At 42.3% G+C, this 288358-nt stretch overlaps 1 protein-coding gene and 1 pseudogene across 1 annotated transcript; one reads left to right on the top strand and one right to left on the bottom strand.

The window, feature by feature from the left end:
- Positions 1-9127: 9127 nt before the first annotated feature.
- On the bottom strand, positions 9128-9245 carry LOC124607623 (annotated as a pseudogene).
- Positions 9246-66200: 56955 nt separating this feature from the next.
- Positions 66201-185921, top strand: LOC124606192 (testis-specific gene A8 protein-like). The gene is made up of 2 exons (XM_047138160.1): positions 66201-66470; positions 185487-185921. Exons 1-2 carry the CDS (start codon positions 66201-66203, stop codon positions 185919-185921), a joined length of 705 nt encoding a protein of 234 aa, XP_046994116.1.
- The last annotated feature ends 102437 nt before the right edge of the window (positions 185922-288358 follow it).

The raw sequence follows: 288358 nt of genomic DNA, 5'->3' as shown, positions 1-288358 counted from the left end.
TGGTTTACGAGGACACATTTGGACCGATCTACGACTTCCATCATCATTCGACTCCGCTTTAACTATGCATCGTTTCCTGTACATCTGCATAAAATCAACATTTACGGTTCCTCTGTATGTGAGTGTGATTCCGAGTTAGAAGCTGATGTGAACTACATCCTGTTTTCGTGTTCCAAATTTGGCAAAGAACCATCGGAATTTCTGAAGACTTTGACGTAGGTTACCTCTTACTTCATCAGCGTTTACTCTTTTGGCATCTAAACACATTCGCCTGTTTAAAGTGATGGTTAACTTCCTTAAGAACTGGGGAAAAATCTGTAGATTTTAATAGTATTCATAATTTCGTTTATTAGTATTACTTAACATTAAATTTAAGACATATTTTGAACTGATAACATAAAAATGTCTAATTTACTTTTCATGCTAACTATTAAAAATTTATTGGAAAAAAATATTGGCAGGTTGAGCTTTCAGTTCTATAAATATGCGTACAAAGTACAACATAAACAAGTGTTTTCGATGTCTAAATAAAATGCAAATTCTGGAGACCAAATAAAACAAACAAACAACAAACAAACAAATCCTTTGACCATATTTTAAAAGCAACAATTGCAAGAAACAGAGGGTTTTGGGTGGGGACTGCCTAAAACCTAAGATACCTAAAATCGCAGCCGTAAAATCAAGAAGCTACTAAAATACAATTCATACCAAAACTACTTGAAAAACCAGGATGAACCGATAAGGACTGGTATCGAAAACATCACTTGACGTACATACACCATGTGATCAAGGGTATCCGGTCACCTGGCTGAAACTGACTTAAAAGTTCTGGTGCCTTCCATCGGTAATGCTGGAATTCAGTATGGTGTTGCCCCACCCATAGACTTGATGGCAGCTTCCACTCTCGCAGGTATACGTTCAATCTGGTGCTGGAAGGTTTCTTGGGGAATGGCAGCCCATTCTTCACAGAGTGCTGCACTGAGGAGAGGTATCGATGTCGGTCGGTGAGGCCTGGCACGAAGTCGGCGTTCCGAAACAACCCAAAAATGTTCTATAGGATTCAGGTCGGGTTTCTGTGCAGGCCAGGCCATTACAGGGATGTTACTGTCATGTAACCACTCCGCTACAGGCCGTATATTTTGAATAGGTGCCGGCCGTTGTGACCGAGCGGTTCAAGGCGCTTCAGTCCGGAACAGCGGTGCTGCTACGGTCGCAGGTTCGAATCCTGCCTCGGGTATGGATGTGTGTGATGTCATTAGGTTAGTTAGGTTTAAGTAGTTCTAAGTCTAGGGGACTGATGACCTCAGATGTTAAGTCCCATAGTGCTTATAGCCATTTGAACCATTTTTTTTTTAAATAGGTGCTCGATCGTGTTGAAAGATGCAATCGCCATAGTCGAACTGCTCTTCAACAGTGGGAAGCAAGAAGGTGCTTAAAATACCGGCCTGTGCTGTGATACTGCCACGCAAAACAACAACGGGTGCAAGCCCCATTCGTGAAAAACACGACCACGCCATAACACCACCGCCTCCGAATTTTACTGTTGGCACTACACACACTGGCAGATGACGTTCATCGGGCATTCGCCATAACCACACCTTGACATCGGATCGTCGCATTGTGTACCGCGATTCACCACTCCATACAACATTTTTCCACTGTTCAATCGTCCAATGTGTAAGTAGGCTGTATATGTTTTTTTATTGGTAACGCCACGTAGCGCTCTGTATGAAAATCACTGGCTGTGCTGTGTGCGGTCTGTGGCTGGTTTGCATTGTTGTTGGCTATTGTAGTGTTGGGCAGTTGGCTGTTAACAATGCGTAGCGTTGTGCAGTTGGAGGTGAGCCGCCAGCAGTGGTGGATGTGGGGAGAGAGATGGCGGAATTTTGAGAGCGGCCGGTCTGGACGTGTGTCCATCAGAAAGAGTAAATTTGTAATATTGGATATCATGGACTGATATATATTTTATGACTTTTGAACACTATTAAGGTAAATACATTGTTTGTTCTCTATCAAAATCTTTCATTTGCTAACTATGCCTACCAGTAGTTAGTGCCTTCAGTAGTTAGAATCTCTTATTGAGCTAGCAGTATTGGCGCTCGCTGTATTGCAGTAGTTCGAGTAACGAAGATTTTTGTGAGGTAAGTGATTTGTGAAACGTATAGGTTAATGTTAGTCAGGGCCATTCTTTTGTAGGGATTTTTGAAAGTCAGATTGCGTTGCGCTAAAAATATTGTGTGTCAGTTTAGTGTTGATCAGAATAGGTAAAGAGCGAAACGTCTGAGTACGTTCAGTTCCGCTCAGCAGTTTGAAAATCAAATAATGTAAGAGGTTTATCTGCATAGTAATTCATTGATTTTTCTAAGGGGACGTTTCAAATGTTTACGCTCCTTACACCAAGCGAGGTGTCATTTGGAATTTACCGGCGTGATGTGTGGCTTATGAGCAGCCGCCCGACCATGAAATCCAAGTTTTCTCACCTGCCTCGTAACTGTCATAGTACTTCCACTTCATTTGTGATGGTCTGGGTAGATGTCTGCCTATTACACATTACGACCCTCTTCAACTGTCGGAGGTCTCTGTCAGTCAACAGACGAGGTCGACCTGTGCGCATTTGTGCTGTACATGTCCCTTCACGTTCTCACTTCACTATCACATCGGAAACAATGGACCTAGGGATGTTTAGGAGTGTGGAAATTTCGCGTAAGTAACACCCAATCACCTGACCATGTTCGAAGTCCGTGAGTTCCGCGCCCCATTTTGCTCTCTTACGATGTCTAATGACTACTGAAATCGCTCATATGGAGTACTTCGCAGTAGTTGGCAGGACAATGCACCTTATGTGAAAAAAGTATGTGTTTGGAGGAGTCCGGATACTTTTGATCACGTAGTGTAGCTCAAGTAAAATGCTCAATACCAACACTGAAACCCGAATATTACGGCAATTACTGAAACGCAGCCTCGAAAATATCGCTTGATTGACCTACAGTTGATTCAAACATCCCAATACTGATACAGAAACGCAGAGTCGTGGAAACACTTGATATCAGATGTGAGTTTGACACAATAAGGCGGACCTGACGATGATGATGTACTTTATTCTGTTGCTCTGCACCGTGCCCCCCCCCCTCCCCCTTCAAACAAACACCCTTCGGTTAGTCCTGGCACTCCTTGGTACATTACTTTCAATCATTGTTACTGCTTTTCTTTTCAGTTACAGAATTCAGTCCTCAACAGCAGTAAAAACTTCTGCAAACTTACGTGTTCGAATCCGCTAATGTATCAGCTTTCATTGTATTCACTGAAAAATATTAATTTCATTACATTCCTGGTTCGTTCTCATATGAAAAAAAAGTGCAAAAGGGAAGATGTATACATGAAAGATCCCAACTTCATGTAAATTGTAATCACTTTTTACGCTTCTTACAAGGCAGCCAAAGATAACGTTTAAGCTCCGTCTGATTAGGTACGTAATCTTGTTATCTTCTGTTCAAGCTGAAGGCTGACCCACGCATAGTGACGGACGTATCACCCACAGACCAGGCCATTCCACTGTGACAAACGTAAAAGGCTCTGCTCTGGACGCCGAGTACCTCGTGCTAATCAACGTGTTAATGACGTGTCAATGCCATCACAAATCAGAACGCCCTCTGTGAACCCATTACAAACTACAAACACAGAATTGGCTGACACAGCTAGCGCCCGCAAGCAAAACAAAGCAACGCTCCGCACACGTGTGTCATGCGTCACATCACTGCGTCGCGGCTCAAATCCGAGAGCCAGTATTGTATCAAGTTTGTGTTCGGCGAGAACGGTAACTGAAGGGGTAATTACATTGTTGTCATACATTACTAAAATAAGTTAATTGGACAGTAATAAAACATAGTAAAAAAGTCAACAGTTGGATTGGAGACAACAATACAAAATATGAACTACAATTTTTATATCGTGAAGTAATCGAAGCTAATATATCAAGATAAACTTTATCTGTGTAACAGGTGGACTCTCCGATATATATTTACTAATGTACAGGGTGATTCCGTGATGACGATACAAGATTCCAATGATGATAAAAAGGGTACATGTATCAGTTTGAGGTAAGGGACCCTGGTCCGGAAACGACAGAGTCGAAAGTTATAAGTAAAAATTGTTCTGATACCTCTGACAGTGGACCTCTTCTACCTGAAAGCTCTTTGCATTTCATATTGTGGGAGGAGATAGTATGGACCAAAACAAGAAAAAAGTTCCGTAAACGTGGGCTCTAAAGTGCATACTGTAATAGCTGTGAGTACTTATCCATCTTTGCTACTGCGAAACACTGCTCTTCTCTTGAACAACTGCAACTCTTTAGACATGTATTTCAGAGCCCATGTTTACTGGCTAATTCTTTCTTGTTTTGGTCCATACTACCTCTTCCCAAAATATGGAAAGCAAAGTTCTTGCAGTAGAAGAGGTACACTTTAACTTTCCACTCGGTCGTTTCCGGCCTGGGGTCCCTTACCTCAAATAGATATATTTACAATTCTCCGCCATCCGTGAAAGTTTATAACCATGGAATCGCTCTGTATTCATATATAAAAAGTGAGTCACAGTAACATGACATACTTTTTCAAGAGGTTGATTAATCTCATCAGCCAACTTCAGAATAGGGAAACATACTCCTGAAACTTCACTATCAACATTCCCGCTATCATCAAAATTTTAAGCAAAATTAGGCACAATGCCCAGGCCTGAGACTTATTTTGCATTTAAAACAGACTGGTAAAAAATTTTCAGTAACCAAGAGCGCATAAATTCGTTTTCATTTTTGACGACCCTATTCGACAAATACGAATATTTGATCGCCTGGTCTTCAAAAGCTTTTGTTACAAAACCTGTTGGTTGTGATTTAGAATCTTATGCCATGTTTCCATTATTGTGGATAAAGTACAGCACCTCTCATCAGCATAACAACACATCCTATTAAGAATCACGTCCAGCGTATTCTAATATCCAGGGCAACTTCATGAGTCGCGGTGATTTCAGTGTAATTATTGTCTTTTAATAAAGGTGTCGTTTCTGTTCGCTTCACTGCGTATTTCTCGCAGTTAACTTGTATTCTATACTACAATGTAGCCGTTCTTCCTATGTATGGTCCAAGTTTCAGCGAGCTATATTTCTTGGCAGTGACACGTCATGCTAAAGTTACTTTCGGTTTTACGATCGCACACTATTGTACAAGTAACCATAGTGTATGCAATTTGCGTTTGTCATCCGTTGCTTTTACATTTCCTCGACGTTTTAATGCAGATGCTTCTGTGACCGTTGATCTATACGAACGCTATATTATGAAAGTTGTCAGTGTAGACATGTTGTTAACGTACCACTTACAAGCAAGTAAGTCATTAAACGAAACTGTCTAAAAATTATTTTATGTCCAGGTATATTTTTATAGTTTCAATGTTATAGCTTGCGTGTTGGTTCACATCACCAGAATGATGTGTATGTTTATCATGTTTGAGGTATCAGTTGACAATGCCCCAAAATCTAGAATAGAGAATGAGTGTTAACGAATTTTTATAGGTCCAATGGCATCATGGTTTTAAAGATTAACAATCCTTAAAAGCTGTCGAATACATCATGAATGGGACCGATGACCGAAGCAGTCTGGTCCCTTTAATACCACAAACCAACCAACCAACATCATGAATGACAAAACGGTCACAAAATGGTCACTTAATCCTTGGCAGTAATGCGACTCTGCAGAGTAATCATGGGGCCCCACAGAATAATTACCGAACTCCCGCCATGTTCCACTCTTAGCAGCAAACAGTCACCATTATAGAATTGGAATGTCGTAAGACAGACGTAAATTCGTCAGAAGGTGGAAACAATGTGAAACAAGACTCATACGACCAAATGATTATCTTTCATTGCTCCACAGCCTAGGTTTTATAACTTTGGCAACACGTATTCCTTTTACGGCTGTTTGCATAACTGACGTGTGGTTTTGGAATTCCAGCTGGCCTGCAAATCTGCTGCTTATGTATCCCCATTTGTATTGTTCTGATGATGAAGATGGTGGGCGAGTGCGATATTCAGTTCTGCAGTGAGTTTTGTTGCCGTCCTATCTTATTTTTCGTCACAAAAAAATTGTTCAAATGGCTCTAAGTACCATGGGACTTAACATATGAGGTCATCAGTCCCCTAAACTTAGAACTACTTTAACCTATCCAACCTAAGGACATCACATACATCCATGCCCGAGGTAGGATTCGAACCTGCGACAGTAGCGGCAGCCCGGTTCCGGACTGAAGCGCCTAGAACCTCTCGGCCACAGAGGCCGGCTTTTCGTCACAGTTCTCCTCAATTACCGTCCATTAGGATCACTCAACACACACTTCGCCAGCGTTGTTACTTAGTGGATGGCGTTTCTCCGCTTTCGTTGTATGCGGCATAAATATTGATATGGTACTTCTTGAAATACCAAGCTCTTCGCCTCCCTTGGCAGCCACCATGTGAGCACTAACAATTTGCCCACTTTCGAATTCACGTAGCTCTGACATGGGATACCTTTCTAAAACCGTGTCGGACCTGCTTTTGCCCAGTGTAGTGCGTGCAGAAATATTGAGCCTTGCTGCCTCTACAGGCGTCCATAATCGCAAAACTGTTGCTCGTGCAAGATTTTGTGCACGAACTGAGCTCTAGATTATGCCCCATAAATGTTCTATGAGATTCACGTCGGGTGATCGGTGTGGACAATTCTTTCGCTCAAACTTTCCAGAATGTTCTTCAAACCATTGACGAACAATTGCGGCCAGTTGAAATGCTCGCTGTCATTCATAAAAATTACATCGTTGCTGGGGAACATGAAGTTCGTGAATGGTTGCAGATGGCCTCCAAGTAGCCGAACATAACAACTTCTAGTCAATGATCGTTTCACTTGGACCAGAGGACTTAGTCCATTCCATACAAATACAGCCCACGCCAATATGGAACCAACACCAGTTTGCACTTTGCCTTGTTGAGAAATGGGTCCACGGCTCCGTAGGGTCTGCGCCACAATCGAATCCTACCATCAGCTCTTTCCAACTGAAATCGGTACTCGTCTGATCACGCCATGGTTTTTCTGTTATCTAGGGTCCAACCGATATGGTCACGAGCCCAGGAGAGACGCTGCAGGTGATGTCATGCTGTTAGCAAAGGCACTCGTGTGGGTCGTCTGCTGTCATAGCCCATTAAGACCAAATTTCGCAGCATTGTCCTAACGGATACGTTCGTCGTTCGCTCCACATTGATTTCTGCAGTAATTTTAAGCTGTGTTACTTGTCTGTTAGCACTGACAACTCTATGGAAACGCCGCTGCTCTCGGTCGTTCAGTGAAGACCGTCTTGACACTGTGGATCTCGGAATATTGAATTCTCTAACGATTTCCGAAATGGAATGTTCCATGTGTCTAGCTCCATGTGCTGTCCCGCGTTCAAAGTCTGTTAATTCCTGTCATGCAGCCATAACTACGTCAGAAAACTTTTCACATGAGTCACCTGAGTACATTTACTCCAATGCACTGCCTTTTATATTGATTTACGTGAAACTAACGCCATTTGTATGTGCACACTGCTATCGCATGACTTTATCACAGTGTAATGAACTCAGAACTAAACAGAGCACTGTTCTGGCCGCTGCTGACACCTGAAACGAATTGAGGACATTGCACAAGTGCCGTAGGCGGTCGAAACAACAGTGCCTCCTGCCGGACTTGGCTAACATCTGCATTTCTGTTCAAGCATACACTCCTCGCGATGTTTCAATATTTCTGTCCGCTCTATGTATGTAGGTCTCACGAGTCCGCAGTTCGTGGTCATGCGGTAGCGTTCTCGCTTCCCGCGCCCGAGTTCGATTCCCGGCGGGGTCAGGGATTTTCTCTTCCTCGTGATGACTGGGTGTTGTGTGATGTCCTTAGGTTAGTTAGGTTTAAGTAGTTCTAAGTTCTAGAGGACTGATGACCATAGATGTTAAGTCCCATAGTGCTCAGAGCCATTTGAACCTTTTTTTTTTTTTTTTTTTTTTTTTTTTGAGGTCTCACGAAATACATCCAATAGGAAGTCAGAGAACCTGTAGCTGGTATGCCGGTTTACCGAAAACCATTCGTCCTACACACCATACTCGAATGAAACGGGAAACGTAAGACCCACCAGGCGCGAATCGAAGACGGAGTGGAGATGTTAGGACACTGCCATGGCGTTCATTAATCCCCTCCCCTCCCCTCAAACTACATTTTATTAAAAGCGTACTTAGTTTTACATATATCAATTTCCAAGTTTCTTAGACAATTTTCGGAAAATAAAGTAGCAGAATAAAATGGCAGTTCCACAAACTTACAAGTTGTGTTTAACAGTTTCTCGCTTAAGGGTTAGACCCATGCACGGGCTTGCGGACTGACCGCCTGGTGGGGCTTTCCAGCGAGGTAAAAGAGCCACTCACAGAATGACGTTTGCTGCTGGCAACAGTTGTTATACAATTCTTGAATACACACGTAGAAATAGCAAACCACAGGAAATTCAATAAGGCAAGACAGAAACGGAAAGATCCTACACTAAGGAAAACATAACATACGCTGAATTTCCTGACCACAAGCAGAAACAACTGTAAGAAACAACACTCGTTCCCATTTACACACTCGCGTAGCCGTAGTCTGCAGACTTGAGTTGACAATATTAGTGTTAACTGCACTCTATCAAAACTACGGTCCGGTAGTTTTGGTATGCTACATAAATGACATAGTAACTTGTAGGGCTACCGATATTACTGGTAGCATTGGTAGGGAAAGAAAAATTAATTGGGAACTGACGACGTCTATTTGTTTTTTGTTCGTTTGGTTGCTTGTTTTCACATAATTAGAACCTTACCTCATTCAGTATATCCTTAAAACTAAATAAACTTCGTCCGAATAGGCCTTGGAAGACCCAAGGGTACCGACCGGCCGTCGTGTCATCCTCAGCCCCCAGGCGTCATTGGATTGGATATGAAAGGGCATGTATTCAGTACTCCGCTCTCCTGGCCTTTCGTCAGTTTACGAGAACAGAGCCGCTACTTCTCAATCAAGTAGCTCCTCAGTTTGCCTCACAAGGGTTGAGTGCACTCCGCTTGCCAACAGCGCTCGGCAGACTGGATGGTCACCCATTCAAGTCCTTGCCCATCCCGACAGCGCTTAACTTCGGTGATCTGACGGGAACCGGTGTTACCACTGCGGCAAGGCCGTTGCCTACTTTATATCCTTACAGAATGTAAATTGCATTTTATAAGTAATAAAATTAGTTGATCACGTAACTTCTGCGTTTTATGCAAACAAAGCAATTACTTTTGATGCAAGTACAGTTCACACGCACAAAAATAAAAAAAAATGTGTATCTGTCGTTATTTTGTAAAAAATAGAACGTTTTTCATCATGACCAAAGACAAGAATTTTCTGTCATTATTCATAAATGCGAAAGCTTTTTATGAATAACAGAAATATGTTTTGTGTAAGTTCGATGAAGTATCGACACGATGTTTGGTGTATTTTTGTTTTACGTTTTTTTTTATTTTATCTTTTTGTCGAGGAAACGGCGTTTCTAGCACTACATGATAGACACATATTGTTTTCTTTATTTTTACTACAGCATTTCTCTGTTTCACGTTACAAATCAACAATTTTCGAATAGAACCTGAATGAAACATTGACAACTTCAGTTTCTCTGGAAGTACTGTTTATTGTTAAGTAACAGACACGATAATAACGACGCTGGACAAAAATTTTCCACAGGTTTACTGGCCCTTTATATATCCTCACTCAGTTTTTAGACGGTTCACCGCTTTGGGTTTTTGGGGGAATATAGTAAGACACTGATCCCATACGTAAAAGAGCGATCATTATGAAGTAACGCCCGATTGGTATGCAACACACCTATCGTACCGGTCATGCGGGTGGTATCTTAACTGACCAAAGTCAACCGGGAAAACTACCGTAGTCTACACTCACTTATGGCAGTCTACGGCAGCTTACATTTTTCCAACTCTAGTGTTTGGTGAAATATTGATAATGGTGAGAGCACACTTCGGTTTTATAATGGGAAAATTATTATTCTTGTAAGTTATGGCGAAGCGATGTACTGAGAATTAATGCAAGCATGTCATTATTTTTATTATTATTACTATACGAAACATTTTGTAAGTTATTATTATGCAATTCTAGGCAACTATGATGAGAGCGACAGCATATAGTTGGGGTACGGGTGAGGATAGGAAGTACGAAACTATGATTCCTCGCCCCCCAGCTCCTACCACCTGAACATAAACCTGGGCCAATGCCTGGGAGCGATAGCGGTAAAACAGGTATTGTAAGATTCATCGGGGATTATACAAACTGAAGTTTTTCGCAGCTGGACACACGCGGCAAAGGCGAAATGCGTAAATCGCAGTGCAGGGCGGCAGAACTGTGTCACGTTAAATTTTGAACGAAAGTATGTGAAGCGCACGTTACACGATGGGAAATCCAGGCTAGCCATAACATCAAACAATTCGTCTGCGAGAGAGTAATCCGGTTTCAAAGAAATTTTCATATGCTGTCTGACTGCAAAACAAAATGATTCCGATTATAATGTTGCCCCTGAATACTGTTAACCTTTGTCTTAATCTAGAAATCAATCACTATACCAGAATTGTTATTGTAATTACAGAGCAAATGAATATAGTAATTCATTCATCTGAAGGTGGTAAAATTGCTTGAAAATTCACAAGATAGCCCTGTAGTGAAATCTTTTGCTGGTATTACGCCTCTGAGCTGATACTGATATTTTCAAAAAACACTCAGATAATCACTGTGTCCTACAATGTACATGAATCATTATGGTAATTAAATCCATTGGCTTACCTGTGCACATTGAACACTTGTCTGTTCTGCAACCTTTTACAATAGTACTGATGAAACTGTGAAAAATAAAATTTCATTTACCATACTTGCGATGTGCAATGCAAGACGGTATCTTATCACTTTTAATAAAAATACTTCTGCAAAACTCAACTCGCGATGAGGAATGCGAGTATACAAACTCATTCATAAAGATAAAGAATGGAAAATGAGCAAATAAAGTTAAAGACTGACAAATGAGAACAAAGACTCCAAGTATAGCTATGCTTCATCAACAACAATACTTGGCTTACATAATTTCTCCATTAATACAAGCCGACGTATTCAGTAAACACAGCTGCCTCCACTACATGACAGGCAGCTTCCATCCTTTTCAAACCAAGTACGTTGCCAGACTAACACACACTACTTGCTACACTCTTCAAACGAAGTAACCTCTCTGACTAATATCTGTGGTCTCAAGGTCTTACAAAGAATATGGTTATATCGATACTATGCAGGTTGAGTACGATTCTTGAATCCACAATTACCGTTACATTTCCGCTCAAAACCTCCTGAAAATCGACACTGAAAATAAGACATAGTTACCTTTCATCAAACCTCTCCTATTAAACAAGAGTTTTAGAGAGTGGTTTCTGCAGGAAGCACTCAAAAATTTCTCCAAAAGAAGCAATCACAAAATTATGGTACGTAAATGTGTTTAAAAGTACCTGGAGTGGGTGACAATATATACAAAATATCAGTGAAGAGGTATGAAGATAATACTGATATAGTACATAAGTTCATATAAAAGTAACAGTACATCCATGCGAACAAGTGTAGAAAGCTTCCAGTAACAAGTCATTTTACGTATTTGTCATGATACAGAAGACATGGCATACCAAGATAATTACTTTGACAAAACAGTAATCTAGTTCAGTCATATACAGTGGCAAAGATTCATACAATTGTCCAAAGAGTACAGTGCATTACAGAGTCATTAAAATTAGCTGTACAAATGTTTAAAAGAAACCTGTAAGGACAATTAAGAATTCCTGCCACTTCAAACGAAGTTGAAAAGATACACATATTTTGTATAATGCTGCATGAAACTTCACAAAGCCGTTATAATTGTTTGTTCAAATATTTGAGAAAATGTTATGAAGACAAGTCAATATTCTTGTCATTTCAAATAGAGCGAGAAAGGCAGAAAAATTTACAGTGTGGTATAAAAATGTGAAGAATTATCATTTCTAAATTTTGTAGAAAACCTATGAGGACAACGTCTTGCAATGGTAGGAAAATATCACAGCAAGTCATAAGCATCACTGTTTTGTTGCACACACACACTTATCACAGTAGCACCAGCATGGTAGCATGAGCACATTCCTGGGGCAGACTCATGGAGTATAATACTTGGCCTTCAGTTTCTTTCACTGACAACCCACAGGGCTCAAAACATGTGTGTTATTGAGGCAGACCCAGGAAGTCACGGATAATCCAGAATTTGAAGAGCTTATCTAGGCAGATGCAGGAGGGAATAAGTGTCTTGTCACAACCTCCACTGCTAATCCAGAATTTGAAAGGCTGCCATAATCGGCAATATACCATTGGTCCATCATTCATAAGTTGTGAGTTGTTGTGATACTCAGCGTAGTGCCACAGTAAGCATGAAGCCATCCAGCATACTCTGTCTATTAAGTTTTGTGGGTGCGTGTTATTCAAGATCATGTCTCATACATGTCCAGAATAGATGAAACAAATTTACAAAGGAATTAGATTGTTGGTTACATCCACCTTAATATCATAGTGAATTGTCCTGAAAAACATATAATTCCATACATATGTGCCTTATTCAAAAATTCTTATTTGATATACTTGAGTATAAATGGTTATCTCATAATATGTAGGGCTTGTCAATAAATTTCTGGTATCATTTCAACCAGTTACTCAAACAAGTAAGCAGGTAATCATCAATCTGGTATCAAATATCAATCTTGAACAAATTTCTCAGTCTTTAAAGTACCTCACATAAATGAAAAGACTTAGATCCAGTTTCTTAAGTTACATAGATCTATCTGACCAGAATGGTAGTTACCACATATTTCATGCACAATAACAACAGAAATAAGTACGGTGACAACCAAGATAGCTAATTTTTATACACATACTCTTTGAGTAGAAAACGTTATTAGTGTACATTTAATGTCAGTCACGTGTCAGTCAACATCTTATACTATCAGAGCAAAAATCTTAGCTGCACTATCATCTTAGCATTTGTCAAATTCACTGGTATCTTAACAGCTACAAAACCACTGTCATTTATGGTCATAAAAGAGTAACCTGGTAATTATATTCTCATTGACAAGCTACAAGTTCCTGAAAATTCAATGCTCAGGCGCTAACCACAAAGTATCTCTATTATCTGTTGAGTGAGTTCCTCATAAAGACATGCATACAGAGCACAGTTATGAAACAAAATGTTCATGTTGAACGTATTTTAGTATTTGTTTCTGCTGCTACACAGTGTACCTTTGGAGTTAATATTAAACAGCATGCATCGTCACTACTGAGACAAAAATCTTTCCTTACCCCTAATTGGCTACCTGAAATAATAATCTGTAAAAAAAGCCACATACGTCATCACTACTGAAATAACATCGTCTTCTACTCCTCATTGGTTTCCTGAAATATTTATTTTGAAATATATCTCTTCATTTACACGTATATATCATAATTCAGTACATATTGGAGACATTACTACACAGAATGAGTACCATTTATATTATTGGTTAATATTAATACCTTATTTCATCACACAAATACAGCTACATGATAAGCATCATACATTACCCTTTCTTTATAATTATTTACACTGTGTGCACTTTCTCACAATATACATACTCAGCTGGAATTGTCAATTAATATCTCTGTATTAGCAGTAGTCGGTCGCTGAGGATTGTTAGCTCCATAAACCTATTTTCAAATATCTCAAAATGGCATCAATACAGTAGACTTCTGAAACATTATTCAAAGATTACCGAAAGTTCATAGGAAATTAAATTTATCACCAGCTAGGAAAACAATTTCTTGTAGTGGAAACTCAACCAGTCTCAAAACTTACTTAACTATACTTACCCTAGGACAGTAGGAGAGAGTCATTTGCACTTAATAGCTTAATAGGACAGTAGAAGAAGTCGAGCGCACCATGGATTAAAGGAAGCAATAGAACCCTCAGCTCGAGGAGGCATCAGTCGCCAACGTATCCATAATAGAGAGATTGATCCTCTACCTACAATGGGTCCCATCCTTTCCTCTTTCCCTTCATATCAATGGAATAACGTATGTTGGAACAAAAAAACTTCTTGTGTCTGTTGACTTTAAACTCATAAAGAAAATTTCGTATGGTACCAGTTTTGTTGACGTAGACTTCAAGATGTGACTGTAAGATATCGAATAACACTCGTTTATCTATTTTAGAAACATCATCTACACTGTCTTCTTGTTCACATAAAATTTCAGAGCTATCAAAAGACCTTTGTATTTCCTGAGAAATATTTGATATATGACTGATAGGTTCATTGGAAGGTTGTGGTTTTCACGCAGATAAATCCTCCTTTGAAATCCCGTTCTCGAATTTCAGACTAACTTGCTATCGATTTCGGCGTTCACGTTAGCATCATTAAAGTTTAGGATAGATTTGTATTTAGTCAAGAAATCAACATCTATCGTAATTTGCACAGTAAGAATAATAATAATTAAGAAGATGGCAGGGAATTGATGACCTTGGTAAATGAAATCTAAACCTGTTTGTTTTCTATCTTCTACAGTTTTTCCTGTAATTAAACCCTTAATTTTGGTTTGTTCCAATGGACAAATAGTTGATTCCTGACATTTACTGAAAGCTGCCTCACTGATAACCGAAACAGGACTACCTGAGTCTAATATGGCTGATAAAGACACCTGTCCAACACAAACTGACACTGCAGGTTGTATTAAGATGTTCTGATTGTCCACCTTCTCTTCCAACAAAGTATCTGTAATATCATTAAAGTGGACAAAACTTACTTGTCTCTCCTCTGAACCTATGACACAATTTCTTTTTCCTAAAAAAGTGCTACCAAAATCCACTACCATACTATTAGATATGTTCCCTACTGTTTGTGGATGTACATCAGTTTCACATTCACTCATCATCTGACCATGGGATGTAATTAGTTACCCAGTCAGAAACAATGATTTGCCTTAAGTTTAGTACTTGATTCTCAAGTTCCTCTCCAATTTTTTATTAGTATGTTCTAGATTGTTGGCAAAGTCCTCTGTCAATTCCTTCAAATTTCTAACCTATTCTTTAATCGGCTCTGATAATACTTTCAGAATATTTTGCAAAAAATCATTGTTGCCATCTTTGACATTACTACAGGAAGGGATAGAGACTGGGTCAGTCTGTCAACAGTTGTGGATGCAAAACTTGAATCTTTAACTACAGAACATGACTGTTGTAACAAATTACATCCTACGGACTCAGTTTCCAAAGCAGAATCCCCAACTGCCCTCTCTTGTTCCATGTTTGATATGGAAAAATTACTCTGATCAGTCCGTTAGGCATTGTCCTACCTGCTTCAGTTAAATCAGTGTTGTGAGAGGATCCCTATTAAGCTGTCCCTTCTCTGTTTACAGGATTATCAGAAGTCACATCAACTGCAGCTCTAGCATTTGTCCTAGCTCTGCTAGCTTTTCACATTTTAACGCAATGTGAAACTATTACACATAGAAGATCAACACTACACTAATAACTACTAAAAACACTGCCTGTAATTGTTAATGAAAAAGAAAAAATATTTATGTTATTAATTGCAGGATTCACTGAATAAATGCAGATCTAAGCTTCTGATAATATCACTGCGCGATGAAATTCCTATACTTCAGTAAAGAGCACAATGTTGCATACAACAGAAAAAGTCACTGTCTGTTGAACCATACAACACTTCAAGATTTCGTAAGTAAGAATACTTTTAAATGGGGGTATATAATTAGCAGTAACAAAGATCAATAGCAAAATCACTTGTTCTAAGAATAATATAACACCACAGATGCATAAAATGAAAGAATCTCACCTGCAATACACATTGTAAAATACTCGTCACAAATCGGTATTCAAAACTAAAAACGCAAAACTTTAATCCAGCTGGTACGACCTTTGAATGTTCTCCAGAAAATTTGTCTAGATTGTTCACTGGTAATAATTATGTAAAATAACTGTGTCGTGGTTATGGTATGATGAGTGATTGTTGTTACAAATCTTTAAAGTATTTGCTAAGTCAAAACCTATAGTTGGTACTTTAATTTGAGGTTGCAGAACAAAACTGTATCTAACTGCAAAAAATCAGCAGACTACCAAGTAACTTACACATCCTTGCAAGATCGCCAGGTGAAAGTTGTTCTGTTTAAACTTCTAAAATCGTGTTTGTATGTGGTTGGTAAATACATAAAACTTATCTTGATATTGCAATGCGTAAAACTTGGTACAGAGCGACAGAACTGTGTTAAGTTAAATTTTGAACGAAAGTATGCGAAGCGCCACGTTACACTAAGCGAAATCCAGGCATCAAAAAATTGATCTGCGAGAGAGAAATCGTTTTTCAAAGAAAGTTACCTATGCTGTCTGACTGCAAAACAAAATGATTTCAATTAAAATGTTGGCCATGAATATTGTTAATCTGTAAACAATCACTATACCAGAACTGTTATTGTAATTACAGAGCATATGAATATAAAAATTAGTGTAACTCTCTGTGATAAAACTGTTTGAAAATTCACAAGATAGCGCTGTACTGAAATCTTTTGGTGGTACCAAGCCTCAGAACTGAAACAGACATTTTATAAAAAACACGTTGACAACCACTGTGCCCTACAATTTACGTGAATCTTGATGATAATTAAATCCGCAGGCCTACTTGTGCGCATTGAGCGCACGTCTGTTCTGCAACCTGTTACAATAGTAATGATGAAACTGTCAAAAATCAAATTTCATTTACCATACTTGTGATGTGCAATGCAAGACAGTATCTTATCACTTTTTATGAAAAATGATTCTGCAGTATACAACTCGTGATGTGTAATGCGAGTATACAAGCACATTCATGAAGGTAAAGAATGGAAAGTGAGGAATAAATTTAGCGACTGACAAATGGGGACAAAGACTCCAAGTATAACTATGCTTCATTAACAACACTACACCCTTTTATAAAGTTCTCACAACTACAGAAATTGACAAAATATTTCTTAATACTTTCCTGTATACAATTACTTTCCTAGACACTCATTTCAAACATAAGACAAAACCATGTGTTGCATTTTGAAACTTCTACTCTAAACTTCAATCATATGCAGTGTTCTAATAATAAAAAACTACACCATTACAAATATAAAAACCTGGATTACCTTACACGTTGGCTTGCATAATTCCCCCATTAATACAATCCCACTTATGCAGTATTTTTGATCAAAAACATATTGTGACAAAATCCTTTGTAAACACAGCTGCCTCCACTGCATGGCAGGCCAGCTTCCATCCTTTTGAAACAAAGTACGTTGCCAGACTGACGAACACACACTACTTGCTACTCTCTTCAAAAAAAGTAACCTGACTAACGTCTGTAGTCTCAAGTACAGACTTACAAAGAAAATAATTATAGCGATACTATGGAGATTCAGTACGTTTATTGAATTCACAATTTCCTTTACATTTATGGTCAAAACCTCTTGAAAATCGACATTGCAAATAGGACAGTTACCTTTTCAATGCTTCTGTTTAAATTTGCCTCTAAGATTTCCCTCATTGACAGAGTTGTTGTCTGATCTTCTCGATGATCGCTGCTCTATGTCTGTGTTTGCTACGTATAGTGAGCTAGCTCGAAGGCCTCTATCTTTGTACCCTTCAACAATATTGCGCCATATTTGCTATCTTTGTCGAAAAAAATATTTTGTCAAAACATATCAGAAACGCTACACCATCCAGTTGTGTGCCTGATGCACACCATTACTTTAGTTTTCATTAAGTTTATGAGACTCTTTAAGCCCTGAACGACCGCAAAACTCCAGTTATTGAAACTCACGATTCAGTTACTGTTCATTTCGACAAATTCAACTATGCAGTGTTTTTTTTTTCCACAAGATTTGCTTCAGCGGTTTTGTACACAGGTAAATTATCACTGTGGAGAGAGGCAGTAGTCTGAACTGCTGTGGTCCGACATTTAAAGTCTTCCAATACCAGTATATTTATATAATGCATCGTATGGGTAATATTGTGAGGAGCCCAGACAGCTTTTCCCGGCTTCTCATTTATCATTAAAATATGGCACGACTTTCCGTACGTTCTCTGATGACCTCCTTTCCAGAGTGGAGTGCCGCCTTGTTAAGTGCGCAATAACCTCAAAAGAACTTCGCAACCGAATTCTGTCGAACGATACCGTCCTTTGGCTTATCTTGGACCACTCTAATTATCTGAGTTATTCGAGCACGTCGCCTTGGCGGAACGTGACTTAGCAGCCCCGAACTTTTGCCAGCAAAAAAGTTTTAAAGCCGGCGAACTAAGCCGGCTAAGGTGTGTGTCGGAAGCTGCCTCAGCGAAACTCGTGTTGCAGAGGACTCTTTCAACCTTGAACTGTTCTGGACCTCTTTCCTCAAAGGAAGGTTCTGCGAACCGTTTGATATCCGCTGCGGTACTAGGAAGCGGAAACTAGGAAAGGGCGAGGAAGGCCTGCAGCACTGATATAGTCCACAAACCGAGGATTTTTTGTAGGTATGTGCCTTTAAGATTTATTCTTACACGAAATACACAAAAACTGCCGTTCCATATCTGACTTTTACCTTACGGTTTAAACCAGTGGTTGTCAATCTGAAACCCGCGGTCCGCATGCGGCGCGAATCAAGTATTCACGCGGCTCTCAGATCTCATCCGTATAAAATATGCATCTAGGAACTAAAAGCCGATTCCAGAAACGTCAAATAACCTTAAGGACTGTTTAAGAATGCTGTTTTCCTGCTCAGTAACAAACAAAACTACTTAAGGACACAGTTATATTTTAAGACTTACTTGGTGAATTCGGTGGTGAGCTAAGTAAAGTTTGCCAGTTATCTCCGGGGCAGAAGGGTAAGTAGCAGGCCCACAGAGGGGTTAGAGGATGTGAGAGGGGGACTGTTTTATTGTTTGTGTTTCAGTACTGTCACGGGCTTGCGCTACTCACACCGATCAGTTGCTATGATAAAAATGTTGACACAGAAGTAACATGGATTCGCGAATGCACATTGCAGAGATGGTCATCTTCAAATGCGGTACTGAATTTGTAGCAAGGAACATTAAATTAATTTAGTCTTTTGTAATACAATTCAGCGAGTAAAAAATCTGGCATTTTAATCATTTATCAAACTTATGTGATGGTGCTTGATATTCAGTAAAGCATTTGTATATAAGTACAGGTACTGTTATTACACAAAGTCATTCGCACACATAGTAAAAGCAACAATGCTTCACCACGCAACTATCGTCCCAAAATTGTTAAATGTCGCTGTGGTTGGCAGCAATCTGAAACAGAGAACAGTCGACAAGAAGTGTTCCCAATGGTGCTGACTTTTAACGATCAGTACTAGGGAGGCGGCTTTCAGCTTAACGTGCCTTTCTACAACTAATCTATTAGAGGTCCATAACATACCAGTTTATGTAGGTTACCAATTAAGAATAAGATCGGCACATATTCAGCCTGATGCTCCGCCCCACAATGACAGTATAGGCTCTTGCGCATGAAAGTTTGACGACCACTCATCTAAATTGAAGTATCCATGGATAATCTTAATAGAATTACATCCAAATATTGCTTCTTTTCTATTATTAAAATACACTCCTGGAAATGGAAAAAAGAACACATTGACACCGTTGTGTCAGACCCATCATACTTGCTCCGGACACTGCGAGAGGGCTGAACAAGCAATGATCACACGCACGGCACAGCGGACACACCAGGAACCGCGGTGTTGGCCGTTGAATGGCGCTAGCTGCGTAGCATTTGTGCACCGCCGCCGTCAGTGTCAGCCAGTTTGCCGTGGCATACGGAGCTCCATCACAGTCTTTAACACTGGTAGCATGCCGCGTCAGCGTGGACGTGAACCGTATGTGCAGTTGACGGACTTTGAGCGAGGGCATATAGTGGGCATGCGGGAGGCCGGGTGGACGTACCGCCGAATTGCTCAACACGTGGGGCGTGAGGTCTCCACAGTACATCGATGTTGTCGCCAGTGGTCGGCGGAAGGTGCACGTGCCCGTCGACCTGGGACCGGACCGCAGCGACGCACGGATGCACGCCAAGACCGTAGGATCCTACGCAGTGCCGTAGGGGACCGCACCGCCACTTCCCAGCAAATTAGGGACACTGTTGCTCCTGGGGTATCGGCGAGGACCATTCGCAACCGTCTCCATGAAGCTGGGCTACGGTCCCGCACACCGTTAGGCCGTCTTCCGCTCACGCCCCAACATCGTGCAGCCCGCCTCCAGTGGTGTCGCGACAGATGTGAATGGAGGGACGAATGGAGACGTGTCGTCTTCAGCGATGAGAGTCGCTTCTGCCTTGGTGCCAATGATGGCCGTATGCGTGTTTGGCGCCGTGCAGGTGAGCGCCACAATCAGGACTGCATACGACCGAGGCACACAGGGCCAACACCCGGCATCATGGTGTGGGGAGCGATCTCCTACACTGGCCGTACACCACTGGTGATCGTCGAGGGGACACTGAATAGTGCACGGTACATCCAAACCGTCATCGAACCCATCGTTCTACCATTCCTAGACCGGAAAGGGAACTTGCTGTTCCAACAGGACAATGCACGTCCGCATGTATCCCGTGCCACCCAACGTGCTCTAGAAGGTGTAAGTCAACTACCCTGGCCAGCATGATCTCCGGATCTGACCCCCATTGAGCATGTTTGGGACTGGATGAAGCGTCGTCTCACGCGGTCTGCACGTCCAGCACGAACGCTGGTCCAACTGAGGCGCCAGGTGGAAATGGCATGGCAAGCCGTTCCACAGGACTACATCCAGCATCTCTACGATCGTCTCCAAGGGAGAATAGCAGCCTGCATTGCTGCGAAAGGTGGATATACACTATACTAGTGCCGACATTGTGCATGCTCTGTTGCCTGTGTCTATGTGCCTGTGGTTCTGTCAGTGTGATCATGTGATGTATCTGACCCCAGGAATGTGTCAATAAAGTTTCCCCTTCCTGGGACAATGAATTCACGGTGTTCTTATTTCAATTTCCAGGAGTGTATCCTGAAAGGCGTTAGCAAAACTAGCACATTTACTCTTGCACTCTTTGCGAGTTAATTCTACTATGGATATCAAAGATCGTGGAAATCTGTTGAAGGCACATATTACTTGCAGATGTATAGCTAGACCGCATCGGTTACTCAAACATTTCTTACCCTTTTTAACAGTCAAACAATTTTTTTTAACCTGTAAACAGTTTCATAAAATTCCACAACGGTCGCGTAACTTATTTGACGAGAATTAATGAGCAAGTGTTATAATACCCTACACTAGGATTATATGTTCAAGTAGATCTTAATAATTCAACTAGGTTTTGTAGACGACATTGCTCGTTCATGAGAACGCAGCCAGAGTTCTGATAAAAAATGGCATAGAAATATGTTACGAATAGCCAAGACATGCATGAAACTCGTTAAAGGCAATATCCAGTTTAAGATACTAAACGGCGACAGCAGACGAAGTGAAAGAATTCTCCTATCTTTGGAGCAAGGATGGTGATACCAAGAATGGGTCTTGTGTTGGTTAATATGAGCGCAAACGAATGAATTAGTTGAATGTGCAATTATTGGTTAATATGAGCGCAAACGAATGAATTAGTTGAATGTGCAATTATGAAATGTCAAATATTGTCAGAAAGAGTACATTTAGCGATGATATGCAGATATTCGTCTGTAAACCGAAAATGAATATTCTGTTTTTCTCAAAAGAAGAACACAGCGGTATATTTCGTTTTAGAAATTGAGTACTACTTTTAAGTATTGTCAGATTTTGACAATTGTCTCACCAAATTATTCTATGAACTTTGAAATAAGTCGACAAACCTAACTGACACATAGTGGACCTTTTACAGTGTTGTTTCTTAAAACCGAGCATTCTCAAAATCAGCGGTTACATAATCGAGTACAACACCTGTTTTGAATTCATTGACACTTCCTCATTGTAAGGTGGCGGAAATCTTCTTCCTTTCATCTTGGGTAACATCACCAGGAGTAAACGTTTCATAACACATAGCCTTCAACGTTCTGAAGTAGGCTGTACGATGTCTTAATAAGGGGTGTTCAAAAAGTCTCTCCGCAGTGCCGTATGATTGTTAGCCGCGCGTGCCGTGTGATTGTTCGCCTGTTTTTCAGCGAAACAATAAACGCACAACGATACTGCAGTGATATTCTGTACCCATTCATAGAAGAACTTGTGTTAAGTGAAATACTAAACGGTTATTTTCAACAGGATGGTGCAACCGCTCATAGAGCTCGCGTTTCAATGTCACTGCTTTCTGATGTTTTTGGTGATCGCATAATTTCATAGGGACTTTGGCCTCCACGATCGCCTGACCTAACACCACCTGACTTTTTCTTCTGGGGTGCAGCGAAAGAAACTGTCTATAAAAACCGTCCAAAATCCATCGATGAATTGAAAACTGTAATATTCACTTTCACTGCTCCTGTCACAGAAAAAATGTTACAGCTTGTGTTTGGAAACATGATTAGACGAATTAAATTGTGTATTCAACAACAGGGGAGACACTTTCAACATTTAATGTGAAAATTTGTGACTAAAAATGAATATTCAATAAATTAATAACATGTATTTCACTGAGTTTTATTTCGGTATACTCACTGCGGCATACAGCAAGCGCCGCTAACAATCATACGGCACTGCGGTGAGACTTTTTGCACACCCCGTATAATAAGAAATAGTAACGTGTTATCCATTAGTACGCATATATTTTTGAGCGAAAGTTTCTCAAAAATAGCGACGCACTGCGTTTGACATACCATAAGGCCGTGTCCTACGTGAGCAACAGAAGCAAGCGACAGCGAGCGACTTCTGGATACGAGACACTCCAGCGACAAGCAGCAGCATCGGGCGAAAAGCTTGTATGTCCTGCATGCGAGCGAATATGTCGCGTTACGAGATGAGTGCTTAGGAGTAGCGGTTACGCTTCATGATTACATGTTAGGAAAAGGTACAGGGTTCGACTCCGTCTCGTTGTTATATTTTTACTGACTCAGTTACAGTTCTGTATACTAAGTTTTATGTACACTGTTTACATTGCATGGCTAAGTATATTTTTAAGGTCTTGCCAAAGAACTTGATCTTCACACCTATCCCAGTATATCACACACATTTAATTCCTAACAAATTACAATGAACCATGAAATTTTACAGGTATTTGGTGTTGCGAACATAATTCATCAGCATTCACTGTTAAGGTCAAGCGTTTCGATTACTCTAAATAGTCTGTGAAAGTAAAGCTTACAAAATATTTGAAAAGAAAGTCAAACGTTTTGTGTAATGATTTGTCTAAAAGTATGAAATAAAAAATATTAGGGAAACCTTTGGAGCTCCTCATTTTTTGATCATGATTTCGAGCATCATTCAAAGGCATGTAGAACGTATCTCTGATCTACATATTTCTTTTACACAAATAATTTCATAAAATATTTGACTGATTTCTTTCATTTTTTAATTGCAAGTTTTATTCAGAAAGATTGATCTTACTGACTCCTCATTTGCCTTCCTATAGTACTCGATTCGAAGGAAGCGTTTTTGACATTTAAATACCGCACCAATGTATCGTTTTATGTGCAAAATAACTAGGTCTTGAACAGATGAAATCTTTGACACTTCATTTACATAACTTGGCAGGAGCTTTTCGTGAAGTATTTCAGTTTTTCCTCAACTTATTAATTAAGTTTTCGTTAATTACCCTGATTACTTTCAAGCAGTTAAGTATTTTCATAAAAAAACTAGACCTCATGCTGGCCACTTTGATACCTCGTTTACCTGTTTCCCTCCCTTTGTTTGGCTATGAAAATTTGGACAAAACCTCATGATGTAAGTTATAGGTAGTCTTCTTTTGGCTCTGCTCACGCGTTTACAGAAAACGTTTCGAGTGTTAATCACACGATAAAATAGTCCTTTCTGCGTGTTGTCATTTCCAAAATTCGTCGTTTCGATATCTTGAACCGTTTATGAGATATGACGATTTTTACGACCACTTGATTCCCGAAGCGCAGGAAGGGTTCGGACGCGCCGCGAGCGACCCGTCCGCGGATATAACAACCAATATCTCAAGAATGAAGAGATATCATACCGGTATTAACTTTAAATACAATTTAGATATATTTGTTACATTTCATACGCATTTATGTATGGCCTTAAATGAACTATACGGAAAGTCTACGCAATGTGATTTTACCTCCGCAAATTCTTAAAAATTTCGTGCAGCCATGTACTCAATTTCGCTCAGCACAGTAACTACGACGAACAACGAAAATAAATTCAGACCTTTATCTTTTAAAGATATCAAGGTATAAGATGCGGAAGAATCAAATTTTTTCACCGAATAGTTTTCTTAAAATCGGCTGTTAAGTAATTCATAGCTACCGTCGCGTCTGCTCCACTACTTTGCCGAGAAGACGCGTGGCTGTCACTCTCTGTCGCGCGTGCTGCAGCGACAAGACTCAAACGTCGCCAGTTGCAGCGTGAGACAGGCAGCGACACAGACGTCGCTCACGTAGGACACTTCCGTAACTACACCTGCGGTTGTGTTTTGTCGCCTGCATCTGTCGCTCGCTTCTGTCGTTCACGTAGGACACAGCCTTAAGTGGCTGCCTAACGACACTTTGTAAAGAAATGTGCTATGTTTCCGATATTCGCCGCATTGACGTTTTGTGATAGCAGATCATTCTGAAAACTTTTACTATGGATCACCTCTTTCTTTGTGGATTGTGATATTCCGGTTTCCTTCATCAAAATAGCGAAAAATAATCGCCAAAATACAGAACAAGTAATTCGATCTCAACGGCACACGAAAACATAGAAATCATTTCCGTCCCAATCAGAACATCTCTGAATACACAAAATGCAAGTATGAATTTGACAATTTGAGAAACACCAGTAAGTACCATAATTACCCTGAGCAGTTGGTTATCACGTGGCAGTGTGCTGCGATATGGCTTGGCAGAAATATAATCTACATACCTGTCAGTTGGAGTGAAACCCGCCGTGCTATAGACAGCAGCATATGTAATAAAGCGCTATATTATTAAATCATCCTACGCACACTACAATAAACACTTTAAAACTTAATATAATTCACTTCAAGACGGCGAACAGGTCTGCTTCCAAATAGGTACGGATGTAAGGAATGTAAACGATGGACAAGGAAAAGAAAAATTTGTTATAAGTACAGGAATTAAGTGAACATTCAAATCAGTACAAGTAAATCATTACACAAAGACCGCTTGTCACGTGACAGTACACACTGAGGTGACAAAAGTCATGCTACACCTCCTAATATCGCGTTGGGCCTCCGTTTTCCCTGCGTGGCATAGACTCAACAAGTCGTTGGAAGTTACCCACAGACATGTTGAGCTATGCTGCCTCCATAGCAATCCATAATTTTGAAAGTGTTGCAGGTGCAGGATTTTGTGCACGAAATGACCTCTCGATTATGTCCCTTAAATATCCGATGGGATTCATGTCGGGTGATCTGGTTAGCCAAATCATTCGCTCGAACTGTCCAGAATGTTCTCCAAACCAATCACGAACAACAGTGGCTTGGTGACAATTCCATCGTTGTTTGGGAACGAGAAGCCCATGAATGGCTACCAATGGTCTCCAAGCAACTGAACAGAATCATTTCTAGTAAATGATCGGTTCAGCTGGACCAGAGGCCCCAGTCCATTCCATGTAAACAAAGCCCGCACTAGCATGAAGCGACCACCAGCTTGCATAGTGCCTTGTCGACAACTTGGGTCCATGGCGTCATGAGTTCGTGGGGTCTACGCCACACTCGCACCCTACTATCAGTTCTTACGAACTGAAATCGGGATTTATCTGACAAGGTTATGGTTTTCCAATCGTCTAGGGACTAACCGATGTGGTCACGAGTCCAGGAGAGGCGCTGTAGGCGATGCCGTGCTGTTAGCAAAATCACACGTGTCGGTCGTCTGCTGCCATAATCAATTAACGCCAAATTTCTCCGCGCTGTCCTAAGGGATACGTTCGTCGTACGTCCCATATTGATTTTTGCGGTTGTTTCACGGGGTTTTGTTTGTCTGTTAGCACTAACAACTCTACTTGCTCTCTGTCACTAAGTGAAGGCCGATGGCTACTGCGTTCTCCGTGGTGAGAAGTAATGCCTGATGTTTGGTGTTCTCGGCACACTCTTGACATTGTGGATCGCGGAAAGCTGAATTCGCTAACGATTTCTGAAACTGAATGTCTCATGCGTCTAGCTCCAAGTACCATTCGGGGTTCAAGGCTGCTAATTCCTGGTGTGCGGCCATAATCAAACCGTTTCACACGAATCACCTGAGCACAAATGGCAGCTCCACCAACGCACTGCCCTTTTATATCTTGTGTATGGTGCACTACCGCCATCCGTATATGTGATTACCGCTGTGTACAACGTAAGAAAACAAATAAAGAACATGATAGATGACATGGAAACGGACCTGCTCAGTTTTGAATTTGAAATTTCGTTTGATTGTTATGTGTAAATAACAAAAACATAACCAGAGGAACATATTGTGGCAAAGCAGCGACGTGTTGCCGTATGGCATTTAATTTTTTTGTGCTTATTTCTTGACTATTTTTGAGGAGAATAGATGACATAATAACTCAGGAAGAAGGCTTCACAGTTTCTTGTTAGAAACAAGCGGACCCCAGTGTCCCTACTGTGGCCTGGCCTGACCACAGAGATTCTAGAGGACGGACATAGGTTTCCAGGGCATTGGAGTTTTTGTAAGTCGGTTTCTGCAAGCCCATGCTACATGCTTTGTCAGCCAATGGGGTATTCTCCTTTGAAGGCAGTGCGCCACTAAGTCACTGCATGTGCCCAGTGTATCACTAAGCCTGAAGAACTCACCTCCCTGTGCGTAGTTCTAAGAAAGGGGCCGCCGTGGCCATGCTCATCCACCGTGAGAAATTCGCAGTGTTACACTCCAGCTTTTATAATCTAATCAAATGCGCATTCTCCGTCACTGTGCCTTCGCGCAAAGGTATCGACCAATAAGTGGAACATGGCTAGCAGCTGATACCAAACCAAACCCTTGCATGTTAAGATACATTCTGTAAGTCAAGAATGGGAAATTTCTGCTAGGTTCCATCGTATTTACGTAAATACAGCAACATGTCGGTGGCTACGTTGCCGTGTGGGGGGTGTGCGGGGGCAGGGGGGGGGGGCGGGGGGGGGGGGGGGGTGAGCAAACCGGTGGTACCCGCCCCGGGCGACAACTTCACGGGATGCCAAATTCATATTCTTGAAGAAAAAAGCCTTGTTTCCCAAAGCGCCTAGCAGCCAGCGCACGTTGGTCAATCAATTATTCATGTGATTTTGAAACGCACCCAGTTGCTATTTGGGCATTTTTTTACACATTCTAAGTTTATTTTTGAACGAATCATAAGTTGATTTTTGGATGCGTGCATAGTATGCGCGATGTCTCTGCCAGGGGAATCCCCATTGCATCTAGAAATAGAAAACTTTTCCGCAGAGAAATGAGGACGGGCTGTAAGAGGTGAGCCGAAAGAACCCGAACGGGTGAAGGCCAATCGCTGTTACTTTATGTGGTTTATTGGGTGTGCGAATGATAAGCGTTTTTATAATCATTAGTGAAATCCAGAGATTCAGACTACGAGAGTGGAAATAAACGACTAATCGAAATACCAGGTAAGAAAGATTCCATATCATCTCGGTGTATTCAAGAAAATGAGATTTTGATAGAAAAGTTTTGCCAGATCGCTACACTACTAAGGGCCAGTTGTACAGTCGCCAGTTAACAGCCGTTTACGTTCTATTCTCGGAATAGCGCAGAAAACGCGTTGTACGAACGCGTAAATAAAGACCTAACTGGATAAAAAAATGCGGAATAACTGAACCTGTGATTTTGGCAGGGTTAGTGAAGTTGAACGGAGAATAAGTTTTGATAACGGCCAGAGTAGTTACAGAATTAGCGATGACAAGATTGTTTGTTACAAAGAGGAAGGAGAAGAAAATGCACATGACACAAATTATATGGAAGAACATCACGATTCCAAATTTATATAAAAATTTCGTGCTACTACTTTTCGATCTCATGGTTGAGAAACAGGAGACTGTCAATGAAATGTAAAAATATTTTCTAACACAAAAGTTTTTGCTTTTAGTGGGTCTAATAGGCATTTGTTATTGGTAGTTAGTGAATTATGTTTTGTCGTGTTACTTGTGTAAAATAAGTACATAAAACGGTCATTTGTGCCAAAACAGTCTCGCTTGTTCGGCGTGTGTTACAATTGCTGCAATATTAGAACGGTTTATTTGGTTTTATGTAGCGGTCTGTGACAAAATAGACGTAATCAAATCGAGAAACTACACTAACCTTGAGTAATATTCGTATTAATAACTTTTTCAGTATCAAAGACATTTTGATTTTTCATGAAGCAAAACGTAATAACTTTTTCAGTATCAGACAAAGATATTTTGATTATTCATGTAGCAAAACACTTGACGAACTCTGATGAGGTAATAATTTGTTCGCAGAAAGAAAAGCATGCGATGTAAAGCTGTAGCAAGATTACAGAGAAAAAAAATTCTGGGACCTAAGGATCGAAGAAATGTGTACGGTCTTCCTCATCTCTTGTCTTTACTGGTTTTATGTTTTCTATATTTAATTTATAGTCACACAAAAGAGAAAGTTGTCTGCTAATAGGCAATAAAGAGTGCAAATTTTCTGAAGCGGTCTTATTCTCTCGGTCTCTTGTAATCTCGCGCAGTATTAATTGTGAGGTTTATCTTATGGAGGGTAGGGTGTCAAACCGGCCGACTGGGAGCAGGAGACGCACCACAGGACATTTTAATTTCCTCTGTCCTGTACATAGGTTTGATGACTTCCATTACAAAATACACACGCTTGAATTCCACAGAAAGAGATGCCGTGATGTGCGATAGAAGGATGCTGTGTGAAGAGGCGTGGCACTTGGCACTACTCTTTGCCGCAGTTAAGACATTTCCTCGAACATATATGTTTTACATTTCAAACTTTTTAGAAAGATATGCGCTACAAAATGAACATATTTTTGAAAAAATCTTTTTTTTTTCATTTTTGAAGTCCTATCTCAAACTCTCGGGGAGGGTGAGGGGCGCCACTATCAACTTTTTGCCCCGGTTCGGATATATCGTGCGTTGGCAGGAGTAGTGACTTGTGTCGTCATGCGCCGGTGGTCGGTGTCTTGACCTATTCGCTCTGAGGAAATAGTTGCAACGGGAACGACTTTGATTATGGTTAACTGATTTAGGTATTCTAAAAGGGCACCTCTTCCCTGTTGCCGAGCCGTGTTGTGTGATCTAGTTTGGCGCCGTTAGCGGGCTCTGTTGTTACGGTTCTGCCCTATGTGGTTTTTCCCTGAGTTGCGAGTTTGTGCTTTCCGGAAAGTTTGGATCCGCCGTGGTGTGGTGAGTGTCGCTTATAGAAACTAATTTGTTTAAACATTCTTTACCTGGTACTAAATTTGTGTTAGTCATTGCTACATCTGACCTTACAAAATTTGCCTTTTACTTTGTCAGGTTTATTAAAGGGCTGTGTTAATCTTTGATGTGTAATTTAAAACCATTGTTTTAGACTATTTTGACTCTGCTATCATTATTAAACTTTTTGGCCATGGTTCTCTTTCGAATTCAAAGCATTCCTCTCATTGTTCTAAGAACAATTGGTTTCTAAAAGATTATTTCATTGTTGATTACAATTGTTTTTTAAATTGTTTAATGAATGCGAATCACTTGGAGAATAATGAATGATGTCGTAACGTGGGGCCCAGGCTTTCCATGAATTCCTGTTAATGTGGCTTGTTGGAACTCAAGCACAATCGTCACACACGGGGATCAGAACTATGTTACTTTTCAGGAAAGCAACACAGAGCGCTCAGCGAACACAGAGGAGGGCAGACTCAGTTTCTATGAGCGACACAATCAACACTACAGTGGATCCAAACTTCCCGGAAAGCATAAACTCACAAGTCAGGGAAGAATCACATAGAGAAGGGCAACAGTATCAGAAAACGCCGCTAATTCCGCCAAATTACACACATCCAAAGAAGTTTTGCGTCACCCCGGTTCCCAGCACTCCTGCAGATAGACGTTGACTGTGGATATTTTTTGACTGTTCAGAGACGTCGCTAAACCCGCCAAAGATGTAAAAAACAATGCATGAGTAACACATATTAGACGGAGGAAGTCCGACAGCCGATCAGTTCCAGTCATTCCACCAGGAAGGAGGTACACGTTCGTGTTGTCTGTAGTTCAACCATGCCTAGACGGTCAATACGTCGGATCGATTGCGTCCGCATTGTTATTTTGTGTCCACCTGCTTAGCTCGGCGGTAGCGTGCGCGCCTCCCAATAAAGAGGGCCCGGGTTCGATTCCCGGCTGGGTTGGATCTTTTCTCTGCTTGGGGACTGGGTGTTGTGTTCATCATCATTTCATCCCATCACCGCCACACAAGTTGCCCAATGTGGCGTCGAATGAAATAAGACTTGCACTTGGCGGCCGAACTTCCCCGTCTGGGGCCTCCCGGCCAGCGTTGCCATACGCTCATTTCATTTTTTGTTACTTTGTGCCAGGAAGGGCTCTCGACAAGGGAAGTGTCCAGGCGTCTCGGAGTGAACCAAGCGATGTTGTTCGGACGTGGAGGAGATGCAGAGAGACTGTCGATGACATGCCTTGCTAAGGCCGCCCACGGGCTACTACTGCAGTGGATGACCGCTACCTACGGGTTATGGCTTGGAGGAACCTGACAGCAACGCCAACATATTGAATAATCCTTTTCGTGCAGCCACAAGACGTCGTGTTACGACTCAGTCTGTGCGCAATAGGCTGCATGATGGGCAACTTCACTCCCGATGTACATGGCGAGGTCCATCTTTGCAACCACGACATCATGCAGCGCGGTACAGATGGGCCCAACAGCATGCCAAATGGGCCGCTCAGGACCGGCATCACGTTCTCTTCACCGATGAGTGTCGCGTATGCCTTCAACCAGACAATCGTCGGAGACGTGTTTGGAGGCAACCCGTCCAGGCTGAACGTCTCAGACACACTGTCCAGCGAGTCCTGCTGTTTTGGGGTGGCATTATGTGGAGCCAACGTACGCAGCTGTTGGTCATGGAAGGCGCCGTAACTACTGTTCGATACGTGAATGCCATCCTCCGACCGATAGTGCAACCATATCCGCAGCATATTGACGAGGCATTCGTCTTCATGGACGACAATTCGCGCCCCCATCGTTCACATCTTGTGAATGACTTCCTTCAGGATAATGACATCGCTCGTCTAGAGTGGCCAGCATATTCTCCAGACATCAACCCCATCGAACATACCTAGGATAGATTGAAAAGGGTGGTTTGTGGACTATGTGACCCACCAACCACTCTGAGGGATCTACACCGAATCGCCGTTGAGGAGTGGGACAATCTGGACCAACAGTGACTTGGTGAACTTGTGGATAGTATGCCACGACGAATACAGGCATGCATCAATGCAAGAGGACGTGCTACTGGGTATTGATTGGTTGGTTTAAAGATTAAAGGGACCAAACTGCAAAGGTCATCGGCCCCTTGTTTCATAAAAACACAGATCACATTGAAACTATCCACCAGTCAGGCGAAGCACTAAAATAAAAATTCCGGGGGAAGAAACTCCCCAAGGTCAATGGTAAGACAACACGGAAAACGGAGCACAGCAACAAAAACAACACATAGAAGAAAGGCAGAAGGAATTAAAACTGTACAGCAAAGGACTGTGGCTGGCTGATCACGAAAATAATAGGATGAACCAGTCACTGTGCAACACGTTAAAACCTCCAGCCTAAAAGATTAGGATGGAGTCGAATTACAACACAAAACTAAGTAAAATATACAGCACAAAAGAGGGTGACGCAATAAAATTAGAGGGACCTATAAAAGCCGCTTGCTCGAATAAAACTTAAAACACGATCTGCCATAGAGACATTGTCACCTAAAAGAGATGATAAATCACCCAGGTGATTAAAAGTTGCCCTGAGGGAGGTTAAAAGAGGACATTCCAACAATATATGGGCCACAGTCATGTTTGCACCACAGCGACAATGAGTGGGGTCCTCTCGACGCAGCAGATGACCATGCGTCAGCCAAGAGTGACCAATGCGGAGCCTGCACAGAACAACAGAATCCCTGCGAGAGGCCCGCGTGGAGGAACCCCACACAGTGTGGTCTCCTTTACTTGCCGCAGCTTGTTGGGTGCAGACAGAGTGCGCCATTCGTCTCCCCAGATCCCAAAGACCCGACGGTGCAACACCTTTCGGAGATCAGTTGCCGGGAGGCCGATCTTCAGCGTCTGTTTGCGGGTAGCCTCTTTGGCTAACTTGTCGGCGAGTTCGTTTCCCGCTATCCCAACGTGTCCCGGGGTCCATATGAACACCACTGAACGACCACGCTGTTCAAGAGCGTGAATGGACCCGTGGATGGCACCAACAATGGGATGCCGTGGGTAGCACTGGTCAAGAGCCTGCAGACTACTGAGCGAGTCACTGCAAATGACGAAGGACTCTCCAGTGCTGGTACGAATACGCTCAAGGGCACTTAAATGGCTTTCAGTTCTGCGGTGTAAACACTGTAGCCTTCTGGCACGGAGCGCTGGTCGACATAGTCCGCATGAGCATAAGTGTACCCCACACGACCATCAACCATCGAGCCATCGGTATAGATAACCTCCGAGTCATGGTATGCGCCTAAGAGAGCAAGGAATTGGCGGCGCAAGACTGCAGGAGGAACTGAATCTTTTGGCCATCGGGAAAGTTCCAGCCGAAGTTGCGGCCGACGAATACACCAAAGTGGTGTATGTGGGCGGACCTGGAAAACAGATGGAAGAGGCAAACACTCGAGTTCACGAAGGAGTGACCAAACACGGATCCCAATTGTATGGCCTGATCGCGGCCGCCGGTGTGGGGTATGGACTGCCGCTTTAGAGAAAAGGGGACGGTAATTAGGGTGATGGGGCGAACAATGGACGTGTGCAGCATAGTTAGCTAACAGTTGTTGCCGCCGGATGCGAAGCAAGGAGGCTATTAACAGGGCTGGTGCGGGTATTAGAGGCACCGTTGTGTACAGCAATCTGGAACACCACCGCTGAAGGTCTCGCTGTATGGTGGTACAAGATGCAATGTGTGGTTTTCATGAGCAATAAGAAGGGCGGAAATGATGTTTATGTTGATCTCTATTCCGGTTTACTGGACCGAGGTGATGCAAAACTTTTTTGATCTGTGTAAATCACACAGCACGGCCCGACAACAGGAAAGAGCTGCCCTTTCAGAGTACCGAAATCAGGTGACTAATCAAAGTCGTTCTCTTGGTAAATGTTTCCTCAATGTGAATCGGTCAACGGACCGACTACCAGTGCGTAACGACACGTTTCCTCCAGCCGACTTCCTTCCTCCTCATGCCCGCTGACTGTCCGTTCCACACTCGCCCGCCTTGCAAAACATTTCAAACCCGAACACGCGGCGCAAGAGCTCAGCACGGTGACCAGAGGGACAGCGAACCAGTGATACGATCTACAGACAATCGATATAAACCGACACGGCTCACCTCGCCGAAGGAAGTTTCAAAAAAATTAGAATTAGGTTTAGAGGAGGATAATTTCGGACATTTGTGGTCCTGCCAGGGGGTCCTGCTGCCGAGTGGGACGCACGTTTTCTGACGCTGATTGGGGCGATCTTTATCTGGTGGCGATCGGCTCAGTCTGGCATACGTTTCCCGAGTTTTGAGTAAGTGTCGTATTTCGCCTTAGTGCTAGCCACTTTCTGAACTGCTCTCAATTTGTGGACTTTGCTACTAAACTTGTGTTGCCTGATTAATTGTATTGTTTCGTTGATGATGAACCCATTTACTTTACATTTGCAAGCCTAAAATTTTAGGAAAGCTTATAGTGTTTTCCAAGCAGCCTTCCACGCAAATGCACTCTTACCGTTGCAACAGTCGCTGCCTGGAAACAACGCTAACGGAAATGGCTCACGACTCTGCCGACCTGTGGAAAAAATGCTATTATTTTCTAGACGTTTTACCATCTGGAACTCCCAAATGTATCACTTTCATCTGTGGCCAACCCATTAATACACCATAAATGTGGTTGAAATCGGTCATGATGAGTAGGCACGGGCCTCTTAAGAGCACAGCTCAGCTCCTCCCCATCCGGCCTCTTGCACCCAGTGTCTCGCCTTACCTCCGGCTGCTCGCTGACTGGCGGCGGACGGCCGCTCTGTGAAATACTCAGTGCTATTTTGAGAGGCAGCTGCTCGTAATGTTAAAAAATCCTCTTATATCAGGAGCAAACCGCCATCTCATGTAATGTGAGAAGTTACTGTAGCGTCATAAGAGTGAGGTTTTCCGGATTATTTAGCTGAGGGCAGTAAACTTCTCTGGATCACTGCATGGCGCAGGCGGCATCAGACTCGACACTGTGCCGTGCTGCACTCCGCCTCAATTCACGCTCCATCCACTTTCCACAGATGACCACGACAGCACCACGAGAACAGACGGCCAGCGAAAGTTTCGTCATTCCCGAGATTCTGCCCCCGCCAGGCGCCGGGCCATAACAGTCTGCGCTTATCCTTTTCAGATCTGAATTTTCTCTGGAGGAAGGAAATGTTTCTTTATGTGGTAATGGTCTTAGGTGACATTTTAATGATTTTAAATGCATGATTTGTACAAAAATATGTACCAGTTTTCAAAACGTACTTCGTGCAATTGGCTTAATTTTACAGACTAAAATAACTAATTACGAAATGTTCTCCGCTGTAATTGGCGCAGCACCCCCAACGCTCTCCCGAACTGCCCACTGCCAGCCGCTTCAACGGACGCAGGAAGACGCGCCGATCTCCCATCTCACGGCGTCGCAGCTCGCCCCGGCCAGCCCGATGTCGTGGTTTCACTCCTCTTGCTCTCGTGTCAACCGCGAAACCACTGTTCCTTTCTATACGGCGCGGCCCACTAGACCCACATGGGGACCTCACATGCGCCGACGCTCAAGGCGGACAAGTCATCTCGCGTCTCAGTACAAGGACGACCAACCGACCGATCCAACCGCCAATGACCGTTGCCCGAGCATCTCGAGCAGACTGGCAGCCTAACGAGCAGACTCAGATGCGGGAACTCATCCCCTACCGGGCGACCACTAGCTGAGTTTTGTTACTGGCGGAGTGGCAAGACTAATTTTCTGGCTTAAAGTTTGATCCAGAGGACAGACGGACAGTAACTGTCGCACAAATGCAAACGAGAGACAGACAAGCAACTGGGGACGCGAGACTGATGTAGCCTCACCCCGACTGGCCAACTGCTGAGCTGATAGCGGCCCATAAATGCACGTGAACAGGCAACCCTTCCCCTTTCCCACCAGAGGGAGACACCAAAGCTGCGATTGCCACAGTGGCGCCACCGCCAGAAACGGAGGTCGACTGCTTCACACAACGCGCTGCGGCGCGCTCTTCAAAACAGAATTTTTTTTTATACCACGGCTCAGTAATAAATAGTAAAATTATCATTCAATAATTACCATGCAAAATAACAACAACAATATTCAATTATATAGTGGAATACGGCGAACCAATCACATCCGTGTATTCTGGTGCTCATGAGCTGCTGCGCACTGCTACATTGACTTGCTGATATTTTTTCTGTAGAGCCCAGTAGTTAGCAGCACTGGCGCATGATGAAAAGGTTGAACATTCACAAATGTGTACCTCACGTTTCCAATTTGAGAGAATTAGTTCTGTTGCAGCTAAGAGACAGTAAGAGTTATTGTCCAAATTGTAGCCAGAGGGTCTGAAGGGTTGTTGCTCACATCACCCTCCCCTTCGTCACTGTTCCAGCTTAGGCAAATGAAGCATATCCGTTGGTTCTTTTTGCATAAGATGTGGACCACGGTGCGCTTTAAGGAGTTTATGGAGGCAACTATACTCCTGGAAATTAAAATAAGAACACCGTGAATTCATTGTCCCAGGAAGGGGAAACTTTATTGACACATTCCTGGGGTCAGATACATCACATGATCACACTGACAGAACCACAGGCACATAGCCACAGGCAACAGAGCATGCACAATGTCGGCACTAGTACAGTGTATATCCACCTTTCGCAGCAATGCAGGCTGCTATTCTCCCATGGAGACGATCGTAGAGATGCTGGATGTAGTCCTGTGGAACGGCTTGCCATGCCATTTCCACCTGGCGCCTCAGTTGGACCAGCGTTCGTGCTGGACGTGCAGACCGCGTGAGACGACGCTTCATCCAGTCCCAAACATGCTCAATGGGGGACAGATCCGGAGATCTTGCTGGCCAGGGTAGTTGACTTACACCTTCTAGAGCACGTTGGGTGGCACGGGATACATGCGGACGTGCATTGTCCTGTTGGAACAGCAAGTTCCCTTGCCGGTCTAGGAATGGTAGAACGATGGGTTCGATGACGGTTTAGATGTACCGTGCACTATTCAGTGTCCCCTCGACGATCACCAGTGGTGTACGGCCAGTGTAGGAGATCGCTCCCCACGCCATGATGCCGGGTGTTGGCCCTGTGTGCCTCGGTCGTATGCAGTCCTGATTGTGGCGCTCACCTGCACGGCGCCAAACACGCATACGACCATCATTGGCACCAAGGCAGAAACGACTCTCATCGCTGAAGACGACACGTCTCCATTCGTCCCTCCATTCAAGCCTGTCGCGACACCACTGGAGGCGGGCTGCACGATGTTGGGGCGTGAGCGGAAGACGGCCTAACGGTGTGCGGGACCGTAGCCCAGCTTCATGGAGACGGTTGCGAATGGTCCTCGCCGATACCCCAGGAGCAACAGTGTCCCTAATTTGCTGGGAAGTGGCGGTGCGGTCCCCTACGGCACTGCGTAGGATCCTACGGTCTTGGCGTGCATCCGTGCGTCGCTGCGGTCCGGTCCCAGGTCGACGGGCACGTGCACCTTCCGCCGACCACTGGCGACAACATCGATGTACTGTGGAGACCTCACGCCCCACGTGTTGAGCAATTCGGCGGTACGTCCACCCGGCCTCCCGCATGCCCACTATACGCCCTCGCTCAAAGTCCGTCAACTGCACATACGGTTCACGTCCACGCTGTCGCGGCATGCTACCAGTGTTAAAGACTGCGATGGAGCTCCGTATGCCACGGCAAACTGGCTGACACTGACGGCGGCGGTGCACAAATGCTGCGCAGCTAGCGCCATTCGACGGCCAACACCGCGGTTCCTGGTGTGTCCGCTGTGCCGTGCGTGTGATCATTGCTTGTACAGCCCTCTCGCAGTGTCCGGAGCAAGTATGGTGGGTCTGACACACCGGTGTCAATGTGTTCTTTTTTCCATTTCCAGGAGTGTATTTTGTTCATGAGCAGTATCTGAAAAGTGCCGACTTCTCGTTTTCAAAAATCTTCATCCGTTATTGAGAAACACCACAAAAACATGATTTTTCGGTACCAAACACAGGACAGGCCACACGTAATGTGAAAGAACGCTGCACTGAACAATGATGCTCTGGCCTTTTGTAACCATGCACCTGAAACCATGCAACCTGAAAACTGCACTTCCACTGGACAATCAATTGAGTGTGATAGAACTGTGATTCGGACTACAGTTATAACTTTTTGGGACTCCGTTATTAAAGAATGCGTGGAATACGCCTGACGGAAAATCTGATAAATCGTGACAGCGGCTACCATCTGGACAGTGCGCGGAACCCCATCATCTCCACGATTTATTCTTATCGAAGACAACAAAGTGCGCCATCGAGCGCGGCGAACGGTAACACAGAGGGCAGCTGAACAACTAAAGACAAGTTACTTTTTGTTCACTTAGCATATATTGGGACCTCACATCAAGTGTTAAGGACATGGTGGCGCTGGCTGCAGCTTTTAGGCCCTTAAGTCGACAGCTACTAATTACATTGCGAGTTAAGTGATTCTGTCCGCAACGCCACATTATGAAGTCTCAGCTAAGCGCTAAGTGCTAACTTGCAGTGATACGCCTACGATATGAAATTATAGTTCACTTCACAGTAAAATATTTTACACTGCCTGAAAGAAAAAGGAAAGTATTCTGAGGCAAGGAGGAAACGAAATGAAACGTCATGGGTTGAGACGGAACATGATTATGTTTCAGTGATTACAAAATCGAGTAAAATTATCAAAGAACTTGGTAGTATGAATCCAATTATCGCAATGATGGTGCGCCCTCTCTGAACTGGATTCATGCACTGATTCAATTGGAAAGGATGTAGTTAAGCCGTTGCTAGCTCTCCTGAGACGAGCTGGCCCACAATGTTGTAACTGGAACCGAGCGACCGCTACTGCCGCAGGTTCGAATCCTGCCGAGGGCGTGTGTGTGTGTGTGATGTCCTTAGGTTGGTTAGGTTTAAGTAGTTCTAAGTTCTAGGGGACTGATGACCTCAGAAGTTAAGTCCCATAGTGCTCAGAGCCATTTGAACCATTTGTTGTAACTGGTCCTTGATATCCCGATAAGGGTCCCACTCACGTTCTACTTCAGACAGATCTATGGATGTTGCTTGCCACAAGAGTACCTCAGCATCACGCAGACTGTTCATAGAGTCACGTACCATGTATGAACAAGGATTGTCCTGTTGAAAAATGGTTGGTTGGTTTGGGGGAAGAGACCAAACAGCGAGGTCATCGGTCTCATCAGGTTAGGGAAGGACGGAGAAGGAAGTCGGCCGTGCCCTTTCAAAGGAACCATCCCGGCATTTGCCTGGAGTGATTTAGGGAAATCACGGAAAACCTAAATCAGGATGGCCGGACGCGGGATTGAACCGTCGTCCTCCCGAATGTTGAAAAATGGAACCACAGTACTGTCGTATGAGAGATGATACATTAAGGCGTAAGTTGCCCATCATGTACCGTTGTGCCTTTACAGTTCCCTCAGTCACTGCCAGCCAGGCCCCTTAACTATATCCGATGGCTCTCCACACTATAATGCCAGGAGTGAAAGTGCTGTGCCTCTTCAAAACGTTGGAAAACTTTGATCTTTCACCAGATCGTCGCCATAATCACCGACCATAGTCGCCTAGAGTACTTCAGAACCGTGATTTATCACTGAATACAATGCGACGCCACTGAACAGCAGTCCGTGCCTACCAGTCAACGTAATTCTCCAGTCTGGCTGCTGCTAGTCTCCGACCAGGCGTGCGGGATGACACTGAATGTTACATTACTTGTTCTTGGATGGCAGGCGCAAATGTGAAGGGGTTACAATCTGTATGGTACACAGTACTGAGACCATCCATTGCGATGATCAGACACGATCGACTGGAACCTTGACGACTAGTACACCTGCCCCATATTACCACGTAGTCCAATCTCAGATCACTGTCATATTTGAATGCCCCATAAGTCTTGATACTATACGACTTGACCAGCCGGCCACATGGTCACACACTGTGAGGCCCTTTTCAAACACTGTCAGGTGATGATGACGCTGTCTCACATCAGTACAGGGCATCTCTGTGACCATCAGTGATCGTTCAACATATGACGCTGTTCACGCCGCTTATACACCCTGCCGGTATTGGCAACAGCAACACTAACAAAGTCTGGTTGCTGTCTTACTATCACAGAGAATTACATCTCTGATGATTTACGTACGCAAGGGCAGTGTGGTCGTGTACGAAGTTACGTTCACACCCCGAACATGTTTTTCGAGTGCTTCACTTTTGTCGGACAGTGTATATGAACTAGCGGATAGACCTCCTCTTCGTCTACCCCAGGAGACTTCCGATGCTGATAAGTCGAGAGGCGAGAGGACGTTGTTTCTTACTCATACTGATGCTCAGAACTTTGTCACAGCAAAAACTATCTGAGATCACTTAGATGAGGTGCACATGGGGCGCAGGCGACACAGGGTAGGGTGCGGCAGTACAGCACAGTGTGCGTTTGTGTGGTTCACAGAAGAGCCTCTCCTGCGTATTCGTCGTCCACTTCAAGAGTCTGAAAAGCCTCGGTGTTACGACGCTGCAGTTCCTTCTTGCTGCACGGAAGACAATAGGTCAAGGCTGACACTTCTTAATGACTCGATGAATGTGCCTTCAGTTCTGACTGCTGGTCTTCATGCTCATTTCATATACCACTGCTCAGAATGACGTCAAATTCGAACAGTATATTATTGACGCAGAGGGGAAATGTCATAGAAAAATACTGAATCGTTACCAATAGATGGTACTGTAAGCATCTTAACTTAAATGGGGCCGGCTCCAAGTGGCTGATGAACAGCAGTTCGACGGCTATGGTTTGAGTTGCTCATTACACCATCCGTACTGTTTAATGTGCATGACTGGACAAGTTGGGCAGTTAACAGTTGCGACATAGTAGGATAAGCCCATCCACCACGGCAGCGTCGTACCACATCGAATGGGAAAAATAGGTTTTAAATTGTCTGAGATAAAAAACCACATAAAAAGGAAAGGGACAACGCAAGACTTGTTCAATACGTTGTCCACGGTTATCTGGCACAAGTTGAAATCGAGAAACAGCGTGTTCCGCAGCAGATCGGCGTGTCTCGGGGGTCACGCTCAGAATGCATTGCACAACACGCTCCTTCAATTCAGATACGGATGTAATTGGAGCACTGAACACGGCTCACAGCCGGAAGTCACATGGGTTCAGACCAGGTGATCTGGACTGACAGACTGTAGGAAAATAACGGCAGGTAAATCTAGCATTTCCGAAATGTTTCTGCAGTAGCCGCTTCGTTGGCAGTGCAGTGGGCGAGGGAACGCCATATTACATAAAAATGATTCTACTTGCATATCCATACTCTTAAAGGGTTGAAATCACGTTGGTGTGCAAAAAACTCTCATAGCGTTTACCAATGGCGGTACAGGCAACAGGACCCGCGGAACTCTTTTCCTCGAAAAATACGGCCCCACGATAAACAATGCCGTTAAACAGCACCCACTTAATGTGCGTGCAGATTTCCCGTTACTCATGTTCTGCAATTCTGCGTATTGACATGGCGTTGGAGATAGAAATCGGCTTCATCTGGCAACAGAATGTTCCATGGTCATTCGTTGTCCACTACCATGTGAGCAAGAAACGAACGTTTGTCTTGCTGGCAGGTCAGCAGGAAAAAACTCCTGAACATGATGGATTATACACACATCAAAAAAGTTTTGCATCACCCCGGTTCCTAGAACTACTGAAGATAAACGTTGACTGTGGATATAGTATCACAGACACAGTCCCCCTGACAGTTCAGAGATGTCAGTAAACCCGGACAATGATGTATACAACCATGCATGAGCAGCGCCTTTTAAACGGAAAGGGTCCGACAGCTGATCAGTTCCAGTCATTCCACCCGGAAGGAGGTACGAGGCTCGTGTTTGTCGTTCAGCCATGCCTAGACGGGCAATACCGCGGTTCTATGGCGTCTACATTGTTACTTTGTGCCAGGAAGGGCACTGAACAAGAGAAGTGTCCAGGCATCTCGAAGTGAACCAAAGTGATGTTGTTCGGACATGGAGGAGATACAGAGAGACAGGCACTGTCAATGACATGCCTCGCTCGGCCACCCACGGGCTACTACTGCAATGGATGACCGCTACCTGCGGATTATGCCTCGGAGGAACCCTGACAGCAACGCCACAGGACATGGTGTTATAACTCAAACTGTCCGCAATAGGCTGCATGATGCGCAACTTCACTCCCGACGTCCATGGCGAGGTCCATCTATGCAACCACGACACCATGCATCACGGTACAGATGGGCCCAACACCATGCCAAATGGACCGTTCAGGACTGGCATCACGTTCTCTTCACCGATGAGTGTCGCATATGCCTTCAACCAGATAATTGCTGGAGATGTGTTTGGAGGCAACCCCGTCAGGCTGAACGCCTTAGACCCACTGTCCAGCGAGTGCAGCAAGGTGGAAGTTTCCTGCTGTTTTTGGGTGGCATTATGTGGAGCCGACGTACGCCGCTGGTGGACATGGAAGGCGCCGTAACAGCTGTACGATACGTGAATGCCATCCTCCGACCGATAGTGCAACCATACCTGCAGTATAATGACGAGGCATTCGTCTTCATGAACGACAGTTCGCTCCCCCATCGTGGCCAGCATATTCTCCAGACATGGACCCTATCGAACATACCCAGTATAGATTGAAAAGGGCTGCTTATGGACGACGTGATCGACCAACCACTCTGAGGGATCTACGTCGAATCGCCGTTGAGGAGTGAGACAATCCGGACCAACAGTTCCTTGGTGAACTTGTGGATAGTATGCCACGACGAATACAGGCATGCATCAATGCAAGAGCACGTGTTACTGGGGTATTAGAGGTACCGGTGTGTACAGCAATCTGGGCCACCACCTCTGAGGGTCTCGCTGTATGGTGGTACACAAGCAATGTGTGGTTTTCGTGAGGAATAAGAATGACGGAAATGATGTTTATGTTGATCTCTATTCCAGTTTTCTGTACAGGCTCCTTAACTCAACTGAGGCGACGCAAAACTTTTTTTTATGTGTGCATATGATGCTCAGCAGAATTTTATGCACTCTGCTCGCAGGCATGTTGAACGTTCGGGTAATTGCCCATGCACTGCGTGTTAGCACGCAACCGCTCGAACGTTCTTGAAGTGCTGTGGCCACATCTTCAACAGATGTGGGATCAATTGGTTTCCTCCCTCTACCATATTGCTCTTGAAAAGAACCTATCTTTTCGGATTTTGTGGTGGTTTTTGTCGAGATCCTTAGCAGACCCTTGAATGTTCGGAACTTCTGCAAGGCTACTGGTGCACAGTCCCCGTTCTTGCAAAAGAGCTTTACCAGCAGCGCACAATCCTTCATGGTGACAGTCATGTCGGGCGTCTCGGAAGCAAATTGAGGAACAGCCGCGTGCCGCGCGTTTATTAGTGTGCGTAGTCGAAATTTTTTGTTTTGTTTAATGGTGTTTCCCCCTGTGTCTGTAATACGCTGTTCAAATTTGACGTCATTCTGACCAATGCTTCTCTGGCTACAGCGTTTTTAAACTGGAACTTTAACTAGGGACTGGATACTCTGTACGTTGTCAGTTTACGTAATTAGCACCTTGTGTAATTGTTCCTTTTTCTTCGAGATGTTGAGCTGTGAATTTTTAGCAACAAATAGTAGTGAGAAAATAGGGAGCATTGGCTTCATACAGAGATTAGTTACCACAAGGTCGTTGTAGCGAGATTGAATACCATAACATCAAACCCTCCATAAATCACCGCAAAAAATATCTATTTAAAAAAGAAGATAAAAATTCTCTTGGCGCCTTCCTAACAGACAGGTTCCATTCCTTCTGAACTAACGATGTAAGCGTAGTCGAATGTAGTATCGACAGCAGTTGTTGTTGAAGGAGTAACGGAGAAAGCATGATAAATTAAAATTCTTACCATACGGGAGTGATGCAAGACATCAAAAATTTTCAGAGAAGTGTAGTTAGTTTTCTATTACCAAGAAAGGTGGTGAGTGTCGCGGTTATGATACGCGAGTTGGGGTGACAATAATTAAAACAAAGGCGTTTTTCGTTGCTGCGACATGCTTCGAAGAAATTTCCATCTTTAACTTTCTCCCCCGAATGAGAAAATATTTTGTTGAGACGTACCTACGAAGGGAGAAATGATCATTGTAATAAAATAAGAAAAATCAAGTCGAACGGAAAGATGTAAGTGGTCGTTTTTCCCACGCGCTGTTCGAGATTGCAACGTTAGAGAAGCAGGGGCCGCGCGGAGTCACGGATTGCGTGGCCCCTACCGCCGGAGGTTCAGAGTACACCCTCGGGCATGGATGTGTGTTTGTTGTTCTTAGCATAAGTTAGTTTATGTAATGTGTAAGTCTAGGGACCGATGACCTCAGCAGTTTGATACCTTAGAAATTCACACACATTTGAACATTTTTTAGAACTAGAGTGCCTCGCCCATTTTGGGCGTTTGTATGATTATGGGTCCTTCCAAACAGATGAACATGCAGGGAGGTGGCGGAGTGTGTGTACACGAGATTTGAAGAACTAGGTTCTACAGGATATTGAGACGAACCCTAGTGCACAGCTCCAAACCTGGTGTACGTACAGTCCACCGCCCCCTGCACGTTCGTCTGTCTGGAAGGGCCGATGATCATACACACGCCCAAAAATGGCCTGAAATGTTCTGTGATGTGGTTGGTGTCTATGAGAGTACTTGTTTTGCTATAGCCTTGCTGCTTCTCGACTGTTCCCATGTGCCTGGCCGTTCACAAACGCCATATGACTTGTTCCCGACATGAATACCGAACCATTCTATTGCTTACAGTAGTCTGCATCAGTAACCCAGCCTGCAACACGTAAGGAACACATGGCACGTGGTCAGAGGAACTGTTATCCGTCAGCGCCATCTATCGTGGCAACCACGCATTTCTGGACATATTTTCATAGGGCCTTTTTTCCTCAAATTCCTGTCAGGAATCCTTCCCTGCAGTTTTTCGGTTTTATTAACGTTTACCCTGTGGGGTTCCACTTCATTAAATGTTTAGTGTATAATATAAACTGTATACATTGTATTACTAGTATTGTTTAAGAAATTTCTGTCTAGGGAGAGAGGGGATCCTATTGATCTGTGTTAGTGGAAGAAATGTGGTCTATTACTTATTGCTAGTGTTTGTCTTCGCTGGCTTTATTTCATGTCCTTGGAGCTGTGGAACGGGTTCAAGATTAGAGTGCAGTGGTGGGCAAGCAACTACCACAATTCCGATGACACGAACAAGGGAACTGAGCACTTGCGTGTGACAGACAGACCATTCGACAGACTGAGGAAGAAGAGAACCAAAGTCGATGGTCTTAGTGTTTCACTTTTGCCATGTTTTGCTAAACTTCAAAATTCAAATGGCTCTGAGCACTATGGGACTTGAACATCGGAGGTCATCAGTCCCCTAGAACTTAGAATTACTTAAACCTAACTAACCTAAGGACATCACACACATCCATGCCCGAGGCAGAAATCGAACTTGCGATCGTAGCGATCGCGCGGTTCTAGACTGAAGCGTCTAGAACCACTCGGCCACACCGGCCGGACTGCTAAACTTCATATTATCATCAAAAGATTGTTTATTGAAGCATGAATATGGATTTCTCTGTACTTATGTATTGTTAATGAAGCGAAGCATAAGGAAAGGACGTCTATTTTTAGAAAATTTCAAATAGGGTAGGAAATTTTGTGATATTATTTGAATTTTCGGTAGTACGACGTGCAATATGCACTCTTAAATGTTTTATTCATTTCACTGTTATTCCATGGTGATTATAAGATACTTTCCTTTGTATTGATGTCTACAGTGTCCTCTATTTGCAATAGTCCAAAATAAAAGTAAATAGAAGGTAGTGAAACATGGAAATTCTCTGCCCCTAACGTGAATCTTTGCATACAATAATATCATATTATATTATTGTAATATATTTATAGGCAATAAGGTATGGGAGTGCCTTTGACTGCATGCACCTTGTGGACGTAAGTATTGTAGTCAGCAGATTTTGAGGTTTAACAGACAGTGGTAAAGTTGTGATATAAACAGGGCATGGATTATCAGAAACACATATCATCTGAGGTCATGTACAGATCAATTGAAGAACTGAAATAAAATTACGAAGGCAAGTATGGCAGCTACAATATTAACTGGCTAGTTTACAACTGCTTCAAAAGTCTCCGCTGGTATTTTAATTTTTAATGGGAGGGTATTTGTAATATTTAAGAATTGTTTGTTAAACACTTCGCTTACCTGCTTAGGCTCTGAAATTTTAATCTGATTTTGTTGTAAATATTCTGGAGATCCTTGGTTGGGTATGCTTCTAACAGAATTTTTGATCACGTTGACTTTATTTAGTATTTTTTTATATTTTTTGAAATATCTATGGACAGTAGGTTCGATGTTTGTCTTAACTTTTACACAGAGTTTTTCTGTAACAAAGCACATAGCAAGACTGAAGTCGTGTGCCACTTCAGTCTTGCCATATGCTTCGTCACATTACCTATTGTGCAGTGTGTGTACTCCAGTAGTATGGTTGAATCTAACACATTGGTTTATGGCGTGATGCTTGTTAATAGTTGTCATATGTCATGCAACTGATGAATGATGTCGCATTAGACCTAGGAATGGTCTGTTTCTGACCGAAACTTGTTTAACAGAGTGACAATGAAATTTTTAGACGCTGTAAATCATCGCCTTCTCAAAATATTAATTGTGTTATACTCTCCATTAGCCATTTTGGAGGATTATACATCCATCATGGTGTGGATTTATATCGGTTAATAAGGAATGAATGATCACAAACTCGTATTCCAGTTATAGATAACATACTATACACCCAGTGAAGGGTGTAGACTCTATGAAAAAAAAAAGACACAACGCACCTCGAAGGAATTATCCGAATACGATGAAAATCGGTAGGTGTGATGTAACATGTGCAGTCAAGCAAATGATTGAAATTTCAAAAAGCTTGGATGATTTATTCAAGAGAAAGAGCTCCACAAATGGAGCAAGTCAGTGATGTGTTGGTCCACCTCTTGCCCTTATGCGAGTATTTATTTGACTTGCCATTGATTGATAGAGTTGTTGAATGTCCTCTTGAGGGATATCGTGCTAAATTCTGTCCAACTTGCGCGTGAGGTTGTCAAAAACCCGTGCTGATTGGAAGGCCCATCCCATAATGCTCCAAACGTTATCAACTGGGGATAGAACCGGCGAGGTTGCTGTTGTGTTTGTCTTCAGACACGTCTTCGGAGTAGAATTGTCTTCAGTGATGAGACCTGCTTCGAGCTGAACCCCGATGACCAAAGGAGATGTGTCTGGAAACGCCCCGGACACTGTTGGGGATACCAGACTAACCGTCAGCCGCCGGCCGACGACCAACAGTGATGCTCTAGGGCGCCATTTCTTTTAATACTAGGACCTCTTTGGTTGTCATCTGCATCACCCTTACAGCACTGCAGTACGTCGACTACATTCTGTGTCCCGGTTTGTTGCCCTTCATGGCAAGCCGTACTGGACTTACATTTCAGAAAGATAATTACCGCCTGCACACGGCTAGAGTTTCTGCTGATTGTCTTCGTGCTTGCCAAACACTACCTTGGCCTGCAAGTTCACCGGATCTCCTCACAACTGAGAACGTTTGGAGCATGGCCCTCCAATCAGCTCGGGATCTGACGATCTAAGGCGCCAGCTGGACAGAACTTGACACACAGGACATCCAGCATCAGTCAATGCCAAACAGAATAACTGCTTGCATAAGGATCGGAACCCATTCGCCCTGAAGAGCCGAAACCAGAGACTGTAGTGATGTTAGACGGTAGAGTATGGAGCGAAGTCGATATTATAACTCATCCCAAAGATATTCCATTGAGTTCAAGTCAAAATTGCGGCAGGTGAGCCCATTTCAGGAATGTTATTGTCCACAGATCATTGCCTCATAGATGCTGGAGTGCATTGTCGTGCTGATATAAACAGACTTCATTCCGAAGTGTTCCTGTCCTGCACGCTGTACACTACGCTGAAAATTGTGTTTATATTCTTCCGCATTTAGTGTTTTCTTAACTGCAACAAGCAAACACATGCCATAACCACGAAAATCACATCCATCCTCTGGCATCACCTCGTCCATACTTCAGCTTTTGGCACTACAGATGAAGGCATGTACTGTTCATCAGGCATTCGTCAAACCCAAACCCTTTCTTCAAACTGCCATAAAGTATAACGTAACTGATCGTCCAGATTACTCGTATCCAGTCATCCGCTGTCCATTGGGAATCGCTCTTTACATCAGCTCAAGGTCAATTAGCTCTGACTACAGAAATGTTTTTGCTTACGGTGGGCTGCTAGACCACTGCACCCCATTTTTAACTCCTTACTCATACACTGTTCCAGATGGACTGCTTGTGGCGCTGTAGTGCTCACGAGTGATTATTCCTCTGATTTCACGAGATTTCTACAACGGGACTCCGTCATGCTGTACGGTGCCTGTCCGTCAGTGAATGATGTCTATCTGGTATTCGTTTAGATGTGGTCGTTCATTCGCGTTTCCACTTCACAGTCACGTCACCAACAGTTGACTTGGGCAGCTTTAGAAGGGTTGAAATGTCCCTGTGATTTGTTACTCGGGTGACACACGGTGACTAATCCACGTATAAAATCACTGAGCTCTCTTGACCGACCCACTTTGGTGTTATCGCTTCGTTCTTGACATTACGATACAAACAGTTCCGTTTTAATAGAGGTGACCCCCTCCTTCGATCAGATACTGCATGTGCGTTGTCTGAATCTCATCAAATAACAATTAGAACGTTGGCGTAATTCCATCGAGGAAAATATTTTTTGGAATCGCACATGCTATTCTATTCTAAAACCTGCTCCCAGGCTCCTGTTACAAGCATACTTCTCACCCTCCAATTATACCCTCACTCAGCGTTCTGTGTGCAATCGGCAGAGGAACAGTATTCACGATAAGTGCAGCCCGTGGCTGTTTTTCCAGTTCTCCTTGTACTCATATATCTGCACCAAAAAGTTCCTTTCATTTTTCCTTGTTAAATATTCTTTAACTTATGGGCATGACTGTACGACAGATATCGAAACTGTAAATGCAGCCTAGGAGTGCGCTAGCCATATGGGATTGCGTAAGCGTCTTGACAACATTATTACAACAAAGCGGTTGTATGACAGCAGTTATTCACTAATTTATGACAGATATTTTATTTCTTCAAAGGAAATGTGTCTCGAGGATCACTTGCTCTTCCCCAGTGATTACACATATCGATAGATCAGATGTATAGGGCTGGATTTGCGCAATGCACATTCCCTGTAGTAAGTGGAGGAATTATAAGATTGGTGGCTCAATACTGAAGTATCGGACATCGGATGTATTAAACCGGAATGGCACCTCAGTATGTTCGGTTTGGGGCAGGCCACACTCTGTAATGCAAAACTGAGTAAAGTTGTCAACATTAAACCGTGAGAGACATCAAGCGATGTCCATATAGAACCAATGCGACTGGAGAAAGAAAAATATGAGCAAACAGAGAGAGAGAAAGAGTGAAATAGGGGGAGAGACGGAGAGGGAGGGAGAGAGAGAGAGAGAGAGAGAGAGAGAGAGAGAAAGAGAGAGAAAGAGAGAGAGAGAGAGAGAGGGAGAGAGAGAGGGAGAGGGAGAGAGAGAAAGAGAGAGAGAGAATGTATTCGCATTTCAGAAGTCATAGAATGTATTCGGTTCGTCTCCTGGTCAGTCCTAGAAATTTTATTTGTCACTTATCACTTCTTTCATCTCTGGCAAATATGCCGAGCTCACCGTGGTTCAGTGTCCATGTTAAACTATTTCCTCCTACAGGTGGGAAGATCGAAGGGAGTCAACAACAGCATACCACATTCTACAGGGCCACGTCTAATGAAGCACTGAATTGACATTCAGTTTGATGATAGAATTGTGTACGAAATTGCAGGCTTTCTCGGCGTATATCAACGATGTAATCTTCTCAAGAGGTCAGATGTGTGATGGAGTTTCTTGTTGCAACGTTTTGATGAGTTTTGTACCCACCATCTTCAAGTGAAGTCTTCGAAACGTTGCTACAAGACGACGCCACCACTCGACTGATCACCCGAGAAGATTTCATCACAGGTTTATCTTTAATTGTAATCATACCTGTAACACATGTTTATAAAACATTAAATTGGTGCAGTACTCTACTGTCATATCTGTTACGTATGTCCGTCTGCTTAGCTGTGTGGCAACATGTTCGCCTCCCATGCCAGTGGGCCCAGGTTCGATTCCCTGTCAGGTAGGAGATTTTCTCCACTCGGGGACTGGGTGTTGTGTTGTCATCATCATCATTTCATCCTCATCATCGGCGCGCAAGTCGCCCAATGTGGCTTCGACTGAAATAAGAGTTACACGTGGCGGCTGAACTTCCCCACATGGGGCCTCCCGGCCAACGGTGCCGTATGCTCATTTCCTTTTCTGTTACATGAATAAACCCAAGTAAGGGCATGTACATAGATGTGTATGCCTAGAGTCTCCTCCCAAAGACCTGCATTGATTTCAGCCAAATTCATCACAGAAACAGCAATCCTAATGAGTAGCAGTACTAGTTCCTAGAGGAGGGGTGATACAGGCAGAAACGCATTTTTCCCAGTCCCCAGTGTATAGGCTTCCCTGCACGACAGGTATGTTGTATGGGAACAGTATGGCCTGTATGGCCCTCAACCTACTTGCAGGTAACCTGCATTTTAAGGGCAAGAACCAGTTTTCTGGGACACAAGATGTAGGCTGCCCTGCATGACAGGCATCTCGTTGGAGTATCTACTTTATCGACCTGCTTTGAGTGGCGACCTGATGTACAGACTCCACTGCATGACAGATGTGTTGTGGGATAGTATCGAGCTGCTTTAATGAACTGAATTCTAGGAATATGAATATGGCTTGAGACAAGTTGAGATTGATAAATGATGGTAAGGATAGAGTAAAGGGGGGGGGGGGAATAAACAGAGAGTGGGGAGGAGGGGGAGATGCTTAAGGAAATTGGAAGATGTAGGTAGGTAGTGAGCATGTGGAAAAGGCAGAGATGAAAGAGAGAGGGAAGGAGGATGTGGTCAGAAGGAGGGGGAGGTAGATATGATCAGAGGAGGAAATGGACAAAAAGAGGGTAAGGAGGAGACAGAGAGACTGAGAGGGTGGGGAGGAAGATAGATACAGGTAGAGGAGGATAGACATAGGGAGAACGAGGTGGACGCAGAAAGTGGGAGGAGAAGGTGTGTTCAATATACTGTAGGTGTCGGAAAGCATGTGCAGGCAGATCCCTGGCGAAAAGGCTATTTTCAATATTACACGCAGTTCCGACAGCCACCAATAAAAAGATTCTCGAATCACTTTAGGAATGTAAAATCGACCATAAAAGACGATATCGGAATGGCGCTTCTCGCTCTTTGCTCGCGAATACCGCACTTATGGATGAAAAGGGAGGAGCCCTTAGCGATACTGGGCCATTAGGGAGCCAGCGGTCGTAATGGGTGGCAGTAATCCACTCAGTTCTTGGGGCTACAGCCACGTGTCGCCATCAGGAAAGTCGTTAAATGCGGCGCTAGCTAGGACGTCGTTTCATCTGGCGCTACGAGAAAAAGAATAAAATAGTACCTGTACACTCCGATTCCTAACCAGACGACTGGCTACTACGTTAGATCAGTTTCAGGAAAAACCAGCGTAACTGTGCATCAACGACAAAAATATACATATACATGAACGCTGAAAGTGGCATAGGGATGTCTAAAGCGAATCATCTGTAGATTTGAATGTATCATTCAAAATAAGTATTAGGTCCGTCCTCTACGTGTAAAAGTAATTTTTACTTAATGATAAAACATTCACTGTCTTTCCGCAACATACAAGTGTTCGACGGCACTATTTAACTCTTGTGTTTGGTCTCTTTATTCAACTTCTCCATGATTGTTAGTTCCGTTGGATTGCAACAACGTCTTCTTCTTGCATACGCGTAATGATACGGATTTAAATTGTGTGTCTTCATGATTAAAAGAATGGTTCAAATGGCTCTGAGCACTATGGGACTCAACTGCTGTGGTCATAAGTCCCCTAGAACTTAGAACTACTTAAACCTAACTAACCTAAGGACATCACACACATCCATGCCCGAGGCAGGATTCGAACCTGCGACTGTAGAGGTCGTGCGGCTCCAGACTGTAGCGCCTTTAACCGCTCGGCCACTCTGGCCGGCTGTCGTCATGATACTTTTCTATGTTAGTTCAAAACTGTTCACTTTACTATTCGTATATGATATGCTACCTATTTTTGTTATTTATTTTCTTTGACTGATCTAAAGTATATTTTGTTCGCTTAGCATTTGACAGCAAAAAACTCTTCGTAAACTCCTCTAGCCGGTGTTCATAGGATTGGCCGCCGACGTACAGTCAATGTTACATGGTTGCGCTCGACTCAAGTTGCCTTTTTGTTCCGTCCCTTTCAAGAGTATGTGGTCGCTCATTCAGTGACCTCTGCAAAATAAGATCACTGAAGAAAATACTACTCATCCTTCTAAAAGACCACCTATGACATCTTGGAGCATTGTAAATTGTCTGGAGGTGAAGAAGTCATTCAGGTCGATGGAAAAGCGTGTATCTATCAACACTCAAAGAGGAATACGGTAACCTCTGAACCGTTATTTGTACGATGTTATAAACTGATTTCTTATATATGTACAATATCTGATCAAAAGTATCCAGATACGCCTATGTAGCGAGGAACTGATCATTAGACGTCAGGAGAGGAGGATCTGCCAATGGGTCGATCAGAAGAGCTCAGTGACTTCGGACGTGGAACAGTCAATGTATGTAACATGAGAATCAGTGACATTCAACACATCTAAAGCTTCCCAAGTCGATCATTTGGTGATGTTATTGTAGAGTGAAACGCGAAGAAAACCCACCACTAAACAAAGACGAGGCAGACGTCACGTGCTGACGGACAGTAACCGTGGCGCGGAGCTTTGCGGAGGTTGGTCGTAAAAAGCAGCATGAAATCAATGTAATAACTCACTTGTGAGTTTTAAACTGCTACCAGCAGCCTAGGTAGTGCAATGACTGGACCCATTCTTTTGCGTTCTTCCAACAAGAAGATGATGTGTGTTTTCAGCAGGATAACGCTAACCCACATATTGCCAATGAAACTCAACGTGTTCTACAAGATATACAGCAATTTCCCTGACCAACACGATATTCGGACTCGTCTACAATCGAGCATGTGTGGGATGCGATTGGACGAGAAGTGACTCGTACGACTCGTCAACCGTCAACTCACAGAACTACATGAACAGGTCGGGCAGGCGTGCCATAACGTAACCCAGGACACTATTTGCCACCTGTAGGATCAAAATAGATGCCAGAGTAACGCCTCCATTGCCACCTGTGGAGACTATACCACATACCAATAGGGAGATTTCAACATGGATCGATAACTAGTATCTCATAACCGCATCTGCTATTGATCTTAAATGTAATCACTTCATGTACTCCGCAAGCACTGTTGAAACAATAAATTTTGAGCGAACTGGAAACATCTTTAAAGGGTTTACTGTTTCTGTTTCCTGAAAAGTATTTTCAAAGGTTGTTGCTGCGTGATTTTCTGAATGTGTGGTTAGTCTTTCAATAATTTCGTTTCGTTTATCATCTAGGAACCAACCAGAGCATCTGTCGCACTACCTTGTGAAGTAGTTTATACCCAACTGCAGGCAGGAGTGAAATATGCGGTGATAAAATTTCAATAATGTGCCCAACTCACTTTTATTTATAATTAAAAATAAATAATGTATATTTATTAGCTTACTGGTTTAATTATCACAGCAACAATACTGATGCTTGTTATTTATTTACCAGAGCAGCTTACCACGTTACCTATCAAGTAGTTCCAGTAAGCTACCAAATTTTTTCAAGCCAACCTCTGTCCAATGAGCATAAGTTACAAGAAGTCTGAACATTCGATAACTCGTGGAAATTCTACTAATTTCACAAATGGTCACTTGCATTAAATTATTGTAAGATTTTGCCATCAACACGTGCGAATTTGACAAGTCTCCGAACACTTTTTTACAATGAGACCACTCAGCAACCGGATTTTAGTAATTATTTATATTTATGGTGCGTGAAGTTCACATCTGAAACATCAATATCCCAAAGCAGTTCGACGCTACTCTCAAAAATAATCTGGGAAATCGGCTTTGAATTTTCGGAGGACATTTAATTCACTTAAGTTAATGCAGTTTCCCTTATGGACCGTATCGTTCACGCTTTTGGAAAATAGTAATTGGGTGATCAATGGATCGCTGGTTCGAATCTCATGACGGTTGTTTCTTCGTTCTATTTTTTCGTTCAGTTAGACTACCTTCATTATTTAAATACAAGTTTCATCAGATATAGGTTAAGTAACCCATATCTATCGTAATTTTAACGAAAAATGTATGTCTTTTTTCAGTGGCATATCTCACATAAAATTCGAGTTTTCATTTCAAAAAAGTTCTTAGTTATCGACATTTTATAAATGATCCTTACTAAATTTGTAATATGTTTTAATTCAAGCATCTTTAATAACAATATTTCATAAAATATCGATAATTAAGAATTTACATTTGCATTGTGTGCAATATGGAGTTAGAAACAGGAAGATGAGCATTTTACATAAGAAATGATGATTAGATCTGTTTTAATTAGTATATATTTTACAAATTTTATATTTAAATGTTTGAAGTATTCGAATTGAACGAAAAAATAAAACAAAAGAACGGACCATCATTAGATTCAAACCAAAGATCCACTGACTACCCAGTTACTATTCTCCAACACAATGGAATGAGATACACAGTCCATCAGGGCAGCTGCATTAATGTTACTGAATTTAACTTCAAAGTCAGTTTTATCGAGAATATTTGAAAGTTGCAGTCACATGCTTTCAGATATTGATATTTTAGTTCTGAATTTCACATACCATAAATCTAAAAAATTACAAAAATGAGATTTCCAGGTGGTCCCTTTATTAGAAAACTACCATACCTCAACCTCCCATCTAACACATCACTCATTGATCCAAACATCTATTCAGATTTAACTCTCAAGATCGGCTCATTCTGACCGAAATGGCCACCACATACTTGTGTGTTTGCCAGTATGTAGGCAGTGCCAGTTTGGGGACATAATGCACTGTTGCCAGGTTTTCCCCTTCCCCTTTCCCCTCTGCCTCACCCTCCACCTCCCCCCTCCAATTCCTGTATGAGTACATGGATGACATAACGCATAGTTCTCAGATTTCTCCTAATAAGCAACTTGTCCTATGATTAAAATGACAGGAAAATGAATAAATGACAAGAGATTAAAAAAATAGTGTGAAATTAAAAAATAGCCCAATAGTGATACAAGGTTTTTACCCCATTTCTATTATGTCACTATTGAATTAGGGATGTTGTCATAAGTATAAATTGGTATGAAATTCTAAAATCCAAGGTGATATACTGGCTTGCTGGAATTCAAACTTGCCACCCTGGAATATGAATGCAGCCTGCATTGTTTCCAGATTTCCTGGGTTTTCCCCTGGTGTCACTCACCTAAGACAAAGAATGTCCTCCCAGGAGATCCAAGCCTGCTTGTTAGGCAAATGATGTTTTTCTCCTGTCCATCTGAGCCTGTGGTTCTGGGAGAAAGGGAGTTGTCTTCCAGGGTTACCCTCCCTCCCCCTGTATCAGTCCTAGGTCAAAGGACATTGTTTAATCCAAGACAATGGATGTTTTTTCCCTACATGCAGGTCCAAGGGTGTCTGTTATTAAAAGATGGAACAAAATGTGTTTGTTTCCTCTGGAAACCCAAGCTTTTCTGTGAGACAAAGGACACTAGTATGAAAATGTTCACTACATAAACATGTTTTTCACCCAACAGGTAGTAACCAGTCTTCTGACGTACATTCAGTTCAATTCAGTTCACTTTGACTTCAAACTTGAATTCAGATTTCGATTATTTCAATTCGTTTCAAAACTGGAACCCATTTTCTCTAAGTTTAAAAATGTTGCTAGCCCAGTTGTCCACAGTTTAAACAATTACTGTCTGATGTCAGTCCAAGTTTGGTTCTGACTACTCATGCTATACTGGAAATGTTTATGTCTTTAACATCACACTGTGGGATGGCCCCCATTCTGTGGTGCCAAAATTAATGATTATTGGACCAGTCGTGAAGTCTGCCACCACCATGTATGGATATATGAATATAAGAAGATGGTATTTGTTCTTTCAGACATGTCCGAAAGAACAGATACCATCTTCATATAGATAAGGCTTACCAACCAGTGATCTTCTTCAGTACAGATGCACTCACATTGCCTCAACTCTTATGGGAATTGGTAGATTGACTGCTGCGAGTAATGAGTATAGTGCGCAGGGGCACTATAAATGTAGTGTGTGGACAATAAAGTTGGAAATGTGGGTCTCATGGGGAGCACGCCAGAGATAAGTCCCTGCGGTCACACTATCCTCTGTGTCCTCGATGGCTCGGATGGATAGAGCGTCTGCCACGTAAGCAGGAGATCCTGGGTTCCAGGTCCGGTCAGGGTACACATTTTCAACTTCCCCATTGATATTTATCAACACCTGCAAGCAGCTGGAGGTCTGGATTTCATTGCAATTTCACCCTGTATAGAGGCCTCTGTGGTAACACACCAAGACCCGGATCAGGCTGCACTACCACTAACAGTCAAAGAGGGTCACTGGGACATCAAGTGCTAGAATTGCTGTGCCGTGTAAGATCACAGGAGGCACATGATTCTGGCACAAGTCAGGTAGCCAGGAGTCTGGCCACATTCAGCTGGTGACAGCACTGCGCACAGAGATGCATACTTCCGAATCAGTGGAGGGCAGAAATTCTAATTCCCATAGCTAGTATGTTGTTGAGATGACACTGCACCCCCTCTAACATTACAATCCATGTGACATGAGATGAGTGAGTGGCAGGAAAGAAGAAAATGCAACAAGTAAACTTGTACTTTAAGTCATCCTGAAAAAGACAAGGGAATTCATCATTCGCCTAGGTTAAAAAATGACCTGTAATCCACACATACATTCTCGAGGGAAACTCAAAAATCAAGTGGCGCACGTTTGTCCTCTTGGGGTGCTGACTTCTGCAGTGACTCCGAAAAAAATAAAATAAATTAAAAATAGAAATAAAAACGGGAAGAGTTCAGTTACTAAGCTTGTAAAATTCTCCACAAAAAAATTGTGTCGAGTGGGTGACAGTTATTACACAGGCATTAACTTAGCCTGCCACCCCAGTCATCAAACACATGAACTTATATATGAACTAGACATAAATCATAGATCTGAGAATAAAACTCGTTTATATGTAGTGGCACATTGAATTACAACCGTTAAAAACGCGGTTAATACAAATGACAGGAAAAACGGTATTTTTATGAGAGTAACAGTCTGAAACAATTTTGTGCAAGATGCTGCATGACAAAGAAACTCAACTACCATCAGCAACACATGATAGACCTCAGGCTTCCTTCCATCCAGCTTCATATTTGCTTAATTATTTTCTTTTATGTAGCATTTCTATTAATAAGTTAGTCATCAGATTGCAATTGCAGTGGTGATTACATTGGATCAGCAACTGGGTTATAAATTGTTCATTCTGTATTTTGCACTAACTGGCGGTGGCCAATTTCCGAATCTCATTGCATGTGTGTTATGAGGCGAGTAGGAGTGGCGGGTGGGTAGGGGTGGACGCTGCCCAGGGAATGGGATGTATTGTTCTGGCCTGTTGTGTGTGGAGGCGCTTTCGTGATTTGAGGTCGCTAGGCCAGGGTGACGAAAGAGGGTGGCGTTTAGAAAGCTGGCCAACAAAACTCCCTAGAGAAAGAACATGGGGGTCGGTGAAAACCGTATGTATCCGCGCACTCAACGTGTTGACGTTCATAAGACAGTGCCTGGACGAGAGCCTAAATTTAAACGTACACAAGAGAGTATTTTGGTTAAAGCTTGTGACGTCAATGTCTTCAGTACAAGCGGCGTTAATTTTGGTAATGGATGACGGCGTTTTAGCGTGATTGGATTTGGGGAGGGACGCACACTTTTGGCAGGAAGTTGTGTCGGTGGGAAATGTCATCATTGCCTGGAATAAAACGCCTAATACCGTTAGGGGAATGTGAACTGGTGTAGTGTACAAATGTGTCAAAAAGGAGGAAGACATAAATTTTTGGCGGTCGTGAGCAGGGAAGAGAAGCAGATGGTGTACGAAGAGACGGACGGAAATCTATGTGTCGTGGAGTCGTGGTAGAGAATATTGGAAAAGGCGCGATTGAGACACATATTTCTGTGAGATATTCGAAAAAAATTCAGGTGGCTGTAAGCACTATGGGACTTAACACCTGACGTCATTAGTCCCCTAGATCTAGAACTACTTAAACCTAACTAACCTAAAAACATCACACACTTCCATGCCCGAGACTGGATTCGACCCTGCGACCGTAGAAGCAGCGCGGTTCCGGACTGAAGCGCCTAGAACCGCTCGGCCACAGTGGCCGGCCGATATATTCGAGGTCGTGCATTTCTTTGGTAGGAAATTAGTGATATTCTGATACTAGTGGTTTGATTACTGTGGAACACAGCAATTTGTATATTGTATGTCTAACCGACAGTGTGAAAGGCGGTGGTGTTGTGCAGTACTGTGGACATGCAAGGCAGGAATACAGAGCCTGCTGATGCGGTCTTATTTGAAAATGGGCGTGGCCATCCATGATGTGAGTGAGTACACTTCTATCGGCCAAGTTGCATTGGTTTTGGAAGGAGATGGAGCAGTTTCAGCGGGACCCACACCGACTTTTTGCAGATCACAGTGAACTGACGCAGCCCCATGCTAAATTATTAAATTGAAGTTCCCAAACACCATGGAGCAACTCTGGCGTTGCGCTGTGTGAGAGAGGGTGTGTGTATGTTTGATCTAATGTGTTCAGTGACTGATCCAAATCGCAGGTAGCAAATGTATGATAGTCGGAGATTTTATGATTGAGCAGTTGGAGTAAATCAACTCCATGTACAGAAAATCACAGTTTAAGTCCATTATATTTGTACTGAGTTGAATTTGTATTTGTTAATGAAGATTATGTAAAAGAAATGTTCTAGTTAAATTCCTGTAATCTGTTCTCCATTCAGATCCTACGACCATTAATGTTAATCAGCAAAATTGGAGGCAATTATTCATTTTTGGGAATACTGTGTTGGGATATAACTACATCAAGTAAAATTCTTCTAGCAGCGAGTGGGTAGAGCTTTTAGCTAATTAAAATACATTGGATCACAGTTTAAATCACTGGAATCAAACGATCATGAGTAATCTAGATGAATGATGGGACACTGTCTTCTCAATTTAAGGAATGGTTAATCATCATATCAGTAGCCAGATTAAATATTATTTAGCGTTAGCCATAATATTGCGCACACAATTAAATCAGGGTTCATTTAATACATAAAATAATAAATTCATTGAGTCATTGGATATAATTTTTAGCAAACTTTTACAGTATAAGGAGAGTAGATCGTTCACTATTTTACCACTTATGGTGGATATTGGCAAAAGAGGAAACAACTACTACAATAAAAGTAAGTGGCAGAACAAAGACTCATTAACATTACATTGTCTCCTTTTAACCACTATTCTGGAAATTTAAATGCACTTATTTGAAATAATTCATTAATGCCTACTTAAAGTCATTTTTTCTTTCGACATTGCACTCTTTGGCTCTCTCTCTCTCTGTCTCTCTCTCTCTCTCTCTCTCTCTCTCTCTCTCTCTTTCTCTCTCTCTCTCAGACACACACACACACACATAAACACACACACACACACACACACACACGCACACACACACACACACACACACACACACACACCATAAGTCTCCCACTTGGCGACCAGGTGCCTTGGGTTCGTTCCCGTGGCGTCTGCTGACACCAAAGTCAGAACAGTTCATGCAGAATTATTTTATTTGTTTATCGTTTCATTCTCAATGATTGAATTTCGTAATGTTTTATATAGCGGTAGTTTGATGTTTGAGCTCCATTTGGCAAAACAGATGTTTTTAGAAGTCATAGTTAAAAGTTACTTACATGTGGAAAGAAGTATGGTGTACTGAGTGACTGAACCAGTAATTAAGAATTGGATAGCAAGTAGTATTTGCTGGAGCAATTTTTTTATTCTTATTGTTTTATGAATTCACATGATACTTATGGTTCTTTGTGCATTCTGCTTCACATTTTCTAATTGTCACAATCTCTGGTGGTAAACTGCAATGCAAAAGTGGTTGGCGACATAGTGTAGTATGTTAGTATTTCTTGTGAATTTGTTTTGGTCAGGTGCAAGAAACTGAGTCATCAAATATGAGGTAGTTCAAGGGAAACTCAAGTAGTGCAGAACATTTATAACCAACGAAATGCACGCAGTCTAATCTCACAGGTCATAGTGCACCGTGTAGAAAATCAAAGAATGAAGAGTGTCCAGCGTGCCATCAATATGGACATTCCGCCCACGACTGTGAAAGTTTTGCATGGCTTTGTTGAAGGCGGAGGAGTTAAGTAGAGTGAAATACGTATAGCAACTACAGTCGACTTGAACGGCAGGTGAAGGATAATAAGAAAATTTTTGCTTTGTCAAAAGGTTTGGAAGAATAATGAATCTATGTGATTAATTTATTTGTTCAAAATTGCACGTGTGGTAGTGCCGTTATTTATCATGTGCTAAACGAGGACGTGAACAACTCGAGGAATGGGAGCGTTAATAGTCTGGACTTTAACCATTCAAAATTAACTGGAAATTTTCTACGGACGTAATTTTTAACAGTGAACCTAGCCACAGTACCGAAACGAATCCGATAGCACTACTGAATATCAAGGGAGACGATGGTCTTGGTGTACGAGGGTCTTTTTTTTGTTTTGTTTTTTGAGCCTCCGATAGCTTAGTATAGAAGAGGCAAGAAGTGGACATGACCTGTAGGCTACTGCGCAACTCTCGCTCTACACACTCCGCCATTTCCGACCTCAAGGCATTAGTCTGCGTTGCACTACACCCACTGTTGCTTCAGGCAAGTGTGAATTACGTAGTGTAATTCGGTTTCTGAAAGCAGAAGGGAATAGCGCAGCAGAAATTCATCGGAGAATGGCCCGAGTGTACGGCGGTAACTTCATGACTGATGGTGTTGTGCGTGAATAGTGCCGAAAGTTTGAAGATGGCCAAAATGACATGCATGACGAAGGGGGCCAAGGATGCAAGTCTGTCGTTACAGTGGACCTTGTTCAACGAGCTGACAGAATGATTAGAGAAAATCGTAAGTTCACCATAACTGTTTCGTCTATGGAAATTCAGGAAGTTTCAAGATCTGTTGTACACTCTATCGTTACTGAACATTTAAACTGCAAAAAACTTTGTGCTTGTTGGGTTCCAAAAATGTTGACGTACACCCACAAAAGTCCCCGGATGGCGTCAGCTTTGAGTTTCCTTGACCGTTATCATGATGAAGGAGAGAACTTTTTGAAATCAAGTGTTACTGGAGCTGAAACTTGGATCCAATACGCCACACCGGAAACAAAACGACAACCACAACAATGGATGAATACAAATTCACCAAACAAACCAAAAAATTCAAGCACACGTTCAACAACAGAAAGGATATGGCTACCATGTTTTGGGACCAAAGTTTATGCAGCCTGGAACCACTATCAAGGCAGCTGTTTATTGTGAAACTTTATGACGTTTGTGGAGAGCCATTCAAAACAAACGACGGGGGTTGCTGACTTCAGGAATTGTGTTGATCCATGACAACGCTCGTCCACACAGTGCTGGCACAACCCACCGGCTCCTTGAACAATTTCATTGGGAAATTCTCGATGATCCGCCGTACAGTCCTGACCTGGCACCCAGCGACTGTCACCTTTTCCCTGAACTGAAGATGTGGCTAGGAGGGCAGCACTTTCAAACAAACGAAGATCTTCAAAACAACGTCAACACTCATTTGAAATCATTGATGGCAACATGTTTTGAAGAGGATATTCAAAGCTTGTCCACAGGTATGATAAATGTCTCAGTCTTTTCGATGCCACGCGGGATTAGCCGAGCTGTCTAAGGCACTGCAGTCATAGACTGTGCGACTGGTCCCGGCGGAGGTTCGAGTCCTCCCTCAGGCATGGGTGTGTGTGTTTGTCCTTAGGATAGTTTAGGTTAAGTAGTGTGTAAGCTTAGGGACTGATGACCTTAGCAGTTAAGTCCTATAATATTGCGCACACATTTGAACATTTTGAATTTGAATCTTTTCGGTGATTATGTTTAAAAGTAACCATGAGTGTACAAAACGTTTGGTAGTAAAATAGTTTTCTATGAACTTGTCTTTTATTTATAGCCTATCGGACGTCGAAAGAAAAACGGCTCTCGTATCTAGAATATTTTGTTGTCCTGAAATGGGGGTTGTGTATTTCTGCCACAGAATTTACCATCTGGATGATGAGCTTAGTCATATGCAAAATGTGAAAATATATTATGCACTATCATCACTGGACAAAGGTAGAGCACGGAACAATACCTGCAGCATACAGTCTGCAGGATGCTCGATGAAAGCAAAAAAGGAATGGTAACAGGTTACGACAATCACGCAGCCGGCCGGTGTGGCTGTGCGGTTCTAGGCGCTTCAGTCTGGAACCGCGTGACTTCTACGGTCGCAGGTTCGAATCCTGCCTAGGGCATGGACGTGTGTTATATCCTTAGGTTAGTTAGGTTTAAGTAGTTCTAAGTTCTAGGGGACTGATGACCATAGATGTTAAGTCCCATAGTGCTCAGAGCAAGTCGTGAAATGAACGGGGAACCTGGTGATGGCAGCCAGTGCTTGGGCTCTGTGCGAACTAGAAAAATGCAGAAAAGGACACGGAAATAGTGGACTGTCAGAACGATAAAGAGGATCTAGATGACGATAAAGCGAATCCACGACAGCTGGAAAAACAGACTGGTGGCCAAGAACGTTGCTGAGCTGACAGTACAAACCGAGACGGTTAGTTGCAAGAATGATGGCGAAGCGAAGCAACAGATTAAAGAACCAGCAAAAATTTCATACCAAAAGAGGGTGAGCGTTCCACCAAAAAGTTTTGCTGATGATTAACAAACAGTAATAGCAATGAAAAAAATGACAAGGTTAAAATAATCGATCTTCTGACAGTTATGGACGGAAGGATGGAAAAGCGATAATCTATACATATCCAAAAGAACAGACACCACGCTTTCATATAACTGATTTTTCTCGATGAACAATGAATCCACAATCTCCACTGCAGATGCACATTAACGTTAGACCTCGTGTGGGAAATTCGAGGTAGCGAGCATGGAGGGCACAGGATTGTGGGTCGGTCGGGAGGCATGGCCAAATAATCCGCGCAGTTGCATTGAACACTGTATCCAGGTGGCGCAGTGGTTAATGCAACTGCTTAATAAGCAGGAGATCCTGGGCTCGAATCCTGGTCCCACACACATTTTCACCCGGCTCTGCTGACTCCACATAAAGTTCTGGTGTACCTGACATCAACAATTCCTTCCCTGTACCCCCTCACCTTCAGTTTATGTAATAAATATGTCAGAAGGCGGAGAGATGGATATTATAAAAAAATATTAGGTGCAAGAAAATAAGTCACAGTAATGGGGAAAATCACAATGGAGGCCAAGGCTTGGTTCTAAAGGATCGAGGAAAGCAACAGAAGAACAATGTCAGAGTTGGTAGAGCGAATTAAATTACTAGAAACTCGGAGGAAGTTACAGAATACCACAATAAAGGAAATGATGGAAGTGGAATTCAGGAGAAGATATGAATGTTGGCATAGACTGGAACCTGTAGACGATGTGAAAGGAGGTACAAACGGAACAACTATACGAACCGTAACCTTGGTTGATAGAAACATTTTTTCTATAACGACAACAACAGCACATACGGATGGGAAGATTCTGAAAGTGTATGTCCACAGGCAAACGACTTCATTGGTGGTGGGTTTGAAGAACAGAAACCATAGTGGGCAATTTCAGAAATCGTTGTAAATACTTGCACTGACAAATGCAGTGTAATTTAAGTGTGGTATTTAGATAGGTTTCCTTTTAAGTCTATTTAGTAGTGGATTATTCATGGCTATGAATCAATAAGACGTGGACTGTACATTCTTTTTGGTATGAATGTCCTGTGTGATTTGACTGGTATGTTTCTCTTCTTCCATTCCAGGGAATATTTCTCTCTCTCTCTCTCTCACTCTCTCTGTCTCTCTGTTTAGAATATCCATGGTATAAGTAGCTGATAATTTGAGGTTTTACTGTCTGGTAATATGTAAACATAATAGAAAGTTTTATCTCTAACAAACAGAAGAAGCACGGGCATAAAGTTTTTCTGTGTGTAACGGACCACTTTAGGTACGCCCTACTGCGCGCATAGACACAAATGGGCTTGGATTTCTAAGCTCTGGACGGTCGGCAAGTGTATATCATGTATCACACACGAAACCACTTATTGAATGAAGTTCAACACCTTCTAAAACATCAGTTAGCAACAAGTAGAGAAGAAAAACATTTAATGCAGAGTCACTAAGGGTGGGATAATAACGTAAAGCGACAATATATCAACAAGAAGAATGGAAAAGTGCAGCAAGCTGAGAACATCGGTGCATACATAGCAATTTACATTAGTTAATAACTTGATATGTAGTGTGTCATTCTCAATAATAGCATTAACTAGGTGGTGTGGAAAGTGAATGACATGAGAGATCTGTCGTCAGGAAGAGGACTGTTTATTCAAGTGTTTTTCTGATGTGCATACTATGTTATAACGTTTATCTGGTCATCGTTTGCGGGGATGTATCGCTGTATTGGGATTATGGCACGTACCTGCATCTTTTGAATAATGTTGTGTTGTGTAATGAAGCAGAGCCGCAACTGGAACTGTTGAGTTAAGTGTGTTGTATGTTGTTTGAGGCTTTGCGGCTGGTCCCGGCGGAGGTTCGAGTCCTCCCTCGGGCATGGGTGTGTGTGTTTGTCCTTAGGATAATTTAGGTTAAGTAGTGTGTAAGCTTAGGGACTGATGACCTTAGCAGTCAAGTCCCATAAGATTTCACACACATTTGAACAATTTTGTTGTTGTTGTTTGGTTAAGAATGGCGTGTTTCTACTGTGATGTTGCTTTTGAATCAGGTTTTTAGTCAAGATGCGGACAGATGTGATTTTTATGGGTTCGGATTGAGCCGATTTTCTTGTATGTTGAAGGAAGAGTGTGAAGGAAGTTTTGATGTGCGAAAACCTAACGTTCTTTTCGCCAATTAACGGATGTACTGAATACAGGACAAATCAAGGAGGTCGATTAGCACTGCTTAGTGAGAATGACAACACGTCCAAAAGATGTCCAGGTTCCACTGGAAGATAAAACTGATGCACAAAAATCTAACAAGACGATGTACTTTCAGGTGAAAGCACACCAGCGAAATGGGTAAGGTATGAGTACAGACTAGTGAAATTAAGGAGGTATGTAAGTGGAACTAATATTTACATTTAAATTCCCATTCTCTCTCATTATTGTTATAGCATGTTTCATACTGAAGATTGGCAGTTTAAGAAAATGTTTGTGCGAAGTTTGGCCGATGGCCAGAGTAGAGAAGGATACCATCTAGAAAGGGGAAACAGTTGGATACCCACTGGCACATGGGCCAGGACCAATCGTTAATGAGTTCACTTTTTTGTACATAGATATAGCAGTCTATCTCTTGCATGTCAGCAGTATTTAATATTAGTTACGGTATTGCATGAACAGTTAAGCCACGAACTAACACGCTGGTGGTCTTAATCTGTGAATACTTGTAAGAATGAGAATACTAAAATTCATTTTTTCGCTTCTTTCTTTCCGCTTAGTAATGCGACGTAATGAGTACAAGGAAGTGTAACAGGATATTGGTCATTACTGATTTGTGTATCACAAAGCACTGACATCTTAGTTGAGAGTATGTAGAATGATTTATTGTTGGATGTGAGGTCCGCCAGTTATGCAAAACACCGTTTTTTTCTGAGTACCCAAACATGTTTCGGCACCACTGTGCCATCATCAGTGCCGTTTTGCATAACTGGCAGACCTCACATCCAACAATTTTAGCTGCTAACACGGCCAACACAAGGAGCTGCAAATCAAAATGATGAGTAAAATGAATTATGTTTCCAAAACTATAGGAGTTGTACATTGTATGACTTGATGCAAATAACTCGGTAAAAAACTGGTCTATAGAAAATATTATCTCTCTAAAGTTTATTTACTTTTTATACCCAGCTCTTTGTAACGATGTAAATGTGTCAGCCTTAAGACTTTATGTAATCCTTTGGTATGAGCGCTGTGCAGGAGCAGAACCTGAGGAAGCGGATGTGGCAGCCTCCCCGATGGTGAGACGGCGAGCGAAGGCGGCCAGGGGACGACGTGGGGCACGTGCGCTGCCGGCGAAAGCCGTCAGCTCTGATGGCAGGCTGGCATCACCGCGGTCAATGAGGACCACGGCTGGCCTCGGTCGGAGCGAGCAGTGCAGGCTGGCGCTGTGTGGCGCATCGGGGGCTGACAACGCGAGCCAGGGGGCGATCTCATGGTGGTGCGTGCCAGCTGAGTCGAGGGCGCCCGCAGCAATATGGTCTACTGAAAATGAACCAGGGACTCACGTACATGCGACCACATCGAGACTGGCGTGCTGGCGACAATTACCTACAATTATCTACTGCCTGCTGACAGGTAGAGGGGGAGAGCTTTACGCTCTGTACATCAAACAACCATTGATTTGCTCCATTAGGAGACTTCTTAGGCTGTGACCAAACAGGTTGTGCTACGGAACCCATCATTGTCTATTGAATTCGTTCTCCTAGAGGTGACACCACTTACCACCGATGTTTGGTTGATCAGCGTACCAACTCCCTGTGTCACCACAGTCGAGTTGACAACTAGAACCAGTACCAGCCACAACATCGCAAGAGAGAAGATGGAGCTCTGCAATGCTAGCCTGGTAGCTGGACTCACCAAGCACATAGGGATAAACGAGTGACGTCACAGGGGTGTATGAGTGTGGCCATATGTCACCTTTCACACCTGTCGTGCCGTAAAGATAGCCAGCGACGATGAATTGCTAGTCTTTCTTCCTGCACATGATGTACCCTGCCACATAGAACTTTACCTCCTTGTGTAAATATATAAAACCACCGCAAACTCCCTGCGGCCGGTGTGGCCGACCGGTTCTAGGCGCTACAGTCTGGAACCGCGTGACCGTTACGGTCGCAGGTTCGAATCCTGCCTCGGGCATGTATGTGTGTGATGTCCTTAGGTTACTTAGGTTTAAGTCGTTCTAAGTTCTAGGGGACTGATGACCTCAGAACTTAAGTCCCATAGTGCTCAGAGCCATTTTGAACCGCAAACCCCACGTAAGAAAGTACTGTGTAGTGTAAACTAAACTGAAGCACATAGGTCTCTTGTGGATCAATTTCTAAGGACATTGTCACATCAGAACTGACAGAGCGTTTTTCTTTCCATTTGCATTCTTAATCTATTATTCTCATTTTAATATTTATAGCTTTGTTTTGTAAGGTGTAATTTGATATTGTAAATGATACAAGCTATGCATACGGAGACAAGGGAACTCATGGGTACTCTGTATGCATGCCGCCTTAGTCTTGCACACACCATGTTTGCACACACACACATCTCTGTTTGTATTGCTTTTGTACAGCGAACACAATAAACAGCATAAGAAAGCAGCAAACATGGATAGTTATTAGATATTTGTAGCTCCACAGCAAGGAGATAATTTGACATCATTATTAGACCAATCTGTGGTTCACCTTGCAAAATTGATACTTACTTTTTAAATTTTCGTATAGCACAACAAATTGTTTTAAGATCATTGCGCTGAGTTGAGCATTGATAGGGATTTATTACATTTAATTGATGCCATTCGTGTTAGAAGTACCCATACAATGCTCAAATGCAAATCAATATGTGTGAGGACTGTAAGTCAACATGTATTTCAAATGCTAATGGGCAAGCAATCCTAACAGGTAATTACGACAGGCAAACCTAAAATATTGTTGAAACTTTTAAAATCTGACCTTTGTTATTCAATATTGCCTTTTACTCTAGATGGTATACCTGGTGTGCATATTGTTGTGTTGTTTCTATGAAGATAATATCTTCAACACGTAGCTAACATTTAATCTTAATTGTCAGCAGGTTCCTTGGCTAAGAACGAATATACTATTTGTAGTAGTAATCGGCACAAGACATATTGAATTGGTAAAAAGAAATCTTGCATGGGTGACGGTTTTCTGAGTAAAATGATCTTTGATCGTGCTTGATTGAAATCGATGAGGTGGCCAAAATTTTGCTTGTGTCTGCCCCATTAACCTTTTATCAGTGGATCGTCTACTGCACAAAGTTCTCAGTTGAAGGCCTGGCAAAAGGCCTTTTGCCAGCAAACTTTCAAATTTGCTTAATAATTTCCTTCCCTGTAGCATTTTTGTTAGTTCATTAATCATCAGACTGCTATTGCAGTGGTGAATATATTGGATAATAACGTATTCTCTCTGTATTTTGCACTAATTGGTAGTAAACGTAAATGTCGTGTGACTAGGGCCTCCCGTCGGGTAGACCGTTAGCCGGGTGCAAGTCTTTCGATTTGACGCCACTTCGGCGACTTGCGCGTCGATGGGGATGAAATGATGATGATTAGGACAACACAACACCCAGTCCCTGGGCGGAGAAAATAACCGACCCAGCCGGGAATCGAACCCGGGTCCTTAGGATTGACATTCTGTCGCGCTGACCACTCAGCTACCGGGAGCAGAGTCTAAATCTAATTACTTGTGTGTTTTGAGGCGAGGATGGGCTGGGTTGCCTGATGTGTAAGGAAACAGAAATCTTGGCCGCAACCGCTTTTGGGAGAGGCGCCAGCAGGTAGTGCAGTGGCGTGTCGGTGGGGAGCCGGACTCTGCCCAGGGAGCGGGATGCACTGTTCCGGCCTGTTCTGTGCGGCGCTGCTTTCGTGACCTGAGGTGCCAGGCCGAGATCACGTAATAGCGTGGCTTTTAGAAACCCCGCTAGCAAAAGTCTCTAAAGAAAGAACATAGTGGTTGCTGAAAACCTCCATGTAGTCTGAAGCCCGGAACGTTGACCTCTGCAAGCCAGGGCCTGGATGAGAGGCTAAAACGCGAACGAACGCAAGTGTGTCATTAGCGTAGTGCTTGTGACGTCAATGTCTTTGTCCCTCATAAGTCGAATAAAACGCCAAATACCGCCACTGATATTTGAACTTGGGTGGCGCTAGATCATTGCAAAGAAGGAGGAAGACGCAAATTTTCGGCAGTCGTGAGTAGGTTAGAGATGTGGACGGTGTAAGAAGAGGTGGGAGGAAGCCTACGTGCCGTGGAGTCGCAGTACTGGAAGCGGCGATTTTGAGACATATGCTTCTGTGTGGTATTCGAGGTCGTGCGTTTCTTTGGTAGGTAACTGTTGATATTCTGATAATAGTGGTTTGATTGCTGTGGAACGCCGCAATTTGCACATTGTGTGTGTAACTGATGGGGTGAAAGCCAGTGGGGTGCCATACTGTGCACATGCAAGGAAGGAATATGAAGTCCGGGGGCGCTGTCTTATTCGAAAGTGAGCACGGCCATCTTAGGTGCGAGTGAGTACATTGCTACCAGCCACATTGCACTGATTTTGCCAGAAACTGTGATGGGAGAAAAGTTTTTGGGTGCCATCACGGAGTTTGATTCGCTTCAACATATTAACTTAGGGATTGGTGAGTATTAAATACGTGATAAATGGTTATAAATTTTCGTATGTTCTGTAATCTCTATGTGAGCAACTGTTGTAGAAGAGCGAGGTTTCGACCGCGCTTGACAGGACGAGCAAGCTGCAGCCAAGAGTCTCCCCGCTCCCGCAGCAACAGACATCAGCTGTCAGACCAGAGATATCTACACATCGAGCTGGTCGCTGTTCAACGAGACGACGGCCGCCGAAGAATTTACATTTAATTGTTAAAAGAATTGGGATTGTGAGGTGATTGTCTAAATTTGTTCTCCTACTGTTTTTGGGATTTAGGAGTTCAGTTCTGATTTCAGTCGTGCTAGGGAAGCCTACGCTAGGGCTGGTAGGTGCAAGCTCTAATTAATTATCGTGTCTAACGATCACCGTGAAAGACAATAGACCATGGATACAGATGGAATCGCGACTAATGAATTTCGTGAGAATATCGCCAAGAAGTTTTATTGAATTATTGAGTTAGTATTCGGTCGGCGTTATAGATCAGAACTTAGGGTGACCGAGTTGTTAGAAATGTTTAGCATTGTATCTGCTTCAGTTTATATTGTTCCTCAAGAGAAAGTAGGATACATTAAAGTAACTGATTTGAGGTTAATTTGGGTCGTAGCGGTGGAGAGATTTTTGTTACCATCGTACATGTGGAGGAATTGGTTAACTGACGCTGCAGTAGTGTGAACAAAGTTTATTGGTGATCACGTTGTATTGGAAGTAACGGGCTAGCATGCTGCTGTGAAGTTACGTTCTAATTTTGGTGAAACTGTGGTCCATATTTAAAGAAATCGATGTTTGAAAGTGTTAGTCGGTCACTGGACTGGACTTATAGAGCGATTTGTGCTATTCCTGGTGCTCACAATACTCTAGAAGTCGTTGTGGTTGAAGTTGGTGGATGTAGTATTCATGCACGATCTAAGGTAATTGAGCGGTTGCGGTATTTGTGCGATTTTGGACGCTCACTCTAAGATAGCTGAGTGTTGAGCGGTTTATGTTTGTGTATGCTTTGAGTACGCACTACAGCGTTAGTGGCGAAATGGTTGCGATTTTGTGTACCACTGAAATTAAGGCAGGAACCAGGATCTGCAACACTTACGTAAAAGAGGACACAGTTATTGTTGCCCATAAATTTTGTGACCCTAATCTTTGAAGACAGACCTCATATCCTATCGGAAGCAATTAATTTATTCGACGATATTCAGTTCCATTGCTGGGGAGGGTGACTAGTGGTAAATGTAACTCAGGGACCGTTAGAGGGAACGCGATTGCCAACATCTGAAGTCGATGAGCCTTGATTGCTGTATTACAGTTAGCACAAAAATGGTGGCGGCACGTAGGATTTTTGTTTGTGTTTTTGTTTTGTCTGCCCTATCTCGATTTTAAGTGGAGATTAGACATTTTGAATGTCACTCGTTCACTTGAAAGTTGCATTTGAGACACTAATTTCAGTCTAATAAATAAAATTCAAAATTAATTTTAAGTTCAGAGTCTAATTTTACAGTGGAAAGGATTGATTCCCCACTAAAAGATACGCAAGTGGCGTAAATAATAAAGAGCTACATTGATGCTAAGTAGTTAAAAGCCAGTCTTGTAAAGACAAGGTAGTTATTCCCGGTCACAAAGAGCTAGATTCAAGAATTAGAGTTTTGTTGAGGTTTTATTACAGTTTAAAATCTGTAATTAGAAAAAAAAGATTTAATTAGATTTCATATTAACTTCTTTATTCACTTTACGGTTATTTCAAGAATTTAAAGACAAAGAAATAAGACAAAGGATAATAAGAAATAACGTTTGCAGATTGTAAGAGAGTTAAAAGTATCGCAGAGATAGCTATCGCTATATTGCTGGTTTGCAATGAAATTATAACTTATTTAGCTGTATATATGTAAGGAGGAGATCCCTGATCGGGGGACACATTTTCAACTGTCCCCGTTGACGTATATCAACGCCTGTATACAGCTAAGGGTATTCATTTCATTGTATTGATTTAATTGTAAATTCCGTAGCTGTATTCGGAACTATCGTAATAAGAAACGGTTTATTAAATTTAACTGAACAGGCGGGTATGAAATTTAAATTTACGGTAAGTAAGTGAATGTTGGTCACGGCAAATATTTATTACCCGTTTATAGGTGATTTTGTTTTATAGTAGTGAGTGAAAGATTTTCCCGTAGTAAACTATACTGATCATTCGCGTGAATAATGTAAACAACCAGCGATAATTACAGTTATTTCGGGTTATACAGTAGTTTTCTAAGAATTTTAATCATTTAAATTGTGAATAATAACGCCTTAGTGAGGCCAAGTTACGGGCTATACGGTACGCAGTTTTACTGAGACTTCTTGAACGGTTGTTGTCAATAGCAATCTACGCCATGGCTCATTGAACGGGCGTATTTATGTATAGGATTTAATCAAATTCCAATTACTATAACGAGAAGTACCAGTTGACCATTCACCATTCACCGTACACACTTTGTCAATACTATTGATGAGTGTGATATTGACAGTGTGTGTACGGTGTAATAGGGGCATATAACCTGTCTACTCTGTTTTAGTCGGATGCGTAGTTTGTGCGCAGTTCCTATTACATTCACACGATTAAACACCTCGGACTAAAATTTAACGATTTCTATTGGTACTGAGACGAAATGTGTCTAGTCTTGAAGGCAGAGCTATTGCCAGTATACTGATTAGTCACCTCTCGCTATGCCACTCTACATAGATCGAAGTGGCAGAACACAGTATACAATCCATCGGCGAAGCTGGAGCAATGTCACTGGGACCCGTATCACCTTTTTGTAGGCAAAAGACTGCAGTAAAGTGACACAGCTCCATGCTAAATTATTAACGTGGAAGTTCCCACACATCATCGAGCTGTTGACTGGTGACTTGTTCCAGAGTATGTATGCTTGATCTAATGTATTCAGTTATTGATCCAAACAGCAGGTAAACATCAGCGTATAATAGTATCGGATTTTATGATTGGGCAGTCTGAGCAAACCAAATCCATATATAGACAAGTTAAAGTCCATTCTCTTTCTACTGAGTTGAATTTGTGTTGTTAATGAAGATTTTGTAAAATAAATGTTCTGGTTGAATTCAGCAATCGAGTCTCCAGTCAGATTGTACCACCATTACTGTTAATCAGCATAAAGAGCTCCAGTTACTCATGTTTTGGAATACATTATTGAGATGAAAGTAAGTCAAATAAAATTCCTCTAGCAGCGACTTAAGTGTAGGATGCTTTTCTGGTTAATATTCTGTAATGTGCGGGTCTGATAAGATTTGTGAACATGATAAGGCCTTTTACCTAATTAAAATACACTGATCAAACAATCACGAATATTCGAGATGAAAAGGGGACACTGTTTACTCAATTTAAAGTATGGTTAGTCATCATAGCAGAAGCCAGATTAAATGTCATTTAGCGTTATCCATAACTTTGCTCACACAAAATAAATTAGTGTTCATTTCATTGCGTCAGTGAGCATGTTTTTTAACAATCTTCGACAGTATAAAGAGAGACTATTTTACCAGTTATAGCGGATCTGGGCAAAAGAAGAAACAACTACCAAAATTCAAATAAGTGACAAACCATATAGTCATTAACATCATCATCGTCTCTTGTAATCACGATTCTGGAAATTTAAATGAACATCTTTGAAACAATCCATTAACCCACATTTAAAGTAATTTTTTCTTTCGACACTGGCCACACATACATTAAAGGCTCGAACAGAGCATAGCACCAACGGATGGGGGATGGATGTAACTGTCACCAGCCCCATATAGGAACTGAATGTTGAACAAAGAAGTCAGTAACTGACAATACATCACATCCCATTCGTGAACACATTCAAGTAAAATGGACATCCGTAAATGGCCACTGCTCATGCCATACCCTGCCACAGGCCGACGGATCCGGGTAGGCACCGCAGCCGCCAGCCAGCTACCATGTGGACTCTGCCAGCCAGTTTGAGGGAGGTTTCCTTGACCGTAGCCAATCGGAGGGGAGTGACATCTATGATACTTATATTTGCTAACAACGTACCACATACACACATTACGGTGCACGCATAAAAGAGAAGTGTAAAGTCCGTCTCCAGGTACAGCCTTATACTTTTTGAAACGAATGTTGTACCAACTATATTGAATTTTGCGTTGAAAACAGCGAATATAATACTGTAATTCAGAGAATTTCTGCGTCAGATATACTTCTCTTCCACGAAGGACATACCTAAAATACACTCCTGGAAATGGAAAAAAGAACACATTGACACCGGTGTGTCAGACCCACCATACTTGCTCCGGACACTGCGAGAGGGCTGTACAAGCAATGATCACACGCACGGCACAGCGGACACACCAGGAACCGCGGTGTTGGCCGTCGAATGGCGCTAGCTGCGCAGCATTTGTGCACCGCCGCCGTCAGTGTCAGCCAGTTTGCCGTGGCATACGGAGCTCCATCGCAGTCTTTAACACTGGTAGCATGCCGCGACAGCGTGGACGTGAACCGAATGTGCAGTTGACGGACTTTGAGCGAGGGCGTATAATGGGCATGCGGGAGGCCGGGTGGACGTACCGCCGAATTGCTCAACACGTGGGGCGTGAGGTCTCCACAGTACATCGATGTTGTCGCCAGTGGTCGGCGGAAGGTGCACGTGCCCGTCGACCTGGGACCGGACCGCAGCGACGCACGGATGCACGCCAAGACCGTAGGATCCTACGCAGTGCCGTAGGGGACCGCACCGCCACTTCCCAGCAAATTAGGGACACTGTTGCTCCTGGGGTATCGGCGAGGACCATTCGCAACCGTCTCCATGAAGCTGGGCTACGGTCCCGCACACCGTTAGGCCGTCTTCCGCTCACGCCCCAACATCGTGCAGCCCGCCTCCAGTGGTGACGCGACAGGCGTGAATGGAGGGACGAATGGAGACGTGTCGTCTTCAGCGATGAGAGTCGCTTCTGCCTTGGTGCCAATGATGGTCGTATGCGTGTTTGGCGCCGTGCAGGTGAGCGCCACAATCAGGACTGCATACGACCGAGGCACACAGGGCCAACACCCGGCATCATGGTGTGGGGAGCGATCTCCTACACTGGCCGTACACCACTGGTGATCGTCGAGGGGACACTGAATAGTGCACGGTACATCCAAACCATCATCGAACCCATCGTTCTACCATTCCTAGACCGGCAAGGGAACTTGCTGTTCCAACAGGACAATGCACGTCCGCATGTATCCCGTGCCACCAAACGTGCTCTAGAAGGTGTAAGTCAACTACCCTGGCCAGCAAGATCTCCGGATCTGTCCCCCATTGAGCATGTTTGGGACTGGATGAAGCGTCGTCTCACGCGGTCTGCACGTCCAGCACGAACGCTGGTCCAACTGAGGCGCCAGGTGGAAATGGCATGGCAAGCCGTTCCACAGGACTACATCCAGCATCTCTATGATCGTCTCCATGGGAGAATAGCAGCCTGCATTGCTGCGAAAGGTGGATATACACTGTACTAATGCCGACATTGTGCATGCTCTGTTGCCTGTGTCTATGTGCCTGTGGTTCTGTCAGTGTGATCATGTGATGTATCTGACCCCAGGAATGTGTCAATAAAGTTTCCCCTTCCTGGGACAATGAATTCACGGTGTTCTTATTTCAATTTCCAGGAGTGTATAAGGGGGCAGTCATATGGAAACGAGACAAATGGAAAAAAGTAAGTAGGCTTTTCATTATATCAAACGAAATCGCTATAAATGTTAATACATTTATACCACTGTGAGAGAAGACGGTCAAAACATTCATGGAAACATGTTGGCGGTTGTCTCGGAAGCCTTATTGTACCCAGGTGTGCACTCTTCATCCGAAGCAAATCGACGGCCACGAGTGTCCTTCTTCAGGGCTCTAAAATTTGGAAATCGCGCGCGGAGAGATTAGGACTACGTATTGGATGTGTAACGGCTTCCCTGCGAAGTTTATGTAGCACAGTCGAAACAATGTTGGCAACAACTGGGTGAGCGTTATCCAGTAACAGAATGGTGACGTCCACCAACATTCCTGAGCATCTGGGCTTCATGCTGAACTTCAATTTTTTCAAAGGGTCTTCATACCACTGTGCGTTAACAGTGACACCATATTGCAGAGGGTCAATGAGCAGTGGGCCCTTACAGTCAAAGAAAAATTCATCTTGACTTTCCCAGAGATGGGGTACCTGTTGTTTCGACAACGGTGCAGAAGTTACGTTGGAAAGCCATTATGCATCCTTCATACAGTCCCGATCCATCCCCTGTGATTTCCATATTTTTGGAGCACTGACGAAAGACTTTGCTTCGGACGAAGAGGTACACGACTGTGTACAGTCATGGTTCCGTAGGTTACCGTACATATTTTTCTATTAAGGCATTGACCACCTTCTCTTCTAGTGAGATAAACGTATTAAGAGTTACGGTAATTACTAATGAAATAATTTACAGCTTATTTACTGTATTGCTTTCCGCCTCTTTCCTATTTGACTATCCATATCCGTGGAGGTAATTTATACCCACAGGAAAGGAAAACATGCTATTTGCTAGAAACTCTTCAGTCTAGTCACAAATCTGACATGATAGTCCGTACTTTGCTCATGTGGCGTCATCACTGAACTGTATTGAACACTAATCAGAAGACGGGAACACGATATTATGTTCCAACACATACTTCACAAAATCATCGAAGAGCAGTTTAAGCAGCACCGGTTCATAATAGTTGTATTCTTTAAAGTTGCTTGACAGAGAACATCTAATGTACAAAGGTAAATAATCATTCTTTCACTACTCCTTTGCGAGAGGAGTGGAAAAGGGTATGAATAAAAGTCTGATTTGATCCATTAGAAATGGTTTTTGAAAGCCTGCGACTGTGAAAACAACAAGTTTGTTTATAAATAAGTCTTCTGCTACCAGTCACGATTTTTCTTTATTTATTTTTCGAACGACGCGTAAAGAAAAATCCTGACTGGTAGCAGAAGATTTATTTATAAAAAATAAAAACCATAACGACTGACAGTGATACACTATATACTCCATAAAGGGTTGTATGAAGGATTTAGAGCATACAGAGTCGCTTTCCCTAGGGTTTGTCACTTAACAGAAGCAGCGTAAAGGTCTTTCGCTTCGAATAATATGATAATTTCACATGTTTAGTGATTCGTTGAAGTCCATTCATCCCTCCTGTAAACAGAAAGTGAACTAGTGTTCAGCGTATTTTGAAACGATTTTTCACAAGAAGTTTTCCATTGTACATAGGACATACATCATCTCCAGCGGATTCTTATTGCCCAGTCTTCTGCGTTTAGCGTCAGGTAGACACTGAGCTCCATGTCATTTAAGAAAGATAGGCACTTTATGGACATACATAATGGAAGTAGATCTATAGTAGTGTCTTGCTTAATACAATGGAAGCGTTGAGATGGAAATATGTTGTTAGCGATTTTGGTCACAAAATATTTCTAAGACGAAACTTTGATGTTAACTGCCACATATTTGCGATCAAAGATAGATGGAAGCACGGTACATCCGTTTGGAAATGTCGCAGAATATATCCAGTGAGTTTGTTGTTGGAGGTATACATCGAAGATTTCCACAGGATTTCCAAATCATTCGTAATGAATGCAGGTGTGAGTCCTTAAACAACACGCTTACATTTCAATTCTTTTGCTGGTCAAGGTTGCGAAGCGTACCAGACGTGTCAGAGAAGGTACATTTAGAAGTTTGGTACAGCATTTCACAGTAGTATATTCCCTGCCATTCATCTATGTGCAACTGCGCCACCCTACAGCTGACAGCACATAGTTAATGTAGCAGAAGTACTATGGCTCTGTGCTTCAGACTACCACCACAGTGAACTATATACACCACCAAACAGAAGTAGCGCAGTTCAACCCACCTACCTCAGACATTCATTCTGCTAGAAGACAGAATACGGTTCATTATAATGGCCTCCGAAATGTCCCACACCTCAACACGCATAGACATCAAATGGTTCCAAGCGATTTCTGGCTCATTTTTAAGGGACACCGGTGTTAGTTGCATTGATCTGCAGTAGTATGACTGATTGTTATACGAGTACCATACTCAAGTACGAAGCTGTTCGTGCAGGAAAATGCATTACATTACTTCTTAAAGGACGTGAAGTCTTCGTGGCTCAGTTGGCAGAGTACTAACGGCAGTAGTAGTAGTAGTAGTAGTAGTAGTAGTGATACATTTATTCCATGTATTCAAACAGTAGGATCTATGGCGAATTCACTATGGTAACAGCAGTAGTCTCACACTATAGACTGAATTAGATTCCCAACTAGCTGTCATAGTAGACTCATACCACAAATTCTCAATTAGCTGTCCTGCAATGATCACACACATTTAGATAGAAGGCAATATTATTCTGTAACTCAACTGATTTTCGCAGTAGGTAAGCCTTGGTGTGATGGAAATTTGACATCAGTGCACATAAATCATCAAACTCCTGTCATCGTTCCTATGAACAGAAAGGGATCTAATGTCCAGGGTGACATTGCATTTTTAGTGATGTTTAGGTGATTCCGCCTAAAAATTGAAAGTGTTTTACGTCTTATGTAATTCAGCTAACATTTCCAGCAGATTTCTGGATGAATCCGAAGACGTTAGCGATACGTGAAACTTGTTTGCAATCGGTTGGCAGGATCGTGGGACTTCTATTATGAAGCTCACAAACTTCCATAGGATATCTAAATCATTTTCTGATTAATGCCTATATAATTCCTCCATTTGTCCGGGAGGTCCTTCTGCTGGTCCCAATAGTGATTGTCAGGAGCTGTTATGTGAAATGACCGTGTGTGCAGTCTCGGGGAAATTTACAAGCCTGCTAGGTTGCAGGACATTGAAATGTGTGCAACTGTAATGAAAATTGTTCAGGCAATCATCGAACTTAGAGTTAATCAAGATCGTGGGGAGATTAATTTTATGAAGGCTACTTTGAAATCTTTCAGGCTTTGAGAGTTCTACATGAGGCAAGAACACAAATGCCTCAAAACAATATCAAGTTCTCTCACTCGCCTCCTAAAACTGCAAATAAAATAACTGCCCATAAAGCACTCAGCATGGTGTACAATCCAAGGCAGCAATCCTGAGCGTACTGGCGCAGTGTGCATCGTTCTAAGTTTAGAATTCAAGATGGCGATCCAAGATGACATCATCAATGATGCCGTCATCCAAGATGGTAGACGTGAGGATGCACGTCAAGCATGAAATGTTACCAGCCTCACTTAATGTAATTGTTCATATTTTCGTAGCATTGCAGTTGTGTATCCCTACCACTCACTCATTCTCAGCATCGAGTCCTTCTGGCCATCGTTAGTTGTTCCCTGTTCTCTATGGTGGAAGGGTGGTGATCAACATGAAAGGCTATCAGATGTGTACCATCTCCAGACAGAAAGAAATAAGTCGCACAGTTGGACATAAATTCTAACCCACTCCTCTTCTTCAGTGTTTATTATTCATAATCTATGTATGCATATGTGTGTTTTTTCATGATTTTATTTTATTTCTCCCCCAGCACAACAGTTTTCCAACATGATGATGCAGTGCTTGGCACTTGTGAACAGCAGTACGCTCGAGTGGAAATTAAGTCAACATGCAGAACTGTTCCTGGCCTTTGATTTTCATCTGTATCCATCATTAACACCACTTAATCAGTCTGCATACAAGGTCTCTGGTGCAGCACCTGATACATCGAAGATGGACACATATTTGTTTCCAGACTTCAAGTTTCCACTACGTCCAACTTCTGCGCCTATCGCCGAAACTCCTGCATGTCATTGTACATTTGAGAAGAATGTGTTTTTATTTACTGCAGTGCACAAGATGAATTTGAGTGACAGTAAAAGTGTTGTTACAGGCATATTATCAGATTGGAAGTTCATTATTTCTGAAAATTCATTAATTACTGACATGAAAGCAGTATCATCAGACTGTCAATGGTACCAGTCGTGCCGCAATTCAACACAAATAAATCCATTGTTCACCGCTCAAATACCAGCAGTGTTACTGCTTTGACATATATTATGTGTAGGGTACTACGGAACAGCATTGAAAATATGTAACACTGAGAATAGCACACAGTTCATTCACTTTCTGTAATCTACATTCAGAAGCTAGATGTATGCGATCTCAGCCATCCAAAGTGTTGTGAATGTGCATACACGGCGTCCTCACAAACGTAGTTCTATGTAACTGTTTGGTGAAGTCTTAAAAAGCTTACCCTTTAGAAAACCTCAGAAGAAAAATTCATTGTTACAAACTTCGATTAGTACTGTATATGACGAAGCAGGTTTATGAATGAAGTGATGGTATCAATTCCTGACGTTGGTGCAGAATTACACACGTATTTGCGCTTGTATGCACTAAACCAAATTATAATACTTAACTGATCGTCTCCCTCAGTAAAACAGCTCGATGATACATCAGAGCAGAAACCAAGTCATCACACAGAACCATTTTCACACTTTGAGCTTCCATTATCACCTTCATCAAACCACTAGCATTGCATAGTGCACCTATGAATGTGCCGTTATTCCCTGCAACATCAAGCAGAATGCGAGAGTTAGTAAATGTGTTGTTATAGGACTGGCAAATGTCCGAGGAGACAACAGTTGAGCTGCTGGAGAGTCCTAGTAGTTCATACATTTGCAACGTGGGAGATATTTCACTGTACAGTTGATACCATGTGAAAGAAACTTGGCACATTTTTACGTGAGATGAAACTTAATTGTTCATTTTTTGCTAAGCCAGAGAGACTTAATAGTTGTAATAAGAAAAAACCTATCTTATAATAAAGTTATAGTACCGTTCTTCATGTTACAGCAGAAATTTAAAAAGAGTCTCACTGTATACGTAAATGTTATATATCTTAACCCACAGAACTATCAAAACTCTAGACATCCACTGCACAATATTTGTAAAAGTGTTAGACTACACCTAGAGAGGACTTTACAGTCTACGTCGTTGTTATGAGCACATGTTAACATGAGAGATGAAAACAGATCAGCTGAAGCAATATCAGAGAGACATAACAGTTCATGCATTTTTCAGTAATTGTTAGCAGTTCATGGCTAGAAGAGGAAAAAAGAGTAAGGAATGCGAATGCTCAAAAAAATTACTGTTTGAACAGGTGAACCGTACAAGTTGTCTGTGGGAGGATGAGAGAATGTAACAGCACATTCACAGCTGCACCATGCAGTGGTAGCGATTCGGTGAGTGGTAGAGATGTTGGTGACAGTAGAAACTGAAGGTCTGGAACCAGTTCTTTGTGATGACTTGATTTCTTCTCCGACGTATCATGGTGCTTTTGCTCTGAGGGAGACATGCATTGTATTTTGCCTTAGTATATAGGAGTGCAAATATGACCTTCGTTCTCCATTAATGTCAGGCACTGATGCCATCATATCGTTCATAATCCTGCTTGCTGAAGCAAAGCACTCAATTACATTCATAGCAATGAATTCTTCATCTTCTGAAGCGTTCTGATGAGTAAGTTTTATACGACTTCACCGTATGATTCCATAAAATCCATAAAATTATGTGAGGACTCCACTTAATATGCTCGTCCACCACCACCACCACCACCACCACCACCACCATTACTACTACTACTACTACTACTACTGCTAGTACTACAGCCACTCTACCGACTGGGCCACAAAATCCAACACGTCTTTTAAGAAGTAATGTAGTGCATTTTTCTGCACAAACACTTTTATAATTGACTGTGATATAATGCCCAACTGCGCTACTGCAGATTAATTTAACTAGCACTGGTGTTCATTATAAGTGATTTAGACATCCCCCAGATCCGTTTGATGTCTATGTGGTTGTTTTATTTATGTTGAGGTGAGGGACATTCAGAAGCCAATCTAACGAACTGTGTTCTGCCTTCTAGAAAGATGAGTGTCTGCGACAGGCAGGCTGAAGTTCGATTGTGTATATAGCTCACGGCGATGGTAGTCTAATACAATCAGACACCCTACTTCTGCTACGTTAACTGTGTGCTATTAGACGTAATATGATACAGTTACGTATAGCCGAAATGTAGGGAATGCTCTACTGTGAAACGCCATATCAAACTTCTAAAAGAATTTTCTCCAACATATCTGGTAAACTTCGTCACCTTTACACCTTTATCAGAAAAAGAATTCCGACATTAGCGTGTTGTTGAAGTAACCACTCCTGTATTCATCCTGTGGAAGCATGCGATGTATGTGCCCAACAGTTAACTCACTGCACACATTCTGTGACACTCCCAAATGAATTCAATGCACTACCATCTATCTTTGTATCTTACTGGTATCAGTGCGGACAGTCCGATTTGGCTGTTATTGGTCTACCACAGAGGACTGCAGATGGGATGTTGGCAGACTTCTCAGGCAGTCCAGATATCATAAACTCTGCCAGCACGGAAAGGGTCTCTCCCTCAGTGTGATTTTAAAGACACAAACATTCCATCATACCACAAGTGGGCAGATCCAAACTTAGGCTAACCTCAGAGAGAAATTTTTTAAATTTACGAAAACTGGGCTAGCAACATTTTTAAACTTAGGGAAAGTGGGCTCCCATTTTGAATTGAAATTGATTGAATTTCAATTGAATTGAATTAAATTGAATTTAAGTTCGAATTAAATTGAAGTGAATGGAAGGAAACTGAACTGAACCCTCGATATGCTGGAAAAATTATATGTTTAAAGTCGGCGGCAGGTATAAAACTTCATCCGAAATTGTACTGAATGCTCTCTCAGAAGGTTATCTTGAACAATTAGTTCATGAGCCCACTCCAAGCGTAACCAAGCGTAAATGGTTGCGAAAGCATACTTGACCTCTTATCAACAAATAGTCCTGGACAAATAGGGAGTATCATGACGACACCCACAACTATCAAAAAGAAACATGAAGTACATCTATTTAAAAAAAAAGGTGATAAAAATGCTCTTAACGCCGTTACAAGAGACAGTCTTCACTCCTTCCGGTCTGATCATGTAAGCGTAGAAAAGTTGTGGAATGATTTCAGAGAGATAGTATCGACAGCAATTGAAAGATACATACCACATAAATTAATAAGTGATGGTACTGATCCCCCATGGTACACAAAACGGGTCAGATCGCTGTTGCAGAAGCAGCGAAAAAAGCATTCCAAATTGAAAAGAACGCAAAATCCCCAAGACTGGCAAAGTTTTATAGAAGTTCGAAATATCCTTGAAATCCAATCAAGAACAACTGCCAAGAAGAGAAACATAGAAGTAGATATCTTCGGTGTCGCAAAGCAGCTTAAATCACTTAGTAAAGGCAAGGCTTCTAGTCCAGATTGTATACCAGTCAGGTTCCTCTCAGAGTATGCTGATACAATAGCTCAATGTTTAATAACTATATACAACCACTCGCTCACAGAAAAATCCGCACCTAAAGACTGGAAAATTGCTGATGTCACACCAATACCCAAAAAGGGAAGTAGGAGTAATCCCATATCACTAACGTCGATTTGCAGTAGGGTTTTGGAACATGTACTGTATTCGAACATTATGAAGTACCTCGAAGAAAACGATTTATTGACATATAGTCAGCACGGGTTCAGGAAACATCGTTCTTGCGAAACACAACTAGCTCTTTATACTCATGAAGTAATGAGTGCTATCGACAGGGATGTCAAATTGACTCCATATTTTTAGGTTTCCAGAAGGCTTTCGACACCGTTCCTCACAAGCGCCTTCTAACCAAACCACATGCCCACGGAGTAACGCCTTAGTTGTGCGACTGGATTCGTGATTTCCTGTCAGAAAGGTCACAGTTCGTAGTAATAGACGGAAAGTCATCGAGTAAAACAGAAGTAATATCCGGCGTTCCACAAGGAAGTGTTATAGACCCTTTATTGTTCCTGATCTATATTAACGACATAGGAGACAATCTGAGTAGCCGTCTTAGATTGTTTGCAGATGATACTGTCATTTACCGTCTTGTAAAGTCATCAGATGACCAAAACGATTTTCCAAAATGATTTAGATAAGATATCTGTATGGTGCGAAAAAAGGCAGTTGACCCTGAATAAAGAAAAGTGTAAGGTTATATATATGAGTACTAAAAGAAATTCACTAAATTTCGATTACGCGATAAGTCACACAAATCTGAAGGCTGTAAATTCAACTAAATACTTCGGGAATACAATTACAAATAACCTAAATTTGAACCATCACATAGATAATGTGGGTAGAGCAAACCAAAGACTGCGATTCATTGGCAGAACACTTAGGAGGTGCAACAGGTCTACTAAAGAGACTGCTTACACCACTCTTGTCCGCCCTATTCTGGAGTATTGCTGCGCAGAGTGGGATCTGCATCAGGTAGGACTGACGGGTGACATCGAAAAAGTACAAAGAAGGGCAGCTCGTTTTGTTCTATCGCGAGATAGGGGAGATTGTGCCACAGACATGGTACGTGAATTGGAATGGCAATCATTAAAACAAAGGCGTTTTTTGTTGCGACGGGATGTTATCATGAAATTTCAATCACCAGTTTTCTCCTCCGATTGTGAAAACATTCTGTTGGCACCCACCTACATAGGGAGAAATAATCATCACGATAAAATAAGAGAAATCAGGGCTCGCACAGAAAAATTAAGTGCTCGTTTTTCCAGCGCGCCTTTCGAGAATGGAATGGTAGACAGACAGTTTGAAGGCGGTTCATTGAACCCTCTGCCAGGCACTTCATTGTGAATAGCAAAGTATTCACGTAGATGTAGATAAATTGGATTGAATTGAATGTAACTGAAAGTAGGTAAGTAGACTAGTTCAGACTGGTTACTACCTGCTGGCAGAAAAACATATTTATGCAGTCAGAAGGTAAATATTGGCATCCATTGTCAAACGTACAGGTGTTGACCTCCAGGTCAAACAATCACCTTTTTCTCTGCTAAGTACAGCAGACACACTTTGACCTGTATAAGAGAGAAAAATCCTTGGGTGGCATAATGTTGTTTGTTCCAGAACTAGTGTGGGGGCAAGGTAATCATAAGAGACGATGGCTTTTGTCCTAGAACCACAGGCTCTGACTGGAAGTAGAAAAACATCTTTTCTCTAACAGGAATGCTTAGACCTGCTGGGAAAACAAGCATCCTTTGTCTTAGGTGATTGAAATAAGGAGTTAATGGAAATCTAGCAACAGTGGAAGCTGTGCTCGTATTACAGGTCATTCATCTAGGATTCCAGCAGACCAATGAGCCATCGTCGATTTGTGTATTTCCGTCGATTTACAGTAAGGACAACAGTCCTACTTCCGCAGAGAGGTCATGGAAGCAGGGGAAAGACCATGTGGCAATATAGAGCAGTTATTCAGATAAGCCTGACAGAACAGGCACCACACATATACATAGCAATATCTATAAGCATAGGTGGCTCGCAGTAATTTCAGTGTGGATGCACTCTATATTCGAACTCTTTTGGTACTCAGCCAAAAGCTGCGAGGAGAGGGCTTAATGGAGAGTGGACGCTGCTACCTTGTGACAAGTAGAGAATTTTATGTCAGATGGGAAGCGTGTCTGGATGGCAAAGGTGGTTAAGGCGACCGCTCGTGTAAATCGGGAAATCTGGGTTTGAGTCCCAATTCTGCAAGATTTTCACTTGTCGCTGTTGAACTTATTTCAGTGCTCAGTTGCGACCAATGTCTTCATTTCTCTTAAAATCTCTCTTACAGGTGCTATACAACTTACAGGACAGTTTACTTAAAACAGTTGCATAACGTTGTCTTCTTTTTAAATTTATGCAGTTGGAGTTGTGCTTAAAACTTGTTATAGTATAATTGCATCAAATGAATTTTTCATAACGTGGCAGTGTGATTGTGTGTTCATCCTCGGGACGGACTACTTGGTGAAGGATATGATTTTTATCAAAGGTACTCATCTGTCATTTATAATTTTTATTTTTTATAATTAGCCTTGAGACACTCACTCTTTTCCTTGCTGGCGCACATGTTAACTTCATTTTATTAAACAACAAGACATTTACTTTCCAAATGATGGGTATTACAAATTTTTGGTTCTTGTTGTAAACTTCATTCACTCCTATTGACTTAAAAAATGGAGTATTAATTTTCTTACTCATTTTCTCACTGGTATCTTATATTCAGTCGTTCTTTTTCATTCTTCCTTAAAGCAAGAATTACCGTTGTTTCACTTCAAAACAATTTGTTTACAATTTAATTGATATATTTTTTACATATATGTATGTACTATCATGTGTGTTTTACTATATTGACCTTGTTTTAAACTATATATATATATATATATATATATATATATACACTTTAAAATATGGTAAATATAGTAAAACACACATGAAAGTTCACAGCTATGCAATAACATAATATCATAAAAACATTAAGAGTTAAGATATTTATAACACAAAATTCGACTTTACATGCAGAATTCTCATTTTCTGACACTGTGCATCAAAATATTGTGTATACATCTGTAAATAGTGATACAAAAATGGTGTAATCAAATATTAAATCCTACACATGTTCTGCATATATGATTTAGTTTAAGCAAATTTAAACAAAATTAATTTTTTCATTACATATTCAAAATAGTCAAGTTTTTAACGAAACTATCAGCCATTGACTTTACACTTGTGGATATATTATATTATAATAGTGTTTATTTTTTATGGTGAAGACCTAAAAGTCGGTCTCTGTTACACAAATTTAAGACATACAACATTTTATTCATTCATCACCAAATTGTCTCTGAAAGAAAATGCATAGGAAATACTATCGTAGGTTTGAGGCACTTCATTGGTTCGTCATAGTAACTAGTTTGGTAACAGAGGTACGGAACTAGCTTCTGAGTTCAGGTTCACTATTTCACCACTACCAGAATAATCTGAAATGGTACACATTAAAATTAGTTTAACGAGAAAGCGTACTGGTCAAAATGCAAGGCTGTTCTCAATATAAAGTTTCTCCCTGTTGTCTCTGTATCACGCATATATGAAATCGTTAGTTGTGTTCATAGTATTGGTTACCATAACGTATCTTACAAGTTCAAGTCCTTAGTATGATCAGACCTGGTCATATTTTATTGTTGCAACAATAATGTAATGACTTTTCTTTCTTCATCTGAATCATGTGATTCATCGAAACTGAGTGGTCTATTTACTCACCTGACATCCTGTATTGCTGTATTGTCATTATTGTTTATCCATGAGAAACAGGACGCCTCCTGGACTCACTCAACAAAACGTTCCTCTCTGTCCACAAGGCTCTGTAGTGTTTTCCTCTCTCACATCACCTTGTGAATCGTGAATATGTTTGTGGTTGATTCAGTGTTCATTACACATAAAACAAGCACATTCAGCACATGGACAACACAATGGCTCGCTGACAGTATCTACATGCAAACCCATATGACGTCATCATTTTGTCTGGATGAGCTAACAACCACAGGTACTGTGGCACCTACTACAGGTGACTGACCTGCTGAACTAGTTTCACAGGGAGTGCATGACACCAAATCTCTGCTGGGCAATAACGCATCGATTTACTCGTTCTTCGTGCCCTCTGTCTCATTCAGTCTGCAGCTTTCTTGTGTCCTCCTCCAACGGGTGACTGGTGTGATATGAAACAGTAAGACAGTGCATACTTTAATGTCACGCCTTAGAAAACACAAACACCTCTTTGCTGCTATCATTATTTCTTTAACATCGTTACAAATGAACATCCATAAGTTTATGTACGAATTTATCATTACTCATTACTGTTCACAAAATTTCGAACTTAACTAAATATTTTCATTTTAAGATTATTTCAACTTTTATAACATATGTGTAATTCTTTAATTATAATGTTGTGAGGTAATGGCCGAGTTGTGGCGCTCAGGAAATAATCGAAGTTCCGAGTTGGCGTGGCCGCACGGGCCGCTCAGCAAGCAGGGACCCGGCAGTGGCCACGCGGTGCCGAACGTTAGCTGAGCCATAGGGGTAGCCCCAGCGCGTGGTCCAGCGAGCACGTGGCTGGGAATTCCTTGTGCCGATGAAAGAGACTTGTATGCCGGAAGAGCCAAAGGTGGCGGACTTGGCGAAACCATAATGGCAGACATTTCATAGTTCGTATAGAAATTAATAGTAGCCAGATGAATCACGATACCTCAAAAAGAAACATGTACATTACTATTATCTGCACGGTGATTCTGATGGTGTAATAAGATTTTTAATATCTTTATTAGTTCAAAGCTTAATATTTGACTTTAAATTATACAAGTAACACCCAGCTACGAATTTCCAAAATCCAAACGGTTCATCCTATTTTGACGATCGACATGTCTTTAGAGCTATTAGTGTAAACCTAAATTGGTATAAATTACAGGCGTGTAACTGGAATAGTACATGAGTTATTGGAGGTCAAAGTGGCTGATTGCTATTGATCGCGTCAGGCTATAAGTACTCCACAGTTACACGAAAAAACGCTAGCAGAATGCTTATAAATATATTTAATCATCTATATCTTTGTTTATATCCGATATATACTATTCACGAAGAAATTGGTCAAATATTTATTGTGTTTTAGAAAGCACAGAGACATTAGGCTACTGGCCTACCTTTGTTTCCATTCCTTTGCTATATGTTTATAGTCCAGCCGTAGGAATATTTATTTAATTTCAAGCTATTTAAATGTAAATCCAGTATTTCGAATGTGTTTCAAAATGTTTGTGAGTGTGCATTGGCTTGGAGACATGGTGGAAGCACTATCATAGCACTCGTTACTAAGGGAGGCAACTACCAAACTGAATGAAGGGGGAGTTCTGAAGAGTGCGGTGCGAGGGACAGTTGCAGAGGAGAACAAGAAGTGCTGGACGCGACGGCGAGATGGATGCACGGTCACGAGAGAGACTAGTAGAGTGTGGAGTTTTGTGCATGGTCATGGAGGATAGAAATATTTCGGAGTGCCGACCTGTGCTCTTGTGTGATTTCCGTGGCTTCTGCAGTGAAGAATTAGTATGCGTTCAGGAGTGAACATCTTGCGAGCTATGTTGTTGTTCATAACTAATTATGTGAAGTAGGAATCTATTGTTTCCCTGTTATTCAACTTATATTTTATTTAACTGCTGGACCATCGACACCAATAAGTGTTTTGCAGAAATATACCGCATTCTCAAAAGTATTTCTACTATCGTACTAATCATTTAAAGTCGTTAAGATAGTATCTGCAGATTTTATTTAATTGCTAACTTTCATTTATGAATTTCTGTATTAATTCGCAATTGGTGAGTGATAAGAACCTCCGACCATTCGATTCATGTGTGTATTCATATTCTATACTGTAGACTCAGCAGTATTTGGCTTGTAATGCGGTAACTACGTATCCCATCCCCTAGACGTCGAAACCAGCCAATTTTAATATTTCAACTTTGAGTCGGAGGGTACATAGTTGAGTGCCACCAACTTCATTTCATTTCATTTCATTTATCATTTAGAAAGCCCGCAATGTGACTTTAGATTCTTTCAAAACTCTTCTTTCCACTGTTGGAATGAAATGAAATGAGCATATGGCATCGTTGACCGGGAGGCCCCATCTGCTGGTTTTGATGCATGAACAACAGACAATCGGATGGAATGCATGTGCAGATCCAGGTGGAATATTCGTTTGCATTATTGACGCGAAATGCCGCTCTCTTGAGACAGGTGTCGTGTAGATTTGGTAGGACTCAGAAGCATTTTGCGGTGAACTGTAGCCAAATTTTCTGGTATGCGGGCGCGTTTCGGAATGTTTTTTTGACTTGTTTGAAACACATCCTGTATGACGCCGTTTCGGGAGTAAGAGTTTCATGGCACTCTTTGCTGGCACTTTGACACCATCAAACTCCTCAGCAAACAACTGACCACACCGTTTCCACGATTTTGTTGTCACATAACTTTCCACAATCAACACCAACTGCTCGTCCCCTTTGCACTGCTCCACTTGCACTAACATAGCACGTACTTCTCTCTGAACTGGCATGGGTCACGTTGACTGGCGTACATTATATGCATACATTCACGCCCAGTCGTGCCCACTCGTCCGGGTCACTTTCATTTCGCCCATCCTGTATATACTGTACTACATTCTCCCCAATTTTCACTCTTATTAGATATGCAGTGCGCTCTGTTGTACTATCAAACTCCTTGGTTCCTGCTGCTAGTGTTTCTTTCAATTTGTCACAATTACAGGCAGGACTCTTGTTAAACTTATCATTACTACTTGAGAAGTAGGAACCTCCATTGCTAATCAACTTCTTGGATTGTTTTCTCGTTCTTCATTCCCCTGATTAGGATTGTGCCCATGTACTTCCTCTGTTTCCTCTGTCTCTTCTCGCTGATCGTTTCATCTTCAATTGTTTCTCATATCATCTATTCAATACTGTTGTCTCCATCATCTATGATCATTCTCCCTTCCCCATCCATTTCCGTGTTTTCGTGGTAGGTTTCGATTATTCTGTTGCTGGTTTTCTGGTGCAAAATGAGTCTGTATGAAATGCACAGGTTCCCATGCTTATGCACTATGATTATATCCTAATTCTTGCAGTAAGTTTTGAATTCCTCAGACATCTTGTATGTGTCTTCCAGATTTTATGATTTCCCACTGTATCTGATGCAGTGGCTTTGTCAAACAAATTCAAATTAATTCTGCTGGCTCATAAGGCATGTACAAGAACTGATTCATACCGACCATCCTCTTCAAATATTGCATTCGGTCCTGCCACCCCAGTCCTGGATAATGCTTCATCTTTAGCATTCCCAGTTTGACTTGATCATGCTTCACTTTAGACCAGTTTTCATTGAGGTCTGTATGCTTCATACATCTTAAACTCACCTGCAATCGCTCTTGTTCTCATAGATTCCTCTTCGCTGACGTGTGCACATTAAAAGTATATAAGAACCTTCAACATTGCAGCGCGTCAGTAATCGTTGGTTAATATATTAAAAAACTAGAAACCCGCCTCGACTGCGAAACAAGCACCTAGTGTTTACCTAGGTTTCGGCGTAGATAACTACACCTTCTTCAGAACAATAAAACCCACAAATGCCTAAGAAGACCTTTGTCAATGATTAAAAGAACACCATGGCTGTACATTTATAAACGAAAAAAGGGAAACACAAACAGTACATATGTACAAAGCCTAAGCCGTTACTTAACTTAATGGTGTAACCTCCACCTCACACCGGCCTATGTTCGATGGGCCATGACTCCTCTTCTTGATTTTTGCCTACTTCACTTCTGTTTATTTCCTTTTCGCTTTCATTGCTCCTCGAGTTTCCAATGCCCTCCTTTTCTTTTATTAGCATGTCTAACGTTTCTCGCGTTTCTCTATTCCTTCGGCTGATGTGAGCCTGCCTCTCACTAAATTGTACTGTGCCTCTACTTTATTCATGCTCTTGTACGTTTACTGTTACTGTCCTATCAGAAGTTGTTCCACTGTGTGTTGATAACTGCTTGACGGCGGTGGTCAACACTTCAGCTTGCTCTATGACTTTGCGTAAGTTATTCTTCTGTGCGTCAAAGTTCTTCTAGCCATATTTTATTTCTTCGATAACTGCTCTCTTCCAGGTTTTGATTATTTCGATGCTCTAAGCGTTAATATCTTTGTCTTTCCTTAGAGCGTCCGTAGCTCCTTTCGTATTTTGAGTCAATGTCTCTATCTTCGTATCAGAATCTTGTGCCTGCTCATCGACCTTCTTCGTGAACTGTTTCAGTACTTCGGTAACCTGACCATCAATCTTTCATTTCACAATTTAATGTTTTTCTTGTATTTCTTTGCGTATTCGTCGAATTTCTTTTTTTTTTTTTTTTTTGTTTAATGCGAATTGCGCATCTCTTTTTTCCTCGCTTTTCTTGAATCGTTCTTCATTTATTTCCTCATATTTCTTGAGTATTGATTCACTTATTTTCTCTTTTCATGAACCGTTATTCAATTAATTTTTCACTTCTCTTGAATTTTTTAGTTAAGAAACTTTGCAAGATGAGTGCTGCCGGTTGCTGAAGTGTGGACTCACGAGTTACCTCACGCTGTGCTGCGTTATCGTTGCATAGAGATGAAAGCCTGGGTAAACAGTGCATAAAAAGTTTATTGGCTTATTGAAAAACCAACAATGGGGGCAGTAAATGAGTAACTGGCAGAAAGATACAACTGAAATAACCAAAAATTGAAAATCTGGACTCACTTTGTTTTAAAGACAGCTGCACTAATAGAGCTTCACTGTTTCGTTGTAGTGTCTGCAAAGAGAGATAGTACACACTTAAATGGCGTAAGGCCAAAGTATGAGCAAGAAGAGATAAATTTACTGTCCTTTAATTCAGTAGGAATTGGAAGTTTGACACCATGAAACTGCGAATGTTTACAAAAGTTGTTGCTGTAGGGGCCATGTCTCAGAGCGGGCTGATGATGGAACAGTCTGCTCCACATAACTGCCGTTTTCTGCGTATAATTGGCATTAGAGATCCAATAGACGTGATGATTCATAAGAGAGACTCTGACTGACGAAATGATACCGCGGGTGGCGCCTGGCGCAGAGAGCTCTCTATAAATGCACGGGTCCGGCACCACTCATCGCCAGCCTAAATACGGTTGGGTGCCTGGATACTGTCGGAACTATTTAGCGCATGCGTGACCCCTCGGAAGCAAGTAGCTCCACGAAGCCGACGATCTATGGTGGCGAACTTGCTGCCATTTACTGGTCAAGCAGCGATCGAAGTGTCTGTCCTCTTTGTTGCTAAGGCAACCCCTGCAGATAACTGTGTAGGCCACCCGTTGGACGGCGGTGTAAGTGTGGTTAGCTTGTAGCCGCGACAGAGAATCGATCATATGCTAAAATTCATACAGGGGCAGTATAATGATAGCGAGACATATGGAAAAAAGTAATTAACCTATTTATTATTTCTAAAGTAATGGTCATAACTGTTGAAAATTTACCCTGCTGTGCGATATTATTGGTCAATGGCTTCATCGTAAAATGCTTGTGGTTGCTATGGAACTATAAGTAAATGATAATTGTAGAGTTAAAATCGGGAGATGTACGTCCTAAAAACATAATAAAATAATGTTAAAAGCTTGACGAGTCCACATGACTCGATTTAAATGCACTGAAGATAACTATGCAATAGCTGAAATCTAGATCTGCATTAAAGAAATACTGACTGGATTTGCGACTGCCGAACCTTTTTTCCTGAGTACAATAGAATCAAATTTCGTTAGTACGATTATACCCAGATGTTTGATGGGACTGAATGGAGGATGCGTAAGGGTTTCCCATCGAAACTTCTGCAACGTAATCGAAACAACCGTGGCAGCGTCTGGGCGGGAATTATTCAGCAACAGAACGATGGCGTCCGTCAACTTTCCATGGCGCACTTGCATTTCTGCAAAGCGTCCATGTACCGCCGATCGTTAATTGTGGCGTCGTGTTGCAGAAAGTCATTAAACAGTGAATCATGCAGTCAAAGAAAATATCGATCATGAATTTCCCGCAGCTGAAATGTCTGTTGTTTCTGCTACGCTGCTGAAGTTTCGTTGAGGAATCTCTTACACATCTTCCATACAGTCCCGATCTCTCCACATGGGATTTTTGGAGGCCTGAAGAAAGACGTTAGTGGACGTAGATTTGCTTCATACGATGAGTTGCACGCGCGGGTACAATCATGGTTCTGCAGGCAACCGCAAACATTTTTCCATGAAGACATTAATCATTCTGTCTCACAGTGGGATAAATGTATTAACAGTATGATGATTACTTCTGAAGTAATGAACAGTTTACTTACTTTATTTTCATCTCTCTCGTTTTAATTTGACTGGCTATTATATCATCACCACAGAGAATACTTGTATGTAAGATTCTGTGACCGGACGCCTTTGCTATCGCTCCGATGGTCACTTTGTGCAAACGATGGTGTCCTATGCGTCATCAGTCTTTCACTTTAGTAAATTTTGTTTCGGTATGTACTCTCATTTTATGCGCATATTACATTCCGAGGGTAAGATCGGGAATTACATGTCATTTGCGAAGGGGAGAGAGGAAAACTGCCTTACGACTATGTTCAAGTTGGCTGATGAACCAAACCAACTGCCGTTAATCCGATACGGGGACTCAATCCGAACCGTGCTCAGCACCCTTTATCGCAAGCAAGCGATTTGCTTATTGAACCTTTGAGGAGTTGAAATAATGATACAAAAGCATAGCACAAGTTCACTAGGTTCCACTCTTCAGTTGACCTATATTGAATTTCTGAACGTATATGCAAAAGCACGGTGATGAGAATTCGATATATCGATTGTGTGGAATAGTTGTTTGTACCAATGAATGGAAAGACCTGATAACAGTGTGTTCCGTCTACAGCCATACGGGAAATACAGTAACGGCCTGTGATTTTAAGGAAAAATTGGACAGGTGCGATTAGGACTTGCACACTGAGGGTTCATTACAAACGTACTTACATATATAGACAGTGTATGAATTCCGTGAACCGTGAATCTCAAGCATTTTCCTGGCGATTCCAACGTTTTCGAGAATGTTTTAATCTCAAATTTGATAACAAATGAAAAAAGAAGTATTTTTTCGTTCGGATTTTTGTCCTTTGTTTTTACAATGAAACACTGCTACTTGCCTATTATCTGATTGTAGACCAACTGGAGTATTCCATAGGTTTTGATGAATGAGTCTGCGAATAAATGTTCGCATCGTTTGATTGCATTGACATAGCAGCCTCAATTTCTTACGCAGCCAAAGAACCGTAGGCCTTAGTATGTGACACAAATCTCAACTTGGTACGTCTTCCTGTTCCTGAAAAACAGGGTTTTTAACAGTCGGACAGACCGATAGACAATAAAGTGATCATATAAGGCATATAAGGGTTCCATTTTTCCCGACAGAGGCATGGAACCCTAATAAAACACTTTTGTTACTATCTTAAATCCACCATGACACCTTATATTTATTGTAGGTGGCGAGAGATTTACCGTCATACTCAAGTGAAATGAAAATTCTGAGGTTCGGATGAATCGCTACTAAGTATCAATTTTGTCCGATATTTCTTAACTCCAGTTTTTCAGGTGTATCACACGGTGGCTAAACATATTTCTGACATCTCCGCGAACATTTCTGTTTGCATGGTTAATTTTAGACAAGTAAAAACGCATATCTTCAGTTTTCACTCTTACGAACCAAAGCAATATATATGCTGAGAACTGTTATCATTTAAATTTCCATTGTGCGAGTTGTGAGGAATTCGCTCTACAGGCTGCAGTTAGAAAATATTCGACCAGAAAGCGCAAATATGATTAAATGCGAACTATCTGTACTGAAACGTGAGAAGTATCACGGTAGTTTTCAGCCAGGAATGGTGTTTTCTGGACGGGCAGATCGATCTGCTTTCAAGTGGCTTTTGTCAGTCGGGAGGCCGACGTCAGACCTGCTTGTGGCAGATAACGGCGGACGAGAGATAACGCCTCAACCTGATCCGACACGGTAAGCAGGAGGGGAAAAGTAGCGCTGCTACATTGCGGAATAGCAAATTTGTCTGCCAGCGAGGTAAGCGAATGCCGAGTTGCATTGTTCTGAAGAAGAAGAAGAAGAAGAAAAGCAGCATATCAAATCTGTAAGATGTACACAGCTCGTTAACTAAGATGTGTTATAAATACACTATCTGACGAAAAGTATCCGGTCACCTCTATGTAGTGTGTAATTTTCGACTGTTCATGTCACGAGTGGTGGATTCCCTGATATAGAAGGAGACGGGGAGTATTGTATTGTCAGTAGTGAAACTGTAACAGCGGAATGGATCGGTTACTAGAGCTGAGTGACTTCGAATGTGGACTAGTCATTGGACGACACCTGACTAAAAAATGCGTTAGGAACATTTCAACCCCTCTAAAGCTACCCAAGTCGACTGTTGGTTACGTGATTGGGAAGTGGAAGTGCGAAGGGACTATTACTGCTAAGGACATCATTTATTGACGGACGGTAATCCTTGTCCAACACTAAGTATACTACGCTGATATTACACTCATTACCAACAAAGTTAGAAAAACTTGCTTTTGGGGAGAGAGAGAGAGAGAGGAAGGGGGGGGGGGGGGGAGCGAACGGCAGAGGGAGAGAGAGAGGGGGGGGAGAGTGAAAAGACCTTCTAAGCACATGGAGAGTAGAATACTTCAGCTTATCATGTGATTAATGTGTCACGAGACTTTGTACAGTCGACCAACGAACTGACAGTACTAGTGCGGTACGCACTGGGCATGGAGGGCTTTCCATCCTAGGTTGTGTATGCACTTTAATTTTCATCAGCCACCGTGTTAAGAACGGATCGTGAATGCTTCGAAATGACGAAAACTGCCACTACGAGTCTACTCTGTGCGCAACAACATGATGCTAGGTGTCGTCGTTGGTTATGGTGACATCTTAACTCTGTGTTCACAGGGCAGAGCGGGGCACAAGCAGGCCGAAGCAACCGAGACATGGAGTCGAAGGCCCCGACAATAACCAGCCCCTTTCACTCGAAAGAAAGAAGCGGAAAAAACAAGGAAAATTAAGGTGGAAAGAAAAAATAGAAAAATAGGTAAAATCAGTCAGCAAGTGAACTAGTCCCCTGTATTGAAATATTCAGCTACATATAAATGACCATTTTGTATTTTACACTGAATGCCGGCTGAGGGTTCTTCGAACCACCTTCAGACTATTTCTCTACCGTTCCACTGCCTAACAGCGCAGGGGAAAAATGAACACTTAAATCTTTCTTCTCTTGTTTTATTATGATGATCATTTCTCCCTATGTATGCTGACGACAGTAAAATATTTTCACATTCAGAAGAGCAAGTAGGGGATTGAAATTTCGTCGAAACCTCTCGCCGCAGCGAAAAACGCCTTTGTATTAATGATTGCTACCCTAGCTCACTTAGCATATCCTTGACACTCTCTTCCCTATTTCGCGATAATACAAAACAAGCTGCCCTTCTGCGAACGTTTTCGACGACCTTCCTCAATCCTACTTGGTAACCATCCCATACAGCATAGTAATACTCTAGCAGAGGACGGACAAGCTTAGCGTAGGCAGTCTTCTTAGTAGACTCGGTGCATCTTCCAAGCGATCTGCCAATGAAACATAGTTTTTGGTTTGACTTACCTTCAATATTATCTTTCGAATCGTTCCACTTAAAGTTGATCGTATGTGTAATTCCTAGATATTTACTCGAACTGTTTAATATATTTATTATTGTTTAGTTAGTTAAAATATTCTTTATTTTATTTATTATTTTATAAATAAATATTCTTTATGTCTGCTTTTGTTTTAGTTATTGGTTTAGTTATTGGGTTTAGTTGGTTTAGCTTAGTTCCTTATTTGCTTTTATCTTTACTCTCCTGAAAACCTGGAAAATATAAATAATTCGGTCGGCCGATGTGGCCGAGCGGTTCTAGGCGCTTCAGTCTGGAACCGCGCGAGCGCTACGGTCGCAGGTTCGAATCCTGCCTCGGTCATGGATGTCTGTGATGTCCTTAGGTTAGTTAGGTTTAAGTAGTTCTAAGTTCTAGGGGACTGATGACCTCAGATGTTAAGTCCCATACTGCTCAGAGCCATTCAAGTAATTTGTTTAAATACCACAGGAGAGCAAGAGACGTATTCGGAAGCGGCGATCTCGCGGAAATTCATCTTCGTTATCAGCTAGACCTGAAATCTCTAAAATCTTTACTCGCTACGCAGATAGTTCGGCACAACCAAGTGCTATGTTGTTTGATGAGTCTGACTGATAGGTCCAACAACTTAGCTAGTTGAAGTTTATTAATTCGGAAATAATCTCTAGACGAATTCTGACCGTGAAAAATGCCGGTTCGCAGTATCGCTCCAAACTTCACCTCCGAGCGATTTACGTCTCGTAATATCTGTACATTGATAATTAACTAATTTCGGTATGGAGTCATACACACCTTGAATACTTGATATTAGTTACTGGATTTTATTTTGTGCAAAAATACTATTTGAACATTTACTTTATACCGCAATGGCGTCTCACAACAATACAATCTCTCTCCTCCTCTCACACGTCCGATCTCTCCATTTCCTTCACAAAGAGTCCCTAAAAGAAAATCTTTGGTTCGTTAAGACACAGAGATGAGTTAATAGCACGGAATGTAAGATTCTTGCAGTCAGTAAATGCCGTTCACCACAATATGAATTCGTCGCACCGAATTTCACTAAACGTCTACTTCACGAAACGGCGCCCAGTCCTCCGCCGCAATACTTCGATTGCAGGGGTGCAGGTGGCCTGGTCCCCGACAACCACCTATCTCGGGGTCCAAATGGACCACAAGTTGCTCTTCCACTGTCATGCGCAGTATGTCACCAACAAGTGCAAACGCTAACCAGGGCTTTGTACCCACTCTTCCGCAGTAGGGAACTTCACCTGCATACCAAGCTCCGCATTTACCGAACAGTTACCCTGCCTGCCCTCACGTATGGATCTGCTGCATGGGCCACGATTAGTGTCACCAGGATGTGGACGTTGCAGCGCCTGCAGAACAAGGTGCTCAGGTGGAGCCTGCACGCCCCGCCACCCACGAGAATTGTCACTCTCCACGAGGAAGCGGATATCGTCCCCCTAAAGACGACCATACGCAACAACGCACGGCGGCTCTATGAGAAAGTGGATGCCTTGCGGGACACTATGGGTTACGCCACGTTGGGACCACACTTCCACGCCGCTGGCATCGACATCCGGTTCCCTTAACCATCCTAGAGGAATCGGATTCCGACCATGGCTAACGATAGGCCTGGCACGCCCACCACGGACGCATCCTTTGGCTGGACTAGCCCTCATTCTACGTACAATACTTTCCAACCATACCTGCCCACGGTAGGCTAAATTTTTCTGCCTGACTCATGTAGTACTGTCACCGTCAGACGGTGGTACGGGACTACAAGTCCCACCGCCACGCCTCCAAAGCCAATTGCAGTGATGCAGTCACTGACCTGTGGATAAATTTACTGCCTCACCAACACAGCCAGACCGCAATTGGCCGACGATACTGTATTGTAACATATATAAAAAAAATTACTAAACAAATTTACACTTGTGCGATTGGTCGTGTTTACGAAGGTTAATGGGCCCGGCCTCGCGCTCATGCGGATCACCCCACATCCCCGCCAATTTATGAGCAACCGCCCCGTCACATCACAAAGATACCGCACGTAAGTCACCCCATAATTGCGCCCGATCATTGGATCACTGTACTAGACGGCAAGCGCAGCATCATGCGCAAACAGCCCAAGAGCACTGCCCCCATTCTTACCAAAATCGCCCGCGCTGATCAGGAACAGCAGAGCGACTATAGCACCCCCTTGGGGATTTAGAATATAACCCTTTGTTACTTGATGGTTTTCTGTTAATTACCGTGCACTACGGCCTTTCTGACATGACATCACGAATCCAGTCGCAAAACTGAAGCGATTGTCAAGTGCCTTGTGGGGAACGGTGTCAAAAGCCTTCTGGGTATCTAAACGTGTGGAATCAATCTGAGATTCCCTGTCGATAGCGCTCATTACTTCGAGCGAATAAAGAGCTCGTTGTGTTTCACAAGAACGATGCTATCTCAATCCACTCTTACCTGTGAGTCAATAGAGAGTTATCTTCGAGGTAATTCAAAGTATTCCATCACAGTTTATATTAAAAAATCCTACTGCAAATCAACGTTAGTAATACGGGTCTGGTAAGTCAATGGATTACTCCTTTTTTTCTTGTGTACTGGGTGACCTATGTAATTTTCAGTGCTTTGGTACGGATCTTTCGTGGAGTGAGCGGTTGTGTAAGATTTCCAAGTATGGAGTTATTATATCAGCATACTCCGAATGTAACGTTATTGGTATGCTATGTGGGCCGGCAGACTTGCCTTTTAGTAAATGCTTTGCGGTGCTGTCATCTTTAGGGTGAAGCATCAGCTGATGGTGGCACACTGCAGAATGTTGGTGATTTCAGGGAACTCCCATTCTAACACTGCTTGACATGCATGGATGAGGGTAGCTGGATCTCGAAATCCAGCACTGACCTTATCAATGTGGCACTGCAGGGCCCTATTCCTGAAAGCGCCAGCGACCAAATAGTGGTTTAATGCGGCCGCACGTTGGTGAACAAGATGGGCTAGAGGTCTGCTACTGCTACACCCTGAATCAGGTGATGCAATGCTGACAGTCCACCCTGCTACAGCTAGGCTGGTGATGGGCTGACAGCACAGGATGAGATGATGCAAGCCTGCCTGAGGACAAACCTCGCAGTGGTGGCAATACTAGGTCGTTGAGTAATTCTGAAACACACTCATCACAACAGTCTATAAGTATCACAACAAATTACACACACACACACACACACACAAACACACACACACACACACACATACACACACACACACTAGGGTATTTAGACAACTACTTAATAAAATATTCTGCCTCGTCTGCCTCTCGTGGTGCTGACATGGAGAATGTCGCGCTGCTACTGGTAGGCTTGGAACAGTAGCCTGATGGCCCCAGATGACGATATGCGGCCGTCAACTGCACCACCCTACTACATCTAGGCCAAGGTGACAGGCATCACAGACCGCTTTGTTTAATGGTGCAGCCACAGCGTTGTAGGTCTAGCTTTGTACACATCACACAAAGGTATTACTTTTGAATACATTGTGGGAGTGAACCTTGATCAATGTGTTACAAATATTTACTAACAAAAACAGTCTTGATCACAATTTATTTATTACGATGACCGATTTCGACCACTTCTGTGATTCTCCAGCAGAAGGAGGTTCTTACTCATTGGTCTGAAGATGACCACAGTAGTGGTATCAGTACTAGATTGTCATCATCAAATAATTCTGAAAGAAATGCATCACAGCTATCTATAACTAGCTTGTCATATTACAAACACACACTTAACTACTATTTATGTGCAAATTCCTCATCTTGCAGTAACTCTGAAGCATCGAGAAGGGGTGATGGTGGATTCACATCATCCTCAAAGAGGGAGCACTTAACAGTGCCATCGCTATCAGTCTGCACAGACAGTGCCAAGACTGATCATGCTGAAATGAGAGGGGGCATTCAGAGATGATTATCCAGAGATAGCACATGCTTATGGTTACGTGTACGTGCATACCGTGAGACAAATCATCAGGCAAACTACTGTACTCATATGAATTTAGCACAGCACTGACGTTCTTGCTTTTCGTGAGAGTGTGAGGGGACTGGAGTTCGAGTGTATGCTCTTATCACTAAATACACGCTTTTCGTGGGAGAGAGAGTGGGTTGTGGTTCACACATTCGTACTCAAAATCCAACACGTTCGAGCGTACTGTAGAGTGGTATCACATGCGTGCTCCCGATACAGCTTAACTGCGTTGCATCTGATGGAGGCGGCTCGTTATATTCTTCAATACTTCTTAAATACTTATCCGAAGCCTGTGAATGAGGGAGTGGAAAATAGGAGGTGAATAAATAAATATTAAGTATTTTTTTAAAGAAAAAACGCAACGCTTTTATCTATTAGTAAGCCAGTTCAATAACAGTTGTATATTTTCTGAAGTGTTCATAAACCCGTGTTGTTCGTATCTCTTCTTTAGAATCTTGAGAATAGTACATCATTGTATATCCAGATTCTGGACAGATGTAGATCTATAAAACTCTTGAAACCAAGACATCTTCTCACGGCTATTGACCTAAGCTATGGTCTCTCTATGATTATACGTCCGGAACGATGACACCATACCTTCATACATCATTCCTCCAACATCCCAAGGATTTGCATGGTAAAATCGTGTCAATCACGCCGCTGTTTTTCGAGTTTTTTAGCACACCGCACTCAACTAAATGGTTTGGGTGAAGCAATAACTTTGGGATATCTCTTTAGTGCTTGTCCAGTGTCAGAGAAGGCAATGAACGCAACATCTTCAAACACAAATTCTCCGCAATCATTCCAAAATTCTTGTGTGTCTGTAATGATCTTCACACTTTGAGACACTGTTGTACAATGTTTCGCAAGCTGTGTAATATCTCTACATTTATAATTCACGTTGCACAATTCCTGTAAGAGACGAGCAGTTTATGAGACAGTAGTGTAGTTTTAATGCATACAATGCAGTGCCTGCACGGATGTTTTGCGATGATTCAGATTCAATACACACATCCACAGTTCCAGTCTTCACTGCCTAACATTGCTTTGAACGATCTGTCACCACTATGGATGATAATTCTTCAAAAGTCTGTGGGCTTCATGTGCGTCTGAAACAATCGTCCATCTCGTAACACGATGTATAACATCTTTCATACAACTCGTACAACAGTCCATATGAGTTTCTGTTCCAGTCAAGCTGTAAACTGTTGTACGGAAAAAACTGGGAGATTAGATAAACTCTAGCATTGGTCACTTTATAGTTATAGAATACCCTCGATTCGTTTTCGAGATACTGTTTGCAGCATCAGAATAATAAAATGAAGCGTTTCTAGCTGAACAGGTCTTAATACTCTGTGCTTGATGAGATTGAAAGATTGAATAAGATAACAGCTCCAATGAACAGCAAGTTAGTGGCAATTGGACTCGGAAATTCAGTACACATAAAGGTTCCAGATTTTCTTCGTTCGATAGAGATAAGTGCAGTACTAACTATATCAATTTATACAGCACAGTTCTATGCTCCTCTTGTCCTTGCATAGACTGTGTGAGCTATTATCAATAGCATTGCATTTTAATCAGACTCCTGCTTAGCTTTCATACTAACACGATTACCATCTTCAAACAAGCCTATTAACATCTCGAGTGAAACGCACACACTAAAGGTGTTATCTATCGATCTGCCCACGAACCATCCATCGTTTTGTAGAGCATTCATATAAGATATCGAAGCAGAGATGTATGTCTTCGGAGACTACGTGATACCAACATTTATGTTATGGTTCCAAATGATTGGAAAAGAGCACAGATAGTCCCAGTCTTCAAGAAGGGTCGTCGAGCAGATGCGCAAAACTATAGACCTATATCTCTGACGTCGATCTGTTGTAGAATTTTAGAGCATGTTTTTGCTCGAGTATCATGTCGTTTTTGGAAACCCAGAATCTACTATGTAGGAATCAACATGGATTCCGGAAACAGCGATCGTGTGAGACCCAACTCGCTTTATTTGTTCATGAGACCCAGAAAATATTAGATACAGGCTCCCAGGTAGATGCTATTTTTCTTGACTTCCGGAAGGCGTTCGATACAGTTCCGCACTGTCGCCTGATAAACAAAGTAAGAGCCTACGGAATATCAGACCAGCTGTGTGGCTGGATTGAAGAGTTTTTAGCAAACAGAACACAGCATGTTGTTATCAATGGAGAGACGTCTACAGACGTTAAAGTAACCTCTGGCGTGCCACAGGGGAGTGTTATGGGACCATTGCTTTTCACAATATATATAAATGACCTAGTAGATAGTGTCGGAAGTTCCATGTGGCTTTTCGCGGATGATGCTGTAGCATACAGAGAAGTTACAGCATTAGAAAATTGTAGCGAAATGCAGGAAGATCTGCAGCGGATAGGCACTTGGTGCAGGGAGTGGCAACTGACCCTTAACATAGACAAATGTAATGTATTGCGAATACATAGAAAGAAGGATCCTTTATTGTATGATTATATGATAGCGGAACAAACACTGGTAGCAGTTACTTCTGTAAAATATCTGGGAGTATGCGTGCGGAACGATTTGAAGTGGAATGATCATATAAAATTAATTGTTGGTAAGGCGGGTACCAGGTTGAGATTCATTGGTAGAGTGCTTAGAAAATGTAGTCCATCAACGAAGGAGGTGGCTTACAAAACACTCGTTCGACCTATACTTGAGTATTGCTCATCAGTGTGGGATCCGTACCAGATCGGTCTGACGGAGGAGATAGAGAAGATCCAAAGAAGAGCGGCGCGTTTCGTCACAGGGTTATTTGGTAACCGTGATAGCGTTACGGAGATGTTTAATAAATTCAAGTGGCAGACTCTGCAAGAGAGGCGCTCTGCATCGCGGTGTAGCTTGCTCGCCAGGTTTCGAGAGGGTGCGTTTCTGGATGAGGTATCGAATATATTGCTTCCCCCTACTTATACCTCCCGGGGAGATCACGAATGTAAAATTAGAGAGATTAGAGCGCGCACGGAGGCTTTCAGACAGTCGTTCTTCCCGCGAACTATACGCGACTGGAACAGGAAAGGGAGGTAATGACAGTGGCACGTAAAGTGCCCTCCGCCACACACCGTTGGGTGGCTTGCGGAGTATAAATGTAGATGTAGATATGGTTGATTTATTACATTACGTGTAAGGTGCGATGTTGATGATGTTACGAAAGCCTTCTTAGGGGTAAATATCCTTGCCAAATATAGGAAGCTCTTGCTTGGAGTGTCTATCCATCTTGATGTTGAATAATAATTCGTATCCCATTATTATTATTGAACGTTACTGAGGCAAACAGATTGTGGGAAAAAAATTCCTGGCTAATGGTTCTGAAATCTTTCCCCCTTTGAGAGCAGAAAGTACAAGAGTTGGATGATACCTTGGAGATGGTGGGCTTGGAAAGATGAATCCAGAAGCGGACTTTACAATACAGATTATCTAAAGGGCTCTCAGCCACATGAAAATATTAAAAAAATGGTTCAAATGGCTCTGAGTACTATGGGACTGAACTTCTGAGATCATCAGTCCCCTAGAACTTAGAAGTACTTAAACCTAACTAACCTAAGGACATCACACACATCCATGCCCGAGGCAGGATTCGAACCTGCGACCGTAGCGGTCACGCGGTTCCCGACTGTAGCGCCTAGAACCGCTAGGCATGAAAATACAAAATGGATTTTTTGATCAAAATACTTAGGAAACTGTAAAGACAGAACTAAACGTATGCAACCAATAGTTCATTTATAGAAACAATACGGGATAAATGCTGACTCCAAATTTTGGGCAGGTGTCTGCTTTTAAAACCTGAAACAGGATATTTCAAATGGCTTACGAGCACTAGCCCACATACAAACGGTTTTAATTTTACTATTCAGATATCGGTTTGTTGCTATTTTGCAACTAATTATTTCCTATGAGCACTCGCTGATTTAAAAAACACAGCATAAATAGAAGTTACTCGAAATCTCGAGCAGTAGACAGTTCTTGAAAATTAGATCAGCAACAAGTAAATAGTTCAAGTAAATACTTCATGTGTACCATATCAGTCAAAAACAATTAGATTTGTTAGTTAGGTACAAGACTGTTGCCCTTTTGTAAACAATTAATTCCTATGAGAACTAGCTCATTTACGAATACACGGAATAAATAGATTTTGCTCAAGTTCTCAGGTGGTAGCCCCCTCCTGAAAATTACACTAGCTACAACCAAACAACTCACGCCTTCTAGCCCACTCGAACACAGTTAAATTTCTTATTCAGACACTGGGCTGTTGCCCATTTGCAAGCAGTTAACTTCTATGAGCACTAGCTCATTTAAGGGAACGCAGAAAAATAGCAGTTACTCAAAATGTTGGGTGATCTGTCGTTCTTGAAAATTAAAGGCAAATAAATAGCTTACGGGCACCAGCCCACTGAAACACACAAACAAGTTTGTTATGCAAACACCAGGTTGGTGCCCATTTGCAAGCAGTAAATTCCGACTTATTTCAAAGAACATAGCATATGTAGGAGTTACTCAAAATCTCTGGCGGTAGCCCATTCTTGAAAATTAAATTAGCGGCAAGTAAACAGCCCATGGATACTATCCCACTCAAACGCATGGGTCTCGACCTGAAACTAGTCGCTGGATGAATAAAAAGTAAAAATTTGCAACTGGACTGGTTTTACGTTCTATACTGCCCTTTTTTTATTTTTTGCTGAGAATGAATTTATTATTTGTTGTTTGTTTTAAAGCTTTCAAAGCTTTTCTAAAAATAATTGTATAGTTCTTAACATATTTACAATATCAGGATCTTTGTTGTACATCAGCTGATTACGTAGCTTCCTTTTCCTCTCACTCAAAATTTTTATTCATGGTATGATCCATCTTATCTTACTTGATGTTTGACAGCAGTATGATCTTAGAGGGGAAGTTTCATTAAATACTTCAAGAAAAATGTTCAAGGATGTACTAAATTTTTCATATGTTGAATCAGCATCCCCGAGAGATCACTTAACTTTACTCAGTCTCTTGCAGAATATTTCAGTATTTGTTTTATTGAAATTTCTTTTAAGGAAAGTTTTTCTTGCAATGTTTTTATTAGTTTTTGGCTGTGAGACAAACAAGGCTGAGTGATCAGAAAGTCATAAGTCTAGAAAGAATTATGTACATTATCAAAGTAGTAATTTGTCAAATTCTTATCAACGAATGTTGCTCAGTGAATATCTTCTCCGGTGAATTCCGAAAAATTTACAGTAGTTTAAAACTAGATTTTTAATTGAACCAATAAATTTTGTTGATTGTTTATTGTCATTAGCAGTGTTTATACTGAAGTCAGCTGCTATTACAATTTTCTTCTTCTTTTCTTTCTTTAGTTTATCTGCCAAGCACTGGAATTTGGAGAGAAATGATGTGACTAATACCCTTTCTGGAATTCTATAAATTGAAATGACTGACATGTTAAGGCCTTCAAGCTCTACGCAAATGCTTTCGAGTGTACAATCTTCATTTAAACAATTAAAATCTGTTTACACTTCATAACTTATAGAAGAATCCAGGAGCATGCCGCAATCTCCGTGAGATTTTTTTCTCCCTCCAATAGCTGCTTGCAACATTGAAATTTTCAATTTTGTGTAAAATATTTATTGTGTCAGAGCTAAGCTAACGTTCATTTAACCAAATAATTTTTATGTTTTTACATTCTGAGAGAAGAGTTTGTGAGTTGTTTGTAGCTTAGGTTGCTGGAAGATTTTGAATTTAAGTCCTTTATATTCCACTGCATCAAACAATAATTTCGGTTTCTTTTACATCCCCACCAGTTCATATTACCTTCCCTTTAATGATTTTACAAACATCCATAAACATTTTGCTGAAGATCATCGATGCTAGTCTGTTTCGGTGCAGTCCATCCTTCGCCAGGCATTCCTTGTCTAAAAACTTATTTGAGTTTATATATGTAGTACCAAGTCTATCATAACCCTCATTAATTCTGGTTGACTCGATCGATAGAACTGTCACTCACCGAACTCCAGTTTGTAATTCTACTAATCACTATCCTGGAAGCAGGGTAAATTTTTCTGTCTGATCGGATTATATTTTTCGATTGGTTTATAATTTCCTGTTCACTGTATCCTCGGAGGGAATTTGTCCCATCATGGATGAAAATGCCTTTGTATTTTCATTCGCTCGTTTTTAGAGGTTTTCTCTTGAGTTTATAATGTTTTGAAATAGTTTTTGAGCTGATGGGACCTAATTCTTGGGCCGACTTCTATTTCACAGGTTGACACTATGACATTTTTCAGCATGGAATCGCCAATTATGAGAAATTCATTTTCAGCTACCCTTTTGATACTATGACGTTTGTCTCCTTTGTTCTCGAACTTCCCATTTGTCCATCTATACGTAGTATTTATGCCCACGAAGTTTGCACTTTGTTTTAATTCACGTGACGTGAAACGCTCGTTTCGCAGAGAGCTCATATTTGTATCCCTCCGTAAATGGCGTATTTCCTTGTTTGCAGGGATCATTTATTGGGATTCGTTTGAGTCACAGTTTTCTCCTTGAATAAGTTCCTCATATTCATCTCTAGGTGGCAATATTTATGATTGTCGTTTTTAGAAACACAGTTTGTACCAGACAGCATCCGCCGATTTTCATCGCTTCTGGCGATGTAGTCCCAGTAATCACAGTCTTCTTGGCGCATAAGCTTGATATTTTCTTTTTTCAACGATAACAAGTCTTGTTTGAGGGATTGAATTTCTTTCTGCAGCATTTGAATAACACTTTATTTTTGCATTCACTTCACTTTGACCCCCTGGGGGTCCACTACACTTTTGTGGATACGTGCGTGGCGAGCACGGGGCCCCAATCTATTGCAGCCTTCCTTCGTTCCAGGGCTGCATTTCCTTCCCCTTCCCCTCCTTTCCTCTCCTTGCTCCTTCCCCCTCGCCATCTCCTCTCCCTCTCTTGGTGTCCTTGCTTATGTTGGCCCCCGCTATCCTCCTGGCAATGCTGGTTTTGCAATTTAGCTTTGTTGCGTAATCACCTCCTCCTTTTGGCACTCCCTGGTCCCCCTCTGGGGTTTTACCTCCATTACTAAATTTCTCCTCCGTAGTGTGAGCCATTTGGGGAAGAGCACCTTACCTAGTGTCTCCGACGTGTGCCCTCCTAGTTAATTCCACCTTTTCTTTCATGTCGTTGTCTAATGCTTGGGTACATAGCCAGCACGGTAGCCAGCCCATGTGGTGGGGTCGCTATGTACCCTTTTGGTTGAGCTCCCTGAACACACAGGGCTCACACTTCTGATACCTGAGCTGTGACCTCCTCATGCAAGCCTTGGAGAGGTTGCTCGTCATCCTGGAGCATCGGAACTCCCGGCAATGGCCGCCGTGCCAGATGGCCCTTTCTGTAGCTGGGTGGCGCCCGTGAGGAGAGCCCCTGATCGGAGTGGGTGGTATCAGGGCGGACACTATGCAAATGAAACACATATGGGTCCAGAACTTGGCCATTCTTCTGCGGCCGTCTCTCTGCGTGGAACTGATTCTTCTAGTGCTGCTTCTCCTGCCCCTTCGGCCATCCCTTCCATGTTCACCCCCTGGGAAGAGGGTCAGGCCCGTCAGCTAGGGGCAAAGCCTTTCCCCCGCTATCTGGTTTGCACCAGGACTGATGGGGATACTTTCACCAATACCAAACCTTTATTCTTTGTGGAACACATTGAAGACAAGTTTGGCGAAGTGGACTCCCTGAGCAAGATGCGGTCGGGTTCGTTGCTGATCAAAACTGCTTCAGCTGCCCAGTCTGCGGCCCTTCGTGCCTGTACCCCTCTTGGCACAGTTCCTGTGTCTATTACCCCCCAGCAGTCTCTAAATATGGTTCAAGGTGTGATTTTTCACAGGGACCTCATCCTTCAAACTGATGAGGAACTTCGAGACAATCTAGGACGGCAGGGTGTTCACTTTGTTCGGCGTGTTCAGAAGGGTCCTAAGGACAATCACATTGATACTGGTGCCTTTATTCTGGCCTTTGAAGGGAATACTCTCCCCGAGAAAGTAGAGATCATGGTTTATCGATGTGATGTGAAGCCGTACATCCCACCTCCTATGAGGTGTTTTAAATGCTTGCGTTTTGGACACATGTCTTCCTGCTGTTCGCAGGCCGCTCTCTGTGGTGACTGTGGACGTGCACTCCATGAGGGGAGTCGCTGTGTTCCCCCTCCTGTGTGTGTTAATTGTCGTGGCAATCATTCTCCACGTTCACCAGATTGCCCAGTATATAAGAAGGACCCCTCTCCTCCCTCAATCCCTCCCTACCCCTGCGTCTCCCACAACTTCTCCTCTGGGCGCTGCTCCCCCTTCCCAGCCAGAGAAGTGTCCCACTCCTTCAGCATCTGCCTGTCAAGGGCGCCCCTCCCGGGATGCCTTTTCCCAGCACCTTCCAGGCCAAAGGTCTGCTGCTGCGCGACGACCGCGAGAACTGCAGTCTGTCGGCCCCAAGATCGCCTGATCTCTTTCTGTTCCCTATCTTGCTGCAGCTGGCTCCTTTATGCCACACAGCCCTCCTCACTCTCAACCAGAAAAGAAGAAGAAACATAAGTCCTGGGACAAAGAGCCTTTGGTGTCACCAGAGGTCCCATCCCCGGATTCACAACCAGATTCTGACCTGTCGTTCATGGATGTCGCCCCCTCCTCGTCGGTTGCGGGTGGTGACCCGGCGGTATGACTGGCTTTAGCCTGTTCAACCCCCATTTAAATCATCGTTCTGTGATTATCCAATGGAATTGTAACGGATACTACCATCACCTTCCGGAATGGACATCCCTTATTTCATCTTACTCTGCAGCTTGTGTGGTTCTACAGGAATCTCATTTTACTGATGATCACTCACCGACCCTCTGTGGGTTCCGTGTTTTTTGTCGAAATCGGGTCAGACCCCTGTGGGCTTCTGGTGGAGTTTGTACATTGGTCCGTACAGACATTGCTAGTGCGTTGATTCCTCTTCAAATAAATTGGAAGCGGTTGCTGTTAGCGTCCACCTGGACTCTGAGGTCACGGTTTGCAAACTTTATCTCCGCCCTGACAGGACTCTACACTTGCTGCCTTAACTGCCCTTCTTCAGCAACTTCCTCCTCCCTTCCTCCTTCTCGTGGATTTCAATGCTCATCATCGCTTGTGGGGCAGTACATTTCCATTTAGACGAGGTCTTCTCTTAGATCAGTTTATTACAGACCACGACTTGTGACTTCTTAGCGATGGCTCCCCTACTCATTTCAGTGCCGGTCATGGTACCTTTTCTGCCATTGATCTTTCTCTTTCTTCTCTCTGTCTCCTCCCTTCATTACACTGGTCGCCACACGACGACCTTTGTGATGGTGACCATTTCCCGTTGATTCTCTCGCTCCCTTCCCGCTTCCCGATGGACAGGTTACCTCGTTGGTCATTCCAACGCGCCGATTGGCCTCTATACACTGCACAGGTCGTGTTTTCTCCCTCTTTGTCGGGTTGTATTGATGACGTCCTGTGTGACGTGTCTGACGCGATTGTTCGCGCTGCTGGGCTTGCTGTACCGCGATCATCTGGACCATTTCGTCGCCGGCAAGTCCCGTGGGGAGTACGGCCATTGCCATTGCTATCCGTGACAACACCTTAAGATGCACCCTTACGTTGCCAGCCTTATTACCTTTAAACGCCTTCGCGCTAAAGCTCGTTATTTAATCAAACGGAACAAACGGATATGTTGGGAACGATTTGTTTCTTCCCACGGTTGTACTGTCCCTATGTCACACGTATGGGCTACACTTCGCTCTCTCCAAGGTTGCCATCGGCAGTCCACCCTCCCAGGCCTTCGCCTCCCAGATGGCCTTTGTACGGACCCATTGATTCCTGCGGAACATCTTGCGACACATTTTGCAATGGCATCAGCATCAGCATCCTATCCGGCTGCTTCCCTTGACCAGAAACAGTGGGCTGAAGCTTCCACCTTATGTTTTACCCCTTGTCAGTCAGAATCTTACAACGAACCTTTTACTGAATGGGAATTTCTTTCCGCACTTTCTTCTTCTCGTGATACGGCCCCTGGCCCAGACTCCATTCATAGCCAACTGCTCCTACATTTCAGTGCTCCACAATGGCTACATCTTCTGTGGGTGTTTAACCTTACCTGGCTCCAGGGTGACTTCCCTCCTTAGTGGAGGGATAGCATCGTGGTTCCTGTCCTCATGCCTGGTAAGAACCCCCTATTTGTTGACAGCTATCGGCCAGTTAGTTTGACCAATGTTGTTTGCAAGTTACTTGACTGGATGGTAGCCCGTCGGCTCAATTGGGTCTTCGAATGTCGGGATCTATTGTCCCCTTACCAGTGTAGCTTCCGAGAGGGACGGTCTCCGGTCGATCATTTACTTCACTTGCAATCCGCAGTTCGGCAGGCTTTTTCCCAACGCCGCCATTTGGTTGCGGTATTTTTTGAACTTCGCAAGGCCTATGACACGGCCTGGCGCCATCACATCTTGCTTACACTTCATCAGCGGTGTCTTCAGGGCCCACTCCTGATTTTTATCCGCCAGTTCCTGTTCCATTGGTCATTCAGGGTTCAGGTTGGTACTGTTTTTAGTTCTCCACGGACCCAGGAGACTGGCATCCCGCAGTTTTCTGTCTTGAGTGTACTTCTTTTCCTCATTGCTATCGATGGACTTGTGGCCTCTGTCGGTCCTTTGGTCGCCCCTGCCCTGTATGTGGATGATTTCTGCATTTGGGTTAGTTCCTCTTCGATGTGCTCTGCAGAGCGGCAGCTCCAGGGAGCTGTACAGCGTGCCTCTGCATGGACCCTCTCACACGGTTTTCAATTCTCTCCTTTAAAATCGCGGGTGGTCCACTTCTGTCGCCATACTACGATCCACCCTGATCCAGAGCTCTATCTCGATGCACAATGATTGCCTGTGGTCCCACAGTTTAGTATCCTGGGTCTTCTTTTCGACAACAAGCTCACTTGGCTGCCCCATATCAGACTTCCAAAGGTAAGATGTTTCCGTAAACTCAATGTCCTTCCCTTCCTTGCCCACTCATCTTGGTGTGCGGACCGCTCCCTCCTTCTCCGTCTTTATCGTGCTCTAGTTCTGTCTCGCTTGGACTATGGTTGTCAAGTTTATGGTTCAGTTGCTCCTTCCACACAGCATGTGCTGGATCCAGTCCACCATCGTGGTATCCGTTTGGCCACCAATGCCTTCCCTACTAGCCCTGTTGATAGTCTCGTGGTTGAAGTTGGGATTCCCCCCCCCCCCCGTTTCTGTTCGGGGGTCCCAGCTTCTGGTGTCTTATGCACTCGCTGTCCATTCCTCTCCCACTCATCTTTCCCATTCTATCCTGTTCCAAGACAATGGACGTCGCCCACCTGATTCCCACCCTCGGGCGGGTTTACCGGTTGGGCTCCACCTTGTGTCTTTTTGCCGTGGTTTTGAGCTTCCTTCTTTGTCCTGTCTTCCTCGCTCCCTCCTCTACACCCCCCTCCCCCCTCCCTCTTGGTCAGTTCCTCAGCCACGACTTCGGATGGATCTCCGCTGAGGTCCGAAAGATTCCATCCCCCCAATGGTGTTCTATTCCTTTTTCCGCCGCATTTTATGGGAGTTTCGGGACGCTGTTGTTTTTTATACTTATGGCTCTAAATCTGCAGATCATGTGGGATATGCCTTCACGTCCTCTGTTCGAACTGAAAATCATCTGCCGCCACCTACATGTGGGACGTTTACTGCAGAATTGATGGCAATTTCCCGGGCCCTTACCTTTATTAAACAGTCCCAACACAACCGCGTTTTGTTATATACGGACTCAATGAGTGGCCTTCTGGCTGTTGACCTGATTTTTTCGCGCAATCCCTTGGTCTCTGCCATCCATGACCATCTCGCTGATATTCGCCGTGCTGCTTGTTCTGTCGATTTCCTTTGGATCCCTGGCCATGTCTGTATCCCAGGTAATGAGCTCGCTGATCGTTTGGCTGGGGGAGCAGTCACTTACCCCCCCGTTTTCTGTAACCCGTCCTGCACCGGATTTACGGCTTCACATCAAATCCCACTTCGCACACTCATGGGCCAACTCTTGGGAGCCTACTTCCCTGTCTAATAAACTTCGTGTGATTAAGGTGACACCAGGCCCATGGCGTTCTTCCTTTCGCTTCTCCCAAAAGGAATCGACCACCCTGTGTCATCTCCACATTGGCCATATGAGGCTGACCCATGGTTTTCTTTTGCGTGATGAGCCACCCCCACTTTGTGGTTGTGGAGCCTTCCAGTCAGTAGCCCACATTTTGGTTGAATGCCCCCTTCTTCTGGCTCTGCAGGCTAAGTACAGACCCCCCACACTTTACCTTTGGTGTTGGCTGGCGATTCCCGGATGGTCGACCTGATTCTCGGTTTCCTCAGGGAAAGTGGTTTTTATTCTCACTTCTAAGGTTTTTAATCTCTCTCTGGTGTTGGGGCAGGGCGGTGAGCGTGGGGATGTCTCCCACTGTAAGCCGTGTTTGGAGATTCCCGACTCCCCTCCCTGGCTGAGATCCTCTTTTCTTCCCCTTTTACTCTGTTTTTATCATTTTTTAGGGTTGATTAGTCTCCTTTTCCCATACCCACTTCTCCATTTTAGCGGTTGCACCTTTTAAGTCGTAGGTGGTCTTGCCTCTGCTGCTTCCGAGGTGGGAAGTTTCCTGCCTCTAGAATAGCGTTGGGTTCGCTCTCTTGCTGACTTATTTCATTTTGTTTTTACCATTGACAACATGACTGCCCTTTTACATTTTTTAACCTTTTCCATTTTATCGTTCTGACTTTTCTGAGATGTCACACTATCGAAATGGAACACATTTGCAACAAGGGACTGATGACCTTGCTGTTTGGTCCCTTCAACCCCAACCAACAACAACAGCAACTTCACTTTGAAGATCAACCTTTACGTCATATAAATACACTCCTGGAAATTGAAATAAGAACACCGTGAATTCATTGTCCCAGGAAGGGGAAACTTTATTGACACATTCCTGGGGTCAGATACATCACATGATCACACTGACAGAACCACAGGCACATAGACACAGGCAACAGAGCATGCACAATGTCGGCACTAGTACAGTGTATATCGACCTTTCGCAGCAATTCAGGCTGCTATTCTCCCATGGAGACGATCGTAGAGATGCTGGATGTAGTCCTGTGGAACGGCTTGCCTTGCCATTTCCACCTGGCGCCTCAGTTGGACCAGCGTTCGTGCTGGACGTGCAGACCGCGTGAGACGACGCTTCATCCAGTCCCAAACATGCTCAATGGGGGACAGATCCGGAGATCTTGCTGGCCAGGGTAGTTGACTTACACCTTCTAGAGCACGTTGGGTGGCACGGGATACATGCGGACGTGCATTATCCTGTTGGAACAGCAAGTTCCCTTGCCTGTCTAGGAATGGTAGAACGATGGGTTCGATGACGGTTTGGATGTACCGTGCACTATTCAGTGTCCCCTCGGCGATCACCAGTGGTGTACGGCCAGTGTAGGAGATCGCTCCCCACACCATGATGCCGGGTGTTGGCCCTGTGTGCCTCGGTCGTATGCAGTCCTGATTGTGGCGCTCACCTGCACGGCGCCAAACGCGCATACGACCATCATTGGCACCAAGGCAGAAGCGACTCTCATCGCTGAAGCCGACACGTCTCCATTCGTCCCTCCATTCACGCCTGTCGCGACACCACTGGAGGCGGGCTGCACGATGTTGGGGCGTGAGCGGAAGACGGCCTAACGGTGTGCGGGACCGTAGCCCAGCTTCATGGAGACGTTTGCGAATGGTCCTCGCCGATACCCCAGGAGCAACAGTGTCTCTAATTTGCTGGGAAGTGGCGGTGCGGTCCCCTACGGCACTGCGTAGGATCCTACGGTCTTGGCGTGCATCCGTGCGTCGCTGCGGTCCGGTCCCAGGTCGACGGGCACGTGCACCTTCCGCCGACCACTGGCGACAACATCGATGTACTGTGGAGACCTCACGCCCCACGTGTTGAGCATTTCGGCGGTACGTCCACCCGGCCTCCCGCATGCCCACTATACGCCCTCGCTCAAAGTCCGTCAACTGCACATACGGTTCACGTCCACGCTGTCGCGGCATGCTACCAGTGTTAAAGACTGCGATGGAGCTCCGTATGCCACGGCAAACTGGCTGACACTGACGGCGGCGGTGCACAAATGCTGCGCAGCTAGCGCCATTCGACGGCCAACACCGCGGTTCCTGGTGTGTCCGCTGTGCCGTGCGTGTGATCATTGCTTGTACAGCCCTCTCGCAGTATCCGGAGCAAGTATGGTGGGTCTGACACACCGGTGTCAATGTGTTCTTTTTTCCATTTCCAGGAGTGTAGTTACGTAGACAATCCTGGCAGCACCACAAGAAATCGTCATTTATAAATTTTAGGTTCACTTTTGCACGCTCTTCATGTAAACAGAAGCGACACTGTACATACAAAATTCCTTGCATTGCTAAACGTTTGCTTTTTTTGAAAGAGGTGCACCATTACACAGACCTATCGGCACCATCTTGGTGGGTTTTTAAGAATATTAGCTCTAATAAACTGGGCATTCTTTCAAATTTCTTGTTTACAACTCGTTTTGGGTCTTCACTTAAACGTGTTGGGTACTTGCCTAACATACGTGTTTCTGTACTGTTGACCCCATATGTTGTGTCTAACTCTGAATTACTGTAACTGTTAATGAGGTCAGTAAAATGTAATTTTATCGGAAGCACCTCATGTTTGCACCGTTAGGGGGCAGTATGTGCAGTTCATGGCAATTGTATCGCCTGTAAACATTGCAGTACTTGTGCTGTATGGCTTTACGAGAGCTGTGTTAGTACAGGATGGTACGCACAATAACATATGGCTAGACGCCCCTTATAATTATTATAATGTAACAGGCAATGAGATTGGTGGACATAGCAGTGAATGTCGCTGTGAGGAGAAGTGATGTGTTTATAATTCGGAACATGTTTCTAGTATAGGATCAGTTGAGGGTCGTCACACAGGTGACCGTGGAAGAAATAGATGTGCAATATCTATATCTGCATATAACAGCAAGCAGAAACCTTTTATACAATGCTACACGTCTAGGACGGCAGTTACAAACAACTACAGGAGTTAAGGCGTAAAGGCAAACGATGCGAAACAGGCTTCATGAGCAGGGATTACATGCCAGAAGATCTCTCAAGGTTACTCCTCGAAACTAAATTCGGAGATGACCTCGTGCTGAATGGGCACGAAACCACTCTTTGCTCAGTCGGGAACAGTGGGACACAACGCTCTTTTCTGATGAGACCCGTATCAGTTTCCAACCTGAAAATACTGATATTCGTATTTGGAGGCAACGAGGGGAACGTTTACATCTCAAACTGTATCGTAGTTTATCACCATTATGAAGGCATTTCAGTCATGTTTTGGAGTGGAAATATGTATGGCCGCTGGACACCTCTCGTGCCTGTAAATAGGAAGATGACTGGTGTGAACTATCGGGATAACTCCTTGCAAATATTGTGGGTTCATTTGGTGAACTTATTGGAGCGGGATTCACGCTGATGAACGACAATACACGCCTTCATAGTCACAATGTTGTGAACACCTTGCATGTGGTGCATGGAATCAGTCGGGTGGAATGGCCTCCATATTCTTCAGATCTCCGCTGCATTGAGAATGCATGGGTTTTGCTTAAACAAGCCATCTGCAACCGCCCTGTCCCATCATAAATTCTCTAGGGCATCATACCTGTCAAGGCCGCAGTGGAGGAATGGGACAATATCCCATAGTCTCATGTGGACGGCTTGGTCACGAGTGTGCATAATCGCATTCAGAAGTATCTCCAATTATAGGAAAGACATTTGGTTCACAAACAATGTCTTATGCAGGATGACAATGAGAAGAAACTGTAGTTTCTCCTGTGGAGTCTTTTGTAAGGTTTTCTTGTCTTTGTCAAGTAGAAAATCTTTATTTTTTTCTTGTTATGACTTTACCTGGCAGAACAAAACCAGTTTTGTTTCCTATCTATTATGTCGACTACTGACATTTATTTTGACTAAATATATATATGTCAAAATACTGTATATCTATTACGTCCTGTATTGACTATAAAGCAATATTGCATACTGCTTTATTATCAATACTAGACATAATAGATAGGAAATAAAACTGGTTATATTCTGTCAGTATATATATATTGACAGAATATATATATATATATATATATATATATATATATATATATATATATATATATATATATATATATATATATATAGGGTGAATTTTTGAATTTTTTTCCACCGTGTGCGAACTCTAAAGATCTGTAGGGATTGATTGATGTGAGAATATGGAAATGCCATTTATTCAATCATATTTTGTTTGTTACAGAGACTACGGGCAAATACGCGCTATATCATGCAGCCACAGTTAAAGAAGTATGCACGGTTTCTTTCTATATGATGGTACTGTTCCTCGTACGTCATGCCCTAGTAACTGATAATGTTGTGTGGGATTCTATTCTCTAGCTGACTCACCTTGTAGTGGATGTGATACAGTGTTGTACACAATGGTTCCGTATTCGAATCGAAACCTTGCCGACATGGTGTTTACTTACGGAAAGGCGAACGGCAATCGGCAGCGGGTAGCAATGTTGTATCAGGAGACCTATCACAGCCGACAACAGCCCCAACATTCAATGTATGCAACATGATTCGGCGTTTGTATCGGACAAGGTCGTTCCTGGAAGTAGGAAATCATGAAGAGGGTACCGAAATGTTCGGACATCAGACTTGGAGGAAAATGTGATTAACACTGTGGAAGGTGACCCGTGTGTCATTAATAAGCAGTTGGCCCGCCAATACAGGGTAAACCAGACGACCGTGTGGAACACTGACAACTGTTGCTACCCTTATCACTTACAGCGTGTGTAGGGATTTCTAGCGACAGGCTTTCCACATCAGGAGCAGTTTTGTCACTGGTTTATTCACCAGGCAGCCACGACTCCGGGATCTGTGTGATCCATCCTGTTCACATATGAGGCTACCTTATTTTCAAGTTTCATAACAATCATCTGTGGGATAGTATGCAGAACCCCCTTGGTACGGTGTCACTGAACCATGAGCATCTGTGCAGCCGGAATATGTGAGCTGGAATAATTGGTGGTCGTATTTTGGAACCAGTCTCCCTTTCACGTCCGTCACCTAACAGGCCAGAACTATCGACGTTTCTTGCTCATGAATTTGCCTCCTCTGCTGGAAGAAGTCCCATTGTTTGATTATGTGGCTGCTACACGAGGGTGCGCCAGCCCTCTTCGCTGTTAACGTCTGGATGCATCTCAGCTGTGTCTTCCCTGGTCGGTGGATCAGACGAGGGGTCCAGCTGCATGGCCTGCTCATTCACCGGAACTCAAACCGTGTGATTTCTGGTTATGGGACCATTTCAAAAGTATCATATATGCAGAGCCCATTCTGGATGTGGAGACACTGGAGCAGCGTATCATGCTGCCTTTGACGCTGTTCAGATGCAGCCTGGCTGATGTGAACATGAGAGCCAGAACACACTATGGCGCATATACGCATGCGTTGAGGCACATAGAAACCATTTTCAGCACATACTGTAACTGTGGTTGACGTATTTAAATTGCAGTCTCTGCAACAATGTGTGATTGAATATATGGTCTCTAGCATGGAAACCATGCATTTCCGGAAATAAGTTCATTAAACCTGTTTTGTTCCACATCCTCTCATCAACATATCCACAGAGGTTGTACACGATAGTAAAGATCACCCTGAGACTACTGTTGATGTTGCCTGCCTGGCTAGCCGCTCAGTCTATCGTGCTGCTTCCCGAGTCGAAGTGGGAAGGCATGCCTTCCCTGGCACGAGTCCGACGGCGGATTAGTGTCGAGATCTAGAGTGCCGGCCAGCCTGTGGATAGTTATTTATTTATTTATTTACACGTCAAGTTCTGTAGGTCCAAATTGAGGAGCAAATTTACAAGGTCATGGAACATGTCAGTACATGAAATTACAACATAAAAGAAATGACAGATAATAGATAAAAATAAATGTTTATGAACCCGAAAAATGTCAGTCCATAAGTTTAAGTAAACGCAATCAACAATACAGTAAGAATCAGCTTAATTTTCAAGGAACTCCTCGACAGAATAAAACGAGTGATCCATGAGGAAACTCTTCAGTTTCGATTTGAAAGCGCATGGATTACTGCTAAGATATTTGAATTCGAGTGGTAGCTTATTGAAAATGAATGCAGCATTATACTACACACCTTTCTGGACAAGAGTTAAGGAAGTCCGATCCAAATGCAGATTTGCTATCTGCCGAGTATTAACTGAGTGAAAGCTGCTTATTCTTGTGAATTAGCTAATATTGTTAACAAGAAATGACAGTAAGGAATATATATATTGAGAGGCCAGTGGCAAAATACCCACTCTTGTGAACAGGGGGCGACAAGAGGTTCGTGAACTCACACCACTTATTTCCGGAACCGCCCATTTCTGAGCCAAAAATATCCTTTTAGAATTACACCAGAGTTACACCAAAATATAATATCAATCGACATAAGCGAATGAAAATAAGCAAAGTAGACTAATTTTCGTGTCAAACGATCACTCACTTCTGATACCATTAGAATGATAAAAATGGCAGTATTAAGACTTTGAACAAGATGCTGAACATGGGCTTTCCACTATAGCTTACAATATATCTGAACACCAAGAAATTTGAACTGATCAGTTCCTCTAATGATATGCCAGTTCAGTGAAATTAAAACGTCAAGTTTTATTGAATTGTGTGTTAGAAACTGTAAAAACTGAGTCTTACTGTCATTTAGTGTTAGATTATTTTCTACAAGCCATGAACTTAGATCATGTACTCCACTATTTGAAACCGAGCCAATGTTGCACGCAACATCCTTTACTCCCAAGCTAGTGTCATCACCAAACAGAAATATTTAAGAGTTACCCATAATACTAGAGGGCATATCATTTATATAAATAAGGAACAGGAGTGGCCCCAACACTGATCCCTGGGGCACCCCCCACTTGACAGTACCCCACTCAGACCCCACATCCCAGCCGTTATCAACATTGTGAATAATGACTTTTGCTGTCTGTTGCTCAAGTAAGATGTGAACCAATTGTGAGCTACTCCCCATATTCCATAATGGTCCAACTTCTGGAGCAATATTTTGTGATCAACACAATCAAATGCTTTGATTACATCAAAAAATATGCCAAGCGCTTGAAATCTTTTGTTTAACTCATCCAGTACCTCACAGAGAAAAGAGAATACAGCAGTTTCAGTTGTTAAACGACTTTTAAAGCCAAACTGTACATTGGTAGAAAATCGTGTGATATAAAATGATCAATTATCCTTTTCAATAACTTTTGCAAAAACTGATGGCATAGAAATAGGTCTAAAATTATCTAAATTATCCCTTTCTCCCTTTTTATAAAGTGGCTTTAGTACTGAGTACTTTAATCGCTTAGGGAACTGATCATTCCTAAAGGAAAAATTACAAATATGGCTAAATACAGGGAAACATGAGCAGCTCAGTACTTTAATATTCTGCTACACACTCCATCATAACCACGAGAGCCTTTAGTCTTCAGTGATTTAATTATTGACTCGATCTCCCTCTTGTCTTTATCACAGAGGAGTATTTCAGACATCAATCTCGGAAAGGCATTTGCCAAGAAAGTTATATGATTTCCGACGGAAACTAAATTTTTATTTAATTAACCAGAAATGCTCAGAAAATGATTGATAAATACTGTACATATATCTGATTTATCAGTAACAGAAATATTTTTACTGCTAACTGACTTTATGTCATCGACCTTGTGCTGCTGACCAGACACTTCCTTCATAACTGACCATATGGTTTTAATTTTATCCTGTGAATTAGCTATTCTATTTGCGTACCACATGCTCTTTGACTTCCTAATAACATTTTAAGCACCTTACAATACTGTTTGTATTGGGCTACTGTAGCTCGATTGTGACTACTTCTAACATTTTGGTATAATTCCCACTTTGTTCTAAAAGATATCCTTATCCCACTAGTCAGCCACCCAGGCCGCCTATTACTGATAGTACCCCGTTTAGCACGTTCTAATGGAAAGCAGCTCTCAAAGAGCATGAGAAATGTGTTAAGGAAAGCATTGTATTTATAATCTATGTTATCGGCACTATAAACATCCTGCCTCTCTTGTTCCTTGACAAGGATTAAAAAATTCTCTGTTGCTGTTGGATTAACTTCCCTACATAGTTTGTAACTAAATATGAGATTTGTCTGAGTACAAAAGCCTTTTAGTGTTAAAATTTGTGCGTTATGGTCTGAAATGCCATTTACGATTTTACTAACAGAATGCCCATCTAGTAATGAAGAATGAATAAAAATGTTGTATATGGCTGTGCTACTGTTCCCTTGCACCCTAGTTGGAAAAAACACAGTCTGCATCAGATCATATGAATTTAGGATGTTTACCAACATTCTTTTTCTTGCACCATCATATACAAAATTATTATTGAAATCACCGCATGTAACTAATTTCTGGTACTCCCTGCAAAGTGAATCAAGAACCCTCTCTATCTTGAGCAAAAATGCTCTGAAGTCGGAGTTAGGGGACCTATAAACAACAACAATTAGAAGTTCAGTTTCACTAAATTCAGCTGCCCCTGCATAACATTCAAATATCTGTTCAGTGTAGCGTCGTGAGACGTCTATGGACTCAAATGGAATACTGTTTTTATGTACATAACCACTCCTTGAGAATCGTCCAGCTAATCTGTATCCTGGTAAAGGAAGTTTCTGAATTGTCAAATTATTTATGTGGTGCTCTGGGGGACGGCTGGACTGCTGTGGCCTGTTGTGAGGTTGTGAACACTGAGAGCTACAGCGGGTCGAAGCCTCTCCGTCGTTTCTAGGTCTCCAGTTCAATACACAAAACACACACTGTTGATGATGGGAGTCAAGTGCCTTTGCTATGGCCTTGATATAGCCATGCATATCAGTGACTTTAGCGCTTACTTCTGAAATTTTATCATCGACATAGTGTTCAAACTGCTGTATTCTAACGTTCCTCATCATTTATAGCTCCCACCCCGATAAGACCTTCTAGATTAGATTAGATTAGATTAGATTAATACTAGTTCCATGGATCATGAATACGATATTTCGTAATGATGTGGAACGAGTCGAATTTTCCAATACATGATATAATTAGGTTAATTTAACAACATACTTAAGTTAATATAACAACTTTATTTTTTTGTGTTTTTTTTATTTTTATTTTTTTATTTTATTTTTTTTTTAATTTTTTTTTCTTAATTTATATCTAAAAATTCCTCTATGGAGTAGAAGGAGTTGTCATTCAGAAATTCTTTTAATTTCTTCTTAAATACTAGTTGGTTATCTGTCAGACTTTTGATACTATTTGGTAAGTGACCAAAGACTTTAGTGCCAGTATAATTCACCCCTTTCTGTGCCAAAGTTAGATTTAATCTTGAATAGTGAAGATCGTCCTTTCTCCTAGTATTGTAGTTATGCACACTGCTATTACTTTTGAATTGGGTTTGGTTGTTAATAACAAATTTCATAAGAGAGTATATATACTGAGAAGCTACTGTGAATATCCCTAGATCCTTAAATAAATGTCTGCAGGATGATCTTGGGTGGACTCCAGCTATTATTCTGATTACACGCTTCTGTGCAATGAATACTTTATTCCTCAGTGATGAATTACCCCAAAATATGATGCCATATGAAAGCAATGAGTGAAAATAGGCGTAGTAAGCTAATTTACTAAGATGTTTATCACCAAAATTTGCAATGACCCTTATTGCATAAGTAGCTGAACTCAAACGTTTCAGCAGATCATCAATGTGTTTCTTCCAATTTAATCTCTCATCAATGGACATACCTAAAAATTTTGAATATTCTACCTTAGCTATATGCTTCTGATTAAGGTCTATATTTATTAATGGCGTCATACCATTCACTGTACGGAACTGTATGTACTGTGTCTTATCAAAATTCAGTGAGAGTCCGTTTACAAGGAACCACTTAGTAATTTTCTGAAAGACAGTATTGACAATTTCATCAGTTAATTCTTGTTTCTCAGGTGTGATTACTATACTTGTATCATCAGCAAAGAGAACTAACTTTGCCTCTTCATGAATATAGAATGGCAAGTCATTAATATATAATAAGAACAACAAAGGACCCAAGACTGACCCTTGTGGAACCCCATTCTTGATAGTTCCCCAGTTTGAGGAATGTGCTGATCTTTGCCTGTTACGAGAACTACTTATTTCAACTTTCTGCACTCTTCCAGTTAGGTACGAATTAAACCATTTGTGCACTGTCCCACTCATGCCACAATACTTGAGCTTGTCTAGCAGAATTTCATGATTTACACAATCAAAAGCCTTTGAGAGATCACAAAAAATCCCAATGGGAGGTGTTCGGTTATTCAGATCATTCAAAATTTGACTGGTGAAAGCATATATGGCATTTTCTGTTGAAAAACCTTTCTGGAAACCAAACTGACATTTTGTTAGTACTTCATTTTTACAGATATGTGAAGCTACTCTTGAATACATTACTTTCTCAAAAATTTTGGATAAAGCTGTTAGAAGGGAGATTGGACGGTAATTGTTGACATCAGATCTATCCCCCTTTTTATGCAAAGGTATAACAATAGCATATTTCAGTCTATCAGGGAAAATGCCCTGTTCCAGAGAGCTATTACACAGGTGGCTGAGAATCTTACTTATCTGTTGAGAACAAGCTTTTAGTATTTTGCTGGAAATGCCATCAATTCCATGTGAGTTTTTGCTTTTAAGCAAGTTTATTATTTTCCTAATTTCAGAGGGAGAAGTGGGTGAGATTTCAATTGTATCAAATTGCATAGGTATGGCCTCTTCCATTAACAGCCTAGCATCTTCTAATGAACACCTGGATCCTACTATATCCACAACATTTAGAAAATGATTATTAAAAATATTTTCAACTTCTGACTTTTTGTTCGTAAAGTTTTCATTCAATTTGATGGTAATACTGTCTTCCTCTGCTCTTGGTTGACCTGTTTCTCTTTTAATAATATTCCAAATTGTTTTAATTTTATTATCAGAGTTGCTGATTTCAGACATGATACACATACTCCTGGATTTTTTAATAACTTTTCTTAATATAACACAGTAGTTTTTATAATTTTTGATAGTTTCTGGGTCACTACTCTTTCTTGCTGTCAGATAGATTTCCCTTTTCCGGTTACAAGATATGTTTATACCCTTAGTAAGCCATGGTTTGTTACAAGGTTTCTTACGAGTATATTTAACTATTTTCTTGGGGAAGCAGTTTTCAAATGCATTTACAAAAATGTCATGAAATAAATTATATTTTAAATTGGCATCAGGTTCACGGTACACCTCATCCCAGTCTAACTGCTGTAGGCTTTCCCTGAAATTTGCAATTGTTAAATCGTTGACTGAACGTACTACTTTGGAGGACTGTTTAGTATTGCTGAATGGAGCTATGTCATATATTGTAACTAGCTGTGCACTATGATCAGAAAGACCATTCTCAACAGGCTGAGCATTTATCTGGTTAAACTTATCTTGGTCTATAAAGAAGTTATCTATCAGTGAGCTGCTATCCTTTACCACCCGAGTAGGAAAATCAATAACGGGTGTCAAATTGAAAGAACCGAGTAATACTTCAAGGTCATTTTTCCTATTACCCTCTTTCAGAGAATCTACATTGAAGTCCCCACAAATAATAATTTGCTTCCCCCTGTCTGACAGATAGCACAACAAGGAGTCCAAATTTTTCAGAAATAGATGAAAATTTCCTGATGGGGACCTATATACAGTTACAATTATAAATGTGCCTTTATTTAATTTAAGCTCACAGGCACATGCTTCTATATGTTTCTCTACACAAAACTTTTTTGTTTCTATACTTTTTGCACAATGATAACTTTTGACATATATGGCAACTCCTCCTTTCTCCATATTTTCTCTCATTACATGTGCAGAGAGCTTATAACCACTTACATTTACCTTATCCATATCAGAAACAATGTGATGCTCAGACAGGTATAGTATATCTATTTCATTCTCAGCTTCTAAATCTTCTAAACAAACCAGAAGCTCATCTACTTTATTCTTTAAACTCCCAATATTTTGATGAAATATACTTACATTATTTTTAATTATACTTTTATGAGAACCTTCCCTTATTCTAACATTTGCAGTACTCTCCTGTCTGAGTTTCTCATTGTGCTTAGGCCTAGTTCCTATACCAGTGGTCACATGGTGTTCAGAGAGGCAGATTATGTCAACTGGGTTGGGTGACTTTAATTCATCAATGGAATTACCTAGGACTGAGATACAACTTGGTGGAGATAAAATTTCTGGTGATTGGTGAAAATTTATAATTGATAGCTGTGATTGGTGATCCAATGTGCTAGAATTGTGCTGTTTAATTTCTTTCCTAAACTGAAGATTTGTTTCAATCCTGACCTCTCGTAGAACTTGACATCTTTCTGTCTTACCTATCCTAAAAAAGGTGCTGCTCCAACACCAGTAACCACTGGTATTTTACCATTCATGGCAGTGCCTCCCCCCCTTAAATTTCCTGCTATTACCCCAGCTAGTTTCCCCTTCCCTTTCCTGTTGAGATGTAGGCCGTGCCTGGTATAGTCCCACCTACTAAGATAATCAACAGGAACCACACCAATATGAGCCCCCGCACCCGATCCAAGCAGCCGTTCCAACTCCAAATTAACTCTCCCAACAGAAGAGTTCAAATGAGGCCGGTCATGGCGTCTCAGGACAGATACAAATTCAACATTGGTGTGTCTCGATGCTGACGCAATCTTTACCAGGTCACACTCTATACTGTACCCAGGATCTCTGTCGATGCTGTTCCCTGGCCCTCCCACAATAACCATGGTGTCTTCCCTGGTAAATCCTTTACAGAGTGAACCTAAATCCTCTGTCACCTGATCCAGACTAGCACTTGGTTTGAAAAAATTTGTGACCTGGTATTCTGGTCCTAATTCCTCCTGCAGAAGTTGGCCTAGTTCCGTTAATTTAGCGCTGATGTCTCAATTTTGCTGTCAATGTGTAGACACATTTGCTTTGCACCTTCCGAACGAGTGTGCAACACCTGTGCAAATTTATCAATGGTCTACAGTACACAGATACAGTTGCATTTCGATATAATGCCTTCTATGCAGAATTTCATTGAATTTTCGTCTATATCCACCCTCATTCAATGTCCTAGTTTTATTCATAACCAGAAAGCCATACTGCGAGTTATTCCAGAAATTAATTTAACGACACGTCGATTGCTATACGTATGTGCTGGTGAATATGTATTAAGTCCAGATTGTTTTGTTTGATAGCAATGATAAGGTTCGATAAAACCCAGACCAACTGCTTCGAGATCCTTGAGTATGTCTGACTCAGATTAAATATATTGACGTGGATATGGCGAGCAAGGAAGAAATATCTCCTAAATTGATCCTGATTTTCCACTGCGACATCGGTAAATATGAATATTCTGTTTGGCTTTACTTCCTCGGACAAAGGAATATCGTTGCTTTCACCGAAAGTCTTCAATGCCATGAAATATTTCATGCAGTAATTGATATTTTGGTTGAATCAGTATTTTTAAAAAAATATACATATGCTCAAAGCGGACTCCGTCAGGATGTGTTAACAGTGTCACAAGACACAATAATAATTCTTCTTGTTCTTCCTCCATGATCATTGTAGGATCAGTCACTTATTACAAGACCCTTGTGGTGGGGTTGTTTGGTCCACTCAGTCATGGTGGTAACCATTCGTTTATAGGGGGATCCAGGAGTTTTTAACATACCTGGGTACATACATTAAATAAGATCATATCATCGTGCCCACATCTAGTAAAGTCGAATTATACGCTTCCACCTCCATTGATGCACAACGAGCATCCTAGCGTATGGCTATGGCTATGGCTATGGCTGATGGGTGGAGAGTTTGGTGAGATAACTCCAACATTATACTCCCCACCACCACCACCACCACCACCACCGCCAGTGTCTCATAGAATCGGTGGACATATGACTTCTACCTTTGTCGGCACTCTGGGTCATTCTGTGTTGCGCAACTAGCCTTCAATAAACTCTTAAAAGTCCGCTCGTGTAGATGTGTGCTCTCTTTATTGTAAAATTTTTTTACTGTTCCAGGCAAGTCCCCGACAGAGACTGTATGTTAGTCCAGAATCACCAATGGAGAGTAAACGTTTCCGTGGAACGAGGCCGAAATCTGCACTGATACATCGCATAGTCGACGCCATTCATCCATCGATAACATTATCTTGATGTCACTAAATACATCATCATCATCATCATTTAAGACTGATTATGCCTTTCAGCGCTCAGTCTGGGGCATAGTCCCCCTTATAAAATTCCTCCATGATCCCCTATTCAGTGCTAACATTGGTGCCTCTTCTGAAGTTAAGCCTATTACTTCAAAATCATTCTTAACCGAATCCAGGTACCTTCTCCTTGGTCTGTCCCGACTCCTCCTACCCTCTACTGCTGAACCCATGAGTCTCTTGGGTAACCTTGCTTCTCCCATGCGTGTAACATGACCCCACCATCTAAGCCTGTTCGCCCTGACTGCTACATCTATAGAGTTCATTCCCAGTTTTTCTTTGATTTCCTCATTGTGCACTCCATCCTGCCATTGTTCCAATCTACTAGTACCTGAAATCATCTTAGCTACTTTCATATCCGTAACCTCAAACTTATTGATAAGGTAACCTGAATCCACCCAGCTTTCGCTCCCATACAACAAAGTTGGTCGAAAGATTGAACGGTGCACAGATAACTTAGTCTTGGTACTGGCTTCCTTCTTGCAGAAGAGAGTAGATCGCAGCTGAGCGCTCACTGTATTAGCTTTGCTACACCTCGCTTCCAGTTTGAAACACGTATGTAACATAGCAGCGATGGCGAGGCATTGTAGCATCTGTGACCAGAGAGTATGCGCTTGACCGCGCGAGTGTTGCGAGCGGTTCTCAGTCTGTCGGTCAGTCGTTGCGAGTCTGTAGCTCTGTCTAGTTGAGGGCAGTACTCTGTCAGTAGTCGTCGCGTGCAGTACGCTAGTAGTCGTCATGCAGAGCACTCGGTCAGTGGTAGCAGTCCAGTGGGATTGCGTGATGTGGTCTGGCGACAACACTGGTCAAGATGCTGAATGAGGTATACTGTTAATTAAGATAATCATCGGATAATGTAAAGTTTAACTATTGTAACTAATTTTCAACAAGTGCCCCCAATAATAACTTTGATTTCAAAAGCAATTTTACATAAAATTTTCATTTAATTGAAGTAACTATTTCGTTCCACTTCCCCTAAACAAAAGTTTCAGTTTTCAATTAGATTACAAAAGAAAAAAAAAGGAATATTATTATTTGCAATGCAGTTCCTCCAAGCGGTGCGCAACAACAAGAGCAGAAATTTGACTAGGTGTTGCAATGAGGTAAGAACTTAATTTTGATTTTTTTGCACAGGGCCAAAGACCGATATTCTGGTTTAATTGAATTATCATTGTAACTGAGATTTTCTTATCACTGAATGGACTTTAAATTTTTTGTGAAGAACTTATATTTGAGTCAGATTGCGATTCTCACTTTTATTGTCATTAAATTTATTGCTAGGGAGGTTACAGTTGGCTCCCATTCATTTATTATTTCTGTCTTTAAAATTTCACTGGAGAGGTTACACTTAGCGCAATGTCCATTGGCATTCCTAAATAATATTTCTGTCTTGTAAATTTTTGTGGGGAGGTTACACTTGGCGACACCCAGTCCAGGATCGTATTTCGTTGAGAGTCTTTTGAACAACAGTCAGATATCTGCTCTTATTTGCTTAGATATAATTAGGATTTGGCGCAACGCTTTTATTAACTTGTGACTTTCTTTCTACAGGTCAACGGCAATTTGTTGCTCTATTGTATTTGTGTGTTGTTTTTGCATTGTGCTTATTTGTTTTGTGAAAAATTTTGACTATTGTAAAAATGCCGCGAAAGACTGTGAATAGTGTATCGCGAGGTATTATGAACGAAATTACCGACTTAAACAGCGTGACCGATAGTAATTGTGACACGCAGTGTAATGATGACAATCCTGCGTTCACTGACAATCAGTGCGTTCTAACAATTAGTAATGATGTAGACCTTAATGATGAACAAACGAACTCGATTGTGTCTTGTGTTGATTTGACGACAATTGATGACGCGGGGCACACTATTGTAATGAGCGCTGCCCTGCTTAACACAACCGATTTACTAAATTCACGTGACGAGCAGACAAATTTGTCTAATGAAAATGAACAGATCACACAAAGTAGGACAGATTTATTTAATTCGGAAACAATGACTGATAGTATACATTTGACTGACAAACCTTTTTGTAAATCTCAAAATGACCAAATGGTTACAGAAAGTGAAACAATTCCAGATCCACCATTAAACAGCACTGAGAATAGAAATGCTGACTTTGAGTCGAATCCAATTATGGCATTGTTGATACAAATGACTAAGCAGTTTAATGAAAGATTTGATAACAATTCCAAACAACTTAGTGAACAGGACAAAAAATTTAATAAAATTAATGAGAAACTTGACAATAATGACGAAAATCTCAAACAAATTAATGAGCAGGTCAAACAACAGAGTGAAGATTTCAGACAACTTAGGGAAGATAACAAACAACAGAATGAAAACCTCAAGCAACTTAGTGAACAGGTCAGACAACAAAATGAAAAATTTGACGACAATTCGAGGCAGCTTAGTGAACAAATTAGAGCCGTTGCCGCGCAGTGCCATGACACTAAGGAATTGTTGCGCGTGGAAATTGAGGCTTGTTCACAAAAAAATAGCGAAGAAATTAAGTCTGTTGCGCAGGAATTAAGGGAAATGCAAACAGCCGCAACAGAAACACTCAGAGACGAAATTAGCGGAGTCGCTAAACAATGCTCTGAAAAAGCTACACAATTACGGGACGAGTTTAAAGCAATGACGGTAGAACTTTCGCGCACTATGGACGCAAAGATAGACGCGAAATTCGAACAGCAGAACACTCAGATTAACGAGCGCTTTAATCAGCACATACAGAACAGTGATACGCGTTTCCGCAGATTTATTCAAGATCAAAACAAAGTAAAACGACAAGTCATGGAAACAATCACTGCACAAAGACAAGAGGACAAACGTAAAATATTCGCGAAAGCGAAGACGTATGTAGATAATAATATTACTACAGTGTCAGACAAAATTAATACCATAGAACAATTGAACGCGGAATTACGGGATGAAATTTCTGATCTTAAATCAAAAACAGATACACACACAGTAAATATTCAAACAGTGACAGACAGATTCGAACAATTAGATCTAACACAGGATTGCGATGTCATCAAAGCTGATGTTAAAAAACTGAGCGAAACTACGCGTAAGTTACAAAAACAGATTAATGCGTCCGATTCTAAAACCGGTGATCAGGCAAAAATACTGACTGAAAAATGTGATGAATTGGCCAGTCGTATTGATGTTATCGAAAATACTAATGACAATAAATCAGACGATACTGCACCGGTTTCATTTATCCAAACACCTGAATTTCAAAATTTACAGCAGACTATTAATGAGATCGATTCATCTAACAACACGTTACGTAGGAAGTTGTCAAATTTACAACAAGAAGTAACAGAAATGAAAAACACTTCAGTTAATAACATACAGCAGACGCCACGTTGCGAGCATTTGTCAGAGTCACGCAGCGTGTATAATGTGAACAATTTACAGAGACTACGCGACTTAAAATCCGAAAAGCCACGCGACTTAAAATCTGAAAAGCTACGCAACTTGAAATCCGAAATGACACAGACGAACAGATTCACACACAAACCTGAACGTGTTATCAAACTGAGTGACGAGAACGTAGATTTCGAGCAATTTGCATTTGTAAGAAAATGTAAGGAATTTAATAATGACAGCGTACAGGTACATGATTTGCACTGTATACGACAATTTATCTTTGTACATTCACCGCTATTACCTGTAATGCAGAAGCTAGCTTTGAACCAGATGCGACAATTTATTTTTGTATTTACAACAGCATTGCCTGTAATGAAGAAATTTGAATTAGCACGGATACAACAATTTGCCTTTGAAATTTTACCGCTATTGCCTGTAACACAAAAGCTAAAATTTATTTGCAGTGCGTAAATGACCTCAGGGGATTCATTACGCTTTAATGAATATGTGCCGTAGCGAGCATAGGGCTCCGAGCTGTAGTAGTGCTATTTCATCTTTAGTTTTCTGCACTGCTGCCTTTTCTTCTACTATCCCTTATATCTATCAAAACTGCTCTTCAACTATTGCTCTATGTAGAATTAAGAAACATCGTAATGAAAACCCGATGTGACAAACTTTTACCGACTGTGACAATTTTCATTAGGCACTCCAGAATCAGCGTAATTTTAATAACAGATAAAATCGTAATCATCAGTATGTACAAAATTTTCGGCAGTCGCAACCACATTTTTGTAACAATAGATGTTTTTCACCACAATAGCATGAAAGTCAACCGCTTAGCATACCTAACCAACAATGCAGTCTACAAGGTCAACCAGGCTTTAATGTTTAGCCGCGTGCACGTATAGTCCCAGCTCCAACAAATGGTAACGCATGGCAGCAAAGAAATAACTACGTACAGACAACACTCTATTTCAACTCGTATCGCAATACACCGTATAGGAATGACTATCACGACAGACGTAAAAATAATGAGCACAATTCTCGGCGTACATTTAATAACAGTCGATCTTATGAGCAGCAACAACATCAGCAAGAACAAATAATCATGAATGAAACAGACAATAGGTGTCATCCATAGCGTAACACGTCAGTAAGAAATAACAGAGCAGTTCATATAGTGGATATGCCACAACATTCTCCCGTAAATAATAACACATACGATAGATTTTAACCAGATACAGCACAGATTGCATATTACAGTAACGCAAACATTACTTTTGACACGCAGAATTTTGCTCACGAGAATGTTATTTGAAACATGCTTTGTTGAATGCTCCACTTTTATCGCACCCAGATCTTACCAGAAATTTTTCCATTGCCACTGACAGTTCCAACACCGCTTTAGGCGTACACATTTTCCAGGAAATTGAAGAAGATGGTTCTACAGTAATTAAAAACATCGCATTTGCAAGTCGCATTCTGTCACATGCTGAACGAAATTATTCCGTCACAGAACTTGAAACATTATGCGTTGTATGGGCTTTAACGAGATTTAGGCACTTTCTTTATGGCAGACATATCACAGTCTACACAGACCACAGAGCAATACAATTTTTACTCTCAGCTAAATTTACTCACGACAGATTAAGCAGATGGAAACTTTATTTGCAAGAATTTAATTTTACGATTGTTCACATTCCCGGCACACAAAATGTTATAGCAGACGCACTATCGCGTTCTCTCGGCAACAATCAGCAAGACGTAGCAACCAACTTCTGCAAAACAAATTTCAGTGTCATGTACATTCAGCAAGTCGCATTTGAAAATTTATTTCATCGTCACTACAGGACATAGCGCAAGAGCAAAATAAGGACAATGTGTGGAAAGAAATTAAACACCTTTGGCAAGATAGGAAAAATGTTACGATTAGGAACCACTACACTGTACGCAATGACATTCTGTTTCGCCGCTCTCGTCCTGACAGCAACAATTGGTTATTATGCATTCCTGACGAACTGGTTAACAAATTAATTTGGTACACTCATTTAAGTTACGCACATTACGGAGCACGAAAATGTTTTCTTATACTGAGACAGAACTCTTATTTTACTAACATGGAAAAACGTATACGACGAGTTTTAGCGTCTTGTAAAATTTGCCAGAAAGCTAAATCAGACACCACTTCACATATTCCTCCATTATATCCCATTATACCTGTTAAATTATAACACATGGCCGCAGTAGATATTTTTGGTCCGATTCCGAGAACTAACAGAGGTTTTTGCTACATCTTTGTCGCTGTTGAGCTCACTTCAAAATTTGTTACTTTCATTCCGTTACGTAAAGCTACTGCTAAAACTGTTTCGAAAGCATTTGTAAAACATTTTCTATTTCATGTAGGGCATGTGATGAAAGTAATTTCTGACAATGGATCTCAATTTCGTAGTAGCGTATGGACACGTATGTTACGAGCTAGAAACATTTCTCCGATTTATATATCCAAGTACCATGCTTCTTCGAACCCCTGTGAACGATTAATGAAAGAAATTGGTAAGCTGTGCCGAATATACTGCCACAAAAGACATATTGATTGGGATACACACATACTCTCATTCCAAGATGTAATTAATTGCATTCCAAATGAATCCACTATGCTATCTCCGTCTATTATACTGAAAAACGTTGAACCACCAAACAAAATTAAAGAATTAGTAAACTTCCCTAAATGTCGTCGACTAAGACATCACGAAATAATTGACATTGCGCTGAACAACATCAAACGTGCCGCAGAGCGCCGGAGAAGACAGCAAAAACAGGTTTCTACACGCCGAGACTTTCACGTTGGACAGAAAATATTAGTACGTACACATTATTTATCTAGTAAATTAAAAGGTAAGTGCAGTAAATTTGAACTTCTATACGCAGGTCCATATCGGATTCGCAGCATCCCTCACCCCAATGTTGTACACGTCGAAACTTTGAGAACTAGAAAATCGAAAGGCAACCACCATATCTCAAACATTAAACCGTTTATTGAATGAAGACACTTTATGATTCAACACACTATGATGTCATTTATTAATGCAATTATTTCACTTGACTAATTACTGATGATTATCGTATTTTTTTCTTGGCAAGTGCCCGGCAAGGTAAGGTTAGCAGGTCGCTTTTCTTGTCGTTACACATCAGACCGTGCACATTTTCCACTTTTTTTGTGTATATGATTGTACTCCAGTTTTGTTTGTATGCACTGTGAAATAGTTAAGATATAACACACCTGTGACTTTGACATTCTTTGCCTTATGACATCTCAACATCGTGACTGTTTTACATTTTTGCTGCTGCATTGTGATATTATCTGTACATTTTGCCTCTGAACACTGTCAATGCCTTTGACATATTACGTTTCTGTCATGTTATGCTGTATGGTTAATTATGTCACCATAAACCAGTCATTATCTAATGGGTATATGATTTAAATGCAAGACATTAATCTCTGTTCATCAATTTCAGAAAGAAATGATGCGTGTAAGAAATAAATTCAACAGAAATGGGAATTTCACCTACGGAATAAACGAAAGAAGATGCAATAACTTTATGAGGAAGAGTAAATGGATCAGGATTAACAAGCATTAACAAGAATATATTATACTCATCGTAGAATAGCAGTCTTAACTAATTTTTTCTTTCAGAATACAAGGTGATTGATGCAGGCTGTCAGACTGAACTACACATCTTAGTTTTAGTGATGAAATATGCTAGAGATAAGGAATAGTTGTGTAATGAGTAATGAAGTGATATTTTTGCAGATGATAATGAATACTGATGAATAATGATGAAGGATATGGTATTATGAATAATGAAGTTTTTCTTTACAGGTGATGATAATAGTGAAGTTATGATAATATGGATAATGAAGTGATTGATAATGAAGTTTTTTCTTTACAGATGAGGATAATGTTGGAGTTTTATATTTATGCTATGTAGTTATTTAAGTATTTGTTGCAGTTTGTTTTGACAGCAGGTGTTATATTGCATAGTAGGATGACGGAAAGTTTTGGAAAGGACAGCTATGGAACACATTTTATACACATTTCACTACTTGTTAATTCGAAGTTCACTACTTTTCAGCATAGTGTGCGTTTCTTCTTTCAGGTCAATAATCCATTTTGTATTTTTTCCAGGAGATGCTTGTCATGATACTTACTAAAACTGTTACTTATTATACCTGTTCTAGTACTTGCATTTTTATTTTTTTTTACCCATTTGTGTCTACCATTTATAAATGTAATCACATATACTGCCTTGTTACATAACCTTGCTACAGCTGACTCATGACGAATGACGTTACCTATCCTCATTTGCAGCAATAGGTCAAAAGCAAAAAGTGTTATGCCTCAGCAATTAATTATCGATCCCAACGCAATGCATTGCTAAAAATGTATTAACAGTCCCAAATAGTGATACCAGTTTGAGAAAATTCTGAATAATACTGATTAGCTCTGAATAGTATGTCACTTGAGTAATGACTTCTTAATGAGACAACAAAAATACACATATATATAAAATAATGCTTAGTAACTGGCTAGTAATTGCCACTGTTATTGTAATGAGACTACTTATAATCCCCATGATTATTAATGCTATGACTATAATTAACTGATTTTTAATAATGACTTCGTAATGATCTGAATAATACTGAATGAGGAACAATGCTTTATACGATTCGATACCTGATGGCCACTGAGTGCCAATAATTAGTGTCACTTAATGAATTGTTATTAATTATGCCATTAATTAGCTCTTGTTTTCAATGTTCATACTTTGTAATTGGAAATGAATGTGACTGTTTAATAATGCTTTGTAATTAGAAGAAGGCTAATGATTCTTACTAGATTGGAATGACACATAATTAATTAACTATGCTATTGTTTCATAATGCTTTGTGATTAGGAAAAAGCTAATGATTATTACTATTGAAATGACAAATGATTAATTAACTATGCTTTATAATTGGAAATGAATGTGACTGTTTAATAATGCTATGTAATTAGGAAAAAGCTAATGATTATTACTATTGAAATGACAAATGATTAATTAACTATGCCATACTTTGTAACTGGAAAAGAATGCGATTGTTTCATGATGCTTTGTAATTAGGAAAAAGCTAATGATTATTACTATTGAAATGACAAATGATTAATTAACTATGCCATACTTTGTAACTGGAAAAGAATGCGATTGTTTCATGATGCTTTGTAATTAGGAGAAGGTTAATGATTAATACTATATTGGAAGACAAATGATTAATTAATTATGCTATACTTTATAACTGGAAATGAATGCGATTGTTTCATAATGCTTTGTAATTAGAAAGCTAATGATTATTACTATTGAAATGACAAATGATTAATTAACTATGCCATACTTTGTAACTGGAAAAGAATGCGATTGTTTCATGATGCTTTGTAATTAGGAGAAGGTTAATGATTAATACTATATTGAAATGACAAATGATTAATTAACTATGCTTTATAGTTGGAAATGAATGTGACTGTTTAATAATGCTTTGTAATTAGAAAGCTAATGATTCTTACTATTGAAATGACAAATGATTAATTAACTATGCCATACTTTGTAACTGGAAAAGAATGCGATTGTTTCATGATGCTTTGTAATTAGGAGAAGGTTAATGATTAATACTATATTGGAATGACAAATGATTAATTATCTATGCTATACTTTGTAACTGGAAAAGAATGCGATTATTTAATAATGCTTTGTAACTGGGAAAAGAAGATTACTGATTCTATGTAAAACAATTAATGAACATTTTTCTGTAATACTACATACATGGTACAGAAATGTTCAATAACTGGGCTATGAATGCCGCAAACTACTACTGTAATTGACAATATTATGTGACTTAATGTCCTTCACCTAATGAGCTGACTACCCTGAATTACTGCGATGTCCATTTGTCCTGTTTATCCTAGTGATCATGGAGCACTATATTTGGTTTTGCACTAATTCTACGTTGATGTGCCGTGTAAGAGCGTGGTGTTGACACGACATGCTATCCACCACCGTGAGCGATGAAGACGTTATTATGGTCCCACTGTTTGGTGTACCTAATATACTGCCAAAATAAAAAAAAAAAGGAATATTACTACGACAGTTCAGTGTCTTGGCTACGCTGATAAATTCTGAGGGGAAAAGAACTTCAAGTTGTGTCACTTGGTGTTGTACTTCTGTGGAAAGATATGGACTTTCAAAACAGCTGTGTGCAATCTAAAGTGCTACAACCATGATGCAATCCTTCCCTTTCCTATCCTAATTCTTGTCACATAGTGAAAATCATTTTTGCTAACATTATTTATGTTCATGGCTATACATTTTTTCAATTCGCTAAACTCCAGTGCGAGTACACTTATGTCACTGGTCGACATGATTTTTTTGCTATTATGTTTATTTATTGCCAAAATGCTAAAGACATTTTTTTTGATTTGTTCTGAAGTACAGTATATGTGCACTTTTGTCTTTTATATTGTATATACATTTTTTATTTTCTGAACTACAGTGCATGTGCACTTCTGTTAGGTGTTAATATGTTTTCGACTGAACTTCAGTCCCTGTACACTTTTCTCATTTTTCAATATGATTTCTACTATTCTGTATATTCAATACTTTAATGCGAATGCACTTATGTCATTTGTTACTAATTGTACATACATTTCATCAATTACTGATATGTTCTCAACTGCAGTGCATGTGGACTCATGTCACTTGTCAACATAATATTTTGCCAGTCTGTTTATTTGGTCTGAATATGCTAAAGAATTTTTTTTCAGTGCCTGTGCACTTTGTTATCTGTCAAATAATTTGTATATACATTTTTCTGATTTGCTACTATGTTTTGTACTCACATTTTGTCTTTGTCTGATATATTTTGTACTTAGTGCGTGTGCACAACATTTAAATATTCTGTAAGTTGTAGAATTTTGTTAATTAAATTTTGCCACGCTTGGCAAGTCCAAATGACTCACCATCGCTGCCAAATTTTTGCCCCCCCAGTGGAGGGTTATGAAACACGTATGTAACATAGCACCGATGGCGAGGCATTGTAGCATCTGTGACCAGAGAGTATGCGCTTGACCGCGCGAGTGTTGCGAGCGGTTCTCAGTCTGTCGGTCAGTCGTTGCGAGTCTGTAGCTCTGTCTAGTTGAGGGCAGTACTCTGTCAGTAGTCGTCGCGTGCAGTACGCTAGTAGTCGTCATGCAGAGCACTCGGTCAGTGGTAGCAGTCCAGTGGGATTGCGTGATGTGGTCTGGCGACAACACTGGTCAAGATGCTGAATGAGGTATACTGTTAATTAAGATAATCATCGGATAATGTAAAGTTTAACTATTGTAACTAATTTTCAACAAGTGCCCCCAATAATAACTTTGATTTCAAAAGCAATTTTACATAAAATTTTCATTTAATTGAAGTAACTATTTCGTTCCACTTCCCCTAAACAAAAGTTTCAGTTTTCAATTATATTACAAAAGAAAAAAAAAAGGAATATTATTATTTGCAATGCAGTTCCTCCAAGCGGTGCGCAACAACAAGAGCAGAAATTTGACTAGGTGTTGCAATGAGGTAAGAATTTAATTTTGATTTTTTTGCACAGGGCCAAAGACCGATATTCCGGTTTAATTGAATTATCATTATCACTGAGATTTTCTTATCACTGAATGGACTTTAAATTTTTTGTGAAGAACTTATATTTGAGTCAGATTGCGATTCTCACTTTTATTGTCATTAAATTTATTGCTAGGGAGGTTACAGTTGGCTCCCATTCATTTATTATTTCTGTCTTTAAAATTTCACTGGAGAGGTTACACTTAGCGCAATGTCCATTGGCATTCCTAAATAATATTTCTCTCTTGTAAATTTTTGTGGGGAGGTTACAAGTTCTTTCACTATGTTGCCATCCTGTGAGAATATGCATCCTAAGTACTTGAAACCGTCCACCTGTTCTAACTTTGTTCCTCCTATTTGGCACTCAATCCGTTTATATCTCATTCCCACTGACATTACTTTTGTTTTGGAGATGCTAATCTTCATACCATAGTCCTTACATTTCTGATCTAGCTCTGAGATATTACTTTGCAAACTTTCAATAGAATCTGCCGCCACAACTAAGTCATCCGCATATGCGAGACTATTATTTTGTGTTCCCCTATCTTAATCTCACCCAGCCAGTCTATTGTTTTCCACATATGATCCATAAATAATATGAACAACAGTGGAGACAGGTTGCAGCATTGTCTTACCCCTGAAACTACTCTGAACCATGGACTCAATTTACCGTCAACTCTAACTGCTGCCTGACTATGTAAAGACCTTTAATTGCTTGCAAAAGTTTGCCTCCTATTCCATAATCACGTAGAACAGACAATAACTTCCTCCTAGGAACACGGTCATATGCCTTCTCTAAATCTATAAAACATAGATACTATTCCCTGTTCCACTCGTAACACCTCTCCATTATTTGACGTAAGCTAAAGGTCTGGTCCTGACAAACTCTAAGAGGCCTAAACCCACACTGATTTTCATCCAATTTGTCCTCAACTAATACTCGCACTTTCCTTTCAATAATACCTGAGAAGATTTTACCCACAACACTGATCAAAGAGATACCTCTGTAGGTGTTACAATCTTTTCTGTTTCCATGTTTAAAGATTGGTGTGATTACTGCTTTCGTCCAGTCTGATGGAACCTGTCCCGACTCCCAGGCCATTTCAATTATCCTGTGTAGCCATTTAAGACCTGACATTCCACTGTGTTTGATGACTTCCGACTTAATTTCATTCACCCCAGTCGCTTTATTGCACTGCAATCTATTGACCATTTTCTCCACTTCCTCAAATGTGATCCTATTTCCATCATCATTCCTGTCCCACTGTACATCGAAATCTGAAACATTACTGATCGTATTTTCACCTACATTGAGCAACTCTTCAAAATATTCCCTGCATCTGCCCAAGGCATCAACAGGATTCACCAGCAGTTTTCCTGACCTGTCCAAAATACTTGTCATTTCCTTCTTACCTCCCTTTCTAAGACTGTTAATTACACTCCAGAATGGTTTTCCAGCAGCTTGACCCAAGGTCTCCAACCTGTTTCCAAAGTCTTCCCAAGATTTCTTCTTGGATGCTGTAATTATCTGTTTGGCTTTGTTTCTTTCTTCAACATAACTTTCTCTGTCTACCTGAGTTCTAGTATGTAGCCATTTTTGATATGCTTTTTTTTCCTTTTACAGGCTGCCTTGACTGTGTCATTCCACCAAGCTGTTTGCTTCATCCTACGTTTACACACTACTGTTCCAAGACATTCTTTAGCCACTTCTAGTACTGTGTCCCTGTACCTTGTCCATTCCTTTTCCAATGACTGTAATTGACTACATTCAACTAACTGGTACCTTTCTGAGATCACTGTTATGTACTTGTCTGATTTCCTTATCCTGACGTTTCTCCACTCTTATCCTCCTACATATGGACCTGACCTCCTGCACTTTCGGCCTCACAGTACCAATTTCACTGCAGATTCAATAGTGATCAGTGTCATCAAAGAATCCCCTGAATACACGTGTGTCCCCCACAGCCTTCCTGAATTCCTGATCTGTTATTATATAGTCAATGACAGATCTGGTTCCCCTGCCTTCCCAAGTATAACGGTGAATGTTCTTATGTTTAAAAAAGGAGTTTGTGATTACTAAGCCCATACTGGCACAGAAATCCAAGAGTTGTTTCCCGTTCCTGTTGGCCTCCATATCCTCTCCAAATTTACCCATAACCTTTTCATACCCTTCTGTTTGGTTTCCAATCCTGGCGTTAAAATCACCCATGAGCAGAACACTGTCCTAGTCCTTTAACAACTACATCACTGAGTGCCTCATAAAAACTATCCATCTTATCTTGATCTGGCCCTTCACAATGCGAATATACTGACACAATCCTAATTTTCTTGCTAGACACTGTCAAATCTATCCACATCAGTCGTTCGTTTACATACCTTATTGCAACTACGCTGGGTTCCATTTCTTTGCTGATGAAAAGCCCTACACCTCATTGTGCTATTCCTGCTTTGACTCCTGACAGGTAGACCTTGTATTCTCCCACTTCCTCTTCTTTCTCACCCCTTACCCGAATGTCACTAACAGGTAAAACGTCCAGCCCCATCTTACTTGCAGCCTCTGCCAGCTCTCCCAGTCTAGCCCCCATTGATATTAATAACTCCCCATCTCGTTACCATTCGTTTGCCGAGTCGTATCTTAGGAGTCCCTGGTTTGTCAATTAGAGGTGGGACTCCGTCACCTCCAAAGGTCCGAGGCATTTTGCTCTGATTATTGCGAGCGTCATATTTACAGTACCAGGGAAGCAGGTTGCTAGCCTTACTTGCCCCGGGTCCCATTGAGTTTTACCCCTAACGGTTAAGGGTCTAACCGGTGGATTTGGTAGTCTTTGCCGTCTGAGCACAAAGGTGGCCACGAGTCGGAATATGTCAGAGATGCCGAGCCTTATTCCAAAGTAACTGGTATCCCGACTATCAGGACCACTTACTTGGCCATTCATACGTTGCCCGTGGTTCATGAACTAGGACATGATACCAGGAACCCACACCATGAACCACTGTCACTAAGTACAGGATTTTCAAATTCTATCAGTGAGTAGAACTCTTGATTTGATATACTGACATTGACACGTCTACACCCCCAGATATTCAAACAATAGATTTGATTGCATACCGTTATTTTCACGTCAGGTGGCTTTTGCTGGAATGATTTCGTCTAGCCTGCAAGGACACACCCGTTATCAGTTAATATTAGCTTTTTTCATGTTCTTCACCATGGGGGTTAACAATTATACTGCCTCACAGTAGGGAACGTTGATAAACGTCTTGACATCCTTGTCCTTCGACATATCTCTCACAAGCGGGTGAGCTGGTTATCGATTAACCTATGAGGTTTCGAGGTTGCAGCCGGAACATGTCGACTTCTTGCCACAATATTTAGGCTGGCAAGAGTTCAGGCTTCTTCAGGTGTCCGTCACTGGAGACTGCTAGTGCACTGTGTCGGCTTTAAAGCAGAAATTGGCGCAGAGACGCATGCGCTTTAGCGGCCGTCACAGCAGCATCTCTATCGAAATCCGCGCTTTCTGCAAATACTGTTCCGTCTGTCAGGCGCATGCGTAAAGTTGAAACTACATGGTCGCCCAGTCTCGGAACGTGAGCTCACGGCCCTAAAGGCAATCTTCAGATGTTGCCAGACGTGTCATTATGAATAAAATGTTTTGTTTCTGAAGGAAGTATCCCGAACCTTGTCCATTTGAAAACCACCGTCGCGATTTACAAGAACTTGTGTTAGAAATGAAACCCAAAAGGATCTCGCCGGGGCCAAGATTTTTTTGGCTGAATAATCCATAGTGTGTCCTGTGCTAATACAATACACAGCTAGGGCCTAGTTACTGGACTGAGAAAGGCGAATCTGGCGCTGATGTTCAACTCCCTTTTCATGTACTGTGCGTATCGTCTGACGTATGTAAGCTTTGCTGTAAATACACTCGTGACCTTAACTGCCATTATCTTCGTTACAGTTACCTATGTTTATGCTAGTGTGGTTAAGACATTTAGGAAGATATTCTAGGCAGCATATTGAAGTCGTGGCTGCAGTGATGATGTGCCGACTATCACACTGCATGACTGATAAGCGTCTCAGGGCCAGAGGCGTGCATTTATAGATTAAAAGACTACACGTGTGTAGTACATATTTACTTGCAATATCTCTCCTGATTTCTGTCAGTACCGATCCATTTCATGAAATTTCACTTGCTTTCTTAAGCAGCAATTATTTATTTTCATATATAATTCCTGACAGCATCCTCATTACAATTTTTATAACACCACAACAACAACAGCAAGATGCTTCAACAAAATTCTCAGCATTACAAACAGAACTCTTCTGCAAATCATCATCAGGGCTCCCGTCATTTCGTTCTGTGAAAAAATTAAGTAAATACAGAAAATTGATTGCTTAGTAGCGTGATGTGAGAATGGCGGACTTTTTTTTCAAATGCTTACAGCCCACGTCTTCATCGATCGTCGTGATTGTCAAGAATAAAATGCAGAGAGAAAGCACTGTACATGGATATTTTCAAAAACCTGCAGCCTGCTGATGTTATTGTGAACACCTACAATAGCAGTGGTGGTGGTGGTGGGTAGTGTTTAACGTCCCGTCGACAACGAGGTCATTAGAGACGGAGCGCAAGCTGGTGTTAGGGAAGGATTGGGAAGGAAATCGGCCGTGCCCTTTCAAAGGAACCATCCCGGCATTTGCCTGAAACGATTTAGGGAAATCACGGAAAACCTAAATCAGGATGGCTGGAGACGGGATTGAACCGTCGTCCTCCCGAATGCGAGTCCAGTGTGCTAACCACTGCGCCACCTCGCTCGGTACAAGAGCAGTGCAATAGCAATACAAAAAGAAATAAACCTTAAGTATAGCTTCGTACAAACATAATAACAGTTACAGATAGATGGATACATTATGTGATTGCTTAGGCTTTTTGCGTGGTGGGGGACTGAATAATGATTTTAAAAATGGTAAACAATTCCAGTATATGCATCACAGTGTACGGTGTAGCTAATCACATAACGCTTCTTCTTACCATTCTGCTGCATCGCCGTTATTTGTTGAACAGTATACCTCTTATCTAAAGTCTTAAAGCTTCTACGTTACTACACAGTTCCGTTATTGATGTAGATAGCTGTTAGTACATTTCTCCAAAAGAATGTTACAACAAACAGACCTGTTAAACTCTTCTTTGCTCAATGCAAGTGTCTAGTTCATTAAACGTACTGATGGTGAATAAATGTTAGTGCTTATGTCGGCGTTATGCGGTTTCAGACAAGAAAGAGCTAATGGTGATGTCAGCGAATTCCTGGCCAGAAGCGGCAGTGCCACATTCCTAGTGGTTGCAAAATACTGACAAGAATTATTTACAGACGAACGAAAAAACTGATAGAAGCTGAGCAGGCTGAGGATCGATTTGGGTTGCAGAGCAATGTAGGATCACGTGGGGCAATATTTACTCTATGACGTATCTTAAAAGACTGGTTAAAGAAAAGGAAACCTAAGTTTATAGCGTTTATTGATTGAGAGAAATATTTTGACAATTTTGACCCGAATACACTCTTTGAAATTCTGAGGGTAGAAAGGATAAAATACCGGGAGCGAAAGGTTATTTACAACTTGTGCAGAAACCAGACGCCAGTTTTTAGAGTCAAAGAGCGTAAAACAGAAGCAGTAGTTGAGAAGGGGAGTGAGGATTGTAGCCATTCCCTGGTGTTATTCAGTCTTCACAGTGAGCAAGTTCTAAAGAAAATCGAAGAGAAGCTTGGAGAAGGATTTATAGTTCTGACAGATGACACTTTCATTCTATCAGCGATACTAAAGGACTTGAAAGAACAGTTGAACGGAATGGACAGTGTATTCAATGGAAGACGTCAGATGAACAACAACAAAAGGAAAACAAGGATAATGGAATGTAGTCGGATAAAATCAGGCGATGCTGAGGGAATTAGATCAGGAAATGAGACACTGAAAGTAGTAAATGAATTTTGCTATTTGGGCAGCAAATAAATGATGATGGCCGAAGCAGAGGATATAACATGCAGATGACTATAGCCAGGAAAGAATTTCCGAAAAAGAGGAATTTGTTAACATCTAAGGTATTTGTATGGATTATAGTCTTGTACGGAAGTGAAATATGGACAATAAGCATTTCAGACAAGCGGAGGATAGAAGTTTTTGACACGTGGTGCAACAGAAGAATGTTGAAAGTTAGACGGCCGAATATAATAACTGATGAGCATATACTGAAAAGAATTGGGCAGAAAAGAAATTTGTGGCACAACCTGACTAAAAGAAGGGATCCGTTGATAGGACACCTTCTGAGACTCCAAGGAATCATCAATTTGGTGCTGGAGGACAGGGTGAGGAATAAAAGTTATAGAGGGAGATCAAGAGATGAATACAATCAGCAAGTTTAAATAGATGTGGCTTGCTTGCGCAGGATAGAGTAGCGTGGAGAGCTGTACCAAACTAGCCTTCCGACTGAAGACCACAACAACAACAACGACAACAACAACCTGCTCTACTTCAGTGGTTTCCAACGTTTCTGACAGCATTACTCTGAGTGTAAGCAGACATTAGCTACTATCCTTGACGTCCCGCTACCCTCAGTATCACCATTATTAGAAAATTCTTTGACCACTTTTATTTTTAAAATGAAAAGGATAAATGATACATAGATGTTTTATGTAACCAGAAACTAATGAGACTATTGGTATTGCTTTCCTTTTTTAAAAAAAGTAGGTGAGTTAAATTATTTAGTCAGTTGATTGCTCAATACCTTACGTCTGAACTGGTAGAAACTGAAGACCTCAGTCTGCCAGTGCTTTTTATATGACCACTGCCAGTAATAACAAAAATAATAACAATAAAAATAGTGTGGAGGTCCTGCAGCAATGTAGTAGCCATGACATAACCACTGCTGTGTTATACTCTCCGTTGCGAAGTGAATAATGAAGCATTTATTTTACACAACCGTTATTTCGGCTATTTAGCCATTCTCAAGTGCATGTTGAAATATTAAAATATGTCTTTCGTGTCTATAACATGTCATCAAAGATGTTCATACATTACATGTCATCATCGACACGTCAGACATATTTTAATATTTCAATATGCACTTGAGAATGGCTAAATAGCAGAAATCACGGCTGTGTAAAACAAATGATCAATTGACAGTTAAAGGGCGGATATTTCATTCAAAAAATTCTACATGACTGTGGCCCGCCACGAAGGATAGAGAGTTAAAGAATGAAGCAGTTCCTAGTTTTTTGCGAGAACTACCTATAACTCGGAGAAGGCATTTTTGTATGTGATGTACGACATGTATATGTCTCAATTTGACTTTCATAAATGAGTAGTATAAAATATGTGTGTAGTGGGTGGACTGTTCGAGTAAGATGTTGATACATTCGTTTCACAAGGTGTAACCTCCACCATACTGTATCACACGCTACTGCTAGTACTTGAAAAAAATCATTTTGGTTAATTACGTAATCAGTTTTACAGTTTTTCGAAACAGTGTAATAGTAATGATCTTTTAAAAACAATTCAGTTTCGTGAGCAAAACACAATCGAACACTTTTGTTTTTGCCTCTTAGAAAAATACATTTTACCCTCTCACGGGGTAATTTCCCCCACGTTGGGAACTACTGCTCTACTTAAATAACTGGGGGATTGGCTCAATTGTAGGACTCGTATGCCGGAGGACGTCTGTTCAAATCTCCTTCCAGCAGTCCCGATTTCGATAGTCGAATTTTATCTAAATCTACGTGAACATGCCTTTCGCCACCAGATCCATTACATAAGGTCATTATGCGTATTGCGGCGATGCATGCAGAGAGCGGAACTGTCGGTTTTTATCGAAGAAATTATGAAATTGTCTGGTCCCAGTTCTTCGTGTTAGTAGTGTTTGCAGCTCTCATCCTAGGTCAAGCTAGTCAGCCCACTTCTTTGCAGCTAAGAACACAACACTTCCCAATGTACAGCGGCGACACATCCGGTTGTAGATGACACCTGAAAAATGTCGCAAGAAACATCTTCCTAATGGAGACTCCTTTCGGGCAGCTTCTCTGAAAACTACGAGTTCCCCGTTGCAGTAATACTATAATGCAACTTCTTACTAGAAGGAAAGTTACTGTCAACCATATGTTCTACCATACTAATTCAGATATTTTATATTCAGAAAAGGATTAAGTCACATTTACGGTGATCAAATCTTATACAATTACGACACAAATGCTGCAATACGAAAGTTCCTTCCTAACGGCTATCCTTCGGAACTCACCAGCGTAGCAATTTACGTAAACTGGAAAAACTTCCTGGTGAATTGCCGACGACGAAGTTCAATCATTACTACACAATGAGTTTTCTCTCTGCTGCGGATTGTGCGCTGATATGGAACTTTCTAGCAAGTTAAAACTGGATGCCGTGTCGGATCGGGTCTCGTATCTGGGAGCTTTGCCTTCCGTGAGGAAGTGCTTTGAGGACGGGCCCTGAATCGTGCTCGGCTAGTTCAGTTAGTAGAGATTCGTCCGCGAAAGGCAAAGGTTCCAGTTTCGAGCCCCGGTCAGACACAAAGTTTTAAATCGCCAGGAAGTTTCAGTCATTGGTGCTCGCCCTGAAGTGAATTTTTCGAAACTGTTCTCCAAGTATATATAACACAATTTGTCTCTGTGTATTTAACATGAACGCCATTGCGAAAACAAAAAAATGGTTCAAATGGCTCTGAGTACTATGGGACTTAACATCTTTGGTCATCAGTCTCCTAGAACTTAGAACTACTTGAACCTAACTAACCTAAGGACACCGTAGAACACCCAGTTTACGGAAACTGTTAATAGGATTGTAGATTACTTCGCTAGATTTTGGCGTTTTTCCGAACTTAAAGAACTGCTCAGAAAGAAAATTTGAAGGAATCTTTGTACATTCGAGGCAAAGTGGAGAACGTGTGGAGTCTCTTCTTGCGATTCACAGGCACAGACCGGCTGACGGTCTTGGCCGGCGTAGGGAGTGTCCTGATGTAACACCCTGCGATGAACAGCAAGTGGCCGCAGTTGCCCCTAGTAACCATACACATTCTGATTATTGAAACTGATCGTCACGTTCCCATTTGGAACTTGGAGTGAACTAATAATTTTCCACTGCCATGGGATCTTTTCCAGAGTCAAGCCCTGTAAAATTTCTAATCCTATCTTGAAATATAAAACGAACAGAATTTTTTAAACGCGTAACGGGAATGACTGCGTACTCTGAAAGGATCCTCCCGATGTGGGCTGTGACTGAAATATTTACGATACAGTTGCCAGAAGCAACATCATATAGTTAATATGTAGATTTTACAATATATTAAGATTTCGAAAGTGCAAGTTAAACCTCATAGGTAGATTATGTTCTCAGGTTATACTAGATCCTGAACAACACTAGTTTTTACCAAAATTTCGCATTCAATATTATGAACAGATAAAATTCAACAGAGTGAAAACACATTCTACGTAAAAGCTTCAGTTTTGTGGCAAATTTGGACGTTCTATCTTTATCTCATGCCGTTCGTTAAGCCATCGAAAAACATCTACATCAACATCCACACTCCACAAGCCACCTGACGGTGTGTGGCGGAGAGTACCTCGAGTACCTCTATCGGTTCTCCCTTCTATTCCAGTATCGTACTGTTCGTGGAAAGAAGGATTCTCGGTATGCTTCTGTGTGGGCTCTAATCTCTCTGATTTTATCCTCATGGTCTCTTCGCGAGATATACGTAGGAGGGAGCAATATACTGCTTGACTCCTCGGTGAAGGTATGTTCTCGAAACTTCAACAAAAGCCCGTACCGAGCTACTGAGCCTCTCTCCTGCAGAGTCTTCCACTGGAGTTTATCTATCATCTCCGTAACGCTTTCGCGATTACTAAATGATCCTGTAACGAAGCGCGCTGCTCTCCGTTGGATCCTCTCTATCTCTTCTATCAACCCTGTCTGGTACGGATCCCACGCTGCTAAGCAGTATTCAAGCAGTGGGCGAACAAGCGTACTGTAACCTACTTCCTTTGTTTTAGGATTGCATTTCCTTAGGATTCTTCCAATGAATCTCAGTCTGGCATCTGCTTTACCGACGACCAACTTTACATGATCATTCCATTTTAAATCACTCCTAATGCGTACTCCCAGATAATTTATGGAATTAACTGCTTCCAATTGCTGACCTGCTATTTTGTAGCTAAATGATAAGGGAAATATCTTTCTATGTAATCGCAGCACATTACACTTGTCTACATTGAGATTCAATTGCCATTCCCTGCACCATGCGTCAATTTACTGCAGATCTTCCTGCTTTTCAGTACAATTTTCCATTGTTACAACCTCTCGATACACCACAGCATCATCTGCAAAAAGCCTCAGTGAACTTCCTATGTCAACCACAAGGTCATTTATGTATATTGTGAATAGCAATGGTCCTATGACACCTCCTTACGGCACACCTGAAATCACTCTTACTTCGGAAGACTTCTCTCCATTGAGAATGACATGCTGCGTTCTGTTATCTAGGAACTCTTCAATCCAATCACACAATTGGTCTTATAGTCCATATGCTCTTACTTTGTTCATTAAACGACTGTGGGGAACTGTATCAAACGCCTTGCGGAAGTCAAGAAACACGGCATCTACCTGTGAACCCGTGTCTATGGCCCTCTGAGTCTCGTGGACGAATAGCGCGAGCTGGGTTTCACACGACCGTCTTTTTCGAAACCCATGCTGATTCCTACAGAGTAGATTTCTAGTCTCCAGAAAAGTCATTATACTCGAACATAATACGTGTTCCAAAATTCTACAACTGATCGACGTTAGAGATATAGGTCTATAGTTCTGCACATCTGTTCGACGTCCCTTCTTGAAAACGGGGATGACCTGTGCCCTTTTCCAATCCTTTGGAACGCTACTCTTGTAAGTAGGCTGTTTAGGTTTTTTTTTATTGGTAACGCCACCTCTGTATGAAAATCACTGGCTGTGCTGTGTGCAGTCTGTGGCTGCTTTGCATTGTTGTAATACTCGCCATTGTAGTGTTGGGCAGCGGCAGCTGGATGTGAACAGCGCGTAGCGTTGCGCAGTTGGAGGTGAGCCGCCAGCAGTGGTGGATGTGGGGAGAGAGATGGCGGAGTTTTGAAATTTGTCATGAACTGCTATATTTATATATGATGATATCAAGGTAAATACATTGTTTGTTCTCTATTAATATCTTTCATTTGCTAACTATCCCTATCAGTAGTTAGTGCCTTCCATAGTTTGAATCTTTTATTTAGCTGGCAGTAGTGGCGCTCGCTGTATTGCAGTAGCTTCAGCAGCGAAGATTTTTGTGAGGTAAGTGATTTATGAAAGGTATAGTTTAATGTTAGTCAGGGCCATTCTTTTGTAGGGAATTTTGAAAGTCAGATTGCGTTGCGCTAAAAAATTGTGTGTCAGGTTAAGGACTGTCATGTATAATTGTTCAAAGGGGACGTTTCATACTCTCTTCTAGAGACCTACGGTACACCGCTGCAAGAAGAGGGGCAAGTTCCTTCGCGTACTCTGTGGAAAATCGAGCTGGTATCCCATCAGGTCTAGCGGCCTTTCCTCTTTTGAGCGATTTCAATTGTTTCTCTATCTCTCTGTCGCCTATTTCGATATCTACCATTTTGTCATCTGTGCGACAATATAGAGAAGGAACTACAGTGCAGTCTTCCTCTGTGAAACAGATTTGGAAAAAGACATTTAGTATTTCGGCCTTTAGTCTGTCATCCTCTGTTTCACTACCATTTTAGTCACAGAGTTTCTGGACCTTTTGTTTTGATCCAGTAATTCATAAATATTTGCTTCATTTATTTAAAAATTTACTAAATAGTATCTCCATTCATGTACTAGAACTTAGCCATAGTAAAGAATTATATAGACAATTTTAATTATTTTAAAAAGATTGAACAGTATAAGTGACGTGCGTAACCGCTGGATGACGACATAGAGGAGCTTCGGCTCTTTCAGTGAAAACTATTTCGGTGGCGCGGACAGATTGCAGAACGCCTTACTGTTTTAGCGACAGAGGTAGGTAAGACTTCGCTTATGTGCTCAAAAGTATATGGACACCCCAAAAACATACGTTTTTGATATTAGGTGCATTCTGCTGCCACATACTGGCAGGTACTCCATATCAGCAACCTCAGTAGTCATTATACATCGGAGAGAGCAGAACGGGGCGCTCCGTGGAATTCACGGACTTCAAACGTGGTCACGTGATTGGGTTTCACTTCTGCCATACTGTACGCGAGATTTCCACATTCCCAAATATCTGTAGGTCCGCTGTGTCCGATGTGATAGTGAAGTTGAAACGTGAAGGGATACGTACAACACGAAAGGGTACAGGCCGAATTCCTCTGTTGATTGAGAGAGACAACCGACAGTTGAAGAGTGTCTTAATGCGCAGACATCTATCCAGTCCATCACACAGGAATTAAAAACTGCATCAGGATCTATGACAGTTAGGCGGGAGGTGAGAAAATTGATTTCATGGTCGAGCGGGTGCTCATAAGCCACACATCACCCCGGTAAACGCCAAACGACGCCTCGATTGGTGTAAGGAGTGTAAACATTGGACGATTGAACTGGGGGAAAACGTTGTGCGGAGTGACGAATCACGGTACACAATGTGGCGATCCGATGGCAGGATGTGGATATGGCGAATGCCCGGTGAACGTCATCTGCCAGTGCGTGTAGTGTCCTCAGTAAAATTCGGAGGTGGTGGTTTTATGGTGTGGTCATATTTTTCATGGAGGTGCTCGCACCCCTTGTAGTTTCGCGTGGCACTATCACAGCACAGGCCTGCATTGATGTTTTAAGCGCCTTCTTGCTTCCCACTGTTGAAGAGCAATTTGGGGATGGCGACTGCATCTTTCAACACGATCGAGCACCTTTTCATAATGCACGGCCTGTGGCGGAGTGATTACTCGGCAATAACATCACTGTAATGGACTGGCCTGAATACTGTAGAACACCTTTGGGATGTTTTGGAACACCGACTTCGTGCCAGGCCTCACCGACCGGCATCGATACCTCTCCTCACTGCAGCACTCTGTAAAGAATGGGCTGCCATTCCACAAGAAACCTTCCAGTACCTGATTGAACGTATGCCTGCGAGAGTGGAAGCTGTAATCAAGGCTAAGAGTGGGCCAACACCATATTGAATTCCAGCATTACCGATGGAGGGCGCCACGAACTTTTAAGTCATTTTCAGCCAGGTGTCCGGATACTTTTGATCACATAATATATGTGGTCACTGCTTTATATGCTATCCGATCAAAAGTCTCCAGACACCTACTAGAGGACACTACTATGCGGGGTGACCACCTTCGCCTTTAAGATGGCTTGGAATCTGCTGAGATCATTTTCAGTAAGGTGTCAAAGTCTGTTGCGGAATGACTGCCCATTTTCCTTCAAGAGTCGAAACCAGAGAAGACGATGGTGGACGCTGTGGTCTGGAGCGAAGTGGACATTGTAACTCGTCCTGAAGGTGTTCCATTGGTGTCACAAGGGGAATTTAGGCAGGCCAGTCCAGTTCAGCAGTGTTTTAGTCCACAAACCATTACTTTACACATACTGCTCTATGATACGTTATATTGTTATACTGAAAAAAAAACAACTGTCTCAACTTATCCTCTATTGTAGGCAGTACACAACGCTGTAAAATGCGTAGTATCCCTCCGCATTAAGCGATTTCATAAACACAACAAGGAGGCCACATCTCATCTACGAAAACCATCTTCGTACTCTGACACCATTTCCTCCGTGCTTCACTGTTGACACTACAGCTTATGGCAGGTAACGTTCTCCAGGTATTCGCCAAGCTCCGACACTTCCATGGGACTTAAAAAGCATATAATGTGACTCATCGCTCCAAATGACTCGTTTTCAGTCGTCCCCTGTCAAATGGCGTCGCTCCTTACACCACACCAAGCGTCACTTACCACTGATTATAAAAACTTGTGGCTTACGAGGAGCTTCTCGACCATTGTACCCCATTATTTTTAATTCCCTGTGACACTCATTGTGCTTGCTGAACTGCTGCCAGCACTATGGAAATCAAGAGTGGTTCTTCCTGCTGATATTCTGCAATCTTTTACGACCGCCCTCTACGATGCTCGCGGTCCCTGGACGTCTGCTCATGAGGCCTGCCTGGCCTGGATTTATATGTGGTTGTTCCTTCGTGTTTCCACTTGACGGTCACATCATCAGTAGTCGATTTGGTTGAAATCTCTCTGATGGATTTGTTAAGTCGGCTTCAGTGACCGAGCGGTTCTAGGCGCTTAAGTCAGGAACCGCGCGACCGCTACGGTCGCAGGTTCGAATCCTGCCTCGTGCATGGATGTGTGTGATGTCCTTAGGTTAGTTATGTTTAATTAGTTCTAAGTTCTAGGGGACTGATGACCTCAGATGCTAAGTTCCATAGCGCTCAGAGCCATTTGATCCATTTGATTTGTTAAGCACGTGACATTCTACGACCAGTCCTCGATCGAAGTCACTGTGCTCTCCGACCCATTCCGCCATTACTGCGTTTCTACCGATGTACTGGCGGGTCCACCTTTCGTGATATCGATTACATAAGCTGACTGGGCGTAATGGCATACCACATGTTGATTGCGTGACAGGAGTGAGGAGAGGGGAGAGGGTATAGGGCTAAAGCTAAGAATTCGTGTTATAAATTTTCTTTGGTTTTCGTCGGGGAATGCAATGTACATTGCGTGATGCGATACTGCTTATAAGTTAGCCGGTGACAGCGCACACCTGTCAGTGCCCCATGCTGCCTTCAGAGCGATGTTTGAGGCGTGAGTTGGGCTGCTCTGGGAAGACATCCAACAGCCGTATCACCCAAGAAGTAGGTTGTTTCGCCGTATTGTGACGTGCTTACACAACCATGGAAAAATCCAAAAAATGTCGGAATGTTTCCTCTGTAAGGGCAAGGCCAATTTTCTTTCCTAGCCCGAGCCTGTGCTGCGCCTGGTCTCTTCAGCTTAGATGGCATTATACAGTAATGACTTAATTTCTTTTCTTAGCTTGTTTTACAAAAATGTACATCTGTTACATATAAAAATTTCGCTGTAGTGCATTACAAAGTCAGATGAAGCTATGCATCAGGCAAACACGAAGGTTACTAGCAGCGGTGTAGCCAGCATGTTGCTCGAGTGATGTGCTGGTCATCTTATATATCGATGTACGATAATGCTCAGTGGGTTTTAATGTTGGCCCACTAACTCTCATTTTCGAAACTGTAACTTAATTGTTCGTCAGTCACAAGCAGCACTATGCTGACCAAGTGTGAAGAGCCTCCGGGATACCTTTTGCTTCGTCTTTACAGAACTTCTGTCAAACTATGATGCACACATAATCGAGTTAAAACATCAGGTGAAAATGGCAATGTCGCAACTAAAGAATGCGTCCCAGCCCGTCAATTGTTTCTCCACTACATCGCAAGCAGCTAGCACTTCAGATTTGGGAGTTATTCCTGTTATACAAACATTGATGGAATCTTTCACCAAGGTAACGCATTCACCATATGGAGAGTACTGTCTACGGTTATTCTAAGGACAGTACAGGGAAACTTAAGGCACCATTGTCGATACCAGCTTTCTCCTCTACAAACTAAAAACTAGGTTTTATGAAATGCCTGGCAGGGATTTATTTGAGCCAAAAATGCATCAACTAAAATACGAAAAATCAGTTGTTGCTTGTGGAAGGTCATAAGAACACCTTCACTGGCTTGAGAAGTTTTATATTTTAATAATTTAAAACCAGCAGTTTACGTCTTTATCTGGCTGCAGTAGCCTTTATTCCTCTGTTGCATGAACTCTTTTTTGGAAACTAAGTTCAGTGAAAAAATATCTGGGGCAGGGTGTGACACACATAACATGTAACAGGTAAAATACAGCAATTTGTATTTAATTTTTATTTATTCAGGACAACAAACCGAAAATATCGATTAATTATTAGTCGCACGGTGTAAGACGTATGCGTTGCCGGCAATGGGCAGGGCATGGGAGAGTCTCTAACCAGAGAGCAGTATGTAGTTAGTTGTTGCTTGTCGCTAGTCGGCAGTAGTCTTGAGTAGTCTTGATTAGTCGGCAGTAGTCGACGGTAGTCTGCGCGTGTGTGCAGTCTGCTCTGGTCGGACTCTGGAGGATGAGTATTATTGTAGAAGGTAAAGAAGCAGCCTTGCGCATATCTAGTAATGTATATTAACTGTCATCAATTTCTTAAAAAAATGCCCCAATAATAATTTTCATAATATAAAGTAATTTTTTTTAAAAAAGCATTCATTTCAATTTAAAGATTTTATCCAATGAATAATTATTCCTTTCACGAATCATAAAGCATAGGCCAGCATTGCACGGAGCTGTGCCAAAACTTTTTTCTGTAAGAGCAGATATATTCGCAGTTTTTATTGAGGTAAGAATTTTTGCTTTTTTTTATTCAGAATACAGGGCCGAGACGCAGCGCTGCTGTCGTCATAAAATTTTCCAGGTTACTGAATTTTTTTTATTATTTTGGTGTTTAGGAAATTTTCTGTTTCGAACTTAAATGAGAAAAGAATTTTGTGGGTACATTAAATGTGAATGCATTTCTGCACAGAGATTATAAATGGGAGCCAATTTTGTTCAGAGGTTACAATATTTAAAAAATTCATTTAATTAATTTTGGGGGGAGGTTACACTTGGTTCTTTTTAAATTATTTTGTGGGGAGGTTACAACGGTTACAGAGACGTGTTATCATTAAGCTTCATTTAACTTAGCTACCTTAAAAATCTAACTCGATGTGATATAACTGGCAGAAATATTATCGATTTAGAAGTGTTTTGCCAACGTAATGGCGCTAAACACCTTCTAACTCTATGAAACCAGACTGTGTAAGTTGCCAGACGGCAATACTATGCATAAACGAGTAGTTTCTTTAACATTATACTAAAATTACTCTTATGAAACTTCCTGGCAGATTAAAACTGTGTGCTGGACCGAGACTCGAACTCGGGACCTTTGCCTTTCGCTGTGAGGACGGGTCATGAGTAGTTCTTGGGTAGGTGAGTTGGAAGAGAACTTGCCCACGAAAGGCATAGGTCCCGAGATCGAGTCTCGGTCGCGCACACAGTTTTAATTTTCCAGGAAGTTTCATATCTGCGCACACGCCGCTGCAGGGTGAAAATCTCATTCTGGAAACATCCCCCAGGCTGTGGCTAAGCCATGTCTCCACAATATCCTTTCTTCAAGGTGTGCTAGTTCTGCAAAGTTTGCAGAAGGGCTTCTGTGAAGTTTGGAAGGTAGGAGATGAGGTACTGGCAGAACTGAAGCTCTGAGGACGGGTTGTCAGTCGTGTTTGGGTAGTTCAGTTGGTAGAGAACTTTCCCGTGAAAGGCGAAAGTCCCGAGATCGAGTCTCGGTCCGGCACACAGTTTTAATCAGCAAGGAAGTTTCGTATCAGCGCACACCCCGCTGTAGAGTGAAAATCTCATTCTGAAAATTACTGTTTATTATCAAATGCCAGCACCATGCAAAAGACGGTTAACAAATATTTGACTTCGTCGTCTGTCAGATATTCCATACTGATTCACAGAGTACACGACACTAAACATTATGAAGTAAGTACTACTTCATATCGGCATGAATTGAGACTCGAGTAATCAGTAACTTTAAATAAAAACTTTTCTCATTTATTATTGAAATATTTGCCTAGTTCTTTTCAGAAGTGACAAATATACTCATAATCCATATTTGCTAATTCTGCTCTTGATCTGTTTCTACACGGTAAGACGATTACGGTACAGTAAAGCACTGCGCCGTGACACCGGAACGGCGGCTGCCGGGTAGCGGCTGTTCGCTCGTGTCGTCAGTGTGCTGCTGTACGGGCTGTGAGTGCAATCAAACGTGTGAATTTATCCGATAGGTCAGCTGGTTAATTTCTGGTTAACCGAGTTAGCGGCAAATAGATATGAGCTCCCGGTTAACCACCCATCGTGAAATTAGCGTAACGTTGCTATCTCGACCAGGGAAAGCTTAAGTTTGACTGCTCCCTCGAACATGGGTACGAGTTTTGAGAGTTCAGCAGTCATTGTACGTTTCCCTCATAGACAAATGATTAAACGATGGAAAAGCGAATACGTGTGTACTCGATGTTTACCGAAGAAAAAGTGTATAGGAATGTAAATTGTTAAGTATGTTGTATCTGAACCTCTCGTTGTGGAATTTTGTTAAATGGATAAAGTCCTAAGCAAAGTCTACTAACATTAAGGAGAATTTTAAATCTCCTTGATATTTGAAATCCAAGCAGTGGTTACACGAGCTTATCAATTTGTTCTTTTAGAGTGTGAATAACTAAACACTTAATATTCAGCCAATGAAATGGAAATGTAATGTCATTTTTTGAATAAACTGTAAAATTTCTTAATGTAAATGAGCAAATGGTTATTTATGCTGTTGTACTATCATGCACAAAAGTATCCGAACCACCCGAATTGCCTTCATCCTGTTTTGTATGCATCCCACATAACGCAACTGTCTCGCAGGTCCTCCGCGCTCTTTTCGCTACAATCGTTTAACTATACAAAGTGGTTACTGCAAGAGACAGTGCTCTGTGTGCCTTTCAGTCCAGAAGAAAATTAATACCACGATAATGTAATAATCGGAAAACAAATTATTAGAGATGATACATCCACTACGCTTGTAAATTCAAATTTATTGCAATAAATAACATTTGAAAAAGCAACTTTCACCTCGAAATTGCATGACGGAAACCTTTATATTGGACTGGGATCCGAGGCGACTATTGTTCCTGTTAAATAACCACAAAATATCTTAAATATGGTCTCAAACACAAGTAACAAAGTGTGCGCGGTCTTCAGCATGGCAGCGCGGTTCATGGCGCCATGCCACGGCTGCGCGGGCCCTGCTGCCGGAGGTTTAAGTCCTCCCTCACGTATGGGTGTGTGTGTGTCGTTCTTAGCATAAGTTAATTTAAGTTAGTTTAAGTAGTGTGTAAGACAAGGGACCGATGACCTCAGCAGTTTGGTACCTTAGGAATTCACACACACACTTCACCATGAAATCCCATGGCATACAGTTATGTTTTGGACTGAGATTCGAACCCAGGACCTAATCTGATTGTTAATCAGCTAAAAACCGTAATTTTTCACCAGTAGTGAAATGGCGACACGAAAAAAGTTTGCCTTACCGAGATTCTAACCCAGCGCCTTTCGTCGTTGACTTCTAGTCACGTAATAGATGTTAAAAACAGGTTTATTTCACCAGTAGTGAGATATGCACATTTCTGCACCTGAAATAAAGTGAGAAAAAGTTTATTGCTGACTGGTTCAAATGGTTCAAATAGCTCTGAGAACTATTTGAATTAACATCTGAGGTCATCAATCCCTTAGAACTTAGAACTACTTAAACCCAACTAACCTAAGGACATCACACGCATCAATTCCCGAGGCAGGATTCGAACCTGCAACCGTAGCTGTCGCGCGGTTCCAGACTGTAGCGCCTAGAACCGCTCGGCCACCTCGACCGGCTCGCTGACTGGGAATCGAACCCTACACATATCTTCGTTGTTGACTATGCGTGAAGACACATTGAATATCGAATACTTTTTAATTAATAACTCGGAGTGGCATATTTGAACTTAAAATGATATGACGAAAAGTTCTGTGTCTGACTGAGAATTGAAACCAGTACCCGTCGTAGTTATTGGCAACGAGCGGAGAGAGGTTAAAAATCATAATAATTTGTCTCCTGTAGTACAGTGTGCCCCCTCATGAACGATGGACCTTGCCGTTGGTGGGGAGGCTTGCGTGGCTCAACGATACAGATAGCCGTACCGTAGGTGCAACCACAAACGTGTGGTTCCTGAAGTGTTGCAGGGGCAACAATCTGGATGATTGACTGATCTGGCCCTGTAACACTAACCAAAACGGCCTTGCTGTTCTGGTTCTGCGAACGGCTGAAAGCAAGGGGAAACTACAGCCGTAATTTACTGTGTGATTAAATGATGATGGCGTCCTCTTAGGTAAAATATTCCGGAGGTAAAATAGTCCCCCATTCGGATCTCCGGGCGGGGACTACTCAAGAGGGCGTTGTTATCAGGAGAAAGAAAACTGGCGTTCTACGGATCGGAGCGTGGAATGTCAGATCCCTTAATCGGGTAGGTAGGTTAGAAAATTTAAAAAGGGAAATGGATAGGTTAAAGTTAGATATAGTGGGAATTAGTGAAGTTTGGTGGCAGGAGGAACAAGACTTTTGGTCAGGTGAATACAGGGTTATAAATGCAAAATCAAATAGGGGTAATGCAGGAGTAGGTTCAATAATGAATAAAAAAATTAGAGTGCGGGTAAGCTACTACAAACAGCATAGTGAACGCATTATTGTGACCAAGATACACACGAAGCCCACACCTAATACAGTAGTACAAGTTTATATGCCAACTAGCTCTGCAGATGACGAAGAAATTGATGAAATGTATGATGAGATAAAAGAAATTATTCAGGTAGTCAAGGGAGACGAAAATTTAGTAGTCATGGGTGACTGGAATTCAATAGTAGGAAAAGGGAGAGAAGGAAACATAGTAGGTGAATATGGATTGGGGCTAAGAATGAAAGAGGAAGCCGCCTGGTAGAATTTTGCACAGAGCATAACTTAACCATAGCTAACACTTGGTTTAAGAATCATGAAAGATGGTTGTATACATGGAAGAACCCTGAAAGTACTAAAGGGTATCAGATAGATTATATAATGGTAAGACAGAGATTTAGGAACCAGGTTTTAAATTGTAAGACGTTTCCAGGGGCAGACGTGGACTCTGATCACAATCTATTGGTTATGAACTGTAGATTAAAACTGAAGAAACTGCAAAAAGGTGGGAATTTAAGGAGATGGGACCTGGATAAACTGATAGAACCAGAGGTTGTACAGAGTTTCAGGGAGAGCTTAAGGGAACAATTGACAGGAATGGGGGAAAGAAATACAGTAGAAGAAGAATGAGTAGCTTTGAGGGATGAAACAGTGAAGGCAGCAGAGGATCAAATAGGTAAAAAGACGAGGGCTAGTAGACACCCCTGGGTAACAGAAGAAATATTGAATTTAATTATTGAAAGGAGAAAATATAAAAAGGCAGTAAATGAAGCAGGCAAAAAGGAATAGAAACGTCTCAAAAATGAGATCGACAGGAAGTGCAAAATGGCTAAGCAGGGATGGCTAGAGGACAGATGTAAGGATGTAGAGGCTTATCTCACTCGGGGTAAGATAGATACTGCCTACAGGAAAATTAAAGAGACTTTTGGAGAAAGGAGAACCACTTGCATGAACATCAAGAGCTTTGATGGAAACCCAGTTCTAAGCAAAGAACGGAAAGCAGAAAGGTGGAAGGAGTATATAGAGGGTCTATACAAGGGCGATGTACTTGAGGACAATATTATGAAAATGGAAGATGATGTAGATGAAGATGAAATGGGAGATAAGATACTGCGTGAAGAGTTTGACAGAGCACTGAAAGACCTGAGTCGAAACGGGGCCCCCAGAGTAGACAACATTCCATTAGAACTATTGACAGCCTTGGGAGAGCCAGTCCTGACAAAACTCTCTGGTGAGCAAGATGTATGAGACAGGCGAAATACCCTCAGACTTCAAGAAGAATATAATAATTCCAATCCCAAAGAAAGCAGGTGTTGACAGATGTAAAAATGACCGAACTATCAGTTTAATAAGTCTCAGCTGCAAAATACTAACACGAATTCTATACAGACGAATGGAAAAACTGATAGAAGCCAACTTCGGGGAAGATCAGTTTGGATTCCGTAGAAATGTTGGAACACGTGAGGCAATACTGAGCCTACGACTTATCTTAGAAGAAAGATTAAGGACAGGCAAACCTACGTTTCTAGCATTTGTAGACTTAGAGAAAGCTTTTGCCAGTGTTGATTGGAATACTCTCTTTCAAACTCTGAAGGCGGCAGGGGTAAAATACAGGGAGCGAAAGGCTATTTACAATTTGTACAGAAAGCAGATGGCAGTTATAAGAGTCGAAGGGTATGAAAGGGAAGCAGTGGTTGGGAAGGGAGTGAGAAAGAGCTGTAGCATATCCCAGATGTTATTAAATCTGTATATTGAGCAAGCAATAAAGGAAACAAAACAAAAGTTCGGAGTAGGTATTAAAATCCATGGAGAAGAAATAAAAACTTTGAGGTTCGCCGATGACATTGTATCTGTCAGAGACAGCAAAGGACTTGGAAGAGCAATTGAACGGAATGGACAATGTCTTGAAAGGAGTGTATAAGATGAACATCAACAAAAGCAAAACGATGATAATGGAATGTAGTCGAATTAAGTCTGGTGATGCTGAGGGAATTAGATTACGAAATGAGACAAAGCAGTAAAGGGGTTTTGCTATTTGGGGGGCTAAATAACATGATGGTCGAAGTAGAGAGGATATAAACTGTAGACTGGCAATGGCAAGGAAAGCGTTTCTGAAGAAGAAAAATTTGTTAACATCGAGTATAGATTTAAATGTAAGGAAGTCGTTTCTGAAAGTATTTGTATGGAGTGTAGCCATGTGGGGAAGTGAAACGTGGACAATAAATAGTTTAGACAAGAAGAGAATAGAAGCTTTCGAAATGTGGTGCTACAGAAGAGTACTGAAGATTAGATGGGTAGATCACATAACTAATGAAGAGGTATTGAATAGAATTGGGGAGAAGAGGGGCTTGAGGCACGACTAGAAGAAGGGATCGGTTGGTAGGACATGTTCTGAGACATCGAGGGAGCACCAATTTAGTATTGGAGGGCAGCGTGGAGGGTAAAAATCGTAGAGGGAGACCAAGAGATGAATACACTAAGCAGATTCAGAAGGACGTTGGCTGCAGTAGGTACTGGGAAATGAAGAAGCTTGCACAGGATAGAGTAGCATGGAAAGCTGCATCAAACCAGTCTCTGGACTGAAGACGGCGACAACAACAACAACAATACAGTGTGCGCGTACAACAACTTAAAGTGACAGGATAGAAACTTTTGTGCCAGACCAGGATTCGAACCCGGACAGGCGCCAATCATGGAGACCCTGAGTAGTTCTTAATCATGGGCAAACAATGAAACGGTGGGAATGTATCATATCGAAAGGGTCAAACCCGGTGAAAGAAGAGATGTTAGTTTGAGTCTAGTCCAGCATCATTACTTTCAAAATCTCGTGTTCCAATACAACAGGTAATAAGTGCTCTGTAACCTTACAAGACGACTAGCTCATTAATTAGAGAACTCTCGTGTAATAAAGCTTAAAGGTGACAGAGTTTCAACCTGACGTGGCCCAATCTACACTGACTCATCTCCAATAGGTAGCGAAGGGACTTCATGTTTAATGTGAATTGAGAAACACGGTACAACCATAAATTGTTCAAAAGGCGTTACCAGAGGGGCTGCTTGTGCCTGTTAAATATGATTGATGTGAGAATCGAACCCAAACCTTGAGCATACTTACTAAGAGACCACCAACCTACACACAGTATCGCTTCATGGCTGTATCGTAAAGCAGGATGCTCCGCACCGAAAGAGAATTCTGATCCCCTGGAGGGTGTTTTCAACATGTTCGAAACACCTTTTTCCGTCTTCTTTCACATCGATATTCACTAGCTGCCTTGCCTACCCAGTGTGTACTTTGGACTTGATTGTGTAATCACTGAAATAAAACAACGTAACAGGCAGCTGCACGAAATGGCAACATTGTAGCACGCGGTAATTTCTGCAGGTACTACTGTTTAGCGCTTGCGATTCTGTGCTGATGTATATCGCTGTGGTCTACTCAATGCAATGCTGCAGTGTAAACGCAAAGACCAGATATCGTGTGACCCACTGGCCTGGTGCAAGCCTTTCTGTTGGACACCACTACCCTGCCCCAGATATCCAACTAGGAAAAGGGGACCTACAGTTTAATGTGGACTCCGAACCATGTGTTGTTTTTGGCGAGTTCTCGATGTTGATAGATCGAGACCTTATTTTAGATCTATGTGACGATGCTGTGCTGACTATATTTATATGTTTTGACGATGCCATTACCGCCTTATCACTTTAGGACATGGTGTAGAAAACATCTGAGGATGGTCATTACTGACTAAAACCGGTCATCGTCAAAAGAATTGATATTGTGATCAAAGACTGGAATAAAAAACAGTTAAGGTTAAATAGGAGACTGAAAACCCCGTAGTCCGTGAAGGACTGAATCCCGCGCCCTTTCGTGTTGCAGGCATGTACTTTGTCGCACTTTTTTTTCGTGTTTCTTCCACTTTGTTCGTTATTATTCTTCTCATTGGGTCTGGGCGGACGTCACATGAGACCCCTTTATCATTGAATGTTCCCCTCGTTTCTTTTATTACTGTGGCAACCAGCCCTCTGTCCGAACACGCTGAGCTACCGTGGCGACGTGCGCTAGACTACCAATACCGACATAGGTATATAGACCTTCATCCCTCGGATTAGATGATTGAGTTTTCGAGTATCAATATATTTGACATACATGGCCGAATCCTTCGACTGCGTAGATTTAGAATCTTAAATTTTTGACACCACCAAATATTGTAGACATTAGTATCTGACATTAATTTCAACTCGATACCTCTAACGTTCCTGAGAAAAAGAGGTCTTAATAGACAAACAGATAGGCGAACTGAAAAAGAATAAAATTTAAGGAAATAACGGAAAACCAACCTGCACGCTGTGTATTAAACTCGTAAACAGAAAATAATGGCTGGCCCTAACAAAAAATAGAAGCATAGGTAATTGCGTGTCCCCAAAATGTATGTTACCCATCTAGTGGCGAAAAGATGATGTTTTATGTTAAGAACAGTATCCCAGGAAGTGTGTCCATCGCAGTTGTGATCTATTGTCGACAACGGAGATGTCATGCGGTCGCAACATACGAAAAGCGACCAAGTAAACTGTACGAGAACGCCCATCCACACTCTGCGGAGTTCACAAAAGAAACTATCTAGGAGTTTGGCTGAAATGAAATCAACAGCGCACTACATCAGATTTAGCGCCCTCAAGCGGTTACCTTCCTCGCTCCTTATCGAACAACCATCAAGAACACTTCTTTGTGGACGGAAATGCAGTTTAATCTCGGATTATCGACTTCTTTGTCTCCAAACCAGTAGCTCTCTACAGGGGTGGACTCCAAAACTACCTGACCACAGTCAGACTGTTTTGGTAAACGAGTGGAGGGAACATATTGTTGGTCATTAATTTCTCTCTTATATTTTTCTGTTATACTCCAGAACCCCACGAGAAACGCTATGAAAATAAGCTCTGTTCTAATACAAATGAACGACTGACATCTAACTTAATAGAACTAAAAGCGTTGTAACAAGAGACTTCCCAAAATATCACGCATTAGCCAGATATTACACACTTTTGACCCCACATTGTCTGTGTCTACGTGAAGTCGTGTGTACTACCCAAGAAACATTTCAAGATTACCACAGAAATGTGTAAGCCTTGCAGCGAGAGTAGACCTAATAAGAACCGGAGCATCAAATTATTCAATGCGACACATCAGTTGAATTGTGTAGTAAAAAAAATTAAGATAGGCGTCGGTATAAGCAGGAAATATTAGTTTTAACAAGGGTGCGAGGTCACAATTTCTTAAATATTTCACCTTTAGATTTGCGGGGTGCTAAATCGAAATTGCTATGAGACTTAAATTGGTGAAGTTAAGATTTCCGTCATGATTTTCGATCTACAAACTTATAACTCGGTAAGACAAGTAAAAGCCCGACAAAATGTCGAGGCCTCTAGCGAGATTAAAACGTAGAGCAGAGGTAGCGCTTTCTGCAGAAAGCCGTCACATTACCACTTGTCTAGCGAACCAGTACTGCTACCCACCTGCCCTCAATATAGTGTTCTCCAGTAAGAGAGAGACTTAGTAATGTTAAACATGGGGTTAGTTATAGATTCTGTGTGTAATGACCTTTATGGAAGCAAAGGAATATATTTGACACACCAATGTTACACCTTTAATGAGAATCAATCAAATTATTTATCGGGAATGGCAAAGAAATATCAAGTGAATTTAGTATCTGAAGCATAGCCCACGTGTGTCTTTTTTCATTCTTGTAACTATGATTTTGATCTAAACTATAATTACGAATAATTTCAAGATTCACCCACTGTAAGTCGAACACCATAAAAAAAAGTAGTGTGAATTATTTCTACATCTACATTTATACTCCGCAAGCCACCCAACAGTAGGTGGCTCTACTCTTAAGGAGCTGCTGTAATTATTTATTTCCTTCAGACTGAAAAATTTATTCACCAGACGCGTTTCACTTCTTTTTATTTCCTAGCATCAGTGGTTATACTGTCAATTTTATGGGGAGGCGACCCCTTTTATTCTTTTGATCATTATGAACTTAGAAACAAATTTTCGCAAGAATACTTTCATTGGCATGTACGGAAAGCTACGGATGACATAAGACATCAGATCAAGGAAACGAAGTGGGTTCACAGACTCGCAAAGAAACGGATCCGGCGAGAGTGTGCAGAGCAAATTTGATTTGCGCCTCTGCAGACACGAAGAGAGAAGCAGCTGTCATCAGGACGTAAAAATAAGAACAAAAAACGCTGACGGTATTGTCTGAAATACGTCTTTCTTAAGCGAAACTACCAATCAGTTTGCAATAATATAAAAAATGAATAGTATAATCTGCTCGTAGTTAATACAATGTAATAGCTCATATTGCTTTGTTAGCGAAAGCCAAATGTGTCTGATGAATGGGCGAATCAACATGCAGTACACTTCAAACGGAGGGAAACCAAAATACCAGTAGGAGGTCCACAAGATGAGCGGGGGATGAATTTCTGGGAGCGCTTCGCATTGGCGAAGTTTGCTTTACAGTTAATTTCCTCAACGCTATCCGAAACTTCTAATGAGAATTAACACACCGCAATTGTTGAAACAAGAATATTACGTTAAACAGCACTCAGCTTATGGCTCTAATGGCATGCAGTATGAGACTGGACTGCTCTGAAAGTAATGCTGACTGCCTTGTGGAAGGTCAAAGATTGTGTTTTATCGGCTGACTATCAGAACTGGTTGCAGACACGCGCAAAACCTCTTCATTGTTGTTAGGATTCGCTCGTCTTAGCAACTTGTTGCTCACTACCGTAAATAGCTGCTTTCTTCAGCTATTTTATGAATTCCTAAGCCCCTTCTAGAATACTTTTCGGAGCAAGCGACCTTTTATTTGGGGCCCACCCTCTGTCATAAATTCTCACGCGCATAAATTTTCGCTACTAAAGGCGATAAGCACAGTATACAAATCACGCATATGGGCTCCAGGGACAGCGCATGCGTCCGCTACTGATTGTGATAAATCGTGTATCGAAACCTTCCATTTGTGGCGCCCCCCTCAGCTTGGCACCACAAGCGGCAGCTTGTGTCGCTTGGGCCTAAAACAGACCTTGGTAATTCCATAGGTAATTTTTATAACAAATCTTATCGTCTGGCACACAGGCAAAATGATGGTCAGTGATATTGAAATACAAGCATCATATAACTGAAAAAGTTTAGTGCAAATGGAGAGCTTGGCACAGGAGAGGAAATCGTGACGAGGCGCATCAGATCAATTAGAAGACCGGGGGAAAGGAAAATCACTTACTTACAGAATTATATATATGTTCTTTGCTGTTGTGTAGTTGTGACCTTTAGACCGAAGATTCGATTGACACAGTTATTTACGCTAATCCAACAACGTGTGCATTATCTCTACGTAACTATTGCAATCCGCATCCACTTGGACCTTCGTACCATAGTCAAACCTCAACTGTTCTCAAACCCCGTCCGCCGCTTACACCCCCAACCTTTACCAAATCACGATTGTGTGATGCCTCAGGACGTGTCCTATCAACCGTCCCTGATTTCAGTCAAGTTGTAAAAAAATTTCTTTACTTCCTCTCCTCATTATCCGATCTACTCTTCTAATCTTCAGCATTCTTCTGATGCAGCACATTTCAAAAGCTTTTATTTTCTTCTTGTCCGAATTGTTTACAGCGCGTATTTCAATTATGTTCAAGGTCACACTCAGGCAAATGCCTTACGAAAAGACTATTCAACATTAAAATTTTTATAAGACGTAAACAAGTTTTTCGTTTTCAGAAATGTTTTTCTTGCTGTTGCACCCTGCTTGATCTAGCCTCTCTACATCGACAATTCTCACTTATTTTGGTGTCTCAATAACAAAACTTGTCTACTCCTTTTAGTGTCTCGTTGCCTAATCTAATTCCTTCAGCATCACCTGGTTTCATTCGAATATATTGTATTATCCTTGTTTCATTTTTAATTGCGTTCATCATATCGCCTCTTTCGATGACGCTATCCATTCCGTTCAACTGCTCCTCTATGTCTTTTGTCGTTACCAACAGAAATGTAATATCATTGGCAAAACTCAGCTTTTACTTTTTCTCTCTGAACTTTAATATCCTTACAAAACTGCTCCTTGGTATCCTTGACTGGTTGCTCAATGCACACATTGAATAATGTCAGGAATAGTCTACAACACTTTCTCAGTGCCTTTTAAACAACTGCTGTACTTCGCGACCTTCGACCATAATCTGGTGTTATATACAAGATGTGAATAACCTTTCGTTCCCTGTATTTTGTGTATGCTACCTTCAGTATTTCAGTGTGTCTTCCAGTCAACATTGTCAAATGTTTGATCAGAATCAATGAATTCTAGAAATATACGTTTGCCATTCTTCAATCTATTTTCTAAGATAGGATCAGTATTGTCTCACGTATTCCTACACATCTTCCACAAGTCTTTTTCGTATATACACTCCTGGAAATGGAAAAAAGAACACATTGACACCGGTGTGTCAGACCCACCATACTTGCTCCGGACACTGCGAGAGGGCTGTACAAGCAATGATCACACGCACGGCACAGCAGACACACCAGGAACCGCGGTGTTGGCCGTCGAATGGCGCTAGCTGCGCAGCATTTGTGCACCGCCGCCGTCAGTGTCAGCCAGTTTGCCGTGGCATACGGAGCTCCATCGCAGTCTTTAACACTGGTAGCATGCCGCGACAGCGTGGACGTGAACCGTATGTGCAGTTGACGGACTTTGAGCGAGGGCGTATAGTGGGCATGCGGGAGGCCGGGTGGACGTACCGCCGAATTGCTCAACACGTGGGGCGTGAGGTCTCCACAGTACATCGATGTTGTCGCCAGTGGTCGGCGGAAGGTGCACGTGCCCGTCGACCTGGGACCGGACCGCAGCGACGCACGGATGCACGCCAAGGCCGTAGGATCCTACGCACTGCCGTAGGGGACCGCACCGCCACTTCCCAGCAAATTAGGGACACTGTTGCTCCTGGGGTATCGGCGAGGACCATTCGCTACCGTCTCCATGAAGCTGGGCTACGGTCCCGCACACCGTTAGGCCGTCTTCCGCTCACGCCCCAACATCGTGCAGCCCGCCTCCAGTGGTGTCGCGACAGGCGTGAATGGAGGGACGAATGGAGACGTGTCGTCTTCAGCGATGAGAGTCGCTTCTGCCTTGGTGCCAATGATGGTCGTATGCGTGTTTGGTGCCGTGCAGGTGAGCGCCACAATCAGGACTGCATACGACCGAGGCACACAGGGCCAACACCCGGCATCATGGTGTGGGGAGCGATCTCCTACACTGGCCGTACACCACTGGTGATCGTCGAGGGGACACTGAATAGTGCACGGTACATCCAAACCATCATCGAACCCATCGTTCTACCATTCCTAGACCGGCAAGGGAACTTGCTGTTCCAACAGGACAATGCACGTCCGCATGTATCCCGTGCCACCCAACGTGCTCTAGAAGGTGTAAGTCAACTACCCTGGCCAGCAAGATCTCCAGATCTGTCCCCCATTGAGCATGTTTGGGACTGGATGAAGCGTCGTCTCACGCGGTCTGCACGTCCAGCACGAACGCTGGTCCAACTGAGGCGCCAGGTGGAAATGGCATGGCAAGCCGATCCACAGGACTACATCCAGCATCTCTACGATCGTCTCCATGGGAGAATAGCAGCCTGCATTGCTGCGAAAGGTGGATATACACTGTACTAGTGCCGACATTGTGCATGCTCTGTTGCCTGTGTCTATGTGCCTGTGGTTCTGTCAGTGTGATCATGTGATGTATCTGACCCCAGGAATGTGTCAATAAAGTTTCCCCTTCCTGGGACAATGAATTCACGGTGTTCTTATTTCAATTTCCAGGAGTGTACTTCTGAAAATAATTCGTGTCAGTATTTCGTAACCATGACTTATTAGACTGATAGATGGGTAAGAGACTCATCTGCCAGCAAGTGCTACCTTTGGCATTGGAATTCTTGAAGTCTAAGGTTATTTTTCCTATGCCATATATTTTTCATACCCGATGGAATGGTTTGTCACGGAATGTTGTACGAAGAATATCAACAATTGCCTTGTTTCGAGATACGTTATTCAATGCCTGTCAACTGAATTCAGTATCTCAGATGTTATCGGAGGGATTTTTTTATCTGTCTCTTAAACTACTGTCAGGATTAAGCCTTGCAGCAACAGTTCTTAACCAAAGGTATTTAGTTCCAACAAGAATTTACATTCAGATAAACGGCCAATAGACAGTGTAACTAATTTACCAGTCATGATGGGGGGATGGTATAGTGTGTAGGCTCATGGGGTGTTGATGCAACTTTTTCCCTGTCGGAGATTAAGTATGGTTGGGGTTGGGTTGTTTGGGGAGGAGACCAGACAGCGAGGTCATCGGTCCCATCGAATTAGGGAAGGAAGTCGGCTGCCCTGTCAAAGGAACCATCGCGGCATCTGCCTGGAGCGATTTAGGGAAAGCACGGAAGACCTAAATCAGGATGGTCGGACGCGGGATTGAACCGTCGTCCTCCAAAATGTGAGTCCATTGTGCTAACCACTGCGCCACCTCGCTCGGTAGTTTAAGTACGGGTTATAATGATGCAATAAACGTCTGTTGAATTGTGTCCAGCAAAGATGGTTCCAGTTTGCAGTACGCATAAGACAGAAAAAATATTGACAACAGCTGCTGACGAGTTGGACGAACCAAATAATTGATTCAAATGGCTCTGAGCACTATGGGACTTAACTGCTGACTCATCAGTCCCCTAAAACTTAGAACTACTTAAACCTAACTAACCTGAGGACATCACACACATACATGCCCGAGGCAGGATTCGAACCTGCGACCGTAGCGGTCGCGCGGTTCCAGACTGTAGCGCCTAGAACCGCTCGGCCACTCCTGCCGGCGCCCAAATAATTCCCTCTGATATTAATTAATGGCGTTTAGGCTGCCCTCGGTAGACCTGAAAAATATTCGTAACCACGATTCAGCTTGGACTCCTAGTTATAGAAATGCTAACAAAAAGCCGGCCGCGGTGGTCTAGCGGTTCTAGGCGCGCAGTCCGGAACCGCGCGACTGCTACGGTCGCAGGTTCGAATCCTGCCTCGGGCATGGATGTGTGTGATGTCCTTAGGTTAGTTAGGTTTAAGTAGTTCTAAGTTCTAGGGGACTGATGACGACAGATGTTAAGTCCCATAGTGCTCAGAGCCATTTGAACCATTTTGCTAACAAAATTCATGGCAGTTCTGTGTCTTTCAAAAGCAAATAGGAGATGCTCAATTTACAGCCAAGCTATGGAAACATTTTTCCTGCCACTAACTAGAGCTGCGACTGTCCGGCCCCAGTAGCTGAGTGGTCAGCGCGCCAGAATATCAATCCTAAGGGCCCAGGTTGGATTCGCGGCTGGGTCGGAGATTTTCTCCGCTCAGGGACTTGTGTTGTGTTGTCCTAATCATCATCATTTCATTCCCATCGACGCGCAGGTCGTCGAAGTGGCGTCAAATCAAAAGACTTGCACCCCGTGAACGGCCTACCTGACGGGTGGCCATAGTCACACGACATTTACGTTTTTTAGTGTTGCGAAATCATCCCAGAATGTATGTGGTAAAACTGCGACCTTAGATTTAGTTTCTGGATTCGCAGAAAATTGTCGTGATATACTCACTTTCCCTGTCATTTTGCTTAAGTATTCTGAATGGTTCTCACGCAAGGACTGGCATAGTGTCAGTAAATTTGTGTTTTCGAGTCCAGAAAGCTTGTTCCAAGCTGAAACTACAACCGCTCTCGCCTTTTACATTGCAAACTATCAATCCAGGTCATCACTGGGGCAAACAGAGAACTGCACGCAACAGCTGTTCGCAAGCTCACGGGTAAAGCGTTCACCCTTCAAAGGGGAGACACATAGCTTCAATTCTTCCAACATCTCTCTCCCGTTTTCCAAACTTCACAAACGATTTCTTGTAAACGTCTCTGTAATAGCATTTCATACAGATGTCTCATAGAAATGGCTAAGCCGCACAATATTGACTGTTTAATGTTGATATGTAGCAGCGCCAACGTGTGTTGATGTGTTAACCTTGTCAACAGTTACGTTTAAATGTTAAAAATGCTCTCATTAGGAACTTCCGTAGCGGCCTTTTGAACAAACTAAGACATTTGTTGTTTATTCTGGCTGATGAGCTACTGGGTTGGAGCTGGTTTGTGGTTCTAGCATAAAACTCAGTGCAGGATTTACTTCTGTACAAGACGACTAATTACCAGTCGTAGCTTGCATGCACTTTTAATAGCTTTCTTATGTCTTGACCACAATTTTAATTTTCGTTAACCTTACGCGTTTCGAATTTCAGTCGTTTTCAAAAGCTAGAAAATACAACGAAGGTGGTATCAGAAGATAAGTAAATATGATACATATCACCACTGGTAAGAGACATATTACAACGACTAGAATATGGCTTCCTAGCTTACCACTAATATGACAGCCAGATAAAATCATTAGATACATTGCTTCACGTCAACATTCTCGATCATGAGACAAGTGACAACTACTGCCAAGTGGAAATTTTGTAAGCCAAGTGGACTAAGCCGCTAGGCGGCGCTGGGTACGTGGTACACGCCGCAAATTTGTTTTTGTTTACAACCACCATTTTCGTAGTTACAACGTACAAATAACTTCATCAGTCAACAAGGAAACCACTTACAATGTTTAACAAACACGTATTACTTTACAAAACAACGTGTTACAGATTTTTTTTTCTCTAATACACTGGAAGCACAAGCTGCTTGGTGCTGAGGCCAACTATCTGTTAACTAACAAATAATTCGTTTTCTATAGCTTACAGCACATAAATTACCACCATCAGTAAAAGTTCATAATTGTTTAATAAAAGTTAAATTATAGAGATTTCTAGAGGGTTGTAAGTGAAATGATATAATTGTTTTCTGTGAATAACAAATATTGTGGATCGCCATGACGCAACTAAAGAAAGGGGGAGGGGTAAAAGGGTACACAATATTAATCTTGACATATTCAAAAATCCTGTAAATTTTCTTGTACTACTGTCTCTAGAAATACTTATAAAATGACAAATAAAATTACGCGAAGCGCTGTGAAACAGTTATACTAGCGCTATTGTCAACAATTTTCAACTTGCGCCATGCAGCGTGAAGCGCTTAGCAGCAGCTTGTGAATACTCTATAGGCACACGTAAGATAACGTACATAAGGTCTTCTAAAGTTGTATGAGCATAAAACTATTTTTGTATGAATAACAAACATTGTAGACCGTCATGTAGGAAATCAAAGAATGGGGAAGAGGTAGACAGTATTAATTTTGACATATAAAAATCCTATAAACCTTTTTGTAATACTGTGACTACAAATGTTTTTAAAATGACGAATTTAAGAAAAATAACGCAAGAGCGTTGGGCAACAGCGATATCAGCGCTGTTGTCAACAGTTCTCAACTTGTGCCATGCAGCGTGAAGCTCTGAGCAACCGCTTATGAATACTCTATCGGCCTATGACCAATCCGCACATGTCTTGTAACCGACATTGTTGACGTGATACAATGTATCTAATGATTGTATGTGACTGACGTATTACAGGTAAGCTAGGAATCCAAATTCTGGTTGTTGTAATATGTCTCTTATCAATGGTGAAATGTATCATATTTTCTTATCATCTGATGCCAGTTTTATTGTATTTTCTAGCCGTTGAAAATGACGGAAGTCGAAACGCTTAAGGTTGTTGAAAAATAAGTGTGGTCAAAACATAAGTAAAGTTATTAAAAGTGCATCCAGATGGCCGCATCGTGTCACAGCTTTTCCCTGCAAATCACAGCTTGTACTGACACATAGCTACTCTTCTATCAGAGGGACAACGTATGGCCAACATAAACTCTTAGACAGTTTGGGAGATTGATAATGTAATATATTGTAAGTAGTATACTTATGACGTTTCCAGAATACTTTTCGGTGCATATATAAGTACTTCACCCTACTTGGTACTGTATCCATGACATCACACATGTGGTTTTCAACATCTAGGGGAAAGTTGTGTGGCCCCTTCTTAAGATGTAACTCTTTCTTGGAAATAGACGACAAACACACACATATTTAAATCTCCTAATCGCAGCCCAGTGTTTTACCAGCAGTTTAAATGGAGCAGCTAATCAGTATGTAGCCCTGGAGTCATCTTTTTGGCCACATTCAAAACTATCTGATCGACCTGAGTTGTGCAAATTGCCACCATGTTCAAAAGTAGCCGAACGATATGACTTATTCATCACAAATATGTAAATATATTGACAATATTAGTGTAACTTACAGTACGTGTATGTCTAAAACGTCTGTATTAATTACCAAAAATACGCAAGCTTCGTCAGTAACACTCAGTCACAATGCGTGTCATGTGGAACAATGTTATTTCCATATCTACTATAGAATGTCAGCGTTATTTATAAAAACTACGTAAACATATTGCCAAAACTGGGATAACGTATAGCATTTTCACATGTAAATTGTGTACATTATTTAATAAAATACACATAACACTACTGATCTTATTTACAGGTTAAGCTGCACTTGGAAACGAGCATAGTTCGATCTTTGCTCCAACCATGGTACAAGATACAGTGGAGCCTGGAACTGAATATTTTCACATTCAGTTGTTTGTATGATTATTATATAACTGTGGAAAACACACATTAGCTAAAATAATGTGCTAAGCAGGCAGATCAGTGATAGCTGACAGCCGTATACAATCAGGCAGACTATGTTATTTTTCTATAACTGTACAAAACAGTTAGCTAGGTTTAAGTAGTTCTAAGTCTAGGGGACTGATGACCTCAGATGTTGAGTCCCATAGTGCTCAGAGCCATTTGAACAATTTTGAACACACACCAATGCATACTAAGAAGGATGTCTTTTGCAGAGATCTTTAGTGCGATGTAAAACGTAAACTGTTATACGCAAAAGCACCAAATTTGGTATGCTAGTTTCATAAACACTTGCGGTTGCTCGGTTTCTTTATGTCAAAGAAAGTTATGGACAAAGATCCACACAAAGGAAAGTTTGATCTACAAAAATTCGGTCTTCACACCAATATACAATTGTCTGTATTATTTGGAAAAATAATTAAAGATATGTTCCGTAAAGTTCAAAACACATATGACAATGGTAGTATATCTCATAGGCAAAAGTGCAGTTGTCGACAACAATACTTCAATATTGGTGCCACATTTTAAGTAATAACTAGCCCGAATATAATTGTAACAAATTTCCACATACTTCGTCACTTCATATTCGATTACTGATGTGTGTTAGTGTGTGTGTGTGTGTGTGTGTGTGTGTGTGTGTGTGTGTGTGTGTGCCAGAAACTGATGAGAGGGCTAATTTATGCTCTCGCACAAAAATGGCTGTAAGCACTATGGGACTTAACATCTGAGGCCATCAGTCCCCTAGACTTAGGACTACTTAAACCTAACTAACCTAAAGACATCACACACATCGATGCGCGAGACAGGATTCGAACCTGCGATCGTAGCAGCGCGGTTCCTGACTGAAGCGCCTAGATGTGCTCGGCCACAGCGGCCGGAGCTCTCGCACAATGGAAACTGTATGACACTTCTATAAAGTAACATACTGAACAGTAGTTTTAACGTTTGAATTTAACACGCATTCGTACAGTTAAGAAACAATGGTTGCTATGATTTCAACTATCGACTTTCAACCATACATAACAGCGACCTCATGCTACGGCGTTACGTTCATCTTGCAGTACAATACGCTTGCCATCTTCTACATCAATGAAGACTCGATTTGTCTGGGACACTGCTGACAAAGCATATGTACACATCCTTAGCACAGTTTTCTCTTACACAACCTATATGTCAGTTCCGGTAATGCCTCCTAAATTTCGAATAAATCTTGTCTGAGCTCTTGCTAACAAGTGGAACTCCCTATCGCACCCCACTCAGATTTAGTGGCAAGAGGGCCCAATGGACAGCCCGTCATAAACTGAACATACATGAGGCGTGAGAACAGGAAGAAGGTGTACCGAACTGTGAAAGAAAAGGCAAAACAGTAACAGCGAACGGTCCATGCTTAACAAGTGCAGCACTGAGCGGAGAGCACGAGCGACGGTGTCGTGGTTGAGCGGTGAGGTGTTCATCTACAAAACGAACGGGCCCTGTTCAAAGCTCCCTCGTGCCCCTTTCTTTTTTATTTATTTATTTCTTTTGCTGTTTGCTGTACTCTAATTCGAGCTTTTATGGTGGTGTAACGTCTATTTGCAACAGCGAAGTACGGGGAACGGACCTATAATGAAAGTTGATTCTGCACAACTACTCTGTTATCAGCCGAACGGAAGGGGCTTTCGAATGAGAACCTCAAACTTTTGACAACAATGCGACAAGCAACCGAATCTTCCACCAGAAAACGTCTGGTGCATCATACACGCCATTAGTGACAGTACGTGTGTCATTGGATAGGACCTAATTTGTACGCCTCGTGAGTGAGTGAGTGAGACGTGCCTCCTTGCCCCATTTGGATGTTCGTAATAATGTGAATGTGATAACTCCCAAGAAAATGATGAAAACATAATAGTTTCTCAAATAAGCTGCAACAATTTAATGTAACAGTTTCACAATCACACAGCGTCTCTGTGTTCTGTCAAAACATGTGCTTTTAACGGTTCTGAAGTTGCGTTCCGTTTTGGATGTTGTGACCAATGAATTCCTATGTTGTAACATAGTTCACATACGTTTATTTGTTGTTTTCATTTCTGTGAGACGTCTATGTGGTATCTCGCCTGCTGTCACTGTTTATCGCGTTTACTTGCGACGGTAATGTGTTCTTATCACATAACCAATGTATAGTATGACAACTGCCAGGGCTACAGAAAGAGAACACACATTTCAATGACCGGACGGACAATTCATAAAATTGTGAAAAAAAGGGCACGAGGAAGTTTCGAACACAGGTCGCCCCCTTCGCAGTGCAATACCGTGGCCTCTTAACCACGACGCCATGGTTGTCACACTTTACTCAATATTGCACCTGTTAAGCTTCGACAGTTAACTGTTTCTATTTCGCTTTTTTCCTCATTGTTCAATACACTTTCTTCTCGTTTCCATGCTTGATCTGTGGTCAGTTCTTGACTGGATATCCACTGGGAAATCTTACCACAAACTCAGGTGGGTGCGATTAAGAGGTTCCGTTGTAAATAAGCAATGAAAGGTGGCTACACTGAGTCACAGCGCCAGAGATTGCGCCAAAGATTATTATTCCGCAGCCTCCACTGGCGCAGTAGTAGTTCAGAGGATGTCGAGAGCAGTCGTTGTTCTGTTGGGCGAGAGAGTAGACGATCTGAGTGTTGACTGAAATGTTGTACCGTTCGGTTTGTGTAATGTATAGATGGAAGAAGATGCAATTGTCAGAATATATTTGACAAAGGAGATGGGCTTTTGATTTATGATGCTGGTGTAATGGAATATTTTCGTCAATATATAATGAGGTAGAGTAATAGAGTAATAGAGTAGCATGGAGAGCTGCATCAAACCAGTCTCAGGACTGAAGACAACAACAACAACAACAACAACAACAACATTATGAGGTAAAAAGGTATTACAGTTTTCTTTAATGACAATCCCTCGTGCTCACAGGTACAGTCAACAAAGCATCTGGCTCGTGTTCATTTATTAGACTTGTAATTCTGGTTTCTATGTGCAATTATCGTATTTCTGGTTTTTCAATTAGTTCATTGTAAATGGCGTTTAAAATATTTTGTCTTATTGGGAAAGAACCGAGCCAGATACATGTACGTTGAGTCACACTACCACACACAGAACAGTTACACTTGTGCTTTGTTGTTTCGTAGCTTTTATTGTTGCAGGGGACTTAATTAATCAATTGCGTTCATGGAAATTCCTTGCCATTCTTTATTTTTATTTTGTGCAGTCAGATTGCGTGCTAATAATAGTCAGGACCAACCGGTTACTAGAGTTCATAGCCGGTCACACAGCTAGTAAAATTATTGCATTTATTCATTAATATTAGTCTTTTCTTTTTAACTAAGCCCCAATGCAGCATATATGCACACCTCAGCACAGTCTCTCTGATGTCACACTCATCAGCGATGCAGGAGGGTTAGAAGACGGAGGAAGGTGTGTCACTATTAACGCAGAGAAATCTTCAGATGTAAAACAAGGGATTGGTGTACGACCATTGCTATTCACACAGAGACACGCATACACAGAGGTGACAAAATTCATGGAATACCGCCTAATATCGTGTCGGACCGCCATTTGTCCTGTGAAGTGCAGCAACTCGATGTGGCATGGATTCAGGTCGTTGGCAGTCTCCAGCAGAGATATTGAGCCATGATGCCTCTATAGCTGTCCAAACTGCGAACGTGTTGCCACTGCAAGATTTTGTGCATGAACTGACCTCTCGATTGTCTCTCATAAATATCCGATGGAATGTATGGCGGGTGATCTGGGTGATCAAATTATTCACTGGAATTGTCCAGAATGTACTTGAAACCAATCGCGAAGAGTGGTGACCAGGTGACATAGTACATAATCATCCATAAAAATTCCATTGTCGTTTGGCAACATAAAGTTCATGAATGGCTGCAAATGGCCTCCAAGTAGCCGAACATAACCATTTACAGTCAATGACCGATTCAGTTCGATTAGAGAACCCAATAAACGCAGCCACACCATTATGGAGGCAACACCACCTTGCACAGTGTCTTTTTGACAACTTTGGTCAGTGGCTTCGTGGGGTCTGCGCCACACTCGAACCCTACCATCAGCTACTAGCGAACTCGACGTTCATCCGACCAGGCAGAAGTTTTCCAGTCGTCCAGCGTCGAAGCAATGGTCACGAGTCCAGGATAGTCCAAGAGAGGTGCTGCCGGCGACGTCGTGCTGTTAGCAAAGGCACTAACGTCGTTTGTCTGCTGCCATAGGCCAGTAACGTCAGATTTCGCCACATACTCCTAACGTATACGTTCGTCGTACGTCCTACATCGATTTCTCCGGCTATTTCACGCAGTGTTGCTTATCTGTTAACGCTGACAACTCTATGCAAACGCCGCAGGTCTCTGTCGCTTAGTGAAGGCTGTTAGCCACAGCGCTGTCCGTGGTGAGATGTAATACCTGTAAGTTGGTGTTCTCGGCACACTCTTTGAGACTGAGAATCGCGAATACTGAATTTCTTGAAGACTTCCGAAATGGGATGTGCCATGCGTCTAGCTCCAACTACTATTCCCCTTTCAAAGTGTGTTAATTCCCGTTGTGCGGTCATAATCACGCCGAAAATATTTTCACATGAATCACCTGAGTACAAATGACAGCTCCGTCAGTGCACTACCCTTTTATACTTTGTGTTCACGATACCATCTCCCTCGGGTGCACATCGCTGCCTCATTACTTTCGTCACCTCGTTGTATATACACTACTGTTTGAAAAAGCCAAACACTCGGAAGCAATGGTCTGCAACACGATAAAAGTATGTGTAGAACAGCGGAACCATAATAAGTGATTTAAATGGCAGGGACATGGCTAGCACGTAGGCCCAACGGCGTCCTCTATTCTGTGACCGGACAGTGTAAGGCAACGCTCTGTCGCCGTGAAGCCGTCATACGAAGTGAAACGTTTAACCAAGTGCCACTGTGTCTCATCGACATCAAAGTGTCGTGTGACTAGGGCCTCGCGTCGGGTAGACCGTTCGTCGAGTGCAAGTCTTTCGATTTGACGATCCGTGACACTGAGCCTCGTACAGGGCACGCTGCTTCAACAGTGAGGCCTATGTGGAACCACTGGAGAGAAGAGGGCCGTACACAGCGCCGACTGGGTTCTAGACGACACAATTTGATCAGAGTGCGAGATGATCGCTACATTGTCTGCTTGACCATAACGGACAGAACAGCGTTGCGCACAGTATTTGTGCGACGTTGGAGCATTGCGAGGGATGTCGACGTGTCTGCGTCGACGGTTTGACGCTGCCTTTGCGGGCTGGAATGGTGGCTTCCACTGACCATAACCCACAAACGCCGCAGACTGGAATGGACGCGTGAACGCCGACACTGGCGTGCTGATTGGCAAAATGTACTTTTTTTCGGACGAGTCCCGCTTCAGCTTGTCCTACAGTGATGGCCGCATGTGCGTTTGACACCGCCGTGGTGAACGCAATCGTGCACACTGCGCTAATGAGCGGCATAGGGGAGAAAGATCAAGTATGAGCCGCCATTGCCTATTACGCGATCTCGTCTCCTACGCCTTAAGGGCAACTGACCAGCTACCGCTACACTGAAGAGGTTTCATAACCGAAGACATTGCCCTCCCCTGCAGACCGCTCCACATGCCTTATTTCAGCAGGACAACGCCCGGCCTTATGTGGTGAGTAATATGCAAGCTATCTTCGAGAAACGACGGGTACCACTGCTTTCTCCGTCTGTCTTTTTGCCTGACATGTCGCCCATCGAACATATGTGGTATATGGTGGGTCGGTTATTTATTCGTTCAGATCTTCCTGAAGCCATAGTTGACGCTTCGTGGACGCGCCTACAAACCGCGTGGCAGAGCTCTCTGCACCAGTACACTCAGGTGGTCCATGATGTCTAGCGGCTCTGATTACAGCACGTGGTGGCGGTACTCCGAACTGAATTTCCACACTCACAGTACATGTACAGGCCTATAATGCTAGTAATGTAGCATCACGTCCCTAATTGGTGGGATAAATTTTATTGTAATCACATCTATCGGTGTTGGTGTTTCACTTTTTCCAAACAGTAATGTATAAAAGACCTGTTGGGTAAAGTCAGAAGAATGTAAGAATGCCTACCAGATTTTAAAAATGAAGATGCGTCAATGCGCAGGCATCCTGTTATGACATTAGGAGGAAGTACCTCTGGGACACCGTGTGTTTTCAAGTTGAGGAGTTGTCGACGCCATGTTGGGCTAAATTCTGAGGACCGCGCTAGTCTCGAGACATCATCAATAGGTGGTGGCACTCTTTGAGCGTCAGTGATTGGCTGACGTTGCTCGTATGAGAATTACTATGGACCGTAGGAGGACTAGCAAGTTCAAAATGGTTCAAATGGTTCTGAGCACTATGGGACTCAACTGCTGAGGTCATAAGTCCCCTAGAACTTAGAGCTACTTAAACCTAACTGACCTAAGGACATCACACACATCCATGCCCGAGGCAGGATTCGAACCTGCGACCGTAGCGGTCACACGGTTCCGGACTGAAGCGCCTAGAACTGCACGGCCACTCCGGCCGGCGGCTAGCAAGTAAACGTACCCTCCGGCCGCATGGTCGGAATAACTCGAACACCTGGCCGTTGGCGAGAAAAGAGAATACGGTAATAGCCATGACCGAACTGAGTGACCAACATACTCGTAAATATTAAATAAGAGTCAGTCTGATAAATACTGAACCCGACTACTGAGAAACCAGTAAGATGGTTAGAAAGACAAAAGTAAGACGAGTGCGTCAGTAAAAACGCATCCCTGATCGGACGAATACTCCTCAAGTTATTTAATCTCAAATATTTTAAGTATAAAATGAATTTTGAAAAGTAATATAACAACGCCTTAGGCGACTTTTATAATCGAAATGTCACTGTGTACTATCAAGAAATAATAGTAGACCTTTTACAAACATTACCTATTTTAAATTACAGGCCGAAATTTGCCGTCCACACGAGAAAAACATACATTTTCGCCTAAATCTATACTAATAATGAAACAGTTAAACCGTCGTGACTCTCTGTTTGAACACTCTAATGTCTAAAACTACTCCAAGAATTCACGTGCTTTCCACAGGTAACCTGAGTGTAGCTTGTGACAATATATACACATTATTTAATCCAAACCGAATCACGGAAAGAAAAGATATCGTAACTTAGAGTTTTATTTAAAACCGTCATGTTTATCCGTTTGAACACGCTAGTCTTCAAAATTAACCGACAAATTTTTATGGGTTGTAACAGGTAAATTGAGCGTAAGTTGAGGCTTTACTCACATCAAAATCGGATCATTAAATAAAAAGATTTTTTTTTGCATTGGTCTTCTGACTGGTTTGATGCTGCCTGCCACGAATTCCTCTCCTGTACTAACCATGGCAGAGAGTTTTTGCACTCTGCAGCTACCTCTAGTACCATGGAAATCATTCTCTCATGTCTTAACAGATGTCCCTTCTTATTATCAGTGTTTTCCACATGTTCCTTTCCTCTCCGATTCTACGCAGAACCTCCTCATTCCTTACCTTATCAGTCCACCTAATTTTCAACATTCGTCTGTAGCAGCACATCTCAAATGCATCGATTCTCTTCTCTTCCGGTTTTCCCACAGTCCATGTTTCACTACCATACAATGCTATACTCCAGACGTACATTCTCAGAAATTTCTTCCTCAAATTAAGGCCGGTATTTGATAATGGTAGACTTCTCTTGGCCAGGAATGCCCTTTCTGCCATTGCTAGTCTCCTTTTGATGTCATCCTTGCCTCATTCGTCACTGTTTATTTCACTGCCTAAGGAGCAGAATTCCTTAACTTCCTCTTCTTAGTGAGCCGCGCGGGATTAGCCGAGCGGTCTGAGGGCGCTGCAGTTATGGACTATGTGGCTGATCCCGGCGGAGGTTCGAGTCCTCCCTCGGGCATGGATGTGTGTGTGTGTGTGTTTGTCCTTAGGATAATTTAGGTTAAGTAGTGCGTAAGCTTAGGGACTGGTGACCTTAGTAGTTAAGTCCCGTAAGATTTCACACACATTTGAACATTTTTTCTACTTAGTGACCATCAATCCTGATGCTAAGTTTTTCGCTGTTCTCATTTCTACTACTTCTCATTACCTTCATCTTTCTCCGATTTACTCTCAATCCGTACTCTGTACTCAGACCGTTAACTCCGTTCAGCAGATCGTGTAATTCTCCTTCACTTTCACTCAAGATATGAATGTCATCAGCGAATCGTATCATTGATATTATTATGAAGCATGTATCATCAAGAGCGATGTTCTACAATTATGGATTAAAGTTAAGTATTCCAGAAGCTACGTACTTTTCTTTATAACATTCATTACGTATCCTGTTTCAGACCTCACGCCAGCCTGCGTGAGTTTAAGCGCGTGCCTTTCGGCTTCCTCTCATTGTGTCTAGGCTGTCTTGTCTAGACACAACAGATATCCTTTCACCTTGAATTTTAATTCCACTCCTGAACCTTTCTTTTATTTCCAACATTCCTTCCTCGATGTATATACTGAACAGTAGGGGCGAAAAGCTATATCCGTGTCTTGATATTTCTTTAGCCTTGCTTCCATTATTAACCGCAACGCCAGAATTGCCTCTCTCTCGTGGTTTTACCTTTCCTAAAGCCAAACTGACCGTCATCTAGCGCATCCTCAATTTTCTTTTCCATTCTTCTGTATATTATTCTTGTAAGCAACTTGGATGCATGGGCTGATTGTGCGATAATTCTCGCACTTGTCAGGTTTTACCGTCTTCGGAACTGTATGTATGATGCTTTTCCGAAAGTCAGATGGTACGTCACCAGACATAATTTCTACACACCAACGTGAGTAGTCGTTTTGTTGCCACTTCCCCCAATGATTTTAGAAATTCCTCCGAAGCTCTCTTAAATTCTGATTCTAATGCTGGGTCCCCTGTCTCTTCTAAATCGACTCCTGTTGCTTCTTCTATGGCATCATACAAATCTTCCCCCAAATGGAGGCTTTCAATGTATTCTTTTCACCTATCCGCTCTCTCCTCTGCATTTAACAGTAGAGTTCCCGTTGCACTTTTAATGTTATCACCATTGTTTTTAATGTCACGGAAGGTTGTTTTGACTTTCCTGTATGCTGAGTCTGTCCTTCCGACAATAATTTCTTTTTCGATGTCTTCACATTTTTCCTGCGGCCCTTTCGTCTTAGCTTCCCTGCAGTTCCTGTTTATTTCATTCCTCAGCGACTTTTATTTCTGTATTCCTGAGTTTCCCCGAACGTTTTTGTACTTCCTCCTTTTATTGATCAGTTGAAGTATTCCTTCTGTTACCCATGGTTTCTTCGCAGTTACCTTCTTTGTACCTATGTTTTCCTTCCCAACTTCTGTGATGGCCCTTTTTAGAGATGTTCATTCCTCTTCAACTGGACTTCCTACTGAGCTATTCCTTATTGTTGCATCTATAGCCTTAGAGAACTTCAACCGTATCTCGCCATTCGTTAGTACTTCTGTGTCCCACTTCTTTGCGTATCGATTATTCCTGACTAATGTCTTGAACTTCAGCCTACTGCTCATCACAATTATATTGTGATCTGAGTCTATATCTGCTCCTGAGTAAGCCTTACAATCCAGTATCTGATTTCGGAATCTCTATCTGACCATGATGTAATCTAACTGAAATCTTCCCATATCACCCGGCCTTTTCCAAGTATACCTCCTCCTCTTGTGATTCTTGAACAGAGTATTCGCTATTACTAGCTGAAACTTGTTACAGAACTCAATTAGTATTTCTCCTTTCCCATTCCTTGCCCAAGCCTATATTCTCCTGTACCTTTTCTTCTACTCCCTGCCCTACAGTTGCATTCCAGTCCCCCATGAGTATTAGATTTTCATCCCCATTTACATGCTCATACACTTTCTCTATCTCTTCATCTTCAGCTTGCGACGTCATCATATTTACCCGAACTATCGTTGTCGGTGTTGGTTTGCTGTCGATTCTGATAAGAACAACCCTGTCACTGAACTGTTCACAGTAACACTCGCTGCCCTACCTTCCTATTGATAACGAATCGTACTCCCGTTATACCATTTGCTGCTGTTGACCAAAACTCATTGTCTTCTTTCCACTTCACTTCATTGACCCCTACTATATCTAGGTTGAGGCTTTGCATTTCCCTTTTCAGATTTTCTAGTTTCTCTGACACGTTCAAGCTTCTGACATTCTACGCCCGACTCATAGAACGTTGTCCTTTCGTTGACTATTCAACCTTTTTCTCATGACAACCTCCCGCTTGTCAGCCCCCTCCCGGAGATCCGAATGGGGGACTGTTCCGGAATCTTTTGCCAATGAAGAGATAGTCATGACACTTCTTTAATTACAGGCCACATGTCCTGTGGATACACGTTACGTCTATTTAATGCAGTGGTTTCCATTGCCTTCTGCATCCTCATGCCGTTGGTCATTGCTGATTCTTCCGCCTTTAGGGACAGTTTCCCACTCCTGGGACAAGGCCGTTGGCAGAATGAGGATGACTTCTTATGCCGGATGTCTTCGGCCGCCAATGCTGATTATTAATCAAAATTTAAGCAGCGTCGGGATTCTAACCCGGGACCGAAGACATTTTATGCTTTTATTCCGATGTTTTCATTTTTGTGTCTCCCCATCTTTACCCCATTGACCCCTTTGTCTCATGTCCTGATTATTTTCTCTGCGTTAAATAAAATGGGTGACAGGCCATCTCCGTGTCTCACTTCTGTCTTGATTTCGAACGGTTCATAGAAATTTCTCATGAATATAATGTTAAATTTATAATTTTTAAGTATGTTTCGGAAGTCAGAAGTGTGTGAGTTTGACTCATGTCAAAGCGAGGGCTTAAATGTGCGGCAGCCGTTTTCGGCAGGCCACTTTGTTGGGACTCGTGGGGCATTCGGTTTCGAGACCTGGGAGAGTGAGTATGTATGGGCGACGTGCAGGTCATGTTTCGTGTGTGTCGTAATTTTTTTTGTATGTTAAATTGCGGACATGTAACATTGATGTATATCGTTAGCGAATATTATGAAATATTTTCAACTTATGGACCTTGAATATGTGGTGTTGGGCCAATAGGTCTGAACTCAAACTCTACTGCGGTTATCTGAGAGCGACCTGCACCTGGAATTCAGCTAGTTCGCAATTTCGGAACGTGAGAACTTTAAACTTGTACTGTACGAACTTTGATTTACTTCCTAAGTTTTTCCAGAAGTTTACTAAAGTTGCACTGTACGAACTTTTTTGTGGCGGTGTTCGTAGCGACAAGCAATTCGCCGTAGAAACGGCTCACGAAGTCACCGCCACACTTTTAATAGCGGGCCGACCGGTCCGCTGGAACAGTGAACAGAAAGATGAAAGCCCAAACACTCAGATTAAATAAAAGTCGGTACTTATCTTTATTAACGAAGATACAGAAACAAGGTCGTGAACTCCGTGTCTACGGAAATCTGTCTAGTTCGAGTCGGAGCGGCTAGGTCAGCGTCGGCTGACGACAAACAACAACTCTGCTGCGATGAACACCCATCTGACTAGCAAGTACACAATTCGGTGGCGAGTACACAACTGAGCGGCGAATGCAGAACTGTCCTAGCGCTCGCGACTCCAGCGCTTAAGAAGCCAGAAGCCAGCGGTGGCGCGCGCAGACTTGCGGCGATTTCCTGTATCGCTGGCGCTGCTTATGCTGACGGCGTCCGGACTTTGATGCTGCCAACCTTTTGGCAGCGGGCTCGGTTGGCATTACTGGCTAGGATATAACACTCCTCCCCCCCAAATCGCCGCACCGTCGTTGAATAATGACGTGGCGAGCGTCGACGGCGGGGGAGGAGTCTGGCCGCAGGCGTAGCAGAAGAGACCGGGGCGGAGACTGTTGTCGGTGGCAGTCCCCGGTCCGCACCCCAGCATTGGCCGCGCGGGGCCTCGGGAAACAACGACTGAAAACCGAGGTCAGGGTGCACGCCTGTGACCACGGGCGCAGCTTCTGGTACTGGACGCGACGGGGCGTCGGGACCCACGAAGAGAGGCAGCGTCTCCTGACGCTGCGTCGACGGCTGCTGAGTGGGCGCCGGACAAGGCGCTGCGGTGTCAGACTCCTTGGGGGTGCCCAAGGAAAGCGGCTGCAGGACAGGCTGCACAGCCACCGCTTGGGAAGGCGGCCCGTCTGAGGGGTCGACGTCCATCAGCTCCGAAGGCGGTGGCGACTGAAGAGGGACCGCAGGCGCCGGAGCGACCACCTGGGGCGCTCCCGGATGAAGCTGCGCGGGAGGCATCAACGGGACGGGCTGTCGGCGTGGTAGCGGCGACGGCTGCTGCTGCTGCCCTGGGGCCGGCAGCGAAGTCGGAAGGCGCGGCTGGAACCCGCCGCGGACCAAATCTGTGGACAAAGAACGAGCGGCAGAATCCGGGCGGCTAGCGCGGCGCAACTGGTTCTGATGCCTCCTGTGCACCCCAGTAGCACCTTGAACAGTATAAAAACCGCGACCCTGGACACTTATCACGGTACCACGTTCCCAACGACGGCGACCGTGATAAACTCTGAAAAAAACGGCGTCGTTGCGCTGAAAACGCGTGCGATGCTCAGAAGCGGCGGGTCGATCCGGGGGGTGCAACAACCGTAGTAGGGTGCGATGACGACGGCCGTGGAGAAGCTCCGCAGGCGAAGGGCCGTCGCGTGGCGTGGTCCGGTACGACGACAGGAACGTGATGAGGGCCTACTGACGAGAGTGCGTAGCACGAAGGCAGGCGGTCCATATGATCCTTGAATGTGCGTACAAAACGTTCCGCTGCACCATTCGATTGAGGGTGGAACGGCGGAGTAAGAACATGGCGAATGCCATTGGCAGAACAAAAACTTTCAAATTCAGCAGAGGTAAATTGTGGACCATTGTCAGACACTAAAACTTCTGGAAGACCCTCAAGACAAAAAATTGAAGTCAACGCCTGTATAGTTTGTGCAGACGTTGTAGACTGCATGGGCACAACAAACGGAAAATTACTAAATGCATCTATCACGATGAGCCAACGAGAATTCCAATATGGACCAGCGAAATCAATATGTACTCGCTGCCAGGGACCGGCAGGGCGAGCCCACTCAAAATAGCGTTGAGGCGGAGCAGCTTGGTGTTCGGCACACGTCGAACAATCTGTAGACATCTGCGTAATCTGCTTATCAATGCCGATCCATGTACAATGACGGCGGGCAAGCTGCTTGGTGCGGACCACTCCCCAATGACCTTGATGCAACAAGTCAAGAACCTTGGATTGGAGCACTTGGGGAACCACTACACAAAGCTGGTCATTCTCGGTGCGTAACAGCAAAACTCCTTGCGAAACAGACAACAGATGACGTTGCGGATAATAGCGACGAACCACAGGATCCGATATGTCCTTTGCCTTGGACGGCCAACCACGTTGAACAAAACGTAATAGTAAACTCAGATGAGGATCCGTAGCTGTCTCACGTGCCACCTGACGATAATCAATCGGAAAATCCCGGAGGGATTGATGCTCATCGGCGTCAATCTGATGGCAAGAGTCGTCAGAGGAATCGAAGACATCATCCGCAGCAATCGGCAATCTAGAAAGCGTGTCAGCGTTTGCATGCTGAGCTGTAGGGCGATACAGTATCTCATACTGGTATTGTGATAACAAAAGAGCCCAACGTTGTAGTCTCTGAGCTGTCCGCTGAGGAACTGGTTTAGACGGATGAAACAGTGACGTCAGGGGCTTGTGATCTGTGACTAAATAGAATGGTCTACCATAGAGGTAGTGATGGAATTTTGTGACACCGAACACAATAGCCAACGCTTCCTTGTCCAATTGGCTATAATTACACTGAGCTTTGTTTAGCAATTTAGATGCGAACGCAATAGGACGTTCGGTGTTAGCGACTCGGTGAGACAACACGGCACCGAGGCCGAAAGAAGAGGCGTCACAAGCTAACACCAGAGGCCTGTTAGGGTCGTAATGGACCAGACAACGATCATTCAATAAAGCCTCTTTAAGCTGCTGAAAGGCTGACTGGCAATCAGCTGACCACACAAACGGAACATTCTTACGGCGGAGACGATGCAACGGTGCAGCAATCTGTGACGCATTAGGTATAAACCTAATATAATACGTCAATTTGCCAAGAACTGCTTGCAATTCATGCAGATGGCGAGGGGCGGGCAAATCACGAATAGCTGCTAAATGTGACTGGGAGGGATGAATGCCTTGAGCATTAATAACATGTCCCAGATACTCCAACTCCGTAAGGAAAAATGAACATTTATCGATGTTGCAACGTAGGCCTGCCTGAGACAACACTGTAAACAAACACTCCAAATTACGGAAATGTTCAGCAGGCGTCCGACCGGACACAACAATATCGTCTAAATAGTTGCAACACGATGGCACCTTAGCCAGAAGTTGTGACAAAAAACGCTGAAAAACAGCTGGAGCTGACGCACAACCAAAAGGCAAACGCAGAAAACGGAACAACCCCAATGACGTGTTTATGACAAAATACTGTTGTGATTGCTCGTCGAGGGGCAATTGCAAATATGCTTCACGGAAATCAATTTTGGAAAAGAAACGAGCTTCCCCTAACTTATCCATCAGCTCGTCCGGTCTAGGCAAAGGAAAAGTATCAATGACAGTCTGAGGATTAACTGTCGACTTAAAATCAGCACACAAACGTAACTTGCCAGACGGTTTCTTTATAATAACTAAGGGAGAAGCCCACTGGCTCGCTGAAACGGGTTGAACAACACTGTTGTTTTGCCAACGACGTTCATCTTCTACAGGTGCCCAGAGGGCGTGAGGCACTGGACGAGCACGACAAAATCGAGGCTGAGCATTATCTTTTAACGTAATATGAACGGCAAAGTTCGCAGCACAACCTAGTTCGTCTTTAAATATGTCACTGTATCGTTTACACAAATCGGTTATGCTGTCTTGAGGAACAACAGAAGAATTAATTTGCAACACATTGTCGTGGATAGACAGGCCAAACAAGTCAAAACAGTCTAATCCGAAAATGTTTACACTGTCTGTAGCGCGGAGCACTGTGAATAAAACTGTTTTTGTATTGCCACGGAATGTGGCTGGCACGCTACATACACCTAACACAGGAATGTGTTCGCCACTATAAGTAGCCAAAGAATGTTTTGCCGCTGAAAGTTTAGGGCGGCCGATAGCCGCATACGTAGCACTATTTATGAGAGTCACAGACGCACCAGTGTCTAATTGAAAATTGAAGGTCTTATCCTGGATGCGTAGCTTCACAAATAGTTTATTACACTGTCTCTGGATCGGTGCAGTGGAGGCGGAAGACACAAAATCAGCGCGTTTAGCGCGTGTTCGCTGCTTACGACAACTCGTGAGTTGGGCGGGTGGAACAACAACTCCCGCTTCACTTGCAGTCTGTACATTACTTTTTACAGCGTTTGAATTACGCTTGGGTCGCATAGCAGAGGGCTGGGTGGGTGGCTTATTGCGAACAAGTTTATTACCCACACGAACCGTGGAAGAGTCTTTAAACGTGACCTTCTTGGCGGGCTGGCTTTGAAGAACATGAATATCCATGGGCTGGGCAGCACTAGAATTGTTCTTGCGTTTACGCAAACAAACAGTCTGGATGTGTCCTTTCCTTTGACAAAAGTGACAAACCGCGTTTCTCAACGGGCAACGTTCACGAGGATGAGCAAGAACACACTTAGGGCAAGACTTAACTCTATCATTTTGCACACGCGGCTGACGAATGTGTTTAACATGACGCGGCCGGCTAATGTTTACAGTCTGACTCTGCCGGTGGGGCCGCGGGCGTGACATAACTTGCTTAGCACAGGCAATTTGAGAAATACATGGCTGATCTAACTTACACTCAGCATAGTCAAAAGTATCTTAGGCTTCAATGATGTTCATCACAGTCTCTAATGACGGGTCAGGCAACTTTAAGATAGCAGCACGAATACGAGAATCTGCAATGTTTTGAGTAATAGCGTCTCGTAACATGACATCACTGTAGGAAGCTCCACACACACAATTAAATCGGCACTGACGGGTGAGGCCCCGTAAATCTGTTAACCACTGTTTATTAGATTGATGTGGCAGTTTCTTTAATCTGAAGAACTTGAATCTGGCTGCTGCCACATGAGCTCGCGACTCGAAATACTCAGCAAGCTTGTTAACAACAACGTCATAGTCTAAAGCTTCTGGCTTGGATTCCGGGAACAACTTACAAAGTAGTCGATAGACTTCCACGCCTGCAGTGGAAATTAAATAAAGCTGCCGCTCAGTACCTGTGATTTTGTAGACTGTCATGTGCGCCTGCAACTGCGCGAAATATTCTCGCCATTCTTCTCGTGATGCATCAAAAGCACGGAAAGGTGGTGCTGCCTGTGCTTGTTCCTGTTGTATTGGAGGATTAGCCGCTTGTTTGGCGATTGCTTCCACCAGACTTTGTATTTGCTGACTCTGTAACATGATCAACTGTTGTAAGTCGGCAGACATAGTGAACACAAATTAAACCAGCCCCCAAAATTTTATCTCTATAATTAGTATAACAAGAAACAAGTTGAACCAGCCCTGCACACGAGTTCGGAAGTCCTCGTCGCCATTTTTGTGGCGGTGTTCGTAGCGACAAGCAATTCGCCGTAGAAACGGCTCACGAAGTCACCGCCACACTTTTAATAGCGGGCCGACCGGTCCGCTGGAACAGTGAACAGAAAGATGAAAGCCCAAACACTCAGATTAAATAAAAGTCGGTACTTATCTTTATTAACGAAGATACAGAAACAAGGTCGTGAACTCCGTGTCTACGGAAATCTGTCTAGTTCGAGTCGGAGCGGCTAGGTCAGCGTCGGCTGACGACAAACAACAACTCTGCTGCGATGAACACCCATCTGACTAGCAAGTACACAATTCGGTGGCGAGTACACAACTGAGCGGCGAATGCAGAACTGTCCTAGCGCTCGCGACTCCAGCGCTTAAGAAGCCAGAAGCCAGCGGTGGCGCGCGCAGACTTGCGGCGATTTCCTGTATCGCTGGCGCTGCTTATGCGGACGGCGTCCGGACTTTGATGCTGCCAACCTTTTGGCAGCGGGCTCGGTTGGCATTACTGGCTAGGATATAACAAACTTGAATCTATTTTCTAAGATTTTTCCAGAAGTTTATGTGATACATAATGTGACATGCCGCTCTCGCTCAGATATTAGTTAATTCAATGGCAAGCTATTATTAACCTTTGATAAGTGTTGCAGTGAAGTACATAAACTCAACTTTGTTAAATGTTAAAAAACACTGAGTTTTTCATGGCAGATTCCTGCCAGCATATATTTGAACTTTGTTATCTGTTTACTTACCTAATGCGACAAATGCGTTGGTTGCCCACCAGGCTTGTCTTTGAAATCCAACCATGCCTCAGTGACCCCATAAACAGTGACATTAAATTGATAGTTCGTGCAGGTGCACGTCGGAGCTCATGTGAGGATAGCGGAATAAGTGAGGCGTTGAGAATCATAAGGGCCTAAAACACACTGTCCTCTATTTTGAGACTGCAGCATGTATCCACGCTCCTGACATCTGTTAATTTTTTGTTGAACCAGTTTTATCTATACCTGTAGCCCCACATTGTAAATACAAACATTCACGAAAAGGTGTCTTACCGATTTCTCGGATACTAATTTCCATATGAGCCCAAAGCACAAAGCATTATTTTTTTCTTTTTTTGCTCTGCGTTGTTAAATTTTTGTCTAGGGTTGACAACAAAATTTAGTGTCTACATCGTGTAGGTAGTAGTAACAATAATCAGACGTGTATAGGACGTTTTATCTGAACTTTAAGCCACAGAATGTGCTTAATGACAATGATGATAACGCGGAACTTGAAGTGTAGGAATAGGTCATATTTGTGTATGTGTGGTGCATTTAATATCGGTTATTTAATTTCTGATTGTAGTTTATTATTAATTACAAACTTTACAACTGTAAAGGGACACTATTGTCACTGCCATATATACGGAAATTTTGTTAGTTAATAATAATAATAATAATAATAATAATAATAATAATAATAATAATCCTAAACATTAATCAACATTTCATGAAATGAAATGGATTCATTATTTTTTCGTAGGAATTATAGGATGTTCACACTCAGCTAAAAACAAAACTGACCTATGGGACTGGTGGTTTGTATTTGAATTTCATTTTCACGAACATTTGTGTTTCTCAAAACTTTATTTCTGTACTTTATTCCCTTATGGTTTTCAGCGCCTCATATCTTTTGTGGGTTCAACAAGTTGGAAAGCAGTTCGTGCAACAGAAACATTTATCATCACGTCGAAATGTCCATAAAATAGCTGGGAGTATACCTTTGGAGCAATTTAAAGTGGAACTAACGCGTAAAGTTAATCGTAGGAACAATTGAAACCAGACAGAGATTCTTCAGGAGAATCCTTCGTAGTCTAAGTATAGTTCTGCAATCCATCCACGAAAAGGGTAGCTTAAAAACATTTACGTTTGCCTACTGCTCATCAGAGAGGATTGACAGAGGAAATAAAGAAATTCCAAAGAAGTGTAGCGCGTTTCACCAGAGCTTCGTATGGTAGGTGCGAAAGCATCAGGTAGATGCTCATCCAACACCAGTCGCAGGCACTGCAAGACAGATACAGCGCATCACGATGTGGTTTACTGTTGAAATTCCAGAAACGTACTTTGCTACAAGAGTCAGCTAATAGTTTGCTCCCACGTATATCATACGAAAAGTACATGAAGGTGAAATCAGAGAGATCCCATTCCACACGTAAGTTTACCAACAGCTGTTCTTCCTGTGTATCATCCGCATCTGGAGCGGGAAAGGGGGAAAGTGACTCCAGCCACACATCATGAGGGGGTTTGCGGACTGTAGAACTATAAATGACGCAGATGGAGAATATTGGGTAACTATTTTGTAGCAGAAGACCTTTGAATTGGTGTTTTTGCACTCTCTGTACTGTTTATAGATCAGTGTGTTCCTTTATCTCGGACCGTGTCACGCTAATGGAAGCTTGCTGCGTTTACATGAGACAATTTGTAAAAGATATAACACCGAACTTCGGAAACCGTTTTTTGCTGTCGTGTTTGCGTTTTAAGGTGCGAAGCAGTTTCTCTAGACCAGTCAGATATCAGTTCTGATCCCAGTTGTTTTTGAGAAATGACCTCTGGAAACCAACTGTTCAAACATTGGTTTTATCAGCACAATAGCCACTTCTCTACAATTAAATACCGCAGGTAGACAACTTCACGCTCAGCGTAAAAGTTGGACTTCTCATTCACTGCACAGAAAGTCACTCCGTCCAGATTAGTCAATTTGTTTTTTTCAAACGCTAACATGAAGCGGGAAGAGGAAATATGGCAATAGATCAGTATTTCCAGAATCGATATTGAAGTGTTTACACGACTAACTAGAAGCGATATTGGGGAATCGTTTTAATAAATACAGTTTTGTGAGCCCCATGTCCATACAGTGAGTGCCCAGTTCCCCAAAGCCTACCGCAGCGGCCGTCGTTATCGACGGAGGCGCTGTCCGGTGCGTGACGTCAGCGCCTTACTTGCGCGCCTCCTGGGCAGCCCACGCTCGCCTGCTATGCCACGTGACCGCCAGGCTTCGTAACCTCACCAAAAACGCAGTCGAGGAGTGACGGATCATCATTTCTAGACGCTGTTGCAAACTCCTTCCGAAGTTATTATGGACGTGCAGGAGTCTGAATCTAATATTTCTGTCATAAATGGGTACAACATAAAAAAAATAAACGGGTAAGTACGAATAGGACTCGCACACTGAATGTTCCTTACAAACTTATTATGTATACAGGTGGTTCATCCATCCCAGGAATAGAGACTCTCGAAGATTTTTGCCTGTTATCGATTGGCAGTCGAATAACAAGAGTAATAAAAAATTTTATTTACTTACAGATTAACAATTTCCGGATATTTTTTCCTTTGTCTTTGTAACCTTGCTTCTAGCCAAATATCGTGGTTCTAGGTCAGCAGAAAGTAACATATGGATTTTGATGAATGAGTTCGCGAGTTTCAAATAATAAAATGACCGTATCTTTTGATTACATTGACTCAGAAGGTTAAATTTTTACTTCCAAGAGACCATACACCTTAGAAGGTGATATAAGTTTCAACCTGATGCGTCAAACGTTTACTGAGAAAAAGAGGTTTTAACAGATGGATAGAGGGACAGTCAGATAATAAAAAGGAAAAAATATCAGATTTTCAGATTTCTCCCCTTACATGTACTATGAAATCTTGCTATTTGCCAAATTTCTTGACTGTAGGTCAACAGGAAGTTGCCAATAGATTCTGATGAGTGAGTTTGCGAGTGTCAAAATATGTTACATAAATGTCCGTATCTTTTGACTGCATCGACTTAGAAACTTCAACTTTCACACCGCCAAGGGACCGTAGGCTTCAATGAACGACATAAATTTCAAACTGATAGGTCTACTCGTTCCTGAGAAAACGGCATTTTCAAGTCGGACAAAGAGGCAGGCAGACGGACAGGTAGATGGACAACAAAGTGATGCTATAAGGCTTCTAACTTTACCAGTTGAGGTGCTAAACCTTAAACGGAAGGGATTACTTTGTAAGCGCACTGGACGAACAGTTTCTGAGGGAACACTGCGAAATCAACTCCATGCAAAGGACATCAGCAGTAGGATACATCGCAAAAGACCATTTCTCATAGCGCCGTATAAGACTACTCGCCTTCAGATAGCCAAACAATATAGAAACTGGTTATTAGATGAATGGAGGCGTGGAGCGTTGTCCGAAAGCGATTTTTCTCTTTTCAAATGCCCCAAGGCATCCAGTCCGCCGTCGGCCCATTGAGTTATTTTATCCACAGTGAGTGGAGGTTGTCGTTCAGACTGGAGGCGGTTCTCTCTTGTCAGTCCCTCTTTGTTGATCACCGTCCGTAAGCCATGTTACATGGCTGCGACTGCTACACCATTCCTTGCAGTCACGTTGCACAGTCCGCGTTGGAACACCAAGAGGGTTCTGACCTGCACTCACTGAAAGCAGCAATTAATGTCGGTATGAATCTGACTGTCGTTGACAAGACGCATCACTCGCCTCTGGTTCCGGCCGATCTTTCTGTGGCCAATATTCTTATATCATGTTACATGGCTGCGAGTGTTACTCCATTTACGTAGACATGTTAGACAGTCATCGTTGATATATAAACAAATAGGACAATTTCATTTCTTTCTAATTTCTAGGGTATCCCTCTGTGGTCCACGTGTAGCGTCCTTGACCAACAATCAAAACTATCCTGCATACCGGTTTTGATCACAGACGTGTTATCATTAAGCTTCATTTAACATAGCTACCTTAAAAATCTAACTAGATGTGATCTAACGGGCAGAAATATTATCGATTTTGATGTGTTTTTTGCCAATGTGATGGCGCTAAACACCGTCTAACTCGATGCAGCCAGACTTTGTATGGCCGGCCATTGTGGCCGAGCGGTTCTAGGTGCTTCAGTCTGGAACCGCGCGACATCTACGGTCGCAGGTTCGAATCCTGCGTCGGGCATGGATGTGTGTGATGTCCTTAGGTTAGTTAGGTTTAAGTAGTTCCAAGTTCTAGGGGACTGATGACCTCAGATGTTAAGTCCCATAGTGTTCAGAACCATTTGATTTGATCCCAAACACTGTTTAAATTATGAATGAAAATCATTAGTAATGGCACCCGAAGGCTTCAGGTATGAGTCATTCCCGTTCTGCCAACGGCCTTGTCAAAGGGGACGAAGGAGCGGACTGAGTTTCAGGGCAACCTCTTACCCTTGGGGTCGGAAACTGCCCCTAGACGAATGTAGTATAATATCAGCTGCAACAGAAACGGTGTAACTATGGCTAAAATGGCTCTGAGCACTATGGGACTTAACATCTATGGTCATCAGTCCCCTAGAACTTAGAACTACTTAAACCTAACTAACCTAAGGACATCACACAACACCCAGTCATCACGAGGCAGAGAAAATCCCTGACCCCGCCGGGAATCGAACCCGGGAACCCGGGCGTGGGAAGCGAGAACGCTACCGCACGACCACGAGCTGCGGACAAACGGTGTAACTGAAATAGCATTTATACTAAGTAGGAAAAGGGACAAAGAGTGGGAAAATATGAACATTTCAGTGATAAGATTATTCTCATCAGAAACGGCAGCAAACAATCGCCAACAACATTAATTCAGGTACACGTGGCAACGACCAAACAAACGATTAAGAGACAGGGGAAATACATGACGACAATGAACGGGTAATCCGATATGTAAAGGCAGATTACAAACTGATAATCATGCGAAATTGGATTACTGTAGGGAGGGAGAAATAGAAGACAGGGCTAAGGAAGAATATAAGCTTAGTAGCGGTAATGGGTGAGGAGAAAGAATAATTGAAATCTTCAATAAATTTCACATAGTAATAGCGAACACACTATTCAAAAATCACAAGAGGAGAAGGTAAATTTGGAAAAGGCCCTGAGACACAGGAAGATTCCAGCAGGATTAGATAATGGTCAGACAAAGACTTCGAAATCAAGTATTGGATTGTAAGGCGTACCCAGACACAGATATAGATTCAGATCACAGTTTGGTAACGATGAAGAGAATCTTATTAAAGAATCAGTGTGTAAGGAAGTGGGGCACTGAATTAGTAGGGGAGGATTATGCGCGTTTAAAGTTCTCTGAGGCTGTGAAAGTGGCGATAATGAATACTAATAGGCAGTTTGGTTGAGAATGTGTAGGCCTCTCTGAGGTAGAGCAGACTGATAAAGATACAAGAATTGTAACTGCGAAGAAACCTTGGGTAGCAGAAGAAATACTTCAAACGATCGACGAACAAGGAAGTACGACAATGTTCATGAAACGACAAGAATAGAGAAATGAAAGTCAGGAATGAAATAAATAGGAGGTGCATGGAGGCTAAGGCTGAATGGTTGCGGCGGGAATGCGTAGAAATCTAATAAGAAATGATCGACGGAGAGGTGGATTCAGCATACAGAATAAGCAGAACAAACTTTGGTGAAATTAGAAGAAAGGTTATCACCATCAACAGAGCTACAGTAATCCCACTGTTAAATGCATAGATGAGGCTGGGTAGGTGGAAAGAGTACACTGAACACCTGTATGAGGGGTAGAAAGTTTCTGATGATGAGAAACTAGAAAATAATGGGAGTCAATATGGAGGACATAGCTGACCCAATGTTAGAATCAGAGATTACCAGAGCTTTGGAAGAGTTGCGATCAAAGAAGGCAGAAGACATGGAAAAGTTTATTTTGGAATTTCTTAAATCTTTGGGCAAACTGGCAACCAAACTACATTTCAAACTGATGTGTAGAATCTGTTTGACTGGATACATCATCAGAATTTCTGAATAATATCATCCACACAGCTGCGAAGAAGGCAAGGGAAAATCTGTGCGAAAACTAAGTTACAATCAGATTAACAGCCTATCTATGGAAGCTGCTGGGAAGAATGACATACAAACAAGTGAAAAAAATTTAGGATGTGCTAAATAACAATGACTTTGGCTATAGCTTGGTTGTATGAGTTAGGGGACGAAACAACTAAGTCATCAGTCCCATTTTCCTTGAACAGACATTGGCTCTAGGAAAGGCAGAGACACCTGAGAGACAGATCTGTTGTTGCGCTTGGTAATGGAAACGAGACTCAAGAAAAAGCGTTAGGAAATGTAAAATAGTACAAGATGTACAAAATCCTGAAAAAAATAGATGTAAGGTACAATTAAAGACGGGTAATATGCAATACCTCCAAAAACCATGAGGAAAGAGTAAGAATAGAATACCAGTAATTAAATGCTCAGATTAGAAAAGTTGTAAGGCCTGTATCCAGCCTTTCCCCCCTACTGCTCATTCGAAACACAGCTGTTCAGTAGTACGCACAGTCTGGCCGACATAAAACTGTCCACACCTACATGGTATTTATATGCTCCTCTCACCCTCAGTATCCTGAGAAATCAGCGGGAGCAGACCATACTCTGGAAAACGGACATCGTATTGCATTTGAAGAGACATCTGTTATTTCACAGACTAATAGTTACTGGCACAGCGTAATGAAAGAAGCGATCGAGATAAAAAATTGTGGCAATACCCTCAGTAAAGACGGCGGCCTGCAGCTAAGTGCTGCTTGGCACCCAGCCGTAGAAAGGTTGAAGCGGGCACGGCGGCGGCGCAACGAAAACATTACCGCACATGGCACTGGAGCGAGTACCAGTGACGTCACAGCCAGGAGCGCGGCTATGAAAAGACGGTAGCAACAACCGAAAGACAGTCACCACTTGACAATGGACGAGGAGTAATCGGGCCGAAAGCTGTTGGATTTTAAACCACTTGACGCTGCTGCAAACTCGATAGAATTTAATCGGTATATAACGCCGCGAAACCATGCATTCATGTATTACGTACCTCTAATGAGTAGCGAAGGTGATATAAGATTAACAAAGGATATTTATCACAAGTAGTCTATTGAAACTTTTAATTTCTCGGTGACATATACAGATTCCTTGGACTACTATATAAAGGAAAGAAGCCATGTTATCTTTTTCTTATCGATTATCTTTTTCATCTTGATGCTTAGGTCTGTATGCAGTTCGATGTTTAGAGGCTTGCTGCCAGTCCATGTAAACTGAACTACCGTTAAATAATAATTATCAGCGTTGAATTTAAGAAATTTGTCCCTGTTGTGAAACGGAAACCTTTTCCTCTCCTTACCACTTACGTAAATGTGGCATAGTACAGGTGGAAGCTCTTGCGGTATTTTAATTTAATTCCCAAACGTAGCTCAAAATTAGTTTGCATTCATTTCTCGTGCTCTGCGTTTTGAACAACAACCATTTTAAAGTCATATAAGAAGTCCGAATGTCAGTTAACATAGCGCGGATATCTTTGTCGAAAATTTATCTTTACGTAAAACCACACTAGCAGAGTCTTGCATGAGCTTTGGCTTGAGCCTGACAAAGTAATATTTCAGAATTAAAAGAATTTTCAATTTTTTTAGAGTCAGAAAGAAAAATATTTAATGTGCATAACAAGGATAACTTTTCGTTGCAGTAAAATATATCTATGATCTCAGAATAATAATTCCTGACATCACGATATTTTCACTTTACTTGAAGGATATACGTGCAGTGCAATATCCATTATTAAATGTTGGAAGAGAAGTTAATAATAGTAGAAAGTGTTTATTCTTGCTTTCCCAGTAAGTGTTTAGGGTGATTCTAATTTGCTCTATGGGGAGGAAACGTGAACATCAAACGCCTCGAGCAGCTGCTTGTTAAGAAGGCTAATTTGTTAATGTCTTTAGCCTTCCTACTAAGCTGCTGTGAAGAGAAGACGGTTCCAAGCGTTGCCTTCGTGAGCGCCCAGGTGAACAGTACTGCGGCCAAGAGAATGTTTCGTCGTGACAGCTCCGCGTGCTGCGAGCGCAGACACATCACTCCAGAAAGCAGTTGCATACGAACGACTGCGAGCTACTGGCCGTCCGTCTGTGGGTGACGAAAACGCTCTCAGCTTTGGATAGTGAATGCACTGACGCAGTTATGTTATCAAAGAGGACAATCACGGAAGGGCAGAATGGGAAAGTAAGCTGGCTTTCGAAGCTACAATATGGGGCAGAACGGAAAACAATAGAACGCGCCGTTATCAACATCACGGCGAGAAAAACTGTCGCGGGGGCCATGTCGGCTGTTAAAAAGGGACTTAATTTTGCATCTTCGCCGCGGAGTATCCCCTTTCGCTGACATAAGTGGTGCAGAACAATCAATTCGTAAAATGGCCAGTGAAACTGCAGAATAAATTCGTCGAGAAACGAGCCGTGTTCTTTCAAAATCCAAGCCGCAAACCTCGAACACAACAAGAGCTGAGCAAAGTGGTCTTAACGAACTCTGTAACGATCCTCGTAGTCCTGCCAGCTGAAAAGGACACCACAGCCGTCATTATGGATCAAGCCGACTATGATGCAAAGATTCGGTTGATGGTTGAGGAGGAAACATATAGAAAATTATCAAGGGACCCAACATCCAGAATAACGAAGAAATCGTCGCAGCTTGTCAAGAGGTCTTCACTGGAAGAAAATCTCCTTAAAAATCTTTTTATTCGGGCACCTTGACCACCTACATTGTGTGGCTTTCCAAAGATTCACAGGGGGAACACAACTCTATGTCACATCGTCAGCACCAATGGGTCGCCCGACCTAAGACTCGCGAAACATCTATCCAGTCTCCTTGTTCCGCGCGTTGGTCGCTGTGTGCAACCATCAAGAAAACGTACGACGTCATCAGTCGAAGGGAATGCCTGCACCTTGAAGAAGCAGATATTATTGTTCTCTACATACATAAATCATTTGATGGTCAGGGTGGGCAGCAATCTGCGAATGTTTGCTGGTAGCGGTGTAGTGTACGGTAAAGTGTCCAAGTTGAGGGACTGTAGGCAGATACGAGACAGACAAAATTTCAAATTGGTGTGGTGAATGGCAGCCAACCCTGAATGTGGAAAAATGTAAGTTAACGAGAATGGGTAGGAAGAACAAACCTGTAACGTTCGGATACAATATTAATAATATCCTGCTTGACACAGTCAAGTCTTCTAAATGTCTGGGAGTAACTTTGCGAAACGATATGACATGGAATGAGCGTGTGAGGACTGTGGCAGGGAAGGCGAATGGTCGACTTCCTTTTATTGGGAGAATTATAGGAAAGTGTGGTTCACATGTAAAGGTGACCGTAAATAGGACGCTGATGCCACCTGTTCTTGAGTACTGCGTGAGTATTTGGTGTCCGGATTGAAGGAAGACAGCGAAGCAATTCAGAGGCGGGCTGCTAGATTTGTTACCGGTGTATTCGAACAACACATTAAGAGTTACGGAGATGCTTCGGCTCTCAAATGGTTCAAATGGCTCTGAGCACTATGGGACTCAACTGCTGAGGTCATTAGTCCCCTAGAACTTAGAACTAGTTAAACCTAACTAACCTAAGGACATCACAAACATCCATGCCCGAGGCAGGATTCGAACCTGCGGCCGTAGCGGTCTTGCGGTTCCAGACTGCAGCGCCTTTAACCGCATGGCCACTTTGGCCGGCGAGATGCTTCGGAAACTCAAGTGGGAATCGTTGGAGGGAAGGGGACGTTCGTTTCGAGGATCACTGTCGAGAATAATTACAGAACCGGCATTTGAAATTGACTGCCGAACGATTCTATTTCCGCCAACATACGTTGCGTGTAAAGACCGAGAAGATAAGATACGAGAAATTAGGGCTCATATGGAGGCACATAGACAGTCATTTTCCCCCCGCCGTATTTGCGAGTGAAACATATAATGATTTTTACGTGCCAACATGGAATACAGCTTTGTAACACGCGCCATATGTGGCGCTGCTGTGTATTACTGTTCAGTGATTGTAAGAATTTCACGGTTTTTCGTAAGAATTTTAAAGAGTGTTAATTTTATTGTTGACTTGTTCGGTTATTGCATGAATTTTTGCATTCTTGATGGTTGGAGAGCATTTTAATAACTAAAAAAGGTTTCCTATATCCTGATAGGGTTGTCTGCCTGTAGGATGATTTGAAAAAGTCCACCGGCCCGAAACTAGTCATGAACGAATAAAAAGTAAAAATTTGCCTCTTGGATTAGCTTTCCGTTCTACCAATTAACAGAAGTTACTGACCCACTACTCCAGCACACTGGAAGTTCCTTTATTGAGGGTGTTGTCAAGGCGAAAGCATCTCTTGTGTTGTAGACACTGCTGTTCAATAGCACGCACAGTTTGACAGACATAAAACTGTCGACACCCCCACGGCATTGTATACACTCTTAACGAGATATAGATGTAGATATGGTCATCTCTGATGTGGTATCGTTGTTCACCAGCTTTACATTAGAAATTCTGTATATCGACTATCCCAATTATTTGACAACACAGTTGTGGATTTGTTTAAGCACACTCTGACATCATCGTATTTTTTGTGTGATGGCGAATATTTTAATCAGACTGAAGGCGTAGCGACGAGGGGCCCATTGTATCCAGTTATAGTCAACATGTTTATGGAATACCTTGAAGACATTGTGCTGGACACGGCTGCTGCCAAGCCTATTTACTTTTATCGTATACCGCTGACACGTTCGTTGCCAAGTCTCACGGACGTGAGAGGTTAGGAGATTCTTGGGCCGCATCAACAATATAAACGGCGACATCAAGTTCAAGATGGCGGTAGAGACAGATGGTGCCCTGCCATTCCTTGAATTCCTCGTCTGCCGTACAGCAAATGGGTGTCTCAGCCACTGTGTTTATCGGAAACCCATCCACACGGACCGATATCTGCACGCTAACAGCGTCGCAAGAAAGTTCTATTCTGAGGACCTTGGTGCATCAGGCAGAAGCTGTCTAGGTGCTGAAAACTTGCTGAAGTAAGATTTCACAAGCCATCTTTCCGAGAACACGGAAGCACAAGAACACCGAAGAGGACTCGAAGAAACTTGCGTTTCTGCTGATCTGTGGCTCAGTAACAGGAAAGATTAGCCGACTCCTAAAGAGGCTTAACATCGATTCAGTCTTCAGGGCTCAAACAAAAATTCGACCTTCCGAGAGGCCTGCGAAAGACGATGAGGTCTCTGCGTATAAAATACAGTGTGGGTGTCGACAGTTTTGTATGAACCAGACAGTGCGTACTACTGAATAGCAGTTTGGAGAAGACAGGAGATACTTTCGCCCTGACAACACCCTCAACAAACGAACTTGCAGCATGCTGGAGTAGCTTGGGTCAGCAACTTCTATTAATCAGTAGAACGAAAAACCAGTCCAAGTGGCAAATTTTTACTTTTTGTTTGTCGATGACTAGTTTCGACCAGGTACACTTTTCCTACAAGGCAGACAACCCTACCATGAAATAGGCAACCATTTTTATTTATTAAAATGTTCTCTAACCAGCAAGAATACAACAATTTATACAATAACCGAAAAAGTCAACAATAAAATTAATACTTTTTAAATTTCTTGACAAAAATAGTGAAATACTTAAAATCACTGGCCAGTAATACACACCAGGGCCACATACGGCACGTATTACAAAGTTGTACTCCATGTTGGCTCGTAAAAATCATTAAATGTGAAACTGAACAAGTCAACAATAAAATTATTACTATTTAAAAAATTTACCAAAAACAGTCAACTATTTAAACCCACCGACAGTAAAACACAGTAGCAGCACCTGCGGCGTATATTACAAAGTTATTTTCCATGCTGGCACGTAAATATCATTAAGTGTGAACAGCAACATCAGCATTAAAAGAAACAAAAACAATATCAGATTAAAAATCTTCTTCAATTACAGCCATTTACAAGCATAAAAACTTTAGGACATCAAACTTTGCAAATGATGTGAAGATAAAACAACTTTTTCATAATATGTCCCACGTAAAAACAAACATTAAACCACATAAGATGTCCTTTTTACAATGCACCAGAAATATACTTGCCATCCTGAGAAAGACAATGGGCGGGAGTGTGGTTGTTGGGGGAGGGGGGGGGGAAGGAGAAGAGACTTGAGGGAGGATGGAGGGTTGGGAAACGGGGAGGAGGAGGCGCATGAAGATGAAGGAGCCAAGAAAGGGGGGGGGGTCAAGTGGACAACTCGGTAAAAATGTAAATATATTATCAGTGGTAATAAAAGAAAATTACTGGAAATTGGAGGAGAAACGACTATTCGCCATTTCTATACAGTCAAATAAATAAGAACTACAATTTTCGACAGAGAAATTTCATAATCTGCCGTACACATCATACTACATAAGCAGTGTAAGGGCACAGCAAACACAAAAAACTTATTATCCAACCAGCAGCAGCCTATAGGCACCACAGATCACTGTGTCAGCCCTGGAACGTAATAACGATGCAAGAACCGAACCAAATAATGTAAAATATGCGATGTATTGTATGAAATGAGAAAGGGAGGTGGAAAGGGCAAAGGGGAGGGGGGGGGGGGGGTAGCACGAGCTGCAGGCGGTAGCCAGATAGAGAGCAAAATATCCTTCGAAAATATGAACCTGTACGCACTGTAGATGTTCATTGCACATTGTTGACCTCTTCGGATCTGCCATTTTCGACTTTGTTACGTAAGTTTGAAACGATATGTTCTGTAACTGTGGCATATGTTTAAAAATTTGGCAATAACTGTATTATACATAAGAGTAAATTTCGTTGTTTGCCCTGTAGGATGTTTTGAAAGTTGGTGTCACGCCGAAACTGTCCGCCCCCAGTAGCTCAGTGGCCAGTGTGACAAATGTCAATCCTCAGAGCCCGGGTTCGATTCCCGGCTGGGTAGGACATTTTCTCCGCCCAGGGACTGGGTGTTGTGTTATTCTAATCAACATAATTTCATCCCCATCGACGCGCTAGTCGCCGAAGTGCCGTCAAATCGGAAGACTTGCACCCGGCGAAAGGTCTACCCTACGGGAGGCCCTAGTCATACGACATTTACATTTACCCCGAAATTAGTAATCGAGTGAGTAAAAAGTAGAAATTTGCAACTTGAACTGGCTTTTCGTTCTACGGACCCTCGGTAAAGACAGTGGCCTGCAGCTAAGCACAACTTGGGACCCTGACACTGGAAGGTAGAAGCGGCCCCAGCGGGCGCGCAACGAAAACATTACCTTATTTGATGCTGGAACGAGCTGCAATGACGTCACAGGTGGCAGTGTGGGTATGTAAGGACGGCAGCAGCAGCCAAAAGACAGTGTCCGTCTCCTGCAATCTTACCTCGCCGACAGAAGTTTCTATGATCGGAAAGACGACGCGTCGACGCACCGCCGTGTCAGGGCCAGCGTTCCCCAAGGTGCGTCCTTGGCCCCATACTATACATTCTCTACACTTCAGATATGCCTCGGGTGGAAAGAGTCCTCCTCGACCTCTATGGTGATGACACGGCGGTCTTCACCAGGAGCATGAATGCAGCACCTCTGCACCGACGCATGCAGGCAATAGCCGACACACTTAGTCATGGGCGAGGAGGCGGCGTCTTAGCTTCAATGGGGCTAAGACGCAAGCCCTCCCCATCACGAAGAAGCACATCCCGGCCGACCTTCCGCATCAGGGGAGCCGCCGTACCTTGGGGCACTACAGCTAAGTACGTGGGTGTGACGCTGGACGGGGGGAGGGGGGGGGCTAACATGGTGACAGCATGTTGACGACATCGTCAGGAAGGTCAGGGATCGAATGACCCAACTATACCCCTTCCTAAATCCGTCGACTGCGCTCCCTCCGGAATCAGGCGTCGCGCTTTACATCACACTTATCCGGCCACTCTTCGACTAAGCCAGTGTGGTTTGAGGCAACGCCATCTACAACGCCTTGATAACCGGATCCTGCGGCTGACGTTATACCAGCTTCGGGACTTCACGTCGGCCGATCTCGTCAGGGTTTATATTTACCTACTGTGTGAAATAGGGTCCACCAGGCTGCTCGGCTTTTATGAAAAAACCGCCAGTCCACCAATCCGCTTCTCCGAACACCGGGCCATAGGGTGCAGCGCCTCAACGCAACCAGATGGCCCCACCTGCTCCGTGACCAGTAAGTCACAAGTACACCAGGACACCATGAGGAAGCCACGTTCACACCCACACATTCGCCAGCTTGGAGGAATAGCTCTCCCACCTGGACTCCATCGAACAACAGGGGCCCATCTGTCCCTGTCATGCAGCACTAGCAGCAGCAAGACAGTCACAACTCGACAATGGCTGAGAATTTTTAAGCTACTTCACGCGGTTTGGAGCTCGAGAGAATTTTGTCAGTACAATCGTCACCAAAGCACGGATTCAAATATAACCTATTATTCTTTTGAAAGGCTTACAACTCAGCCCAGACACTACAGGTGGTACCGAGTTGTCGCAGGTAGGCTGCTTCGGGTAAAAGGTATACAAACAGGGAAAAATTTTGTAAGAAAATTTTAAATTGAACCACAGATGGTCAAATGTAGTATAGATTGTATGGTAGCTTCCCTGGTCAACAGTGATTGCTGGTCCAGGTTGTTATGGGTAATGTGTTAGAGTACCTTTCAATAGAAAGAAGTATGTAGGACTCTCAAGTGTAAAGGCGAATGTGTTAGAGTAACTTCAGATAGGGAAATGTATGGAGGACTCTCAAGTGTAAAGATGTTTTGTATCTGATGTGTGGTGGATATATACTTTACTTACTCACTACGGGGAGCAATGATTTTTATTTGCAAGATGCCATACTGGAAATAATTAAGGTAAAGAAGTAAAGTTGTTTTGTTTCCAATGCAATGCACGTATTCATAATTGATGATTGAGACAATGTATAGCACTCACCTCCAATGATTTTTAAAGCTAATTGTTAATGTATAATCAGTTTATTGTGTGCTAATTGTGAGCATTATTAATTTTCAAAGAGTCAAAATACAAGTTTTAAAGTTAATGCCATATTGTTACTTACCACAAGTAAATACCAGTTTCCAGATCCACGTAGTTTTGGGATAACTGTTTTGCTCAAGAAGTTATTGACTCAGTCATATTCGATTTAATTAAAATATATGCTAAGCAACAGGCTTGCACAATAGCTGTTCTAACATAGAGTAGTGCGAAGATCGTTCCCATTGCGCAGATAAACCTAAGAAATTTTATTATTTCAGGGATAGTATTCATTAAGCACAGGGATCATTATTCTCAAATTGATCAAGTATCATTTTATTACCAGGGCCAATTTCAAATAGTGTTGCATCAGATTCAGTTTTTGTGTTACGTAAATTCATGCAGTTTTGATTTGGTTAAGTTACTGACAGTTTACATTCTCGCAGTCAGAAAAGTTCAGTACAGGGCAAAGTGCTTATTCGACGAGATGAAATACACATTCGCATGCCATTCCCATTCTACAGATGTGTTGCAGGCTCGGAATTCCATAGGGATTAGACTTTTTGCTTCATCTTTTAGAAGGTTCCAAGCTTCTTTTAAGCCAATAAAAAAGTGACGTTTTTGAAAATTTGCAGTCGTCTTACCCCTTAACAGTCTTGAGGGGAATGATGGCTGTCGTTTAAGCACCGGCATATATGAAAGCTTCGCCACCGTTTTGAAAGCCGTCCCAGTTTCACAAACAACATTGCAGTCGGAGGAGGCGATTTGTCTTCTCAGAGCAATGTAGCAATGATTCATACTTTCACTAAAGTTGATGCACATCACAAAATAATTAAAATTTAGGTATCTATTCCCTACTACGAAACTGAATATTCTGATCCTTTCCGTACTTTCCTTAAAAAAGAGTTAATTGATGGCGAGCAGCTATGGGATATGGCATCTGCTGGAATAGACTCGCCGAGCACAGTACTGAGAAGACATCGAGTGACTCTCAGTACGAACACACAACTACTACCAGCGAGGTGTATGAGTCTTACACGTTTTTGACTTCCTATTATGGCTGAAGTATAACTGATACGTAATTATCTACGGCTCCGTACGTTATATTTCTTGTAAAATCGCTGCTGGGATGGACATAACTAATAGTAATGACTACTTGAATATAATGTGATTGTTGTCAGGCTAATTGTAATTGGACGTTACTTCTCTTGAGGATTTAAGAGTAGAATTTTTGCGTCGATGGCTGGTGTGGTGTCTCAGAACTCCAGCTCCAATTCACATGGAGTGGTTGAACTTATGTTGGCAATGATTCCATCGCAGCGAGTGCACGTTTTATCCCAATTAACCACAAACGGCAAATTGTAACGGTCTTCTCTAACATCAAACGGATTCGATGCGTAGTAGCGCAGCGATTTATATGGCCCGCCAAGGACAGAAGAAAACATGGGTATCGCAGTGGCTCTAAGCCCTGCCATGTCAAAGCCAACTGCCGTGAAGTGCGCACCGCTACTCCTACTCTCACTACTCCCCCCCCCCCCCCCCCTACAAATATGACATATTCAGTGGCTGGCAGTTTTCAGTGAGTCGGTCTTCAGATAGATTGGGACTGCCTGCTGAATGACGATGACCTGAATTTAGAGGCCTACAGAAAATAAACATGTCAAAATTATTTAATATATGAGCAAAGCTGTCTTGAATCCCAAGGTTGGTTTGGTCACCACAGTCTTACTGGAGATGGTATGCCATCGCCTCTTCCGACCTATGAGCTGACTTACCTGCTCACTTTACAACCTGTGGTTTGAAATACGGCAGCTTTTATGTGGCCTTTACTTAAGAGAATCTCATTCGTTGGAAACATGGAGGTATAAAGCAATCTAACACAAAGACAGACAGTGTGTATCATATGGAGAGTTGTCATAGCGTCACAAACTTGACGCCGACATCCACCATGTTAGTTTCCCCAAACATTAGCTACTGATGGAAGTGTTTTGATCAAAAATGCCAGCTTTCGTGGTTTACACGTTTATTGATCATTCTGATAATAGTCTAAGTTGTAAGGAATCACATTTTATTCGTAACTGGACTAGTTCAAGCGATGTTTTCTTTTACGTAGGGTAAGGTGGTACAATTTCGATTACTTCGGACAAATGCTATTGAAACTGGGAACATACTGAGAAAATAAATAATTTAAATTATGGCAACTGGTCTTTGATGTTTAATGAATATGAACAGAAACATTACGTTATTACAAGTGTTGGTTTAAACAACAGAAAAGGTTACAGAATTGAGTAAAATTGCTCAAAAATGTACCATACTCGGTACAACTGTGATCATTTCTGATCATTCACCTCTTCCACATAAAAAGCACTTTTTCCCTAGGATACCGACGCCAACTTCGTCGTACCAAGCATTACATATTTGGCAGCGAATCCAAGTCACCTTTTGCCAATGACTCCGTACTACAAAAATTCAAGAAACAAAAATAAGAACTGTTCTCGTTGCCGGCCGCTGTGGCCGAGCGGTTCTAGGCGCTTCAGTCTGGAACCGCGCAACCGCTACGGTCGCAGGTTCGAATCCTGCCTCGGGCATCGATGTGTGTGATGTCCTTAGGTCAGTTAGGTTTAAGTAGTTCTAAATTCTAGGGGACTGATGAGCTGAGATGTTAAATCGGGACTGATGAGCTGAGATGTTTAAGTCCCATAGTGCTCAGAGCCTGTTCTCGTTGTTTGCTGACGATTTGAAGCTTTTAATACTTCCTTCGTCATTTCTCATAGACCTACATTTCTGTTTATTGTTCTTGTTGCTTTTCTTATATCTTTGTTTGGTCCCTATTGAAGAAGATTTTTCTTGTTGTGGAGGTTTTCCAGGTTTTCATCCGAAATGAGTCGAACTGATGTCTGTGTTTTCCCTTTCCGAGAGGATACTTGTAATGTCAATGCCAATATTTTGAGTCACCAGCGTATGCGACAGTGCTCGAGATTTACGAAGTGATGAATATTTTTTCAGAAATGACTTTTAAACCTATATGTGAAAACCGAGAAAAGACTTATTATTATATTGTGACTTATTATTATATTGTGAAATGTAAATAATTTCCTACAACAGCATGTTTTATTATTTTTATAAACAGTTTTCTACAAAGAATAATCATATAACAACAAGATAATAGCACTAAAAAAATGTAATGGCACTGTATTGTCTGTGAAAGTTTTCTTTCTTCTATTGCTCTTTATGATATATGAAGCAGCTGATATCGAAGATAAGCTGAGGTCTTTTCTTTTAAATATTGTAAAAAGTAGTCGTAAGTGATCAAAAAACATATAACCTACAATTCACCAAATGGAATTCTAGTGTAAGGACTTTTATTTGTAACTAGAAACCTACTATGAATGTTTTAAGTTTTGTGCCCGCAGCAAACAGGAAAGCGGCCATTAGCGTCTGGTACGGCGATTCTGCATTATTGGTAACCGGTGGATAATATTGATATTGTGAACAGTCAGAACGGTGTCGGATTCTGACATTTAATCCAGCATAAAGGGAAAGGTTGATGTTGATTTTCTATTAAACATTACGTTGGTAGCCAAACCCAATCCAGACTGTGTTTTGTCCGCCGCTATTATGTGAGCGTATGGAGTGGAAATTCACAACTGCAGAAATAATCAGACATTTATTCTTTCGACCGATATTGCAATATTTGAACTCCGAGGACAAGAACCCACAGGAATTTATTATTTTTCTATGATAACAGTGAAAATAACGTTCGGTAGAACAGTCTTAGACTATACGTAAATAAAACAATTTTTGTAGCTTGTGCGTAAGATTAATTTTTCTCAGAGTAATTTATAAGTGACTTTAAATAGAAATATTTACGACAGCAGTGTCGTTATGCGAAGAAGTTGTGAAGTGATATATTAATTATTTTCTGCATATATTTTAATGGCCGGCCGCGGTGGTCTTGCGGTTCTAGGCGCTGCAGTCCGGAACAGCGGGACTGCTACGGTCGCAGGTTCGAATCCTGCCTCGGGCATGGATGTGTGTGATGTCCTTAGGTTAGTTAGGTTTAAGTAGTTCTAAGTTCTAGGGGACTGATGACCTAAGATGTTAAGTCCCATAGTGCTCAAAACCATTTGAACCATTTGAACATTTTAATATCGCTTACTGAATTAGTGAAACAGCATTTCAGTATTGATTTGTAGTGATAAGGTATGACCAAATAATTCATTATAGTCGGGCTCAGCAGCACATAGGTAAGAATTATGAGATATTGTTTATTTCTTTCAAATAATACTGTTATTCTTGCTGCTACATTTTCATATGTTTTACAATAACATGCACACTTTACCACAGCAATTTTAACGGAAAAAACCCATTACATCCTTTTTTCTCTGGAGTTGTTAACATGTCCTTGACAGCTTCGTGCAGAGGAATGGTATTGGATGCTGGTGTTACGGGTCTGCCATGCTCTTCAGTTTCGTCTTTTGCCGGCCGAAGTGGCCGTGCGGTTAAAGGCGCTGCAGTCTGGAACCGCAAGACCGCTACGGTCGCAGGTTCGAATCCTGCCTCGGGCATGGATGTTTGTGATGTCCTTAGGTTAGTTAGGTTTAACTAGTTCTAAGTTCTAGGGGACTAATGACCTCAGCAGTTGAGTCCCATAGTGCTCAGAGCCATTTGAACCATTTTAGTTTCGTCTTTTAAAAATATGAGCTCTTCGCCCAAAATCTTGGCGGTTGCTTAATTGGTGGGGGCTGAAGGAGCAGGAACCTCGAACAACGTTAAAGGTGCAAATTTCTCCTCGGAAACAAAGTCTTTGCAGAAGGGCATTATTCCTGTGCACTGGAAACCCTCAATTGCACACCCAACAGATGCAGTTTTGCTCCAGGCATCGAAGAAAATAGCACAGAATTTTGATTTGTAATGCTTTCATTGGGGTTACGATGATTTGATATTGAGCCTTTAGAGACTTGAAGAAAGTTCTTCCCAATGGTTGTAGTACATGTGTACCGTGTGGAGGCAATCCCAAAAGTTCTGTCCCATTTTCCCTACGATACTCTCGCTATCCAAGCAGGTATGGCTGCCTTGGTTGTCAATAATAAGAAGTGTAATAATACTCACCGTTTTGTTTTTCTTCAAGTGTCGAGAGCAGATCATAAACAGTTCTTCATTAATGAACCCCCAACTCACTCATCTCCCTAATTGAACCAGAATGTCAGTCGTGTTGAAACTCAGGGCATGTCCTCACACCTTAGAAAATTAACTTTGGTGGTAAATACGTACCAGATGCATTCACGCATACAACAACAGCCACATTTTGTCCTCTTTCTATGCTTGTTACTGAAACAACTTCTCGCTTACTTTTCCGACTGCGGTCTTCTGTTAGAGGAAAGCCGGATTCATCCGTTTTATAATTACAAAAATGGTCGAAATGGCTCTGAGCACTATCGGACTTAACATCTGAGGTCATCAGTCCCCTAGAACTTAGAACTACTTAAACCTAACTAACCTAAGGACATCACACTGTAATGTTGCTACATTAGTTTTGCTATGCTGAAATCGGGTGCTAATAGTAGAATAAAAGCGGGTTAAAAGCCGTGATCTGTCTGGGGACGTTAACCGTGGATTACTGGGCAACTGTTTCATCAGATATTTAGTCTAGGTTTACCAAGCAGACTAACATTAATGATAATCTTTTAATAGTCATACAAAACCGGTAATATATATATATATATATAAAAAGAGAATTTAAATAAAAAGAAAGAAATCAGTTTATATTTGGAAATTTATTTTAAGACTGTTCATTGAAATTTCAGCATATTATACGTGAGTTATAACTGAGCTGGTGCCTTATTTACGATTGAAAAATGTGAGATTGTAATCTTACGGAACACATAAAATATGGCGCCAAGATTGGGAGACTGCATACGACACTGCATTCATAAAATAACTCACGAAGAACATTGAAACATAAGCAAGAAGAAATTAACCACAACCAACAGATTCAGTTTTTTACCCAAAGAAATTACGTTCATACCACAATCCTGTCCGTCATGTAATTACCACACACTGGTATACTAAATTCATATTAACTCTTTGTGAAGTCTTCGCAAAAAGAATAGCTGAGGGCTACTTTGATGATTACACCACATGCTCCACGTGGTCAACTTGGTTTACACAAAGCGTACAACTCCACAATAATTTTGATAATTAAAATACATTAGATCGAAAAGCAATTGACAAAAGCAAAACCTTGAACTGGTTACTAACGTCTTACTATTAACCTGATGGGTCAAACAGTTATATAAGCACGTGGTACTGGTCTCGCAAAGTACACTCCACGTGGGTTGAACATAAAGAAAAGCATAAAGAAAAGTTGTTATATTGTAAAATATTGTCAAGACGAGACGTTATAATCACACAAGCATTCACATTTAAGATTGATGAACTTAGTTAGAGTTACTGATCAACACGTGGTTCCACTTTACACACAAAGTAGTAACAAAGCAACAACCGGAAACTAATATGAACTTCACACGAGAATTACACTACGCTGCAATTTAAGATAACCTTAGATATTTTAGTGCTAAACCCGAAATAAAGATGATTAAATTTTCAGTTACGCTGAACTTAACAAATCCATTGTCCTACGGACTTAGCAGACACGCGCTTAGCCGGAGATCTTACCACTTCAGACGCTCGCCACCGCCAGACTGCAACTGCCTACTGCCGAGCGTGTTTCCTGAGGGTGGCTCACAAAGACAAACGGAAGGGGCCAGAGGGGCAGCTTCCTATACCAACATGACAACGGACGGACAGAACCATACTAAGGATAGAAACCTCTCTGCTTTAAGAAAGCGTAGCTACCTGTTCCGACGTTGGTCCTACTGTTCTCTAGCAGACAGCCTTGTCTGCTACCCTCAAGCATGCAACTACAAATACATTTGCTCATTCATACTCTCACACAGAAGGGAAGGGGGATGACAGTATCTTATCATATACAGTATATAAAAGAAAGCGGATGTAGGTTCCGTATGAGACTGTGTGACATGAATTACATATAAACTGTGTTTTAAAGTGTAGTAGTGTGACAGATCGTTCTTGTTTACGTGTAAAGGTAACACGTTCCACTACTCAGTCTCCTCCCAGATAGTCAGAAACGCCACAGTAAATTTAGAAGAGGAATTTATTCCATAAATGACAACAGATTTAAGAAATCAAACATGAAAGGAATCCAACAGAGACCTTTCATAACCCCAACGCTCCGGGAAAAGACTGTGCAGGGAATTTTCTGGCCATGCTAGGACATTCCCAAGCAGGCTTCTCACACCCTACTTAAACCAAAAGTGTAAAGAAAAGGCAAAAGGTCACCAGCTACTTGCTAAAACTCAATAATTTCAGAAAATCTTTAAAATCTACTAATTTCAAACAAAAAAAAAAAAAAAGACAATCTGTGACACCTATTTAAAAGATAGTGTAGACCTAATTCGGTCAGCAAGTAAAAACAATGGTTCCTGTGTCATTAATATGAAAACAATTTCTGGTTGTTACCCTTATGGAGTTCACCAGTATTTGCTCATTGCAAGAGCCAACTGATCACAGGCAAATTTATGACTGTTTATTAACAAGCAAAATTTATGAAAATAGCAAAGGTGCCACAGCAATTAAAAAAGAACATGAAATAACATCAGTATTATAAAGCAGAACATTACAATGCACAATCCGCAAAGGCAAAAATTGATAAGAAAAAAAAAACATGTTTTACAAAGTGGTTATCGCAAAAAAAAATTCTATATCTTATAAAAATAATAATTTGTAGAATTAACATAACTATGTGGCATTAATTTAATCACTCTACTATATTTCAGTTAGTTAGCAAACAATGAGCACTGTGTCATTATACTGAAAATACAATTAATTATGTGATTGTTACCCTTAAGGGGTTCCTCACTATAAATGTGCCCCATGCAAAGGCTAATCGATCACAGTCCAATGAGAATGAATAGCAATCTGACTGATAAACGAAGCAATGCCACATGAATGAATTTACGAAACAAAATAACACAAATTTAATACATCACACAAGAACAAACATTGATCAATAAAACAGTACAATAGTCAATATCTAATAAAAAACACCAATAAATAAAACACCTGCAAAATACAAGAGTCAAAGTCTAAAATAAACAATAAATAGAACACCTGCAAAATACGAGAGTCAAAGTCTAAAAAAATTAATAAATAGAACACCTGCAAAATACGAGAGTCAATGTCTAAAAAAAAGTTAATAAATAGAACACCTGCAAAATACAAGAGTCAGTCTAATAAACACCAATAAATCGAATCCCTGCAAAACACACGAGTCAATGTTTCTGTGACAGAAACACACGTATATGCATTGAACTAAGAACCGTATAATCACTGTTCACTGATACACTCACTAGTTCCACTGTTCCGAGGCACAGTATAAGGGGAAGGGGGGGGGGGGGGGGTTCGTCGCCGCAGCTGTCAGTAGGGATTTTTTTTGTCCATTTGTTGCGTGCGATCCCGCCGTCTCTGCCCTCTCATGAAGTTTCTCTTGGTGGCCCGTGTCACGTGCATCTCGATTTGGTTCCATGTTTTTGTTGTCAAATTCGTGCGGTATCCTCGATTGACACGCCAGGTTGATATTCCTGGGCAAGGATGGCACTTAGTGGCTCTTCTTTTGTGCCACCCTTAGCGACCAGAGAACATCGAACCATGATTTACTGTCGCTTGACAGTGGGCATCCGTCAGGAGATGTTGATAGGCGTCGTTGAAGTCTGCCAATTTCTCTGGACAGTACCTGTCAAAAGGCTCCACGCCCCTTGTGTTGTTTCTCCGCGGCCGTCTCGTCACGGTCGCGTGCGTGTGGTGCGTTGCCAGCAGATGGATATCCGCGCGGTGGACCGCTCGCCCATCTCAGGTCATCGCCTCGAGGAAGGGTCGCCCGGGGCGGCCGCCCATTAGCTCCAGGTGCAAGGGAAAGTGTTTGCCGCATGCCCTTCTTTTGTTGTCGACCGCGCTCCCGAAGTGGCCCGGTTGACAGCGTCCCCCGCTGGGAAACCCGCCAGTTTACAACTAGTCCGGCTGCTCCCGCTGTCTCGTAAGAGTTTAGCCGGTTCGCTTTCACGTTCTCAACTGCATTCACAGAAAATTTTTTTTTATCGTAGTTATGTGATTACACAATGTCATACATAATACCACTTAGTATTGCCTTTCACAATTTTTAAGAACAAACGTGAGACTTAAATTTTTTTTTTTTTTAAATTAGATGAATCGACAATATAAAATAAAATTTAAATGACTTGACAATGTAAAAGAATAAAAATGAAATGACTTTACAATGTAAAAAAAATAAGAATTAAATGAACTGACAATATAATATTTAAATCCACATCACTAATGTGGTTCACTTACGTTTTAATAAATCAAATGCTACTTATTAATTCACTAAAATGAATAGGATTATGCCTTGTGCAAGTATAGGTCGGGTCAGCATAGGGTTCACATGTTATTTACACACACACATGCACACCTGTTGTCTATTCTACAAACTAACTACCTATAAACATGCATTACTCAAAATTCTACTTCACTCCACTACTAGTTAAGCCCGCAAGTTACTTCAATGCTATTTCAACACCGTGTATATACCACTACAACATTGTTCTAATTCGTCCTCTTCTTGACGCTCGCGGCATACGTCTTGTCACACGATAAATATGGAGAAACTTTCCTTAAACATACACAGTAAAAAGAACAATGGTTATTTACACACCAAAACATTTATACCAGTTCACACACCTGAAAAGAGACTCGCAATTATACATTTATCATACTCATATATTCACACATAAAACAGTAAGAAAATTTTACCTAAAATTACGTTATCACAACAATTAATCACGCAGATGACTCTGAGAAGGTTAAAAATATTTGCATTATACAGGTTATATTACATTTTCTTATCCATTTTGCTGCGATTTCGTTCCTTCTTTACGTTACCTTTCGCTTCCAAATCAGTTATTTCGCCTGTGGTGGTTATTCTGGATTCATTTCTCATGAATGGCAAAATTGTGGTCACCTCTATTCTGTAAAACAGTATCATCTTAACATATTGAACTTACAACAGACACAAAAGATCCGAATCCTCCTGTAGTTTGAATGACAAATGTTTTGCTTTATCCTTATTACCTTAAACCAAGCTTTCCTTCGTTCCCATAATCAAAATTATTTAATCATCCTCTACCTTCAAGAGGGAAATTTCCTCAGTACAAATCATATACGCTGCAGTGCATCCCGCACCAGCGAAAACAGTAAGCTGTAATGCTCACAGCATCAGCAAAACACATAAACGTCGCTTTTCTGGGACAAGTATTAACGCAGAATAAGTTTTCAGGCTCTGGCTCAACATCAATCAAGACTATCGAAAGGATCCATATTTCTGTACCAGTCTCCATTTGCTGAAAAACTGCTCGTATTTGACTGCCACAATAATATTTCAGGGCGACGTAAATTACACAAACCACAATTCTTCTTTCACCTTGAAGGGAATCAATCTACTTACGAAATCCACAGACAGCACTTTCCGTACTCAGCTATAAAGAACAAAAAAAGACATATATCATCAATATTAACATATCATCGCATATTGGGAAGCCAATGGTTAAACAATCGTATTATCGCGTCCTGTTTTCAAGATTCCAGATTTACTCATTCCTTTCTCAGAGTTCTCCTGTCTTAAATATTCATAACAGCACGCATACTATAGTAAGAGATCCTCATTTATACTGACAGATATAGAATAGTAATAGATAGATAGTAGCACTGAAAGCAGAAAATCGGAAACAAGGCTACTAACAGCTGGGGACCTGGGTTTGCCAGACCCATAATACCCACAGATCGGATATTCCCCTGTGTTTATGCACTAATTCAGCAACGATCTTGCTCTCCTCAGGAGCGACTCTTTTCAATTTACACACAAAAAAACAAACAGCATTTCACTCGTTCACAAGGAAACCTTTTATCTTTACGTTTGAATCAAACTAAATCCTAATTGCACAAGGAAAGAAAACAAATTAACAACATCACTTCAATCAATCACATAAAAACATCTTTATCATTAATTTTTACCAACATATTATTCAAAATGCATACGTCACAAATTTAAACTAATCAATTCTTTCTCCTCACCGTCCTCTCTACTTCTCACTGTCCTTTCTACACATTTGCCATGTCGCTCATTTGTTCTGATTGGGCGCCTTCTGCGCTGATCATTTGTCATTGCCGGTTTTGTTCATTTCCATTTGCTGGATTATGTCTAGGATTGGCCGGCCGAATTTCCACATCATGAGGTGCTCCGCCTACAGTCCTATTCCCACCGTGTTCACCGTGATATCGATTCTGGTTGCCGCACCTGTAGCGTTCACGATCTTGTCCACGTCCTCGATCATTTCCGCTGTTCCACCTGTGTTCGCGACTGTTACCCCAGTTTCTATACGGCCTGTCCCGATTATTGTTCCGTTCGCGTCGCGACGACCAGTCACGCCGTTGATTAGTAATACGGCCACGACTGCGGTCGCGCTGCTGTGCCCCGTAATAACTTTGTGCCTGATTAGGCGGGCATTCTCCTGTATTGTATTCCAACTCTTGGAGAAGCGTCTTAAACGTTTCCACGTTCTCTTTGCATCGTCCCGCAAGAATGACGTGCCGCAAGTGCATCGGCAATTTGGTGATGCATATCCTAATTAGTTCCGCAGGCCCGTATGGGTCGTATAGGAATTGATTTGCCTGCAGCATGTGGTCGAATAGGCGTGCAGGGCTGCCGAAACCAGACTGGTTCAAATTTGGCAGCATAATTATGCCATGTTTGACCCTATCTTGTGCCGCTTTCGACCAATAGGCGGACAGAAAGGCTTGTCGAAACTCCCGAGTGGAGTTGCAGTGACGCGCTGCCGACCTCATGCGAATCGCCGGTTCGCCTTCCAAATAGCCACACATATAATCTATCTTATGTGAACTTGCCCAGTCGGGAGGAAGACAGAACTCAAATTGCTCGAGCCATGCTCGTGGATGTATTCCTTTTTGCGAATTTCGGAATATCTCAAACTTTCTCACCGTAAGGAAATGTTTGAAATCAAATCCCCGCATTTCCTCCTGGCGAGGCCCTTGAATGTTTCTATTATTCTCATGTCTGCCCCTCAAATTACATTCTTCCCTGTCGTCAAAATCTCCCTCGTGGCCGGAGTCCCTCTCTGCACTGTTCGTACGGCTATTTTTAATGCTATTGACGAGTTCGGAATCACACGCCATGCGGTTTTCCAGATGCGCCACGCGTTCTTGTAATTCGCCTGTTACAGCTCTGTTTTGCCTGTTCACTTCGAACTGTCCCTTCTGAAATCTCAGAAGCGAACGCACTTCTTCGGTCTCTGCGGCCGCTACCGGTGTAGTATTGTTCTCGCTTTCCGTCAGCTTCATCGTGCCTACAATGTCCACTAATGCCGCAATCTTATCATCAATTTGTCTCTTGTCCTCCGCCCCAGTCTGCTTCAATTGTTCTACTTGCTGTTCCAACGCGTGGATCGCTAAACTGTTGTCCGTTATTGTGTTGCTAACGGACGTGGGACAATGCGTTTCTGCCTCTTGGACCCTCGAGAGTACCTGCTGGTGCTCCCTTTGGCATTCTTCCCTCAGCTGTTGGAAATTCCTAAGTAGCCGTTCTTCGCTTTCTTTAGATTCGGCATCGCCCCTCCGCTTGCTCTGTTCTAAGGCTTGCAGACGATCATCGATTTGTTCAAATGTACGGCCTAATTCTTTCATAATATCACTTTTTATCTCACTTGCCAGATTGTTTATTCTTTGTGAGATATCATCGGACACTCTCTGCATCGACTTGTCGACTTTATTTGTCTGCTGGATTAGTTTTTCGTCTATTTGTTCGCCTAGCTCTCGGATCGATTTTTCAGATTTCTGCGTCATTTGTTCGCCTAGCTCGCGGATCGATTTCTCTGTGTTTTCTTTATTTTGTTGCAATAAGGCTTTCATGAGTTCTGCTAAATCAATTTGGTTAGTTGGAGGCAAATTAATTTCTGGCTCTGCTGTGAGCCCGTTCGTGCTGTTTTGCATTTCGTCTGAAGTATTCCCCATTGCTTTTTCGGAACGGCCCGACGCGTTAATATTGGAAATCAAATTATCCCCTTGGTCCATGTTGCTTAAGTTGTTGGACCGCTTACTTTTAGCTTGGTTACGTGTTTGCATTAGTGCAATTTATACTCAGTACGCAACACACTAATCACAATAAATGTGTCCCCCAAAAATTACGACAGTCACACGAAAGATACCCAACCTAGTACACACTTTTTCACACGCAAAACAAATTTTTATCTTTGATCGAAACAGTGGAATTTACAAGCGAGAATAAAAAACACACAGACATATAACACACACGAATATAAAAAAACAAAACAAGACAAACAACGCAACGCCGATCAACAACGCCGTGAATCTTTTGAAAGTCTGCTCGGAAACAACACAGAAGTTGTTTGAGCGCTGTAGGAAAAAAATTAAGATTATAACACGCTCGCAATCTAACGTTTCAGAGATTCCAGAGTCTAGCGGAATCAAAGAACAGGGTCGCCATGTGTAATGTTGCTACATTAATTTTCTTAGCTGATGTGTAATGTTGTAACTTTAATTTTGTATGCTGATATCGGTGCTAATTGACAATGAAAGTGGGTTAAAGGCCGTGATGTGTCTGGGGACGTTAACCGTGGATTACTGGGCAACTGTTTCATCAGATATTTAGTCTAGGTTTACCAAGCAGACTAACATTAATGATAATCTTTTAATAGTCATACAAAACCGGTAATATATATATATATATATAAAAAGAGAATTTAAATAAAAAGAAAGAAATCAGTTTATATTTGGAAATTTATTTTAAGACTGTTCACTGAAATTTCAGCATATTATACGTGAGTTATAACTGAGCTGGTGCCTTATTTACGATTGAAAAATGTGAGATTGTAATCTTACGGAACACATAAAATATGGCGCCAAGATTGGGAGACTGCATACGACACTGCATTCATAAAATAACTCACGAAGAACATTGAAACATAAGCAAGAAGAAATTAACCACAACCAACAGATTCAGTTTTTTACCCAAAGAAATTACGTTCATACCACAATCCTGTCCGTCATGTAATTACCACACACTGGTATACTAAATTCATATTAACTCTTTGTGAAGTCTTCGCAAAAAGAATAGCTGAGGGCTACTTTGATGATTACACCACATGCTCCACGTGGTCAACTTGGTTTACACAAAGCGTACAACTCCACAATAATTTTGATAATTAAAATACATTAGATCGAAAAGCAATTGACAAAAGCAAAACCTTGAACTGGTTACTAACGTCTTACTATTAACCTGATGGGTCAAACAGTTATATAAGCACGTGGTACTGGTCTCGCAAAGTACACTCCACGTGGGTTGAACATAAAGAAAAGCATAAAGAAAAGTTGTTATATTGTAAAATATTGTCAAGACGAGACGTTATAATCACACAAGCATTCACATTTAAGATTGATGAACTTAGTTAGAGTTACTGATCAACACGTGGTTCCACTTTACACACAAAGTAGTAACAAAGCAACAACCGGAAACTAATATGAACTTCACACGAGAATTACACTACGCTGCAATTTAAGATAACCTTAGATATTTTAGTGCTAAACCCGAAATAAAGATGATTAAATTTTCAGTTACGCTGAACTTAACAAATCCATTGTCCTACGGACTTAGCAGACACGCGCTTAGCCGGAGATCTTACCACTTCAGACGCTCGCCACCGCCAGACTGCAACTGCCTACTGCCGAGCGTGTTTCCTGAGGGTGGCTCACAAAGACAAACGGAAGGGGCCAGAGGGGCAGCTTCCTATACCAACATGACAACGGACGGACAGAACCATACTAAGGATAGAAACCTCTCTGCTTTAAGAAAGCGTAGCTACCTGTTCCGACGTTGGTCCTACTGTTCTCTAGCAGACAGCCTTGTCTGCTACCCTCAAGCATGCAACTACAAATACATTTGCTCATTCATACTCTCACACAGAAGGGAAGGGGGATGACAGTATCTTATCATATACAGTATATAAAAGAAAGCGGATGTAGGTTCCGTATGAGACTGTGTGACATGAATTACATATAAACTGTGTTTTAAAGTGTAGTAGTGTGACAGATCATTCTTGTTTACGTGTAAAGGTAACACGTTCCACTACTCAGTCTCCTCCCAGATAGTCAGAAACGCCACAGTAAATTTAGAAGAGGAATTTATTCCATAAATGACAACAGATTTAAGAAATCAAACATGAAAGGAATCCAACAGAGACCTTTCAACACACATCCAAGCCCGAGGCAGGATTCGAACCTGCGACAGTAGCAGTCGCGCGGTTCCGGACTGAGCACCTAGAACCGCTCGGCCACCACGGCCGGCTTATAATTACACTCCGGTTTATCAAACAAATCATATTCCTTTAAGATCTCTTCCAAATTCTGGTAATATTTACTTACGTCCGCTTTATTTAAGCCATCAGCTCTGGCTCGTGGAAGACTCTCGGTTTTTCGCAGGCTAAGGTAAGCGTGTCTCTAAATAAACACTTTAAACCAATCGATTCCAGTAACCTTGCTTTCTAAGTTCCGTGGATGCTCCAAACCATTTTTGTCAGCCAACAGAAATACAGCTGTTCTTACCTGGAGTAATGACACATCGCGGCGCGGTCTCAGGTGCCTTGCCACGGTCCGCTCGGCTGTCCCCGGCGGAGGTTCGAGTCCTCCCTCGGGCATGGTTGTGTGCGTTGTCCTTAGCGTAAGTTAGTTTAAGTTAGATTAAATAGGGATCTAGAAATAAAGCTCTCTGGACCAAGAATTGAGTGCTGCTGGGTGGCTCATTCGGTTTTCTACAATTGGAGATAATCCAGCTTGCACTTCCGTTTTAATTTGTACTTTGAGTGCTGAAAGGAACATCGTATAATTCTGATGCAACTCGAACGCTCAAATGTCCATTCATTACACTCTTTATTGCCTGATGTAACGCAGTTGGACTCCATTTATTGTAGATTTTCGTTTCTGGTCGTTTTCGGGGCATCTAAGAGAAAAAAATAAGGGCTTGCTTTAAAAACTCTCGAGAGTAAAAATGTTTAAATATATAGAACTTATTTGTAGTAATTGTGTATAATATGTCACAATAACCAGTTTTGACGGACTAAACCAAAGAACTGCATTGATCGAAATTGTATTAGGGTATCGAAATTGTACCTTTTTCTGCTCGAAAATGTACGATTGGTAGAGTGAAATACCGAGTAAATAGTACTGAATTGTGCCAAGGTATGGCAACGCATGTGACAAACTCTTCCTCTATAGATTCCTCAGAACACCCGGGAGAGGAAAACACTCGAACTTCACTAATACGGAATTTACAAGGACATAGAAACTACTCTGTTTATAAGAGCACATAAAACTAAGTTACTTCACTTGCCTCTAAACAAGAAAAAAATTATGTCTCTGTAGCACAAACTGTTGTCTTCGGGGAAATGACAGAAGACGCTGCAGAAGCTACGCACTGCAACGCCACACAGAGGTAAGTGCTACCAACCCTATGAAACTGAAAAATGGCGTGAAACTTTATCTGGATCTGAACTGTAAGTGTACCGAAATTGTACCACCTTACTCTCCACAAATTTTGGTTGAACTGTTTACTTCGGCTATGTTGGTGTTATTTCCGTCATTTGACTTTCTATTGTCACTTCGTTCACACAGGTTGGAGAGGTGGTCTACAGACTGGTGTAGTAGCTGTCGTCATAGGGTAGCCACAAAAGAGCTGTAATGATTAGTGATCACATAAATACAGTACACGGAAATTATACTTAACTCACAGCTTGTCCCATGCAAAGAGCAATAAAGTCCAGATAATACAAGAGCGTCGTGCTGTGTGAGGGTCCTGCTACTACTACGTGAGTGAACTGTCGTAGGTTGTCTAAGACTGAAGATTTTTGAAGACTACGGTTGAGACTGGGTCATGTAGCTGCCACCGCCATTCCTATACTGCAGCGACAGAGGATGCTCGTTGTCGGGACTGTTGACGATGAGACATAGCAGGCGTGCGTCTTTGGATTCGCCGAGTCCCCGAGGGGCCGCTATCGATGTGTTTTGGAAAAGGGTGTTTCCTTTGCCAACATTGAGACGCCGGTGAGAATGGTATCGCTTTATGATAGCATATATATCATTCCAGTTCGAAGAGCTCCCTGGGTGAGCGCTATGAGAAGGAAAGATTGGAAACTGAAGAAATCTTACAAAATACGATCTCAGTTTTTTGGCAAGAGGACGTAGACTGAACATCAGTTTTGTCCGTCTGCTTCAAGGAAAATTATGTTTAACGAAATAAGCCTTTCCACAGCAGATATTTCTCTTCTTGATTATTCGAAACGTAAAACAAAAAAAAGTTAGTCGTATAGGTTGGTCAAACATGCATTTAAGGCCAGAAAAATCTCTGAAAATGCCTTCCCTACACCGTGTTATACACGAAAACAACTGTTTCGCTCACACAACAGAAATTATAAACAAAAAACAATAGCAAACAGTGATCTGCTGATGTTTTGGGAGACAACATGACGGCACCGGCTTCTGAGAAATTTACAGTGTAAATTTGTTGCGTCATCTCCCCTTATTATACCTTCACGATTCGGAAATTCGTCTGCTGATGCAGCGTGTCTCTGCAAAGCAACGGATGTTATATCTTGGTTCGCACGCGAAGCTTTGATCTGTGACGGCAATTCAGGTGGCAAAATTTCAGTTAGTGGATCACGTGATTGAGAAGAAAGCTTACTCAAGTTCTTCGTTCTTGGTAGAATCGATGTAGTATAGACCCTTGCCTTGTTTGTTTCGAAATGGTCGCTTTTTCAACCTTCTGTATCACAACCTACTTCGTGAATCCAAGTTGCATTCAAGTTGATGGAATTTACATATGCTTTAAAGCACGAGTTGGCGCCTGGCGGCCCGCGGGCTGGATCCTGCCCGTGATTGGTTTCAGTTCGGCCCGCGGAAGGGATTAGTGGGAGGGAGCGACTCTCTCACATTCCACATTGCCCGGGACGCATTTTCGGATATTTCCGCCGACGATTTGCTCCCCTCGGGTTCACAGCTCCTGGCACAGATCAGTGGAAGCTTAGCTTACTCCGTGCAAGCGCAATCCCATTTCGCTGCCCTTGGATTTGAACAAGAGAGAGAAACACTCTTCCACTCTGAGATAGAAGTTACAGCCCACACACTAACGTGTGTGCGAAGGGTGGGCAAACATTTTGCTACCCCGAAGGGACGCGGGGAGAAGTATGGTATAGATGTAAGATGGAAGCTAAGGAGCATCTTCATATTTAGTATTTTCGTATTTTTATTTTATATGTTTTGTTCCGTAGAACCAAATTGAGGAGCGAGATTCCATGGTCAAAGAACGCGTAGGTACATAAAATTACAACATAAGAGTAATAACAGATCAAATGAAACGTGTATGAATCCTGTGCACACGACAAACAGTAATTATAAATAAACATAATCAAGAACGTAACACAGGAATTTGTTTATTTTTTAAAAATTTTTCCAGGAGTTCATCGACAGAATACCAGTGCGTGGATTACTGATAAGATATTTGAATTCTTGTGACAGTTTACTGAAAATGGATACAGCACAATGCTGCACGCCTTTTTACACAAGAGTCCAGGAGGTGCGCTCCAAACGCAGACTGGATTTCTGCCCTGTATTTTCTGAGCAAAAGCTGATAACTCTTGGGAATAAGATTATATTGTTAACAACAAACTATATTAAAGGAAATATCTATTGAGAGGCCAAGGTCAGAACTCCCAGACTACTGAACAGGGATCGACAAGAGATTCACGACCTTAGACCACATATTGCTCGAACCGTACGTTTCTGAACAAAAATAACCTTTTTCAATCAAAAGAGTTACCGCAGAAGATGGTTCAAATGGCTCTGAGCGCTATGCGACTTAACTTCTGAGGTCATCAATCACCTAGAACTTAGAACTAATTAAACCTAACGAACCTAAGGACATCACACACATCCATGCCCGAGGCAGGATTCGATCCTGCGACCGTAGCGGTCACTCGGTTCCAGATTGTAGAGTTACCGCAAAAAGCGATATCATACGTCATAAGCGAATTAAAATAAGAAATTAGAGTGCTTTTCGTTCTTAACCTATCACTTATTTCATGTACTATTCTACGAGTAAACAGAGCATCATATAGTTTTTGACCAAAATCCTGAACATGGGATTTCCAAGACAGCCTTCGTATTTCAACTCTTCAGTCTCACTAATCATATGCCCATTCTGTGTAATCAAAATATCAGTTTTGGTTGAATTGTGTTTTACAAACTGTAAAAACTGAGTCTTACTGTGATTTAACATCAATTTATTTTCTACAGGTCATAAACTTATGTCTTGAACTGTATTATTTGATACTGCACGCAACATACTTCACTACTAAGCTAGTATCATCAGCAAATAGAAATATTATAGAATCACCTGTAATACTGGAAGACGCATAATTTATATAAATAAGAAGCAGTAGCGGCCCCAGCACTGACTCCTGGGCAGCCAACCCCCCCCCCCCCCCTTCTGCCCCCCATTTAACTGTGCCCCATTGGGACTGCATATTGTAGCCATACTCAGTACTGCGGAGAATGACCTGCTGGCTGTTCTTAAATTAAGAGATGAACCAATTTTGAGCTCTCTCTCGCTCTCTCTTCTCAGCGATCACAGGCCCTGTAGACCACACGCTGCATCAACGACCTGCATCCACCGCCTTCTATCTCTCGCAGCCTCTCTCCACCCTGCAGAAATTCCTACTGCTGCGATGTCCTTCTCTATGTCATCTTTCCACCTTGTACGAGGTCGGTCCAATGGGCTCGTTGCCTGGAAAGTTCCTTCAAATGCTTTTGAGCTACTTCCCATTTATTTAATCCGTCCAAAGCCTCACAGAGAAAAGAGAATACGGTATTTTCAGTTGTTAAATTGCTTATAAAACCAAAGGTCAAAACAGTGACCGTCTGATGATGACTATTGCTACTATTTCAAATACTAAAAAACAGTACTGATGCTGACCAAAATATTCTCAATATTTCCAATACATATTGACAGTGTGAGGGCGACTAGGGCTTCAGATGGGTTCTGTTATCTTGTTGCAGATGTAACCAAGTACTTCGGTTTTCATAGCTGTACATAATTTTAAGAGTATCTTACTTCTCATAAATGCGATTTTTAATATTTCCTGTCTCTTGTAAAAGGTTCTTTTTTAACACTGAGATCCATTTTGTTACTTCGATTTCCAAGGTCCAGTTTGCATGCCCTTTGGTTAGGTTTCAACCGCTAGATGTCTGCCGATAGATCTTCATCCCGTGAGGGGGTTGAGCGTGCTTGGCCTCATAGTATTCAAGAGTGTGGCTAGCGCTGTAACGTGCAGCTATATTTGACGCCTGCCGCTATATGTGTGTTGACGACTCCCACACATTCTGTGTCTTTTCTTTGTTTCCCCCACAAATTTTGACGATGATAGGTTTCTCCTCTTTTATACTCTACTGACACCGCGAGCTGTGTTTTAATTTACATTACGTTCATTCTGCTTTGTTCTATGCTCATAGGTTTTATCCCATCATACTTGGATTGTCATGTGCTGTTTGGGTTCGTCTTTGGACAGAGTTTTGGAGATGTTTAACTGATCATGCATGGTTCGGATCGGATGCCCATCTGGCATTACATCCAACGTTTTACTGAGGAGTGTCATGTTTTTATGCGCATTTGAACCTTGGAAATCGTGGCATAAGAAGTATTAGTTTTGCGAGACATTGCTTTACTGTCTACTTTGTTCGGTAGGTTAAGTTGACTATTAGCGCTTTCACTTACGTAGTTTCATTCTGTATGCAGATACGACCTTAAGATATATCTCCAGGGCATGAAACCGGTAATCATACAATGGAAACACAATAAACGGCTATTGCGGGTTTGGGCTGTCACTTAACTTAATATAGAGTATTTTATCATCTCTGATTTTAAATACTTTAATTGTGCTTCACATTATGTACGACTAGTATAGGTTTGGCAATTCGCCATTGTGTTTTTCGCATTTTTCCAATTTGGCTCTATATAATATAGCCCATATGTGCTGTTCAATAGAGTCAGACTTTCAAACTTTTTAAAATACCAAAAAAAAAAAGAATGTCATACTTTATTTAGTGTTATAAAAACAACCCATTCCAACATGATCACTCGTCAAAAGAATTTTTAGAGTAGTATTTGAATAATGCTCGCTAATAGTGTTTGAAATTCAGTGTATTAATATTCACAAAAACTCGAATGACCCGTGGCCAAAAACTGCAAAGTTAGTCGTAAGTGCATGGTGACTAGAGCTGCCTGTCTCATTGCTGTGTTTTATTTTTCAGTTCTTTCTCGTATTAATATTAGCAAATAAATTCTTGCCCGTCGTCGATATGTTAGAGCACTGCAACTTTTGGGCGTAAGAGTAATTTACAACGAATTAGCTGCAAGCAGTTGCTTCCACAGACGTTTATTTTTCCACGATGACATTTCGAGATGCCTGGCATCCCATCCGCGTATGTTTACTTTTATTTACGTGTCGTGAACACTTCAAATGGTTCAAATGGTTCCGAGCACTATGGGACTTAACATCTATGGTCATCAGTCCCCTAGAACTTAGAACTACTTAAACCTAACTAACCTAAGGACAGCACACAACACCCAGCCATCACGAGGCAGAGAAAATCCCTGACCCCGCCGGAAATCGAACCCGGGAACCCGGGAACCCGGGCGTGGGAAGCGAGAACGCTACCGCACGACCACGAGATGCGGGCTCGTGAACACTGTTTCTTACTAACTGCTTTGTAGAATATTATAGCAGGGGTTTTTGACGCAGCCATTGTAAAATGTCGTAAGTACAGAAAAATGACACGTGAACATCTGAAGATGGGCTGAACATAAAATGAATGTACTCTCAAAAACGTACGTTTGAGACATATTTGCTGGCGCTATCTGTCGGGAAAGGGATGCCATTCATATCGACGCTTTACCCCTTAAACGTTAAACGTTAGCGTAACGGACTATATAGTTTTGACTTCATGCGTCACGAGTGTTGCTGTCACATCATGTGACGAGACAGCCCGAGAGCTTAAGTGTGTGAATCAGGCCCGCAGGCCACCAAAGATTGCTCATGCGTGCTTTACATTTATGCAGAATCGAGCTCGATTCGCGCATCGCGTTTTCATTCGAAATGCTGAGGCAATTTAATGAGTGTCAGCGTTTAAATCGATATCCTTCTATGTCACTTCAGAATAAATCCTTGTTGCGCTTGCGAGAATCTGTCACATATGGAATACCATTGTTCCAAGACCCCAGGTTTAATAACTTTAGGGTGAATTTTAGGAAAAACAGTTCCTAAAATGTTTGAACATTAGATTCAATTTATAATGTGTAAGGCTTTCAAGTATTAATATAGACACCGAGTCACAGTGTGGCTTGATATTTGTCATAGTAACACGCGACTGCGAGAGCTAAAAGAGATAGTGACAGAGGATAATTTCGGTAATTTTGCTAGGATTTATCATTTACGTCTATAATTCATTTGTCACTATCATACTTCGAATTGTTGCTGCTTCGGTGGACTGGTGACTCTAGGTGTTAAATTGCTCTCATCATTTATATCTGGAATTTGAGACATTGTAAAAAGCTATGAAAATTCAGAAACACTCAATTTGTTACATGCTACAGGACAAGGACAATAAACTTGATATGTCCCATATTGGGGGTTGCATGTTACTAGTCAATGGACATGCCAAGGAAGACAAAGAACAATGCAACTTTATTAGCGTTCTGAACTAATACAGTAACAGTTTCTTAGGCGGTACGAGCTGTATCGCCTACGCTATCCGTAGTCAGTGATGGTATCACTGACGTAGCTGGGAAATGTTCGTAGGTGGTTATGGTCCATGGTTGAGGCACTCAGAAAGATTCGACAGTTTGGACACAGCATACGTTGCAATGATATCTGATTGGCGAGCACGAGCATGGCCAAAGAAATGTACATCATCTACTGCACATTCAGGGAAAGAACCCTGTTTGATGAGCCACTTGGTGTGGTTGGCGTTAAACCAAGAGGTGAACTGTGAACTCCAGATGCTGCCTGCCTGGAGAGCATGTGGATGATGTCCTCTAAAGCCATCCAGTGGAAGAATACTGGGTAAGTGTGGTGGTGGCACGTGATTGGGGGAAGCAAGATAGTATCGACAATAGCTGTGCCACGTATGACGAACCTAGCTTCACCTGCTACAATGGTAGCTGCTGGTTTTATTTTTGTCATACTGGAAGGAACGGTAAATTGCAGTACTCCACTGTGAGGTTGGTGGCTGGGCCCATAGGCAACAGCTGAGGGTTCAGTATCTCTCTTTCCTGAGGAGAAGCACAGCTGAACTATTTCGCTGCATGGTTGGCGGCTGTGATGTAGGCGACAGATGACGATACACCATACCTCTTTCCTAAGGAGGAGACGGCGGAGCCATCTCACTGTGGGGTCGGCAGCTGTGATGTAGGTGACATCTGAGGGTACTGCATCCCTTCTCCACCAAGGTAGATTTGGCATAGCCATTGAGGCGATGACGCACTTCCAAAATGGAGGAGTTATCCTGGAGTGAGGCTACAGATCCAAAATGGGAGCCCTGAAGCGGGGACTGAAGGCCGGGGGCGCAGAGGCAGCTGCGAAGAGAGAGTGAGACCATCTTGGCTAAGACTGCGGAGGAGAGAGTATGGGAAGAGGAGACATTTATGTGGAGTTGGAACGCCCTATCCCGACAATGTTAAATTTAGTGATTTGGCTTCCCTGTATTTCAGGAACCACTGTAGCCATTGACATGAAACTTTTACAGGACATTAAACTGTATGCTTTCAGAAATACAATTTTTTAATTACACAATTAAGATTTTGTGTACTTTTCTGTACGTTATCCTAAATAATTTTAATTATACATAACATCTTCTTTTAGTTCAGTAGAATCAGGATATGTATGTTATTACTCCCTGAAAATTTGAATACTCTACTCGAACTGCTTTCTGAGATTTAGGGAAAAATGCAACAGAAAATGTAAATTTTCAGGAACGGCTTGTAAAGTTTCAAAAGACTTTAACTCAATATATGCTTCATTTTTTATTTTTAGTCACTCAGAAGCACCCTGCACCAAACTGTACATCATCCTCTTGATCTTTTCCTAAGTTTTTTCTTCTTTTCTTCTTTCTGGACTCCTTAGTGGCCAACTGTGCTGCATACTCTGCTTTATCAATGGGAACCTTGTCCAACCGTTCAAGTTCTCTGATGCAGTTTGTTCCAGGATTAATTCACACATGCTGCAGCACTTTCACCCTACCAATGTTGCCATCATTAAAAGCAATAGCAGCATCACTGACCCCTCACTTTAGTGTCTTCATTCCATGGCAACTCCATCTCTTAGCTTGAAGTACTGGTCACTGAGGTTGGGTTGTTTTGTGAGAGGAGACAAGAAAGCGAGGTCATCGGTCTCATCGGATTAGGAAAGGACGGGTAAGGAAGTCGGCTGTGCCCTTTCGAAGGAACCATCCCGGCATTTGCCTGGAGCGTTTTAGGGAAATCATGGGGAACCTATATCAGGATGGCCGGACACGGGATTGAAACCTCGTCCTCCCGGTCTGTATTCCAACAAAAAACATTTCTTGGTAATCGAGTCCATATAAGATTACTGAACGACTCGTTGGGATTTTGAGTCTGACCAGGCAGACACTTCTTCACTAATTCAGGATTTGCCAAGTCTCTGAATAGGTTTTACGATATCCATGACTGCTACTGGGATGGAATATTTTTGGCTGTATGAACTGTTTGAGTATTGGCCATTGCAGTAATTGCAACTTGAATCAGGTCCAGGAGGGCAAAGGTGGTGTACTGGTGTTTCATCAGTTGACTGTCTGTGGAAGAAGGTAGCCCATACTGCCTGCATCATTTTCAACAAATCTTCAGTATTTTTTCTAATGGTCATCCTATAATACTGCTGCAATTCATCAATCATTTTGCCTTTCAGCCTGCCTTTTATGGTTTTACCATCAGAAAGTTTCTTGTCTCTCAAACTTTGTTTCAACTTCCTCTACCTGGTGACCATCCTCTTCTGTACATGACCAACACATTCCAGTTTTGTGATAATCTTCTCACCATAAGGCTGAGTGGCTACTACACTGTTATTTGCTTTTGAGTCTCCATCCCTAAGAACGTAGTGTAACACACTCACCTTTCGTTCACAGATCGACTAAAAATCTCATTAGTTGCAGAGGCCTCCATATCACCACTTGTTCCTTCATAATTTTGTCACAGTTATGCCTTCAATCTTTGATTTACACTGTGCTTGGTTAAAATCTGGAAATCTATTACTTTTCCAGTCTCCACATTGGTCACCGTAGCAACAGAATTCTTAGAACTATAGCCGAGTTTCTGCCAAGTGCCATCAAAAGCTACTGGTATGTCAGTCATATCACAATGTATTTCAAGCTTCGTTTGTAGCACCCTTCATTGACTCACATGCAACAGATTCCACAGCAGCTCCAATAAACCCAGCGTATTTGTCGATTTTACAAGGTGGGCATGGCATATTCATCACGGCAGACATTGTTTCTGCTGCAGTGTGTCGTTTGTCAATAGCTCTCAATCCATAAAACCAAGTATCATTTACTTAAAAATAATTATCTTTGCACTTATCATAATTCCAAAATGAATGAGTATATTTACGACTGGCACAATTAATGATACGTTTCCTGGCTAGCCCATTTGATACCTCCCTATCTTCATGTAAACCAACTAGCCCTCCACATATTTTACAATACACACATTCACCTAACACCCTTGTCAGGATGTGTAAATCTGTCAGAATATAATCTAACCTACCATTTACATCACTTTCGTTTTGAGAAAACCGTCCGAATAACAGACACCATGTCCATATAAATATATAGTTCTGGCAATATCGGCCATGACCTTCTTCTTCTGCGCGGATGCACACATATTCCCAAATCTCTCACGGGACTTGGTAAGAATGTCTTCCACGAGCAATGAGTGTGTTGGGGTGGGGCAGGTCTCGCGGGAGGCGTGCGCGAGATAGTCCCTGCAGTCGCGCTATCCTCTGTGCCCTCGGTGGTTCAGATGGACACTGGTCCCGGCGGAGGTTCGAGTCCTCTCTCGGGCATGGGTGTGTGTGTTTGTCCTTAGGATAATTTAGGTTAAATAGTGTGTAAGCTTAGGGACTGATGACCTTAGCAGTTAAGTCCTATAAGATTTCACACATTAAAAAAGCCGACACGGTAGCTAAGCGTGTTCGGTCAGAGGGTTATCCGCCCTCTGTAAAAAAAAAAAAAATAAAATAAAATAAAATAAAAAAAGAGTTAGTCGATCAACAACGAACTTAAACGGATGTCTTACGACGTCCGCTCCGAGCAGATGCAACGAACGAAAGCGAACAAATTGAGATTTAAAAAAAAAGATGGATAGAGCGTCTGCCATGTAAGCAGGAAATCCCGGGTTCGAGTCCCGGTGGGGGCACACATTTTCACCTGTCCCCGTTGATATATATCAACGCCCGTCAGCAGCTGAAGATATTAATACAACTATAATTTCGTTCTAGACGGCTGCAGGTCATCAATGGTGTCTGTTCTTTCATCCATATAAATATATGTTCTCACACTGTCTCTTCTCATCTCTTCTCTGTCTGATTGGTCCCCTTCTTCCTGAAGCTGTCCGTACCCGGCAGTTTTGTCCCTGGTCTCCCTCGCTGACCTCCAGGATTATGAATTTTACATTGTATCGTCTTTTTTGTTGGTGGGTGCAGCTTTCAGTTTTGCCTAATGAACTATCGACAATCCATATCGATGCCTCCATTCTTTGTAAAGGGCGACAAAATTTTCAACTTTGTGAGTCGAAAGTCCCTGGTCGGTGGCTGACATCTGACATGAAAACTCCCGCCCTTTTCTCATGCTGGCTTCTTGTTGTGGCAGTTCTCAACATTGACTACAGGCTGCCCAGCAGATTGCATCAAGGGTTTGCATTCCTGAATTTCCAAGAAGAAAGAAACCTAACAACAAGTCTGCTGTTTTGTAACAGGAATGCCTGTGCTTCCCTCAAGTGTATGTAGCCGTTCGGGGATCGGCAGTGGTTCTCTGTTGACGGTCACCCTTAAACGAGACAACATTTTTAGAGTGAAGCGAACATTTCAGTTAAACCACACCCCTGTCTGGAGTTCGGGAAAATGTCAAGTACAAGTGCAGCCTAAGTGTAGCTATAATCTTGATCATGTCAAACACTACTGCTGATTCTTCCTAACATTAATAAGAAATGCCACAGTTGTATTCTATCTTCTACTTCTACATCTATGTGGATACTCTGAAAAACACATCTAAGTGCCTGGCAGAGGGTTCATCAAACCACCTTCACAATAATTCTCTATTATTCCAATCTCGTACAGCGCGCAGAAAAAACGAACACCTATATCTTTCAGTGCGAGCTCTGATTTCCCTTATTTTATCATGATGATTCTTTCACCCTATGTAGGTCGGCGTAAAAAAATATTTTCGCATTCGGAGGAAATCGTGATTGAAATTTCGTGAGAAGTTTCCGCCGCAACGAGAAACGCCTTTGTTTTAATGACGTCCACCCCTTACACTGTATCATTTCAGTGACACTCTCTCCCCTATTTCGCGATAATACAAAACGTGCTGCTCTTCTATGAATTTTCTCGATGTACTCCGTCAATCCTATCTGCTAAGGATCCCATAATTAAGCGTGACACTTCCAGATTTTTGCACTGATAAAATATGTACATGCTGCTTGCAGGATTCACAGTAAGTACATGTATTAAGTTATTTTAGATGCATTTCAGGATGAGCAGGTGAATGTCTTTCGGTGCAGTCTTCGCTAGGGCTTGCGTATTGTAGAATTGCCTGTAGCTGTAAGTAGAGACCTCTTATGGTACAGGAAGGAAGCATCGGCGGCTGGCATCGACAGGTTCTCATGGTCATGCAGATGACGACTGCGTAGCAGACTCTGCGTTGATGCATCTGCATCTTCTCGTGGTAGTGCGATGACTGGAATTATCCTAAATTTCTTCCATACGTTTCGCACTACCCAGCCCTGTGGGTGATGCCCTGACAGCGTCATATTGTAGTTGAAAATGTCTTGCCTCTTGTCGTGCAGTCCGATTTTCATGGTACGTTCTCAACATTACCATCGAAATTTGATTTGCTAACCTATCGACTTTATTCGTGACTACACTGTTTATATTGTTATTGATTTCTGTCCTGTCGACATCATAACGTAGACTCTCGTTTCGCTTACTACCGCGTCGCCCTCGAAGCACCGGTAGAAAGCTCCTGTTACCTCATGCCTAGCATGTACTCGCTTTGAGCGAATGAAAATTTTTGAAGCCATGCATAACGAAGTCACGTCTCGCACTGTTTTTACTTGTCAAAAAATGCCAGTGAAGCGTAAACCTCGCAGAGAATAGAAGAAGTCGATATTTATTTCTATTCCGTTACGTAAAGTCCCATTGTTCTACGAGTTCACAGCAGTTCGCACATAGACATCGCAGAAAACGGTCAGAAACGTCGAACTGTCTGACGTGGAAGAGAAAAACTGTGTATAAAGAACGGGAAAGATGGCTTCGGCTCCACGACACGAAGTTGTGAAATATTGATGTCGGAGTGGAATGGATCGCAGAACGGAGAGACTTGTTTCCAAGAGCGATTTCGCAGAGTGGGCGGAATCTCGTTTGACAGGGGGGGGGGGGGGGGGGAGGGGCAGAAATAAGGAGGACTTGTCGCATCTCGTAAGTTAGTACAGCCGAAGGCAGCGAGTGGGGGCAACGACTCTGTGAAGAGTCGCGCGGCTCCGCCATCATCACTGTGAACCACCCACGTCGATTCTGAACTTCAGCAAGTGCGGCAGTAAATTAGTGCCAGAATCAGCATCAAACCGACTTTTATACCTTTATAAAGGAAGGAACAATGCGGATATAGTCAAGAATATTGTATCACGATCATAGCACAGCTCAAGCCTCTGTGCTTGAAGTCGCTTGAGGCGAAATTCCGCCTCCGCTTTAGTCACAGAAGACTTAGACACCTCCTTTACCGGTTATAACGAGCTGATTTCCTCTGTGTGTTTGCGTAGTGCATCTTGCAAGAGGACACTGACCTTGTCTTTGGAAGTCCCATATTATCGCAAAAAAGCAACTCCTTTTCTGAGGAGTCTAGTGAAGAGTTAACACAATTACCTATTGGTACCAAGACCTTGACAGCAACTAATTAAGTTATTTATGTCCTTCTTGCAGAGCTCCAAGCCAAGGCTCCTTACACCACATTGCATAAAGTATTTTGTACAACTGAAACAGAAGCTGTTATCAACCCGAAAGCTGATGTGAACACCACAGTGCTTTACCAGGCACAGTGCTCTTTGAGGCGGTGTGTTGTTGCATTCCTCCGACCTTTGAATTGATTCACCCAGGCAGGTATAGGGGGACATACAGCTTGGCGTGGAATACTAAACACGGGGCAGCTAAACATTTTTTACATTAATGAATATTATAAATGGTGAAAGAAGTGATAAGTCACAGATAAAATTACTTGGACTTACCGAGGGTGGAACGCAAGAATACTAGATCGGGCTTTACCAGTGAGTCAGTGAGCCCCTTTTTTATACTGATACATCGCTAATATATGGGTAAAACATTTACCATAGATGTATTAGTTCAAGCAAGCATGTTCGACGTTTTACCCCTGTGCAAAGAATGTTATAATCTTTAAAGCTTTATTAATCCTGCTTTTAACATTCTTAAGGATATGTTTTGTGCGTGTGAGTGTTGCTCGTGTGCATGTGAACATCAAGATTCAGTTAGTGTAATACACTGTATACACTGTTTTGGACTTCTATGTATTACAAGATGGCTGAATATAAGATGTTTGGAGCAAAAAAAAAAAAAAAAAAAAAAAATTCAACAATCGGCAGTGATCAGGTAACTAGTTTTCTCTTCAGCAACCACAAAGGTCATTTCGTTTATAATTTCTTCATTTTTCCTTATACGCAGCAGGATCCCACAACATTTATGCCTAGCATTACCAACGGGCTGAAATTTTGTCTCTATTTACAAACAGCACAATGTTTTTGGACAGTGACTAGGCATTGAGTGCGATCAGATACTGAGCTTTCTCTGGGGACCGTTTACAGTTTTCGAAACCACTAGTGACAATAAAAACGCTTCTCGTTAGTCTCTATATCTTTCAATTCCACTCTAAAGGCCAAATAAAACAAAGAAACAAATAATCTTTTAATTTCTTTGCTTAAAAGAATCTCTAAAACCCTTTCGTCAAATTATGTTCCTAAATACGAGAGATAAAACGTCGAATCAAAACTTGAAGGTCAGTGGATAAATTGGTCCTACCTTTACAAAAACCCAGGCGCGGCTCATGGTTTCCATACTGGGGAAGGCTGCGAAATTTATCGAGGGGCATTAAATAAGTAATGCAACACATATTTTTTCTGCAAGCAGATTGGTTTTATTCCGGATTCCAGTACACAATGTTATTCCCCACCATTTTGGCTAAAAATTGGTTTTATTCCGGATTCCAGTACACAATGTTATTCCCCATCATTTTGGCTAAAAAGTCATATTTTTCGATGTAATCACCATTCAATCCGACGGCCTTGTGCCACCTTACTGGATGGACCTGTATGCCCCCATGGTACCACTCTACTGGTCGACATTGGAGCCCACGTCTTGGTGCATCAATAACCCCCATTATCCGCGTACTGTAAAGTATTCCTGGCAGATGAATACTCGGGTACACAGTTTCGATCTACCAGGCAGTAATGGTTACCGAACTTACGTTGTTCAGTATGTGGTCAAACAGATCGAAGGCGGGAGGTGGGAGCTCCGAGCTGCCGAACAGTCCAATAAAGTACTAGCACACGACGCTGTGGTGCATTATGCTTACTACTTGAGCCCCATCCTATTCTGTTACTCGCTCCTGTGAACGGGGACGCTTTACGCAGGTCTTCGAGTCACTCGCGTCCATCTAGAAGAAGTGTGGCCTTATCATAAGTCTTCGGCAATATGATTGCATTTCTGAGTGTCCGATCGCTGGTGAATTTTTATCTGTTTTTACTATTTTATATTTCTAGTTTTTACTGAGTTTAACGAAGGCGATGTTGGCCTGATATATTCCTTTGGCTACACTATCTAAAGGATCCTTCTAAGAAATACCAAATTAAGGTATTTGCTCTTGCAGTATTTGATCTGCTTATACATGCTTTTAGATTATCCAAGTCTGCACAACGCGACCACGATTCTTAAATAATGTACGTGATCTCTATTTCCTAAGTAGATAACCTGAAGATGCCTAAATAAGGCGAAACGCGTAGTTGAAAAATACAAAAACTAAAATTGCAACCAAGACTATTTTTAACCAATACTATCGGAACTTCATGAAACTACAGGAGCTGAAGCGGAGGTATTCCACTATATCACTAACCAAATTTTGCATCTTTTCAACCGAAACTGGCAGAGAAAAAATATTTTTTGCATTACTTTTTTAACGCCCTCGAACACTGGAAGTAGTATTTTGAGGTAACTGCGAATGAAGAAATGAATTTATTTTCTCCTGCAGAAATTTCAGGTTAGTTTTGTAGGATAAGAACTACTGAATTATGCGTCTGCTATTTATAATATTTGGGAACTATTGCCATAATAATCGAAGTTAATGTCTCGTAAAAAAAAAAAAAAAAAAAACACGTTCACAGCTTGAAGGATTTGGGGAGCAGAGAGTACTTAAGCTTCCAGAATGAATTATCACTCTGCATTGGAGTGTGCACTGAATAGAAAATTCCTGGCAGATGAATACTCGGGTATACAGTTTCGATATACCAGGCAGTAATGGTTACCGAACTTACGTTGTTCAGTATAATATGGAGTTCAACTGCTGGTCATTGGTCAGATGGAGAATAAAAATGACAATAAATAAAGTCACTAGATAATGAAGCAAGAGTGAGCATTGGTGTCAAATAACGACACAATGGCATTAGGATATTTAGCATTACCTGAGAAGCCGCGTGCATGCCCTTGTGGTGAGGTGACGGCCTTGCTTTCGAGCTGTTATCGTTGTTTTGCTAAACGGGTTTTTGCAACTAGTGAGTAAGAAAAATGTTAATATAAGTTCTCGCCGAAAATCAATAGTTCTTTTTACGCATCTGAGGCTACAGCACCCAGAAAAACTTGTGGAGACGTGGCGCCTAAACTAGATGTCCACTATACCAATCGCAGAAGAATGCGCTGTTATCACGAAGACGGTTTTAAAGTAAATCGCCGACTTAGTGATAATTCGTAATAGGATGCTGAAATTGTACATCGACTCGTAAAATACAGGGACTAATACTGTTACCTCTTTGGAACATAGTTATATCCTCAACTCTCGGTCACCCTAGAAATACACGATTAACGCTGAAATTTTTGCACTTATTAATTAACAAAGCTTTTTAATAATATTAACAGTCTCATTATTTCGTGTGAATATGGAGTGGAAAACTTACATTGTCACCTTGAGACTGCGCATCGCAGTGTTTACGTACGTATTATATGCTTCCAGTGGGTTATACGAAATTTGTACTAACTTGTGTTTTCAGTGGATCTCGACATATGACACCAATGGGTGATTTTGGAAAATATATGGGAAACTCTGCGATATTGGGAATAGATACAGGCAACCAACCGAACTATCACTTGTTGTGTACTGTAATCATATTGTGAACAATACGAACGAATGCCGTCTATGAGAGGTGATACTGTTTGAAAATATACTTGTCAGTTTTTTCTGAGGAAAATTTTAACTTTCGTAATACATGACAACAAACGAGTTCATTTTCCACTTGTGCGAAGGAAAAATGTTTAATGGTACATCAAAAATTGAGACAGATTTAAAACTGAAAATCAGGATTTTGGTCCTTGCAAGCGATTTATTGTTTGCGCAGTTTATAGTCTCCCTTTGTTCGGAAAAGTAAGGGTATTCGTGTCATGTCTAATTAATGTTTGCTAGACTTTATACTGAACATTTATGACGAAGTCCCGCAGTTTATCCTACTGAGTTTCTGCAACATCGTGCAGAAACTATAAATCATCTGTTCCTGAAAGCTTCATAAAAATAATTACTTTCATCTTCATAGACCGCCAGGACTCTGCACGAGTGCTAATAAGGCACTCCAATGGAAAGTGGATGATAACTGATGTGTTACCGTGAGTTAAAAATTGAAGAAATGGTAGAAATGAAAAATGTTTCCTAAGAGGAAACACTCTATTGCTATAACTTTTCAGTTCAGAGACAATTGGTATTTTAGCCTTTTATACTGTGTCACTTTGAGTTAGAATGGCGGTATGGAGGTATTTCAGTGGTTACGAGCCGCCACCTAGTATGAAATGTTGTCCTAGGTGGCTCAAAAGTATTTGAAACGTAACCTTACCGATTCAGTCCCAGCCGGCCGTTGTGGCCGAGCGGTGCTAGGCGCTTCAGTCTGGAACCGCGCGACTGCTACGGTCGCAGGTTCGAATCCTGCCTCGGGCATGGATGTGTGTGATGTCCTTAGGTTAGTTAGGTTTAAGTGGTTCTAAGTTCTAGGGGACTGATGACCTAAGATGTTAAGTCCCATAGTGCTCAGAGCCATTTGAACCATTTTTCGATTCAGTCCCCATTATAGAGATAAAATTTCATCCAAGGCCTACATTAAAAAGAAATGCAACATGGCTTCAGCACGTTACATACTACAAATTTCTGTGTATTTGTACATGTTAAACGCAATCCTTCATGTATCGTCCTCGCATTTGAATGCAATACACTCAGCTTTGCTGTGAGTTACGAATTCTCTCGTGTATCACTTCGTAACCATTGATACATGTGTACAGTACGCTGCTCCAAATCTTCAGCCGTATCAGCAACAGTGCTGTGCATCTCACGTTTCAGTTAATCCCAGATCTGAAAACTCATAGGGGTGAGATCAGGCGGTACTGAAGGGTGAGCTACAGGCACTGCTCGACGTATCGATCTCTGACTATACTGACGCGTTCGGTATCAGCTACACCAGCAGCGAAATGTGCCGATGCCCCATAATGTTACTTAGTTAGCTAGTTAGATGTCCCATTAATAAGCTGAACGATTCATCTACCGGAATGATGTGGATCAATTCAATTTACAAGGTAAGAAAAATTGTTTTCGTTAACATTAATGACCACATCACTTTTTTAGCCGTCCTCATGCAACTACACTTAAAGATAGTTGCCTTTTTTATTTTCTTTTAAACAACGTGTTTTTGAATAGAAATTCGTCCATTGGACAGAAGGAGTCGTCCAGGAGAAATGGTTTTAGGGTAGATTTGACGCTTCCTTTGCTACCAGTCAGACATTTTATGTTATTAGAAAAGTAATTAAAAATTTTTGGTGCTTAATAATCAACCCCATAAAGATTGATAATGGTTAGTCTTTATTCTAATGTTATAGGTGTGGAAATCACCATTCCTCACAAATTTTAATGGATTATTTATAACGAATTTCATTACCTAACATATGTATTGGAATGGTTCAGTTAAAGTGCCCATCTCCTTGAAGAAATACCTATATTACGAGCGCGGATGAGCGCCGTGTAATATTCTTGCTACTGCTCGCTTTTGTGTAATCAATACTTTCCTTCTAAGTGATGAGTTACCTCAGAAAATTATTCCGTAACACATTGATTGGAAATATGCAATACATGTCAAGAGGTTGATTCGTTTGTTACCAAGACCAGCAGTTATATTAAGAGCAAACATAGCTGACATTAATTGTTTGAGAAGCTCAGTAATATTCTTCTTTCAGTTAAGGTTTTGATCAAAATCTATACCCAAAAATTTGGAGCAGTCTGCCCTGTTTACTGACTCCTATTTACGTGCTACTACAGTTGTTGGTATGACTATATTGATTGTACAGAACTAGGTGTAATGAGTTTTCTCAAAATTTAATGAGAGTCCATTTTCAGAGAAGCTCTTCATAATTCTTTGAAAAACTTCATTGACGATCTCTTCTGCTACATTCTCTCTAATGTTATTTAATATATTAGTAGCATCATCTGCAAAAGGTATCAGTTTTGCTTGTTGAATGTTAATTGGTAGGTCATTCACGTACATAAGGAACAGGAAAGGACGCAAAATTGCACCCTGTGGGACTCTCTTTGTGCTTTCTCCCCAGTCACTAAACTTTTTTACGTTTCCAACATTGTTTGAATTATTCAGCACAGCTTCTAGCTTTCTGTTTGTTAAGTACAATTCAGTCCGTTTGTGTGCGAAGGCATCAGTTGCATAGAACTTAAGTTTTGTAAGACTGTAACATGATTTGCGCAATGAAACGCCTTAGAAAGATCACAAAAAATAAACAACTGGTGACATTTTAGTATTTAAGACTTGTGATGTTTAGCGTCGAATGTTGACTGAAATGACGGAAGTCATGGGTCAGCGATATACACATATACAGATGGCGGTGGTATCGCGCACGCGAGTTATAAACGGGCAGTGAATTGGCAGAGCCGTCGTTTGTACTCACATGATTCATGTGAAAACGTGATTACGGCCGCGTGGCTGGAATTAACAGGCTTTGAGGGCGGAATTGTAGCTGGAGCTAGACGCATGGGACATTCCATTTCGGAAATCGTTAGGAAATTCAGTATTCCGAGACCCACAGTGTTACGAGTGTGCTGAGAACACCAAATTTCAGGCATTGCCTCTCTTCATGCACAATGCAGTGGCCGAGAGCAGCGGTGTTTATGCAGAGTTGACAGTGCCAACACACAAGCAAGTCTGTGTTTCATAACTGCAGAAATCAATGTGGGACGCACGACGAACATATTCATTAGGAAGGTGCGGCGAAATGTGGCGTTAACAGGTTATGGAAGCAGACGACCGGAGATAATGCCTTTGCTGACAGCACCTCATCACTTGCAGCGCCTCTTTTGGACTCGTGACCAAATGGGTTTGACCCTAGACGACTGGAAAACTGTGTCCTGGTCAGATGAGCCTCGATTTCAGTTGGTAAGGGTTGGTGGTGGGGTTCAGGTGTGGCGTAGACCCTACGAAGTCATTGATCCCGGCTGTCAACAAGGCAATGTGCAAGCTGCTGGTGGCTCCATAATGGTGTGGGCTGTGTTTGCATAGAATAGACCGGGTACTTTGGTCCAACTAACCCAATCATTGACTGAAAATGATTATTTGCGGCTACCTGGAGACCATTTGCAGCCATTCATTGACTTCATGTTCCCAAACAGCGATGGAAATTTTATGGATGACAACGGGCCATGCCATAGGGCCTCAATTGTTCGCGATTGTTTTGAAGATAATTTTGGACAATTCTGGAGACAGATTTGGCCACCCACATCGCAGTTATGGATGGCCATAGTGCAAGCACGGCTCAGTATTTCTGGATCAGTCTTCTAACGACGTGCCATGCCATGTTGACTTGCTTGACTACGCTGGGCAAAAGGAAGTCCGACACTGTATTAGAAGGTATCCCATGACTTTTGTCACTTCAGTGCAGTACCCCTTCTGGAGCCCAAATTGTGATATGCAAAGTCGTTTTTACTTAAATGTGAGACCACTCTTGAGTACAGTACTTTTTCGAATATATAGGAAAAAAGACATCAGTAAGGAAACTGGACGATAATTATTTGCGTCTTTGCTATCAACTTCTTTAAAAGGACGTTTTAAAACTGCATTTCAACTACCTATTTCCCCAGCCATGGGCTACTGATGAAATTTGAGCCCAATTAGGTCGAACTTACACGAAAATTTCACATTTCAAACACACGTCTACCAATTAGTACATTACTTCACACTGAAGTCAATGGCACCTCGTAACCACGCATTCACTATAATCTCACAAACGGCTCGTTTGTTAACCGGAACCTTTTCGCTTTTGTTATCGTAAACTTTTACCCACGTCAGTTTTCACTGTTAACTGTGATAAGACATGTCTATGCAACTTTGAAAGGTGCACGTCATTTATCTAGAAATTTAATTTAAGATGTTGTACGAATGTTGCGATGTTTAAATGGCATCTGAGGCTGAGAATGTATTGTTGTAGGTTTGGATGGAAAGACACGAGCTAATTCACATTTATCCATTGCAGCAAGTTGAACGAAAGATTTGCAATACACATACATCAGGCTTCACGTTAAATTACGAAGAACAGCGACGGATACGTAATGCATATTTGTTGGAACTCTGAGAAAGAGAGTACATAACCAAAAATAATGTTAGTTAGCGAACCATTCATCGATATGGGCTTTCGCAGCCGAAGGCCCACTCGTGTAACCTAGATGACTGCATCACACAAAGTTCTACGCCTCGCCTCGGCCCATCAACACCGACATTGGACTGCTGATGACAGGAAACGTGTTGCTTGGTCGGACGAGTCTCGTTAAAATTGTATCGAGCAGTGGACGTGTACGGGTCTGCAGACAGTCTCATGAATCCATGGACGCTGCATATCAACAGGGGACTGTTAGAGCCGGTGGACGCTCCGTAATGGTGTCAGGTGTGTGCCGTTGGAGTCGTATGGCACCCCTGATACGTCTAGATACTATTGACAGTTGATAGGTAGGTAAGTATCTTGTCTGATCATCTGCATCCATTCATGCCGACTGCGCATTCCGACGGACTTGGGAAATTCCAGCAGGACAATGAAACGCCCCACACGTCCAGAATTGCTACGAAGTGCCTCCAGGAACACTCTTCTGATCCTGTACACTTTTGGTGGCGACCGAACTCCCGAGACATGAAAATTATTGAGCGTATCTGGGATGCCTTGCAACGTGTGTTGAGAAGAGATCTCCTCCCCTCGTACTCATAGGGATTTATGGACCACCCTGCAGGATTCGCGGTGTCAGCTCCCTCCAGTACTACTTCAGACATTAGTCGAGTCAATGCTAAATCGTGTTGCGGCACTTCTGCGTGCTCGCAGAGGCACTACACGATATTTGGCAGGTGTACCAGTTTCTTTGGCTCTTCAGTGTATATGTACCGATGTAGCTCGTTGTATGCTGCTGAATATTGGAGAACTGTGTGAAATGAAAACCGCGATGTGGCAATACGTCAGGGCTGCTGTAAACAAATTTCGGTACTTTGGAATGACATGTGTTTTCGTTAGTTAAAAGCACAAAGAACAGAAAAATGTCCATAAAATACTTTAACAAAGACAGTTAGTTGCGACGTCCAGTCTATGAATCTTAGAAAGTTCTAGCTCACTTCGTGATCGGTGAAGCAGTTCTGTAGAAACATTTTGCTCGAATTAACGTTACTGAAGTTTATCGATTTTCCGTTTCAGGCCAAGCACATTTGCCGCTAGAATAGAATGTAATCTGAAGTACATGGCAATAAAAGATTTATTCGCTGATTTCCGATCGCTTCTACCACTTCTAGCTTCTGCGTAGAATTCGAGCGGATGGAGAAAGTGTATTGAGAAACAAAATGAGGGTAGGAAACCGTGTCTGCAAACGTCATCCAAGGACGTTATGGAGGGTCTAAGTTACAGGGTGATTCTACGATAATTCCACAAATTTTCATGGATAAAGGAGAAGGATAAATATATAAGTTTGAGGCAAGGGACCCTGGTCCGGAACGACCGATTCGAAGTTAGGCGAAAATCGGCCTGGTACCTCTCACATTGAATACAGGTGCCGGTATTATTGTTCCTAAGACTGTGTGCTAAGTAACTTTCAGAGTTGGTAGTATGGACCAAAACAAGAAGAAATGTCCTGCAAACATGAGCTCTAAAACGTAGATCTGAGGAACTATATTCATCTTCGCTATTCTCGAACAAATCTCATCTATTGAACAAGTACTCCTAGCTCTTAAGGTATGTATTTTAGAGTCACGTTTATTTAGTGGACATTTTTATCTTGGTTTTGTCTCCTCCATGAAAAGCAAAATAGAGCTTGCTGTAAAAGAGATTTACAGGCGCTGAGGCCTGTAACTTCGATGTTCCCGCACACGGGTTCCTATCCTCATTTTGTTCCACAAGACTCCTTCTACATCCTCTTGATGTTTGTCGGTTTAATTCTGAAACACGCTGTATAAATAACGTACTATGAGATGTATTCTGATTTTCTATCAAATTTTCAGCAAGTCATTAATTCATTCAGCGGAAACTTCTGTGCAGTATTAATGAGGCGTGAGCGGTCAACTTGTACGTGGAGCCCGATTTTGTAATATAATTCAGGAAAAATGACCTGAAACGGTTGTCGTACGTAGAAGAGATTGTATCTTTGACACCACTGAATCAAAGATGTTGCCCGAGCGGCAGAAACAATTGTAAATAGGAGCTCGCGGGGCGCAGTAGGAGTTGCCGTTGCACTCTCTTGTAGGTAGGATGTAAGACTTAAAGTTAGTGACAAGTTTTGAGAGTTTATTTGTTGGTCTATGGACCAACATAACACAGTTTTTATAAAATGAAGTGATGAGTGATGTAGTTCCTGCTCACACAGAGCCAGTAAATGCTAGGTCGTAGTTATTTCTATAAAAGTGTAAAGTTATATTATTAATTTGGAAGTTATAATATTATCAAGAATTGAAGTGATACTGATCGTTAAGAAATATTGACCATTGTCCATGACAATTATAGAAGAGTAATGAATTTATACTGTAACTCAAAGGGAAGGCAAGTGGAAAAATCTGTAAGGTAATGAAATTTTGTATATTTAGTTTTAAGTATACATCAACGCGATGTGTGGATTTGACTGAATTTTATAATAATGACCCTTGAATGTAGGAAAAAGTATTTTTCATCAAAATTAATGTACAGGTTGATGAGGTATATCCGATTTGCAGTATTTTGTGTGTTTTGTGATCCTGATACAGAGAAGTTACATTTTGGAATCTATTTTGTCAAAAGATATCAGACTTTTTCTCATGTTACAATCCAACTGTTAATTACGACAGTAAGTGAGAATTGTAGAACAGTTGAGAAGTTCACTGATTTTGAAGTTAACGAAAAATATCTCATATCGGATTTTGTGAAAGTGAAACATTGTTTTGAATACAACTTTCAAACTGAAGAATTCGGTCTTAGCATATCCCCTTGTCAGTACCTCATCCTCTTCCATCTCGTGTTTATTTAAATCCAATGAATATTTATCTAGAACAAATTTTTTCTCAGTCAGAATCAGAAAAGTATTAATGTTTGTAACAGTTTCAATGCGGGCAGAACTGCACAGCGTTGAGCCAATATCCAGTATGTTCACTGAACATTTGCAAGGTTATTCATTTATCAGCGAATCTACTGATATTAAACGAAACAACAAGTTTACCGTTACCAGTCACTGTTCATTTATCTCCACGACGCGTTTCAAAGGTTGAAACCTCCATCATCAGGTGGATTTACATTTGCTTGTATGACATTTGTGTGTGTGTTGGTTTCGATTTTTTGGAGGAACTTGTGGCACTGTAGTGGTCACAGGTTCCATTCATTGTCGTAACACATCACATGTGTACTGTCATTGTTTACAAATTATGATAGTATATATGTGATGTGTTACGACAATGAATGAAACCTCTGACCACTACAGTGCCACAAGTTCCTCCAAAAAATCGTAACCAACACGCACACAAATGTCACACAAACAAATGTAATCCACCTGATGATGGAGGTTTAAACCTTGGAAACGCGTCGTGGAGATAAATGAACAGTGACTGGTAACACTAATTTGATGTTTCATTTACTGTCAATAACTGTCACGGTAAGGCCTAACCTAAAACGTTCGCATTTAAAGACAATGTACTGATATTATTTGTACGAAGCTGTTTTACGGCCGGCATTGCACTTCGCTGTGCCAAGATTGAATATTTTCTATAATTACTATGGAAAGAACAGAATACTAAGATTACATCCGATGCGACTCTAGAGCTATGAAAAATTTATTTCATTGTCTATTTGCACAGGGAAGTTTTTTAAGCTGATTGTACAGAGCCATAGAACTCGGTGCTCACGGGGATTGGGTAATTTTCAGAGGGACTGATTTCATTATGGGCATTGCGTACTGGTTTTCCAGATTAAGTTGTTTAATTTTTTTGGAGTACAGTAAAACTGATTAAGCACACCATTTGTTCAACAACACATCACACAGTAAATTTGCATAACACAAAAATTACGCATTTCATGTTAATTGGCAAACAAACATATACATTTTTAATGAACGTTACAAAGGTAGAGTGTATTTGAGGCCTGAATGACCTGTAGACTGTGAAGTTTATTGAGCCACATTGAGAGCCATCTCTCCCTCGCAGCGTTTGCATGAACTGCTGGCCGCCGGAACGGACGCAGCTGCTCTAGGCGCGGGTTAACGGTCAGTCTGTGGCGACACCAGAGGACGTCGCCTTTATGTAACAGCCGTCGTAAACGCGCGTCCGGACCGCAGCGCTTTCAGCAGGCGGCTCTTACGCAAGACGCCCCAACTATGACAGTCCACCGTCCGCTGCCCATACGCCCTCCATAGACGAAGACTGCCGTACCGTTACTCACCGCCTCTCTAAATTGCACTCAGATCGATACTGAGAATTTGATGAGTGTACACGAATCCACGGTGGATTGTTCGTCTTCATTGCAAAATTTTTTAAAGCGGTTGATTTCGGTCGCAGTAACAGGTGTCGTATCAGCCTGTCCCGTCGTCTTCTCATCTACATCTACATCTACGTGATTACTCCGCTATTCACAATTACGTATCTGGCAGAGGGTTCAATGAACCACCTGTAAGCTGTCTCTGCCGATCCACTCTCGAACGGCGCGCGGGAAAAACGAGCACTTAAACTTTTCGGTGTGGGCCCCGATTTCTCTTATTTTATCGTGAAGATCATTTCTCCCTATGTAGGAAGGTGCCAACAGAATATTTTCGCAACCGGAGGAGAAAACTGAACTTTTATGAGACGATCCCGCCGTAACGAAAAACGCCTTTGTTTTAATGATTGCCACTCCAATTCACGTATCATGTTTCTGGCACTATCTCTCCTATTTTGCGATAATACAAAACGAGCCGCCCTTCTTTGAACTTTTTCGATGTCATCCCTCAGTCTCATCTCATGCGGATCCCACACCGAGCAACAGTACTCCAGAAGAGGGCGAACAAGTGTGGTGTAAGCAGTCTCTCTAGTAGATCTGTTGCACCTTCTAAGCGTGAATAGCAATCTTTGACTTGCTCTACCCACAACATTATCTATGTGATCTTTCCGATTTAGGTTATTTGTAACTGTAATCCCTAAGTATTTAGTTTTGAATTCACAGCCTTCAGGATTCTGTGACTTATCGCGTAATCGAAATTTAGCGGATTTGTTTTAGTACTCGTGTGAATAACTTCACAATTTTCTTCATTCAGGGTCAATTGCCTTTTTTCGCACCATACAGTTATCTTATCCAAATCATTTTACAAAACGATAAATGACAGCATCATCTGCAAACAATTTAAGAGGGCTATTCAGATTGTCTCTTTTGTCGTTAATATAGATCAGGAACAATAGAGGGCCTACAACACTTCCTTGGCGGACGCCAGATATTACTTCTGTTTCCACGGTCGCAGGTTCGAATCCTGCCTCGGGCATGGATGTGTGTGTTGTCCTTAGGTTAGTTAGGTTTAAGTAGTTCTAAGTTCTAGGGGACTGATGACCACAGATGTTAAGTCCCATAGTGCTCAGAACCATTTGAACCCTTTTTTTACTTCTGTTTTTCTCGATGACTTTCCATCTATTACTACGAACTGTGACATTTCTGACAGGAAATCACGAATCCAGTCGCACAACTGAGGCGATATTCCATAGGCACGCAGTTTGGTTAGAAGACGCTTGTGAGAAACGGTGTCGAAAGCCTTCTGGAAATCTAAAAATATTGCATCAATTTGACATCTCCTGTCGATAGCACTCATTACTTCATGAGCATAAAGAGCTAGTTGTGTTTCACAAGAACGATTTTTCCTGAATCCGTGCTGACTATGTGTCAATAAATCGTTTTCTTCGAGGTCAGTGTTTTCCGTATATTTCTTTCCCCGCCGATTCAGCGGAGAACTTCTTCGTTCGCCACGTTATCGGTTCACGTAATTATCAACATTTTTCTGTAGCGCCACGTCTCAAATGCTTCGATTCTCTTCTGTTCTGGTTTTCGCAAAAATCTATATTTCACTACACTACAATTCTGTGCTCCAAAGTCATATGCTCATAAATTTATACCTCAAATTAAGACCTATGTTTGACATTAGTAGACATCTCTTGGCAAGGAACACAATTTTTGCCAGTGCTAGCCTGCTTTTTGTGTCCTCTTTGCTCCGTCCATCAAGGGTTATTTCGCTGCGTAGATTGCAGAATTCTTTGACTTTGTCTATTTCGTGATCCCAAATTCTGATGCTGAGTTTATCACTGTGTTCATTTCCGCTATATCTTATCACTTTCGTGTTTTTTGATTTACTCTCAGTCCGTTCACTTCATTCAACATATCCTTTAATTATTCTTCACTTTCACTGAGGATAGGAATGTCATTGGCGATTCTTATTATTGATATCCTTTCTGCTTGCATTTTAATGCCGAGCTTTCTTTTGCTTCCGTCATCGCTTCTTCAATGTATAGATGGAACAGTAGGTGCGGAAGACTACATCTCTGTCTTACATCCTGCTTAGTTCGTGCACTTCGTTTTTGGTTCCTCCTTGGTTCTTGTACATGTTATATATTAGGCGTCTTTCTCTGCAGCATACCTCTATTTTTCTCAGGATTTTAAACATCTTACACCATTTTACATTGTCGAAAGGTTTTTCCAGATCGACAGATTGTATGAATGTGTCTTGAGTTTTCTTCAACCTTCCTTCCATTAGGAGGTGCAAAGTCAGAAATGCCTTTTCGGTGCCTTTACATTTCCCAAACCCAAAATGATCATCATCTAACAGATTCGAAATCTTCTTTCCATTTTTCTGTGTATTATTCTTGTCAGCAATTGGGTCGTCAAATGCTCTCCCTTTTAAATTCTGATTCTAATGCCGATCTCCTATGTTCTCCCTATCGAGTCCTGTTTCTTTTTCATCACGCTATCAGACCAATCCTCCCCATCATAGGGGCATTCAATGTACTCTTTCTAGCCATCATCAAAAAAACATTCTACATCACAAGATTTTTTCAAGTCCTGCGCTGTAGGACGTAAATTTTACCGATAGTTGGACAGGTTGCTCTTGTAACGAAACATAATCAGATCTGACGGTTTTTCATTTTGAAGCGAAACTAGTCATTTTAAACTGAAATGCAGTCAGTATAGAAAATAAAGAATGTCTTGTAACCAGTGATTGTGTTACGTGACCGTTTTTTCCAAAACTGTCCTCCAACTGATATAAAACCAGAATTGAAAAGACAAATCAAATCGGAATAATTAATCCCCAGCGATAAATGAGACTGCCAGTTTTAAACTAACGTAGATTACATTTTCATACTGAATTACATTTTCATCTACATTAGAGGCCATACTGCGATGAGCTGTAAGCGAGCGGATGACAAGAGTCCACGTTAGCTGGCAGAGGCTCTGCGCAGGAGTATTCGCAGGTCACACCGAAAGCTGCAGAGTTCAACGCCGGTCGCTCACACCGGCTTATGCTTTAAGGAGCCGCACCTGTGCACTGGACGCCAAAAGTCGCAATGTAGTCACTATCTCCCGTGGTGCAGGGCAACCAGAGGATTCTCGTTTAACAACCTGCTAGTGGAAGGAGGAGATGTTCCTCCTTTGGCAAGGTCCAGAAGAACGCTTTTATGAACAGAACCTAAAAGTAGGATTTCTCCGAAATACACCAACCGCTATGGATAAATCTGAAAGTGGAGTCAAGGCTACGGGAATTAAGGGCACGCCCGTGCAGCTTAGGCACCGTTAGACTAAAGTGTTTAATGGGTAATACAAATAATTTAGAAGTTAGAGAGAGAAGAACAGATGTGCTACGGAGGTCGAATCTCATTGACCGAATACAGAAAGACAGACAGAGAGAGAGAGAGAGAAGGATAGAGTTATTTTTCAGAACATTTATCGTGGAGAACAGAGGCTTTTTTTAGTACTTTAAAATGACCATAAACAGTCGCGACCGCAAGAAAGGCGCATGCGTTACGACTCCACGAACGTCAACTGCAGTTGTTATTCGTGGACCTGTAACGCATCCTCCTTTCGCGGCCACGCCATCATGGTGTGAGGTCTAACGATGGTCAAAAAATGACCGAAACCGGTAAACCACAAAAATAAAGATTTCTTGCGGTCGCGACTGTTTATCGTCATTTTAAAGCATACAGTTTTTTGGCACCAGTTGTTGGGGAGCGTGCTATTGGCTATACGCCTGAAACAGAAGACGGGGAAGGTTAGCAGCTTCCTTTAATACATCATTTCACAGTTCTGTGCTCGGAATATCCATAGTTCAGCCAATGAAAATGCTTTGATGAACGAAAAACTTTCATCTCGGAATAGCACTTGCACCCACGCCCTCAGTTATTTGTTGGATATGTTTCAATCTCTGTCTTCCTCTACAGATTCAACCATCTAGAGCCCTCACGGAGTTTATTACCCGATGTCTTAACGCATGTCCTATATTCTGTCCCTTTTTTTGTCAGTGATTTTTATATGTTCCTTTCTTCACCGATTCTGCGGAGAGCCTTCTCATTCGTTATCTTATTAGTCCACCCATTTTTGAACATTCTTCTGTAGCACCATCGATTCTCTTCTGTCGCGGTTTTACCACAGCCCATCATTCACTACCATACAACACTGTGCTCCAGACGTACATTCTCAGAGATTTCTGCCTCAAATCAAGACCTACTCGTATGTTTGATATTAGTAGATTTATCTTAGCCAGGAAAGCCCTTTTTTCCAGTACTATTCTGCTTTTTATGTCCTTCTTACTCCATCCGCATGGATTATTTAGCTGCCTGGATAGCAGAAGTCATTAACTTCATCTCCTTCGGGATCATCAATCCTGATGTTAAGTTCTCGCTGTTCTCATTTCTGATAACTTTCATCTTTCTCCGATTTACTGTCAATCCATATTCTACACTAATTACACCGTTCATTCCATGCAGCTGACGCTGTAATTTTTCTTAATTTTCATTGAGGATAGCAATATCATCTGTGAACATTAGCATTGATATCCTTTTACCCCGATTTTGAATTCCACTCTTGAACCTTTCTTTTATTTTCAAAACGGTAGAGAGCAGCGATCAGTCTTCTCTTCCGTTGTAGCTTTTTTGAAGCAGATCCCGATTTCGGCTAGTAACTAGCCATTATCAGTGCAGTATTTCACAGATGTTATACATGCTCTTGTACGTCTGCATCTGTTGTTCGGCCTCGTGTCACAGTTCATTAAAGACTCCGTCATTGTTTACTACATATATAGATTTAACAGCAGGAGAGAAAAGTTTCTTTCCTGTCTTACACCCTTTTTAATCGGAGCACTGCACTTTTGGTCTTCCAGTCTTATTGCTCCCTCCTGATTCTTATACGTGTTGCGTATTATCCTAGCTGTCTGATAGCATATGATCCACAAACTAAAACTAAACTCACCCCGAAAACTCCATGAAGGCCCAACGGTACCGACCGGTCGCCGTGTCATTCTCAGCCCACAGGCGTCACTGGATGCGGTTATGGAGGGGCATGTGGTCAGCACACCACTCTCCCGGCCGTATGTCAGTTTACGAGACCTGAGCCGCTATTTCTCAATCAAATCGCTCCTCAGTTTGCGTCACAAGGGCATATGATCCACAAAAATTGCTCATAGTAGCAGCTGACGCATCAGGTTATCGGCTGGGAGAAAGTCTGTGCCATAAAGAAAATTGTGTGGAACGCTCTATCGCCTTTTTGTCTGATACTCTGACTCTAGTGCAACGAAATTACATCCAGGCTGATGAATAGGCCCTGGTAAATAACTTTCTTCTAAAGAAATTTCCTGAGTATGTTTATGGCTAGCGTTTTGTACTATTGGGTGACCACAAGCTGCTGTCGTCTCTTTTCAGTAAGAATTTATTCATCAGAAAATGGCATGATGACTCTGATGAGAAAAGCACAAGCCATATCTGAGCCTTGCATGTGTGTTATCGACAGCATCTGTTCTGCAGGAACGTCTTTGCCCGGTTTCTGGGTACCCAGTGGACGCATTTTCGCAATGAGGCAGGGATGTATCAGCGAGCAGCGACATATGGGCCCAGCAGGCTAGTCATTGACACTGAAGCTGGAGCCCGGCCTGAGGGCTGTTGGTGCTGAGATGACTATCTGAATTTGAGCCCCTAGTCACTCAACTAATTTGCAGACGGGAACCTGGAGTGAAATTTCTTCTCATCTGAAAACTGTTGAAATATTTATGGTGAGCATCTACCTCTGTCATTGGGCAGCGATTTGAACTTACTATAGAGGTGTCCTGAGACCTTGTCACTCTGTTTATACCTTGATAGTGTGTTTTCCGTGCCTAGCATACAACCAGGCGAGAGTGTGTTCGTCAGTTAATTGTATTAAGCTGATAGTGGCCGTTTTGAGCACACATCGCAAATTACTTCATGCGTTCGTTATTTTCTGAATTTCCTTGTGAACTGCGCCAGGAACGCAGTAACCGTACTTATTAAAGGTGCATAACTTGGTGGTTCTCAAGGAAGCTTTGTGTGTTATGTTGTTATTCTTTTACTGAGGTATTCTCTTAAGAGATGTGCTTTGAAACCTTCTTCCTTGTTTGAAATTTATATCCTTGTCTATGCTGTCAACTTGATTTGTACTTGTGTATATGTGCCTGTGTTAGCAGAAACTTCATTCACAAAACTTCCTATGTTGCATGGAAGCTTCGGTTTATTATTATTATTATTATTGTACGTACATCGTAAAGACGCCCAAAAGTGGGCTTCGCTGTATAGTCGTACGCGCCTGCTACCCGATGCCACGACTGACAACTAATTCAGAACAGGGAGGTACTTTGATATACTATTTACCTTCTGAATGCAGTGGCTAATAAAATTATCTCTCTCGTTTTGTTAAAGCAGCTGGTCAGCTAGTTATATTTGTGTGTTTCCACTGTAATTTTTGAATGCCTGACTCGTATTTTGGGTAAGCCCAACTCCTTCGTCGTATTATCACCATTTTGTTCTATTATCTGTTTTTCTCCCCTCTGCTGCCCCAGAGAGCGAAAGTTAATTTAAGGATTTTATATTCAGTATTTCTGGCTGTTCTGACTGCTAATTTTTTAAAATTGATTATCAGAATTTCTTTTTATTTTAAGAAATTTAAATTTGCTTTTTGTTGCAAGGCGTTTTATGTTATTTCTTAATTTCGTTCCAGAAGGTGTTTTACTTAAATATCTAGGTTGTGAGACCCCGTAAGCGGCATGTATTTGCTACTCCATTTTTGCCTATTGTTTCTCTAAGGCGTCTGTTCTAAGCATAAATGTACGTGGCTATTAATGGCGATTCCTTTTGGTTAATGAAAATAAAATCTTTCCTAGTACTGTCTGGAGGCGGTTTTCAGTCTTTGACTTGCAACTACCCATTGTCGGCGAATTCTGACATAAATTGCTTTTCTTATCCTCAGTGAGCCCCATGTATATTCCAGTCTGGCATTCTGTGCATGTTAAGTACTATTTTGAGGTGCCCCACTTACTATAAACTTAGAATTGGCCGTTGGCCGTAAATATTGCGTTTTAAATTATTACCGAGGTAGGTGGCGCAGTGGTTAGCACATTGGACTCGCATTCGCGAGGACGACGGTTCAAACCCGCGTTCGGCCATCCTGATTTAGGTTTTCCGTGATTTCCCTGAATCGCTCCAGGAAAATGCCAGGATGGTTCCTCTGAAAGGGCACTGCCGACTTCCTTCCCCATCCTTCTCTAATCCGAGCTTCTGCTCCGTCTCTAATGACCTCGAAGTCGACGGGACGTTAAACACTAATCTCCTCCTCCTCCTTTTAAATTATTATTTATTCATTTGCCAGAAGGCCTTGATCATTTTTAAAATTTTGGAATTCTATGTTTTCATAATAGTGGTGTGAAGCGTTCAAGTTGATATTAAGCCTGTATTTGTCTGTGGTACTAAAATAACAGCAACCAGCTGTCTTTCTAATTTACTTTCTAGGTGGAGAATTGTAATATTTATTTATTCTGCCTTGCAAGACGCTTTATCGACAACCACAGCAGTTTTCACATTGTTTTCTATTTGTTTATTTAGTGAGTCGTAACTTTAATAAATTCTTGTTAATATCCTATATGATTTTATTGGCCCAGCAACTTACCACTCACTCTATCAGCTCCTTAACGCTTCAAACGATTAACCATGATTTTGCCCACTTACGCCTGTGGCGCTGAAAACCACCCCACGGTGCAGCACGCGAATGCAGACACACTCTTTAGACTGCTGACAGGTCAGGACACGAATTTTGACGGTGATCTGGTGGTACGAGGTGCATTCAACTTCTAAGGCCTCCGATTTTTTTTCTCCGTACTGGAAAGAGATAGAAACATGCGCATTGTTTTAAAATGAGGCCGCGTTCATTGTCAATACGTCCCAGAGATGGCAGCACCGTACGGCAGATAGAATTTTACCGCCAGCGGCGAGAATGAGAACTGTTTTAAATACTTAAAATGGCGACGTTTTCCTTACTTGAACAGCGTGCAATCATTCGTTTTCTGAATTTGCGTGGTGTGAAACCAATTGAAATTCATCGACAGTTGAAGGAGACATGTGGTGATGGAGTTATGGATGTGTCGAAAGAGCGTTCGTGGGTGCGACAGTTTAATCAAGGCAGAACATCGTGTGACAACAAACCGAAACAACCTCGGGCTCGCACAAGCCGGTCTGATGACATGATCGAGAAAGTGGAGAGAATTGTTTTGGAGGATCGCCGAATGACTGTTGAACAGATCGCCTCCAGAGTTGGCATTTCTGTGGGTTCTGTGCACACAATCCTGCATGACGACCTGAAAATGCGAAAAGTGTCATCCAGGCGGGTGCCACGAATGCTGACGGACAACCACATGGTTGTCCGTGTGGCATGTTGCCAAGCAATGTTGATGCGCAACGACAGCATGAATGGGACTTCCTTTTCGTCGGTTGTGACAATGGATGAGACGTGGATGCCATTTTTCAATCCAGAAACAAAGCGCCAGTCAGCTCAATGGAAGCACACAGATTCAACGCCACCAAAAAAATTTCGGGTAACTGCCAGTGCTGAAAAAATGATGGTGTCCATGTTCTGGGACAGCGAGGGCGTAATCCTTACCCATTGCGTTCCAAAGGGCACTACGGTAACAGGTGCATCCTACGATAATGTTTTGAAGAACGAATTCCTTCCTGCACTGCAACAAAAACGTCCGGGAAGGGCTGCGCGTGTGCTGTTTCACCAAGAAAATGCACCCGCACATCGAGCTAACGTTACGCAACAGTTTCTTCGTGATAACAAATTTGAAGTGATTCCTCATGCTCCCTACTCACCTGACCTGGCTCCTAGTGACTATTGGCTTTTTCCAACAATGAAAGACACTCTCCATGGCCGCACATTCACCAGACGTGCTGCTATTGCCTCAGCGATTTTCCAGTGGTCAAAACAGACTCCTAAAGAAGCCTTCGCCGCTGGCGTGTACGTCTGCAGGGCGATTACGTCGAGAAGTAACGCCAGTTTCATCGATTTCGGGTGAGCAGTTAATTAGAAAAAAAATCGGATGCCATAGAACTTGAATGCACCTCGTATTCTTCCATAAAGACGTCATATCCACATCGGAAGTCACACAATTAATAATCCACGCCATTTCGATTGCCAAGCTGCTTCCAATGGACACAGTTCTACACAATGAGATACGATGTGTTCAATATGAGTGACTTACAGACGGGAAATTCCGTATCAGATAGGACATGGCTGCACTGGCATTGTCGCCCCAGCTCCCTGTGTTTAAGGGAGTCCTATCCTTCTACGAAGCAATAGGAAGACATGCGTGATCATTCCCAGAACCCTACAACAATACGCCCAGGACTTATTTAATCAATACCACTGGGGCTTAGTGTCGCCAAAACGAATGGCTTGCGAACACGTGTATGGATTAGTGATAGATAAAGATATTGAGTATATACTCACTCATTGCTACCTGTGCGAAAAAAAATTAGGCAGCCTCAGGCGATGCAGCCACGGTCCAGACTTCATTTGGATTTTGTAGACCCATTCACGGTGACACAACATTCATTCTAGTTTATGCCTATGGTAAGTTCCCTTATGTGTCCACCATGTAGTCTACGATGACGACCGATACGATCAACGTCTTGACTAGGATTCTTTGCTTTGAAGGTATTCCGAAGACGATAGCCACAATAATAACAATTTGCCTCTGCGGACTTACAACTGTTTTGTGAGTCCAAAAGCATTCAAAATGTACAGACAGCTCCTGTCCACCCAGCTCTGATCGGTATGACGTGAGACTTCGTACAACACCTTTAAATCACAAAGGGCGAAGATGCAGCAGGTATACTACATTGACGACATACTCACGCTGTTCCTCACGTCATACCATCCACTCTGCAAGGCTGTACTAACCCCATGGGTAAACTGCACGGTCATACCCAAGGAAGCAAGCTCTCCGTAGTGTGAAATCTGTAGCCCACAGCAACTCTTTGCCGGTGCCACATCCACATCGCTATAGGTTTCAAGAGGACATCTAGGAGACACTTTTTACAAAGGGAGGGCATGGATGGGTCCCAGCTCGAATCTTTCATCTCCCGAACAGCGACATATTGGAAGTTCTGTTACAAGACCAGTGTCGGACCCGCAAACATAATCAACCTCAGTCTCGTAGTGGCCTACGAGCATCCTTCAGTGATGCCGCCAGCTTTTATGTTCCAGACAGACCGCATCCGGTTTTTGAGTTAGTACATCTGCAGACGCAGTTTCATCTGCCTCCACAATCAGTTCAGCGTCATCACAATGACAATGGCCTCCACGACAGGGATGCCACCGTGAAGCATGACCCCATTCAGATGAGACAGACAGACCCTGGAGACCACTTCCACCAGACAACACCAGCTCGCCCAATTTACAGATGGTTCACCAATCTTTCCTGGAGGAGGGACACTTCATGAGCAACACAGGAGGTCCAGGAGGTTGCCCAAGCTTCAGCCATGTCGGCGGTACTATCTCAGGAAATTACGCGTAAACATTCCGGCCAACAACATCAACATTGGTTTGTTTCGATGTGAAAGTCCAGCAGATTCCACAAAGATGAGAGGTGTCTACTTCACCAGAGGCGGCGCTTGTATCACTGCTGGACGTGTGACAGACACCTGTTATGGTCCTGTAGGCAAGCCTAGAAATTTTCGTCCACCTGACCTACACTTAAGCGACCGTCCAGCCACGGAGCAAATATTTCCAGCCGTATCACCAGCCTTGGAGATACACCACAGCATTCGCAACACGCAGCCAGCCATCGCCGCCGGAGCCTGCACCTCTTCTGACGTTGGCCTCTCGTGGACTCTCTCCTTCTGGATTGGTATACGCTGCCAAACTTAACTACGGTGAATTTTCTGAGGACCTTTCGCTAGTGATGGGCGTCTGACTGCGAATTCTGATAAACTCTCAGTAGTGACTGAAGTCTACTGTGGACAGATTTACTTCAGATGTTGTTGTTATCTGTCAACGAAGTGAAAGAGCCTATTATGTGTACTGGAATAAAGTGTCTTCTTATTTCATCACTACTTAAGAAACTTGTCTAGAGTAGTGAATTCGCATGTCACCATATTAACGATACGTTAGATGCCAGTACTGGGGCTTATCTGTTTCTGTAAGGAACTCGATTAGATATAGTGAGATCACTACGGATTGAGAATGTAAAATAATCTGGAAGTTTCAGTCTGAGAGAAGTTAAGTTCAAACATGGGTCTAGCCTGGTAGTTGGCTGCTTTTATAGACCACCGCCGGAAAGAGCTGGAGTGGCACAGTCCCTCAGAGATATCTTGGAAGAGTATCGGGATTATATATTCTGATGATGGTATTGTAATAAACGGAGATCTCAATTTTCCAGCTATAGACTGTAAGGGAAATTGATTAAAACTTGTGCCAGAGACAATCGATTGTAGAATTACGGAACGGGTTTTACCCTGATTTATTGAGCCATATCGCTGGTCGATTATCAGCGATCGGCTTGTTATCTTTGGCGCGTCCCCGGGCATGAGCATCTTCGCGTTTTCGGCTGGGGCGCGCGGGACGGCGAGAGGCAGTCGGTTTTGGGGCGGCCGGTGAGACTGGCGGAGTTGTGGCTCGGGCATAAGCACATGTGTGATGTCTGTTACGCTGAGGCTGTTTGCTAATCGTGAAACTCCTGAAGCGGTTACTGGTTGCCCGGAAGGCGTTTCATATAAACTGTGCCAAGCCTCGCAGTGAGAGGGGAGTCCGGAGTTGGTGTTGGTCTAGATGATTGTACAAATTAAGGGGCCTGTGTGAGAAGCACGGCGTGGGCCTGTTGGTTGCTTCGTCCTTCTGGCAGCCACCGCAAGCGGATGTTCGGCCGGAATAGTGTGAACAAGTTCTCGTAGGATGTGCTCCCAGCCTGACCCTTAGCCTGTGTTATTTGTGGGTGCCGACCCCTTGTCTGTTACTGCTTCCGGGTGTCCTGTAAGATTTCACAGCAAAACTGTGTTTTTGTGGCATTCTGTGTTTCTGGCTCAGCCTCCACCTAGAAAGGGGAAAAATTTGTGCCTAAACTGAGAGGGGGCGGGGGGGGGGGGGGGGGGTGGACATCTTTTGGAATTCCTTAATGCTGTAATTTAAAAATATAAAAAAAATTGTTTTTCCAGAATAAGCGCCTGTATCTTTGGGACACTGCAGTTCAAACAGGAGTGGGCGAATGTTAATGAGTATTTGTTATTCGTCAAATGAGGTGTATTTAATGTCTTGCAGTTTTCTGGAGCACGCAGCTGTGTTATTGAACTCATTTGAAGTGTACTGTCGGGTGAATGACTGCTCCCCACTTCAGTGTATTCTTTTGAGTAGTATTGTAAGGTTTTTTGGATATTTGTCAGTGGGGTGTATTGATTCAATTTTGTTTTTCTCTTCCTTTTGAATTACGGAGAATTGTTTAGTTTATCTGGTTATTAGCTTGATCAGATTCAGGATTTCCTTGGGTCTCAACACGTCATTCTCAAGCGTAGAAAATGTCAAGGTGGTATTTTCAGGAGTGCTTCAAGAAAGCACGATAGGCCCGTTACTGCTTACAGAATATATAAATGATCTGTTGGATAGCCTCGGAAGCTCCATGAAGCTCTTCGCAGTGTACATGCTTATATAAAGGTAGCAACGCCAGAAGTATTTCGTAACGACCGGAAGTTCTGCAGAATATCAGTGATTACTGTAGGGAATGGTGATTGACCCTGAACGTAAACAAGTCTAATGCATTGGCTAAACGTAAATGAAGAAATATAGTACTGTTTGGTTACATTATGTGACATAAACTGGAAACAGTAAGACATGAAATGTATTCGCAGCTGCGAATATGGACAACCACCAGCTGTATAATGGAATGTCGGCAATGAAAATATGCGCCGGACCAGGACTCGAACTCAGATTTCCCATTTATCGCGAGCGATCGCCTTACCAATACGCTATACGAGAATGACTGGCGGTCATAACCAATCTTCCATATGTCGTCAACCATGTGTCTACAACATGTACTCGTACATCCATTATGTATAATCCCATAGAGGGGTAACACTTTGCTTCAAAGCTGCTTGCCATGTGTCGGCGGATAAATACGCTACTGCATTGCTTGTATTATTCCCAATTACGACGCAAAGTTTGCATCGTGATTCGGAATAACATAGGCACCGCAGTATCGGAAACAGCAACAGGCGTAAAATATGTAGAAGTAACTACTCGGGGTGACATGAAGTGAAGGATCAACTAAATGTTGGAAATGCAGATGCCAAGATGCAATTCACTGGAAGAATCTTAAATAAATGAATACAACCATAAGTAAGAGAAATTAAAGCTGATACAGAAGTTAACCGACCATCATTCTTCCCACGTATCATTCGCGTATGGAAAGGGATAGGAAGAAAGGATAATGGTACAGATACCTTCTTCCGCACACTGTAAAGTTTCTCGTATGAGCGGAAAATTCGATCACCTAAATAATTTGTTGCTGACCGCAAAATTTGATTGTATGTCTCCAAAAATTCGGTAATTGAGTTTACTCAAGTTACGTGCACGTGTCTCAATGAAACCTCAGTCCGCCTCCAGAGCTGAGTGTTCAGCGAGGTAGAATGCCATGCGAGGCGTCCGGGTTCGATCCGCGACCAGGTAGGAGATTTTCTCCTCTGAGACTCTTTGTTGTGTTGTCTTCTTCATTTCATCCTCATTGACCAAGTCACCGAAGCGGCGTCAATTAAAAAGACTTGCATCAGGCTACCTGTCTAACGGATGGAAGGCCCTGGCCAAACGCACATTTCAGTGAAAGCTCAACTTAGCCCAAAATTCATAACTCAGATGATTCAAACTTGTCAATACAAGTAGTGTCAAAGGAAAACTAAATCATCAAAATTCAGACTTCTACAAAACATTCGGCGTTTTCATTACGTGCATGTCCGTAAGTCAACCGTGCAGTGACAACATAAATCACTAGAATAACCACGCCACTAACTCCAAAACCCGCACGGTCGTTCGGCGAAACGACAGCGCACAGGACCCGCGCTATCTGTACGGCAGTAGAAACAAGGATAGCGGCGTAACGATCTTCCACGCTACGCTTACCGGTTTTATCGCGCGGTGGACATCGAGGTCTTCAGAGATACACCACAAGTTTGGCTTCGACACGTACGAGGCAGGAAATAGCCCGCAGCAGTATCGCCGGAACCGTCCTCGCAATCTTGCAGTCAAAGACGCTGGACACGAAACGGTAGATCAGATTTGAGGGGACAGTAACGAAAAGTTAGCCACGACCTCAATCAACATGGCAGATCCAAGATGTCGATCATGCACCGTATATTAGAAGTCTGCCATATGCAGGCAATTGTTACTTATTAGTTACGTAATGGGATCTGTTACAGTGTGGATGAAAATTCTGTGATACGGCGAGAAGCTTCGTTCTCGCTGAAAATCTGCGGTCTTTTATATCGGATGACAATGACTCTGTTGACAATGGTTTTGCTTCAGGCGGGAACCTATTGAGACGCGTGGTATAAATCAGTGTTAAATATGGGCAGCAAATGTGAGCAAACCAGATAAGAATTGATAACCATTCAGAAACATCACGCTAATACGGTGTAACCCTACAGTTAGCCTTGGAAATTACCGCAGTTCGGCGAGGAAGGTAGTGGACGAGTTTATTCGGGTATGCCATATCCAGATGAGATGACTCATTGGTGATTAGACGCTGTAGCTTCCAAATTACGAGGTGTTTATTGCTAAGTTTCATCCGCTATTCCGAACAGCTGCAGACATTTCATATCAGATTAAGTAATGCACCGGGTCAGTGGAAGTGCAATAGGGTGCCTGATTGTTAGACATACCAGGAATACGTGTCTTTAGCTCTACGAACACGGTTGTTGTCATCGGGGAAGATTGGAACTCTCACATCATACTCATCGAGAAGATTGTGTTATAATTTCGTAAGCTATTATCAAAGGAAAATCGGTCGCGACAACTAACAACAAAACAAAACAACATTGTATCTCATGTGAATTCCATTTTTATACTTTAAGACATATTTATAAATCAGTATTTCGTATGTTGAAACGTTGCCTCATACTGTACTTTAAGGCTCAGAGAACAGCCTAAAAACCATTTTAGGATGATAGGCTTCGTGAGGGACCAAGTTATTTGGTTAATTCCTAAATCCTATTGCACTATAACAGAAGAAGGTGTTGCGTAATATTCACATTACGTTTAAAATGAACATTTATCCAGAAGATGCTGGAGGATGATTTACCCATAAAGCTGTAATCCAAACCCCTTAGCTGGATTAATATTACTGAGATGTAAATGCTCTAAATTAAATGCTTCATTACTTTCGAAATATTCTAGACTCGCAAAATCTAAGGGTATTTCTGGAAACAGCACGATGTTCCCATAAAAATGAGACAATACGTAAGTTCTTTCAGATTTTATAAAAACATATTTTTTTTGCTTCGCTAACATAGCAGACAGGTTTCAAGATAAAACGAAGGACCCAAGAGTGCTACCACACTCACTCACATGCAAATATATTCCACAGAAAACAGGAACACTGTCGTTAGATGGTTCAAATGGCTCTGAGCACTATGGGACCTAACTGCTGTGGTCATGAGTCCCCTAGAACTTAGAACTTCTTAAACCTAACTAACCTAAGGACATCACACACATCCATGCCCGAAGCAGGATTCGAACCTGCGACCGTAGCGGTCACGCGGCTCCAGACTGTAGCGCCTAGAACCGCTCGGCCACTCCGGCCGGCCTGTCGTTAGATTACTTTAGTTATAATATAAAAGAAGACAGAGACAGCATTCAGATAGCATAATTGTTATTATACACGTTTTTATACTTTGGTTTGTGAAAACAGGTACCTTAAATTGACGGGTAGAGATATATCTGTAAATACATTTTGTGTAGACGACAGGCGTCACTTGATAGAGAGTTAATGTAGTTGGAGGGCACGTACAAATTCGTTTCATTTTTGTGTAATACAACCACATGTAGGTTGGCAACAGCGTGTAAACACAGTGGATGACATTCATTGTGCGAATTCCATCAACTTTTTTTTACAGAATAGAGTTTAAATATGAAGACATGTTTCATTTATCTATGTTAACCCTTCACGTAACTTCCCTGTCCAGTCACATTAATATGACCTCCAGTCAGAAGCCTGAACAAGGACCTTTGCAGCGCGGACCGCTGCGAAACACGCAGGAGGTTCTGGAAGGTAGCTACTGGAATCTCCTGCCTTGCAACGGCCAACTGTGTTAGGTTTCTCGGTCGAGAACCCATGGTGCGAACATCTGGTCCCGCATGTTCTCGATTGGGTTTAAATCCGGGGATCTTTGTGGCCAGGGCAGTACGGTACTCTGACCAGTGCTCTTCGAATCACGCATGTACATCTACATCTACATCTACATCCATACCCCGCAAGCCAACTGACTGTGTGTGGCGGAGGGTACCTTGAGTATCTCTATCGGTTTTCCCTTCTATTCCAGTCTCGTTTTGTTCGGGGAAAGGAGGATTCTCCTTATGCCTCTGTGTGGGATCTAATCGCTCTGATTTTATCCTCATGGTCTCTTCGCGAGATATACGTAGGAGGGAGCAATATACTGCTTGACCCTTCGGTGAAGGTATGTTCTCGAAACTTCAACAAAAGCCCGTAACGAGCTACTGAGCAACTCTCCTGCAGAGTCTTCCACTGGAGTTTATTTATCATCTCCGTAATGCTTCCGCGATTACTAAATGATCCTGTAACGAAGCGCGCTGCTCTCCGTTGGATCTTCTCTATCTCTTCTATCAACCCTATCTGGTACGGATCCCACACCGGTGAGCAGTATTCAAGCAGTGGGCGAACAAGCGTACTGTAACCTACTTCCTTTGTTTTCGGATTGCATTTCCTTACGATTCTTCCAATGAATCTCAGTCTGCCATGTGCCTTATCGACGATCAACTTTATATGATCAATCCATTTTAAATCACTCCTAATGCGTACTCCCAGATAATTTATGGAATTAACTGCTTCCAGTTGCTGACCTGCTAAATTGTACCTAAATGATAAGGGATCTTTCTTTCTATGTATTCGCAGCACATTACACTTGTCTACATTGAAAAATGGTTCAAATGGCTCGGAGCACTATGGGACTCAATTGCTGTGGTCATAAGTCCCCTAGAACTTAGAACTACTTAAACCTATCTAACCTAAGGACATCACACACATCCATGCCCGAGGCAGGATTCGAACCTGCGACCGTAGTGGTCGTGCGGTTCCAGACTGTAGCGCCTTTAACAGCTCGGCCACTCCGGCCTGCTGTCTACATTGAGATTCAGTTGCCATTCCCTGCACCATGCGTCAATTCGCTGCAGATCCTCCTGCATTTCAGTACAATTTTCCATTGTTACAGCCCCTCGATATACCACAACATCATCCGCAAAAAGCCTCAGTGAACTTCCGATGTCATCCACAAGGTCATTTATGTATATTGTGAATAGCAACGGTCCTACGACACTCCCCTGCGGCACACCTGAAGTCACTATTACTTCGGAAGACTTCGCTCCATTGAGAATGACATGCTGCGTCCTGTTATCTAGGAACTCTTCAATCCAATCACACAATCGGTCTGATAGTCCATATGCTCTTACTTTGTTCATTAAACGACTGTGGGGAACTGTATCGAACGCCTTGCGGAATCAAGCAACACGGCATCTACCTGTGAACCCGTTTCTATGGCCCTCTGAGTCTCGTGGACGAATAGCGCGAGCTGGGTTTCACACGACCGTCTTTTCCGAAACCCATGGTGATTCCTACAGAGTAGATTTCTAGTCTCCAGAAAAGTCATTATACTCGAACATAATACGTGTTCCAAAATTCTACAACTGATAGACGTTAGATATATAGGTCTATAATTCTTCACATCTGTTCGACGTCCCTTCTTGAAAACGGGGATGACCTGTGCCCTTTTCCAATCCTTTGGAACGCTGCGCTCTACGGTATACCACTGCAAGAAGGGGGGCAAGTTCCTTCGCGTACTCTGTGGAAAATCGAACTGGTATCCCATGAGGTCCAGCGGCCTTTCCTCTTTTGAGCGATTTTAATTGTTTCTCTGTCCCTCTGTCGTCTATTTCGATATCTATCATTTTGTCATCTGGGCGACAATCTAGAGAAGGAACTACAGTGCAGTCTTTCTCTGTGAAACAGCTTTGGAAAAAGACATTTAGTATTTCGGCCTTTAGTCTGTCATCCTCTGTTCCAGTACCATTTTGGTCACAGAGTGTCTGGACATTTTGTTTTGATCCACCTACCGCTTTGACATAAGACCAAAATTTCTTAGGATTTTCTGCCAAGTCAGTACATAGAACTTTACTTTCGAATTCACTGAAGGCCTCTCGCATAGCCGTCCTCACACTACATTTCGCTTCGCGTAACTTTTGTTTGTCTGCAAGGCTTTGGCTATGTTTATGTTTGCTGTGAAGTTCCCTTTGCTTCCGCAGCAGTTTTCTAAATCGGTTGTTGTACCACGGTGGCTCTTTTCCATCTCTTACGATCTTGCTTGTCACGTACTCATCTAACGCATATTGTACGATGGTTTTGAACTTTGTCCACTGATCCTCAACACTATCTGTACTTGAGACAAAACTTTTGTGTTGAGCCGTCAGGTACTCTGTAATCTGCTTTTTGTCACTTTTGCTAAACAGAAAAATCTTCCTACCTTTTTTAATATTTCTATTTACTGCTGATATCATCGATGCAGTAACCGCTTTGTGATCGCTGATTCCCTGTTCTGCGTTAACTGTTTCAAATAGTTCGGGTCTGTTTGTGACCAGAAGGTCTAATATGTTATCGCCACGAGTCGGTTCTCTGTTTAGCTGCTCAAGGTAGTTTTCAGATAGAGCACTTTAAAAAAATTCACTGGATTCTTTGTCCCTGCGACCCGTTATGAACGTTTGAGTCTCCCAGTCTATATCCGGCAAATTAAAATCTCCACCTAGAACTATAACATGGTGGGGAAATCTACTCGAAATATTTTCCAAATTATCCTTCAGGTGCTCAGCCACCACAGTCCGGGGTCCACGAGAAATATGGGCTCCGCAACGAACTTGTGACGTCACAATAGTCTGCTTGCCCGCCATACCTCGCGAACGCACGGCTCTGTGTGGAGCCCACAGGAAATTAATCTGTCAGTGAAAGGGTACCCGCTAAAGGTCTTAACGATGTTGTGTGCTATCGAGAGTTTGCGCGATTTTAAACGTGCAGTTACGTATTACTAAACTGATCTGCAATAGTAACTCCCCGTCGGAGACGGCCGCTGGCAGTCGTAACACCTATAGTGTCACGTGCTGTGACATACGCGCTGCGGCCTGTCTTTCTCGCGAGCCTCGACTGCGATCTGTGTGATACGTTGCAGTGTCCTGTTGGTAGATGCCATCGTGCCGATGAAAAACAAACTGCGTGTGGTGGTGGACATGGTCTCCAAGGATAGATGAAGTGTGCCTTCCAGAATGAATAGATAACCCAGGAAATATAACTAAACCATTTCCAAGACCATAACGTGTGCAGGGTGTTTGCTTTCAGACGTCTGAAGAGGCCGCCTGTCACCAATCAGTGGACGCCCAGTTTCAGTGTTGGCGTGCAAACCTCAGCCTTCGTAGCCGATGAAAGCAGTCAGCGTGCTTGCATGAACCAGGCGCCTGCTGCGGAGGCCCATACGTAGCGACGTTCTCTGGACGGCCATTGACGAGACACTGTCCCCTTGATTCATCTGGGCGTTCAGTTGCTCAACAGTTGCACGTCTATTCGCCTATACACATCTCCGAAGCCGTCATTCAGCGCTGTCATCTACAGCCCGTGATACACCACAGTTGCACTACAGTTCATAAACTTAGCTCGCTTAGAAAAATGATATTACTATTTCTGACTTGAAGGGATGCATGGAGACCAACAATTTCTCGAAAACGTCGGCCGAGTAGCACTATTTTAGATGTAGTTTTTTATCCAGAATTCCTAGTGTGTGACTGCAGTTGAATAGGAAAAGACGAAGATCACTTTCCATCTTCACAAGGCGACGAAGATCTTTACCACGATACAACCAATGTACAAATGTTCATTTTCCGCGTGCAGTAGAAGCTAATCACGAGTAAAACCTTTCTCCTAATAATGAATGGAAAAATAGCGTATTATTTAAAGGTTGTGCTTTCACGATAAGCAGCGCGGGGTAGTCGCGCGGTCTACCGCGCCTTGTGACGGTCCGCGCGGCTGACCCGTCGCAGGTTCGAGTCCTCCCTCGGGCATGTGTGTGTGTGTGTGTGTGTGTGTGTGTGTGTGTGTGTGTGTGTGTGTGTGTGTGTGTGTGTTGTCCTTAGCGTAAGTTAGTTTAAGTTAGATTAAGTAGTCTGTAAGCTTAGGGACTGATGATCTGAGCAGTTTGGTCCCAAAAGATCTTACCACAAATGTCCAAATTTCCTTTCATGATATTTCCTACGCTGGCTGCATCGTTCAGCACTTTATTGAGTTCCGTTTGTACTACTGAAGAAGCCGATGCCCGCCAGCGTAACATGCAGTGAGCGTATCTTACACAAGGAGAAACAGCACGCTCTCTTGCAGTGAGCTCGTTTTCAGTTCCAGCAAATGCTGCCGCCCTATAGGTACAAACGCCTACGCCATTTGTCCACGACACATTGATGTTAAAGGAAAAGAAATTCACAAAACAGAAAATATCTTTGCTTGTTGTCCTCCCTTGCGTAACTTTACAAAATGGAGTGTCCTCGTTCATTTCATTTTCATAACAGCAGTATACAAAAACTAGAAGCTGGGAAAGATTCCGACATCAGTACTGTCATCATGTTGCAGGGCTTATTTTGGGATATCATGAACACGCGGCAGCAACTGATTTTGCATGTCAGTGGCTACTGTACGAATACGACGAGCCTTGCTATCATCTGGTATAGACTTCAGACTCTCGAAGCATGATATTCCACATTTTGATAGCTGCAGGAAGAAGTAATTTCTCAACGATAATGTGTGATGATCTGGATTTTGGAATTAGCTAGGATACCTCCAAGGACGCTCTTACAGTAAGGTTTTCTTAGGAACTGATACCAGTCGTTTGAGAAATCTGATATTTCCTTTTAGTTGTTGCTCATTATGCTTGCTTACGTGGTCTAAATATTTTGTCTGCAGATGACTTTTCAGTTTTATAGGCGTCCAGGTATCGTTGGTTTAATCTGAAATCAAAGAATAAATTGTTGGCGTTTCTTATTATTCAAAAGAATACTGGTAAAGCTTATTTTAATATAATTAACTTTAATCAAACAATGGAAAATCCAGGATGGAACGTAACAATGTTATGAGAAGGAGAGTTGCTACTCACCATTAGCGGACATGCTGAGTCGCAGATAAGCAGGACAAAAAGACTCTTACAATTACAGCTTTCTGTCGTTAAGGCTTTCGTCAACACTAGATACACATACTCACAAAAACACACACACTCACACACACGACTACAGTCTCAAGCAACTGAAACCACACTTAATACTTAAGCATTGGTCTTGCATTTAGAACAAACGTTGTTGTTATGAACAGTGAATAATTTCCATGAGATAACCTGTTACACTGCGAATCGGCCACTTACCGAAGGGTATGGTGGAACTTCCTTACTTTAAGGATGGTTAACTGCACACATCAAAAAAGTTTTGCATTAGTTCGGTTCTGAGAGTTCCGGAACCCGTACAGAAAATTGGAATAGAGATCAACATAAACATCATTTCCGCCCTTTTTATTGCTCATGAAATTTACACATTGCGTGTTGTACCAACATACAGAGAGACCTTCAGAGGTGGTGGTCCAGATTGCTGTACACACCGGTACCTCTAATAACCAGTAGCATGTCCTCTTGTATTGATGCATACTACCCAATAGTTCATCAAGGCACTGTTGGTCCAGATTGTCCAAGTTCTCAACGGCGATTCGGCGTAGATCCCTCAGAGTGGTTGGTGGGACACGTCGTCCGTAAACAGCCCTTTTCAGTCTTACCCAGGCTTGTTCGATAGGATTCATGTTTGGAGAACATGCTGACCACTCCAGTCGAGCGATGTCGTTATCCTGAAATAAGTCATTCACAAGATGTGCACGATGGGGGCGCGAATTGTCGTCCATGAAGACGACTGTCTCGTCAATATGCTGCCGATATGGTTGCACTGTCGGTCGGAGGATGGCATTCCCGTATCGTACAGCTGTTACGGCACCTTCCATGAGCACTAGCGGCGTACGTCGGCCCCACGTAATGCTACCCCAAAACAGCAGGGAGACTTCACCTTGCTGCACTCGCTGGACAGTGTGTCTAAGGCGTTCGCCCTGACAGGGTTGCCTCCAAACACGTCTCCGACTATTGTCTGGTTGAAGGCATATGCGACACTCATCGGTGAAGAGAACATGGTGCCAATCGTGAGCGGTCCATTCGGCATGCTGTTGGGCCCATCTGTACCGCGCTTCATGGTGTCGTGGTTGCAAAGATGGTCCTCGCCAAGGACCTCGAGAGTCCTGCCTATTGTGCAGAGTTTGAGCCGTAGCACGACATCCTGTGGCTGCACGAAAAGCATTATTCAACATAGTGACGTCGCTGTCAGGGTTCCTCAGAGCCATAATCCTTGGACAGCGGTCATCCACTGCAGTAGTAGCCCTAGGGCGGCGTGAGAGAGGCATGTCGTCGACAGTTCCTGTCTCTCTGTATCTCCTCCATGTTCGAACAACATCGCTTTGGTTCACTCCGAGACGCCTGGACATTTCCCTTGTTGAGAGCCCTTCCTGGCACAAGGTAACAACGCGGACGCGATCGAAGCGCGGTATTGACCGTCTAGGCATGGTTGAACTACAGACAACATGAGCCTTCCTGGTGAAATGACTGGAACTGATCAGTTGTCGGACCCCCTCCGTCTATACGCCCTGCTCAAGCATGGTTGTTTACATCTTTGAGCGGGTTTAATGACATCACTGAACAGTCAAAAGTACAGTGTCTGTGATACAATATCCACAGTCAACGTTTATCTTCACGACTTCTCTGAACCGGGGTGATGCAAAACTTTTTTTAATGTGTTTATTTCCACTGAATTCAACTTCTAGCTGTCTCACTACCTTTGAACTGACTCCGGAAGCCTGGCTGTAATCGAGAGGACACTCACAATGGCCATGTATTCTTGTAGTCGGCGTTGCAACGAAGTAGTGGACACAGTGTTAAGCGGCGTATTGTCATCACAGGTTGTTTAATTTCTGGTATCAAGGTAATCGTGCCGGTGATCGGTGACAGGGGCTAAATGATAAAATATTGCTCTCAAATTTTCTCATCATTTCTGCTAACAGGATCTACTGGTCAGTTCTTGTGAAATGAGACAGCAACTTAAGTTGGGGAGCTTTCTCACTTGGTTCATAAAAATGAGAACCTGACGCTAGCTATATTTTGTTCACCGAAAGTGCTTTTCTTACATAATATGAAACACAAATAGTTTAATGGAAGCCGGTGTCCCCCTCTATTACTTTCTGCAACCCCCACAGCCCCCCACCCCACTCTCTCTCCCAGTTTGAGAACGACTGGTTCAGTGAACGTGAGGTAACGCTAGGGAATGTTATGAGCAGTCATTTTGAATGTAGCAAGCGCTGTGGAATATACACTGGAGCGCCTAAGAAATTGGTATAGGTATGCGTATTCAAATACAGAGATATGCACACAACCAGAATACGGCTCTGCGGTCGGCAGCGCCTATGCCTATATAAAGCACATCAAGTCTCTGGTGCAGTTATTAGATCGGATAATGCTGCTACAATGGCAGGTTATCAAGATTTAAGTGAGTTTGAACGTGGTGTTACAGTCGGCGCACGAGCGATGCGACGTGGCATCTCTGAGGTAGTGATAAAGTGAGGATTTTCGTGTACGACCACTTCACGAGTGTGCCGTGAATATCAGGAATCAGGTAAAACATCAAATCGCTGACGTCTCTGCGGCCGGAAAAAGACTTCCAAGGACGGGACCACCGACGACTGAAGAGAATCGCTCAACATGACAGGAGTGCTGCCCTTCCGCAGATTGTTGGAGATTTCAATGCTGAGCCATCAACAAGTGTCAGCGTGCGAACCATTCAACGAAACATCATCGACATGGGCTTTCGGATACGAAGGCCTACTCGTGTACCCTTAAGGACTGTATGTCACAAAGCTTTACGCCTCGCCTGGCCCCGTCAACACCGACATTGGACTGTTGATGACTGAAAACATGTTGCCTCGTCGGACGAGTCTCGTTTCAAATTGTATCTAGCGGATGGACATATAGGGGTATGGAGACAGCCTCATAAATTCATAGACACTCCATGTCAGAAGGGGACTATTCAAGGTGGTGGAGGCTCTGTAACGGTGTGGGCCGTGTGTAGTTGGAAGGATATGGGACGTCCCCGTTACGTTTAGATACGACTGTAACAGGTGACACATACGTAAACATCCTGTCTGATCTCCTGTATCCATTCATGTCGATTGTCCATTCCGACGGACTTGGGCGATTCCAGCAGGACAATGTGACATTCCATACGTCCAGAATTGCTACAGAGTGGCTCCAGGAACACTGTACTGAGTTTAAGCACTTCCGCTGGCCATCAAATTCCCCAGACATGAAAATTATTGGGCATATCTGGGATGGCTTGCAACGTGCTGTGTAGAAGAGATCTCCACCCTCTCGTATTCTTACGGATTTATGGGCAGCCCTGCAGGTTTCATAGAGTCAGTTCCCTCCAGCACCATTTCAGACATTAGTCGAGTCCATACCACGTCGTGTTGCGGCCCTTACATGTGCTCGCGGGGGCCCTACCGATATTAGGCATGAGTACCATTTTCCTTGACTCTTCAGTGTAAAATAGAACCACAGTGCGTTTCAAGTACAGCTGGATGCCTGTTGAACATTACTGCGTTTCTCACCAGAAGTACTACGTGCTGTCATTGCTGGTATGTCAGAATTTATAAGAAAATTTACGTAGGTAATTAAAATTGCTTCTAATAAACATTTCATTTTTAATCATTTTTTTAGCTATACGCCGGAAGCAACAAGAATGATATTTTGTTTTACATGGATGACACAGTTACAGAAACAGCAGAACGTTTATTAAAAGTCAGAAACTTAAGTTGATTAGAAAGGCACGCTCCTAGCTCTATCCCATGTGGTGCATTATCTTTAATAAACGGGGACTTGGGATGGGGATCGGCGGTGGGGGTTTGCGGTCGCGTCATTTGTAGCGCGCACTGCCGTTAATTACCGGGCTAATACTTCAGCTGACGTAGACTCATCAGTGCTGGATCCACAATTTTGGAAGTTTAATTAGCTATTAATTACTATATGATGAAACGACGGTTTCGTATGTAACGCGCTAAAGTTCATTCAAAGCGAACTAACCGTACTAATCTCTCTTAGGTTTACCGTTGGAATTAAGTAAAGGCGTCATTGTTAACTCTACCACGCGCTGAACTAATTTATATCTATTTCTGTCATTGCAGAAGCATATCTCGAAGCATAAACGGATTTTCGTTTCGTGTGTATCTATATAAATGTTTTCGCATTAAAATTCTGAAATCACCAGACACTTGACGGATATTGGAGTGTTATACATTTTAGCCTTAAGTTCACCAAAGTGCTGTCCGGAGGGAGAATCAACTTTGTCACCTTATTACGAACGGCATTTTTCCGTCCGAAAGTAACACTCACTGATATGTCTATGTGCAAATACAGAAAATGTTTCTGGCAAATGTATACGCAGAGATATGCGATGTGTCGCAGCTAAAATCATTGACTTTGCTGATTACGAGGACGAGATAATAGCAAAAGTAACGAGAATAAATGTGGCGAAATGTAATAGGTGAGTAGGCCAATGGCTTGTGAAGCCCTCTTTGTATCAAGATTTATGTGTAGTTTTACGTATAAATCTTTACAATAAAACGTGCTAAATCTGGAGGTATTAGTATAAAATCCACACGGATGAATCAAAATCGTTGCGATCAATTGCAGAAGCATTCGCAACAAAGTTTCAGTGTTTGAAGCACTCTTGAAACCCACTGGATCTCATGCAATACTAAATACAGAAAACTGACTAAAATGGGAAATTGAAAGAAGTGAAATTTATGGTGGAAGTCTAAATACACATCGAAAGGATAGCCTAATAGGAAATTGAGGTGTTGTACTCGTATTAGACAAGAAACTAGAAGCCGTCAATACTGAAACTGAAGCTGCATGCTAGATAGTAAGGCCAAGATTTTACACACTGTTTTTTGATACTTTAGCCCGTCTTTTCACCAATACATACCTTAGATAACTTGAACAAGAGACCTATGCTCAGCAGTTGGAAAAGCACCCTTCTACAAGAAGTGTAGCGTAAGTGATTCACAAAACTACCACGCAGAGTCACTCAAGTCTATCTGTTATAGAATCTTAGATGAAATTCTGAGCACAAAAGTAATGAGATGTCCCCTAGAGTTAACTTTTCCGTGACAACCACAACGGATTCCGTAAAGGTCGGTCATGCTGAAAGGATGGTGTTCCTTAATGACTTTACTCTGGATAATAATCAATTGAATCTATGGTAAGGACCCCTTGGGAACTAGCTAACCTTGCGTGTGGATTACCTGACTTTATAATATCGCATACGCCCAATTAAAGCATTAATATCGATTACAAGCGCAATGTATAACTCAGATATTTTTACACTCAAGGTCAATGGAATGTGACAAGGCAGCGTTTGGTATGGGGTATGTTATTATAAATCAACTAGCGAACCCACCCCCAAGGCTCGCAACTGCTAAATACCTATGGCAGTTGGATACACGTCCTACTCTCCTTCTGCCTCCTCTCTGTCGATCTCTTCTTCTTCCCCTTTTTGTTCATCTTCTCATCTTGCCCCACTCTCTCTCCAATCACTTCTTCCCCTCTTTGTCCAACTTTTTCCTCGTCCTTTCTCTCCACCACCTCCTGTCCTTCCCTTCTCTGTTCATCTCCTCCTTCCACTTACGTCCGATTCCTCACCTCCCTCCTCTCTGTCCACCTCTTCTTTCTTCCCCTCTATAATCTTAGGCCTTGTTACTGGAAATGAAAGATACCGCAGTAGTATTCTAATCATATGCTATAAGCTACAAATAGTTATCCTCTTTTCTGTAAGAACAGAATGCGGGGAAGAAAACAAAACAGTACATTGTTGTGCACACAATTTTTGTTTAAAATTATGTCAAATGAGAAAGAATATACGAGTATGTGGGAGTAACAATTTGTGTAATGGTGTTAATTCCTTGCTCTCGTACTTGAAATTGTCTGTGAAAACGAAACAGAACTACAGTACCACAGGAGAGTACAGATCAGCGTTGGTTTTCTAATAGTCAAACATAAAAACCGTCCATTTTTGTCTAAAACAATTTGTAGCCTATCTCCTTCAGAATGTTCATAACATTATCGTGTACAAATTTGAAGTAAATTGGTCGAGTTCTTGGTAACAACGTTTCCCCTTTTATTTATGTATACATTATATATTCCTCCAGCCCCCCTTCCTCCACCTTGCCGTTGGTGGGGAGGCTTGCGTGCCTCAGCAATACGAATAGCTGTACCGGAGGTGCAACTACAACGGAGGGGTATCTGTTGAGAGGCCGGACAAACGTGTGGTTCCTGAAGAGGGCAGCAGGCTTCTCAGAGTTGCAGGGGCAACAGTCTGGATGATTGACTGATCTGGCCCTGTAACATTAATCAAAACGGCCTTTCTTTGCTGATACTGCGAATGGCTGTAAGCAAGGCGAAACTACAACCGTAATTTTCCCCGAGGGCATGCAGCTTTACTGTATGGTTAAATGATCATGGCGTCCTCTTGGGTAAAATATTCCGGAGGTAAAATAGTACGCCATTCGGATCTCCGGGCGGGGACAACTCAGGAGTACTGGCAAACAAAACTGACATTCTACGGATCGGGCCGTGGAATGTCAGCTCCCTTAATCGGACAGGTAGGTTATAAGCCGAGGCGGGACTACCGCCAGTAGTATCTCTGACATGAGTACGATCGATTTTCTAGTGCAGAGGTTTGTCTTTGGGCTTGGGCCGGCTAGTGATATAAGAGAGGGCCGACCTCGTGTAGTGAGAGGACACATCGCTTGAGAACGGAACGCGGCGGTGCGCGAGTCGGCGATTGGTTGGCGGACAGAAGCGAAGACGGCGTGACTGAGGCCGGGCGGCGGTTGTCACGTGGTTGTACTGGAGTCGGCGGGAGTTGGCCGGCGCTGTGCATTCTCTGGCAACACCGTGAGCTGTGGATGTGCCTGCTTCCTTGAAGGGACACGCTATTATGGTCTTGCGAAGTGAAGACCTAGCACCTCCACAACATCGCCCCAGCATCTAGACACCCAGTTAAGTACGTTAATTACTAAGAGCGCTTAGTTGACTGTGATTGTGATCGCTCTTGGTACAGTAAGACGTTGCACGACGTGTGATGTGATGCTTGTTCGATTTCATTTGAGGCCTCCTGCTAAGCGTGTGCTCTGCTTCCGCATTATTTTATAGAGTCAATTTACTGATTAATCTTAATTGTTAAGGTTAAGAAAGGTTTTTCTGCCTTCTTTTGTCGGCTGTGGTCTGTGTTTCAGTGAGCTGAGGCAGCGGGCAACCGAGGCGCAGGAGTTCCCTTTAGATTACAAGTTTGGCGTGCGGACGGTGGACTTGGCCTTACAAGCTTGGACCTTGCTTCTGTTATTACACATTTATCATTGTACAAGGTTGTAACTTTCTAAGCCCTAAAAGTCCATCTCATAAGTCAATTTGCATTTCAATAATTTCGGGGTCGCTCTGTAAGATTGACCAAGTTATAAAGATGTTTTAAGTATTCATCTTGAAGTGAGGCTGTGTGTCAAATGTTATTTTAAATGTAATGTAAAGTTTTAATTGAAATGGTCTTAAATAATGTGTCTTAACTAGAATCGTTCGTTAAAGATATGATTATTTCGGCCTCAGTGGCTCCTGTCAATTTTGGTGGAAAATCGTGGGCTATATGTAATGTTAATTGAAAGGGTCTCAAATAATGTCTTAACTAGAGTTGTTTGTTAAAATTATTTACTAACGAATGTCTCTTAAATAATCTGGTTCGAGTGGCGCCTGTCAAATTGTATCTGAGATTTTTTTGGGTAGTTAATAAAACCATTGGAATTGTAATGTTCTTTGTTTGGTCAGCCCTTCCACCCCCTTCAGATTTAAAGGTTAAACAAAACAAGTGTTAAGTGAAGGCGTACCAGGTTACAAAATTTAAAAAGGGAAATGGGCAAATTAAAGTTAGATGTAGTGGGAACTAGTGAAGTTCGATGGCAGGAGACTTCTGGTCAGGTCAATACAGGGTTATAAATACAAAATCAAATATGGGTAATGCAGAACTAGGCTTAATAATGAATTTAAAAAAATAGGAGCGGAGGTAAGCTACTACGAACGGTATAGTGAACGCATTATTGTAGCCAAGATAGACACGAAGCCCAGGCCTACCACAGTAGTACATATGCCAACAGGCTCGGCAGATGACGAAGGGATTGAAAAAATGTATGAGGAGATAAAAGGAAGTATTCATATAGTGAAGGGAGACAAAAACTTAACAGTCATGGGGGACTGGAATTCGATAGCAGGAAAAGGAAGAGAAGGAAAAGTAGCAGGTGAATTTGGAATGGGGGAAAGGAATGAAAGAGAAAGCTGCCTGGTAGAATTTTGCACAGAGCATAACTTAATCATAGCTAACACTTGGTTCAAGAATCATGAATGAAGGTTGTATACGTGGAAGAGGTTTAGAGACACTGGAAGTTTTCAAATAGATTATATAGTGTAAGACATTTAGGAACCAGTTTTAAATTGTAAGACATTTCCAGGGGCAGACGTGGACTTGGACCGGGGGAAAGAAATACAGTAGAAGACTGGGTGGCTTTGAGAGATGAAATAGCCACGGCAGCAGAGGATCAAGTAGGTAAAAAGCCGAGGGTTAGTAGATATCCTTGGGCAACAGAAGAGATATTGAATTTAACTGATGAAAGGAAAAAACATAAAAATGCAGTAAATGAAGCAGGCAAAAAGGAATACAAACGTCTCAAACGTGAGATCGACAGGAACTGCAAAATGGCTAAGCAGGTATGGCTAGAGGACAAATGTAAGGATGTAGAGGCATGTATCACTAGGGGTAAGATAGATACTGCCAACAGGAAAATTAAAGAGACCTTTGGAGAAAAGAGAACCACTTACATGAATATCAAAAGCCCAGATGGAAAACCAGTTCTAAGCAAAGAAGGGAAAGCAGAAAGTTGGAAGGAGTATATAGATGGTCTATACAAGGGCAATGTACTTGATGGAAATATAATGGAGATGGAAGAGGACGCAGATGGAACTGAAATGGGAGATATGATACTGCGTGAAGAGTTTGACAGAGCACTGAAAGACCTAAGGCGATACAAGGCCCGGGAGTAGATAACATTCCTTTAGAACTACTGATAGCCTTGGGAGAGTCAGCCATGACAAAACTCTACCATCTGGTGAGCAAGATGTATGAGACAGGCGAAATACCCTCAGATTTCAAGAAGAATGTAATAATTCCAATCCCAAAGAAAGCAGATGTTGACAGGTGTGAAAAATACCCAAATATCACTCTAATAAGTCACGGCTGCAAAATACTAACACGAATTCTTTTCAGACGAATGAAAAAACTGGTAGAATATGACCCTGGTGAAGGACAATTTGGATTCTTTAGAAATGATGGAGTACATGAGGCAGTACTGACCCTACGAGTTATCTTAGAAAATAGATTAAGGAAAGGCAAAGGTACGTTTCTAGTATTTATAGACTTAGAGAAAGCTTTTGACAATGTAGACTGGAATACTCTCATTCAAATTTTGAAGGTGGCAGGGGTCAAATACAGTGAGCGACAGGCTATTTACAATTTGAACAGAACTCAGATGGCAGTTGTAAGAGGCGAGGGGCATGAAAGAGAAGTAGTGGTTGGGAAGGGAGTGAGACAGGATTGTAGCGTATCCCCGATGTTATCCAATCTGTATATTCAGCACGCAATAAAGGAAACAAAAGAAAAATTCGGAGTAGGAATTAAAATCCATGGAGAAGAAATTAAAACTTTGAGGTGCGCCGATGACATTGTAATTCTGTCAGAGATAGCAAAGGACCTGAAAGAGCAGTTGATCGGAATGGACATTGTTTTGAAAGGAGGATATAAGATGAACACCAATAAAAGCAAAACGAAGATAATAGAATACAGTCGAATTAAATCAGGTGATGCTGAGGGAATTATGTTAGGAAATGAGACACTTAAAGTAGATGAGTTGAGCTACATGGGGAGCAAAATAACTGATGAAGGTCGATGTAGAGAGAATGAAAAATGTAGACTTGCAATGACAAGGAAAGCGTTTCCGAAGAGAATTTTGTTAATATCGAGTGTAGATTTAAGTGCCAGGAAGTGTTTTTTGAAAGTATTTGTATGGAGTGTAGCCATATAAGGAAGTGAAACATGGGCAATTAACAGTTTAGACAAGAAGAGAATAGAAGCTTTCTAAATGTGGTGCTACAGAATAATGCTGAAGAATAGATGGGTAGATCATGTAACTAACGAGGAGGTACTGAATAGAACTCGGTAGGAGAGGAATTTGTGGCACAACTTGACTAGAAGAAGGGTTCGGTTGGTAGGACATGTTTTGAGGCATCAAGGGATCACCAGTTTAGTATTGGAGGACAGCATCGAGAGTAAAAATCGTAGAGGTAGACCAAGAGATGAATACACTAAACAAATTCAGAAGGATGTAGGTTGCAGTAGGTACTTGGAGATGAAGAAGCTTGCGCGGTGTAGAGTATCCTGAAGAGCTGCATCAAACCAGTCTCTGGACTGAAGACCACAACAACAAAAACTTTGTATATATTAAAATGTATAGCTTATATCTGTGTGAATGGTCATACAGTGTCATGTAAATATAATATGTAAACTGGTCAAGAATTTTTCGAGATTTTTGGTAGCAGTGTTTCCCTTTATATATTTTATGTTTATTTGTGCACTACATGTACTAAAATATACGTAGTTCATGTATTTCTGAATGTTCATTCAAGGATCGTGTAAAAATCTGAAGTAAATTGGTGACAATATTTCCCATATGTGTATGAAATTATAGCCCATGTCTGTCCGAATGTTTATTGGAGTATCATGTAAAAAGTTTGAAAAAATTAGTGAAATACTTTTCAAGTATTTTGATAACAACATTAAGCTACGACTTGGTTCATAGGGTAGTACGTCTTATATATTTAAAATATGCAGCTCATATCCGTCAGAAATTGTGTTGGAGTATGAGTTTATAATCTGAAGTAAATCAGCCAACATATTTCCGAAATTTATGCTAATAACCTTTCCCTTTTATAAAGTTTGTGGATATTTATACACTATACATAATTTAAAAAATATGTAGCCTACGTTCGTCCTCACTTTTATTAGGGTATTGAGTAAAAATTTCGAGTAAATTGGTCATGAACGTTTCGAGATTTTCGGTAACAGCCTTAAACAACGACTTGTCTTTATAAGCGTCATTATTTACACCGTGTACTAACTCAGGGATTGATCGGTGAGAGGACACGGAGAAAAAGTCTAATGAACTTATGTCAAGAAATGCATGGTTTCCAAACGAGACATCATTTATTCAGTCATACTTTGTTACAGAGACAGCGGTCTAATACAGACTGTAGCATGCAGCCACATTTACAGTACGCAAGGTTTCCTCCTTGAGGGTGGTACTGTTCCTTATACGTCATGCCCTAGCGCCCGCTCTTGCAGCAGTTATCGGTAATGTGTCAGATTCACTTCTCTTGCTGACTCACCTTGTAGTGGATGAGATATAGCGTTGTACACATTGGTTCCACATTCGAATCGAGAGCTTGCCGACATGGCGTTTACCTACTAGAAGGCAAATGGCAACGGGCGGCGGGCAGCAAGGCTGGATCAGGTGATCTATCCCCGCCGACAACAACCACAGTATTCAATGTTCACAACGTTGTTTCGCCGTTTGTTTGAGACAGGGACGTTTCAGGAAGCGGAAAACCATGATGGACGTATCCGAAATGTTCTGACAACAGACTTTGAGGAAAACGTGATCAACTATGTGGTAGGCCACCGCTGTGTTAGTACCAGGCTGTTGGCCCGCAAGTGCAGGATAAGCTAGACGACCATGTGGAGCATTATCCATGACAATTTTGATTACCCTTATCACTTACGTGTGCAGGGCTTACTAGCGACAGACTTTCCACATTGGGAACAATTTTGTCACTGGTTACTTCATCAGGCAACCACGCTTGCGGTATTTGTGTCATCATGTGTGTCATCCACCCTTTTCACATATTAGGCCACCTTTACGCAGAATGGTATCTTCATCAGTGCTCTTTGGGACAGTATGCAGAGCCCTCAAGGTTTGGTAACAGTGAATCATCCGCATCGGTGCAGCCAGACTGTGTGGGTCGGGGTTATTGGCGACAGTATTTTGGGACCAGTCTTCCTTTCACGTCACCTAATAGGCGGTTCTTGCGAATGACTTCGACTCCCGTGCTGGAAGAAGTACCATTGATGATACGATGGGTTCTGTGATACGATGGGTTCTGTGACTGTTACCTGATGGTTCTACAGCCCAATTCGCCGTTAACGCATCTCAGTCATGTCTTCCCTGGTCAGTAGATCAGACGAGGAGCTAGTTGCATGGGGTGCTCGTTCACCGGATCTCAACCCGTGTGATTTCTGGTTATAGAGGATCTGAAAAGTATCGTGTATGCAGAGCCCATACCAGATGTGGAGACACTGGATCGGCGTATTCATACTGCCTTTGACACTGTTCGGATGCATCCTGGCCGATGTGAACGTGTCAGACAGAACATGCTACGGTGCGTACACGAATGTTTTGAGGCATATGGAAACCCTTTTCAGCATATACTGTAAATGTGGCTGCATGGTACAGCGCGTATTAGACCGCGGTCTCTGTAACAATGTATGACTGAATAAACGGTCTCTAGCATGGAGACCACGCATTTACGTACAAAAGTTCATTAGACGTTTCTTGTTCCCTATCGTCTCATCGATCAATGCCTAGAATTTGTATACTGTGGAAAAAAATCACCCTGTATAGTAGTATAGATCTCTTCCTCTGTCTAGAAACATTAACACGCAAATAATATCGTTCTAGTGGGGTGAACATATGGGAACGGATCTAAGTTGCAATCTTGCTAGGTATTAAGAAAAGAAGAGGCTCATAACCAAAAATAATGGCTGTTTATTTATGATTGCCAAACATGAAATTGCCATCTAGATTCACAAAGAAGGAACATAAAGCTCGCAATACAAGTAATACAATTCACAAAAGGCGATAATTCAGTCTTAACGATCTTTCTCGTCATTTAATTAACTAAATGATCCCTTAACGCCAATAACAGAACAATAATGGACTCAAGGGTAGTATCGTAGGCGTGCTTAGCTTCGAGTTCGACAATCATATGGAATGGATGGTATAGACCAAAGACAACATAAATTACTCGCACTTATTCATATAAACAAGCATGTTAGGATGCTACAGCTGACATTGAATCTCATACACCATTACAGTTAAGGCTATCGGAACATAAAAAGAGAGGACAGAGGTCGGTTTCAGACCTTGTACCGTGATAGCTAAAGCGCATATAAATCTATAAATCGAAATCGTAAAGAAATTCTTTACAGTTACAGATAGTCGTTCACACATAATTAAGAGAAGGATTACAGCATTCCTTGATGGGCATAAAACAAGAGACATGTGGAGTGGACTGCCCAACAAGACGAAGTTCAACATAAGGAAAAAAAACACACACACACACAGAAACTCGTGTGAAATATGCAGCGGGAAAGGGTAGCGAAGTGGCAAAGATAAATCTCTGAAGGCGTTAGCCTTCCCATTTAATCAGTTCGGGATGAAGTTAATCTATGGTACCACATTGCAGTATAACAGCTAAAAGGCCGAGTTCCTAAATATCGGTTACTGCTTTAAACATGACGAGTTGGTAACATAATTCACGTAAACCTTACGAGCAGATACGCTATTGAATTAGTAAATAAACGACTCATGCAAGACAAGCTCAACGAACTATGGATGATGTGGCTGAATTTCGGATGGAGCAAAGCCCTTCCTGCTAAACTGCACTCCGAACATAAAATTAATTTAAATAACTCACCAATCTCATCGCCAACACTTTCTGTTATATTACATAGCTGAAAGAAACTAATAAGGCAGCACTACACTTGAAATAACTCAAACCAAAACCTGAATCCAAGATCTACCAGTGAGCTGTATACACCTCATGCGTCTGGAACAAGAGTGATGGTCCCTTGGTGGATTTCACAGATTGCTTCCTAACGGAAGGTGAGAACTGACCCACAGCTTACAGTGTCAACACCTGCCTAACGGCCTCTTGGCGAACACGTACATCTCTGACCTGTCCTGAATTTCCTACTATACTCGACTGCAAGGTTTCTGTTAAGTCAGCAAAAACTCAGACTTAGTTACTAACTGTTACGGCATAAAATCATCGCAGGCACGCCAGTTGCGAACGCCATAGAAGATAAGACTGTGACAAGAGGTCAGCAAATCGCACGCTGACCGATCTACTTCCAGGGCGACATAAGCGTCGCGCCCGACTGGTGGCAGCCACTTCGGTAGCAGCTTCAACGTTAGACACTTCGTTAGCCGAAGCATCGTAGCCTCTTCATTAGCAATCCCTATGTAGAACACATAGAGACCAGCAGTCATTGCAGTTCAGTTGACAGACTTTCGTTAGAAGCGGTCTCCAGGACCACAGGTGTTACTTGTATTGTCTCTTCTGAAGAAGATTAATTATTTGGTATGTCTCCCTTTGCTTACGGCACATCTGTGTAGTTGCACTCGTGGATGATCATGTATAACAGACTACAAGAATTCTCAGATCAAAGTTAAGTATTTGTACTTGTAATAAAACTCATTAATAGGAGTTCTTTGATTGTTCGTCTAGCGAGCCGAGTATGCAGGATTCCTAGACACAACAAGATGACGACGAGTTGTGCGAATAACTTGGTGCCTTCGATATAGGAGCAATAACATAGTGAAACTCATTAACGCTTCGAACCCAGAGCCGCCAGCTGCTACAGATTGTCTCTCTTTTGTTTTGTTGTGGGCGTTTGTGTTTTTCTGGCGTCTTAATTCTACCTTGTCTTTTACTTCCAGGCGCGTGTTTACATGTTTTAAGAGTGTCTCTTTTAGTCTTTTTTCTATTCAGTGTTTTCAGGTGGGCGTTACAGAAATTTTCTTTGCTTGTTTGCTTACTTGTATTGCTTGCATTGTCTGTTTATTGCATTTGCCTATTCCAAAATCAGCAACCCACTTCTTCCACCCCCTGCTCATGCACCTCAGCTGCAAGCGATAGATGCAACGCAGCTAACACAGATGTTTCAGTTTCAGACGCATCAGATTGCAACCCTTCTAAACACGTTCCTGGCCAACCAAGCAACAACGCAGCATGACCAACTGACAACAAATGTAGCTCCAAGTGCCATACCGCCGTTTCGCCAGTTTAACGAAAAAGAGGAGGAATGGCTCGAGTGGTTATAACAGTATGAAGCCAACACCATTGCTCACAAAGTATCAGGTACATTTTGTCAACGGTAGGAAGTGCAGTCTTTCATCTCATTCAGAAATTGTCCCCTAACGCCATTCTGAGTAGACTTTCCAAACATCAGGTTGTAGGTTCTCTAACTATTATGATCAACAAGTGAATATGGTGGCAGCTAGGTACCAATTCCCTCGTTCAAGAAAAGGTCAGAACAAACTTATTGCGAGTGGGTAACAGATTTTCAGGGTATGACGAGAAAATGCAAACTGAAAAGTGCTTGTGGTGCTTTGTATTCAGATGTTATGTTGCGTGATGCGATCATGTACAAGCTTAGGCAACAGGTTTTGAAACAGTCAGATCCATCATTCCATCAGGTTCTGCAAATTCTAGATCAGTATGATTCAGGTGCCATAGCGGCCAATAAATTTGCGCAGCTACCAACTTGTCCAATCGAGTCGTCCCTCGCTCACGGCAGGCCCAGTGGGCAGCCACAGCACGCATGCGCCAAACCGTGTAAACAGTTCTCTTAACAGGCGCCTACATCGCTGAATGGAATTAAGTCATCCCCTCGGTGCTATTCACGGCACAAACGGTAAGATTGCCCGTACAGAGAAGTACAGTGTTAGGCTTGTGGCAAGAAAGGTCACGTACAATCCGTATGTTTGCAGCGGAACAAGCATAAGAATTCTGCCCACTCACAAAAATCTAGTCACAAGGCTTATGTAATCAATGCAGTGTATTCAAAACCTACTGCAGGCATTAGCAAAACTAGTAAGCTAACAGTTTCTTCAATGCTACGCCAGTCCAACAAACTTTTTGTTCATTTGCATCTTAGTGAAATTTCAGCTGGACACGGGCGCCTCTGTCTTATTGCTGAATCGTAACACATATGAACTGTTAGTTTCACCACACCTGTCTAAAACTAACGTGCACCTGACGGATTATAATGGACAAGGCATTCCCATTCTCGGAAAATGTACTTTGTCTGCCATGTATCGCTCGCATACGTGAACTGTGACTTTCACTGTGCTACAATCTCGTGATTGTGAGAACATATTTGGCCTTTATTCGTTTCATTTGTTTGGCTTTCAGATTCAGGACAATATGTTGTCAGTGGCTGCATTCAATGCCAAAGACAGCGTAGATAACTTGCTGAAAGAATTTCCTAACCTCTTTTCTGAAGGTTTAGCCAAGGCTAACAATTTTGTTGCACATATTACTACGAAAGGCAATGCTCAGCTGAAGTTTTGCTGTGCCAGAACTGTCTACATTGCATTACGGGACAAAGTGGCCACTGAACTTAAGGAATTGCAAAATAGTGGAGCTATTGCGCCCATACAAGCTAGTCAATGGGCGATTCCACTAGTTTTGCTCCCCAAACCTTCAGGTCGCATTCGCCTCTATGTTTAAGTCTACAGTCAACTCACAAACTGTGATTGATATTTATCCACTGCCGCACCCAGAGGATCTCATGGAGACGATTAGGCGCTGGTCGCTACTTTTCAGAAATTGATTTGCGCGACGCACATCTTCAAATACCACTAGATGAAGAAACTCAAACTGTGTGTGTTCTGAACACTCATTTGGGCTACCTAAATACTTGTGTTTGCCTTTTGACAATGCTTCCGCACCCACTATTTTCCATTGGTATTTCTAAGAGCTGACTGCTCAAGTACCAAACTGTTCAAACTATTTGGACGATATTATCGTAGCAGGTTGTATGCCCGAAGAAGACATTCAAAATTTGCGTGCTTTGTTTAGTGTGTTATCTGATGCAGGACTAAAGTGTGCTTCAGTCTGGAACCGCGTGACCGCTACGGTCGCAGGTTCGAATTCTGCCTCCGGCATGGATGTGTGAGATGTCGTTAGGTTAGTTAGGTTTAAGTAGTTCTACGTTCTAGGGGACTGATGACCACAGATGTTAAGTGCCATAGTGCTAAGAGCCATTTGAACCATTTTGAACTAAAGCGTAGGCTGGACAAGTGTGAATTTTTAAACCTGGGTTGCAGTGTCATGTCATAAACGGTAAAGGTGAACATTCTCTTCAGTCACATTTGTTGGCCATACGTGACCTGCCAATTCCTCGCAATGTCACAGAATTGCAGTCAGTCGTAGGGAAAATGAACTATTATAGCCGTTTCATACCGAATGCTGCACAAATCGCAGCTCCATTGCATCACTTGCGTCGCAAGAACGTCGCCTTTGTTTGGACAGATGAGTGCCAAGGTGCTCTGTTTTCTGCCTCGAAGGTTTGTTTGAAGTCACAGTGTCGCACAACGGGCCTCAGTTCACTTCAGATGAATTTGAAACATTGTGCGAATGCAATGGCATACGTCATCTAACTAGTGCACCGTTCCATTCACAGTCAAACGGCGAAGCGGAACGTTTTGTCAGAACCTTAAAGCAGCAGATGGCCAAACTTCGCACTGCACACAACAGGGATCAAGCATTGCGACCTTATCTCGCCTCCTATCGTTCGCACCCACGAGATGGACCATCGCCGGCAGAACTGCTTCACGGCCGCCGCCATTTGACTATACTGCTCCATCTGCTCCACCCTCTTCAGCATCCAGCACCGAAGGAAGGCCGCAAGTATGTGTTTTTCAGGGTTTTTAGCGGCAGCAGACGGTGGGCGCGAGGTTTTCGTCGTTTTGCACTATGCATGTATCTCATTTCAGGCCCAGACGGTTTGGAGCGCCGACATCGCAATCAAATTCACCACTGCCATGTGTACGGTAATCCTTCTGTATCTCTTCCTCCAGATTCACGGTTCCTGAGGACAGTGCGGCCACAGCAGCCGCCAGAGATTGTCATCACGACACTGTGGGACGACCCCATAGAGATGGAGCGATTGCCTCCTCCGCCTACTCTCGTCCTCCCGATGGAGCTGGACGCCTTCTACATCTTGATATGGGCCTCAGGAGGTGGACGCATACCGTTCTAGGCTTTTCCCAGGGGACGTTTCCATCAGAGTAAACGCCAGATGGCGGGGTGCAACCGGAAGTCGAACTTCCCTGCAATCACACATTTCGGTCCATTAGAGCGTCCACGTTCCTGCCCCCCCCCCCCCCCCCCCCCCGGTTTGTTGTGCTCCATATACGACGACGGCCCGTCGATTTTGGGGGGGGGGGGGGGAGGAATGTTACAGCGTAAAGTCAGCGCCGGCACGCCAGTCGGGAACGACGTAGAAGGCTGTCGCAAGACGTCAGCGAATCGCACTCTGATCGGCCTCCCTCCAGGACGACAAAGCGATAGGAGCGACCCCTTGGTGAAGACATTAGCGGCGCGCCCGACTGCTTGCTGTCACTTCGATAGCAGCTGCAATGGTGGCCACTTTCTTAGCCGCTCTACGTAGCACAGTTGGAGACCAGCAATCACGGCAGTTCAGTTGACAGAATTTCGATAGAAGCGGTCTGTAGGACCGGAAGTGTTACTTCTTTTGTCTCTTCTGAGGAAGACTGATTATTTGGTATGGCGCCCTTTGCTTGCGAGACATCTGGGTAATTGTACTTCTGGATGACCATGTATAAAGGACCATAAGAATTCTCAGATCGAAGTTAAGTATTTGTCATTGTCTTCTTGCTATAAAACTCATTATTACGAGTTGTTTTGATTGTTTGTCTAGCGAGCCGAGTATGCTGGATTCCTAGACACAACACTACCTCTGGTTCCCCATGGAACTTTGGAAACAAACTCATTAACACATTGAGTCATTCATAATGGCGCACAGGAAAGGATACTTATTTCTGCCCATTCGATCCATAACTATTAAACGCATTTCACAACTCATCCATCCTCCAGACGCTCATTATTAAGGGAAAAGAGTAACATCCGTTGTGACTTGCATGTTCCGAACACGTTCGGAAATTGTAAATAGGCAACTCTTCTGAAGCGGGACGGATACTGCCGTTGAATACGAA

This window comes from Schistocerca americana, chromosome 3 (assembly GCF_021461395.2).
Source record: "Schistocerca americana isolate TAMUIC-IGC-003095 chromosome 3, iqSchAmer2.1, whole genome shotgun sequence".
NCBI lineage: Eukaryota > Metazoa > Arthropoda > Insecta > Orthoptera > Acrididae > Schistocerca > Schistocerca americana.
This window is presented reverse-complemented; position numbering and strand designations above follow the sequence as displayed.

What these genes read in the sequence shown, in the direction of transcription:
- LOC124606192 (XM_047138160.1), top strand. Translation starts at nt 66,201, where the DNA reads ATGGTGAGACGGCGAGCGAAGGCGGCCAGGGGACGACGTGGGGCACGT. An exon ending in AAAATGAACCAGGGACTCAC is followed by an intron (nt 66,471 to 185,486) that starts GTACATGCGACC and finishes CCACGGGCGCAG; the next exon opens with CTTCTGGTACTGGACGCGAC.